The sequence below is a fragment of the Mya arenaria genome, chromosome 4 (genome assembly GCF_026914265.1).
Source record: "Mya arenaria isolate MELC-2E11 chromosome 4, ASM2691426v1".
Classification (NCBI taxonomy): domain Eukaryota; kingdom Metazoa; phylum Mollusca; class Bivalvia; order Myida; family Myidae; genus Mya; species Mya arenaria.
The window spans coordinates 36,647,668-36,936,025 of NC_069125.1; the positions used below are offsets into that span (position 1 = coordinate 36,647,668).

General features: G+C 32.8%; 1 protein-coding gene and 1 long non-coding RNA gene across 3 annotated transcripts; one reads left to right on the forward strand and one right to left on the reverse strand.

Moving 5' to 3' along the window:
- Nucleotides 1–21,209: 21,209 nt before the first annotated feature.
- On the reverse strand, nucleotides 21,210–241,929 carry LOC128231757 (glutamate receptor ionotropic, NMDA 2B-like). Of its 2 annotated transcripts, XM_052944937.1 has the most exons (18): nucleotides 241,843–241,929; nucleotides 113,358–113,397; nucleotides 63,181–64,753; nucleotides 46,000–46,199; nucleotides 44,047–44,181; nucleotides 40,879–41,018; nucleotides 40,145–40,319; nucleotides 36,084–36,324; nucleotides 35,017–35,255; nucleotides 34,308–34,458; nucleotides 32,284–32,470; nucleotides 31,465–31,590; nucleotides 30,369–30,589; nucleotides 29,632–29,792; nucleotides 26,407–26,588; nucleotides 25,072–25,310; nucleotides 23,973–24,136; nucleotides 21,210–23,556 (listed from the first exon to the last, which is right to left on the reverse strand). In XM_052944937.1, the coding sequence occupies exons 3-18, from the start codon at nucleotides 63,559–63,561 to the stop codon at nucleotides 23,445–23,447; spliced, it is 3,054 nt and encodes a 1,017-aa protein (XP_052800897.1). In that variant the 5' UTR covers nucleotides 63,562–64,753; nucleotides 113,358–113,397; nucleotides 241,843–241,929; the 3' UTR covers nucleotides 21,210–23,444. The 2 variants fall into 2 exon arrangements, with proteins under 2 accessions (XP_052800897.1, XP_052800896.1); XM_052944936.1 differs by lacking the exons at nucleotides 113,358–113,397; nucleotides 241,843–241,929 and adding an exon at nucleotides 68,395–68,973.
- LOC128231758 (uncharacterized) lies at nucleotides 181,195–193,235 on the forward strand. The gene is made up of 3 exons (XR_008260431.1): nucleotides 181,195–181,527; nucleotides 188,525–188,911; nucleotides 191,078–193,235. It is a non-coding gene; the product is annotated as an uncharacterized LOC128231758 (long non-coding RNA).
- Nucleotides 241,930–288,358: the final 46,429 nt, after the last annotated feature.

Below are 288,358 nucleotides of genomic sequence, written 5' to 3' on the forward strand. Positions count from 1 at the left end.
ATTTGTTACGTTTACATATAGAATATTAAAGTCATGTTTACCTTCTGTTTAGATATGGAATACAACATTAGTGATGTAAGTAAGTCATATATTGAAACTCATTGTTCTACAGTGACTATGATTTGCAATAGTACTATTTTCAGCTTATCCTTTATGTTTTAATTATATATGCCGGTCACTTTATGTATGCTTGTAATGTTGATACTTTTATATGTTTAAGTAACACAAAAAACTGAAAAAGTTCAAAGTTACGTGTTTTAAATATGTTTTGTTTTGTACAATGGAAGTATTTCTTTCCAAGTTGATTCAGAAACGTTCACACAATGATCGGAATAATGAAGTTAAATTAATGGAACGGTTTTTACACAGACTCACACAAGTGATTCTCATTGAATTGCTTTGTAATATGTTCTCTTTTAAATTCAAAATCTTATTGCAGGCAACATGAATAAAAGGAATTTCAAATAAATAATCTAGATTTAATACCATGGATTTAAATTTCATAGCATATCTGTCGATTTATTATCTAAAATCAAATGCAACAAAAAAACTACTCAGATAAGGAGAACTATTTCACTGTAAATATATGTGAAATTCTCCCAGAATTTATCATTTAACTCATATGATATATTAAGCATCTAAAAACATTTCAAACAAAACAGAAACGAATTGACACTGTTATGTATATGCTAAACATCGCTTTATCAACCAAATTAATTGTTTTACAGATTCTGCATTATATTTCAAATCCTGTTCGATTATCACTCAAACAGACGCATACGTACCAGTATAAGCCAGGTTTAGAGCGACTGCTGTATATTTTGGTGAGGAGATATCGAGGTGTGTTCAAGAGTAGTATATTTTCAAACTTGTGGTTTCAGAAATAATATTATTAATTGCGTATGTGTGGATCTGTGAAAGACATTTCAAGAACCTTGTCATTGCAAAATAGAAAATTGAAGATTGATGTCAGCGCGGAAGTGATTTTTAATGACACGGCACAAAACGAAGGAACGACATTTTGCCACGAAAAAAGGGGGAAACACATTGCATAGGCAAGAAGACAATTAATTTAGGGTTTATTCCGAATGGTTTAAATTTTCTGAAGGCAAATTGCCACCATTTATCAATGTTTATTTATTTAGATTTGCGAATCATTTCGAATAAACACGTTACTTACTGGACTAAAACGGATTTATCACAAAATAGCAAACCATTATAAGTGCGGAATACTACTTTTCCTAAATTCTCGGCCATCTCCGCAAGTGTATACACAGAAACGACTAGAGATTTTGAAAGGTGCCTTGCGTTATCAACGATAACATTCAGTGGTGTCTTTTTATACCTAAATTTGTGTGCCCCCGAAGGTAGGCATATTAAAACATCACCGTCCGTCCGGCTCAATTTCTCGTGTCCAGACTGTAACTTTCTCATTTATAGACCGATTTGAAAACAGCTTGCCACTTGTGTTTGACATACCAAGACGACCTTATAACTGTATTATTTTAGCATCCCAGACCAATATTGTAACTACTTAAACTATAAAATGACAGTTGTGCCGATGACGCACCAATAAATGATTTTCCCATTGATGAATATAGGGGACTCGAGACAACGGATGATTTTTACAGTCGGAATTTTGACAGGCATGTTGAAACCGCCTTCCAGAAAAATACACAGACTGATCCTTTCCAAAATAATAATTTTCGCTGCCTAAAACATTCCAAACCCCAGAGATTTTGACAAATTGGCCGGGATATAACATTGCTAAATGCAAAGTGAATTTACATCTATTTTAAGTAATAAAACGTAGCTATGAATAAAGATTGTTTAACGTTGTATATTAGTCATTCTTATGCGTAGTAACCGTAACTTATTTATGTCCACTTGAATCGGCATCAATAAACAAATATCGAATATTTGAGGACTTCCCCGCCCCCTGCCAGTCTACATTATGAGCAACATTTTTGTCAGACAGGGCGGACCAATTTCGTCATAAGCAACGCTATCTTTAACAATGCTGCATTCATACGACGTTCGGTTATCTGGATGAAATCAAAAAGATCGGTGTCTTATGTTAATTTAATTTTTACCAAAGCGAGATTGAATATTACGCAATGTATCGTGCTTTAAGGTGAACTAATACTTTTAATATCCCTCATTATATGTTTTCATACTTACACACTAGCTGCATGTCGCAATTAGACTTTGACAAACTGGTCGGGACAAAATATAAGTAGACGCCCAGTTTATTTCAACCAATTTCTAGAAAGTTGCGTCGCACCTGACCTTGTTAAAAAGACCATTTATATGGAGTTTATAACCATAGCTTTTTCTAGTTGAGTTATAAAACTGCATCTATAGAACGTCATTTTATTCCAGGTCAAGTTATGCAATTTGTTTTCATAAAACCTCATTGAGAGCGAGATCCCAAGGACAGAAAAATATAAATATATGTAATAATAGATTCCTTCTATAATGTGAACACGGTTGTATCATCAAAAGGGTCAGCCCGTTTTCGTTATAAGCTCCGCTATCTTTAATAATGGTTTATGCAGGCAAACGTATTCGGTCATCTGGACGATCAGAAACAAAAATGAGTCATTTCCTCCCAAGCAGAATCATTGAAAATGACGCAATGTAATCATGCTTCGAGATAAAATTATTTCTCTTTATATCAATTTCTTTGTTCTGACATTCACACATAACTGCATATCGCACATAACGGCATGTCGCCATCAGAATTCAATTCATCATATTGTTGAAGTACATGGTCGAGCGAACGGATTGAATTAATTACACTCAAGTGCCGTTTTTTCAGTGGCAAGCAATTGAATGCAAAAATGTCTTGCCTATTTCCTGGTATTGTCGTAGATGTAACAAAGAAACGTCCGCTGAAGAGTCCAAATAAATGACATTCGGATACAAAATATATTGATATTTTGCTGCATGAGCAGACAACGTCATTTTTCATATACTGTAAAAAATCAAAGTCATCCTATGAAAAGGCAGTTTTTTTCAAGTATACCATTCACTAATTAGGTAATGAGCAATCAGTCGTAAAATTTTCACTTTCTGCATTCTTTCTTAAAACAATATACATTTCTTCAAACTCTAAGCCGATTAATGTTTCATAATATGCATTTGTTATCTAAAAGTAGTCGTCCGGTTGCGCGAGGCTTGGTCACGTTTAAATTCAGCAGTACATATCAACATACACTGAACCTGACAAAAAATCATACCTTCTGTCTTTGAAGTCATTGGTGTATGGATATGTTTGTGTGTGTGTGTGTGTGTGTGTGTGTGTGTGTGTGTGTGCCAGTAAATGATAAATATCAAGCCAACTTTAAACCCGAATAAGAATTTATTTTCTACTTGACCTATTTCCTATTTAACAGTTTTAAAAGTGTATGATGCATATTTGTATTATACATAATTCCTAATTTTATACATATTTGTTTTTGTTTTTATTTTTCAGATTTGCTTAATATATTTATTGTAGATTTCCGGTTTTTAACATTTTTTTGTATACGACTGTTCTTAGAATGGGACGTTTATAGTTAAACTTTTACCGTTGTTTAAAGTATATCGGAAGCATTAAAATTTCGCTATTCGTTTTTGGTAAATATATATAATCCAGATCATCAATTGCTGCATAGTAATAAGTAGTTTGTTATGTTAACATATTGAATATTAAAGCCATGGTTTCCCTTCATGCTTAAATATTTTATACTAAATTAGTCATGCTAGTAAGTCATAATATTAAAAATGATTGTTTACAATGATGATTTACAATAGTACATTTTACAGTTCATCCATTATATTTCAATTATATATGCCGGTCACTGTATTGTATACTTTTAATGTTTATATATTTATATGTTTGACGTTTATATGTATCAGTAACACAAAAAAACTATAAAGGTTACATGTATAAAACATATCCTGATCTTTTCAATAGAAATATTGTGTGTTTTTTCCAGTGGGTTTAAAAACGTTCACACCACGATAGCAATAATTAAGTTAACTTAAAAGTAACGCTTATTCACAAACTCGCACAAGTAGTTCTGACTAAATTGCTTTGAAATATGATCTCTTTTAAATAAAAATATGGATTCACTGACCACCTACAATTTACATATTTGTTGGTCGTTGTTTTCTTAACAACATAATCTGATTTCGACTTTTTCCGTTGAATGATTATTCCTGATCAATACCAGACGCAGTAACAAGATGAATGTTGATGCATAGCATCAAGGACGCAGCTGAATGGGTTTTATTATAGTTTATTACACTGCTAAAAGAGCAGTATCTGGTAGGAAGCAGAAGCCGGAAATTGTTATTTTCTCCTTTCATTTATGTTGTTCATGGCATTTTTAGTGTGTTATCGTAATATGTAAAATTTTGCCCCGTGTGTTGAAGAAAATTCGAAAGAAGCCTATAAAATTTAAGATTGTTGTATGAAAAATACAAAATTGTCATAAATTCCTCAAATTCTCAAGTTTTCCATGGTCAAGTGGGATTAAATGCGCATGTGAATAGACCAACTATCATATCAATTTATAGATTAGATACCACTAAATAAATGTCCTATATGTTCTATAGTCAATTGATCGTTTTGCATGCATAATAACACTGATGTATAGTGCTTTACTTCCCCTGACATATATGGGGAGGAAATACTACTTGTGTACTAAACATTTAACAACGTTAGTACAAAGCTACGTTTCTCCTAAGAAATGTGATATAATAATTGAACGCAACCATGTGTATTTGGTAAAATGACAAAATCCGGTGTACGAAGACAAACAAAGCAGTGAAAATATAAACTATTAAAAGTAGATCAGCTAGTTCAAACATGTTCAGCCTGTTTTTGAAATCATAAACCATTTAGCTTCAAACCTATACATATTGTTAAACCATGCTTTGATTCACTGTCATGCGTTAATTATAAACATGTAGGCATGCAACAATAAGTAGGCACGTCCGAATTGGTGTTGTTTGCCCTGTTTCAATCGGTTTTTCTCCGAACACGTATTATTAGTATTTTAGCAGTTGTTTTGCATTGTCCAAGATTGTTACTGGAATGTACAAATGCAACAGCGCAGTCCACATCCTGAACATAAAATTAGCATTGATATTTTATGGTGATTTTGTATATCAAGCAAGACAACTCGTACAAAAAGCATGCTCGCCGAGAGTCCTCTTGTTTAGGAAACATGCCGAATGAACACATTAATATCCGGCCTATAAAGAATTTATCACATGAATAAAAAGGATACATTACAAGCGCGGACAATACTTTTCGAATCTTTTTAATCCTAGTAATGTTCTCGTCCATCTCCGGCAAGTGTAACCACAGAAACGATGAAATTAATATGTTGACTGTTGCTTTGCATTATCAACGATACAATTCAGTGATGTCTTTTTTGGCCAACATTTGAATGTCCCCGAAAGAAGGCATATTACAATTGCGCCGTTTGTCCGGCTTAAGTTCATTTCTCGTGTCCGGACTGTAACTGTCTCTTGTATGGACGGACTTTAAAATTACTTGTCAACTGTGTTCGACATACCAAGCCGACTTGTCGCGTGCACGACCCGTGTCCCGACCTCTAAGGTCAAGGTCACATTTAGTTTCTGTGTAATATGGAATACTGCATATAAGGACATAGATAATAGGTGGTTGTGTCTGGGCTGTAGCTTTCTCGTGTATGGACAGATTTTAAAATAACTTGCTATATGTTTTCGACAGATCAAGACGTCGTGTAGCATGAAAGACCCAAGTCCCTACCTCTAAGGTTTGTCCGTCTGTACGCACGGCTCAATCCCTTTCTGTATCCACACATATCATTTTCCCTTTTCTAATGATCTTTTGATTACTCGTGATAACCACTTCGGCGGCATTCTTCACTTACAGTGACAGCTCATGATAGCAACTTTTTTTTGTTTTAATTGTTAAACTTTAAGTAAAGTTAACTAACTTTTGTTTTTGGCTTTAAATAATGAAATCATGGTGAATAACATTTCTTAAAATTCTCGTTTTAACCGTTAGGCTAATTCATATTGAATACCGATTTGCTAATTTGATATGTTGTGTTATTTCTATTGTGAAATCATTTCTCTTGTATAGATAATTTTATCCAAAGACACTTCCCGATTGAAAAAAATGCACACATATCCGCGGCCTTCTGACTTCCCGATTAAAAATTGCAAACATGCATCCCCATAGCCGCTAAACAAAACATTCCAGGTTTGACAATGGACAAATATTTTGTGAATTATTTTCGGGTTTGCATCTCAACATGTCGATTATATGCCACCTATCAGCTGGAAAAATCCAACGTCTCAAAGCTGTCAATTATTTCGGAAGTAATAATCCTTCTCCAAAACAAGAAAATTGAATGAGATAAATAATATATAGTGATTATAGATTATTGTATATACATTTATTTTACTGCCAACCACGTTATTTACGTACGTTTATTTCTATACAATAGCGTGCATTAAAACAGAATATGTGCCACGGTCAAGGTAAAACTTAAATACAGAAGGTCACAACTGTAAAACTAATTACATTTGTTTTCCATATCAAAATATTTTTAAAAAGTATTGTCATGAAGACCCATATCGACATACGTTTTTACAATTAATGATTTCATACGAGTAAAGGTATCAGTCCGGCTCAAAACACACAGACTGATATTTTTTTAAAAGAATGCATTATCGATGCCTGGAACATCCCCGATCCAAGAGATTTTGACAATTTGCAATAAAGAAACTTACAGATTATTTTACTTTGTAAAATGCAAATTCCTATGTTTAAATTATTAGTTGTTTTTGTAAAATTTCGAATGCATCTACCGTACATCATTTGTTCTGGGTCAGGTTTTGCAGTTTATTTTCACAAAAACATATCGATAGCGAAACAACTATTTCTAGATCGAAATAGGGGGATTCCCAAAAGAACTGAAGGAGATATATTTGTCAGTCTGTAGTTTGAATAGTTTGTTTTGTTAGAAAGGGCGGGCCAATTTTTTCATAAGCGACACTATCTGCAGTCAAACGACTTTCGGCTATTAGGTTGGTTATTTTTGCGAAAGTATTTGAGTCTCAACAATCCTAAAGAAAAAAGTATTTATTTGTTTGATTTGTTTTATAACTCAAAAATATCCCTTTCATTATACAAGAGGCATAAACACTCGTGGAGTCCTTCCATTTATATATATGATTAAAGACAAACACAATCACAATCTTTGCCCGACACAGACGACAGTTTTTCTTACAGTTCTTTAGCTCTTTATTGACCCACAAAATAACTAATGTTTGTGCTCAATTTACTTAAATGTTAAATGTTTAGAGATGTCTTTTTCGGTATATATGTGTATGCCCCGATGGTGGGCATTTTAATATCGTAACGTCCGTCCGGCTCGTTCCTCGTGTCCGGACTGTAACTTTCTCGTGTGTAGACCGATTTGAAAATAACTTGCCACTTGTTTTCGACCTTTGTTTACTATGAAAAGCTGCATTTAAGTAAAAAGAGTATACGTGGTCGCGACCGGGCTGTTACTTTCTCTAGTATTGACCGATTTTAAAAAAGGAAACTTACCTCATGTGTTTGATATGCCAAGACGACGTGTCAACCCATGTCCTTATCTCTAAGGTCCAGGTATTATGTTTGTATCATTCTCAAACGACATTGCTTCCTGATTACTTATAATGTAAAACGAATGAACAAAATTGATTCATACACATCCTCTATCACAGTTTTTCAATATTATATGGTCAGAAAAAGAATTTGGATGTAACTTTTTCAGTTATAATTTTGCATTTGCTTTTTGCATGAATATTGCAAGCAATCAAATAATATCAAATATAATATCCGTTTAAATTAGTATTCCCAATATAGACCGGAGGCAGTAACAACATAAATGTTAATGCATACCATCAAAGACGCGGCTAAATGGGTTTAATTATAATTTAGTACACCGATGAAAGAGCAGTATCCGGCGGGAAGCAGTAGCTTGCAATTGATTTTTTATCTTCTTTCATTTATTTTTATGGCAATTATAAGTGTTCTTTCATTATATGAATGCCTAGCGTGTTAAAAAATCAAAAGAATTAAGTCAAATTTAGGATTTTTGTATCAAGATAACAAAACTGTTATAAAATCCTAAAATTCTCTCGTGGGGTATGGTCAAGTTCGATTGACGGCGCATTGCGCATTGTCCTATAAACAGATGTATTTATAAGTCAGACACTACTGAATACATTTAATATATATTTTATAGTCAATTGACCAATTGGCATGTTCAAACAATCTGATGTCTATTGATTCACGACCCCTAACATCATGTTTGGGATTAGAGCTTCACATGTGTACTAAAATCAAACAACAATAAAGAAATGATTGAACGTTAAATGACAATATCCGGGGACAAACAATGCTGTGAAAATGAAAACATTAAAAAGTAGACCAACTAGGTAGCCAATGGTCTGAATTGGTATAAGCTTGTTTTGATTCAGGGTCATGTGATAATTAAAAGAAGTAAGGCACCAAAAGGCATTCCAAGCCGGTACCTAACACTCCTTGATAAACACCTCTAGTTGTTTGAATATGATATATGCAGTGAGTTGTTTGTTGAGCTACGTGTTGTTGTTGTTGTTGTTGTTGTTGTTGTTCCTTGTAACTGGTTTGTGATTGTTTGTTGTATGTCTTTGGTGCAGACCCTGTTGCATTAAACGGGTTAATGTTTAAATATTCGACTTCTGTACTTGTTTCTGTAGTTTTTTATGTAAATCTGTAACAATGAGAGGCACTTCCGAACTGGTCTTATTTGCCCTGTAACTATCGATGTTCCCCAATAAAACGTATTATCAGTAGTGTATCCTTTTTTGTTCGACAACGTCCAGGAAAAGTAAATCACTTAAATCACTTGACTGGACTATAACAGTTTATCACATGACAAAATAGCAAAACATTATAAGTGCGAACAATACTTTTCACAACTTGCTCAATCGTAGTAAAGTCCTCGGCCATCTCCGTAAGTGTAAACACAGAAACGACTAGAAATGTACAAAGGACAAGTTCCTTACGTTATCAACTATAAAATTCAGTGGTGACTTTTTAGGCCTACGTTTGTGTGCCATCGAAGAAAGGCATATTAAAACTTCACCATCCGTCCGGCGCAATTTCTCGTGTCCAGACTGTAACTTTCTCATTCATAGACCGATTTGAAAATAGCTTGCAACATGTGTTTGAGAACATACCAAGACGATGTGAACGATCCGTGTCCCGACCTTATAACTTTATTATTTTTGCATCCCAGACTAATACTGAAACTGCTAAGCGGCTATAAAATAAAAGTTGTGCCAATGACGCACCAATCAATGAGTTTCCCATTGAGGGAATATACGGGACTAAAGACAGCGGATGATTTCTACAGGCGGGATTTTGACAGGCTTGTTGAGATTGCAGTCCAGAAAAATACGCAGACTGATCCTTTTGGAAATAATATTTTCATCTCCGTACCCAGGGATTTTGACAAGTTGGTTGCATGGAGTATGTGCATCTTTTTGCAGTATTAAAAGGGTAGACATGAATAAAGATTGTATAACGTTGTATAATGTTCATTCTTATTCATACTAACCGTAATCTACAGTAATTATTAGTTCAAGGTGGAGCTTAGAGATACGAGCAACAATTATTCAGACAGAGCAGGCCAATTTACAATGTTTTTGCATCCATACGGTTTTCGGTTATCCGGACGAAATCAAACAGAAATGTTTCTTACGTTAATTTAATTTCTTTCCAAGTCGCAAGCTTGAATATTACGCAATGCATCGTGTTTTAAGGTGAACTTAATACTTTTAATATCCCTCATTATATGTGTTCATACTTACACACTAGCTGCATGTCGCTATCAGATGTTGACAATCGGTCGGGACAAAATATTGATAGATGCCCAGTTGTTTTCAGCCCATTTGCAGTAAGCTAGCATCGCTATATATAAGTGTTTTAGTTCATCGTATGAACAAAAATGTATTGTCAAAAATGTCAGACCACTTTAGTCATAAACGTCGCTGTCTTTAGCAATGTTGTTGCAGTCAACCGTATTCGGTAATCTGAACGATCAGAAACCTAAATGAATCAATTCCCACATTGCATATGAGGCAATGTAATCATGCGTCAAGCTAAATTTATTTATTTTATATCAATTTGTATGTTCTCTCATTTACGCATGTCGCCATCAGATTTTAATTCATCACACCATTTAAGTACATTGTTTATGGAACGGATGAGATTAATTACACTAGAGTGCATTAATTTCTCAGTGACAAGCAGACTAATACAAATACCCTTGCCGATTTCCTGATATTGACGTAGCTTTGACAAATACACTTCCGCTGGTGTGTCCAAATAAAATTACACTTGAATACTAAATATTAAGACGTCATTTTTTATATATTGTTGGAAGGCAAACTTGTCCAATTGGACGGCAGTAAAAAAAAATATATACCATGCACTAATTTGTATTAATATTTGTTAGTATGCATTTTTAAACTAAAAGTAATCTTCTGGTTGCGTGGGACTTAGTCACGTTAAATTCAGCAGTACACATTAACACACACTGACCTAGACATATATTTATACCTTCTGTGTTTGAAGTCATTGATGTATGCATATATGATACGGTGCAAGAACAGCCGCGTTAATACCGCCTTAATTTCATATACAAAGTAGAATATAAATATATACTATGTTTACGCCAGTTAATGATTAATAACAAACCAATTTACATAGATTTCACACTTAAAACTCGAATAAGAATTGATTTCCTACTTGACCTAGTTGCTTTTTAACCGTTTTAAAAGTGTATGATACATATTTGTAAAATAAATAATACCTAATTTTAGACATGTTTGTTTTGTTTTATTTTAAGATTGCTAAATATATTTCTTGCAGATTTCCCTTTCTTTAGCATCCAGTTTACAGTTTACAGTTTTATTTACTCTCATCACATATTACAAGTATGTGTTTTGAGGTGACATGTATAATACAATACAATGTATGTATCTAAACATGTGTTGTATAACAAAACAGTTTCTATAAGTAACCAGGCTGTATGGTTAGAAGTTAAACTAACAAAACAGGTGTACTAAGTACAAATAAATATAGACTACATGTATAGACAACAAAACAGCATAAGTACAGTATTAATCATTATGACTAGTAAGCTATTAAATATTAGATATTATTGCCAGGTGGGTTTTTGAAAGTTTTACAAATTTTTTTTAGGTATTTGCTAAGGTTATCTATCTTATGAGGATCATTTTCACACATAATATTCTTGAATGTAAGTATATTCACATTTTGCATATTTATAGTAGGCAAGTACATTTTTCTAGCATTCATAAAATAAGGACAACGAAGAAGATAATGGAATTCATCGCCAATTTCATTACAAGTGCATAAATTACATTTTCTATCATTTCTATCAATGCCAAGCCATCTACCCTTTTCAATTGGCAGGTGGTTGTTACATAGTCTGAAATCTACAAGAGGTTGCATGAGGTTATCATGTACATTAATATAACAATTTTCAAGCCTAAATTCAGACTTATATATTCTATTATTAATACATTTGGATGAACTAACAATATCACTGTTCCAGTTCTGTCTGTACTGGTCTTTTAATGAAGTTTCAACTAAGTTTAACAAAGCATATTTAGATCCTGGAAAGTATTGACTTTGCCATATATAACTCAGACCACAAGAATCAAGTATCGATTTAACATTGCTAAACCATCCATACTGATGGCCATTAACAGAGAATTCTTTGTACAAGTATTTATACAAAACAGATGACAAATTGTAATTGTAATGAGTTAGTTTATACCAAAAACCTATTATGCGTTTTTTTAACATAATGCTTAATGGGTATCGACCAAGATCACCATATAACATAATATGTGGTGTACTTTTTTAACATTCAAAATATGCTTCAAAAAGTCTGTATGGACTTTTTCTATAAGGTTAAGATCACCGTAGCCCCACACTTCACATGAATAAAGTAATATTGGTACAACAGTATTGTCAAATAGTTTAAGTTGACAGTCTATAGGCAAACACAAATTTCTTATCTTAACATACAAACAGTATAAGGCTTTTCTAGCTTGTTCTACAACATGCTTTTTACAATTAACTAAATGTCTATTTTTAGAGAATGTAACACCCAGGTATTTAAATGTATCTACGACCTCAAACTGCTTATTACTTACAATAATATTTCTATTTCGTCTTGGTTTATCTCCAAACACCATTGCTTTTGTTTTTTGAACATTAATATCTAGTTTCCATATATTACAATAGTCATCAAAATTCTTTAATGTACATATCAACTCTTGCTCAGATTTTGCAAATATTACAGTATCATCAGCATACAATAGAACTATTAATTTCAGGTATATATCTAAGTCAACATCAGTAATGTCAATACATGGTGTGCTTTTGTTCAACATATAGTTTTCTAGGTCATTTAAAAACAAGGAAAATAGTATCGGTGATAGATTTTCACCCTGTCTAACACCGTTACAGCATTTGAAATATTTTGTGGTAGTATTATTTAAAAACAAGCATGATTTTATGTTGCTATACATATTTCTTATTACATTAAACATTTTCCCATTAATATTATACTTTAACAACTTTGCCCAGAGGCCAGCTCTCCATACAGTGTCGAAAGCTTTTCTAAAATCGACAAAGGCACAGAACAATTTTGATTTCTTATGTTTACAATATTCTGATAACAAGTGCAATATAAATATATTATCAATAGTGCTATGATTTTTTCGAAATCCAGCTTGGGTTTTTAACAGTAATTCATTTTCTTCCAGGAAATTTGTCAGTCTATTATTCAGTATAGCAGTAAACACTTTGCCAAGAGTACTCAAAATTGTAATCGGTCTATAATTTTCCGGAGACTGCATGCCCCCTCCATGTGTACTACCGTTCTTAAGATGGGACGTATTATAGTTTCACTTATACAGGTGTTTAAAGTATATCGGAAGCATTTAAGATTCGCTATGCTTTATTGGCGAATATATAAGCCAGATAATGAATTGCTGCATAGTAATAAGTAGGTTGTTGTGTTAACATGTTGAGTCATGTTTTACCTTAATGTTTAGATGTTTTATTCGAAATAAGTCATGTTAGTAAGCCATATATTGAAAACGAGTGTTCAGCTGTCATGATTTTTTATGGTATTATTTAAATTTCTTCCTTTATATTTAAATTATATATGCCGGTCAGTGCATTGTATACTTTTAATGTTGATACATTTATATGTATAAGTAACACTTAAAAACTGTAAAGGTTAAGCGTTTAAAATATATCCTATTATCTTCAAGAAATGTATTGTGTGTTTTTCCAGTGGATTTATAAACGTTCGCACCATGATAGCATAATTAAGTTAAATTAACAGAGGCGTTTATTCACAAACTAGCACAAGTGATTCAAATTGAATTGTTTTTAAATATGTTCTTTTTCAAATTCACAATTTATTTTAAAATAGGAAACACGAATAAAAGGAATTTCGAGAAAGGTTTTCTACATTTAACCCCATTTACTTAGATGCACGGCATATCTGCCGATTAATCTTCTAAATTGAAAAGCAACAAAGAAATCCCTACTCAGATGAGAACAACTTTTTCACTCTAAATGTATGTGAAATTGACCCCAAATTTATCATTCAACTTCTGTGACATTTCAAGCATCTGATAACATTTCAAACAAAACAGGTACGATTTAACACTGTTATGTATGTGCAAAGCATAACTTTTTCAATGAAATTAATGATTTTACAGATTTTACATTTTACGCAAACGTACTAATTTGCCCCAGGTAAGATTTACCTTTTGCGTTTTTTCTTTATTTACGATTGTTTGGATAAGAGTGAGGTTTGTGCACTTAAACTGGTTTAAACCCCAAGTAAATTTACATTTCACTGACCGTTCCAAGGCGGTACCTAACAATCCTTGATAAACATAGTTTTTTTATATATATAGTTTGTGTCGACTGTGCTGTTTGTGGAGTTTTGTGCTGTTCTTCCATGTTTCTTGTTTGTGATTTGTACTGAGCTTGTTTTTTTAGCTTTTCGCATACATATTGATGGAAACGATTTGGTTGTGTTAATATCAGAGCGATTTTAAAATATATTGGAGAAACAATATTGAGATGTGTTCAACGGTAGTGCAATTCACACTAGTGGCAATGACTCAAATTCTTAAGAGGGGCATGATCAAGGGGGATTAGATGCGCATACGTATTGACAAATTCATACATTATATTATTTTTCAGACACCACTAAAAAAATCCTATATATTCTATGGTAAAATTGACCAATTTGCATGTAAGATAACATTGTGTACTAAACATTTTCTCATAAGAAAGGTAAATTTGCTTGAACGTAACCATTGTGTATTTGATAAAATGACAATATCCGGTGTACGAGGACAAACAATGCGGCGAAAAAGTGTAAACTATTTAAAGTAGATCAGTAGATCAAACATGTTCAGCCTGTAATTGAAATAATAAACAATTAAGCTTCGAACCTATTCTTATGGAAGGCAGCCAATGGTCTGAGATGGTATAATCTTGCCTTTATTAACGGCCATGCGTTTATTAAAATTAATAAGGCGTGTTTGAATAAGTAGGAACGTTCAAATTGGTAGAAATGCGGAAAATACTATTCACGTCTATCTCAATCAAGTTCTCGGCCATCTCCGGAAAGTATAACCACAAAAACAATGACTTAAACATGTTGACTGGTGCCTTGCGTTTTCAACTATAAAATTCAGTGATGATTTTTTCGGCCCACATTTGTATGCCCCCGTTCCTCGTTTCCGGACTGTAACTTTCTGTTGTATGGAACAATTTGAAAAAAAACACTTGCAAAATTTGTAAACCAATACGACGTGTCGCGTGCACGACCCGTGTCTAGACCTTAAAGATACAGGTCACACTTAGTTTTTGTTATGCCCCCCTTCAAAGAAGAGGGGTATATTGCTTTGCACAGGCATTTCGGTATGTCGGTCGGTCGGTCGGTCCGTCGGTAGACCAAAACTTGTCCGAGTGATAACTCAACACTTCCTGGACGTATGGTCATTAAACTTGACATGAAGGTTGGGTCTGACCAGTAGATGACCCCTATTGATTTAAGGGCTCATCGGGTCAAAGGTCAAGGTCACAGTGACCTTTAATGGTAAAATAATTTTAAAGCTTGTCCGAGTGATAACTCAACAATACCTAAACCTATGGTCATCAAACTTGATATGAAAGTTTGGCCTAGCAAGTAGATGAAGCCTATTGTTTTTGGGGGTCATCAGGCCAAAGGTCAAGGTCAAGGTCACAGTGACATTGAATGGTAAAAGGTTGTCCGTGTGATAACTCAACAATGCCTACACCTATGGCCCTCTAATTTGACTTGGAGGTTGGGCCTGACCAGTAGATGACCCTTTTTGTTTCGGGGGTCATAGGGCCAAAGGTCAAGGTCACAGTGACCTTGAATGGTAAAAGTTTGTCCGAGTGATAACTTGACAATGCCTGCACCTATGGCCAACAAACTTAACTTGGAGATTGGGCATGACCAGTAGATGACCCCTATTGTTTTGGGGGGTCATCGGGCCAAAGGTCAAGGTCACAGTGACTTTGAACGGTAAAAGGTTGTCCGAGTAATAACTCGAAAATGCCTGCACCCATGGCCATCAAACTTGACTCGGAGGTTGGACCTGACCAGTAGATGACTCCTGTTGGTTTTGGGGGTCATCGGGCCAAAGATCAAGGTCACAGTGACTTTGAACGATAAAAGGTTGTCCGAGTGATAACTCAACAATGCCTGCACCCATGGCACTCAAACTTGACTTGGAGGTTGGGCCTGACCAGTAGATGACCCCTATTGATTTTAGGGGGAAAGGTCCCAGTGACCTTGAAAGCAAACTTGACAATTCCTTGACCTATTGTCATTAAACTTGACATGAAGGTTGGACCTGACCAGTAGATGACCCCTCTTGACTTTAGGGGTCATCGGGCCAAGGTCAATGTCACCAGTTACCTTTAACACAAAGAAACTAACAAATCTTCTCCCAGTGATATCCAAGAATGCCTGAACCTATGATTATCAAACTTGACATGGAAGTTGAGCCTGACAAGGAGATGACACTTATTGATTTTAGGAGTCATTGGGTCAAAGGTCAAGTTCACAGTGACCTTAAATGCGAAAATGTTTCAAGATAATTCGACAATGCCTGCACCCGTGGCGCTCAGGGGGGCATAATGTTTGACAAACATCTCTTGTTTACTCTGGAATGCTACATATAAGGATATAGAGTACATTGTATATCGTCGTGCCCGGGATGTAACTGTATCTTTTATGGACGGATCTTAAAATAACTCGTCACATGTATTCAACATACCAAGACTAGGTGTCCTGTGCACGGCCTTAGACCCGACCTCTAAGGTCAAGGTCACACCTAGTGTATGTTTACTATGGTTTGCTGCATATAAGGACATATAATATAGGTGGTTGAATCTTTGATGTAGCTTTCTCTTGTATGAACATAATAATGGACAAAATTAACCTTGCCTCATGTGTTTGACATATCAAGACGTCGTATAGTGTGAAAGACTCGTATCCTGCCTCTTAGGTCCGTCCGTCTGTACACATGGCTCAATTCCTTTCTTTATCCACACATATCATTGCTATTATTTGTTTCTCTTTCTTAATAATCTTTGGATCGCTTTAGAGAACCACATCAGCGGTATTCGTCACTTACAGTGACTTCATTTATCATTTATGTTCCTTTTTAAATCGTTCAACTTTATATTTAAACTTAAAGTTTATTTATTTCGTGTTTTGCTTTAAACTTCCATTACCTATTTACTAGCACAACTTGTAAATAAATTGTTTTCATAGTAAATGAATTCTTCTAACATAACGTACTCGTATGACCGGCAACCAGCTATTATGAAATCACAGTGGATAAGTTTATAGATTTCTCGTTTTAACCGCTAGGCTAATTCATATTAAATGTTGATTTGATAGATTTCATATGCTGTGTTGGGAGTTTATACACGCATCGACACGGTTTTTGGCCACAAATTTAAGTTAAGTTAAATGAGAATTGCTATTTGAATTGAGAAATTAATTGATTTATATAAATAAATTTATCCATAGACACTTCCCGATTGAAAATTGCACACTTGCATCCCCATAGCCGCGGCCTTCTGACTTCTAAACGTTCCTTGTTTGACAAGGGATAAATATTTTATGCAGTTGTTTTCGGGTTGGCATCTCAACATGTCGATTATATGTCATCCATCAACTGGAAAGATCCAACGTCTCCAAAGCTGTCAATTATTTCGGAAGGAAACTCCAAGACAAGAGAGTTTAATGAGATAAATAATATATAGTAATCATAGATTGTTGTACATTCATTTATTGTACTGCCAACCACCTTTTTGAGTACGTGTATAACTAGACAACAACGTACATTTAAACGAAATATGTGTATCCTACAGTCAGGGCAAAACTTAGATATTAAAGATCAAAACTGTAAAACTAATTAAAACTGTTTTTCATATCAAAATATTGTTCATTTTATTTATTATTTAATATTCCACATTGCACAACATTGATCACAAACATACGTTATGTATAACATATGACGTTTATTATGCAAAGCTTATTTAAGAAGTGAGAGTGGTGTCGATACAGAAAAGAATAGACATTTTTATATTGTTAAACAAACTAATAAAAAAAAAAAAAGACCAAAAAAGCAGAGATCAATTTTTAACTAGAAAAAAAAATATTAACAAGTAAATAAAGAATTTATAAACTACGAAAAAGTAGAAAGAAAAAATGACTGTACTAGAGGGTGTTGCTTAAATGTAATTTCTCTTTTAATACATGCCATTTTTGCTCGTGGACTGATAGTATGCAATTTCATGTTCGATTTTGTATTGCAAACCTATGTAGTTTTTGAATGCTGTAAAAGTTGGAGTAATACCTCTAAGCTTCATAAAGTATATAAAATATTTCAACAAAACAATCAAGAAATTAATGAGACGACTACAATTTGATTTTTAAAAAACCCCAAAACTTATGGTTTTAATACTTAGACTAATTGGGATATTTATTGACAAGAATAGGTTATAAAGATTGTTCCACAAATCTTGTACAAGTCTACATTCCCAGATGTCTCTATATATTCTGAACAGAATTGGCATAAACTGTTGTTTGTGAGCTTGCATTGATATAGGTATCTGTTTGTTGGTATAAGTTATAAATGTATTTGTACTGGAAGGTTCTTATTGTTGTATCAATGGTGCATGTTAATGGCAATGTAAATATTTTATTCCACATATCTGTCTCGAAATCTGTTCCTAGAATTTGATTCCATTTATCTTTTTTACCATGGTTTGCTTTAAGGGTTTTTATTTGTAATGTATACAGAATTTTATTCGGTTTTTGTTTAGTATTTTCAACCTTTTGAACAAGTGAGACTATGTCATAATTTACGACTGATTCTTCTTTTAATTTATGTTTTATCTTACTCGGTATACTAGCCGTAAGCTGGTAATACTTGAGGAAATCAGAATTGCCTATAAAGATGTTTTATCTCGTCAAATGTATAGAATTCCTTTGATCTGTAATCAAAGATATGTTGGACAAATTTGATAAAATATTTGACAAAATATTGTTCATAAAATACTGACACAAACGCTCCTATCGACAAACTTGTTTACAATTCATGAATTCATACAGGTAAAAGTATATGTTAGGGATTGTGAAAATAAATGTTAAATATAATTTATGGATAATTGGTCAAGGCTCATAACGGTCTTTCTTACCTTTTTATGTATTTGATTTAATAATTGTAATTACATGGTTGGTCAGAGCTTATATTTTACATGTTTATGTGTATGTTTACATCATTTTACTATCCCTACTCGATACTGTATCCACTTAGCGGCTATAGCTTTATATGTTTGCCAATCACTCACCAATCAATGTTTCCTTACTGAGGAAATAGACGGGACTTTAGACAGCGGATGATTCACGACAGGCGGGTCTTTAACAGGCACTTTGAACCCGCCGTCCTCAGAACACACAGACTGATATTTTTCTCAAAGTGATGCATTATCGATGCCTGGAACATCCTGAATCCAAAAGATTTTAACGAATTTGGCTGGAAAAACATTGATGTATCGTAGTGTAATTGAACGGATTTGCAATAATGAAACTTAAAGATAATTGAACGTTGTAAAATGCAAATTCCTATGTTTAAATTATTACTTCTTTTTGTTAAATTTGAAATGCATCTACCGAACGTCATTTTGTTCCGGGTTTGGTTTTGGTTTTGGTTTGGGTTTGCCATTCATTTTCACAATAAAGTATCGATAGCTAGACAAATATTTCTAGATCAAATAGTGGAATTCTTAACAAGACTGAAGGAGATATATCTGTCAGTCTACAGTATGAAGACATTATTTGTCAAAAAGGGCAGACCAATTTCGTCATAATCACTGCTGTCTTTAATAATAGTTTTGCAGTCAAACGTCTTTCGGTTATCTGGAAGAAATAAATTATATCTGTTTCTTATGTTTAATTAATTCCTTCCCAAGCAACTCACTAAATAATACGCTATGTAATTGTGCTTCACGTTGACGAAAAAACTATTTTATATCTCTAATTATCTATATTCATACCAACACACTAGCTGCAAGTCGCTATCAGCTTTTACGTCATCCAAACATTTTAATTATATGGTCAATGACACGGATTAATTAAATTCTTCTTTCCTAAAAAATTCATTTGCCATGTATCACAATTCAGCACTTTATAAATAGGGCGAACATAACAACTCGGATGCATTTTTCTCAGAGGCCAGCAGATTTATGCGAATCCCTTTGCCGATTTCCAAATATTTGATGTAAGAATTCAAATCAATCCATTCGCTGAACAGTTGGCAATATCCGATTAAATTAAAATCGGATACTGAATATTCGGATAATTAACTGAATAATCAGACCAGTCATATATTATTAAGTGTTCAAAGTAACATTTTGTTCAATGGTGATTTTTTTTAGAACGCCATTCACTTATTTGGTGAGTCAGCAATTAGCCGTAATGTATTGAGTTTAACTATAACTAATAACAACACGCTTATATTCTCTTATTTAACAGTTTAAATACTATATGATACATGTGTATATAAAACTTGATACTTATTATTAAGACATTGTTCATATTACTTAAAGATGTCCTGTAGATTTTCTATTCGTTTTGACAAGTACAACTGGAAGCGGATATGCTGCTTTTGATAGCGCCAATCATTGTTGCAGCAATTTAATGAAAATAATTCTGAATGCCGTAGCCTGTGATGACATTTTCATACAGAAATATGTTAATAACATAGGCTAACCATGATAAATTACATCTTTGTAATGATTGGATCTTTTCCTCCCATTGTTTTGAGAACAGTATAAATAACTTAGAAGTAAATCATTTGAAATAGAGTGTGTATCTCTTTGCTAGTTCATTCGTGCAAAAAACAATGTTTTGTGAATGGATATAACTAAAACATTGTCCTGATTGCATGACGTTGCCTACTGAAATTAATAATGTGGTATAGTGTAGTTTGACTTTATCATAGGCCGTCACTATAGAATGAATTATTGTATATCTAATATGTATCAGTTATTATCCCCATAGCCACTTGCTTAGTACTTGATAAGACTATGAGAGGACAGTCAATGTGAAGTTATGAAATTTTAACAATTCAAGATCAGTGTCTCCAGAGTTGATGTTGCGATCTGGCTCTTGATCGAAATCTGTCGATACAGTATGTCCAAAAACATTGTTTGCCAAGTTTGGTAAAGATTGAGTAAAACGTATGAGAGCGGACAGTGGAGAGTGAATTTAAGTAAAATTTTCCAACTCAAGAGCCATAATTTCTAGGTGAATATTGCGATCTGGTGTAGATTTAACATAATTATGCAAAGAGACAGTGTGGCCAAGTTTACATATGAAATAGTGGATATGAAACTTTTATTAAGTATGACACATGGACGCGGATGAAGACGAGGCCTGACAACATGATGTATGTCATGCTATGCAGACGACATACACTGTAAAGAAATATCTGCTGGATTAATCTTGAAATAATTTATTATTGCAATTTCATAAAACAACAAATACATTCAACATACTTCACAATCAATCATCAACTATACCAATACATTCAAATAGTAAAGACATATGAACAGTTATGTGTAATAGGACGGTTCTGTTTTATTCCAGACAAGTATTTACATAACGCCAACATATTCCAGCATGTGTTTTATCCAATGTTAAATAACAGTGCAAATTATGTGCATTCATTATATTTAACACGTCAATTAAAAAACACTTGTAAATTAACGAAAAAAATACATGATATCAATGATTGATTGTAGAACAGAACACAACAACATATTTATCATCCAAAAGGTCTTAGACCCATATGGCCGGGTACTGTACAATAATTTATATAATGCGGCATTTTAGGTATTTGATGGACACGTATGTGAATGCCTAATGAGTATATATTATTTTGGAATCATTCGACAGGCATATCTGAGAATAATGTTACCAAGACGTTTTTGACCAATTCATAATAACCCTTTTAAAGCTCAATTTCAGACGAAAACAACTTAATTAACTGTTTAAATGGTGTATTTTTCTTACTTTACATATTCTTATAAGCCAGCGCATTTTAAATCCTTTCAAGAATCTAGTGAATTACCATTCACCAGGAATGAAAAAAATAACAATATAGCCAATAGCCTAAAAATACGACATATGTGTACATCGAATACCTTAGAAAAATACACATTCCCAGCACAACCTTAACTATGAAGTTTAGTCATCAAAGTAACATGCACTTCTTGGCAATAGAATGATATAATTAATGACACAATTAATTATTTTAACGAATGTCAAAGGAATATGATATAGAATTAACTATTGTTAACTGCAGCCAATGTTATGATACATTGATAGGTTGTCCACAGGGTATTTTTGGTAAGTTTGCTCAGTTAAATGATTTCATTGGTTAAGATGAATCATGTGATAAAAATTGACTAATCAATACACAGTTTGGCAAAATTGACCAATCAATACACAGTTTGGCAAAATTGACCAAACAATACACAGTTTGGCAAAATTGACCAATCAATACACAGTTTGGCAAAATTGACCAATCAATACACAGTTTGGCAAAATTAACCAAAGAAATAACCAGTCGTTTACAATTGGCTGCAGATCTTGAGGTACCTAAATACCTGAAAACATTTGTCTCAAACAACTGACTAACGACAATATGCGTTATCTTAATACATTTTTTACATTTTACATAACTGCCTGTACATATCTTTATATTAAATATAAATTTACAATTATATTTTTGATATGTTTGAGCATGATACAAATAATGAGCTACACCCATAAAATCGCTCAGAAATATTAATGTCGTTTTCATGGTAACTTTTCAACTGAACCTAATGCTTAGGGAAGGATTGGGAAACACAGGCACAATTCTATTCACAGTCCAGTGTGATCAAATCTAATGAAGCAGTATTTAATTCGACTAATAATAAACGTTATACAAGAGCTATGTCAGAAAAAATGTGGATGAAATACGTAATTTAATTACCCAATAAAACCATTAAACATTTACATTATATTGTTAAAAACATACTATTTATTTAGTTCTATTTTCTGAGTAGCTTTTCAGATAGAAATAACAATTGTTTTTATCAAAGTTTTCAATGAGAGAAATATGCCAAATCTATGTATACACCAACTGATCAAATTTAAAATGAATTTCCAAAACGATTTCTATAATGACTGATTAAACAAACTTATTTTCCTTCCCAAAGCTGCTGTTTGATGTTTTTTTACAATAGTGAATGTTGTAGGCAAACCATCATAATTAGTCTCGTTATTTGGAGACCCACAAATGTTATTTACAAAGCAGAACATTATATCAACCAATAACTTTACGCAAACGACCAACAAATTAGTGAGTTCTCTGAGAACCAAAATGTTAGTTACCGTGTTTAATTATGGGATCATTTGAAAGTGTTGCTTGCTGAATAATTTATACGTAAAGTTATTAAAGTTTGTATTTTTGCTCCAACTTAAATCGGACTTCAAATGACCTTTTCACGATTTGTTCAAGGCCAAAAAAGGCTTCTTTCTTTAATTGTTTTCCTCTGTTTTTAAATCTTTCTTTTTCTTCACATTAAACGCTTTCAAATGATTCAAAAACTATATCTATCCGCCAAGCATCTATGATTTACGTGCTTGTTTATCGAATACCTTAAGTAAACAAAATCAAATAGTTTATGATATAACGGTTTCGTTTTCCCCTATATCGAATGCCAATGCTTTTGGGCACGAGGCTTCTGCTGCAGAATCACCATCGGCTGCCGCAGCTCTGTTTTCAAGGGCGGCACTATAAAAAGAAAATTTACAATTTTATATCTTATTGCAATAAAATAGTGGGCCTGTTATTATATAAATCTCTAAATTCTATAAGTTGTTTTAACAGTACCGTGACCTTTTGGTGAAGTTCTACTACGGTATACTAGCAAGATAAAAACAAGTTAATACGAAAATAGTTGGCAAGCTTTCGTTGTTTATTGACGTAAAACACTATAATATAATATATTATATTATGCTTTTATTTCCAGGTCACAAGCTCATTGTTATGTTTCGATTTGTTATGTATGTTTGTTATTTATGCCGGAAAATAGCATTGAGCTAGTGATTTGTTATCATATACCTGACTTCAAATAAAGATTCTTGCATCATGTAAACAATGTAAATGCTAATGTAAAACTGTCAACTCCTTAAGGGATGAATACTTACTCAAGATCTGATTGCATGTGCTTGAGCTTGAGCAGAGCCATGTCCAGAGAGTGGCGAGCCTGCCACACATTCATCTCACATATAGGATCCTTGCACTTGTGCTTCCTCTGGATATCTATTGCCTCCATCACAGACTGCTCGAATGTCAGCGATTTACCCATACTCTTTAATGGAATTAGATTTTAATTTAACATTTGATGAAAACAATTATATCATATGATGTATATTTAATTAATTTATGCATACAAATATTCATTGTTGAACATAACGAAGGACATAATTTAAAATATGCTTTCCGGTGTTTCATAGAGATTAATCGGTGAAATGAAATTGATATTTCACTGTTTCAAACATTGAAATAACAATTCGATAGTTTTTATTGTTTAACACTTTTATCCCGCGCTTACTTCAAAAACAAAAATGAGCGCGAACATGGCTGTGAAAATATTTCCGAAAATGGCGTTACGTTTGCACACAATTTGGCGGTTTTTTTCTGATAAACAACAATAATCTGTTAGGTTATATCTTTCAAAGGCTTATATTAAACCGAAATTATTTTGTTGTATTTTGTTTTTGTGTACGATTGCAATGTATTTCACTTCGTGAATACCAAGAGTAGATATGTAACGCGATTTATGAAATATAGCTTTTGGTGGTCACGCAGTGAAACACATTGCGATCTTACACTGAAACAGAAAATCATCTACGTACTGAAAGTAATGAATCTGAGCGATGTCATACAGTTAGCAACCATGTAACCGCATTGACGTTAAGTTCTGGTCTAGTGGCTACCGATGATGTATTGCATATTATGTTGCTTATATTGCTTATTCTTAATACTGCATGATATAAGTTTGATACCTCACGGTTAATATTGTTTATAATATTAAAGTATTTCGGACCAATTTCTCGAAAAATCTTAAGGTCTTATTTTATATAGAAAAATATTCGATTTTGAATGATAAAAAACTAGTTAACCGTGATAACTATTTCAATACAAAAACATTGTGCTGAACTCGATCATGTCAAAAGTGCCTGAAATTTTTTTGTGAAATTTGGGCAAATTAAATTAATAAAAAAAATATATAAGTATACTTACTAAACTAACTAACGCACAGCATCCGCATTTATCATATTTCTTTAAACACTTTCGTCCGGATTTGAAATATAAATGTTCTAATATCAATAGAATCACTCCAAGCAAAACACCAGCAGCTAATAGAATAAATGCACTTATAAAGTTTAAAATCCCAATCTTGTTGCTCTTCTTATTTTTCTTGTCCTTTTTAGCATGGCATGCTCCGGACAACCAAAATGCCTGCATCCTCTCAATTTCACCTGAAATATATACATTCTGTTTTCAATGTCTTCATTGTCAAAATTGATACATGTCGTAAATGTCTGTTTTCTGATAAAAAGACGTGATTAGGTTTGTGAAATTTGTCAGAGTGTAAATATGTAAATATGACCGAACGGTTCCAATCTCGAGGGTGAAACTATTCGGTTAGAGATAACAATTGTTTAAATGTATTGAAAATTCACTCTTACTCTAAAAATAGCAGTTCCACAATTTATACATTTGTTCTTACGAAGGATACTATATTTAATTTAAAAGAAATGTGCAGAAAACAGTTTATCACTGTAAATCTTTTAGGACCCACCATTCGTTTAATTTGTGTTGTTATTCAGATATTAAATACACGGTTACAATCTCGTTATTAATATTATTTTTTCCATAAATGCATTATTTAGTAAGTAGTTAAAGGTTTATCACTCAAAATGTGTGTTTGCTATACGTGTGAATGTATATATTTTGAATAAGAGAGTCACTTTAATGTATTAAGTGTATAAGCGAAACATCAAGAGTTATCGATGCACATATTGGGTCTATTGTTCAGAATGTTATTTACGTTAACCACGTAGTTAACGTCACCGTTGTATACCTTACAAATCTGTAATGCTCTAACGCTTATGATCCGCAGCATTTTTAACACGATTGAGACATAGGTTTTCGCTGTATTTGTTTCATTAAAGCATGCAAGCACATCATAATATAATAATCACACTGTTAACTTTAAAAAGGTTATGAAAACTCAGACCATTTTGTGTGAAAAAAGTACTTTCGCTGATTAGCTGATGGCCTTAACACGCAGACTTGGTGGCAAAAGATTACCAAAACAGATCCAGACTATAATCACAATATATAATTGCTGAATTCTGTAGTTGCATTAAGCATAAAGTAACAATTTCGTTTGAATGCAATAAATCGGAGATAATATTACATATTTTATATTACCGAAACACGACGCTTTGCCAAGAATTAGCTATAAACGGAAGCATCTATAAACGGTATCAAATGTCTGGGAATTAATATGGATTCATCACGTAACCAGCCCACATAACACTTAAATTTTAAACACAATCATTTCCTTACCAGCATGTTGCATATTGAGAATGATTTCATTGACTTCCTCTCTGAGAGGAGAGCCTCTCTTCACGCCCACCCCGTAGCCGGACATTGCGTACCACCGTCCCACCGTGAGCAAAGCGCAGTCTTCGTCCCTACCAGCCACGAACTCCAGCACGTTAGCGTCGTATATAAACGCATGAATAGAACTGTAAAATAGGTGTATTATTTTTTACAACAGTTATAAGTTTTTAACAATATATTTTTAAGTTTCATTTAAGCATACAAAGAAATGTTTCACGTTCGTGTGAACTGTGTATTAACAAATACTGCTTAGATTATTGAACCGTTATAGAATCAAGCTCATTTCTGAAGCGTAACTAGCTAAATTAAGTAGCTTATTTCATCAAGCCAAATTTCTTACTTGATCTTGATCTTACTGAATAAAAAAAATGTAAATCGTTGAAATAAAATACAATGTCCAGAATATCTTAAGAATATAAATATTCCACAATACCAAAACAAAAATTATCAGCTAAGCTTGATCTTGTTATATAGCAAGAGGGATATTTCGAGCTATTGGGTCCTGACATAGACAATGGCTTTGTAACGTGTTCTCATTATACCAGATATTGACATTGACAAAGGCTTTGTAACGTGTTCTCATTATACCAGATATTGACATGGACAATGGCTTTGTAACGTGTTCTCATTATACCAGATATTGACATGGACAATGGCTTTGTAACGTGTTCTCATTATACCAGATATTGACATGGACAATGGCTTTGTAACGTGTTCTCATTATACCAGATATTGACATGGACAATGGCTTTGTAACGTGTTCCCATACTACCAGATATTGACATGGACAATGGCTTTGTAACGTGTTCTCATACTACCAGATATTGACATGGACAATGGCTTTGTAACGTGTTCTCATACTACCAGATATTGACATGGACAATGGCTTTGTAACGTGTCCTCATTATACCAGATATTGACATGGACAATGGCTTTGTAACGTGTTCTCATTATACCCGATATTGACATGGACAATGGCTTTGTAACGTGTTCTCATTATACCAGATATTGACATGGACAATGGCTTTGTAACGTGTTCTCATACTACCAGATATTGACATGGACAATGGCTTTGTAACGTGTCCTCATTATACCAGATATTGACATGGACAATGACTTTGTTCTCATTATACCAGATATAGACATGGACAATGGCTTTGTAACGTGTTCTCATTATACCAGATATTGACATGGACAATGGCTTTGTAACGTGTTCTCATTATACCCGATATTGACATGGACAATGGCTTTGTAACGTGTTCTCATACTACCAGATATTGACATGGACAATGGCTTTGTAACGTGTTCTCATACTACCAGATATTGACATGGACAATGGCTTTGTAACGTGTCCTCATTATACCAGATATTGACATGGACAATGACTTTGTTCTCATTATACCAGATATAGACATGGACAATGGCTTTGTAACGTGTTCTCATTATACCAGATATTGACATGGACAATGGCTTTGTAACGTGTTCTCATTATACCAGATATTGACATGGACAATGACTTTGTAACGTGTTATCAATATTATCATTATACCAGATATTGACATGGACAATGACTTTGTAACGTGTTCTCATTATACCAGATATTGACAAGGACAATGGCTTTGTAACGTGTTCTCATTATACCAGATATTGACATGGACAATGGCTTTGTAACGTGTTCCCATTATACCAGATATTGACATGGACAATGGCTTTGTAACGTGTTCTCATTATACCAGATATTGACATGGACAATGGCTTTGTAACGTGTTCTCATTATACCAGATATTGACATGGACAATGGCTTTGTAACGTGTCCTCATTATACCCGATATTGACATGGACAATGGCTTTGTAACGTGTCCTCATTATACCAGATATTGACATGGACAATGGCTTTGTAACGTGTTCTCATTATACCAGATATTGACATGGACAATGGCTTTGTAACGTGTTCTCATTATACCAGATATTGACATGGACAATGGCTTTGTAACGTGTTCTCATTATACCAGATATTGACATGGACAATGGCTTTGTAACGTGTTCTCATTATACCAGATATTGACATGGACAATGGCTTTGTAACGTGTTCTCATTATACCAGATATTGACATGGACAATGGCTTTGTAACGTGCTCCCATACTACCAGATATTGACATGGACAATGGCTTTGTAACGTGCTCTCATACTACCAGATATTGACATGGACAATGGCTTTGTAACGTGTTCTCATTATACCAGATATTGACATGGACAATGGCTTTGTAACGTGTTCTCATTATACCAGATATTGACATGGACAATGGCTTTGTAACGTGTCCTCATTATACCAGATATTGACATGGACAATGGCTTTGTAACGTGTTCTCATTATACCAGATATTGACATGGACAATGGCTTTGTAACGTGTTCTCATTATACCAGATACTGACATGGACAATGGCTTTGTAACGTGTTCTCATTATACCAGATATTGACATGGACAATGGCTTTGTAACGTGTTCTCATTATACCAGATATTGACATGGACAATGGCTTTGTAACGTGTTCTCATTATACCAGATATTGACATGGACAATGGCTTTGTAACGTGTTCTCATTATACCAGATATTGACATGGACAATGGCTTTGTAACGTGTTCTCATTATACCAGATATTGACATGGACAATGGCTTTGTAACGTGTTCTCATACTACCAGATATTGACATGGACAATGGCTTTGTAACGTGTTCTCATTATACCAGATATTGACATGGACAATGGCTTTGTAACGTGTTCTCATACTACCAGATATTGACATGGACAATGGCTTTGTAACGTGTTCTCATACTACCAGATATTGACATGTACAATGGCTTTGTAACGTGTTCTCATACTACCAGATATTGACATGGACAATGGCTTTGTCAACTACTGCTTCGACTATGACTTCGACTACTTCTACTACGACTACGACGTTTTTGTAGATAGTATTAAATGAAACGGCGAAAACACAATGAATAAAATAATAATAATAATAATAATAATAATAATAATAATAATAATAATAATAATAGCACCATCATACTACAACAACTACTACTTCTGCTACTTTTCCTACTTTTACTACTTATTATACCCTTATACTGATTTATTTTCTAGTGTCCAGTCTATGAAACACTTACTGATTCTTAAGATTCTGTTTCGCTGTTGAAACATCTGGCTGACTATATTTGGTCATGTATTTATGCATTCTTGGATATGTTATTTGTAAGTTCACATCTGTACTGCTATTTCTTATAGTAGAAAATTTGAAATGCGGTGTCAATTTTGTTGGGTGCAGAAGCTGAAAAAAAGGAAAACACCATGACTTTAAACAATTATTTAAAAAACTTAAGTTATAATTAATTATGAGGTCATGTATCTTTGGGTACGTTTCGAAGGTCGAATCTACAGAACAGAAAAAACTTAATGATTAAAAATGATGGAATTAGATCATCACGGGTTTTTAGCAGGCCAGAAACCAACTTATGATGTCATGTTGGTCAAGTTGTCAAATTGCAAATCTTAGCGAATGTGTTGTACTTAAATTCACATGCTCTTTGTATGTAAAATCAGACAGCTAAGTTGCATAACTGATAATTTCAGACTGATAACTATTACTTATAACTTAAAGGATTCATATTTTTAGTGTCTTAAAATGGCATTTTAGCCGCCGACGACTGTATAAGACATGCAAAAGTTGTCCACATGTTATCATAGGCTAGTTTGTACATTAAAATGATATGATTGGTATGATATGATTGGTTAGTAATATGATTTAAATAAATATTGACCAATCCATAATTGTATGGCTAAATTAAACCAAACCAAATAATTGACCAATTGAATACAATTAACTGCCGATCATTCTGGGACTCACCCGCCAGTCTTCGATGCCAGACAAATTGTAGTACTCATCAATGGTAATCATGAACGCAGCAAGATTGGCAGTGTAGCTAGCCAGGAAAACAAGGGCAAATAAAGCCCACACATTGGCAAGGAAACGACTAGAACCTCCCCTGGGGACATCGATGGAGACTGCCGCTCCAAATAACATTGCCCAGATAAGCCAAAATGATCGGAATAGGGAGAATTTATGCTCTGTAAATAGAGAGATAAAAATAAGAGGATCAGATTTAGCATTCAATAAATGGCATGTACTTTGCTACATTTGAGTTCAGTATCATCGACAGGAGAAAGTCTTGAAATGTACTTCAGTGCTGTAACCTTAAAATGTACGTCTGTGTCATCTGTGTAAGAAAGGTATAACCTTAACATGTACGTATCATCAATATGAGAAATGTATAACCTTGAAAAATACGTCAGTATCATCGACATGAGAAATGTATAACCTTGAAATATACGTCAGTATCATCGATATGAGAAATGTATAACCTTGAAATATACGTCAGTATCATCGATATGAGAAATGTATAACCTTGAAATATACGTCAGTATCATCGATATGAGAAATGTATAACCTTGAAATATACGTCAGTATCATCGATATGAGAAATGTATAACCTTGAAATATACATCGGTATTAACGATTTCAGAAATGTATAACCTTGAAATATACGTCAGTATCAACGATATGAGAAAGGTACAATCTTAAAATGTACGTCAGTATAATCGATTTGGAAATGGTACAATCATAAGATGTACGTCAGTATCATCGATTTGGGAAACATACAATCTTTAAATATACTTCAGTATCATTGATATGCGAAACGTACAATCTCAAAATGTTCGTCAGTATCATCGATGAGAGAATATAGTTATGTTAAACAATAGATACAACCAATATCAGTGTACAAGAGATAAAAAAAATATTCTTTTAACAAGATCTTCGTTAAACGTACTGGACTTGTTTCTATGTTTGTATTTAAGCAAACTTAAAGCTAAAATCCCAGTAGAAAAACATCATCAAGTTATGCACTTAACGATAAATAGTAATAATTTCAATATTGAATTACCTACTGTTGATGTCTTTCCCTGGTCGAGCCCAGAAGGACTTAGCCATTCAAATATGAATATGGAGGCCCCTGTGGCGTGTACACTAAAAATAAGGATCAGAATCCAAGAGTAGAAATCGTATGGCTCTGAAATTTGAAAGAGGAATTTACAAACTTCGAAACATGCAAATCCTGCCATAAAGCATCAACTACATTTTTAACTATCACTTATGCGGTATTTATGAGCTTAGTGTTTTTATTAATTTTATTTTCATTTTTATAAATCATGCTTGCCTCTAATAAACAATGATCTATTCGGTTTAATAAGTCTCAAAGGTTGATAATATGAGGAAAATTAGGTTAAATATGTCTCGTAAAATAGGAATCGAAAATATAAAATATTAATTCTTAATTCCTTTCATCTTGTTTTGGGCTTTTTACTACATTATTTTTTATTATCAAATTATCTGAACACTTAAAAAAAATTAGACCCCTCATAACGTATTATTAGACCAAAACTAATTTGACTAAATTAAGGAAAAAATATATAATTTGTTCAAAAAGACTCTAATTATTCATGTCTTAAATTAAACAAAAAACACCCATATTATCAGAGTTCTTTATTTTTGTGCAAATATAACAAGAATTGTGTAAAAAAAAATGGGAAAAGCATGAAACATGACAGCGATGATCTATATACTATAAGGTATTTGAAAAGTATCAAATATCTGTTCAGATAAAGACTTTATTGTAAAAATATCGACAAACTTAGTTGAATGCAACCATTCATGAGTTCCCGTAATGTTCATATACAGTACAGCGGTAACATTTTGTACGTACCAAGAAACGCATATGGAGATATGGCGCCTTTCCTAATGGACACCATAATCGTAATGCCTGATTCTAGAAACGGAGAACTGAGGTCAATCGCGGTGTTACGGACCTTATTTATGACAAACGCCGTTAATATCATGTCAGCCTTGTCATCTAAGATCTCCTTCACTAAGCCGTTCCAAGTGCCGTTTTCCTGAAATATAGAAGAATTAACATGTTATTATGACACGTTAATGGATATATCTGATAAAATATGCGTTACATTAATACCACTCTTCCTATCAGCCTGAGTTATTACATGATTAAGAAAGTAATCTGGGTTCCGTTATGTGTTGTTGTTGTTTTTTTCAGTCATAACGTCAATCATAGGACGAGGAAATAAAAGTTAGAATTATTTCAAATGTATGTTCAATAACGCCAACTTTAAAGTGACACTCTTATCCAAAATCAATACATACACATGTATAACAAATATTAATTTTGACTGATATACCTTAACTACTTAATATTAATTACTGATAACAAGATTGAAGCCGTGTATGTAATAGCTGAAAACGCAAAATATTAAATGATTGGTGAATGCTAAAAGATTTACTGTGCTGTACTATAGTCTCATAAGGTAGAAATACCATGTTTTATGCACATTTCTTGCAAATTAAACTCGGTATCCTTCATAAGAACCATTGTTTTCGATATTCACTCATCCTTTTTGGAAAATTTAAACAATATGTTTAATTGTGGTAAATCTTGTTTGGGAGTAAGAGTGCATCTTTAAATAAAGTGTTATCAAATTTGCATTTTGTACGAACATTCTTTTAATAAACAATGATATTTTCAAAATGTTCAACTCGTTCACCTAAATGAGTAAAAAACTTGTCATTAAAGTAGGCTGGATATTACTTCAATTTTAATTTCAGAACAATAGAGATGTAAACCAATTATTTACAAAGATGAAATATTATGTACATTACCATTGCGCTCCCTTAGATGAACGTATATTCGTTCCATATCATTACGTTTATATTCCGACTAATGCAATATCTATAGAATGCTTTTAATACTACACAACTTGCCCATGTCTGTTTCTAATATGGCATTTTGTTGCGGTAAATGTATGTGACGTCGATCAAACAAATGACGTCATTGACGCCGACGCTGTTCAAACAGCGGAGCCTATAACGAAGAGCCGAACTTATAACGTGCAAGTATCTTATTGGCGTTATTAATAGCAAAGTTAAAGGACAATCGAAGAGAAAGTGTTCGTGGTTGTAAAGCGTACAATTGAGAACATACGCAAAATGAATTAATATAAAAATTACAATATTCACAAATACACGTTTTAGCTTCCGCCTTTGGACAGGAAGTGTAAAACAAAACCAATTTCAGAACGTCATTTTGAATTTATTTTATTAATAGGTTTAAGATGTGTAAGACGTGGAGCTCATTTAATCCCTTGCTGTTTTGCCATTTCACTCGACAGTTTGTCATAAACATAAAACACATGACTGTTTATGATATGTTTTGTACACTTTTGTTGAGTTGCCGGTTTCGATTTCAATTTTGACATATTCTTTTGCGAAGTTATTTTCGACTTAGCACTTTTCAGCACTGGGCTGGTATTCAATATTGGTCTTTACTGGATCTAATAACGATATAGCTAATCGGATTACTTGTTTTTAATAACTGACCAATAGAGTGAATGACGTCAATGATGTATGATCAGAAGATTAACTTAAATTGTATATCTAAAACCACCCCTGAGCTATCCTTTGACATGTTTTGCTTCTACTCGAGGGGTGAATGCGAATAGATTCTAAGTGACATTAAATAAAGAAGAAGAAAGAACCTTTTCGCTCTCATCCATCGATTTGCAAAATATATTAATCAAATACACGTTGGAGCTACAGGGACAAGCTCAACTGTATCTTTATCCATTGGCACGAGCTTTCCATGAAGTCCATTTTGGCTGTATGCATCATGCACAAAAAACTCATTTCAAAGTCAATAAGTCGGATTTGTTTTCTACTTACATCTGGGATGCCCCATTGACCGTCTGGGACTTCATAGATGACAAATTCAAAATTCATTTTTTCGGCAAGCGTCTGCAAAACTTCTATGCAAAAACCCGTGCAGCAATAATCGACCGTACCATTTGTTATATCTGCGTCTGTCAAGTTCTTTCTGAATTTAGAGGGAAAATGCATTAGAGTCAAGGCTTGCACTCCATAACTGTCAAAATTCCTTCTCAAATATAATATGTATTTTATGACAGTTGCGCTGTACTTTCTGCCATCTTTTTTCCCACTGTCAGCTTTGTACAGACAATTTATCAATATGTTCTCAAGACAAAACAATATAAACAACATACTATTTCAAGTGATGCGAGTTAACAAAATGGTCAGTTATTTACAGACAAGTAATCAATATTTTTTGACAAAAGACAAAACTGTATTAACAACCTACATTTTCAAATGATGCGAGTTAACAAAACGGTCAGTTATTTACAGGCGAATTCTCAGTATTTTCTGAAGACAAAACAATATAAACAACATACTTTTTCAAATGATGCGAGTTAACAAAATGGTCAGTTATTTACAGACAAGTAATCAATATTTTTGACAAAAGACAAAACTGTATTAACAACCTACATTTTCAAATGTTGCGAGTTAACAAAACGGTCAGTTATTTACAGGCGAATTATCAGTATTTTCTGAAGACAAAACAATATCAACAACCTACTTTTTCAAATGATGCGAGTTTACAAAACAAGGCACAGCATGATGCCCGCATTGTCCCGTGATCTCATCAGGGGCCACAAAGTTAACAAAAGGCTCCTCTTCTTTGGTCACAATACGGAAGAATCTTTTTTCCGGTCTCCCTATTGGTGGACTGGCTGAAAGACCCGGCCAGATAATCTCGTTTGTTTCAATAGTTAGGACGGTCTCCCTGTTTTCCACTTTAGGGTATATTCTACCAACCTGTAATAAAGCAACATACAACAGTTTGCCATACATGCCCCATACTATAAGTATCTTCCATGACCGAGAGTGTAAGATAGGTTCACCCCAACTCGAGCGTAGTGTGTTTAGCGGAAACTGCGCAAACCAAGGTTTCCATGATGCTACAGACCACGGTCTTAAACAAGGCAGGTAACTGTGTGATGACACTAAGAAAAGAGTTACATACGGGTACTTGCTTTATTTTTGCCCGTGGGCAGGATACGAATTTCCAGCATGACCACATTTTGGATCTACTTATCTGAGGTGGGAGAAAATAGTTCAACTTGGTTCTACTATTTCCAATCGGTTATCAGGTTAGCGTACTCGCTTCTCACCAAGGCGACCCGGGTTCGATTTACAGACTGGGCGCATGTGAGCTTGGTTAGTGGTCACCTAGCCGGACAAGCGGGTATTCTTCTGGTACTCCGGTTTCCCACACAACACAAGACCACACTCTCGCGCAACATCGTGCCAACGAGATTGACTGAGTATAAGTTATCATAATTTTCTTCGCAAAGATTGTCAAAGTATATAATGTTTACTGTATGGTTATACTAATTTATCATATTTCTGACAGTTATTGACTGATGGTAATATACATGCACATGTAAATATTCACGTACAGATTATTGCGATAATCATTATTACAATATTGTAATAATAATCAGTTGAATAAGTGTTTAAATTCACTCATTGAATTGTATTGAGAACGATAACGATTTTTCTATCATTTAAAATAAATATCATTTAAAATGAACATGTAATAGTTGCGGTATACATTCATTTTATGTGTTCCATACTACTTACTGTGTCCCACTGGTTTAAAACAAAACGTCGTCTAGATGACGTTCCCTGTTCTTTGGGCGGACGTACGTTCACTAGAAACAATTCCTCGTTTTCTACGACGCCGTTTTCCGTAAAGCTGACGGGGTATCGCGTTTGTGGATCATTATTATTCGTTTGCCGTCGGCTTGAGAATCGCCCCGACCCCCGACCTCTTCCAGCATTAGCCTCCGAGGATGGTCGAAGATTAGTGGACTTCATTGCCCTAAAAGGAAAGGTGTATTTCATGGAGCTATATAATATAAAAGGACTTTATGGAAACATGAAATATTACTAGGGCATTATTCATAAAGCATCTTAAGTCATTTAATAACTTAAGTCGATCTCTTATTGTTGTCATTCAGAATTTATTCAAATTTAAAGAAATGTATAGGTGTTATTAATATCGGGTAGTTTGTGGTTTTTCTATAAGGTCAATGAAAACAATTTATTTTGCAAATTCTTCATTTTTTATTTCATATGACTAAAAAAATACTAAAATTAGGAAAGTGGTTAAATTTAAAAGTAAGAAAATGACTTAAGAAGTTTTATGAAAACCGCACCTGGACTTTATGGCACTATAAAAGGTAAGTGGACTTAATGACAGCAGATAAGAAGACTTCATCGCACTGTAAAATTTTAATCTGTGTGGGGTTGGGTTTCAAAACACTACTTAACACCGACAGTGAACTCCTGGCCCGAATTTCTCGAAACTTCTGAAGCTTAACAGGCTTAAGTCGCTTATTTCAATTAGCCGAAACACAAACTGAAAATGAATTTTGGTTTATTTTGATTTATTTTGATAATCATAAAGATTATTTCTACATAAATTCTCAAAATTCTTGAAGAAGTAAATATAACTCATTTTATAGAAGAACAAAAATAGTGAAATTAGCTTAATCCTGTTATAAGAGACTTAAGAAGTTTCGAGAAATTGGGGCCAGAAGCCTTATTCATATCACATCTTAAGTCATTTCTTAACTAAAGTCAATTTCCTGAAATATTCGTAGTAAAATTAAAAGGAAAGTATATATATTTTTTACATAAAAGTATGTATTTTGAATCAAATCAATGAAAATAAAGTACTTAAGATATTATGAAGCGATAAAATAATATGAAATATTGAAAAACTTAACTTAAGAAATTAACTTAAGTTAGGAAATGACTAAATATGATTTATTAATACTGCCCCTTTTTAGCAGACTTATTAATAAAGATACGAATATGAAATGTTATCATTTAAAGTATAAATATTTAAAGCTGCACTCTCACAGATTGACCGATTTGACAACATTTTTTTTATTTCGTGTCTCAGAATCAGCTGATTTTGGCATAACTGCTTTCAATTTAGTCAAATAAGATAACTCACAACATAACAGGTCTCAATTGTTTGGGAAACTGCCGAAAATTTCATTTTTCTTGAAGGCTTATCGTTATTAACGCTTTTAGCCAATTACGTTAATATTAAAAACTGCGATCTGATCTTTTGTCAGCAGTCTAATATCGCCGGTTTTCTAAAAATTTTGCTCATTCCAAGACAAAAAAGCAGAAGTTGTTAGAAAGGTCACCCTGTGAGAGTGCAACTTCAAAACAAAAATTGAAAAGTTGTAGGTAGGATTACAAGCGTTTGGGCAACGCTAAATTATAAAAAATCGAAATGCGTTTTTGAAAATGAGCAATTTGATACGCGATAAATTAAAAATATGAGTTTCGATAAAATGTTTAAGTGTGATATGAGATCAATTGCCCAAGTTTGCGTTACGCAAACATCAGTTTGAAAATAAAGTGCCGGGACAACGACATACTTTAAGGGGCGGTGATATAATTAACAAGAGGCTCTTTATTAGATCGAAACAATAAATGCAGAGTTACCGGCTAAAAATGTCCATATGATAATCATTATTTCCTGGATTGCTGCAATTCCAACATTTTTAGCATGACTCTGCCAAGAAAATGTTCAAGCTAATGGACAAATTATGTAACCCCTGCAGATTAGGAAGATTCCATGGCATGCGCTGAATAATTAAGTTTATTTAGTGTCGACATTTATTCACGGAGTCGCCCATCGTAATTGTAATGAGATTATTAGATTTCAGTAAGATATATCCTTACACTTTCGCACTTTACCTGCTCTGAGGTAGGAAAAAATCTGAATTTGAAATCCTTGAAACGTGAAAGTGAACGCAAAATAATATTATATTCCAAACAAAGTCTTTGCTGTTTTGAATCTTATCTTTTTTTCCATATGCAAGCGCGCTTTTGGAGAGCAAAAGATTAAGAGAAAGGATAGTTTTTTTCAAAATGTGTGTTGTGTTTTATGTCTAAAATTACAATAGATACTGCAGGGAAAAGCTCAGTAGCCAAAGTAAATAACTAATACTATGTTTAAAGGCACAAGGGTAATGTCTTACAGACACGGAAAAATATACCCACAACATGCAGATCCACACATTTAATATGCAAAAATAGAATAGACGTTTCCCAAGAGAAAACAAACCTACAAAATGCAAGTCTAGATTTGATTGTGTTCGTTCACTAAAAGCAATGGGATGTGAAACACAGTCATCACTCTCTTCTTAAATCGGCTCCTTAAAAAATCATACTGAGCGATTTCCAAAACGCAATATTTCGAAAATTATTTTATGTGAAAGATTAATCAGGCAGTGTCATTTTGAATTTTCAATTCAACATCAATTGATCTTTACCTTACCGTAGACTACCGCATTTTCCCGCCAATTTTGCACATGAAATCTGGGTTTTTTTGTATACAATACTCGTTTATAAGTCGTGATCGGTTTTAAGGAAAATCCAGCACTTCAATTTCAACAAATCTTTGATAATCTTCTAGCCAAACAGTCAATTATCAACTAAATTTTTAAATTGCTTGAGGAAAACCACATATTTTCTTGTCAACTGTAAGCTCCTTAAACTAGGACTTCAAGTGGAGGTAGGTTAATAAAAGAACAAGTAAACGCGGACATGGATTTATTTTACGTATTTTATTTTCGTACATTACTACAATCAAAGTTTCATTCATATTTATAGTGAATTCAAACGTTTCGGTCATTGTTTTAAAATTCCCAGACGACGATTATTGATTATTATGTTTACGATCGTATGATATTTTCGTACCAGCCTAGGCGATCGTATGGTATTTTCGTACCAGCCTAGGCGAAATTCAGGCAATCTGGGATCATACGGTATCCGACTGACCGAATTAGATACAAGCCATAGCCACGTGCCATTGATCTTATCACCGCTCGTGCTCTGACGTTTCAAATTGTACCGTTTGATTTGCAGCCGACACATTCCAATAAATGTAAAAGTGTTATTAACTTTCGCAGGTTTTTGTTTGGATTTCCGTTGATGCGACTTAAATAAGGCGAAATGAATAACCATTTGATAATTGCGGATAAATTAATATAAGAACCTGGACGTTAGCCTGCATCAATTCACAAAGCCTAATCGTAAGAAGCTTGCATGATGTACGCAAAGCATAATCGTAAAAAGTAAGTTTTATTTTGGACATGGATATGGATAAATAACACCGCGAACTATAATTCAAAATATTTTCATTATAAAGACAGCAAAATACGTCTCCGGGGATCAACCACGTGTTTAGACCGTAAACATGCGTTTGCCAATTTTAAGATATCGTACAGGGTTCGCCGCCCTCCGCCATTTTGTTTTCCCGTCTCGGTGATACATAATCAGGAAATGAAAGTATATTCTCCGGGGACATTGAAAGACAAACAACGAAAATAATATCGATATATTTAAAGAAATATATATTTTTTTAGGATCGAATTTAAAAAATATTTGTTTCTTTACTTTTATGTCTTAAAAACGATTAGGGTCGGCGAGGAAAAATTAGGGTCGATCGGGTTACCGGAAACACAGGTATTTTTTTGGCCTAAGAAATAACCGAAATACAAACAGTGTATAACTAAACCCAAAACACTTCAGACTATCGATATAAAGAGTTCGACATACCGAGGTTCCACTGAATAAATAAATAATTAAATAAACACACAAAATAACCGTACAGGTAGAGTTCCATTCCTGTCTGCCATCTTGAAAAAGGGCTTTGCAATGTATTACACGAGAGGTCAGGGTTCAGTGGCTCCAAGGTCATCAGAGTCTTGGCCGCCTCGGCCACAAGCCGAGATGTAGTCACGATCGCCTCCGTCACTTTCTCAATGGAACGGTTCTGACTCACACCTTTAACAATTGTTGCAATAATAATAATAATAATAATAATAATAATAATAATAATAATAACAATAACTAAACTGTTAATGATTAATACGTTTGCGGCGTAATGGGTCTGGATGACACACCATAATGATGTCGACATGCGTTGCGTTTTAGTTCCAATACAATTACCAATATTGTGATGAATAGTTTTGCTATTAAAAATAATATAATCTTGTTATAAAACTTTTGTCGCAAACTTCTGCAATTAAGCTGAAACCGAATTTAAAACCTGATTATGAAATTAAGATTGTTTAATCCAACAAATAATGATATAAATAGTCAAATGCTGTCAGAATGCCATGACTTTTTTTTAAATAGAAATTTGAGATATATTAAGTATTTGTATTTTTGTTTATGTATAAAAATAAATGTTAAATTTGACTTCAGTAAAAGTTAATATAACAGGTTCATGATAATATACATGTATATGGACAGAGAACCTTTTTTGAAGAACAAGAAAGTTTTGATTAAACTAAGTGTCAAGCAGTTGATGCATATCTTCCTCTTCCTCAAAAATCCTTACCCAGCATTCCCGCGGGTAGTCCGGTCCCCGTTGAGATGGAAATGTCCCCAACTGAGGTGGAAGTCAACACCCAAGCATATTGCTGGTCCACGAGACCCATATCTTTGGCAACGTCAATTATGTTAGCAGCATGCTCTTTTCTGAAAACAGACATTTTAACTACAGCCGATCCCCGTTTACTCGAACTCGCTTAGCACGAATTTCTGGTTGGCTCGAACTGGATGATAACGTCCGATCTCTTTGAATTCATTCTCGCTTGACTCGATTTTTTCAAGACACGAGGTATTTTCGCCGATCCCTAGGAGTTCGAGCCAACGAGGTTAAACTATACAGCCCCGTTGGCTCGAACTCCCAGGGACCGCCAAAGTTACATAGAGCCTTGAAAATTTTGAGCAAAGCGGAATGCTTACCTTCAGTATAAAGAAATCTGTACTTTACATCAGTTCGAGCCAACGAGGAATTAGAGCCAAGCGAGTTCGACCCAACGGGGTTTGGCTGTATATAATTATGCTGATATGTTAAAAAAATGAATTAAAGTGTGTCTTTAATAAATATTCTGTAGCTGCTAGTAAAAAAATGCTATTTGTAATTGCTATATTATCAGTATTTGGTATAATCCTTTCAATAACTTTAAAATCAAGCATTCTCACGTCGCAAGCAAATGACGGCCTTTGACAGTTTTTATATGTGTCTGAACTGTGAGTGTTGTCGTGTATGTCTCTGGTTGTCTGTATTATTGAGTTTCGACATCAGATCAGTGTGCCATTAAAGATACTACTCGTATTATAGTTAATACATCTGATACGTATTTTCCTATATTTCTTTTTAAAATGAGCGTGTCTGACAATAAGACTCAAGTATGTTAATCTTCACTTTGGATTTGTCTTAGATTCCCTTGAGGTTTTAAAGCCTTCAATTTACTGTAATTTTCTTTCCTTTGTATAAAGCTTCAATAAGGGCTATCAGTTTAAAACAAACGGGAGTGAAATAAGTTTAGGTTTAACTTTTTTTTTTCAACGAGTGTGTAGACAATTATATCAACTAACGCTAAGTCACTCTCATTGGCACTAACTTGTGCGCGAGTTTTGTCTTCGACTCTCGTGAGGTCTTAAAGCCTTTAATTTACTGAAATTTCATTTCCTGTGTTTAACTTCAATAGAGTCTATCCGTTCAAAACAAGCAGGAATAAAATACGTTTAGGTAAGCTTTATTTGTTTTACAACGAGTGTGTAGACAATTATATCAACTTCTGCTAAGTTACTCTCATTGGCACGAGCATGTGCGCGAGTTTTCTCTTCGACTCCCTTGAGGTCTTAAAGCCGTCAATTTACTATAATTTCCTTCCCTTTGTATAAAGCTTAAATAAGTGTTATCAGTTCAAAACAAGCGGGAGTGAGATACTTTTAGGTTTAGCTTTATTTGTTTAACAACGGTTGTGAAGACAATCATATGAACTAATGTTAAATCGTTCTCATTAACACGATCTTGTGCAAGAGTGTGTTCTTGCGCTGTAGGGTAAACAGGAGAAATATCAACTTGTCCGGCTAAGTGACCACAAACCAAACTCACTCGCGCCTATGGTTGATACTCAATGTGCAACTTAGGTTGATTTAAGGGCCATACATAATTTACTTCATTCATTTTATTTGTCAGATAATAATTAATCCGATTAGCTACATCGTTCTTAGATCCAATTTATATCAATACTGAAAACCAGCCAGGTAGGCGTGAAATTGCTTTGCTAGTTATTTTCAATGTATAATGATATCCAGAGCATTTCTAACTTTTCGATTGAAATATGTTATGATTAGATCATATATAACATAGGAGAGATCCATCCTGTCAAACTCCAGACAAAATTAACGAGTATGGGTTTTGATATGACGAAAGAAATCCGATACAGGCATTTTGCAGAACTGTTGCAGCTCATATGCTTAAACCTCTGGGAATTGCTTTCATTGTGAAATGCCTTTAACTAAGTGATTGATTTAATGAAATTGCATATTTGATAACAAACTGTTAGTAACTCCTTTACTGGCGACAGTATAGAGACATACGCTGATTCCAAAATGGACAATGATTTTCCCACAAAATTAATCATGACTATGTCTTTAAAAATCGTAATGCACATTTAGACACGTTAAGGAAAATTGGAGATTTGATCTTTGTTACATGATACATCATATTCTGGTGTTTCAAATTTCCATGAAATCACCATAGAGTTGAAAGTGATACTATCAATATTGTGCATAGTATTTTCACAATTTCCTTATAAACATCAGCACCGGAATGACATTTTCAGTGCAATGTTTAACCAGTTAGAAGCATCGGAACTTTACCACGGGTTCAGGTTCAGTTCGGCAAACTTGGCCGAGCATCCCCTCCTCCAAAACCGAAACAATTCTTGGTTAAATGGGATGGAGAGTCCCTTAGCCCCTCCCCTCCATAATGTAAAAAAAAACTATTTTTATTTTTGAGGTTATGGCCATACTAATTAGTTTAAACCCCCGTTAAGTTCGTGTTCCAGTGACTTTTGTTTCACTGACCGTTCCAAGGCGGTAATGCCACCATTTAACGGTAAAGCGATCTGGATGAGTGTATGGTTTGTTTGTGGTGTTTGTATTTGCATTTGTGACGTAAATTTGTTTCTGATGTTTTCATTTGTGTGATGTTAATATTATTGTGTTTCTAGTTCATTGTCGTTTGGGGTCGTGCTTTGTGCCTATTAACACGTTTTTTTTTTATGTTGTTTTTTATTTGATTTTCGACTTCTAGGTGTGTCCCTTTTTTATTGTTTTATTAATAGGTGTTTTTGGTGTATTCTTGGTAACCTTAGAGACAAGTACTTATTTCATTAACGATACTAGGTGTTAATCTTGTCCAGAAAAAAAAACAAAGTAAATATTACCTAATCACGACGAAACTTTATAACAATGTCTCGGAAAGGGTTTAAAGGTTAGATAAATCGGCAAAGTTACGCTACAGTTATGCCTCCTTTACAGCATAATACATTCAGCTCACGTGTTGTTTAGAAAAAATATTCAGACAAAAACGTGCTGCAGCTTTGACTTTAAATATTGTCTTCTTTTTGGCTCGATTATGATGGGCACTCCCAACCGACGACATTTCCAATTCCGTGAAATTCTAGTCTAACAAATGTTAACTTACATAGCGTGAAGTAGAACTATTCGGCTTTTTGCACGAATTAGTTCCTGGAAGCTCTTCTTTGTGTCAGCAATTTCCCAGTCGTCAAAATATGCAACTCTCTGCTTCGGAAGAATAACAGTAGCAATCTTTGTATATCTGTAAAATTAACAAAACTTTTCCATGAAATCTCGTACAACGTATTTTAAAAAAAACCCACTAAGCATGGAATCGAGCTATTCCTTTATACGGGAGAGTGTTTTACGCTTTGTCTTGAAGGAAAAAAACAAAGTGTGATGATAGGGGCGTTGCAATGACGATCTGGATGTTACACATTAGCTATAATCAAGGCCTTACCTATTTGATTCAACTCAACTCAACTACACTTTATTCAGTACATAAAGGCCTTTGGCCCAAAGAATATACATCATTAATTAGAATACAGTGGTGCCATTGCTTAATACAAATCAGCTACACATTTTAATAATAATCTGCCATTTTAAACAAGTAAAAAATAAATATTGCCACTTGTCTAATAACAAAATCATTATCTGACAGTAGGAGTTTGTAGAAGAGAACGTATAAGGCCACAAGATGGCTATCCCTGTAGCTCGATTTAACCAATTATGCCATGGGCTACTAACCCTGTAGCTCAATTTGATTTATTATGCCTTAAGGCTACTACCCCTGTAGCTCGATTTAACCAATTCTGCCATGGACTACTATCCCTGTAGCTCAATTTGATTAATTATGCCTTAAGGCCACTATCCTTGAAGCTCGATTTTACCAATTATGCCATGGGCTATTATCCCTGTAGCTCGATTTTACCAGTTATGCCATGGGCTACTATCTATGTAGCTCGATTTGATTAATTCTGCCTTAAGGCTACTATCCCTGAAGCTCGATTTAACCAATTATGTCATGGGCTTCTATCCCTGTAGCTCTATTTTACCAACTATGACATCGGCTACTTTCCCTGTAGCTCGATTTGATTAATTATGCCTTAAGGCTACTATCCCTGAAGCTCGATTTAACCAATTATGCTATGTGCTACTATCCCTGTAGCTCAATATTACCAGTTATGCCATGGGCTACTATCTCTGTAGCTCGATTTGAATAATTATGCCGTAAGGCTACTATCCCTGTAGCTCGATTTAACCAATAATGCCATTGGCTACTATCCCTGTAACTCGATTTGACTTATTATGCCATAAGTCTACTATCCCTGTAGCTCGATTTGACTAATTATGCATTAAGGCTACTATGCCTGTAGCTCGTCAAAACTTCGTATGCCATAGGGTAACTATTCATCTTACAATATTTAACTTATAATGGCATGCGATTACTTTGCCCGTAGTACAGTTGAACTAATTGTGTCATTTGCTAAACATACCTGTATGTCATAGGGCTACTATGCCTGTTTCTCGATTGATCTTATAATTTCATATATGGCAACTTTAACAAATACTCGATTGAACGATTTCTCTCAAACCGGCAGTCTGATTGACTAACAAGATTATGTGCGCACGGAATACTTCGAAATACAATCATTGCTATATGAAGAACAAAATGTCATTTGGTGCATCCATTAAGTATTTTAACGTAAAACTATTGAGGTTCGAGTCGTTTTAAAAATGGTAGTCAATTAAACAGTTGGGCTGATTTAAGTACTGATTGGGTCCTTCGGACTCAACACACTTAAACCAGCTCAACTGAATTCAACCCCCCGATAATAACATCACTCAAGCAATGCATGCCTAAAAGTATGACAATGTTGTGTTTATGTAAACTCTAGGGAAGCTACATGGGTTTAAAAATGGTAGTTATTTAAACAGTTAGGCTGTTTTAAGTACACTTTGGACTCCATACACTTTTAACCAGCTCAACTGAATTCCAACCCCGATAAAAACATCATTCAAGCAATTCATCCCTAAAAGTATGACAATGATGTGTTAATGTAAACTCTAGGGTAGCTACCTGGGTTTAGAAAGGTAACCCTGAACGATGCTGGTCCGTTTAACCATGAGATCCATGCAGTCAATAAAGTCCAGGCCCATGTCCTCACTGGTGACAATTGTAAATTCTGTCCAGTTGTATCGTTCCATGATTAGAACCATCGCCTTACACTCATGGTAGATGGTCGGGGATAGTTGTAGCAACATTTTGTCGTCGTCGGCCTGAAATGAAAACAGATAAAGGCGTTTTTTTAATTAAACATTATAATACATTCCGTTCTCGCTATTGACAACTTTGTCAAGTGATTGCAATAAATAATCAAAACAAACGCCCTCCGCACGAGGTAGAATGTCGGGGAAACCTGTAGCAACATTTCTTCGTCGTCGGCCTAAAATGCAAACAGATAAAGGTGATTTTTAATTATACGTTAATATACATTCCGTTCTCGCTAATGACAATTTTGTCTAGTGATTACAATAAATAATCTAAACAAACGCCATTTACTTGAGGTAGAATGTCGGGTAAACTTGTAGCAACATTTTGTCGTCGGCCTGATATTAAAATAGATGAAGGTGATACTTTAATTATATATTCCGATGTCACTATCAACAACTCTGTCTAGTGAATGCCCTATATACTCAAAACAAAAGCCATCCACACGAGGTAGATTGTCAGGGGAAGTTGAAGAAACAATTGGTCGTCGTCGGCATGAAATTAAAGGTGATATTTTAATTAAACATTCCGTTGTCGCCATGAACAACTCTCTTTCTCTCTTTCTCTCTCTCTCTCTCTCTCTCTCTCCCTCTCTGATGATTACAATAAATAATCAAAACAAACGCAATCCCTACGAGATAGGTGGTCGGTGAAATTCAAAGCAACATCTTTTCGTCGTCTGCCTGAAATGATTTTCAAATAAAAATGTGTTTTTGACTTTTTTAATAATACATTCCGTTGTCGCTATGATCAACTCTGTCTCGTTATTACTCTAAATAATGAAAACAAATGTCATCCCACAAATGCCAAACAAATGCCACGAGCTAGATTGTCGGGGAAACTCGTAGCAACATTTTTTCGTCGTCGGCCTGAAATAAAAATATGATTTTTGAATAAAACATTATATTGTCAGTATGAACAACATTGTCTAGTGATAACGCTAAATGATCAAAACAAACTCAACCCACTCGAGGAAGATTGTCGGGGAAAGTCTTAGCAACATTTTTTTGTCGTCGGCCTGAAATGGTTTCCGAATACAAATATGATTTTCTTATTATACATTCTGTTGTCACCATGAACTCAATGAACTCACTATGTCAACTCGGTTCAGTTTTAAAGCTAAACTATCATAACAAACGCCTCCCAAACAAATGAGATGGTCGTGGAAAGTTGCAAAAACATTTTAGCTTCATCCATCTGTAAAAATTGCGATTTTAGAATGCAAAACTGTATTTATATGTAAGGGATGTCACAAAGGGAAATTACGTCCAGTTGTATGGCCCCATGCTTAGCCCATCGCCTTTAATTTGTAGTAATTTCGTCGTCATCAGCCAGAAATATAGAATTGTTACAAATTAACCAAGTTAAAAGGACCTTATATAGCCTATACATATATATGCATGATATCCTTATGAACAGAATTAAAAAATCAATACACTTAAAATGTTGGTTATGAAAAACACTCAACCTTTGAACTTTAACGAAATTTAAGAACGCAGTAAAGACATTTTAACTTCTAAAATTTAAATATATAAAAACGAAGAATAATTGTTTGTTTCAGTGTAGGATCGCAATTTATTTCATCCAGTAAACACAAAAAGGCTATATTTCAAGAGTGGTAGTCTTACAATGTCACAAGCTGTTTCTTCTGATAATATGCCTTCAAGGATATAAATAGCATATAATAGATTATTTTTTTTGTAAAAAGCGCGCTAAATTGTATGCGAACGTAGCGTCATTTCAAAAATAATGACTTTGAATTTGAGTCCCAGCCTTGTGCGCCCGTCTTATATGCATAGACATTTATAAAAACAACATGGAAAAATGATTTATTACCCGCGTCTTTTATGTTCTCACTAAGCAGTTTTAAATTGTATATTTAGATTATTTTGACACCATCTGACTTCAAATTTCAATATTTATGTTCCTTCTGAAACTCTCCCAAGTTTTGTTTCGAGACAAAGCAAAAAACATCAAGTGTTTTATGTAGTTGATTTATACTTAGAAAGACGAATGTCTGGTTTAAAAATAAAGCATATTTCGGTTCTTGTCGTCGAGGTGAAAAGAACATTTCCAAAAGTAATTATATTTTTCCGAACGGTTGGATAGTTTTGCGTTCATCCATTTATATTATGTTGTTTTTTTCCATACGAAGAAAATTTGGCGTGTAATTGTTGCGTTACGCTTGTTTGCGTTAATTAAAGGGACTTTAATAAAACATGTAAGCTACGATTTGTTTAGGGATTTGCTCTTACTCCCAAATCAGATTTTTCACAATTAATACAATTGTTTAAATAGACCAAAAAGGATGAATAAATGTCGAAACCAATGGTACTCATGAAGGTTACCGAGTTCAACCCCAAGTTTTTCTATCACTTTTTACCTTTTGCTCTTAGTGTTCTCAAAGGACCTAATTGATTCCATCAATGTAATTTGAATGGATATAACAACTAACTTGATGAGCGTTATGAATGGCCAATGTAAAAACAACACATCGTTCTATCAGTCACGCTATACATAAAAAGTATCGAGAATTTGGGCGAGATTTCGAGTGTTCAAAGTGGTCTCGACGGTACATTTTGGGCCAAGCTAACGGGATTTCACTGTATATGAAATGATGTGTGCGAGTGCTATGAATGACAATGTAAAAACATAGCGTTCAATAAGTCACGCTAAACATTCAGAGCCCCGAGAATTTGGGCAATATTTTGTGTATAGGAAGTTGTCCTGCAGGGCCAATATTCAATATTGATCTTATACTTATCCTTATCCTTAGACATGCCTCAGTGATTCCATTCAGCCTATAGGTCAGCTAAATGTACAGTCCAGTCACAACTTTTAGTTTACATTCTTAAAATGTTAAATCTAAGTTGCTTATTGAATACGGCCGCAGACGGTAATGGTCCGAGCTAACGGGATTTGGCTGTATATGAAATGACATCTTTGAGTTTTATGAATGACAAACGTAAAAACAGATCGCTTAATCTGTCACGATATCTTTAAAGAGTCTTGAGAATTGGGGCAATATTTTGAGTATAGGAAGTTGTCCCGATGGAAATCTTAAGTCATAACTTAAGGGAGTTGACTGTATATTTCAGCCTCAATCAGTTAATCAGTCTCTGATTGCGTTAACAAGATATTAACCAGATGTAATATTGTTGAGCAACATAGATGTGATAGTCAACTCTTGTTAAGATATCAATTATTTTCCTGATGTCTGTTTTGAATATAACGGTCGTAGAGCTTTCGTTGTGCGTTTTAAGGTCGTAATTAACATCATGTATCTTACGAATCATTCCCGAAGGAATTCATTTGGTGTCTTAAACGTTCATTTCAGTAGACATCCTGAACGAAATCTCCCAGAAATGTTTGACAAGAACATTTAAGAATTAGCCAGATATCCTCGATATAGATGAATAATAGCTTTTCTTCCCTGCGTGGCGTGATTTGTATTTTCTTTTTCTCAATAGGAAGAAAACAACAACAGTTTTGTTCTGTAATTTGTTTGCATCATTTGTAAACAATCTACACACGATAGGGCTGCTAAAATTCTTTGCTTAAAAGAGTATGTATTCAAGGTATTGTTTAATACTAACTTATATAACTTTACTATATTTTTTTCAGAAACATACTAGTACGTTTCCTAAAGATTTCTATCGAACGCATTCAATTGTTGATTTGCGTTAATATTTAAGAAAATAAAGTCTTTAAAGCGATTAATATGTCACGCCGAAATTTCGAAATGAAATTTCGCGTAAAATCTAAGTGCAATTTCGCTGGTTTAAACTAAAAGTAGAGCTTTCAAACATGGAAATCAAATACAGTGAGACATATATTAAAAGGAATGTTATGATAGGATGCTTTTTCTGAAGATTTTTATCGTACTGACATGCATCCGTCTCGACCGCAAAGTTGTCTCGACGGATAGGCGTTAACACACGGAGTTCGACGTGATACAGGACGTCAGAAAAGCGTCCCATTTCCATAACCCCACTTTCAGACCGCTGAAACCACTCTTAAATCGGGCGTCAGTGCACAAACGGCTGGGGCACAATTTCAGCGGCGTCATTCCCGAAATGACGTTACGTTTGCATACAATTTGGTGCTCTTTTTTGAAAAGCAACAATACAAAATCATTTTTATGCTTTGTGACTAAATAATAAAAAAAGCTGTTACAGTTTGAGATTGTAATGTATTTTACCTCGAAAAACACCAAAAGAGGATGTTTTACTCGTGGCTACAACACACGTGAAACACATCTTTAGGTGCTTTCGGTTATATATGTGGCGACCGTACACTGTAACAATTGTCCTCTATATAATTCATCAATTCATCTTGGCAATATTGATTAAAATGCTTATCTACAATACGTCATAATAAGGAATCAGTTTCTTAAAGATAATCATTGAAAATGGACTAAGTATTGTTTATGAGTCATTATTAACAGAAGTAAATACCAGCCACTGAACTTAAAGCCATTGCCACTTTAACAAACAATTTTTGCCACTTTAACAAACAATTATACGCTATATAATTTATCAATAAATCTTGGCATAATTGATTGAAACACGTCAGAATGTGACATTATTTTCTTTACGATTCATTGTTATTGACAACGAACTAAGTATCGTCTATAAGTGTTTATGGAACGAGGTAAATACGAGCTAATCAATTTAAAGCTATTATTCAGACTATAAAGACAATTTCAGACAATATAAATACTATTATAAACTTGTTTTGTAGAAGTACTTAACCTATTAAAACATCTTAATACCAGTTCATCATGCAAGTTATGTGCATTTCTGACTTGAATAAGTACTTTGTAAACACCAAAACGCACACCAATCCTAAGGTGGGATTACTATTGATGTGAAGCTTTTGTTGTTTTGCTATGTTTAGCATTACGGTATTAGACTTGCCTTACATTTGTTTTGCAAACACATATTTTGTATAATGTGTAAGCTTACATTAAAGAGCACACCAATTATCAGGTAAGGTTACTAAGAACGTGATTCTTTTGTAGTTGTGTTATGTTTTACTTAACGGTATTAGTCTGGCCTTACAGTTGTTATTACACGCACATATTTTGAATTACGTGTAACCCTGCATTTAAGGAATGATTTGTGTACATAATATGTTTAACAAACATGAACCTTCTATTGTCTGCAATAACAGGGTTGCATTTAATCGCTTTTTTGCACGAACAAATGACTGTAAATGCTGATCTTCTAAGCCTTTTTTTTTTAAATTTGCGTGACGTATTCCAAGTTGTGAACATATATATGAAAACAAATAAGGAAGGCAGGCGGTATTTTTCAATGTATTCTTCCACGGAAGCGGAAAATAAAATTTCTTTTTTTTTTCGTTTATAATATGCAGTTAAATGTTTTAACCATATTCAACACTGCGAAAGCGTATTCATGAGTTTAGGAACACACCATAAACTATAAGATTTCAAAAGCAGTTAAAGAGCTCGTTTTTAACAATTCTTCAAAAGCCATTCCTGAACATAATCTAGAACTCAACGTTCAGGAAACAGTTCTAAGCATAAGTTATTAAAATTATCATTAAACATTTCTTAGACTGTACCTTAAATATTCTTAAACTGTTGAAGAACAATTCTTGTAAAAGTCGTGAACAAATCAATTGTTCGGAACAGTTTAATGCCCATTATCGAAATACTACTCGTAACTATTTCACAGGGGATTTCAGGCATTTTAACAATAATGCATTGTGAATGCACAATGACAGACACCAGCCTGTCGGCAAACTTGGGATTTCATTTTTATTGTCTTAAATACGGCACATTTTGGTCATACACACATCATTTTTGCATAGAAAACTCGTTTGACAGAGTAGGTCTTTAGAAAGTATTTGAGTGTTCTAATGTGAATGTCGTTTATAGGTAGAGTTGGTTTTCGCGAACAAATTATTTCAGTTAAATCAACTTGATGAATTCAATAGCACTTTTAGATATATTGATGATATTCTAAGTTTAGAGAATCCAGTGTTTACAGATAATATTCAATTGATATACCCTTCACAATTGCAACTTAATAAATCTCATACATCCTATTTTAAAGCATCCTATTTAGATCTGCAACTCGAAGTAATGGAAGATACAGTTAGTATCAATCTTCATGATAAACGTGATGATTATAATTTTAAAATAATTAATTAACCTTCTTTAGATGGAAATGTTCCTAGTTCACCATCATCTGGTGTTTTTATTGCACAGTTGATAAGATTTGCTAGAATATGTACAGATGTCAAATATCTCAGCTCTCGCTGTAAACTTGTGACGGAAAAACTTCTAAAACCGGGTTTCAGATAATATAAGTTAAGGAAAACTTTCTCAAAATTTGTTAATGGTCATTATTATCTTATATCAAAGTACAATAGTTGTCTTAAATCGCTGATTGCTAATAGTATTGCTCATCCCGAATTTTATAGTGATGTTTTAAGGAAAATTCGTAAAATTACAATGTTTCCAGCAGGTAGTTGGGGATGAATTACTTGGATTTTATTTTAACCGTAGATATAAAGGCAATATATTGAAGAGATATTCTAGTTTTTTAAAGATGAATTCCTGAAACAAAATATAGGGTTAAATATAGCATCCTTACATAACTTAGCTTTCAGACCTTTAATTTTATCAAATTTTGCTAATTCATGTTATCTTTAAAACCTTGTTTGGCTGACTCGGAGTATTTTGGCATGCGACGTCATTTTCTTCAAATATTTTACATAGGAAATCATTTGGAAGAAAATATTAGCTAATATATGTCGCTTTTATTTAAAAAAAAAACAACCGACAGCGGGGCCAAAGAGTTTCATAATAAAGATGTTTTCTTTATTTGTTCCCGTTTCAGTACAATGATGCTTTTTATTATGAAACTCTATGATCACATAGTTTTAAACCTTTTTTTATAAGGCAGACTGTGCTCATAGTTTAAAAAAAAATGACTGCATCGTATCTTTGAGAAGTTTTTGCATTAGGTGCTCTGAATTGTATTCCTCCGTCTTCAGATAGAGAAGTGATCTCTGATCATAGAAGTACTTGGAGATTACCTATAAGTTTATTATTTGTTTTATTACTAAGTTTCCTCAAGTTTATGCATTCTTTGGATTTACCTTTTACCTTTTACCTTTTTTCTTTATTTAGGATTGTTTGGATAACAGTGAGGTATGTGCACTTAAACTGGTTTAAACCCTCAGTAAGCCTGTTAAGTGCTAGTGTCCAACGACCATGCAATGTATTTCATTTGGTTTTAACTAATGTTATTGTATAAGTAATCGTGCTAGAAAGTATGGAACAAAATATGAAAGTTTCTGTCAGCCAAAAATGCACAATGATCTTGTTCAAGAGCATGTGTGATTCAACAATTGTCCCAGAAAACTATTACCTTAAATGACTAATTAGTTTGTTTATTCGCTTATGTGTCTTAATTGGTTATCTTTATTTCTCTTATTTTGATAAAATTCCACATTTTTGTTTTTCCCAGCTTTAGCAGCCAGACCCTTCAATTATTCATGCGCTTTTTTGTTTGACTTCATTTCAAAGCATCTGAACCTTTTCCTGGACATTTAAACAACGATAAACTGTCTGATCCATCTTTCGGCGTTTAACTCTACGCACAAACTCAAGGCAATAACTCTGGGTTAACAACCAGTCATATCGATCATTTGTCATCCGGCAGTACCAATGTCGTACTAGAGTGATCCAGGAACGGACCATTGTCTCAATAAATGCCAATTATATCTGTGGTAATTTTCTTATTAGAACATTCTGAAGATGATTATGAGTTACATTTAGTGTCCCTGGTGTGATGTATCCGTTAAATGGACATTGTGTAAATAGATGTTCTCGCTTTTCTCACAAACTTACGACCCAGAATATTTGACACAATTATACATTCGTAATCTATGGTTAAACTATCAGCTAGAAACAATTTAAACACATTGCGAGAAGTTTTGTTTAGTGGTTGATATATCCACAAAAGGATCATGCTAAAATATGACTAAACAAACATGCATTCAAAAACATTGTATTCATATCACTGTATACAGTTTTATCTGGTATAATTTCAAGTCCGAATTCAGAAACAGGTCCTCGAAAAACAACTATAATTGCCAAAATAAAGTGTATGTAGTTCTTGTTGTCACAAGGGCCTGTTTCATTTGATAATAAAAATTAAATATCTGGTCAACTGTACGAGTCAATGGGAATCAACTTCATGTGAATTGATTGTATACATAAAACATAACGGTTTGTTCAACAGTTATTTCTGGTCAATGTTCCACCTGAATAAGAATGTTTTCAGTCACATAATACAATTTGCTCTGTTCTCAACGGACCTTATTGGTTACAGCCACTGGACTTTGGCCGTATATAAAACATCACTCTTTGGAACTGTTATTTATGGCAAATGTTTAACCACAATTTGAAAACCAGTTAACAACGACAACAACAACAACTTTTAATGTATTCAGACAACTATGCCTATAGCATGCAAACAGTTTAAGAGCAAACAAGTAAAATTTAGTGCGAAGCATACTAATAAAATGTGAACAAAAAGATAAATGATTGTTAATGATGAAAAGTGATCTAGTTTGCAATAAAAGGTAAATCTAGAATGCTTATATAAAAACATTTTGTCTTAACAAGTTGCTAGAACAAAAAATTAAACAAGTAATCCACCAAAGTCCGAATGTTTGTTTAACAGATGTAAGAGGGAGTAGTATTTATCCAATCGTGAGTGTCATGAGCTAATTCGTGTTTTTGTATGTACTCAATGACTTGACACCCACGTGCTATACAGTACTACAACCAACTTTCTATGAATAAAAAGTATTATAAATTTGTGAATGACCTTCCAACCGTGGATATATAGTGAATTAGTTGCAGCAATGTTTGGTAAGTTGCAATAATTCTTAAATGTATTGCAATAATTTGAATAATATAATTTATATGTAGACGGTCCAACTGGTGAAATTGAATAATGATGACATGTATTTAAAGTTATGAGGTTATTTGCATGGTATAAATATTTTGCCATATTTATGGTTGTGTAAATGGTTTCTTATCATATTAGTTTTACAATTTTGTGTATATTAGGTCAGTAGCAATAGTAGGGTTTAAAGATTTGTGTACGTATATCCCGTAAATTTGGGCATACGAAAAGAAAATGGTACTCCCATTCTACTTAATTTTTACTGCTGTTTGTAAAAACTTGTGTGTTTCCTTTGCCCATTTGGATAATCTATTAAATAATAGAGTTGATTATATTTTTGCAATTATGTTTATAAGTGTGATGCCACGATGATTTTTGGTTTCGTCTGGATTCTCCACTTTAAGAATTGGAACAATAATGCCTATCCCCCAAAATTGAGGATATTCTCCTTTGCGCAAAAGTGTAATATTTAAATCTAAAAGACAAAGTGATCTTATTTCAACGTCTATTGCAGTAATTTGCTCAGGCCCTTTGCTTATTGAATTATTTTGTGAAAATCGGTCACTTTGGACCAGTTGCTCTAAGCTTTCTCGACGGACCTGAGTGGTTTCAGCCATTAGATTTGGACCGTATATGAAACATCATTGTTTGTTGAACTGTTGGGCCAATGTTTTACCCCAAATCGTACAGTCACACTATAACACTTGCTCAAAGTGTTCTCGACAGACCAGATTGATACCAGCAAATAGAACTTGAATGTATATCAAACTAACTTGATAAGTGTTAGGAATGACCAATGTAAAAACCACAAATCGGTCAAACGGTCTCGCAATACATAAAGATGGTCTCGATGGTACATTTAGGTCCGAGCTAACGGGATATGACTGAATATGAAAAGATATGTTCTTGTTTTATGAATGACAAATGTATAATCAGATCGTTCAAACAGTCACGCTATACATTCACAGTCTCGAGAATTTGGGCAATATTTTGAGTATAGGAAGTTGTCCCGACAGTAATATTTGGTCCGAGCTAACGGGAGTTGACTGTATATTTCAGCCTCAATTACTTAATCAGTCACTCAGTATGTTAACAAGATATTAACCAGATGTAATACCGTTGAGCAACATAGTGATAGTCAACTCTTGTAAATATATCAATTATTTTACTGATGTCTGTTTCAATACAACGGACGTAGGGCTTTTCCTTCCCTGTGCGTTTTAAAGGCGTAATAAACATAATGTAACATACGAATCATTCCCGAAATATTTCATTGGGTGTCTTAAACATTCCGTTCAGTATGTCTTCTGAAGGGAATCTCCCAGAAATGTTTGACAAGAACATTTCAGAATAAGCCAAATATCCTCTGTAGATGAATAATAGCTTTTCTTCTCTGATTTCTATGTTTGCTTTGTTTTTTGTCAATAGGGAGAAACCAACAACAGTTTTTCTAGGAATTTAATGCATTATATGTGAACAATCTATATACGTCCGTGCTGCTAAAATTCTTTTCTTAATCGTGTTTCTATTTAAATTGTAGTAAATGCACAATTTTAATATTTTACAATATATTATACAAATATATAACCGATTTGTTCCGTTATAACATAATCTTGCAAATCGCCAAATTACATTTATTTATACATACTGAATTGTTTTGCACCGAAAGGCCACTGCAAACACTTTATCATGGTGTTTAAAGACATATGTCAGGTATTAAAAGCCAACTCTAAACATCTAATCTAAAGGAAAAGCACATAGATCAATTAATCTTGACATAATTGATTGAAATGGTCATCTAGAACACGTCAGTATATTGCATTATTTCCTTAACGATTCATTATCATTGAAAACAGACTAAGTATTGTTTATGAGTGCTTATGAAAAGAAGTTAATAAAAGCTAATAAACTTAAAGCTATTATTCAGACTATAAAGACAATTTCAGACAATATCATTATTTACTTGTTTTGTAGAGGTACTTTGCATATAATAACATCTTAATACCAGTACATCATGCAAGTTATGTGTGCATTTCTGACTTGAATTAATATTTCGTAAACACCAAAGAGTACACCAATCATAAAGTGGGATTACTATTCATGTTATGCCTTTGTAGTTTTGTTATGTTTTGTTTACATAATTTGTATCACGTGTAAGCTTGCATTAAAGAGCACACCAATTATTAGGTAAAATTACTATTAATGTGATGCTTTTGTTGTGTTTCGCTTAATGGAAATAGTCTGGCCTTACATTTGTTATTGCACACATATATACTTTGAAATAAGTTTTACATTGTATTAAAGAGCACACCAATTATTAGTTAAGACTACTATTAATGAAATGATCGTGTAGTTTTGTTATGTTTTGCATTACGGTATTAGTCAGTCTGGCCTCACAATTGTTATTGCAAACACATATTTTGAATTACGTGTTACCTTACATTTAAGGATTGCTTTGTGTACATAATATGTTAACAAACATGAACCTCCTACTGTTTGCAATTACAGGGTTGCATTGAATAGCAGTTTTGCACGAACAAATGACTGGTAGTGCTGATCTGCTAAGCAGTTATTTCAAATTTGCGTGACGTATGCCAAGTTGTGAACATATATAAGAAAATAAATAAGGATAGCAGACGGTATTTTTCAATGTATTCTTCCACGGAAGCGGATAACAATATTGTGTTTTTTCGTTGCTTTTTTATAATATACAGCTAAATGTTTTAACCCTATATACCATTGCGAAAATGTATTCATGAGACTAGAAACACACCATACACTACTGCAGTACAATGACAGTTCAAATATTTGTCATAAACATTCTTGAAAACTGTACGTTTATGAAACAGTTCCAAAAATATGTTATTAAAACTTATTATTAAACATTTCTTAAGCTGTATCTTAATTTTTCTTGAACTGTTGAAGAACAATTCAAGTACATATCGAGCGCAGTTGTCAAGAACAGTCCAACAACCCTTTTCAAAATACTAGTGACAATTTCACAGGGGATTTCATTGTGAATGCACAATGACAGACACCAGACTGTAGGCAAACTTGGGATTTCATATCGTCTCAAATACCACACATTTTTATCATACACACATTATTGTTGCATAGAAATCTTTTTTAACAACATTCGTCTTCAGAAAGTATCTGATATTTTTATGTTGTTGTATTTTAGCAAATTAAAAGTAATAAATGATAGGTAGTTATAGTACTTAATTTCGTAATGTGGATGTAATTTATATGAAGCGTTGGTATTTGCGAGCAAATGATTTCATTAAAGTAAACTTGAGAGTTATTATGAACCTGTTAAGTGCTAGTGTCCAACGACCATTAATATATTTCATTTAGTTTTGACTGCTGTTATTGTCTCTGCTATAAGTAAATGTACTAAGTACAATATAGAACAAAATTTGAAATATTCAGTCAGCCAAAAATGCACAATGATTTTTTTTCAAGGGCATGTACGATTAAACAAATGTCCCAGAAAACTATTCCCTTAAATGATTTATAAGTTTGTTATATCGCTCATGTGTCTTTATTGGTAATATTTATTTTCTCTTATTTTATTTTCTCTTATTTTGTTAAAATTCCACGACTTTTTTCTTTTCCAGTTTTAGAATCCAGACCATTCAATTATTCATGCGCTTTTTCGTTTGACATTATGTCAAAGCATCTGAACCTTTTCCTGGACATACAAGCAACGATAAACTGTCTGATTCATCTTTCGGCGTTTAACACTATGCACAAACACAAGGCAATAACTCTGGGTTAACAACCAGTCATATCGATCATTTGTCATCCGGCAGTACCAATGTCCTACTAGAGTGATCCAGAGACGGACCATTGTCTCAATAAATGCCAATTATATCTGTTGTAATTTTCTTATTAGAACATTCAGAAGATGATTATGAGTTACATTTCGTGTCCCTTGTGTGTAATATCCGTTAGATGGACATTGTGTAAATGGATGTTCTCGCTTTTCTCACAAACTCACGACCCAGAAAAATTTGACACAATTATACATTCGTAATCTATGGTTAAACTATCTGCTTGAAATAATCTGAACAAACTGGGAGAGGGTTTGTTTCGGGATTGATTTATCTACAAAAGGATCATGAAATGACCAAACAAACACGCATTCGAAAACATTTTATGCATATAACACTGAATGACCTATTAATTTATATATTGATTCACCCATGTGTGTAAACACCATTACGTACATGTACATACATAAGACATAATAAATGAAAATATTTAAAACAATATCTATTTAATTTTTATATCAACAGCTCAAATGCATATTTTCTTTTTTCATGCTTTCATACATTTTAAAACCGATCGCCATGTATATGTGTAGAAGATTTAACTTATCGATGATCAAGAGTCATCTTTGACTTATATCATTGTGTATATAGTGCAATCTTGTTTAAACGAAATAAAGCTTGTTCTGTTCTGTTGTGTTATTTTTTTGTATGGTTTCAAATATGAATTCATAAACATGTCCCGGAAAGACATTTTTTTGCAAATTCAATCCCGTATTCATTTCATTTTCACAAGGGCTGGTTTCATATGATATTGAAAGTATAAGCGTTTAATAACGGGTCAGCTCGACGTCTTCTGACAGTTGTTTCAAAAGAAGCGTGTTCTTTTAGCTAAAATGTTATTTCCGGTACGGAAGAAAACGGTTTCCTGTTTTCAGGCTTAAGGCATTTTCAAATGTCTCCCAAATAACATGAACTTTTTTTCTTGGAATTGAATACTGGAATTAATTTGATTTAACACGTTTATATCGCAGGTGCATATCATGTAAAACATGGTATGATGGACTGCTTTAGAGACAAGTTAAGAATGTTTTTAAGCCATTTTGAACTTGATATTCGTGTCCTTTGAACATTGACATTGGTGAACTGGGAATGTGTTTGTAATGTCTATATAATATCATTTGGCGAATCATAGTTTTGAAAGTATTTTGTAAATGCCTCGTATTGTATATTTGTTCGTTTTCGAGAATATTCGTTACTGAACATTTTCATTTTAGAATAGTTGATCATTCTGTTCAATAAAACTGTTATACCTTTATAGTTTTCTTCACTTCACTTTGACTTTGTCATATGATCGTATGATAATAGTGTCATTATAATTAACAAGTTACATAGTTGTTTTTATGCATTTAGAAGTCATCACAAACATGTTTTTTTTTTGTTTTTCGAACCCTAGTCGATGTATGTAATTATATACTTGGCGTACACGCGCCTAGCTGAGTGTACGCAAATACACAGTTGCGTAATGAAAAGTTTATGTCATACCAAATTTGAATTTCAAATTAAAAGCGAAGGGAGGGAGGTGTAGGGGGTGAAGGGTATGCTTTCCGTAATCGTTTTGCGTAATCCCAAATTGGCCCTAGCTACGCGCCTCGCTTATCCCAATAGTTTATCTTGTATTAGGTGTAACAAAAAAGTGTTTGTTTCTTGTTTCCCGACTTACCCTATTTTGGCACCCGCTATACCCTATTGTTTCTATTTGGTAGCAGCCGATTTTTATGCATTCATTTCAAGCGGATATTTTCTTTTAACGTTACGAATTTCCTACTCTGGGGATTTACTACTATTCCTTCCGTATGATATTGGGATAATACTTTGCTGTAATTTCTTGCACGGGAAAGACGCATTTATTCACCCACCAAGACAAAATGGCGATAGTTCTCAATGAAAATATACTTATAAACAACTTTACTGAAATCAATAGAAATAAAGAGAAAGAAAACAAACCTGCCAACTATAAAATTGGCAGTTAAATCGGAAACAGTGAACCCAACTCAACTCAACTCAATTATTTATATATTTAATTTAGTTATTGGTTGCCTATTTGTTTTGTTTTCAGTTATTGCGTTGTTTTGTGTTGAATTTGTCTGTTTTAGTATTATTTGAGCCTATAAATAGCTCTGTTTGGTCCTGATTTGTCATGATATCCGCCTGAAGCACATATTGCTAATGTAATAAGTTATATTCATTTATTGGAATGTATACGATATGTCAAGACAATTAACCCATGGGAACATCTCGGCTATTTCCCATCAAAAACAACCTCGAATGAATGCCGGTACCTCAATAAAAGTAGTTCGTAAAATAGATGATGATACTATTTATAAATTATTATTTGTAGTGTTTCAAAGTGTATTTGTATTACTTAGATCAAAATGATTCCAAGTGAACTGTTTAATTGCTCTGATATTATTTAGAGAAAAGTCCTTAGGTTTAACGGCGAATTTTAAATAAATACGGGATCTAATTGCAGCGTAGTCAAGCGTGAAAACTTCTAACATTATAAACTGTTTATGTGCATCCGAGATTGTTGAAAAACAGCGGAGAAGTTCCTATAGTACAATTAACTATAGTTTCTACGGTACATGTTGCAAAATTGACTTACTAGAGAAATAAGATAAAATAATTTACTTATTTATATAGAACTTTTATTAAAGGCCCAATTCACGATTTGATGGTTAAAACCGAGCTTTAATACTTAATGAACAGACCAGCTTTTGAAATACCGATTTGTTTAAAGTGACACACTTATTCAAAACTAATACATACATATGTATAATAAACATAAATTTTGAGTGATATACCTTTATCAACTTACTAAATAATGCATTTATGGAACATATTAATAACTGATAACACGATTAAAACCGAGTAGTTAATAGCTGAAAACGCACACATATTAAATTATTGGTGAGTGCTAAAATATTTTCTGTGATCTACTATAGTCTCATAAGGTAAAAGTACTATGTTTTCTGCACCTTTCTTTCAAATCAAACTCGGTATCGTGCATAAGAACTATTGTGTTCGACATTCATAAATCCTTTTTGGTATATCAAAACAATCGTATAAATTGTGGTAAAATTTATTTGGGAGTAAGAGTGCATCTTTGATATTTGGGTTGCATGCATTTATAAGGATAAGGATATAATATTTCGATCAATTCCTTTTACACTTCACATGTTTACAATATTCATCAGAGAAGGGAACAGGCCGTTCTTAATATGTCAGAAACAATTTTGCATAATGAATAGTTGTCTTCAAGATTGAATTCCCCAGTCGTTTAGTGAATGGCATTTGCGTTTCTATTTTCGAGATTTGGTAGTCAGGATTTGGAATAAAACAAAAACCTCCATAATATCAATCGATTGTCTAACACATACTAAACAAGTTAGTGAATATCTGATGGGAAAAAATGATAACTTTGAAATCATAAGATCTATTTAAATTTGTTTGAAAGAGTTACATATGTCTTTATTAAACTGCATTCTCAAAGATTGAACGTTTTGACAATTTTTTTATTATTGGTTTTGGAACGAGCTTATATATGCCAAACTATATGGAAACAAGTATAGGACTGGTGACAAAAAAAAACAGATCGCAGATTTTCATATTAGAGTTAAAAAATAAATATGTTTTATGTATTTTCGTACACCATTAGTCACGCTTTTTGCCATAAAACTTTAATTTTCGAACGGAAATATGAAAATCTGCGATCTGATCTTTTGTCAGCAGTCTTATATCACTGGTTTGCAGATATTTACGCAAAAAGTTACTTATTCCAAGACAAGAATATAAAAAAAAGTCAAAACGGTAAATGTCTGAGAGCGAAGCTTTAAATGAAACATGAACATAAAATCTGCACTATCGTACGTTTTGGGTGGCGTTTGTTGTAGAACTATTAAAAAAAATAATACCATATTTTTATGGACAGCGGCATAAATTAGAATCTGTGTTATTCATTTCATATCTTTATAATAAGAATAAAATCGAGGTGCTTAATGTTTAACGCTTTTTATTTCGAGAAGAATATCATTCCAAATAGATTACTTTTTTCCCCATTCAGAATAATTCGAGACGAGAACTTGCAATTGCGTAAAATGAAGTATTAATAGACTATTGTTTTGGCATAAGCAGACGATATTTATATGTTATTGCGATCTAAGCGTTTAATGCGAAATGCAATACAGAAAAAAAAGACAAATTACCTCAAGGGCTCCTTGGAAGAATGGATCCCAGCTTATAACCGGGTACCCTAGACGACTGGCAATGTTTGTGATATACTCAGTGGCTCTTGATGTCTCTGTTTCGTAGTTTATACTTAATATCACGCTAGAATTTTGCTTGAATACGTTATCACAAAAGACCTCAATAGTCTGGTTCGGGGTTGGGTTATTTTTGTCGATGTAGAAGACACTGGCAGTGACAGAATACATTGTTGCGCGTTCGCCACCCTCTATTGCAGACTGAATGTCATTGGCCACGGTCTGGCGCTCTGGAGCAACAATTGTAATGTGTTCCTGACATCTCGCGGTGAAAAATAGCGTGAACAACGTCAGTTGTTGTCCTAAAATATTTGCAACTGCCATTGCCACTAGTAGTTTTTTCCTGATTTGGTAGATCTATTCTCGCTTGAGTTAAGTGCTTTTCGATTTCCTAAAAACGGTTAAAGGATTATCGGTTACACGTGTTTCACATCTGTTGATGTAAACTAAATTAAACAATCAATTAACATTTTGTTGTAACTCTTACTTCATAGCTCTTTTATCACAGTAGTAAAAGATTTATATAATCTTCGATAACCCCATGGTCAATCAACTCAGTCTGCTAAACATTGAACACAATAGCAGAATTTCCGTTTTAATGAAACTCCGTTACGTCTAAAATGGATCTTTATTTCATGTATACCCTGTATCTGAATATCAACATTTCTATAATTCCTAAATGTATAATAAACACGGTCTGGATCCAGTTTATTGGTGCATGCCCGCTTTCCTATGAGGTATGCCCAGTGTTAATTTTGTTCGATTTATGACCACTTATTCACATGGCGATATGTAAATATTATACACATGAGACCTTCTGGACGCAATGGGCACATGCTTAGCTTACTGATTGTTTACGATGGTGGTTTCGATATGTTTCTCCCTTCGCTATATGATCGCAATTCACAATGACCCAGCTGCCTTTCTTATGTGAAGTGCTTATGTTACTTTTTGTTTATTATGATAGTTCCGAGGCTAATTTTCTTGACCGTACGATCCAAGTTCACAATGATCTAGCTAATTTGCAAAGTTTTGGCACTCAATATTGTATGTTTGGATTATAGCTTTGAGCTTTACTTACAAGACTAAAACTATGCTCACAGAAAAATTGATCATATTAACATTTCGAGCCGGTTCTTCAATTTCCTGTTCATTTAAAGCTTGAATGGGCTATACAGTTTAACAGCTATTTATTTCACTACTTATTATTTTCCATTGTTTTTTCCATATACTGTTGCTGGGTGCTTGTTTCCTGTCTTAAAAGATCTTTACCGACACTTCATGACTTGGCAGACTTCCGTTTCGTCTACTGACGTTTTTCTTCCAACAAACCAGCAGTCGTAAATGTTGTTCCGAGTTATGAATTTGCATTCATTTCAGCATTGTTCTTATACACACTCTCTCTCAGTATTCGGCCTCTTTATGAGGGAAAACCCACGTGTTCTTCTGATGTACAGCTGTAGCGGTAACCAGTCCAAAGTGTTAATGGCTTCGCGGACTGGTTTGTTGTGAGTCCCTGTAATATGAATCAACACACGTTAATTACTTGTACAAACTGTACAAATTGTTTCTCTGTTGTAGAAATAATTAATACGGACTATAACTGTATGTTGGCAAATACGAGAGACAGATAAAACGCTCAGTGAATGATGGATTGAAAAATCTGCCAGGCTCGGCTGAGGCGGAAGTATGTTATTACTTGTTTGGAGAACAAATTTCTACTTAATTAAGCAAACGAAAAAGGTGATGCGGTAAGCAAGCTGTTAATTAAGGGAAACCTGGGACGTGTTAAGACGAAATAAATACTGGGTTTATAAGCTTTAAACCGTACAATAATTAGAAATTATCCGTCATAGACTAGAAAGTGAACACGTTTATTGCGCAATAGTCTACAGCAGCTATTATTCCCCCCAAAAAAGCAACATTTTATCATGGTTTGTTACGCAGAGAAACATCCCTTTTTAATTAAATAAAGAAATAGTTTGCTCCCTGATATAAAGATTTAAAAATCAAACAGTAGCCTCACACACAGATATGTGAACTAACAACGTACTAAACGTCAAACAGAGCCAGAAAACTATTCAAACTATTCAATAATTACCCTTTAAAAGTAAAGTTTATAGTCTTTTAGTGATTACTTTGGTAACAAAAACACGGTGGGAAGTCATACTAATCTTTTTAATTCTGAACATTAGCGCACAGTGCCTTTTTAATATCCATTACTGCTGAAATAGGAGAAAAGTTTAAAGTAATTTGAAGCTAATTAGTAATATTTTTCACTTTTCCTGCCAAATTACGGTTCGGGTATTAGTTTTTGTACCATAGATCTTATTTCATTCAGAGGTTCTAGAGAAAAAATCTGGAAAAGATATCCATAACGTCCATCGAATGAACTTCATACTTTGTAAATTTCACCATGAAACAAATGCGTTTAATACTTATGTGAAAAACTAGAGAAACAAGCTCAGTAGCCAAAAGTTTAAACATAAACCCGGTTTAATGGCACTGGGTAAACGCCAAAGACATAGAACATAAAAAACAAAAAAAAACACAAACAAGAAACATGAAAGAACAACACAAATCTCCACAAACAGCACATGCATATATACTAAATATCAAAAACATCAAATAAGCAAGCAATCTATTCAAGAAAGTTAGTAGCTTAAGCTGCACTCTCACATATTGACCGTTTTGACAACGTTTTTTTTCATTTTTAGTGTTGTAATGAACCTATCTTTGCATAAGTTTCTGGTAACCAGATATATAATACTGGTGACAAAATAACAGATCTCAGTTTTCAATATTTACATTCGAAAATTGAAGTTTTGTGGCTAATAGCGTTACTTACGCTTTCTGAAAAATGAGTTTTTCAGCATAAAACAACAATTTTCGAACGTAAAAATAAAAACAGAACCGTGATCTGATCCTTTATTAGCATCCTTATTTCAGGTTTACAGACATTAACACATAAAATGGCTAATTCTAAGATAAAAAAAATATCAAAAATTTAAAGTTGTCAAAACGTACGATCTGTGAGAGTGCAGCTTTAAGGGATTGTGTTGGTTAGAAAACAAGCTAGTGTACGTAGATTGGGAGATGTATAAAATGTGTCAACATTTAACTTGACAAAAATACTGTAATAGTAGAGATATTTAAAATAGTGTGAGGTTAATATTATTTTTAGTTTTGTGGGTTTTTTTGGCCAAATTACGGTTCAAGTATTCGTTATTTTACTGTATGTCTAATTTCCTACAGAACAGCTGAGTTTAAAAAAAAAAAAAAAATATTAAAAAATGCATATACAGAGCTAAATACGTTCAAAGTATGAAGTCGTTCTAAGCTTCGAAAAGAAACAAATAGGTGTATTTTAATGTCTTCTCAAGACACCACGAGTTTAGCTTGACCCATCCCAAAAGTAATAATGAAAATATTAAATTGATAAAATAAAATAATGGGATAACAAGAGGTGTTATCTCTCAATTGAATGTCAGTCTACAACTGTTGTAATAATTGTAACACACAAGGATTGTTTGATTATCTTTGATAAATTGAACATTAGTTTTACATCTCCTTAAACTGATGAACATTTGTTATTGATTACAGACTATACTCTTACAACTTTATTTGCCTGATATAACAGTATTACATATAGTAACAGTCGAACCCCGTTGGCTCGAGCTCCTATGTATTGGCGAAAATTCCTCGAGGCTCAGAAAATTCGAGCAAACCGTGAAATCTTACCTTCAGTATATAAAATGGGTCGTTAACACCCAGTTCGAGCCAACGAGCAATTTGAGCCAAACGAGTTCGAGCCAACGGTGTTCGACTACATGTATGTGCAAGCAGTAAGTTTAATGTTATGTGACGTTGTGTTCCTTTTTTAGGGTTTTTTCAGCCTTTATCCTTTGTTTTAGTTATTAATAAGTTTAAACTTTTTTATTTTACAACGCTTCGGAAACAAGTTATCACATCATTATAGAGATCACTCTCGTTCGCACGATTTTACGCGAAAGTGGAGGAAACAGGATAGTCGAAAGGGAGCCCACTTGTCCGGCATGACCGCAACCCGAACTCACACACGCGCCCAGGCTACATTTCATGCTACAGTGTGTATACCTATAGATTCCATTGTTTATTATGGTTACTTGCCAAAGTCTAGTTTCGCTCTCTTTTCTTTTCATAACAAGCACACGAAATAAAATAACAGTTTTGGCTTGATATCAAAAAGGTAATACTTAATTAGTAAGCTGTTTAAATTCATATTATCTAGCATTTTAACTTAGTATAAAAAAATATTAAAGCTGCGCTCTCACAGATTGAACGTTTTGACAATTTTTTTTTTATTTTTTGTCTTGGAATGAGCAGTTTTTTGCGTCAATATCTGAAAACCAGTGATAAAAGACTGATGACAAAAGATCAGATCGCAGATTTTCGTATTTCCTCTCCAAAATTGATGTTTTATGCATTTTTCGTAAACCGTTAGTAACGGTTTAAGCCATAAAACATTAAATTTGGAATGAAAATATGAAAAACTGCGGTCCGATTTTTTGTCAACAGTCTTACATCACTGGTTTGCAGATATTTACGCAAAAAATTGCTAATTCCAAGACAAAAAATAAAAAGAGTTGGAAAAATGGTAAATCTGTGAGAGTGCAGCTTTAACTTCAGTCGAACGATATCATACAATCTTCATTGAAACACTAAACTTTTTTATATTTTTGCTTTTCTAAAATTTACAGTTCGGGATTTTTCTACTGTCCCTAGTACTGGATAGTTATAACTGACCATGACATCATTCACATTTTTAACGTTCACAGAACCATTAAACTTTTTTAAAAGTGAAGAACGATTCAATAATTAAAGATAATTATGTTATCACTTATTTATACGATGCTTTAATTCACCAAAGCCGAGCCAAATGAACGTTTTAAAAAATACTATGACTAAAACATATATTAGATCATATAAATATTGTTACCATAATTGTCCTGGCAAAACATTTTGCATTAAATGCAATGATGAAATTATATTACTGTACGAGTAAAAAGTAAAAACAAAATGAACAAATTTTATTTTACTTATTTTTGACAGCATACCTGTTTGCCAAATGGTACTTATATGTGTAACATTTTGAAGACGATAAGTAAAACAACTCACTTTTCATAAAACTCACGAATATCCAAATAATCTCTCTTGTACTTTCTCTTGTATGATTCGGAATTCCAGACCTAAATAACACTTTTCGTCTTTCATATACAATCAATTCTCGCAAATGTTATATATATATATTTATTGCATGTCTGGCCCCAATTGTCATTCATTTACCACAAAATCTCGCAATTTTTTTTAAGTATCATTCCAATTTGTCTCCAAAATTACTTTCAAACTTCTAACAATTGTAACTATTACATATTATATTGCCACGTATCTAATAATATTGTATACATCATATCTGTACATTTCCAAGTGTATTTCATTTACAACCAAGTATAAGCACAATATAGCACACGTTAAATTTTATGCATCCCTACAAATATAATATTTCCATCCGAATACCGCGAAACTTCGCACACATTTCACGTCCGTGTATCTTAAAACCTCAGTTAAAACCAAATATCGTAAAACTTATATCTATATGGCATGTCTGTGCATCGCCAAAAATCCAATGAATGCTGTTTCCCGACTTCCCTGTCAGTTGCAGCTTGTTGCCACTATCGGGTGGTAGCCAAACTCCCATTATAGTTTCGGCACCTCTCTGAGTTTGGCTTGTGACGCCTGCTGGCTGCCAATACCAGTATTTCTACTTTCAGTTAACCTGGGAGAACGCGGCGAGTTTCGTTTCGTAACAGTGTCAATACAATACTGATATGATATAATGACTTTCTTTTCTTGTTTTGGACTAAATGGAGAAACTTCGCAGTAATTGAGTATATATATATAGTTTAACCATTTAGTCCAAAAACAAGAAAAGAAAGTCATTATATCATATCAGTATTGTATTGACACTGTTACGAAATATATATATAGTTCTTAGACAATATGGATTTGATTAATTTCATTTATTTCTTTGCTTTAGACAATGTAAGGAAAAGGTCAAGGGTGGTGTGGGGGTATTGGGTGGGTAACAGGATTGGTAATATGACTGTTTCGTTCTCTTGCCGTACTTAATTTTGGAAAAGCGACAAGTGCTGTTTAGCTATGAATTAAATAATCTTTGTTTTTAGTAGAATATATGTTTCAGCTCACGTTTAATCACGATGCATTCACATAAGCAAAATCATTTTTAACTAAGGTCATATCAAATCCTTTTTATGTTAAGCGTAAACCCCTTCGTACGAAAACATTCCAAGCTATCCTGAAAAAAAACGAACCCCCGCAAAATAACACTCGAAGAAAACGGATACTAAATGAGTGACATCCAGTGTTTAATATAGACACTGGAGCCTCCTTAGTTTCCACTCAATCGTAAGATAGATTTCCACTTTAGTTCAAATAAAACTTTAAGTTTTAAATTATTGATCATAGAAAAAAGTTAAAATAGCACATATTTTATAATTCAAATAATTTTGTTTTTATATCAAATGCCAGGTATCCTAGTACACAGTATGAAGCACGGTGTTAACAATTGTGTTTTGTAGTCGTAATTACAGTAATTAAAAAAAGAAAATTAAAATAATGCGGCAAGCTCGTTGATCGTGTCTATTGTGATTCTTTTTCGATCGGGAAGTCCAAAACCCATCCGTCCGCTAAGGCTAAACGATTTGATCTGGACTAATGTCAACTAATGTCAACTAAAGGATAAGGGGTGGGGGTGCCAATGCAGTTTATATAACCTCTATCAATTATTTTACAGTCTATACCCGTTGGCTCGATATAGCTTAGCTCGAATTACTCGTTCGCTTGAATTTGATGTAAAGGACCGATTTAGTTTTATTCATTATACGTATTCCCGCTTTGCTCGATTTTCGCGAGGCTCGAAGTACTTTGGCCGGTCCCTGGGATATCGAGCCAACGGGTTTCGACTGTATTTCTCAACAACTTCTATTTGCAATTGGTGTGAAGCATGATAAGATGCATGTGTCATAATTGCCGGGGGGTTCCAAAAACGCGCCGATGAAGTTAAAACGAGACATCTTTGTTTTGTTTCTTGTAATTCAAATGCTTCAGAATGCTCAAACCAATTCTGAAAAGGAAAAATCAAAATCAAAACCGAACAATAGTCTTTACATTAGTATGTAATATCGATGACAACCGCCCTATCACTTCTGTGAGGTTAATTGTCAGTGCTGTTTAAGATAGTACATTGGATAATATAGCCGTTTTATTCCATCTCTGACCATTTCAGGTCACTAACGATAATAATATATGTAAGCTCATTTAATTTATAAACAAGAGATATAGATCAAAAACGAATTATCAATCTACAAGATCATCTGTTCCTTAAAAGCGCACAATATGGTTGACTCAAAAAACAACAAAATTTTAATGCATTATCATAATTAACTCATTAGACTTAAATGATCAAAACAAAGAATAATGTTTAAGATGAAAGAATATAAGAGATGTTTTTGCGCTATTTTGCACTGTTGAATTTGTGGCCACGTAGCTATTAATAACACTTTTTTTAAATTGAACCTGAATCATATCACATGGTGTTGTTGTTTTTTTGTCATTAAATTTAAATCAGTTAAACATGATAACGCATTAAAATTATAAAAAATATATCAGGTATATATCAACAAATATATCAACCTACATACTGCGACCTTAACAACAGTTCATGCTTTGAACTCAAATTAGAACACAGACTGACATGAAAAACTTGAAAATAGAAAAACAAGTCTATCTTGCAATTTCTCAAAAATGACGCATATCCTATCATCATTTCAAGTCCAATATTCTTTGCCATAAATATTTCAGTGTAACGAAAGAAGTCTCATCAGACAAGTAGTTTTATTGCGACCAGACAAGATGTTCCCCTTTATAATTTTCAAATGACAAAGCACTTTAACCGCTTATCCAGAGAATCTGATATTTTGCAATGTGTTTGCAAAAGTAACTGTTATATTGATTTGAGTAGGGTTGAGGTTGTATTCCTGCTGCTCTTCAAGGTATCGTAGTATTTATCATTTCTTTCATGTTTTTCAATGCAATATGGCGTGTTATCAGTGAAAATAACAACTTGCGTTTTTCAATGCAATATGGCGTGTTATCAGTGAAAATAACAACTTGCGTTTTTCAATGCAATATGGCGTGTTATCAGTGAAAATAACAACTTGCGTTTTTCAATGCAATATGGCGTGTTATCAGTGAAAATAACAACTTGCAGAACTTCTTTTAAAACCAAGGGTAGATAGTTCCCCTTGATCAAAACTCATCATTTCTGGACCAGTAAATGTTGCCCTAAAAATTAAGTTAATAAAATTGAAAAAAGGTTGCATATCTTAGGATACAGATATTTTTGGAAATTAACATAACTGATCGTGCTTTAGAAAGATAATTCTGTATTTCAAACGTTTTCTTGATCTTGAAGATGTATGTTTGAACATTTGCTTTTGAACAATACAAATAACAGACGCATACAACTGCTCGAACATAAATTTTATGTAATATCATCTATCAAATACTAAATGTTGTTTTAATCATCGAATTACACGAAATATGCCTCGTAATGGGATACAATGTGCAAATGTTTCTTACATAACTGTATATTAGTTTAGCTTCCATTAGTAAATTACCTGTAAGAATTCATTTTCGACTAGTTATGATGTTTCAGTATTTTTCGCGCGATGATGTTTAAGCGAAAGTAACTGCATCAACAAACTGATTCATTTGAAATATACACGAACGGATCATCGCAAGTGTATTATTTCAAGCCCAAGGGTCATTGCTGAAATGTACCCTGTTGGCAAAGGCAACGGTCGATAGCCTTGACTGGTATTCAATAATGTTCTTAAGTGGATCAAAGAAAGAAGTAGCTAATCGGATTAATTGTTATTAGTAACTTAAGCAATATAGTGATTTAAGTGAATGATGTATAACAATAAGATTGACTAAAGTTTAATGTTGAATACCACCACAGCGTGCGATATAGGGGATAGCGTTGGTCTGTATCCACATTCTAGTTACTGAACGGTTAAGCTCCGCCTACGCGTTACCGTTCCGATATGGGAGTTAATGTCAAAAGATCAGGCTAACAAGGTTCATGTTCAAATGACGTTGATAACTCCCACGGAAATATTTCTTGTTTAGTCTGGGGTTTTTGTAATGTGCTCGATGTATGGAAACCATTTGAAATAAATTTATTTAGATCTGCACGTAAACAGTTATAAAAAACAACAACTTTATTTAAAGACGCATGAAATATTTCAAAGTTAAAGACTATTGAAGCAGTATCATACATCAATAAAATATACAAAAACACAGTTCATACGTTTTTACAAACTCTAAAATCACAAGAAGTTAGGTGAGTTAAATTGTAATAACAGTCATAGATCGTTTTGTAAGGTTTTGGAAAACTAAATTGCATTAAATTGACTGATATTTTGATTGAAATCAATTACTTAGAAATTCACTCTGATTTTATTTTATTTTATTTTTTTATTTATTTGAAGAAAAACTATTTTGAGCGAGAAATTGACTGTTGCAATAATGTAATGCAGAGATTTTAACGCTGAATCAATTTGAAAGTTTCTCTTTTTAAGTAAACAATGCACTTTACGCAGGAACAGACGTCTCACAGAAGCTTTTATATTGTCATTTTATGCACTTTTGTTGTTGAAATTGCAGCATTTGATGCTAGCGTATAGTTTTAAGATATTGGAAAAAGTTAATATTTGTTTTATATGTGCGCCTTTCAAGATGTTTCCTGTGAAAACTCTCTGTGTTTTCAATTTATTTTCTCAAATATACATGTAGATCATACAAATATTGATAATGTTTCGTGTACCGAAATAAATCATAAGAAAGTATTTGAGTTTTCAATTCTGAACAACTCTCTTAAAACTCTTATTTCCATACCTATATAAAGTGTGCATAATCTTATTTTGAATACTAATATCAACGCCTTTAATTCATTTTTTGAGTTTGATAAACAAAATCACGACTTACTAGACAATTTGAAAAGATATCGAATATTGAAATAAAAAAGCGGTCGTTAAAAGTATTGATTTGTTATTTCCACCACTGTTTATCTATACTGGAATAAACTCCTAGGGCACAATATGTAAGTTGGAAGATATTGACAACATTGTTTAAAGCTGCACTCTCACAGATTGAACGTTTTGACAACTGTTTTTATTTTTTTACTTGAGACGAGCCAATTTATGCGGAAATGCATGGAAAACAGTTATATAAGACTGCTGACAAAAAATAGATCGCAGATTTTTATATTTAAGTTCAAAAATTGATGTTTTATGCATTTTTCTTAAATTCTCAATTTTCGAACGGAAAAATGAAAATCTGCGATCTAATCTTTTCTCAGCAATATTTTATTATTGGTTTGCAGATAATTACGCAAACATTTGCTTAAACACAGCAGCTTTAAGTATTGTATTGCAAAGAAGTTTCATAACGTAACACCTCACGGATTCTGAAAAAGTATACGTGTTGACATTAAAGTCACAGGCGGGGCTTATCGTGCGTAATTCTTTAACTCGTAACTCATGTTATACTGTACCTTGTAATGAATTCTACTGGGCAAAAACGAGTTAGCTATTACATAGATCAGTAAATAAATGATTTTAAAAAGTTGTTAAGTATCAAGATACGAGTGGTTTGATATGCTGATATACCGATATAGAATTTGAAAGTCAGAATTCAATCGAAAGATAAAGTTTTGTAAAAACAATGTATGGCATTTAAAATTACGATATTTATAAACCAGATTTTTGTTGGGCGTCTTACCGGTTCTGTTGTTTCTTTTTTTTTTATTTAATATGCTTAAATTGCATGCATATGATATTTCGAGCGTTCATCAGCTTATACTTATGTTACGCGAGATTTTATGTATATTGACAGAGAAATGTTCACTTAAAAGATAAAAAATATGAGTGCTCAAAATGCATTGATTGAAAAAAAACACGTAGGACCACATACTTTTATGATATTTTTCATGATATTAAATTAACCATGTTTCCATAAAAACAATAGAAATCGCAAGAAAAATACACTAACCATGTACATGTTTAACGATTCCCGAGTTGGCTTTGGGTATACGTAATAGACTAACACAAAGAAAACAATCCCACACATGGTACAACACGTTTATATTCTGATTATTGCCCATTCCATTTACATAAAATACCGTAAGGAGTTCATCTAAAATGTCTGTTAGCGAATTATGCACACAAACAGGACATTACTCAATTACATATTTCCCACGGGACCGAGATAAAGACTGATAATAGTTCACATTATATCACACGGCGGGGAATCCACGTGACCAAATAGTTTGTTCTAGTTCAAAATGACGTCGTAAGAAGCCTGTATTTGAGACGAAAATCACGGTTATACATATAGTTATCAGAGATTTCTTGACATTTTAACATAGCCTATCGTATTCCCATCTACCTAGTGTTTAATAGCATATCCATGTTTTCGTTGAAACTTTTACCGTACTCGAGAACTCTTCTGCAATGTTTAAAAGTATATGCAATCCGACTAGTATGTAACACGGTCAGTTATCATTTTTGCTCGGATTTAGCGGAATATGACCGAATAATTGGGAGAAACGCACACACACTTAGTTATGTTTAAATATAACAGGTACATTCATTTGTGAAAGAACAATTTCATGATTTTAAAAAAATATAATAACGAAAAGAAAATGATATGTTGCAGCCACGATTTTAAAAGAGATTAAAGTTTCATAGATAATTTTCCGGCTGGACTGCTTAATCTTATGACTTATTTATAGTGTTCAAGCTTATAAGAATTCCGTTGCAGGTAGATCTTAACATTTGCCAATTTCACTAGTTTTAACAGTAAACTCAATTATTGAACCATTTAACATCTAAATAAAGTTGTATGTTCGTGAATGGCTGAAAACACATGATAGCGACCAACAAAATTTGTATTAAAATCATTTGAGTACCTGTGCATGTATATGCATATCTCCTTTTGATAAGAGGGAAATCAAGATATATTATTGAATGAAATGGTACTCTGAATGATTACGTGAAGCAATGTTTGCCATATTTCTGTAAAAGGAAACAATATATTTTTGCGTCATAAGAAATAGCTAAGGTTGGCGAATTGTAGTAATAAAATTTAGAAGTATATCACATAATTATTGTAATGTCTTCTTTATCAGAAATCTCCAAAATGCCACGTTTGTGTCATGAATACATTGTATCGCTCTTTACAGATGTTTTGGAAAACTGTTGATAAAATGATGGTAAAACAAATTGTGTGCGTCATCGGTAAGTAGATGTTACCTCTATAATATCATTCTCATTTCTGGCCCGAAAAAATATTATCAAGGTTCCGTCATCAAAGTACTACGCTCCTAAAAAGGGTCACTTATTGAAACAACTGTCTTAGTTATATGCTGCTCTTTTACCATACAAACAGAATCACGTGGATTCCCCATCGTGATGCATGGGAGTTCTCTTTTGAAAAGTGATTTCCGAAATGAGTAATTAAGAAAAGCAAATTGACAAATTGTAGAAGCGCATTCTGTCATTACGGGAGCTTAAATGAGGATCTTTCTCATTCATTATCCTTCTTAAAGTGAAGGGCAAGTAAATATACTCAAGTCATGAAAAAAGACTTGCTGTAATATGAAAAAGGTCGTGCCATGCTTTAGTTTTACGACTTACGACATTATTTCAAAGTTGTAAACAACTAATGTGTGGCCCATCTTGAAAGTTCAAGTTTGAAATAAAAGCACTTCATAATTATACATGTAGCTACATTAAGCTACTTTGTACACCATAGTATTATTATTATTATTATTATATTCCAACATGGTAACTCTTTTCCACTAACATATGACCATTATGCAATATGCAAATTATGTTAACAAGTAGACACCCAATGCGTTATTCTATGTTGTTAGACGCAAAGTTACTTTAAATACACAGCAAGGACACTTAAAGAATCAAAATGATTTGATATGCTTATGTATTGCACAACATTAAAGGAATACTACATGGGGCTTACTTGAAGTTAAACCGGTTTTAGGGGGTTCATGTTCATGCTTTTCTCAAAATTAATAACAAAAGGTATGAAGTCCCACGGACACCGACATCTCTATCAAGAACGACAGCAGATGACTACGTTATTATTATACCCTTGTAATGGTCATGTCTATGATCATGATAGTTGATCGTTTATATTACATTTATTCGGACATACCAAGAAGTGAGAGAGCGTTGCTTAGTATAAAACATGATAAAGGTCAATGAGTTTAAGCACAACTTGTTTCGTAGTACGTTTTTACTTTGGATTTCCCAAAATAACTAGATGCCATTGATTTTCTTAATCCATCCTGCGTTTTATTTCTTTAACAGTTGCATATTAGCGTATTTAAATTGTCATGGTATAGGAAAACGTGTTATTCTTAGAAATGAATATGTTTAAACCGTCCTGGGAGCAGAGGACAACTTAAATAATCAAAAAACGTTATAAATCCCTGATAAAATTATGCACAATGACGAAGAATTGGCAGTTGATCTTGTAGTCGAGGGCGGTATTTCAATTAACATGAATTTAATGTTTACTTATGAAAACTCTGACATGTCATAAGTAAGTGTTTCTCTGATGTTCCAGTATAAAGGATAATGTAAGAACACAATAGGTTTATTATGTGGACTTCTCCACAAGTACATAGGGGCGACTTAATGATATGTCTGCAGAAAAGGTGATAGTTTAGGGCATTGTTCTTAGAACGTGGTCTAAGAACATTTCAGTAAAACACCATCTCTTACACAATGTTTAATCATTTTCAGCGGCTCATTATTCTGCCATTGCATGCAGATCTCAACGTTTCTGCAATGCAACGTCCATTAATTCTCTTTTGTGATTTGGTCCATGATACTCCCTGGAACAGTGTTTCTTTTCCAGACATCTTTTATTTGCATCTGTTTGCACGTTTAACACACTTTTTGCTAACATGAAAGATAAGAAGAACACGATTTGATCAACTTAACAAATCGACAATTTGGCAGTTGAGATATTTCTGCATAAAAATGTGATAGCCTACGAACTTGGTCGATTTATCAACGAAAACGCAATTCGTGCTTCTGCAGCATTGAAATTGGCGAAAGTTGTCTTTCAATTGGATTTTTATAAATGATCGATTGTAAGTGCAATACAATCATCTTCTTATATATCAGTACTTTACAGTCTGGTCATAGCTTCGTATATGCATTTATATGTCAGTAATGTTATCACTTTGCATGAGTTATTAAAGAAACCAAAAGTGTTAATCGATATTACGGCTACATAAGGAGTTTATTTAAAGAGGTTTGCCACTTCATAAGTTTACTTTTATATTTTCAAGTTCAACTGGGATCTAGTTTTAAAAGAGTACTTATTCAATTTAAATTATTCCGCTAAATACATTTCTTTTTAAATCTAATCACGATAACACTAAATAAAGCAAACTGAATTTGATCGAGTGACAGTACTAGTGACCTAAAATACAAATAGCATGTATGCATGTACAAATTCGTAAGTTGCCTTTTACGAAGTTGGAACTCATGTCAAATGTTCGTTCCGTTCGGTTAATCTAGCAATTAAACCAAAGCAAATATTTCTCAGAGACTTCCTCAACACATTTATCATGGAAAATGCCTATTTCTGACAGTGGGCATTAAAATCTCCGTTTACAAGGCATGAACGTATCCTCATCGTTTACGACTGATCGTGGCGTTTACCTTGGTGGCATTTTGAAACCATCATGCATGTGTCTATTATAGGAGCTGTTTAATTTCCGAGAACCATACAACATGCGTGATGTTACACCAATAACTATTTATCCTCTTTTTTATAAGTGGCTCACTTAAATATGAGCCATTGTCCTAATACGTATTTTCGGTATTAGACTTGCTCGTATGAATATACTTTAAAAAAGAGTAGTTTTTGGATTAATTCAGCCTCGTCATTAACAGTAATGAGAAGGGCAAAACCAATCATTTACAACACGTTTACTAAAGACAAGTACTTATATAATACGGTCATGTACTCTCTTTTACAAACTTTAAGTCAGCGGATAATGCACACAAGCACATTTTTTCTCAGTGACAGATTTCCAACAGGATGCTGATAATGAAATCTGATAGTATGAATATGACATCGGTTTTCTTTTTTTTGAGAAGAAGTCCAAACGGTGCAAGGTTACGACAAACCCTTTCATGTGTACCCTGTTAAGAAGCACACTCCTAAAGCCCAAACCATTTAAAGAATATACCATTTATATACTCAAGGTAAGGGACGAAATAATATAAAGAATAATAGTACCCTGTTTAGAGGCAAACCATTGGGAGCAAACCATTGTAATGTTGTTCTAATTATTGAAAAACGTGAATGTTGTTTGTATCTAGAATACCAGATATGAGCAATGTGTAGTGCACAGGTTGCTGACATCGCTATCTTTGAGCATGTCTCTTATTTGTTGGTACTTAAGTGTAAATCACCTGTCGGTATGTATTTCCGATAATATATGATGGTTGAACTGTTTTCATGCGCTGGTGGTTTAGTAATTGCGTTCCAATGTTTCAGTCCATTTAAACTTCATTAGAAGTTTATCTAAAACATTTTGTAGATTATCGACGGTGCTGAAATGCTCCTTGGCATCATACAACATGTGCATGGATGCTGAAGTTAACATATTACCTATGCCACGATAACACTTATGATGCACAAGGCTGTTTCAAACATTTGAGTTCAAATTAGAGCAATATAATGAGTATCATTTTCCATATGATTCATAAAAACCTGGTAATGTCCGAGAATTTTAATGACCTATACAGAACAGTTATTACATTGGAACAGTGCTTTCCATGTATAATTGATTGGCAATATCCCTTTTTGGGCGAATAAAAACAGATATCCCGTTTTTTTATAATGAAATAATATGTTATTGACCTCATATGATGCAACCGCAGCATTTTGAACGCGAACTATTAAGACTTTTGTTTTGTTGTATCGCATTTCTTGACAAACGACTATAGAATGAAGGAACTCCATATTTTTAAATACCTCATTCCTTATGGTGTTACGTCGATTTTCCAATGATATTGTTTTTAATTTTGGCATAAATTGTTTTAAATATTGGTTTGCCACTCGTATTTTTACCTGTTTTTGATAACTTGGGGACTTTTCACCACCTCAACACAAAAATAAACAAAAATCCTCAATACATCTAATTTGATGAGGAAGGTTCAAATTATGGGTGTTAATGATCAACAAGAAGAGATGTTACAGTGGTACCTCCGCTATTTAGATTTGCTAGTATTTGGACAGCATTTCTATCATGTACTTTACTTCAATCTTGAAAAAAACTATTGGTGGCACCATCACAAATCAATGTTTCTGTACTTCAAAAGTTGCCGGCACTAGAACAAGACAAAAGGCAGTAGCAGATTGACGGACATATGCATCCGGGGTAATGGTGATACGGAGTAATCCCAGTCACATATCGGGAACTAAGACACCTTTTCTTTATTTCACACTATCGGATGATGTGTCTAGCCTGAACCTACGACATTTGGATTAAACGACTTGAACTTTTTAGCTTCACAAACTTCAAAGCTTAACTTTAGAATGCTTAGAAACTGTCCGTTAAAATTATTAAAATAAACATATAGTATTTGAACACCTACGTTTTATTAAACGAGGTCAATGAAATACACACTCTGATTTTATTGTTTTCATTTATGCATCATACGTGTTCTTTATAAAAAAATATTCTATTAACATGCGTGTGGTAAGATCATTTTTAATGTCATGAAAGTTAAGCAAATACGCATTTGCATGTAAGTCAAAATTTAATGTTTTATTGTGAATTTTCAGAGGACAAATGTTTATAAACATAGTATTTTTCGGCATTACCTGTTTCCCATACCGATATACAACTGTTCAAGCAATGAACGTCAAAACGGATTGAAGACGATCAACAGTGTCGAAACGCCTCGTGCCAAGTGGTGCGTCAAACGATCATTACCATAAATCTGGGTATTTGGGGATATGAACAATAAAACGAACTGCATTCGATAAGTGATACTTGAGCTCATGGACCATTATTATGTTTTATTGATGAATAGCTCTCTCACTTTTTGACATGTTTCAATAAATGCAGTGTCAACAGTAACCTTAAATCAATTACAAATTACGATATTTCGAAATCTTTGTTTCTGTTTGTTGTCTTATTGAGATTCTGTTTTAAGGGGTTTGTTTAGCCTTTAAACAGTATTTTGGTTAAATTTCAGGCTGCTTGGCTCGTCGATGGAGTGTCCGTTGTTGTAATTATAATCATGTTACGTCTGTACATTATAATGCTTTCTATGTTCAGTATATTATGCGCTAGAAATGTTTGTCTGAAATTCGAGCAGGATTAATAGAATGTCAACACCTCCCTTCAATTTATAGATTGTATTGTTTTCACTTGTATTTGTTTATGTACAAATTCCTTTCAGCGAACGATTACCGCTGACAAAATATCAATTAATCAAAAACGTGTACATGTTGTTTGCACACAATACAGGTCATGACGTTTCTTGAATAGAATGCATTAATTATTTAAGGAATGAATTGCGGGGAATGAACGCAATTGGGCTGGTCTAAGTGTGTGGAGTCCGAAGGACTCCATGCGTACTTTGACCAGCCCAATTGCGTTCATATCCCCGATAATGACATCAACCCCGCAATTCATTCCATATATGTACACCAATAGTTCATTATTTTATTCAAGAAACGTTAAAAAAATTACTTCATTTCATTTCGGATTACCTTTCAGTATTACTTTCTTACCCATTCTGTAAATAAGACAACTCGACTGTTACCGGAAACATTTTTTTAAATGACGTCACAATAACGCGGGAAAAGATCAACCAATTGTAATCGCTTTTAAACATAAAATTGAAACACTTTTGGCAACAAAACGTTTAAATATAATAACTTGAAGTTGAGGTGTAAATATTGTATGTTAAACATACAATAATAAATGCAGACGTTTTAAAGAAACGTCCATCAGGTAATTGCTAAACGCTCTTTCATTTTTAGACATATTTCACTTGCATCTGTTTGTATCATATCTAATTATTACTAAAATAATATATGCACATGATATATATCATTACTAATATAAAAAAATAACATGATTTGCTGAACACATCGACATTTTGACCGCATGTTGTTAACATTAGAAGGAGGTGAATTATGAAATAAGTCGATTTATCAAGGAATATACCAGTCATGCTTATAGCGGCCTTGCATGGCAAGCAGTGTCTGTTCCTGTGTTTTAAGACAGAAAATATCTGTACGAGTAGGTACATCACTCGTTAATAAATCGCCTGTTCGCATGTATTTGAGATACTTTCTTATTGCCGAAACATTATCTTGCGATGTTGTAAAGGTCAGAGATGTTTTTTCTCCAACTTTATCAGGACTGAGTAGTTTAATAACAGAATTATGTGTTCTTTTTAATGATTTGTAGCTCTATGGAATTTCAAAATACGTGAGATGCTATACGATTTGCAGAAACATTCGACATAAGCTATATGTCACTTAATATATTATATATTTTAAATTTTGGGTCATATCTTCAAAATATCTAATCGTTTTTTTACAACAATGTCATCTTATTATATAAATATAAGAAACAATAAACATTTGTGTCTTTGGTGCTAAATACAATATTTTTAAAAGCCGTTTAAGGTATAACTTCTATATTTGTTAAGTATTCGAATACAATGTAGTATGCGTCAAGTGATACTTGTTCATACCAAGACGGTTTGAAACATTCAACCCCTGCTTTTATAATTGTTTCACTCAATGTTGAGCTTTGTCTCACAAGTACAATAATGTTTGTGAAATACTACTGGATTAATTCTTTTTTGGAAATTTACTTTTTCCCTCACACTCTTGAACTGTATTCTAGGCGGTTAAAATTTGTTAAGATGTTTCATCAGCTACAGAGGCCATTCATTAAACATTAGAAAACAGAGTTCATTATGGTCCTCATCATAGTATAAACGATCCCTGTAAAGTGTATCAGCGATTTCATATTTATTAGCTCGACTATTCGAAGAATAGGTGGGCTATACTACTCGCCCCAGCGTCGACGTCGGCGCCCGGTTAAAGTTTTAGGGCAAGTTGGGATTTTCACCTATAAGTCCAATACCCTTCATTCAATTGACTTAATACTTCACACAGTTGTTCAGGGCCATCACATGATGAGGTTAGATAACTCCATATTATTCTTTACACAGATTATGGCCCCTGATTGGCTATGGAACTTAGGTTACAGTTTTAGGGCAGGTTGGGATATTTATTAATAACTTCTATACCCTTTGTTCAATTGACTTAACACTTCACACAGTTGTTCAGGACCATCACCCAATGAGGTAACATAACTCCATATTATCCTTAATATAAGTTATGGCCCATGATTGACTTAGGTTAAAGTTTTAGGGCTGGTTAAAGTTTAAGGTCAAGTTTGGATTTAAATTAAAAAACCTTCTTTACCCTTCATGCAATGCACTTAATACTTTGCATAATTATTGACGACCATCTTACAACAAGGAACATAACTCCATTTTAGCCCTAAATACAAATTATTGCCCTTGAATGTGCTTTTTTTCTTTTAACTTCTTTTGAAAGGCACGTTTCAATATTCCTAACCACATTTTCATAAAGGGTTAACATTATTTGTTTCTTTTAATTTTCTTTGAAAGGCACATTTTATTATTCCTAACCCCATTTTCATAAAGCGAAAACAGGTCAGTTGAATGACGTGCGTCAATGTTTGGGCGGGCTGGTGTTAGGGCAGCGTCAAAGTCACCATGGTTGACATACTGTGACCAAACTTGATATTTAGGAAGAGTTTATGGGGGACTTCCATGGGATTGTGTTTCGGGTCATTAGGATCAAGGTCACTGTTACAAAAACTAGAAGAAACAGTTGAAACTGAATCTCTTCTGACAATTATTAAAAACCTGGTTTTGTCACATTGCGATTCTTGTTCACTTTTCAATTTGATTGTTTTATTGCTTTTGACAGGCACATATTACATCGTTATTGTATTCACTTCTAAGTCAAAGCGGCGTAGTTGAGCGTGCTGTCATACGACGGCTCTTGTTATTAGGTCTTCTCAACAATTTTTATCGAACTACTTGTTTATATTATTTTAAACCTTCAGAAATCGGATTCGTTTTTTTTTTTTGGTAATTGTACACGCACGCATGAAAGTTCTTTCAGTTTATATTGACACCTATTTCATGGCACATATTCTTCACAATTGTTATCCTTAAGGCAATGTAAATGCCTTGAACATTTGTTGTAGTAATTATCTTCTTAATGTAAGCTTTGTTTATTTTCAATGTTCAAAATGTCTCGTCATCAACAGTCCAGTTCCTGCTTTTCATTAGTTATACCCAGGAACCTGCAACTGTTTGAGTTGAGATACACATGATATTGACAGGAAAGGAACCAGTTAACATGTCGTAGCAGCATTCATTACCGGCTGACGCCTGCTGGGTGCCAATACCAGTTCTTCTATTTTCAGTCAAAATGCGAGGAAGAGTCGCCTTCTTTTGGTTAAAGTTAAAAAAAAAACAATGTGGAATTAAGAAAATAACTTTCTTTTCTTGCTTAGATTAATCTGGATAAAACATTTAAGAAAATATTGCATATTACAATATGGGTTTCATTCTTTTGCTTCATCAATTTGGGAAGAGCGACACATATTTTTTTGGTTAAGTATTCAAACAATTTTGGTTTAAGTAAAATAAACTGTCTTACCAAGTTCATTCACAATGTATTCATATAATTTTATCCAAATACATTCAATAATTTCAGATAATTCCAACATAAGTATAACCAGGGAGCAAATGTTGTACAAAAGTACGTTTACAATATTTCTGCTTATTTATGCTAATTTCTAAACAAAATCCTTTTAATATTGGTGTACGGCATGATGAGATACATTTGTTCTTAAAACGCACATACGAGGTTTTAACAAGACTTATTGTCATGCTGTTCTGTCATTCTGTACTTGTTCATGATGTTCAGTATGTATCAGAATGGTCAAACAAAGTATGAAAAGGTAATTCAAAAGTAAGCAATAATCTTTAAAGCAGTTTGCATCTATCTTGGCACTCCGCCAAAAACGTTTAAAAAATCATTTGAAAATTCCACCATGTGATATAATTTATTTCGAATTTATTCCTTTTCCAATTCAGGTCAACAGCCATAATTATATTAATTTCATCTACTACATTTACTGTCTTAAACAAAAGTTATGTGGCTACGAAATTGGATTTCGTTCCTAATACATGCATTGCATTTAACAGCAGCCTATTTATCCTAACTCAAATTATGAGTAAGCCCAACGATCGCCAATTGCGTTGGAAAGTTTAAAATAGAAAAACTAGTGTATGTGGTTTGTCTTGAATAAGACGTTTATATATATAATCATTTCAAGTCAAATTTTCTTTGCAATACATATTGCAGTGTATTCGCTTATATCAGCAAGTGAATACCGAGTTGTCATACCAGTTTTTGTAAATCGTACAGATGCTTTACGCCCATCCTTGTTTACTGCTTTTAGCATGGGAACCAATACAACTATGCAGCACAAAGAAGTGCATTTTACAGCAGTTTGCAGGCTAATAAAGACAAGCCTTTCGTGTTTAAACTTCCAAGCACGGCATTCAATTGAAAACTTAAGTTTTTAGTAAACAAAATGCATGATATTGATACGATAATTTTGCTGGGTGTTTTATCGTTCTGTTGTTTCTTAGTTCGTTAAGCAACATGTTTAAATTGCATGCATATGATATGTTGAGCCTGAATCGGCGCATGCTTATCGAACGCCTTATCTTTATTCATTGACAGAAAACAATCCTTAAAATGAAGAAAACGTGTGAACATTCAGCATACATTGATTTGCAAAACACTGCGAACAGCACAATTTTGCGCTGATGTTTATGATATAAAATGCAATCTCAACACTACAGATATGGCAAGAACAATGCAAGAAAGGTACTTTGCTCCATTACACTTTAAAAGAACTGTGAAAAATTGACTGACAATATCTTGTTTATAGGATATTGCATAAAGCATTGGAGTACTTATCAATAAACCTAAATTGTCAGTTGTCGCAAGCGATTGATTGTTTTAAAATTAGAATAGACCAGGCGGACCCAGCTCAATTCTAGTTTGCGCCCGAATTCTTTTTCTGCGAAAGTAATATTTCCGCATTGGTGTTTTGCGGAACCAATGCAACTGCCTCATTATTTATTCATGATTCAGAGCTTTTCTTAGCCAAATATCGCCCGCGGTTCACAGCGCGGCAGAGCACTGTAGTGAATCAGGAGTATCTGAAGGTAAAATAAACGATATATAACGAGTCTCGAGTTAGCCGTTAGGACTTAGACGTAAACAAAGGAAACTCCCCCGAACATGGTACCAGTAATTGATATTATTATTATGGTCCATTCCATTTCCACAACATACTGTAAGAATTTTATCTAAAATGTCAGTTAGCGGAAAGTTCTCTATTACATGTTGCCAAATGGATCGAGATCAACCTTGACAATAGTACAGGTGCATGAGAATTTTCTTTTGTGAAGTTATTTTCAAAATAAGTGCTTTAAACATAAAGAAATTGACAAACCGTAGAAAGTAATGCATTCTGTCATAAAAGTTACTAAAATGTGAATATTTCACATTCATTCACATAATTAGCAGGATATTGTCTTCATTTACAGCTATTGGATTTGTCACTAAATTATCATTTTATCATTCATAATGGATGCTCTTCGTGTTCCTGGATAGTTCTTAAAGTCTCTCTTTTTCAGTCTGCTTTACGTTTTACAACAAATTCACCTAACATTAAGTAGGATAGTGTACTATTGTACATATGATTAACGGACAAAATAAAAATCAGAACACTCCGTATACTTGTAATAAGGAGCGGTAGAGTGCACACTTAAGAAAATTATATATGTATGAATAAGTATCTACTATTCGAACAATATATAGAATTTATAAAAACATCGTCTTTATGTAAAACATTATATTTAGACTTTGAGATTGGTTTAGCAAGGTAAACAGACATAAACGGTTACGAAGCGAGATAGACAAGAAACGAAGGAGGAAAATTCTATTCAGAATGAACTCAAAGTTTCTTTTTGAAAATTCTGAAATGTCATGAATGAGTGTTCGAGTATTAAATACATTGCAAGAAAACAATAGTGTTTTTATCAGCCCATCAAGGGCAAAAGGAATGGTAGTTAATTAAGGGCGCTGCACTGATTAAGTAGTATACGTTATATATTTCAGTGAACGCCTAGCGCAAACAAAATGTTCAATAATTGTTCATTCTTGTGCTATGTCATACAGACGTTAAAGTTACCATACATATGTTAAAGATTCTGCATTTAAATGTCCATTAGTTCTCTTTAGTGATATAGGCCATGTAATTGCCGAAAAGGGTGTTTCTTTTCCAGACACCCTTTATTTGCATCTGTTCGCATTATATCGAATGTTCAATACATTTTTGCTAACTAAAACGGTTAATAATGGAAGATTAAAGTAACATGGTTACCTGAACAATTTGGCAGTGGAACATTTCATCATGTTTTAAACATTAAAAAGGTGATAGATTAAGAACATTCGTGTTTTTGTAGCATTGGAATTGGCGACAGTTGTCTTTTTAAGATATACATGATTTGAAAGTGCCTCACTATCATAGGAAACGTATATTATCTTATCAGTAGTTCTTATCCTGACAATAACTGTGTAAATATATTAAAAGGGATTGTGCATAGTATTAAATCAACAAATTTGTTAATCAATACAGTGATTAAAATAACCATATTGTATATAAACAATTACGTTTTCCTGAATGAGATCAATGAAATGCAACCTGTGATTTTATTGCGTTTTAATTTATGCATCTTACAATTTCTATTTACAAATATTGATAAGAAAGCGTATGGGGAGATCATTTTTAACGCCACGAAAGTTAAACGAAAATGAATTGGCAAGAAGGTCAATATCTAATGATTTAATATAGTGTATATTTAGAAGACAAACGTTTGAAAACATATTATCTCTGCATTACCTGTTAACCCAAACCTTTATGCAACTTTTTAAGTTATAAAAGTCAAAATGGATTAAATATGTTAACAGCGTTGAAACGCCTCGTGCGAAATGTAGCGTCAAACAAACGTTACTTTTGATCTAGATATTTTGTGACGCGAAGATTTAAATGTACTGCATACAATAAGTGATACGTGGTTATGCAGTAGCCTTATATCATTTACCAATTTCGGTATCTATAAAACTGTTTATGCGTGTTGTCTTATTGTGTGTCTGTTGTTTGGTGTTTATTTGGCCTATAAACAGGATTTGGGTTAAATTTTAGGTTACTTGGCTTGTGACTGTTATTTCCATTGTTGTATTAATAATCATTTTATTTACATCTGTACAGTTGTTAAATTATGTCTCTGTTCAGTTTGTTTAACGCTATAAATGTTTGACTGATATTCGAGCAGGATTAATATATGTCATGATCTCCCTTCAATATAAAGAATATATCTACTTTTCAACAAATTATTTTCTGCAAACGGTTACCGCTGACAAAAGGTTCATTGATTAAAAGCACGTATGTGTCCATTTAAGACATATTTCACTTGCATCTGTTTGCAACAGCATATCAAACTTTTACTTACACAAAAGAGTTATTATATTCTTACTAATATAAGACAATAACAACATGATTAACTGAGCATAACGACATTGTGTCTAGTTGGAACATGTCTGCATTTTGTAAGCATAAGTAGGTGATAATTTATCAAGATTAATATAATGCCAAGATGAGTATACAGTAGTATTTAGTTCTCGTTTGTTATCTAGTCAACGTAATTGTCAAAGGCGCTATTTCAGTTTTAAAGACATATTGCACTTTCATCTGTTGGCATCATATCAATTTACTTCCATAACAAAACATTCAATTTATACTTGCTAACTGACACAGTGAATAATGAAAGATAAAAACAACATGATTTACTAAACGTACCGACATTTTGACAGTAAAACATTATCGCATGTTGTTTACATAACAGGCTTGGGAATTCGGAAAATGGTCAATTCATCAAGTTACATGCAAGCCATAGTTATAGCGGCCTTGCATGGCAAACATTGTCTGTACCTGGGTTTTAAGACATAACGATCTGTATGTGTAAGTGCACCACTACCACGAAATATGTAACTCCTTAATAAATCGCCTATTGACATGTATTTGAGATACTTTTTATTTGATAAAACATTCTTTCTTAAAGTTATCGTTACTGAGGAGTTCATCAACAGCATTCCCAAAAAAAATCATTCTGATTTTTAGCTCTATGACATTTCAAATATTGGTTTGTGGTTGAACAAGGTCAACACATAAAAACATAAGACGATAGGACAAGGTACGAACATTAACGACGATGGTGATAATAGAAGGGCCGCACAAACAGTATAATTGACAAAACAACGCCCGCACAAACAATAAAGATGGCCATAAATAACGCCTGTTTTATCTCTTTACACTAAGTAGGTTTGCATGGACAGTTCAGCTCCCGATTTAAAACTATAATATCGCGAAATCGAGATTCGAATGATCTGGAAATGAAAAGTATTTTTAGCGATTTTGATGATATATCATGTTAAGATATTAAACTGCGAAATGATCTAAACATATATCAGTTGACATTGCTGTCTATGAAAACGACTCTTATTATTTCATTAGAAATACCTAAATCACCACGTTAGTTCAGATTGCTGAGCATTTTTCAACTGATTGTGTTGAAGTTAAATAGTATAGTCAGTGAGTTGTATCAGTCAACTGTTACTATAAGTTCAACTAAGTTGTTCACCTGAAATATTCCGTATTTTATCATTAGTGAACTGTTGATCCTTTCCATTTCACCATGCAAGTTTATTAGTTTTATTATGATATGAAATTAAATAAATGTAAATCGGTTTTATACTATTAGTTTCATAGGTAACACTTTACACACAATCATAGATGGTTTTACTATACCGTTTTTAGTAATTTTTACTAAATTATCGGAAGCACATTATCAGATGTATACTCTCGACAGTTTTATACATACGCAAAAACCACATTGTGGGATGCTCGTAGGAATAGCGAGTAACTGTTTCATGTTAAACAACTTAAAACCTCATCATTAGAAATATTTCACATAAAATATTAAAACAGTCATGAACATTCGTTCAGGAACGTAATATTTTATTGCTTTAGTTTGAATGTTTGAAAGTCACCTCATCAACATTCCGATTCCGTTGCGTATTAGTTAAGAGAAGATACATCTGGACAACGTTGGTATTAAATGTCGGTTAAATATGAAAGAGTTTACTTCAAACGGACACTTAAAGCATTCAAAAACTTAATTGTTCGCATAGGTTGTGTAGTTTGCTTTACAGATCACTCAAAAAGCACTTTCCCTGCCTTTGATATCAAAACAATCTTAAACATGAGATACTGAATTTAATAGTTTTGTTTGATTATGCAGCATAAGGTTCTTTTTAACAAGAAAGAAGGAACATCAATACTTCCAACATGACATCGAGAGTGGAGAGAAATCTTAAAATAAGCTCTAAGCTATCTCTTCAATGCTTTTTCCTGTATACTTGTAACATGCTGATATATCAACATCATATGAATTAATACTGTTTAAGCCAATATAAAACGACTTTAACAACTTTCTATTTTATATAAAACACATTACCCATTGCTCTCAGCCTTTATGATATTCTCGTTTATATATACATAATGTTTTTGTTGCTTTCCATTAAATATTTAGGTAATTTTGCACTCTTTTTATTCACTTCTCTTACGTAATTAGGATGCCAGGATGCTTTATAACCGATATATTCTATGCCGGGTTGAACTTTTGTTATATGACGTCGTATTATGAATTTTTGACGTTATATTTCTTATTTGATTTTCTATTAATGCCATTAAAATTAATTTTTTGTTTATAACTGCGTGAAAGAAACTTAAAATCTCATTTTAATTTCGGTATTTTGTCGAAAAGACCTTCACTCATGATAGCAGAAAACTATATTTTACTGTTTTTAGATTTTTTCAATCGGTGAAATCAAACCATATCTTACAATCTTTCAATTTCAATTCAAAATATGGATATGAACTTTCTAGGAGGACTTAAGATTACAGATGTGCCCCTGCTATTTACACTCATTGAATTTGGAGAGTGTTTCCAGCCTAAAGCTTTTAGATGTATTCTACTTCTATCCTGAAGAATGACAACACAAATATTAGATTTTCTCTACAAGTCATTACATTTGAAGAACGCAACATGATACTCATCTGTTTAATAATACACAGACAGTGAAATTGCTTTCAATTATTTACATATATGTCTGAAGGGACCCTCTCCCGAAACACATTTGTCCTGAAATCCGCCGATATCTTAAAGTGATCCATTGATAGCTCAGCTAACAGGGCTTGATAATCATCCACATTACTTTATACCATCAATTGTTGCAATAACTTACAGCGAAGCGAGCTATCAAGTATACAATGTTAAAATTTCCAAGTCAATGAAGTGTAAAATAGTTACTGGCATGGGACATGTCCTTTGTGAAAAGTTCGCTTGCTAAAGGACATGGACAATTAGTACTTCCAAAAGCAAATTAATGCCAGAATGTTTGCCTAAATAGGACTATTTTATATTCATCATTCATTTCCTAGTAAAGGGCAAATTGTCATGAACATTCATGTAAAACGGTTAATGTAATAGGCGTTCACGTGCACAATGCATGACTTTTTTATAACAAGTTACGATACCATTAAAAAGTTGTGAATATTTATCTACTAGTGTGTGGCCCTTCCTTTATGTCTAATATTCAAGATTTAACTGATTAAAATAGCTTTGTAGCCCAACTTTTGTTAACACGTTAACAACAAACGCCCTTAGCTAAGATAACCGCCATAACATTGGCATAAATTAATTAATACCAATATTAAGCCTAGATGCAAAAAGATCGTCCATTATTATAAATGGTATAACGTGACAGAATACTGCTTGTGCTCTATAGAAGTTAAACGGGTTATGAATACAGCACTTTATTGTTGTTCCAACATTTCCCAACACCATATACGATACGACACAAACGAAGACGTGATTAACAAATTCCACAAAAGATACATTTGACAACGTTCTACGCTTTGGTTGTTATTTTATAATTATTTGTGATGTCGGTGAATGTAGACACTGAATTAATTGGAACATGTCAATGAAGAAAGCTTTCTCAGAACAAAACAGAGTTGAGGTCAATGAGCTGAAGGATTATTTATTGGATGTACTACGTCCTATTCTCCATTTCCCGAGAAATTTAGGGAAGCAAAAATGAGTGCAGACAAACCACTAAGCACGAAACTTGTCGATGCTTGATATTTATTTAAACCATTCGGACTTGTAATACTTGAACAATTTCATATCAGCTTGTTTACATGATTACATGGAAACAATGTCCTGTTTACAAACTATGCTCCAAAAGTATACAGTATTAAAACATTGAATATTTATTTACTAACCAATGTACTTTCATTCAACCGTGCATGGCCTTAAATAGCAAATGAGTTCATTGGTATTGGCATACGTCATCAAAAGTTATTAAATCGCAAGAAGGTTCAACAATGAAAATATAAAGTAAAGAATGTTTCATTGACCTCGTTAAGAATACTGTTCATTTTCTTATTTAATAAATGCTCATTAAATGAAAAAAATATTACAACAGATCATTTTTTATTGAAGCTATTAAAATAAATTAAAGTTTTAACTGTGAATTTTGAGCAGCTTACATGTACATATGTTTAAAACCCGTTTTGCAGTTTAATAATTCCACAGTTAAGAAAATGAAGAGTGCCCTTATACAACATATTTGATCTTCAACACTTAAAACATCCATAACCTCTTATTTACCTGTCCGTCACTCTGAAAATATATGTTCTGCTTTTAATTAGGCGAGCTATGTACAAGCAAATCGTTAAACTAAGATACAGAGTCGTTATGAGTTGTTGTTTGTTGCCCAATTATTTATGAACAGAAAAGTTATTAAGAAGAAAGAATTTATGGTTCATTGTTCTATTATTTTGTGTGGTGTTTTAGCCCAAGTGGGTATTTATTCGTTTTGCTTTTATATTCCGTTGTAAAGCGTTGTATGTATCTAAATTTGGCAGTGAAAATGTCCGCATGTTTTATTATAATAACGTGGTCAATGAATAAAACAGTTTGGAATTAACAATGAATTTTTGGTGTTAGTTTGTTCTTCTAAATATCGAACAACGCGAATGTTGTTCGTATCTAGGGTATGAGATATGAACAATTAGTAAATGCACAGGTTTCTGACCATACTGTCTAGGTGCATGTCTTTTATACTTCAGTACTTAACTGTAAATCACTTTTACCTTTAATGGAACCGTAGTTATATATCCAGTCAGTTGACTTCATCAAAGTTAAATTAAAACATATATCACGTTCCCTTAACGTTTTTATGAAAGAAAATGTTAACAACTTCCCAAGATGCATCTGCAGCATCCTTTGAGTGTACACCATTGAGACGTTAAGATTTGTTGTATTGCCACTCTTGACAAACGATGTTACCAGAAGAAAGGAACGTCTGCAATTTCAAGACAGAAACTACTTTGTCATTTTATTGAAATTGAAAAACAAGTATTCATTACTCAGTTCTCTTAGTCTTTGTATTACTTCCGCATGTTTTCATTAAATATATATTCTAGTTTTTTATGAGTGTATGCTTTTCGGAAAAATAACATGTTATTTCCACTTTTTTATCTTAAATAGTTCCACTGCTATTATACAAGGAGTATTTTGGTTTCGAGTTAAATTAAATAAAGATAACGTGTCCTTATTTTAACATCTCATACAAAATGAAACAGATATATTCCGTCAATACAAATAAAAAAGTTAAGTTCAAATTTCGGGCGTTCATGTTCGATAAGAATAACGGTAACAGTTGTGTGTCTGCTATTCAAACTTATTAATATTCGGACAACATTTCTATCCCGAAGCCTTAAGCTGAACTTTACTTCAATCGTGAATGATGAAAATGCAATTATTAGATTAACTCTACCGTCCATTACATTAAAAGAACAAAAAAATGGTTTTCTTCTCACGTTCATTACAGAGATTCACATTTGAATGTTTGTGAAAATTGAGAAACATTTTAATTATTTACATATTCATTTAAAGTGACCTTCTCCCGGAACACAGTTGTTATGAAACGTACCGATATTTCAAGGCTGAAAATTATTTTCATTAGATAACCATCGATTGTGTCAATGCCTATGGTAAAATATACCAGTTATGAGGTAATATCCTGGCCTGTACAGGCTGTCTTTGAGCACATAATGCACACCAATAGGAATTTTCTCAGCTATTTATTTCCCTTGGGATCTTGGATCAGCCATGATAATATTTCACTGGCATGGGACTTCTCTTTTGAGAAGAGCTCAATTTCCTTCTAGGAAAAACATTAATAGCAAAATGAGTGTTTTAAAATCAAACAAATTGATCGATTGAAGAAATGCATTCCGCCATGACAACACACGAAATGGGAATTATCCTCATTAAACATTATTCATATGATTACACGCAAGTAAATATTCAAACCGACTAGCCAGTATGATTCGTGTGTAAATGTTTGCTAAAGAAATCCCACCCATGGCCACCCATTCATGCGAGGTATTTACTTGTTGTTAGTATGACTGTCTTTTCCAACTGAAAATTTCCCATGGAGTTTGGAGTTACTGTAATGACATGCGTGTTTGACAAACTTCTTGTCATGAAATGCGTCTTTTTCACTGGTAACATGTGCAAATAAGCGCCAGTAAATAAATAAACGGAATTTATGTGTTTATGAACATTTGGCGTTTGCTGTCTACCAGCGAGTGTAAAAACATTCAAGATTTCGTGTCATTTAATATAATATTATCACACTAAAATCAATCTTTAGTGTTTTTAGCAAAGGTATGTTGCTACACTTTTCTTTTGTAAATGTATGTTATTTAAGTTTGGATATACTGCATGAGTTTGAACAAGTCAAGGGAGAGAGGTTGTCTAAGAACAAAACAAGGTTGTGGTCAATGAGCTTAAAACATTAGCATGGCAAATACTTTGCATAAAACATTTGATCTTAATCCTTATCTAAATTAAGTTGTGTCGAACATGGGAAGTGTGTTCTAATTATTCATACTTGACTGCAAGTGCTCGAAGCATCCATTATAAAAGATTTACCTGTCCGTCAATTCTGTAACCGCATTGTCTGATTCTAATTAGTCGAGCTATGTACAGGTAAATTGTTGAAAGATTAAAGCGTTCTAATGAGTTGTAGGGTGGTACCGAATTGTTAATGAACATTCAAGTTACTGAAATGGTTTGTTGTTCTATTGTAAGTTGTGGTTTCTCGTTTGGGATGTCTTGTCTGTGCCCAACTGTTCAAGTAATGGAAGTCAAAACGAATTGAAGACAATCAACAGCGTCGAAACGCTTCGTGCCAAGTGGTGTGTCAAACGAACGTTACCATAAATCTTGATATTTTGGGATATGCATAATAAAACGTACTCCATTCGATAAATGATACTTGAGTTCATGGACCATTATCATGTTTTATTGAAGAATAGCTCTCTCACGTTTGACATGTTCCAATTAATGCAGTATCAACAGTAACCTTTAATCAATTAGATATAATAATACTTTTAATCCATCATTACCAAACATTGGTAAAATTATAAACCAATATTGGGGAATACTCAGATATTCAAAAAGTAAAACTGTCCAAGATCTCATTAACTACAAACCAATTGTTGCATATAAGCGGCCTAAAAATATTCAAGATATACTTGTGAATTCTAAACTTACAAATGTTGTCACTAACGGGTTCGTTACTAAATGTAATAGATCCAGATCTTCACATTGTTGTACTATTTTTAAAGAATTTAAGATAAATCATGAATTGTCCTGTTCTTCTACAGGTGTTATATATGTTATCAATTGCAAAAAATGTAAAAAGCAATATGTTGGTCAGACACAACAAAAATGTAGTCAGAGAATGAACAGTCATAAGTTTGATAAAAAGCATTTTCCAGATTCATATACAAATGTGTCTGAACATTTTAATGCTCCTGACCACAGTATCAATGATTTTTCTTTTATGCCAATTGATAAAATTGAGAACAATTGGAAACGATTATTTAAGGAAAGTAAATGGATGCACATTCTTGGCACAGTCATTCCTAATGGTATGAATTCAAAAATATGCTGCATCGTTTATACTGGTTTATTGATGTTTGTTTATGCATTTATATTGCATTTTACCAGTACAATTGTATCTGTTTAGATCCTATAAGACATTATTTTGCGCAAAAATGTATGCTATATTTTGACGTTATCAACGTTGACGTCATTTGATGTTGACGTCATTTCCTGTTCATTATATACATACAACCTGATGAAGACCGAATGGCCGAAACGTTGTTTCATAAATAAATAATTTGTGTTGATGTTGGACTTCTTTAATTATCACCATAAATAATAATACTAGCATTTTGAAATCTTTCTGTCTGATTGTTGCCTTATGGATTGTCTGTATTCAGGGGGTTGTTTGGACTTAAAACAGTATGTTGGTTAAATTGTAGACTGATTGGCTCGTCAATGTAGTGTCCATTGCTGTAATTATGTTAATTTTACGTCTGTGCAGTTTTAATTATTTCTATGTTCAATGTATTTTACGCTTAGAAATGTTTGTCTGAAATACGAGCATAATTAATATAATATCAACATTTCCCTTCAATTTATAGAATATTTTGTTTCTACTTTTATTTAGTTCTAACAAATTCCTTTCAGCGAACGATTACCGCTTACAAAATATCCTTTAATTAAAAACATGTATAATTATGTTGTTTGTACATAATACAGACGACGACGTTTCTTAAATAGAATGCATTAATTATTGTATGTTATTTAGTCCATGTAATTGCTCAATGCTCTTTCATTTTTTAGACATATTTCACTTGTATCATATTTCACTTGTATCTGTTTGCATATATACTTTTTTTACTGAAACAAAATTTTGAAATATATCATTACTTATGTAAGATAAAAAAAACATGATTGACAGAACATATCGACTTTTTGACAGTGAAACTTGTCCGCATGTTTTTATTTTACATAACAAGGAGTTGAATTGGGAAATTGGTCGATTTATCAAGGAATAAACCAGTTATACTTATAGCGGCCTTACATGGCAGACATTGTCTATTCATGTGTTTTAGGAGGGGAAAGATCTGTTAGTGCATCACTCTCAAAGAAAACGTCATTTGTTAATAAATCGCCTGTTCGCATGTACTCGAGATACTTTCTAATTGCCAAAACATTACCTTGCGACGGTGTATAGGTCAAAGATGGGTTTTTTCTCCAACTTGATAAGGACTGAGTAGTTTTTTTTAACAGCACTCCATGTTGTTTCACTGAGTTGTAGCTTTATGACATTTCATAGTATGTGCGACGCTATACGATTTGCAGAAACATACGGCAGATACATGAATAAGCTTTATGTCACTTTTATATATTTTATATCTTCAAAATATCAAATGGTTTGTTTGCAACAATGTCGTTTTATTACATAAATATAAGAAACAAAATAAATGTTGGTGTCTTTGGTGCTTAGTATTTGAAAACAATCTAGCATGCGTCAATGGATACTTGTCCATACTAAGAAAGTTTGAAGTATTCAACCCCTGCTGTTTAAATTGTGTCACTCAATGTTGTCTCACAATAGCAAGGTTTTGTGAACTACTCCTGTAAATTTACTCTTCTACAAACATTCTTGTACTGTATCCTAAAAATATCAATTGAGCTGTTTTATCAGCTACAGAGGCATTTCATTTAACATTAGAACGCAGAGTGCATCATTGTCATCAGCATGGCATGAACAAGGCCTTTATCAGCGATTTCATTTTAGTGTAAAAATTTCTCGACAATTTCATTTGAACTTCTTGTTCATATAAATGTTAAACTGTCTGACATTTAATTTGTATTTTGAAAGTTAAGGCGCACACATGAATTGCTTGTAATTGTTATTGACACCTCGTTCATATCTATCAAATTTGTTATCACTAAGACAGTGTAAATTCTTTGAACATTTGTTGAAGTAATTACCTTTTTAATGTATGTTTTGTTTATTTTCGATGCTCAAAATGTCTCGTCATCAACATTCCAGTTCCTGTTTTTCATTAGTTCTACCCCGGAATCTGCAATTGTTTGAGTGAAGATACATATGGTATTGACAGGAAAAGAACCAGTAAACATGTCGTAGCAGCATTAATTACCGGCTGATGCCTGCTGGCTGCCAATACCAGTCTTTCTTTTTTCAGTCAACTTGCGAGGAAGAGTCGACTTCTTTTGGTTAAAGTTAAAAATAACAATATGGAATTTAGAAAATAACTTTATTTTCTTGCTTTTGTTAATCTTGGTAAAACATTGCATATTGCAATATGGGTTTAATTCTTTTGCTTCATCAATTTGGGAAGGGCGACAAATGTTTTTTCGTTTAGTTTTTAAACAATTTCGGTTTAAGTAAATAAAATTGTCTTACCAAGTTCATTCACTATGTATTCATATAATTTAAGCCAAATACATTCAATAATGTCAGGTAATGTCAACATTAATATCAACCAGGGAGCAAATATTGTATATAAGTACGTTTCCAATATTTCTGCTTATTCATGTTTGTTTCTAAACAAATCCCGTTTAATATTGGTGTGCGGCATGATGAGATACATTTGCTCTTAAAAAGCACACACGAGGTTTTAACAAGACTTAATGCCATGCTGTTTTGTCATTCTGTACTTGTTCATGATGTTATGTTTGTATCAGAATGGTCAAACAAAGTATGAAAAGGTAATACAAAACTAAGCAATAATCTTTAAAGCAGTTTGCATCTATCATGGCACTCCGCAAAAATGTTTAAAGAAATTCATTTGAAAATTCCACCATGTGATATAATTTATTTCGATTTTATTCATTCTCCAATTCAGGTCAACAGCCATAATTATATTAATTTCATTAACTATCTTCAATTACGTGGCTACAAAATTGAATTTCGTTCCTTAAACATGCATTGCATTTAACAGCAGCCTATTCATCCTAACTCAAATTATAGGTAAGCCCAACGATCGCTGATTGCGTTGGAAAGTTTAAAATAGAAGAACTAGCTTTTCTGGTACGTCTTGGAGAAGACGTATTTATTTGTATATAATCATTTCAAGTCAAATTTTCTTTGCAATACATATTGCAGTGTATTCGCCTATATCAGCAAGTGAAAACAGAGTTGCCATACGAGTTTTTGTAAATCGTACAGATGCTTTACGCTCAGCCTTGTTTACCGCTTTTGGAACAAATACAACTACGCAGCACAAAGAAGTGCATTTTACAGCAGTTTGCAGATTTATAAAGGCAAGCCTTAAGTGCCAGGCCCTTAAATCGCAATTTTAACTTCCAAGCACGGCATTAAATTGAAAACTTGATAACTTGAAATGCATGATATTGATAGGATAACTTAGTAGATTATTGCTGGGTGTCTTATTGGTTCTCTTCTTTCTTATTTCGTTAAGCAACATGTTTAATCTACATGCATTTGATGTCTTGAGCCTTAATCGGCGCATGCTTATCATACGCCTGATCTTTATTCATTAACAGAAAGTATTCCTTAAAATGAAGAAAAAGTGTGAACATTCAGCATGCATTGATTTGCGATACACTGCGAACAGCAGAATATTGTGCTGATGTTTATGATATAAAATGCAATCTGAAACCTACAAAAATGGCAAGAACAATGCATGGGAGATATTTTTTCCACATTACACTTTAAACAAACCTCGAATAAAAAAGACTGACCATATCTCGTTTATAGAATATTGCATATGGCAAGGGAGTACTTATCAATAAACCTAATTTGTCAGTTGTCGCAAGCGATTGATTGTTTTAAAATTAGTATACACCAGGCGGACCGGACCCAGTTCAATTCTAGTTTGCGCCCGAATTCTTTTTCTACGAAAGTTTTATTTCCGCATTGGTGTTTTGCGGAACCAATGCAACTGCCTCATTATTTATTGATGATTCAGAGCTTTTCTTAGCCACATAACGCCCGCGGTTCACAGCGCGGCAAAGCGCAGTAGTGAATCAGGAGTATCTGAAGGTGAAATAAACGATATATAACGAGTCTCGAGTTGGCCGTTAGGACTTAGACGTAAACAAAGGAAACTCCCCCGAACATGGTACTTGTAATTGATATTATTATTATGGTCCATTCCATTTCCACAACATTCTGTAAGAATTTTATCTAAAATGTCAGTTAGCGGTCAGTTCTCTAGAACATATTTCCCAATGGATCGAGATCAAGCCTGAGAATAGTCCACATGTTTTGGAAATTTCTTTTAAGAAGTAAACTTCAAAATATGTAATTTAAACAAACAAAATGACAAACTTTAGAAAAATTCATTCTGTCATAACAGTAGCAAAAGTGTGAATATTTCACATTATTTCACCTAATGTAAAAGGACATTGTCTACATATAAAGCTAATGGATTTGCCATTAAAATCTATTTCTTTTTCATTCATAATGAATGCTCTCTGTGTTTCTTTACAGTTCTTAAATCCTCTCTGTTTCGGTATGTTTTAGTTGGCGACGCAAAACATAATGTTAAGCAGACAATTGTGCAATACTTGTTTTTGTTTTTTTGTTTTTTTTATTTATTTGATTTAAATGTGAATCCTAACTGAAGCTGACTTATTGACAACCTATCCTTTTTCTAAACAAATGGCTGCCGATTTCAAGAAAGTTGTGTAAAGGATTATTAATCCTACATATGAAGGAAAAATTGGTTGAGCAAGCTGTGAAAAGAGAACGTAAGTTATAAAGCGAAGTAAACAAAAAAGAGAGGGAGAAGAACGTATGGTACACAACAATTGGAGAAGTGGGCAGTTAAGATAATCAAAAGCGTTTCGAATCCTTGATAATTTTCTGAACAATGTTTGAAATTCTGTAGTTGTTGTTGTAGTCGAGCGTTATATTGCCATTGAGATAGAATTCAGCATTTGTAGTTTCTGATATATCATTGATGAGTGTATAGATCTCTAATGTTCGAGTATTCAGAGCATTGCAAGAAAACAATAGTGTCATTTGACTGCCCACGCAGTGCATATGGTGGTAGTTAAGGGCACAGTATGCAGTCAAAATACCTTTCAATGAACGTCTAGCGCTTACTAAATGTTCAATAATTTCCAGATGTTCATTCTTGTGCCATACCCTACAGACGATAATGTTTCTGCAATGGAAAGTCCATTAGTTTTCTTTTGTGATTTAGTCCATGTAATTGCCTGAAACGGTGTTCCTATTTCAGACATCTTTTATTTGCATCTGTTCGCATTATATCGAATGTTCAATACATATTTTTTAGTAATGTATGATAAAAGTAACATAATCTGGTTACCGGAACAAGTTTTAATATAAAAAGGTGATATAATAAGAACTTTCATGCTTTTGCAGCATTGGAATTGCAGAAAGTGTTTTCGATTTTTTATGTGAACACTATCATAGGAAGCTTTTCTATATATCAGTATTTCACAGCCTAACAATAACTTAGTAAACATATTAAAAGGGACTGTACATCTGTAAAATGTAATAAAAGATAATTAGTTTTTTAATCGCCATTAAAGCTACATATAAAGAAGTTTATCTAGACGGGGAATGACATTTCATATTTACTTTTATATTTCCACGGGATCTAGTTTTACAAAGTTACCAAATAAATTTGAATTATTCCACTTACGACTTTTTAATTTCTTTAAATTTTGTTAAAAGCCAATAACCACAACACTTAATAAACATGTCATTTTTTCATCGAGTGTCTGTATTACCCTCAACTACAAATAACGTGTTTGCAGGTATTAATTCGGAAGTTGCCTTTTCCGATGTTTCAACTCACGCCAAATGTTCGTTCCTTTCGGTAAATCTAGCAATTAAACAAAAACATATATGTTATGTCACAGACGCATATGTCAGTCGCTACTATCGGTTATAGAGTTCTTTTCTTATAAATTTATCATGGAAACCGTCCATATCTTACATCAGGCATTAATAGCTTAGCTTAGATGGCCTGATGGTATCCTAATCAATTTACAAATGATCGAGGCATTGACAGTCATAGGCTTTTAAAACCATTACACCTATTACAGGAGCTTTCTTAATTTTCGAGAACCATACAGCATGCGGGAAGTGAAACTATATGAACATTAACAAAAACAAACTGTTTTACACCTGCCTTTATAAGTATTTCACGAAAAAATGTGCTCTCACCATAATATTTATTTTATGTACTGGACAGCTCGTATGAATACATTTAAAAAAAGAAATCCTTCTGATGCATAAAATACTTCTAAGAGTTTCGAATAATTCAGCCTTCTATGAACGATAATGGTAAGTGCAACACCTAACATTTGTAACACGTTTACTAGAGATAAATATTAATCTAATTCAGTCACTTACTCCCTTTTACAGGATTTAAGTTAGCGGATAATAAGCAAAAGTACATTTTGTCACAGCTACATATTTCCATCAGGAGGCTGATAATGAAAACTGATAATATGACTATAACATCGTTTTCTGCTTTGTGAAGAGCTCAAAAAGCTACAGGGTAACGGCCCAAACCATTAAACGAATACCTTGTTAGGAGGCACAATGCTAAAGCACAAACCATTAAACGAATACCCTGTTAAGAGGCACAATGCTAAAGCACAAACCATTAAACGAAACCCTGTTAAGAGGCACAATGCTAAAGCACAAACCATTTAACAGATACCCTGTTAAGAGGCACAATGCTAAAGCACAAACCATTTAACGGATACCCTGTTAAGAGGCACAATGCTAAAGCACAAACCATTTAACGGATACCCTGTTAAGAGGCACAATGCTAAAGCACAAACCATTAAACGAATACCCTGTTAAGAGGCACAATGCTAAAGCACAAACCATTTAACGAATACCCTGTTAAGAGGCACAATGCTAAAGCACAAACCATTTAAGGGATACCCTATTTAGAGACACAATTCTAAAGCACAAACCATTTAACGGATACCCTGTTAAGAGGCACAATGCTAAAGCACAAACCATTTAACGAATACCCTGTTAAGAGGCACAATGCTAAAGCACAAACCATTTAACGGATACCCTGTTAAGAGGCACAATGCTAAAGCACAAACCATTAAACGAATACCCTGTTAAGAGGCACAATGCTAAAGCACAAACCATTTAACGAATACCCTGTTAAGAGGCACAATGCTAAAGCACAAACCATTTAACGAATACCCTGTTAAGAGGCACAATGCTAAAGCACAAACCATTTAACGGATACCCTGTTAAGAGGCACAATGCTAAAGCACAAACCATTTAACGGATACCCTGTTAAGAGGCACAATGCTAAAGCACAAACCATTTAACGAATACCCTGTTAAGAGGCACAATGCTAAAGCACAAACTTTTTAACGGATATCCTATTTAGAGACACAATGCTAGGGCCTAAACCATTTGAAGAATACCCTGTTTAAAGGTACGTGAAATGTTGACAAAAGAGCATGTCGTACGTATGAATTAAATAAGCTAAGGTGATAAATTAGATCCATAATAGAGTGAACGGAATGATCGAAATCAAACCATTGTAATGTTGTTCTAATTATTGAAATGCGTTAATGTTTATTTTGTATCTAGGATACAAGATATGAGCAATTTGTATGTACGAGTACACTGGTTGCTGACATCATTATCTTGGCGCGTGTCTGTTTTGTTTCGGTAAATAACTGTAAATCGCCTGTCGGTATGTATTTTCGATTATATAATTATGAAGATCTAGGAGTTCTCATGTGCTGTAGTTTTAGAAAATGTGTGGCAATATTTCAATTCATCTAAGCTTTATAAGAAGTTTATCCTAAACGTTTTGTAGAATATCGACGGCGCTGAACAGCTCCTGGTATCATAATGTACGTACATGGATGTTTAAATAAACATATAACTAGGATATGAATTTATATGATGTACAAGGCCCTTTCATACTTGTATGTTCATAAGACGGTGACATATTAAATATCGTTTTCGATCTAATTAAACAAAACTATCTTAAAACAATATTTAAAGCAAATACAGAATATAATGTACATTGAAACGGTCTTTAAATGGTCAGTTAGTTAGCACTATCCATTTTAGCGAATAAAAAAAGACATATATAAAGTTTTTTCCATAATGAAATATTATGTTATTCACTTCATAGGATGCAACTGCTGCATCCTTTGCACGTGGAACCATTAAGACTTTTGTTGTATGGCCTTTATTGACAAACGATGCTACTTGAAAGAAGGAATTCCATAATTATTATGTTCAACTAACTGCCGGGCTGGTCTTTTAATAGCATATACAAACCATGATGTTACGTCGACATTCTTCTCACGCGATTTTCCAATGAAATGAAAATCGGATTTTTTTTTAAATATTGGTTGACTACCCATAAAGTATTACTTTCTGTTATTACTAAGTGTCCTTTCTACCGTCTTATCACGAAATTAAACAACTACCCTCAATATATTTAACTTGATTATTAAGGTACAAAACGTTGGTGTTTTTGATCTATAAGAGTAAAGGTAACAGTGTTTTCTCTGCTATTTAGATTAGCTGGTATTTAGACAACATTTCTATCATGAACTTAACTTTAATCGTGATAGATAAAACGAAGGGGTACAAACAAAAGCCAACAGCTCTGTATTCCAAATGTTGCCGGTACTAGAACTAGACAAAATGCAGTTACGGATTGACGGACATACACATCAGGGGTTATTGTGACACGAAGTTTTTCAAGTCAGGTGTGGGGGATAACCACATCTTATTTTTATTTTACATTGTCGGATGTTATACTTAGGCTCGAACTACGACACTAGGATTAAACAACGGGCCCCGAATTCTCGAAACTTCTTAAGTCCCTTATAACCGGATTAATCTAATCTCATTATTTTTGGTTTTCAATAAAAAGCGTAATATTGACTTCTTTAAGGGGTTTTATAATTTAGAAAGAAATGATCTTTATGATAATCACAATAAAGCATTTTTCATTTATCATAATTTAATATCAGTATGTGTTTTGGCTAATTGAAATAAGCTACCTAAGCCTGTTAAACTTAAGAAGTTTCGAGAAATTAGGGCCAGTTAATCTTTAGCTGCACAAAAGTCACAGTTAAACTTTGGAATAAAAGGTAGCTGTCTGGTACAGTGATTAAAATAAAAATATAGTATTTAAACAGTTACGTTTTCCTGAACGAGATCAATGGGATGAAACCTGTGATTTAATTGCGTTTTGATTTATGAATCTTAACGTTTTTTATTAAACATATTGATAAGAAAGTGTATGGCAAGATCATTTTAACGCCACGAAAGTTGAGCGAAAATGCATTGGCAAGTGAGTTAATATTTAATGTTTTTAATATTGTGTAAATTTAGAGGACACATGTTTGTAAACATTTTATCTCGGCATTACCTGTTTACCTAAACCAATATGAAACTTTTCAAGTTATAAAAGTCAATCTAGATTAAAGACGATCAATAGCGTCGAAACGCCTTGTGCGAAGTGGTGCGTCAAACAAACGTTTCCATTGATCTAGATATTTTGTTACACGAAGAATTAAACGTACTGCATGTAATAAGTGATACGCGATAATGCAGTAGACTTATATCATTTACCAATTACACTATTTATAATGTTTGTTGGCTTGAGAGTTTGTTGTTTGGTGTTTAGATGACCTTTAAACAGGACTTGGTTACACTTTAGGCTTCTTGGCTTGTGACTGTTGTTTCCATTGTTGTATTAATAATCATTTTATTTACATCTGTACAGTTGTTTAATTATGTCTATGTTCAGATTGTTTCACCCTATAAATGTTTGACTGAAATTCGAGCAGGATTAATATATGTCATGATCTCCCTTCAATTTAAAGAATATATTGTATCTACTTTTTTAACAAATTCTTCTCTGTGAACAATTACCGCTGACAAAAGATTCATTAATTAAAAAATGTATGTGTCAATTTTAGACATATTTCAATTGCATCTGTTTGCATCATATCACACTTTTACACAAAAAAAGAATTATATTATTACTAATACAAGAAAAAAACAACATGATTAACTGAGCATATCGACATGTTAGCAGTGGAACATGTCTTCATGTTGTAAGCATGAGGTGATAAATTAGCAAGATTAATATAATGCCAAGATGAGTCTACAATAGTATTTAGTTCTCGTTTGTTATCTAGTCAACGTAATTGTCAAAGGCGCTATTTTAGTTTTAAAGACATATTTCACTTTCATCTGTTGGCATCATATCAATTTACTTCCGTAACAAAACATATAATTTATAATTGCTAACTGACATAGTGAATAGTGAAAGATAAAAACAACATAATTTACTGAACATACCGACATTTTGACGGTAAACCATGTTCCAATGTTGTTTACAAAACAAGTTGGGGAATTCGGAAAATGGTCAATTCATCAAGGAATATACCAGTCATGCTTTTAGCGGCCTTGCATGGCAAAAACTGTCTGTACTAAGACATAACTAACTGTAAGTGCACCACTGTCACGAAATACGTCAATCGTTTATAAATCTCCTATTGGCATGAATTTGAGATACTTTCTAATTGCTGAAACATTCTTTCTGCAATTTATTTTTACTGAGGAGTCCATCAACAGCATTCCGAAATATTTCTATGACATTTCAGATTGCTGAGCATTTTTCAGCTGATTGTGTTGAAGTTAGATATAGTCAGTGGCTTGTATCAGTTCACTTCTACTACAAGTTGTTCACCTGAAATATTCCGTGTTTTATTTTTTAAAGAACTGTTGATCCATTCCATTTCACCATGCAAGTTTGTAAGTTTTATTATGATATAAAATGAAATATTTGTAAATCGCTTTCATATAGTTAGTTTCATACGGTAACACTTTATACAAAATCATATATGGTTTTACTATGCCGTTTTTATTAATTTCTCGGAAGCACATTCTCAGAGTCAAACCCTCTACACTTTTATACATATGCAAAAACCACATTGCGTGATGCTCGTATGAATAAACTGTAACTGTTTCTCATTAAACAACATAACACCTCATCATCCGAAATATTTCACATAAAATATTATAAAATTCATGGACATTCGTTGAGGTATTTAACATCTTATTGTTTGTTTGCTTAAGTTTGGATGTTTGAAAGTCCCTTCTTCAACATTTCAATTCCTGTTGCGTATTAGTTAAGAGAAGATGCGCATGGAAAACGTTGGCATTACAATGTCGGTATAAAAGAGTTTACTTCAAACGGACACTTAAAGGTTTCAACACTTTAATTGTTCGCGTAGTTTGTCTAGTTTGCTTTACAGATCAATCAAAAAGCACTTTCCATGCCTTTGATATTAAAACAATCTTAAACATAAGATGCTGAATTTAATAGTTTTGTTTGATTATGCAGCATAAGGTTTTTTTAACAAGAAATAAGGAGCATCAATACTTTCAACATAAAAACGAGAGTGGAGAGGAATCTTAAATTTAGCTCTAAGCTATCTCTTCAATGCCTTTTCCTGTATACTTGTCATATGCTGACTAATCAACATCATATGAAAAAATATCGTTTAAACCAATATATAAACGACTTTAACAACTTTCTATTTTATATAAAACACATAATCCATTGCTCTCAGCCTTTGTGATATTCTCGTTTATATAAACATAATGGTTTGTGTTGCTTTCCATTAAATATATTTAGGTTATTTTTACTCTTTGTATACTCACTAATCTTATTAGAGATGCCAGGCTTCTTTATAACTAACGTTTTCTATGCCGGGCTGAACTTTTGTTATATAACGTCGCATTATGAAATTTTGACGTTACACTTCTCTTTCGATTTTCTATTAATGCCATTAAAAATAAGTTTTTGTTTTATAATTGCTTGAAAGAAACTTAAACCCTTATTTTAATTTCCGTTATTGTCGAAAAAACCGTCACTCATGATAGCAGAAAACTGTATGTTATTGTTTTTAGTAATTAATCGGTGAAATCAAACCATATCTTACAATCCTTCAATTACAATTCAAAATGTGGATATGAACTTTCTAGGAGGACTTAAGATAACAGATGTGCTCTCGCTATATCACACTCATTGTATTTGGAGAGTGTTTCCAGACTAAAGCTTTTAGATGTACTCTACTTCTATCCTGAAGAATGACAACACAAATATTAGATTTTCTCTTCAGGGCATTTCATTTGAAGAACGCAACATAATACTTAGCAGTATTTATTTTATCAATTATTTACGTATATGTCTGAAGGGACCCTCTCCCGAAACACATTTGTCCTGAAAACCGCCGATATCTTAAAGTGATCCATTGATAGCTTAGCTAACAGGGCGTGATAATCATCCACATCACTTTATACCATCGATTGTTGCAATAACTTACAGTGATATGAACCATCAAGTATGCAATGTTTAAATTTCCAAGTCATTGAATGAAGTATAAAATACTTCTTGGTATGGGACATTTCTTTTGTGAAAAGTTTGCAAATTAATGAGAATGCTTGCCTAAATGTGACATGCACAATGCATGACTTTTGTTTAATAACAAGTTACGATTATATATACTTATATACTAATGTATGTCCCTTCCTGTAAGCAATGTCAAATATTCAAAATTTAACTGATTGAAATAGCTTTGTAGCCCAACCTATGTTAACACGATGACAAATAAACGCCCTTAGCTATGATAACCAACTGAATATTGGCATTAAATAAATATTTACAATGTCACGCCTGAATGAAAAAAAAGATCTAGTATAAATAGTATAACGTGACAGAATACTGCTTGTGCTCTATAGAAGTTAAACGGGATATGAACATAACACTTTATGGTTGTCCCAACATTTCCCAACAACATATACGATGTTCTTCTGACACAAATGAAGACGTCACTGACAAGTTATACAACAGATACAAGTGACCACGTTCTACTCTGGTTGTTTTTTACAATTATATGTGATATCGGTGAATGAAGACACTGAACTAATTGGAACATGTTAATGAAGAGAGCTTTTCTCAGAATAAAACAGAGTTGAGGTCAATGAGCTGAACGATTATTTATTGGATGTACTACGTTATATTCTCCATTTCCCGACAAATTCACGAAAGCAAAAATGATTTCAGACAAACTACTAGGCACGAAACGTGTCGATGCTTTATATTTCTTTAAATCATTCTGACTTGTAATACTCAAGCAATTTAAAATCAGCTTCTCTACGTATACATGAATAAAGGGAAACAATGTCCTGTTAACAAACGTATCTGCTCCAAACATATTAAGTATTAAAAAAATTGAATATTTATTTACAATCCAATGTACTTTCATTCAACCGTGCATGGCCTTAAATAGCAAATGCGTGCATTGGTATTGTCATACATCTTCAAAAGTTATTAAAACGCAAGAAGGTTCAACAATGAAACATTGAAACAACAATGAAAATATAAAGTAAAGAATATTTTATTGATCTCATTAAGAAAGATGTTCATTTTTATTTAATAAATGCTCATTTAAATGAAAAATGATACAACAGATCATTTTTCATTCAAGCTTTCAAAATAATTTAAAGTTTTAACTTTGTATGTTGTGCAGCTTTCATGTACATATGTTTTAAACCCGTTTTGCAGTTTAACAATTCCACAGTGAAGAAAATGAAGGGTGACCTAACACCACACATTTGATCGTGAACACTTAAAACATCCATTACCTCTAGTTTACCTGTCCGTCACTCTGACAATATATGTTCTGCTTTTAATTAGGCGAGCTATGTACAAGTAAATCGTTAAGATACAGAGTCGGTGTGAGTTGTTGGTTGTTACCCAATTATTTATGAAAAGAAAAGTTATTGAATTTATGGTTCATTGTTCTATTATTTTGTGTAGTGTCTTCTTTGTGCTCGTGAGTTAACTATTGTGACAAGTATGAGGTTTTGCTCTCACAAACAAGTTTTAGCCCAAGTGAGTTTTTACTTAAGTTTACTTACTGTACAAAGACGCTTACTCCAATTTAAACAGGATCTTGCATACATTTCTGGTTAAAGGGTGTCACTCTAATTTCCACTGTAATATTTGTGTTAAAATATAAGCTGTTCAGGTTTTATTTAGTATAATCAGGTCGGTGTTTTGGTGTGTTTTTTTAGTTCGGAAAGTCTTTCTTTTTTCAGTATGTTTACATAAAAGAACGTTTCGCTAAACTTTAAGAAGGATTAATATAATGTTTAAGTCTCGAGAAAGGATTGAAGACAACGTCCCTTATATTTATACAGTATATTTATTCGTTTTACTTTTAAATTCCGTTGTAAAGCATGTCCTTTACTTCAGTACTTTACTGTAAAGCATGTGTCGGTATGTATTTTCAATTATTTATGATGGCTGAAAAATTCTCATGCAAGTTTAAGTAAATATAGTCTTGAAATGTTCTTTGCCATCTCATCATGAGAAAACTATTTCAACGTTTGTAAATTATCGAAGATAATGCCTTGCTCCTTGACATAACACTGCATGTGTATTGATGTTTTGATAAGGATATAATTATTTAATAATATATACGCGAAAAAAAGAAGGCATTTGTAAAATTTTACCTTTAATGGAACCGTAGGTATATATCCAGTCAGTTGGCTTTATCCAAGTTTAAAAATTAAAACATGTCTCACGTTCCCTTAACGTTTTTATGAAAGAGCATGTTAAAAACTTCCCAAGATGCAACTGCAGCATCCTTTGAGTGTACATCATTGTGACGTTTTGATTTGTTTTATTGCCATTCTTGGCAAACGATGTTACCAGCAGTGAGGAATGGCTGTAACTACTTTGTCAGTTTATTGAAATTGAAACAACTATTTATAACTCAGTTCCCTTAGCATTTATACTACTTCCGTATGTTTTCGTTAAATATCATTCTAATTTATTGTATGATTGTTTGCTTTTCGGTAAAATAACATAACGTTATTTCCACTTTCTTGATGTTTGATATTTGCACTGCTCGTTGTACGAGTAGTATTTGGGTTTCGAGTTAAATAAAATAAAAGTAACATGTGATTCTTTCAACATCTCATACAAAATGAAACAGATATATTCCGTCAATTCATAATAAATGGTTAAGTTCAAAATGTGGGCGTTCATGTTCGATAAGAATAACGATAACATTTTTGTGTCTGCTATTAACACTTATTAATATTTGTACAACATTTCTATTCGGAAGCCTTGTACTTAACTTCAATCATCAATTATAATGAACACACAAATATTAGATTTTCTCTACCGTCCATTACATTAAAAGAACACAAAATAGGTTTTCTTCTCACGAACATTATAAAGATTCACATTGGAATGTTTGTGAAAATGAGAAACTTTTCAATTATTTACATATTCATATAAACTGATCTTCTCCCGAAACACAGTTGTTATAAAACGTACCTATTTTTCAAGGCTGAAAATTATTTTCATTAGTTTACCATCGATTGTGTTAATGCCTATGGTGAAATATACCTACTACTGAATCGAATCATCAAGTTGTAACCCTGCTTGTATAATGATTACACTCAAATTATTGAATTCGCCTTACAAGATTAAATTACTTTTCTGTATATAAATGCTGGAAAAAAAATCTGAAAAGGTCAGTCTTAAGATGCATGAAAACGCTTCCACGTGTCCGGTTAATACAAGCCTGCTGATTGACAGTAATAGGAAGTGCGACACCTAACATTTGCGACATATAGTCGATACTATAGTGTCGATGCTTACATTCATAATGTATGCAGACGGACCCTATAAGGGAGTGTATATATACAAGACCCGAAGTTTGTTGTACTGTTTAATATTTAACTACTGCAGTTTTAAGGTAATATCCTGGCCTTTACAGCCTGTCTTTGAGCATATAATGCAAATAAGAATTTTCTCAGCTTTTTATTTCCCTTGGGATCTTGGATCAGCCGTGATTATATTTCACTGGCATGGGACTTCTCTTTTGAGAAGAGCTCAATTTCCTTCTAGAAAAACATTAATAGCAAAATGAGTATTTTTAAATCAAACAAATTGATCGATTGAAGAAATGCATTCCGTCATGACAACACACGGAATGGGAATTATCCTCATTAATCATTATTCTTAAGATTACACGCAAGGAAATATTCATACCGGCTAGCCATAATGATTCGTGTGTAAATGTTTGCTACAGAAAACGAGCGCCGTAAATAAATAACTTATGTGAGCATAGAAAACATGGCCACCCATTAATGCAATTTCAAAGACATATCCGAGGTATTTACTTGCTGTTAGTATCACTGTCTTTTCCCACTGCATTTCCCAAGGGATTAGGAGTTACTGTAATGACTGTAGTTTTTGACAAATTTCTTGTCATGAAACGCGTCTTTTTCATTGGTTACATGTGTAAATCAGCGTTGTAAAATAAATAAACGGAATTAATGTGTTTATGATCATTTGGCATTTGGTGTCTGCCAGCGAGTTGAAAAACATTCAAGATTTCGTGTCATTTAATATAATATTATCACACTAAAATCAATCTTTAGTGTTATTAGCAAAGGTATGTTGCTACGCTTTTCTGTTGTTATTGTATGTTATTTAAGTTTGGATACTGCATGAATGAGCTTCTATAAGAACTAAACAAGATTGTGGTCAATGCGCTTAAAACATTAGCATGACTTATGTGAAAAACTACAGAAACAAGCTCAGTAGTAAAAAGTTTAAAGATAAACCCGGCTTAATGGCACTGGGTAAAAGACAAATACATAGAACACAAAAACAAAAAATAACAAACAAGAAACATTAAAAGAAAAGCACAAAACTCCACAAACAGCACAGTGCATATATATATATATATATATATATATATATATATATATATATATATATATATATATATATATATATATATATATATATATATATATATATATAAAACTAGGTATGTTTAACAAGGATTTTTAGGTACCGCCTTGGAACGGTCAGTAAAATTTACTGGGGTTTAAACTAGTTAAAGTGCAAAACCTCACTCTTATCCCAACAATCCTAAATAAAGAAAAGACTTAAAAGGTAAATCTCATCAAAGAATGCATTAACTTGGAGGAAACTTAATAATAAAACAAATAATAATAAACTTATAGGTAAACCCCAAGTACTTCAATGATTAGAGATCCCAACTCTTTCTGCAGACGGAGGAATATAATTCAGAGCACTTAATGCATACACTTTCGACAAAATATTTTGCATAAAACAGTTGATCTTAATCCTAATCTAAATTATGTTGTGTCGAACAAAGGAAGTGTGTTATAATTATTCATACGTGACTGGAAGTGCTATAAGCATCCATTACCCAAGATTAACCTGTCCGTCAATGTTGTTACCGCATCGTCTGATTCTAATTAGTCAAGCTTTGTACAGGCACTAAGCGTTCTGAGTTGTTTGGTGGTATATAGCTGATGCTGTTCAAGGAATGGGAAGTCCTTGTGTAATTAAATAGAAACCTAACTGCACCAAAGGAAACAAGTGTGTGTTTGTTTTCAAATTTGAATTTGCTAAATATGATATATATCCTGATTAATTCATGGAATCGAGAGAAAAATTGCAAAAACAAACCGGCTGCAATTGTCTAGTTATATGGCACAGGGTTTTATCTTAAGAGTTATAGAAGGGTGCTGCGCCCTGTCATTTTTGGTAGTACCTTTCTGCACTCACGGAGACCAGCGTTGGCACCCTTCAACCTTCAAAGAATAACATGATAAAGACTGTCAAATAGTTATTTTGTTTTTACAAAAATTGATATTAAGATTATAAATACATACTCATTTAACATACATTGCAGTTGAAACATAATAATACTACAATAAGACACAACTCCTTACATTTTTGTCAAATTCATATATAAAATTATTAAGACTGTCAAATATTTATGTTGTTTTTACAAAAAGCTGATATTAAGATTATAAATACATACTCACTCAACATATGTTGCAGTTGAAACTTATTAATACTACAATAAGACACAACTCCTTACATTTTTGTCAAATTCATAATATTTAAGTTCCTCACAGCCCAATACAATGTTCCCTTTTAAACACCTAGGACCCTCCCCTTTTACGCATAGCACTGTCCTTTTTTTTAAAAAAAATATCAACGTTTATTGAGAAAGGCAAAAGAACCAGGCTAGCTCTAAACGACTTAGGCGACAGAACAAGGTCCGCACATTAACGACAAAAGCGACAGAACATGACGACATCAGTTAATTAGCAAGACCCGTATGATACCGCCAGAAGAAGGCACGCACATTAACGACACAGGCGGGATAACAAGATCTGTATGAATTATTTTAATGTTTATCTTATCATTAAATTATGCAACAGTTGTATATGACTGAGATATAATAGGTGTGTTAGTGGAAAACCACTGATGTCAATTCATCTATATGTGAGCTTTTCGCGGATTCAGTCTAAGTCTTTAGCCGGTGTCATCACCGAAATCTCTTTAAGTACTTCCCTGCACCGGATAACTCAAATCGCGATTACGATCTTTCGGGATGCAATTGTTTTAAATCGAAAGCGGAACTATGCAGGCAAAACTACATAATGTGAAATGAGGAAATATGTGTTTGGAAACATTCTTTCTATTTTAGTAGTGCTTCAGTATGTATTAGGTTACGTTGGTTCGTATGAATGAGCATTTCTCAACCGATTGTGTTCAAGCATATACCTTCCTTGTTCTGTATCAGTCAACTAATGCTACATAAGTAGTTAATCTAAGATGCTCCGTATTATATTGACAGTGCACTGATGCTCCTTTCCATTTCACAATGCAGCATTATTATTATCGTAATGTAGTTTTATAATGATCTACAATGAAATGCAAGTTATTCGTTTTTATACAATGTATATTCCTTAGGTTAAACTATACACAACTGTTGTAAGAAATAACTTGAAATTTGATGACGTTCAACCATTTACGTTATTACTTTATTCGGACTTGTTGGGGTAAAAGTAAGGTTGTGCACACAAACTGGTTTAAGCCCCCAGTAAATTTACATTTTACTGACCGTTCCGAAGCGGTACCTTACAATCCGTGATAAACATACCTAGTTTTTTATATAGTATATATGCACTGTGATGTTTGTGTAGTGTTGTGCTGCTGTTCCCTGTTTCTTGTTTGTGATGTTTTGTATGTTTTATGTCTTTAGCGTTTACCCAGTTCGATTAAACGGGGTTCATGTTTAAACTGTTGGCTTCTCAGCTTGTTTCTGTAGTTTTTCACATAAATATTGACATAGCTGGACCTTTTATAAATAAAATCTCGGATACACAAAGTCAAACTCTCTACACCTGACTATCATATAACACCTCGTATTTTCTAATAGTGTGTCGATGGCATACATTTCCATAACAAAAAAGGAACACAGTTCAAAAAATGTTGTTGTAAACAGAGTGCCTCCTGGATCACACATAGTTTTATACGTGTAATGGTAAGATCAAACTATAAGTTTGGCTTTTATGATGAGCCCTGTATTAGCAATAGAACTGTTTTTGTTATTTTATTGTTGGATTTTCTTGACAAGAGTTGTTTTACTACTTCTCTTTAATAAATGTGAAGCCTTCTTTGCTTGGTTTAGTTGATGGATGTGTCTTTGGAATTGTAGACGCTCTTGCAAGAACTAACCACTTTATCACTAAAATCATCTCACATAAACAATTATAATGCCAGAAATATTTGTTCTGGTAATTAACATCTTATTGCATGTTTGTTTGTTTTTTGCATGCTCAAAATGTCCCGTCATCAATATTCGCATTCCTGCTGCACATAAATATGTTCATCTGATTATTTTAGCGAAGATTTACTTGAAGTATGTTGTCATGAAAACGACCCGCTATGGCGTTAAGATGTCGACATGTTTTTTTTTTTTTTTTTAAAAGGATACTAAAACTTTCAAAATACTTCATTGTTCCAATACCTTGTATGGTTTGATTTAGAGAAAGTCCCAAATATCGAATGAAATCCCTGTCTATGACATAGCAACAATATCTTGAAACTTAAATAGTGTTATTTACTTTGGTTAAATATGTTATTGTATTAACTAGAAATATGGAGCATCGACACTTTCAAGACGGAAATCGCTTTTATTATCAGTTTATTGATTTTATGTTAAACACATCAGTTAGTGCTCTCAGCCTTTATAATTATATTCTCTTATAGATGTACTTTTCGTTTGTGCTTCCCCTTAAACATTTGGTTATTTTCACTGCTACTTGTTTTGAGATGTTTACTACTCTTATATAATTTGATTCCAATGTTGCTTTAATCAGTAACGCAACGTTCACTCTTCCCGATTGAAATTCTATCTCAACGTCATATTTCTCAAGCGATTTCCTAATTAAAGCTTATAAAATAGACGTTTTTGTTTACATTTGGCGTAAATGAAACCGATAAGCTTTCTTTAATTTTGTTGTAAGATCGAAAAGAAATCTCACTGATGATAACAATTGGTATTGCTTTCTGTGTCAATCTAGATCTTAGAGCAAATTCAAGCAAATTTCCTTTATAAAATGAATAACAGTGTGTGTACATTTTATGGAGTGCTATGTTATTGATACTCATTGTATAAGAGGAGCCTTTCCAGCCTAAAGCTTTACTTAACACCAATCGTTAAGAATGACAAAACAAATATGAGAGTTTGTCTACCGTCCATTACATTCAAAGAAAGCAACATAATACTCGGGGATTTTAATACTTGTTTAATATTTGCTTAAAAAATATTTCTATATTCCCGAAATGCATTTGTCTTGAAAACCGCCGATATATTTAAGTGAGCTTTTGAGCGAGTCTAATAAGGTTAACATATCATTGATCGTGGCAATGTTCTTGGTGGTGTATTTCTAACCGTGTCTCGAACAATCAAGCATGCACAGTTTCGAAGTTCAAATACACACATAGGGATCTTGGGTGAAGCATTGATATAGTTTATAGGCATGGAATATCTATTAAAAAATCATGATTGCGAAAACAAAGAGTGTACAATTACTTTCTCTCAAAACAAAAGAGCAAATATGTTTGTCTACATGGAAATATTTAATATTATATATTATATTTTCGAAATGGCATAAATTGTTTTTGTAAAATTGCTTTAATAGATATACACCGGTAATTTAAGCATTTTCGTTTTCAGATAACAACGTCATTGAAAAGTTGTGAAGAATAATTCACTAGTGCATGACCCTCCCTGGAATTAATTGTAACAATTCAAGTTGAAATTGAAAGAGCTTTGGTTCCAAAATTTGTTTACAACTAAATGGTCAGCTATGTTGTACAATCTAATACTGCCATAAATAAACTATTAATAGTGCCAAACCTAGAAGCAAAAGGAGAGTACCCAACTTAATGATTGTTTAAACATTTCTCAACAACATGTTTACATCCTACAGACACAAAACAAATCAACTATTACAAAAGTATCAACATATACAGCGTTATAGCCAGATTTATGTTGCTATGCTTGAGTGGTCTTTTTAAGAGTGTATATGATTGTAGAAACTGCATGGAATGGCAAGGGTGAGCGTTTATCTTAGAAAAAACATGGTATGGGTGAATGAACTGCAGTATTATTTATTGGATGTACTACGTTCTCTCTGCATTTTACGGGAAATTCAGAATGACAGAAATGTTTTCTTGTTCAAACCAATTGGCACGAAATGTTTCGATGCATTATTTTTCTTTAATCAATTCTGACTTGTATTATTTTAGCAATAGATTCTCAGATTGTTGGTTACGGGGAAACGAGTATTGTCGCATGTTCTTGTGTTTAATTTTCGATAAGTGTAGATAATTAATAATAACTTTGCCAATGCCAAAACAAAAACTTGAAATACATTTTAGGTCTCAAAAACACCGCAGACCACATTTATGCTACTATGCACAGATAAAAAGGAATTTAAACGCAACATGAATAACTGAACACATCGACATTTTGGCATTGGAAAATCTCCGAATGCTGTTGACATAATACAGTGGTGAATTAAAAAAGGATCGATTTTTTCAAGACAAACCCCAACGTTGAAACTGTAGAACGTTGCCTGGCAATAGTATTCAAAATATGGGCTATTTTTGGAAAGCTTATATTTAGATGCTAATAAATAAGTCGATTGTCGGTATGTATTTGGGAAAAGTAATCTCGCCATGGTGTTAAAGTCAAAGACAGTCTAACAGTTGATTAACGACTACATGAATAGTTTATCAACAGCTATCCATATTTATACGGTTAAAATGATTTATATCCATTTTGTAATTTAGTCCTTGTCAGGCATTACCAGCAACTTTACTAATTTTTCCCAGAAACGTTACTAAATGTTCCTATAAACGATACTGATTGTTCCCAGAAACGATACTGATTTTGTTCCTTGAAACGATACTGAATGTTCCCAGAAGCGATACTGATTGTCCCTGGAAACGATACTGATTGTCCCTAGAAATGATATTGATTGTTCTCAGAAGCGATACTGATCGTTCCCAGAAACGTTTTCGATTTTTGCTAGATACATAACTGATTATTCGAAGAAGCGATACTGATCGCTCACCGAAAAAAAAACTGATTGTTCGATGAAGCGAAACTGATTGTTTGCAGGAAAGATACTGATTATACACAGAAACGTTACTCCTTTTGTCAACGCAAATGTATATGCTTGCCTGAATGAATACTTCATACAAGGATAACTTTCCTATTTCATCACCATTTTAAATGAAACATAGCGCAGTCTACGCCGCTTACGGAGCACCGCCTTCGGTCGTTTACCAGAGTTTGATTGAGAGTGAAGTTTCTTAAAACACTTCGGCAAACCTCATAATACGGCCGTCTGACGGAGCACTGTTAAAACATTATTTGGAAACAGGTTTGCCGAAGTGTTTGATGAAACTAATCACCTTTTCAAACTCCGGTAATAAAACGAAGACGCGGCTCTTTAAGCGGCATAGACTGCCCTTTGTTTCATTTAAAATGGTGAAGTCAAAGAAAAGTTATCTTTGATTTTAGTCTACATTTTAAGCAAAACTTTGCCTTCTGACGTAGCATATATGACGTAATTAATCACGCGGTATACACACACTGACTTATACGTAACTGTAAACTTAATATGTTACAAACGTAAGATAAGAGTAAATTGTGCCTAAATATAGTATAAACAAGAATTTGGAACGCAGACAGTTGGTTTAACAATACGTCAATAAATGGTCGCTTTATCAAATAATGGAAGCACTGATTGAAATATATGTGAACAATAGCTAAGACAAAAAACCCGGGAGCAAACCATTATCAGTGTTATTTAGTTGTGGTTCTGATAAATGTTATTTGTATATAGGATACACGATATGAGCAATTTGTGAGTGCACAGGTTTCTGACATAACTATCTAGGTGCATGTCTTTTAAATTTCATTACTTAGCTGTACATCACTTGTCGGTATGCATTTTCGATAAGTTGTGATGGCTGAGATGTTTTCATGTGTGGATGTTTAAGTAATAGATAGTTATGCAATGCTTCATTCCATCTCGTCTTCATAAAACATACATAAAACGTTTTGTAAGTTATTGTCGGTGATGCCTAACTCGTGAACATCACACTCTTTGATATGGATGTTTTAACAAAATATAACTTATGATGCACAACAAATGAATGCTAAGCCCGTTCATACATACACGTACATACGTAGCAATACATACTAAATATCGTTTTCGATATACGTCATATAATACCTGGCTATGTTCTCGATGATTTTAAGGAATTTGACCTATATGGGAACCGTAGTTAAATGTTTAGTTAGTTAGCATTATCCATTTACGGAAGTAACACATAGCTCACATTTCTTTCATAATTAAATTTGAATTCATAGAAACGTTTACTCCAATTATGGCAAGAAATTAATATAAGTTATTTGACTTGTTTTACATCCATTAGTCATCATATTCATGTTTTGTACTTATTGTCTGTAAAATTTTGTAATACATATTGTTTAAGATAATACAATAAATTGAAATGAAATGTTATATATTTATGTGTTGCCGCCGCAGCATCCTTTGAACCTGCATCATGGAGAAATTTTGATTAGTTTTATCGCCTTCCTTGGCAGTAAGGAACGTCAGTAATTTCAATACAGAAGTTATTTCGTCAGTTTATTGAAATTGAAAGATAGCAAAACGTTACTCAATTATTTCAACCTTTCTATTATTTCCATATGTTTTCACTAAAAAGGCATTCTAGTTTATTTGATGAGTTTATGCTTTTCAGCAGAATAATTTGTATTTTCACTTCTTTTAATGCGTCATATTTTCACAGCTCTTCAAATATTTGTGTCCCGAGTTGCTCAATGTAGGCAACATACCTTTAACTCTGCAAGGTTGATTTATTTTAAAAGACTTCACACCATAATGTCACAATGTTATAATTACCACGTTATTTTGCAATTAACGCCAATGAAATTGACCTAAAAAAATAGTGCTCCCGTAAGGCGTTGATAATGTGATGAACACCAAATTTAACAAATATTTCGTATAAATTCAATTCAAATTGTTTAGTTCATGATATAAGTGTTAATGTTCTAAAAGACCTGAGTGTAACTGTTGTGTCCCTGTTATTTACACTCATTATTATTTGGACAACATTTTTACGTCGCCTTAAGCTAAACTTAATTTTAAAAAAGGAAAATGAAACACTTTTCTATACCATCCATTACCATCAAAGAACACAAACTATGTTCCCTTAGAGATTCACTTTTAAATTTTCGTGAAATAACAGAAATTGCTTTCCAATTTTTACATACCTATCGAAAGATGACACTGTACCGAAACACATTTATCATGAAAGTGCCAATCACTTCCCATTAATAGCTTAGCTAACAAGGCGTAAACAGGATCCTCATCATTATACCATCGACCACCAATGACCTTCTACCAGTGATGCGTAGCAACAAGCATACACAGTGTCATTTTCAAGTTCAACCCCCGCCTTTATAATGCTTTCACTCAAATTGATCAACCTGCGGTTTTGACTTTAACGATAAAAATACTTATTGGTACATAAATGGTACATAAATGCTGAACACATATATTTTTGGAAAAGACATCCTTCTGATACACAAAACACTTTCATCTGTACGGGTTAAACAAGCCAGTTCTTCGACTTAAATGGTAAGTCCAACACCTAACACTTGCGACTCGCGTACTCCAGACAAATAATAGTTTAGTTTTAATTATTTAATTTATATCGAATGTAAAACAATTTATTACAAAATCATATCAAATACCCTCGTTGGCATGATCTTTCGCGATAGTGTGTTTCTGCGTTGTCCGGTCTCGAAGTGGCGAGAACCCTCGCTTATGGGGTGGCCGGAAAGGGGGTGTCTTCCTGGTAATACAGTTTTACCTCTCAACACTATACAAATATTGCCTTCGTTAGGTTAGATACTCTCTTTACTGTCTGTTATATAGCATATAATGCGCACACATAGGAATTTTCTCAGCTACTTATTTCCCTGGGGTCTTTGATCAAGTCTGATAATATTTCACTGGCATTGGACTTTACATTTAAAGGTTATGCCTTCATCAAACTAAAGGCAGCTTACTTCATTTATTTGTATTTCAAACTGTAATACTCACCAAAAAATAAAAAGACTACTTGATGCATCCATTCACCTGGATTTATATACATGCCATACTTTTATGGTTCTAATTAGGTAAGTAATGTACCAGCAACAGTGTTGAAATACCAATGAGATTTTTTGGAACGATTATATCTCATCAGCGGTAATTTTTTTAACATAATCTTTTGGAGTTATTTTATAAGACTAAATTATTACACGGCACGAACCGAACAAAAACGTTTAATAGCATGATTGTCAGAATTCGCAGAAACAACATGCACTGAAGCAAAATATCCCCGAAGTATCTTAATGCAAATCTAATTAAAACCATGTTTAACTTATCAAATAAAGAAGGAACACAATTGAACACCCTTGAAGTTATGTAATGGGCTGGCGGTGTACTCATTTCGTCTGCATTATGTTGCTTGTATAGAAGAAATGAGCGATTCAAATTTGTCGTTTTACAACATTGCTTTAAACTTTAGGCTTTTCTATACTGGGGTACGTGTCATACTTTTCAGCATCTCTTAGTACATCGTCAGCTCAGATGTCTACTTATTTCTGCCACAGCTACGTTACGTCACTTTGCCCGTACCAGAAGGACATTTGTTTTTGCGCTCTTGTTGCTAGAATCCGAGACGAATATGGTGACGTTAATTGAGAATGAATCGAATTGGTCGATTATTCATTAAATATATCATATTGGGTAGTTCATTTTATGTGGCCGAAAGGTGGCCCACTGGAACATAAAATTCTACGTTATAGATCTTCTTGAAATTCTCTATTGCAATGTGGCTACATTAGTAGTTCATCTACAACCCTCCAAAGCACTGTCAGTGTACTGCGTTATTTTAAGTTCATCTAATGTAACAACATAACTCAACGTTGAACTGTACCTAACCTTATTGACTATCTAGTGACAATATCAGTTATCACACAATATGAGGTATAATCAATTCTGGGTTATTAGTTTCAACCTATGACCTGTTATATCGGTACGGCTTCAAGTCACTTATATTTTATTTTGATTTTCTGCACAGTTGCTGAATTTTGCATTTGTAGAGTATGATTTTGATTAAATGATACGAAATTTTGAAAAATAGATGTTATAAAGATAAACGATTGAGGCGTCCAATGTATTATGCGAATTTTGAATCCCAGATCTGGAACTCAAGACATTCTTATCCTTATTGTTAGACATGATCCTGTGATCCATTCAGTTAATTGGACAATTTACAGACCAATCAAGATTCTACTCTTAAATTTAAGCTAAACCTAAGTTGGTAATTGAATAGGGCACCTGGATATTCCATTTTTTAATATAATAGGGTAGGTTGTTATGTGTTAAGTTAGAAATCGTAGAAGGTAAATCGGTGTTTTAACAAACACGCTATTGTTTCTTTGAAAGATTGCAAAATAGTCATTTCAAGTCTGATTTGACGGGAGGTTCCAGGATTTAGGGGCGCAATTCCCTTCCAATGACAACAATAATATATGGGTCACAAGGCCTATGACTTAAATACCACCGCAGTCTAACCAATCAGAACTAAAGAAAAATGCATATCGACAGTAATATATAATTACTGAATGTAAGGAACTCAAACAAACTAATACCGCGTGTCTGGGCAAGCAAAAACATCGAATCGCTTATTTCTGGTTTCGTTCGCACGCTCTTCATCGGGTATTCTTTTAATTAGAACAACAGAATATAATGTTTGTTTCTTCTTTGATATATTTCCTATTGGCTCACTGCTTCTCCTTTTCATGTGAGTATGTTCAATTGCCGAACGTTCTGTTTAATAACTCACCCGAGGCGATCAGTTACAACATTGCACTATTATCTTTCATTATGATCTGGCTTAATTAACAAAACAGTGTGGCAATATTTGTTTCGTTAAATGGTATTGCAATTACATATAAACAGATGCAAGTGAAATGTAATCGAAATACCAGTATTTTTCTGGCAATGCATATTACAATAGAACACGAAGGCATACTTCTGAATTCGATATTAAAGCGCTATAAGCTGTATTTTGTAGCGGAATCAGTTAACCATTTCTTTAGTTAATTTGAATTAGCGGTATGTGTTTACAGAAATGAAATATACTATTTTTATCTATTTTTTTAATAAATAATTAGTACAAATGTTTAAGGCTGTAACGATTCATCGGTGCATCGTGAAATTGCGATTCGGTGCCCGACGATATACTATATCGTATCGCATTGTAAAAAATCGTGTGTATCGCGTATCGTTACATTCGTTACCTCGACTTAAGATCTGTATGCTTAAAACACTTTCCAAACATCTTTGCACGATCCGGTCAATTTGTTAATTTTTTATTTTTAACTGTCGAAGCAGCGAAAGCCACTTCAGCCGCATTTTCGTAAACAGCAGGTAGAGCTAGCAAATACGTTACAACTAGTATCTTACTTATCTTACTTATCTTCACCGTGTTTATTTTTCAAACTAAAATGAGAAATGTAAATAAAATTATGAAATGATTTGCATTTTAATTTTCTTTTTTAAATTTGATTTAGAAATGATATGAAAAAACTGGAATCTGCGAGCTAGCTGTATGCGAAAAAGCGGCTGAAATGGCTTTCGCTTTTATGACAGTGTTAGTCGTCTGCAAAGACAAGAATGGCGGAAGGAAATACGACCGGTAGTAAAGAGAACAAAAGACAAATAAATAATACTCCTTTAATAACAATAATTGGCTCAACAATTAACATTTAACAAAGAGGCAAAACTAAATGAACAATTTTCATTTAATAAAAATATGATCAACAATTACAAATGGCAAACATTAACAAATAATATTCATTTAATAATATAGAACACAATTTACAAACTATTAAAAACATTAAACTATAGTTTTGGTAAGGATATATATGCTTAACAATTTACAAAATAGGCAAACATTAAAGTCCTACATAATTTTTTTTATATATATATATATTAAGCATATCGTGATATATCGTGAATCGCATACTCCGCATCGTGATACGTATCGTATCGTGAGTTGAGTGACGATACACAGCCCTACAAATATTAAGTCCCTTCAGAAAAACAGTGCATATAGCCTTTACATTTGCATTCGACCGTCTTTGCCGAGTGTTGACGAGATGCGAAGTGAACATTTAATTGATGGTAACGAACAATTTTATGATTTTACAATTAATTTAATAACTGCTTATCATATTTCAAATTGTCTTGAAACAAAATATTAGCATTTTGTCTTCTGTTGGTAAATAAAGCGTCTGAGCCATCTGGACTAATTTAAGCGACAGCTGTAAAACCCGTATTGTTATCATAATGTCGATGACGTTAAAAGTAAATAGTGCGGCGGTGGGTGAATGTGCGCTGTATCAACGTTGTTTCAAATGGAGACCTACAGGAGTGAGAATATTAATTATTATTCTATAACTAATCTATATGTCCAATCGTAGACGCTCTTTTGAACCACGTGACCGTACAATATATTTCCGTATTGGGACGAACGCGCGTACAAAAATCCCATATATTTTATATTGAACGATTCACAGGCCCCATGTTAAACCTATGATTAAGACCGAAACTCGTACACAGTTTGGAAAGTCATATTGGACTTGCCGAGCGGCTCGGCCAATATGGCTTTCCAAGCTGTGTACTCGTCCAAATATGTATCCGTATTGTACAGAGCAATGTTACCTATAAATATGTTAATATATACATGTCAATAAAGTCATGGTCAATTAAATGTTCCTGAGATCTTGAACATGACATTGAGACAAATTGACATAATACTTTTGTCTACTTTATCACGCTTCTTTGAGCTAAACCTAATGCATGAATGGATTAGATTAATACCAGGAGAAATCTTTCATATTAAACATTCCAAATCAAAACGCATCTGTACTTCAACAATGCTTTGCTGGTATTTTGCTCTCCTAATTAGAACCAGACAATATGCAGAGAAGGTAAATCCAGGTTAATGGATGTCTCATTGGGCCTGTTTCATTAAACTGTCGTTGTAGCTACCTCAAGAATCTTACATGTGTTGGAACATGAGAAATGGTAGACTGTTTTTTTCAGTTTCCCGACGGTTTGAACTTGCATAAACATAAAGTTCAGCTCTTTTTAAACCAATATAACGAAAATATGATTTCTGTATGTATTGGCATCACTTAACATTTGGTAAATTATTCACGTAGCGTAACAGTTTGTTAGATATCGAGTTATTGAAGTTGTTTATATTAAACTAATACGGCGGTATTTCATAGTAACTAGTCAACTTATTTATTTTCACTGATGAATTCAACAATTTACCCCGCACTGCGACATTTTATACCAGTAATTGTTAAAACTTCTGCAGGTCGTTGAATCCCCACAATAGAATGTGCAGCTTTATTTTGATTGATTGTATTATATTTCTATTTGATTTGGGATATTGACATCGTTTCAGTGTATTATGTGAGGATCGCGTCATTGTTTACTTTTCAATACATGAATAGGTAACGATATCGTGACACTATATTCCCAGTGCATTTAAACAAGGTATGAATACAGAGTTTAACTTAGTGGTTGTGATTTGAATTATATGATTCACAACTTTTCAATTATGTAGTTTTGAACGAAACTATATGTATTTACGGCATATCATGACCGAAGCCAACCCTTACAATCTAGAGAAAGGTCCCTTTTTGTCTGCTTTGGCTTCAAAATACATGTTTTAAGTATGTATTCTTTAAAAAAACGTGTTGGTTTTATTTTGCTTTAAATGCGTTTGCACTAAAGGTCTATTGGAATTGTAGCTCGTCCCAAAACATTATTCTCGAACCTCCTGGGAAATATGTAGCTGATATTTGTTTTTACTTGGGTCCATTATCCGCCATCATACAGATTGTAAAAAAATATAGTGACATTACTTAATAAATTGTTATTTGCTCTTGCACAAACACCATAAATATTTTGTATTTATTTACTTTAAAATGACGTATAAAATTACACTATGACGTGTACATCTATTTTCAGCATTTTTAAGTCGATGATGAAGAAAGCTACACGAATTGTTATATAAGTATATATCCTGCTCGAGTCAGCATCAGGGGAATATATCGGTACTTTGGTCTTGTGTGAGAGGCCAGAATAAACGGTTCTTGGTGGACTTCACTCCAGGAGCGTTCGGATGAGCGATTTGTCCTCAAATTAGATATACTACATTTTCATGGATTCTGGTAAAACTAGAAATCCCCTTTCAAATTGTATGCCCTCGTCTGGTTGTTAACGGCACGGCCAATATCACAATCAATCGAACAGCTATGGATAACTATGTCAACTCTAAAGAAAGTTATTGCAAAATGTTATGTTATGTTAACATATATCCTGAAATATCAGAAAACCAGCTTAGCTGTTGGTCTGATATTTTATTCCGTGTCGAAGTTGACGTGCACTAACCTAGTGGGTTAACTTGGAGAGTCCCTTTCGCTCATTTCTGAGGATTAAATGTTATTACAGGTATCACATTAGGAGACCCTTTCGACCGGTACAATTCAGATCAGCGCCTTAATACCTCAACAGAATAATATACCAAAAGTACACCTATCAGGCACGACTGGACAGCAAAACCTCTTGGGCTCAATAAAGTTAAACAGCGGTTTGTAATATTAACTTTATTCTTGTCTCAACATTTTCCAACACAATATTGACATCTGGACACAAACGAAGGTGTCACTAACAAAATACACACCTTAGTGACACGGTTATTATTAACAAAGCAATAGTTCTACTCATTGGTGGTCTTCTGAATGAATGTATGTGATTGATACCTGCAGCCAATTGTATAAACACTGGTAAATAATTACCTCGGTAAGTAAAACCACCGGTAAATTCCGTGGTAATATTACCATGGCGGTAAGAATGTTGTATAAAAGAAATTACCAAGGCGGTAAATTTACCAGGGTAAATTTTACCAAAATGTCCCATAATGCAATAGTGACGTCATTTTCCCGCACAGCTGTCAGATAGGAGGTATCTTTTTTATATAAATATGAACGTCCACATTCCATTTTTATAAAAAAAATCTAAAAGGCAGGTTTAATGGCAAAATTCATTAAATCGGTCCTACAAGTTACATGGTAAATATTCAACAAAACAGTACAAAGTAACTTTAAAAGTATTTATAAGCTACTCCTGTGGCTGATCAATAAAACACATGCAACACTTTAAGGGGTAGGTTTATTCTGAATTCAGGGGTGTTTCTCTTTACTTCATATAAAACGGTCAACGAATACCCAGAAAAATGTGAACATTATTGCAATGATATGCAAGTCATAATGACACAACATATCTGAATAATTTAAAAAAAGAACAGATTTTAACTGACAAGAAATTATACTTGCTTACACAAATTACAAAAAAAATATCTTTGAATAAAATTTAATGGTATCGTCCGTTTTTCTCACGCTGACACTTAAGGAATTTATAGTCAGTTTCAACTTGTCATAGAAATGATGCACTGACTTTCATAGAATTGATTCTCATTAAAGTGTTCAATAATTCATAATTTAATCTAATATGTACCATTTTTTCAGTATTCCATGTATTTCTTAATTAAAGCTGTGAGTCCATTATTATATTTTAAACTGAATTATTGCTTAAATTAAGAATATATGTTAGCAAACACCTCTGATTCTTTTAGTGTCAATACAATCACATATTATAAGTGTATTAAGTCATGATCTTTTTTATATCTCCTATGTGAAATGTCATTTCTTGAAGAATTCCATTTATTAAATGCTGCATCCAACCACTTTGAAAATTCATAAGATTATTAAACTGCATGCGGCATTTGTATAATATATCAGTTATGCTTATTATTAATGACCAAATGATCTTGAGTCTTTTTCTTTGATCTTGTTTGTAGTATATATATATTTGTATGATTATGTTCCTACCAATAGGCTTGCAGTAGTCTCAACTTGGCACTAAAAGTGCAATCATGTATAATTAACTTAATGAAATTATTTTTAGTGTCTGCTTATTTATGTCATCATTGTTTCTGTTTAAAATAGAATAAAACATGATCTCTTCAGTTATTGTCAGCACTATTTAATAGTATTTTTTAACTATTTAAAAACTAAGCAGTCCCATTGTGGATGTCAAATTTAAGTGTTAAAAGTACTTACTCATATAGTCACCATATTTCCATTTTACAGGAGCATAAAGTCAATATACAAGGAGTGTAACATTTATTTTCTATTTTCATTAAACTATAAATGGTCTTAAATTCAAAATCAAAGTCAATTCTTATGTAGATACCAATAACCAGAATCAGCAATGTTAAACAGCATATAATACACTAGCGGCTCCATGAAGTTCATTTTGTGATGTTTTTTTGACGGCACATTTGTCATATAACCTTGGTCCTCCACTGGTAGCAATCTAAAAAAAAAAAAAAAATATTTTGTAAACATTAAAATTATATGTTGTCTGTGAAAATCAGCTTCATATCTTAAATGGCTGGTTAATGAATATTTGGCGCAGATATGAAATTATGCACTCTTTTTTTTGGGGGGGGGGGGTGACGGCGTTCCCTAGAAGCCAATGTTTCTATAAATTTGAAAGGTAAATTAACAAGAGCGTCGGTAAGAGATGATGGCTTTCACAATAAACAAACAAGTTATTAATATTTTCCTTTCACTAAAATGACAGTATACTGATAATTTACAGAAGAAAAAATCATCTTATTATTACCTCACTGCTCTTGGTGTCTTTAATCATGTGCCTGTTAAATGTTCTAACATCACACTGGCTCTGCTGGCTTTCGCTGATGAAAAGCCTAAAATGATTATTTTTATTCATTATCACAATTATGAAATGGTTGTGTACAATTGAACATAAACATGTTTATCATAGAACTGTATATGTCACAGTACTGGTATAATTTATATACATTTTAACAAACTCAAAGTAACATACTTGGGTATGTTGTCATACCACAGGTGTTGTGTTTGTCAAATATACAGTAAACCTTTATATTATCAATGCACTTTACAGTATATGGTTAGCAACCACCCAATTGTGTGCCTCTCTAGTTAAAAGAAAACTGTAGAAATAGACTATAGACTGAGGTATTTTTCATAGAAAATGACGTCATAGCTGTCATTTATTGTTGAATGTTTACAGGCGGTTCAATTTGATTGTAAATATTTATGTGCAAAATACTCAAAATATGTGCAAAGTGGGATACATTTCAACAAAGTAAAGTCGAGACCTGCAATCAAGTGTTGGTCTCGAACCATTTGCATTTAATTTTGAAAGATTTTGGAATTATTTAAACGCAAAACAAGGTAAATACATTCTTAAACTGAAGATTTCTTGTGTCACCGTTTTTGTACATGAAACTTGTTCGTTGAAATATTTCCAAAGCATTTATTTGTTTACACAGTGGTTATTGGCGATTTCTTACCTCTGTATTCCTGTCTTCTATTGATATGGATGAAATGGAACAGTTTTCTATTCACGAAGTTTCAATTTGTCTTTAAAATCGACAAAATGAGTTGTGAATCGAGCGCTTGTTTATGTCTGGTCGGCCATCTTGATTCTGGTAACTGAGACGGTAAATCAATTTACCCACCTCTTGGAGGAGGGTAAATATTACCGCGGTAAATAGCTTGGTAAAATCTTAGTTTAGTTTTATACAATTGCTTACCGCCAATTTACCAGAAAAGTTACCGCCGGTAAAATATTACCCTGGGTAAATCTGTTTATACAATTGGCTGCAGTATGGGAACAGTAGCTATATGTTCAGTGCCGTTTTAACGTTTTAGGCAATAAAAACATACCTCACGTTTTTTTTATAATGAAATAACATGAAATGATGTTTTTAACTTCTAAAGATGCAACCTCAGCATCCTTTAAGCGTGCTTTGTTAAACTGTTTCGATTTGTTGTACCGCAATACTTGGCAAGCGATGTTACCATAAGTATGGAACATCAGTGATTTCAAGAAATAAATTACTACATCAGTTTATTGAAATTGAAATACAGCGGAACATAAATAAGGTATTTTAGCCTTTTTATTTTTAATTCAAATTTAATTAATTTTGAATAAATTCAAATTTAAGAGTTAAGTTCAGATATTGATGTTAATTTTCTAAAAGAACTAACGGTAACAGTTGTGTCTCTGCCATTTTCACTTATTGTTGTTTAGACAACATTTCTACACCGAAGCCTTAAGCTAAACTTTGATAAAGGAAAATTCAAACTTTTCTCTTACGCTCATTTTAATCAAAGAACAAAAAATATTTTCCCTTAGAGATTCGCATCTAAATTATGGTAAAAGTGTAATTGTTTGTTTTGTTTTTAATTATTAACATACATATTAAAAGATGACCCTGTACCACAACAAAATTGTCCTGATGAAAGTGCCAATAACTTACCATTAATAGCTTAGCTAACAAGGCGTGAACAGTATCATCATCATTATATCATCGCTTGATACAATGGCCGTTAGGGGGTTTTTTCTAGCAGTGTTTCGAAGAAAACAAACAAATACAGTTTCATTTTCAAAATTTAACCCCTGCCTTTATAATGATGCCACTCAAGTTGATCAACCTGCGGCTTTGACTTACAATTATATAAACATACTTATTGGTATATAAATGCTAGAAACTGCATTTTAGGAAAAGGCATCCTTGAGATTCACAAAACACTTACACGTGTTCAAATTAAAGAATAATACAATGAAAAATATAGAGACAACCCCAGAAGTTAAACATTTAAAAAAACTGTTTCGGGACACAAGGCAAGGCCCAAAACTACAATGAACTTAAAAACAATAATACTAGCATCACATACAAATAACCAAAAGTATATTCATTTATAGAAATGGTAAGTGTTCTATTGAACATCTGCGACAGATTAACCCCAGACAAATATCAGTTCAGTTTAAATTATTGATTTAACAACGATTGTGAAGCCAGTTATTACAACAGTATATTAATCACTCTCATCGAAACGATGTTATGAGAGTGTGGTCTTTCATTGCCCGGTTAACGCAGTGGATAGCAAACTCGCTCCTCTCAGCAACTTATTTCCCCGAGGATCTTGGATCAAGTCTGATAATATTTCACTGGATTTTGACTTTACTCTTGAGGAGAGCTCGATTTCAGGAAAAGCATTTATAGCAAAATGAGTATTTCTAAATTAAACAAACTGAAAAATTGATGAAATGCATTCTGTCAAAACAACACGCGAAATGGGAATCATCCTCATTAATCATTCCTCTTATTGTAGATTGCAAATAAATATTCCACCCGGCTAGTCTGTAATGTGCGAATGGTTGAAAGGAACGCCAAAAATGTAGTACTTACATAAGCTTTGAAAAAATGTCATCCATGAATGACATTTCTGTTAATCAAAGTCACAAGTGATAGCACATCAAATATTAAACATGTGGACTCCAAAAAACCCAAAGCTTTTATGTAGCAATAAGTATAGAAATACAACGGGGTCATTCTAAGAAGAAAAATACATCTACAATATATGAAACAAAGTCATGGGTTCATTCGGAGTTAAACTTCATTTCGACTATGTAGTTTCATAGAGCTCTGTGTTAATATTTTGAACAAACGTTTATGAGATTGTACGGACTTAAGCGAAATACCTCATCAATAACATGCTCGACATTTGCAAATAAAATTGTAATAAACTTGTTGTTTACTGTTTTCACTTTGGCGGTATTGTTTATTATTTTCGATAAGCGAATATAATTAGAAATAAGTCTGGCAATGTCAATGCGCGAAACAAAAACATGGCCGAGCTATTTACTTGCTCTACTTTCCCTATGCATTTCACTGGTGATTAAAAATAATGCGAATATCGTTTGACATTGGTTGACCTAATATAATTATCGTACTTTTCCTCTGGTTATATTTGCATGTCATCGTCATTAAATGTTTGAAGGAAAAAAATGTCAGAGTGGTAGACCAGCTAGTTCACTTCTGTCAAGTTTTAAACTAGGTTTTTATATTAAGGAACTGAAATTAATTTCGGATATTTTAATAATATAAATGTGTGGAAGAATTGCAACAAGGTGATCATACATATATGGAGTTAGAACCAAACTTACTTAATTCTTGATGAAATTGAAGGTATCATGATAATCGACAAACGTGTTTGTACGATCCACATTTCGATCAATTACTAGGGTTTTAATGTTATTTCAAGCAGCAACAACAGTCATTCGGACGCCATTTTAGTCGGCATGATTTACAGATCATCGCCTACATATCTCAACAGTGTCATGGACAGAAAACATTTTAAATCATAGTTCATTTATGGTGGTATTAACATAACTAAAATGAGTCTTATTTAAAGACAGCCATATTCACATAGAAACTCAAAACAGTTATTCCAATTAACATGAATTGATTTCAAATTCAAAAAAAAAATCCCTCACTACCCCACACATCTTTTGTCATTTTTGTGTGTATTAAACAGACATATTTATTTACTGCAATTCCTTTTCTTTGTGAAGTTTTTCATTCGTTTAATGATCAATGAGATCTATAGGTCATTCGTCGTGTACGTTGAGACCAAGCAAGATCCTTCTTAAATTGCATTTGGAAGAATTGGGGATGAAACCTTGTTTTAAAGCAAAAACATAACATAAAGATAGCGCTTTGTACTTTCATGTCACAAACTTACCCAGCAAAGGTTAATTCAACTTAATTCAATATTTTGTTGTAAAATAAACAGGTATATTCTGACATTTGCAAAGAGGAATTTTCTTACTCAAAAGTTGTTTTATTTCTGTGTTTACATTAATTTATCTTCATAAATAAGTTGTTAAGCCCATGTTTGTATTTTTTTTTAAATATGAAAATGGTTAAGAGACTTAGCTTTTTGCAGACATACAACATTTTAGAATTACAATAATTTGCATTAAACATTATCGGACATGAATCACACTATTTAAACCTCTATACAATTATCAAATATGTCCGTAACTTTCCGATTCATTTCACTCGGCGACTTTTTTTTCTGTGATGTACCGATCAAATGCTGTTAACTACAGGTGGTTGCTGCTAACATTTACGATTTGGATTCCCTCTTGCAGTTTAAGCACACTACGATACAAAAAAACAGGTTCCTTACGTCAGCGACTGTTAGCCTTAGAAGAACGCTGAGCAGTTCCAATCAAATACATATACTTTGTTTGTCTTGGGTATTCCCGAAAAACCTCTCTTTGATAGTGGTTTCACCTCGAATATAATGACAGATGGAAGGCTACTTCCATGTAGTTTGTTTTCTATTAAACTGCATCATTAATCATTTTACAATACACACGGACATGAAGACAAAGCAATTTCTAAACTGGAATATACTTCTTTTTCATTCAAATGTTGTTTGCTAAGATATAACAATATGATTCCCATGACCCATCAGTCACGAACGCAGAATGTACTGAATTCATTTCAATTAGCATGATAATCAGCAGGTGGATACTTTAAAGGGAGTTCATTTGTCAGGGTCCTAAATATTTCACAAAGGTCAAAGGTGTCCATACACAGATTAACTGCAATTCTGAAGTATATTTTAATTTAATGCGCATTGCTGTAAATTATATCTGGAATCATCAAGCTAAACACAAACAAAGCATCCAAGAAAATTGCACGAATACAAATTAAGATGTTTCCTCGGCGTAACGGTCAAGGGCATTTGTTTAATCGACTTAACATATATACATTTTACCGCAATAAATCATCGTTAAACGATTACAAGTGTAATAAGGTAAGATCAGATAAATGTTGCATTCATCTTCAAATGAAATTTAAACGAAGCGCAATTAAGTTTAAATATATGTATTTCAAGTTGTTATACTCACCAAAAGATATTACGACTTCTTGATGCATCCATTTACCTCGAATTGTAAACCTGTCACACTTTTCTGGTTCTAATCAGATTAGTAATGTACCAGCAACAGTGTTGAAATACAATGGATATTTTTGGAACGTTTACATATGTTCATCTTTAATGTACTATTAGCACAATAATTTTGGGAGTTATTTTATGAGACGAAATTAATACACAGCGAGAACCGAACAAAAACGTTTAGCATGATTGCCAGGAGTTTGGTGGAAAAACGTGTCCTATTCAAACACGAAAGCAAATAGTTCCGCATAATTTAATGCAAATCTAATTCAGACAATAGTTAACATGTTAAAGAAAAAAGAAAAAAATTAAGCCCACTTTAGGTGTTGTACTGGGCTGTTGTTGTAATTATTTTGTCTGTATTATGTTGCTTAAATAGAAGTAATGATCGATTCAATCTCATAGTTTCACATCATTGATTCAAACTTTAGGCATATCTATATTGGTGGACATGTATTCTATTTCAGCATCTAGTAGTAAATCATAAGTTCCCATGTCTACATGTTTCTATCGCAGCTATGAAACGTCATTTTGTCAGTGCCAGAAGGACGTTTCGGGTTGCTAAATCCGACGCACATATGGTGACGTTAATTGAGGCTAATTTTAAAAGCGGCTGTGTCGATACTAACAACATATCATTCGCCTGCAAACTTTGTCGATATAGATTAAAACAATGAATCGAATTGGTCGACCAATTATATCAAATTGGTTAGTGGCCGAAAAGTGGCCCGCTGGCACATAAATGGTTACGTAATTATTTTTTGAAATTCTCTATTACAGAACGGCTACATTAGTAGTTAAACCGCAGTTTAACAGACCATCATCAGAACTAATGGAAACTGCATATCGACAGGTGATTAATAAATAATTACTGTACAAGGAACTCAAACAAATTGATAACACGGGTCTGCGCAAGAAAAAAAACAAATCGCCTATTTCTTGTTTCTCTCTTCATCGTGTGTTCTGTTTATTACAACAACAGAAAGATTTGTGTTTCTTCTTTGATATATCCACTGTTGGCTCACTGCTTCTCCTCTTCATGTGAGTATGTTCAATTGCCGTACGTTCTGTTTTATAACTCAGCTGAGGCGATCAACAACATTGCACTATTATCTTTCATTATGATCTGGCTTAATTAACAAAACAGCATGGCAATATTTGTTTCGTTAAATGGTATTGCAATAACAAATAAACATATGCAAGTGAAATGTGATGGAAATACCAGTATTTTTTTCTGGCAATGCATTTAACAATTAAACAAAAAATCGTACTTCTGAATGAGATGTTTAAGCGCTATAAACTGTGCGTTGTAGCGGAAACTATCTCTTTATTTGCTTTCAATGGGCGGTAAGTGTTAACAGAAACGAAATAATTATGTTTATGTTTTGAATATATATTTATATATATTGACTCCATTCAGAGATACACTACATATTGCCTTTACATTCGCATTCGATAGTGTTTGTCAAGGTTTGACGAGGTACAAACTGAATATAATTGATTGAGTTGATTGATTGAAATGAAAATTTTCACGATTCTACTTTTTAATTGATAACTGCTAAGTAGTACAGATTATATTGAAACAAAATATTAACATACTGTCAGCAGTCAGTCAATAAAGCGTCTTAGTAATGTCGATGACGTCAAGAGGAAGTAGAGCGGCAGTGTGTGACAGTTCGCTGTATTCACGCTGTTCCATATGGTGAACTACAGGACTAATGATATCAATTAATATCTAATATACATGTAAAGTCATGACTAATTAAATACTATGTAGATATTGAACATGACTTTGAAACAAATTCAAATAATATTTTGTTCTACTATATCAGGCCTCTTTGAGCTAATCTGATGCATGAATGCATGAGATTAATACTGAGAGAAATTGAGAATCTTTCTTAATAAATGATCCTAGAACAAAATGCCTCTGTAATTCTACAACGCTCCTGCTGATATATCACTCGCCTAATTAAAATCAGACAATATGCAGAGAAGGTAAATCTATGTTAATGGATGCCTTAACTCACTGGGCCTGTTTCATTAATATATCTTTGTAGTTACTTCAAGAATCTTTAATGTGTGGGAACATCAAAAAAGGCCGATTGTTTTTTTGTTCTTTTTCTGTTTTAAACTTGCATATATTGAATGAAGTTCAATTTATTATTCAATACAAGAAGCGTAAATGTTTAATATATATTGAGTAATTGTGGTTGTTAACCATTTAACTGATACGGCAGTATTTCATTTTTACCAGTCAACTTATATCTATTGTCACTGATGTATTTCACAATTTACCCCGCATTGCGACACTTTATACCAGTGCAAAGCATATCTTCTGTTGCAGATAATTGTTTACAGTTATTTACGATGCAAGTCTTTTAAACCCCACAATAATATGTGTATTAATCGATTGTATTCTAGTTTTATTTGTTTGGGGGATATTTACACTGTTCCAGTGTATTGTCTTCTGTATTAACACTTTTACAAATGTGGTAAGTTCTGAACGAAAATATATGTATTTATGGTGTACCTCGACCGAAGGCACCTCTTACTAGAAAGTGCAGGCACTGACATGCTCTTTACTAAAAATAAATGATCAATGTGAAAAGGTTCCATTTTGTCTGCTGTGGTGTTCAGCTTGGCTGCTTTAAGAAGTACTTTTTTGCTCGGCATTTTAGTCCGTTTGATAATATTATTAATTAAGTTCGTCTCGAAACCATTATTCTCGATCCCGTGGAAAATATGTAGGTAATATTCCTTTCTATTCGAGTGCATTGCCGCCAGCATAATTGTAGACTGTAAAATATATTATAGTGACATTACTCGATAAATTATTATTTGCTTTTGCACCAACACCATAAAATACTGTATTATAAAAGTGACAACTAAAAGTAAAATAACACTTAAACGTGTAAGACTATTTTAGCATGATTATGCTGATGATGAAGACAACTTTAAAATCGAATTATAATATAATTATCTTGTTCGAGTCAGCACCCTTGGTGGTTATCGGTAATTTTGTCTTTTTTGATAGGCCAGAATAAACGCTCCCTAAGTTCACTCCAGAAGCGCTCGGATGAGCGGCTGGTCTTCACATTAGATATATTACATTTTCATGGATTCGTGTAAATCTAGAAATCTCCTTTTAATTTGTATGTCCTCATCTGGTTGTAAACGGCACAATGTTACACTTAATCGAATTAGTATGGAGATTCTATCATGCATTGCTAACTCAGCTATCAATGTCAACTCTCGTATAGGGGCAGTTATTATGACAAATGTGTTACAGAGGGACGGAGAGAATGTCTCTGCAGACTTCCATTTAAAAAAAATTGTAATCACATCTAGCAAATTTGTCGACCAAAAACCTTAAGAATAATGTGAATCTTCATAATAATTGGAACAGGGTGATTATTTGTTTTCTTTTATGTAATGATCTGTCAGGCAAATATTTGTTTTTGGGTTTCCCACGAGCTTTAGGTTCGAAATGCTATCACAAAACAATAATTGCAAATAGCACACATTTAAACACCAGTTTTGAAAGTGTACACACGGAAAATCAAAGACTTGAAATTCATTTCTTTCCCATTAAGCTCTGACATTTTGCTGAAGGTGTGCATAGTTATATACGAATATAGCATAATTATGCTATATAAAATATAACGTATGCTATCACACCGAACAGAATGCATCGGAACATTTGGATATATCTTTTTTATGAAAAGTAGTAATATGAAGATACAAACATTGTAGAGATATATTATAAATAATATCATTACTTTATATCTTGAACAATGCTGTCATAGAATGTTAAGTCGCTTTTTGCCTGGATATGATTTCAAGACTAAACATAACCACCATGCTTAATCATGGTATAAATCTCAGATTACATGGATACTGCATACATCAAGAGTATTGATAAGGTCAAATCTAATATTATGTTTCGCATGCATCGCTGCAATTATGATTTTATATCAGAGAATTATATTTTATTTCCCTTTCCGTCTAAATCAGGATAATCTATTGCGAAATGGGAAATGCAAAAACTTAGTTTGTGATTAATCACAATGCGACATACGTTACTATATGCCTTTAAAAATCACCTCAAAATGATATGCCAAGTTTACATATATTAAATACATAATTGCAATTGTTGTTTTTTATTCTAGTAAGTTAAATCATTTTTGTAATAAAAATAAAAAATCAGCACCCATTTCCCTTTAGGCCATAAAAAGCGAAAGATATATACAATGTACTGATCTAAGTAATATTGTAGGTAATCGCCAGCTTAACAGTATCTTTAGCAACTATGTTGTACTGGGATTAAAAAATGAGCTTCTTCAAATCGTGTTTATTTTAGATTCGAAATTATATACCCTACTCTCGATTTAATATTTTAAAGTGATATTAGTCCTACACATGAGGTTATTCAGAAATGACCATTTAAAAGTACTTGTGTTTTTTTTTTCTTTTTGTATCATATATGGGATAAATTTCCTGTTTTAATTGTTATTTAACAACAATTTAAAACCGTTAACTCTGGAAATAGCCCTCACAATTATGCATTTCTTGATAATAGAATATAGAAATATCAGAAAACTTAAAACATTCCTATTTCGGGGTATTGATATATCCATTAAAATGATATTCTAAGTAATAATGTATATAGTGTTACGTTTTGTCTTTAAGACCTTGAATATCAAAGTAAAGCTTTATATAAATCTCGGATAAACTGTTGGCTTTGTCACGGATACTACATCGTCACGGACACATCATCATGGTTGTACATCAGCTGTGTCTTTATCAGAAACAGAAAGATCTCAACAGTGTAAAATATAGATTTGTAAACGATGCGTAACGAACACTGTTGATGGTGTTTTAAAGATGGACATTTTAATGCTATATTTATTGTGTATTCCTTTGTGTATCGTTTTTTTTTTGTACAACATCTTAAATATTTAGCTGCTACGTGCTTACGTGCTTTATCCACAATCATTGTCCTCATTTAACAACCGATCTTCAATAATTGTTAAAAATAAAATAGAACATGTATAACGAACATATGCCTCTACTTCATTTCTGTGTATTTTAATACTTATGTGAAAAACTACAGAAACAAGCTCAGTAGCAAAACGTTTAAACATAAACCCGGTTTAATGGCACTGGGTAAACGCCAAAGACATAAAACACAAAAAACAAAAAAATCACAAACAAGAAAGATGGAAGAACAGCACAAAACTCCACAAACAGCACAGTGCATACATACTATATATAAAATAAACTAGGTACGTTTATCAAGGATTGTTAGGTACCGCCTTGGAACGGTCAATAAAATGTAAATTTACTGGGGGGTTTACCTAGTTTACGTGCACAATTCTTACTCTTAACCCAACAATCCTAAATAAAGAAAAAACGTAAAAGGTAAATCTTATCAAAGTATGATTTAACTTGAGGAAAATAAATAATAAAACAAATAATAATAAACTTATAGGTAAACACCCAGTACTTCAATGATCAGAGATCCCAACTCTATCTGCAGATGGAGGAATACAATACAGAGCACCTAATGCAAAAACTTTTCAAAGATACGATGCAGTCATTGTTTGAAACTATGAGCATCACACATGAAATAAAAGGTTTAAAACTGTGTGATCACAGAGTTTCATAATAAAAAGCATCATTGTACTAAAACTGGGAACAAATAAAGAAAACATTATTAAAAATAAAAACGACATATATAAGCTAATCTTTTCTTCCAAATGATTACCTATGTAAAATATTTGAAGAAAAAAAATAACAAAATAAATTTAATAAAAGTCTAACAGATTTTTTATTTACATGTCTATTGTTTTTATTATGTATATGCTGTGTTGCATGAACATATCTCCCCTTTTCAAGCGCAACAGCAAATTGTTTCAAATACAACCTTTTGAGTGTAATGTCCAAGCATTCGGACACAAAGTGTTGAGAACAGGAACAATATGTCACTATTTTATTTGGAATATCACCTGGGCCTATGATTAAAACTGGTTGTAACAACAAACACACAAAACGCACAATAAATATGTTTTTTTGCATTTATATCCAGGATGATTTTAGCAATGGCATGTACTGTATGCCCAGCCAAACTTTGTCCTTATATGATTGTTGTTGTGGGTTTTTTTTCATTTTGAGCCCTACGTCGTTTATATTTCAAGTTTTATCCAATTATGCCTTCAATATTGTTGTTTTTACAATCGTTATAGAAATCTTAAGTAAACTACCGTTGCTTATATTTTTATAAAAACATATTCGCTAGCAATACTCTTTTAAATGCGCTACATTAATACATCCGCAGTATTGTTAACAATATGCCATCATTATAAAATGTAAACTATACTTAGTCTTATGGTACGCATTACTGTCACTCTAGAAAAAAAACAGTCAGAAGAAAACAAAAAACGTAGAAAAAAATAATTAAAATGCTAAACTGATCGCAATTCAAGACGAATGGAAGCAGGTACTTATACTATCCAGATCTTTAACGAGTCGTCTTAATGACATATATATTACATATATATCACCACTAAAGCAATAAAGTAACCTAAGGAAAATAATGAGAAACAGGAACTGGAACTTTAATGAAGGGGAACTTGGAACATCAACTACAGCATGTATATTCTTGCATTTGAGTACTGAAATATAAGGAATGTGAGTGTCTGTATCTCTGTAACTTTTCCAATGATCAAACTCAAGAGTTATTGTTGTCTTGATTTATGTTCCTTAACTTTGATAAATCGAACAATTATCAGTACCTCACCGTTCAATTAATCTATTTGAACTATTAATTGTAACATATGTATACATGTTTTTATTTTCGATTTTTACCTGTTGTAGTTAGTAATTATTATAAACTGTTTAGTTAAAAATCCTAATAATCTCTTTAAGTCAGTCATCAATATTACCCGTTTTAGTTGGTATTTTTATTACCAGTTTCAGTTAATAATATATTATTATTTACTTATAACCTGTGCAATATAACGTCATATCGATCAAAAAAAACATTATTGACCGAGATCATTTATGACTTTTCGGTCAATAAAAAATGAATATTTCACGGCTTATATGCTTAAACGTTCGGCTACTGTACTTGTTTCTGTAGTTTTTTATATAAATATTTATATGTATAATCATAATTACATGTTTAGTTAGTAATCAATGAAACATGTTTTAGTAAGTTATCATTATAACCTGTTCTGGTTGGTAATCCTTAGTATCTGTTTCAGGAAGTAGTAATTTATACAGTCAAGTTTTAGTTAGCTAGTGTAGTGTGGGTTTCTGCTATAGAAACTGAAAGATGTCTGGAAAGGAGTGTAGCTTGCAGTTCGAGGGGTGGAAGCGAAACTGTTCTATGTTTGTTTTTTATTTAATGTCATATAGAGTATTTTCGCATTCACCCCGCGAGTTGCTAGATCATGTAAGATAACTAATGGACGTTATAATGCAGGCACGAACGGGTCTGTATGGTGTGGCACAGGAATTAACAATGCGGTTAACGTTACAAAAACATCATACACTCTTCAAGTCCTTTCACGTTGCATTGCAACACAGTGTACGAAGGCATTCAGGCATGGGGACACGTCATGAAACCAATAGGATAATGCACGTGAAACTAAGTGTATACATTGTCTATTTTACGGCGATTATACAGGAAGTTTTGGTTACTTATACTAAGTCACCGTCGATGGCACAATGTTCCGCGGGAGTGTGATGTGATCTTTTTTTTGGGGGGGGGGGGGGAACGGAGAAGCCGTGAGAAACCAACTTGTCAAGCTAACAACTAATCACTAACAAAGCTCACTTTCGCTCAGGCCGGGAATCGAACCTGAGTGCGCTAATGGACAACATGATGAAAACGCTTTAAGACTATGATATATAAATAGTAAAAAGTACCAACATGTTGAAGATAGAAACGCAATTTCATTTTGCATTGTTTTGTCTCGAAATGACACTACCACCTGATTTATATGGGCAGAAAAATAACTTGTTAATCCAGTTTTCTTAAAGATGGCAGAATATATCGAGGGCTTAGTTGTAACTTAAGAAAGAAAAGGAAGGCGGTACTTCAACCGGTTCGCCTTTCTATCAATAAGAAGCCACACTCAAACCAAAAGTGCTTTATCCATTTCGAATATACAATCATTCTTCAGATGTACTTTGTTCTTCAGAAGGACCGCCAATCTAGAATGTTTTAACATGCTAAGCAAAAGCTTTAAAAACAGTTTTAAAATCACATTTTTATTTGAAAGTCTGTACATGAAATACAGTAGAATAGAATAGGTGGAAGGTAATAGTGGCATATTTAACTGAATGGAAAACTTCTACGTTGCATAAAGATTTCATAAATAGTTCAAACTGAAATTTAAATGTCCCACTCTGAAAATTCTGTAAAATATCAAAGAAAAACAATCACGTTTCATGACAATTGGAAATATTTCATTTAATTGAAACACTTGGGAAAAGATAATGAACGTCCTGCATGCACATTTTAATATAATTTCAATCAGTTTAGAATATCCTAATTGATGAATTTGAACTCATGAACAAGGCCACCAAAGAGCACAACTAGGACTGTTGTAGGAAATTCCTTTCTCTGTGAAATTTTACTAATTCAATCGCATCCCGAATAAAATGGCTCAGGTAGTACGTGTTGATATGCTTTAAGTAAACTTGTTTAGCTCGATTGTGAAAACATATACTCACAATGTGTTAAACTTTTGGGATGAGCGTCGATCACTGTTAACACAAACCACTACATGTATTTCCTTGATATTTATTGAGCAGCTCACTCGTCCGGTTGTTAACTCCAATGCCTCTCTCAATCGAAAACAGACGTCACTTTGCTTTTATTTCACATTTTAAGATTCTGGCAGTTTTCATGAGAAATATGTTTCGAGAAAAGGACTTCATAGACATGCAAGTCGTCAAGCGAATATTTGTGTTTCAATTCTTTGAGATTAGCGTAATGTTTAGCCAAAACTTTAGCATGAAGGTTTTGGGCTAAAAAAGTGTTCAGAGAATTATAAGTGTAAATAGAAGAGAAACAACTGTTTAACAGCATTAACGTTTTGATCTGAAACATTTAAAATATTGTTACAGTATGGTGTGCAATGCCTTGTACTTATCTGATTTTTAAGAACCATTACCGATAATGCCACATAATATTAGATACCCTGTTCAAAACTGATGACATGTATCTAAGAAACGTTGCAGTTAAACTACTTATGTATAAGTACTTGAATGGAACATAATATGAATATCACTCATAAGACCATCGCATTTATAAGAAGAACTCATCAAACTCGCTTACCGACAAGTGAATTACTTATACATACTGATGTAAGAAATGAGTTCCAAAACCCGGCGTTAATTATCAGAATAAATGTAGCAAACAACATTCGTTTATTTCAATGAAATTTAAAAAAAAAACACATAAAATAGCGTAACTAGGTTTCCTAGATTCCTTTTTTCTTAAAGAATAGACCATTTTCTAAGTAGTTACTTATTTTGCTGAAAAAAAAACAGGTGGCATGTCACAATTTGTTCGGTTTATCATTTTGAACTCTTAATTATAATTATATTTTTATTATGATCTTCCATTATTATTAAGTTAAATTATTTACCATTATAACATTGTTGTAGATACTTATTACTATTACCTGTTGTAGATAGTTATCACAATTACCTGTTGTAGTCATTAATTAGTGTTACCTGTTGTAGTTAGTAATCAATCTTATTTAAGTTAGTGCAAATGTATTGCGGGCTTCTTTAACAAAAATAGTTTACTATAATGATTCAAACAGATGCAATTTAAAGATGTCTGAAAAGGAACAGTGTTTGTGGCAACTACATGGAGTATTTTACAAAAGCGAACTAATGGAATTTCGGTTGCAGAAACTCAAGGTGTTTATTTTGAAGCACATATACGAACATCTGACAATTATTGACATTGTGTAAGCTCTTAATGGCCCCTGAGAGGTGTTTATTATTTATGTCAATCATGGATCAAATGTATTGTGTGTATGCCAGGTAATCGGGAGTAATGTGAAATTCCGTTTCGATTTGAAATATTTCTTCGGAACTTAAATTCATGCTCAGGTTCCACCCTTTTTAGTCCAACATATTCTTTGCGTTTACACATACTGCGTAGTAAGGTATTCAGAACGGTAGACAAGTAATCAAAATGTATCCAAACAACCAAAAGGTATGGACATGAGACCTGAGCAGTTTCAGTATAACTGCTCGAAAACTAAACACGATGTAGTAGGTACATAACACGCCTAATTAGAACCAGAACCAGCACTATTGGTAGGTATGAAGCGTGTCGAATGTCTTAATACTTACGTTTGAGTGTTGAATGGGATCTATTAATTAATTGAGTATACATACACTACGAGAATTGGTATTCAAAACAAGACACTATACGTTGCAGGTACATTTCTCGCCCAATTGGAACCAGACACAATTGCATCACAACAGGTACATGTATATGACGAGTAGCAATTATGCGGGTGTGTTGATAGGAGTTAAAAAGTTAAAAAGCTTTTATGAGAGATATATTAATTGTCTAACATATGTGTACGCAATATTAAATGAAATAAATAAGTCACTATTAGATTCGTCGCTTAAGTTTATTCTTCACTCAAGTTTATTCTTCACTCATTCACTTGATAACGATAATTCGTTTACGTAATAACATACGATTATAATTCCCAAACAAAATAATTTTGAGCATAACAAAAGGATCTCAAGTGGCAGTTATGCATGGAATATATATAGTTAAATATTTTTTTAAATGAATGAAGTTGTGACCGAAATAAAGAAGCCGAAAGAACTGCTATATACGAACAAAGAATTTGGTATGATTTACAGCAATACGCGATTCTTGTATAAAATATCAACTGATTTGCAAGATTGTGCAATGTCTTTAATACTCCGTAAAGGTATCATGGGAATTGTAATAAGTTATGGATATCCCTTTAGAACAGTTTTATGCAAACATAGTGTGTTTTGTTCATGGATGCACTGGCAATAATGCCGATGTATTATAGTTTGATAAACGATGTGAATTCGAAAAGAGAAAATAAAACAGATCATGTGAAATTGCATCTTAGGGAAATGAAATTTGAAATGAATACATTCTGAGGTTCCTTTTTGTATATAAAACTCGTACAACATATAAAACCACACGATTCGATTAGTCCATAAAGGATTCTTAGGAATTGTAATAAGCTAATGGAAATCCCTTTAAAACAGTTTTATGCAAACATAATAGGTTTTTGTTAATGATTGCTCTGGCCATAATATCAATGTGTTATAATATGAAAATGATGTAAATTATTGTGAGAAAATCAAACAGATCATGTGAAATTGCATCTTAGGAAAATTTGAAGTGAATACTTTCTTAGGTTTCTTTCTGTATATAAAAATTGTTTAACGTTTGAAACTACACGGTTCGATTTCATAAATAATGTTCTTCGACAGTAATGGTAGTTGATACACTGTCATAGAAGGGATAAGAATAGATGATAAAGTACAAGCAGCAAGCTAGTTTGTCGACAAATGTAACACGTGGATGAGTGACGCGTATTGTGCCTATAACCATTTATGGGGTTCTGTAGGAAAAACATAAAAAAAGAAATGATGTTTGCAATTTCAAAGATAAGTATGTGATACTCAAAAAAACATAATGAATTTGTTAACACCGTGCAATATTTACCACTATAATGACCTTTAACGTTTAACACAACTGTACACTATTCAGATTAAAATATCATTTGAAGTATATAGAAGCCTTTACAGCCATATAAGTATATTCATATTTAAAAGGAAAACTTGTATATTTATATGAAGAAATCGCATGATACCTTCATAAAAAAAGAATGTATCCATTTAAATGCAGAGTATTTGTGCTTTCGCCTGGCACAACACAACACGACCGCCAATGCAACACTTAATCTTCCTGTAATTATATCATGATATGTGCAATCTTACCCATCGATGACCACTTACAAATATAAAGTCAAATTTTATGATAAACGTTTCTCAAGATATGGTCTATTCAGTCATGTACGCAAATTCTCGTAATGCAAATGCACTCTACCAAATATTTCGAACAATAAACCCTATGTAAGCTATTGGAGTATCTTCGAATATTCATGAGAACAAATTAATTGGTCATTTACACGGCAAAATGATAGCCGAATACGTATGCTTCACAGATTTTAATAATATTATACTTCTTTCTGGAAACATTTATGATGATTTTAATAATGACGCTGAAAAAAGTGGCGATACTGCCAGTAACACTTTAAAATCAATGAAATTCTCTTATTGGTGGCAAGGCGCTTAAAAGCATGGAAGATACAAAAAAAAACAAGCTATAGAAGCGATGGTGGTAAACTACTATGTTGTGGTTATAAATGAAAAGTCAGGATGAGAAATATTAAGCCATCATAGCTAATCGAAAACTCTTACCAACATATGATTTACTCAAGGGTCCTGAAATATAGAATGTACATAGTCATGTTAGGTAAATGTGCATCTAAAAACGGCCAGTTTGCTAATTCAAACGACAGCAGAAACGTTTGTAAAATATTGAATAGGTTTTGCACGATTATTGAATGGATTTGTCAGACAAAAATAGAGAGGCGTGATAGGTAGGTACATCTAGGGTAATGGATGTCTGAACCTCAATGGTGAATTTATTCCTAACTAGTGTTTACTTTCTTCTCTCCGTACTTCGTCGATGGTGTAGATATGTTTTATTTTAAGGTCCTGCGGGATTGATTACGAGGGTACTTTAAAAAGTAGTGTTATATGACATGTAATACATACACGACGTATTAAAAATACACGTCAAAAGTGAGCTCGTTATGTTTTAACCTCATTATATATTCCACCTACACACCATAGCAGTTTTGTAATCATACGAGGTATCGTCTAAAAGTGTCCTAGTAGACTGCATTTGGTAAATGTTTGAGGCGCTGACGCATTTGGCTTCAAATGAAATTTCTAGCACTATATCTCTGCCCCATAAACAGTTTTCTGAGTGTAATATGACAAGAAAACAGTTTTTAGTCTAAAAATGACACCACCACTATATTCATTTGAGCAGAGCAATTATATATTTTTTTAGTTTTAAACATTCTTCTGATATCCTAGCTTAAAAACAATATCTCACACCATATATCAACCATATCTTCCCACCATCAGTATGTATTACTGACAATGTCGTATTTGCAGTCAATTCATTTAGAGGCCTCCTTTCATACTTGATTAACCAGATTAATATATCTCAATCATCCAATCTTGATGGACGTTATAAATGGAATTTCATTGAAATCAGTCTGCACTTCATAGATGTGTTTTGATTCCGTTGACAGTGCATTTCCTTATTATTTTTTACAATTGCAACAGTTTATTTCATTACACATTCCAGATATTGACCTCAGTGTATGTGATATGCCACTTCAAAACAATATAGATTTCTTTTCTATATCAAATGCTTTGAAATGTTTAGGATTATGCAGATACAGATTTGATTTTGCAGAACTTTCAATTATAAACATGAAAACCAAATATCAAAACGGTATAGTTTTCGATAGGGAAGACATCTACGTATATCGCTGTTTGAAATAAAAACAAAATCAGGTTCCGGGCTAGAACTCGGTTCTGAGGTCATGAGAGAGTTCCTCTGGTGAGGCTTGAATCCCAAGTCGCTAGGATGAGCTGCGACAACCTCTATTACAAAACCAAAATCACACTCGTATTAAACTTAGTAACAACAAATCACTCTCACCTAGTTGTTAACAACAATGCTAACAATCGAAGAACGATACGGATCCGTATACACCTTGTAGCGTAGATTTAGTTTCACACTTTAAAATTAAGGCAATTTCCATGAGAGATGTGTCTCGCGAAAGGGACTGCACAGACATACACATCGTAAATTGATTATCACACTCTATCAAATACTTTAAAGGAAAAGAATTAACATTGTGAATCGTTTTTTTCTTAAATGTTATGGATTGTCAAGAAAATCTTATATTTATGTTTCCATGTTTTACGTTCAAATACAGTTGTGCTTGAAAGTATCGGGTCATGAATACTTTCAAAACACAATGTTTGTATACAGCAGTAAACAAGTGTAACCTTTACAGTTAGAACGCTTTAAATCTGAGTATTGTTTCATACTGTTGCCAAACAACTAGGAAACAGTGAAGTTAAACAACTTATGTCTAGGTAATGACACGGAACATAACTGGAATATCACTAATAATATCATCGCTTGAGAAATTCACAGCTTACAGAACTAATCGAACTTGCATACAAACAGATGATTATCTGATGCATACTGATGTAAGAGATTTGTTTTAAAAAATAGGCAAAAATAATCAGTGTATCTATTACACACAACATAACAATGTTATCAAAAAGCGTAACCAATGTTTATAGTTTACGTTTCCCTGTTTCTTTTCTTCTCTTTTAAATAAATCAAACGTTTACCGCGGAAATTACTTTTCTGGATAAAACAAGTACGCTGGCATGTTAAAATATGTTCAGTAAATCATTTGAACTATTGAAAATTACCTATGTTTGATTAATTTTATCCGTTATTACATGTTTCAATCGATAATTATTATGACATGTTGTAGTAAGTAATAATTAGAATCTGTTTTGGTAAGAATGACTGCATTGCCGGCTTCTGTAACAGAAAAAAATCTTTGAAATTTCATTGCGATTAAGGAACAAAAGTGCGAGCAATATGCTTCATAATTGGAACCTGCAGTGTTTTAAGCAGTTGATATCAGAAAATGATGCAATTTGGGTGATTTCTGATCAACAAACTTAAACCAAGTTTTCTTTGAACTCATTTTGCCTATATTCTACAAAGGATATCACTCATTTAGTATTAATAATATTTTATTATTTCTGGGGTTTGTTCTATTTCCAGGATAGCTAGATGGATATTAGTACTAAGGGTACTAGTACTAAGGGTTGACGCTATACATGAAACATTTTTAGCACAACAATGACATGAAACACATTTAGTACAACAATGAACATATGAGAAATATCGTCATTTTGTAAGATCCTTAATTTGTTTATTATTTTTTGTCAAAGGTAGAAACATATATATATATTTAAAATCTCAAAAACAAATTTAACAGAAAAGTCACATCATAGCCTGACATTCCAATATAATAAATGTCAGGTCATCGGCGCCATGGTTATGATGTTACTTTTCTATGTAAAAATATATTGGCTCTTAAGTTCACTTTCATTCAACTCGCTTTTAGTACACCATTTTCTGGCGTTTTAACACATTGAGTAGAAAGGTAATGGAAATCGCAACAACCAAAATGTTAAGGTGCATGAAATTTGAATGGTTTCTAGTACAGCTACTCAACCACATAGCTCGCATAATTAGAACCACACATAATGCATCACAAGAAGTATAGGTATGTCTATGAAGGGTGTCGAATGCCTTAATGCTTTCTTATGAGTTGAGTGTTAAATGGAATCAGGTAATGACTGAATATCCATAGATCACAAGAATTGCTTTTCAAAACAAGACACTATGCTGCAGTTACATATTTAGCCTAACTACAACCAGACATAATTCTGAGAGGTACAGGTATATGATGGGTTGCAATTAATGTGGGGGTGATGAATAGGATACAGTCTTCAAAAACGTATCAACGGATCTTGTAAATGGTTTTTATCGTACCGTTAAGTGTAAATACTTTAACACTGTTTACGAGACTACTTTTATGCAAGTGTTCTTCATATAAATGTGTTAATGATATAAATAAATATATTTATAAAAGTGTACTCATTAGGCAAGAAAATAATGAAGTGACTATAAGTTTTATTGCTGAAGCTTGTACTTCACTCATTCAATTCATTGCGAGCATTGGTTAACGCATTCATTCACGTTTTTAATTTTCAGACAAAATAATTATGAGCATAATAAAAGGATCTTAACGGGCAGTTATGAATTGAATATATAAAGAAAAATAACAAGTTTTAATGAATTGAGTTGCGACCGAAATAAAGAAGCCAAAAGTTACTGTTATGTATGCAGACAGTATTTGGAATGATTTACATCAATACGTGATTCTTGTTTAAAATATCAACTAATATGCAAAATTGTGCAATGTCTTCATTACTCCATTAAAGTATATTGGAAATTGTTATAAGCCATAGATATAATTTGAGAACAGTTTTGTGCAAACTTGATGAGTTGTTTTCTTAATATTTCTCTTGCCTTAATGCCAATGTGTTATAATAATTATGATAGATGATGTGAGTTTGAAAAAGAAGATATAACAGATCAAATGAAATTGCATCTTAGGAAACAAATTTTGAAACGAATAAATTCTGAGGGTTTTCATTTTGCTGATTAAATCGTACAACGAAGGAAAAACGACTCGGTTTCACACATAGTATTCTTTGAAACTAATGGTAGATGAAACACTGTCATAGAAGTCATTCAAATAGATAATAAGGTACAAATAGCATGCATCAACTTTGTGCCGAAGGAAGAACGCGATCGTTTGTATATATTTGTATAATTATGAGATTTGTATTGTGTGCTTCTAATACTGTAGATTCAAGTGGTATGCATTGTACCTATAACAATTGATGAGTTGGTGAAGTAGAATAATACAGTGAAGGTATGGAAATTATGTTTGCAATTTCGAAGATAAGTCTGTGATAGTCCAAAGAGTAACAAGGGTGTGTTAAATCTGTGTAATGTATATCCACTGTAATGACGCATTTAACGTTTAACTCGATGGTGTATGACCTCATGAAAACATTTTATGTAGAATATTCAGATTTGCTTCCATGAAAATGCGTGGGTGTATTTTTTGGCCTGGTACAACATAACACGAAGGCCAATGCATCAATCAATCGTACTCTAATCATGATATCAGCACGCCTTGTTAGCTTAGCCATCGATGTCCACTTACAGATATGATGACAAATGTTTCTCAAGAGAAGGTTTTTTCAGGCATTCATGTAAAAAGTCGTAAAGCAAATGTTTAGCACTCTACCAAATATTTCGAAAAAAATTGTACCCTTTTGGAATATCTTCGACGTTTTCATGAGAACTGGATGGAAATTATATGACTGTTCATGGAAATGTTGAGAAAGTCTTATGTTTGTGTTGTTGTTTTGTATGCATGTTTAAAACTTTGTACAGGTTAAAGCTTCATGTTTTTTAATCGTACAATGCATACGTCTAATACGTGAATTTTACTACTATAGTGTCGTTATTGATAACTAGGACAAACGAGATGCATGTAATTTATTAACTAAGATAAAATGGAATCTTAATAAGAGGTAATAAGATCAATTAAGGTTTAGTGGAACGAAAAATATAATGATAAAGGTATGTCTATACTGCAAAATAAAAGCCAAGTAACCAATTAATATTATTAACGTATGTTATACACAATGCTCACAAGAATGAAATAAACGGCATTTCACTAATATTTGTTTTCTGAAAACGAAACTGGTAATTTTACAATATCACTAAACAAACGTGGCGTAACTGTCACTTAAACATCAATGATATTCACGTATTGATGTCATGGCGATTGGCAGCATAGAAGGTACATAATCAAGTTGTTATAGCCTTGTTGATAAACTACTTATGTTGTGGTAATAAATGGAACATTCGCAATACCAATGTCATTAACACAACCGGATGATAAATTCTAAGCCACCAGAGCTTATCGATAACACATTCCAACAGATGATCTACTAAAAGGTCATGGAATATTAGATACGTGTACCAAATCATGTTGGTAAATAAATGTGCGCATGCAAACGGCCAAAATTGCTTATCAAACGGCAGCACCAATTCATAAGTATGACTTTTGAATTGGTTTGTCACGATAATTGAATGGGTTTGTCAGACAAGATTTAGGGAAGCGTGATAGGTAGGAACATCAATTGTAATTGATGCCTGAATCTCACAGGTGAAGATATCCATAACAAGTGTTTACTTTCTTCTCCCCGTACTTCGCCGAGGATGTGGAGTCGTTTTATCTTAAGGTCCTGCGGGATCACTGAGTACGAGAGTACTTTAAAAAGTTATGTTATATGACATATACTACATACATGACGTATAACACATACAAGTCAAAAGCGATACGAGAGCTCGTTTCGTTTTAAACTCATTTTATATTCCCCCTACACACCAAAGCATTTTTGTAATCCTACTAGTTATTGTCTAAAAGCGTCAGAATCGGCTGCATTTGGTAAATACTTGAGGCGCTCACGCATTTTGCTATAAATGACATCTCTCGTACTATATCTCTGCCCCGAAATAACTTTTACAGTGTGTAATATGAACAAGTAACAAAGACTAAATTCCTGAAGACAAAAACGACGTTTAAGCATAATTTCATTTCATTCTTGCCTAGAAATGTCACCACAATCATATTTATATGAGCATATAAATAATCCATTTTTTTTTGTATATATTATATTCTCCATTCTGATGTCCTAGTTTTAAACGCAATATCTGACACCATTCATCAACCATATCTTTCCAGACTAAAACTGTAAGTTGTATTTCCGAACGTCTTCTCGTTTGTGCTTATTTAAGCTAGTCATAATCTTTGTACCAATATTAAATTGAAGGTAGAGGATATACGGTAGAAAAGATGAAACGTAATAGTGACAAGATCAACTGAATGAATAACGTCCACGTAACATATAAACATTGTATGTTTTTAAACTCACTAAATTACAAGTGTTCAAGTTTAAGAAAATATTGGAAATACAAAAGAAAAAAAAAATCATCCTTTCACGTTTCATGACAAGTGGAAATAATTCATTCCTTTGAATCACTAGGAAAATTGTGAATCGACGTCCTGCATACAAAATTTAATACATTGATCATTTTGACAAATCCTACGTGATCATAAACAAAAGTATCAAATATGAATACGGTATAGTTATATACAATTCCTGTCTATGTGTATCAGACAACTTGTTTGATACATGGTTAAATTAAGTTAATTTATGTCTTACAAATCAAATCATAACTCCACTAAAATGACTCCGGTGTCTAATACGACGAGGATCCATATACGCCTTGTAGCTTATATTTAATTAAGCACTTTAAGATTCTCGCAGATTTCATGAGAGATCTGTCGTTCGAAAAGGACTGCACTGACAAACTCACTAACTCACTAACAAATATTTGAAAAGAAGCACTCAACATTTTAAAGCTCGACGGTGCTTCTCATGCTTTTCCTAAATGTTATGGATTGTCATGAGAATCTAATATTTGTGTTTCTATTCTTTACAACTTGTTCAACTATTATTGAGCATGCAAGTCTCAGGTCACGAATGAGAAAACAATGTCTAGATACAGCAGAGAAACAACTGTAAGCTAAATTTTAGAATATTAACGGTTTGAATCTAAAACGAATTGTTCATACACTATGATGTGCAAATCATTATACCTACTTTCCTTTTACTAAGCTAAAGAACCGTGTAGTTAAACTACTTATGTCTAGGTAATTGCATGGAACATAACTGGAATATCACTCATAACATCATCGCTTGAGAAATTCACAGCTATCAGTACTAATCGAACTTGCATAACAACAGATGATTTACTGATACGTACTGGTGCAAAAGATGTGTTCCAAAACTAGTTTTCAGTATTTCGCAAATAAACAGCATTCATGTGTTTACATGAAAATAACAATATCATCAAATGGCGGGTCATCGGCGTAATGATTATGATCTACCTTTTCCATTGAAAATAATTCTATTGTGATGTTCAATTCACAAACATTCAACTCGCACTTAGTAAACCATTTATTTTCGTTTCAACTCATTGACTAGAAAGTTATTCGGAAGAGACGAAATTGAAATATATCGCAACAACCAAGCTGTATAGGTGCATGGAATTTGAATAGCTTCCGTACAGCTACCACAACACTAGACATTGGGTTGTAGATACATAGCTCGCCTAATTTGAACCTTACATATTGCATTACAAGAATTATATGCATGAATATGGATGGTGTCGAATGCCTCAATGCTTTCTAGTGAGTGTAAAATGTAATCAAGTAATAATCGAATATCCATAGATTACAAGAATTGGTTTTCAAAACAAAATTATGATGCAGGTACATATCTCGCTTAATTAGAAGCAGGCATAAAGCGCAAGAGTTATAGATTGGTATGAAGGTTGTCGAATGTCCAAATGCTTTCTTAAAGGTGTTATTGTAATGGAGCTAGTAGTTGTTGAATATCCATGGATTACAAGAATTGGTTTTCCAAACACTACGATGCTGGAACATATCTCGCCTAATTAGAACCAGACATAATTACATGAGAAGAAGTACAGGTGTATGACGGTTGGCAGTTGATGTTGAGTGTGGAAAAGGATAAAGTCTGGTAAATCATATCAAGTCATTTGCATAATACCGTCAATAAAGTGAAAAAAACAACATTACGAGATAACTTTTATGCAAGTATTCGATATGAAATAAACATTTATTTTCCATTACATTTGTACTAAGTTTTCCATAAAATATAGGAGTGACTATCAGTTGTGTCGCTTATGTTAGGTTCACACACATTTTAATTAGAAACGATAATTGGTTTATGCAATAAAAAACTTTTTTACATTGTAGGATCCAATGTGGCAATTATGGATCAATTAAATAAATAAATAAGGTTAAAATGAATAAAGTGTTGAAAGATACAAGTGTTGGTCAAAAGCAAATGTACTGTGGGTTTAAATGAATAACAGGCCATACTGGTATAAGTTAAAGTTATGGTCGGAAAATATGCATATATATCTCTTCATTTTTTTGTTATTGGATGCAAAATATTAGTATGAAAAGACTGTAATGTCTTAATTACTCCGTTAAAGTATCAGCTGCAAATTGTATTAAACTTGTTTATTCTTGAGAATGGTCAAGGTTAGCCAAAATGAGTATTCATTCGCCAATATATATATATATCAAATACTACATTACCATCATCCAATATAATCATTAAAGTATTCAAATTGGCAAACATATAATCCGTGGATAACTTATCAAATTTTATACAAAAAGCTGCTGGGGAATGGTAATTAGCTATTATATATCCTTTTAGAACAGTGAAATGCCAACATAACAGTGTATTTTTAAAATTGCTCTTGCAAATTTTTACAGTAATAGTAATAGATGCTGCGAGTTAGCATTATAGAAAACAGCAGATGAAATGGCATCTAAGGAGTTATTATATTTGAAATAACTTTCTGATGATAAAACCGTTCAACGTATGAAACTTGAACGTTGTTTCATAAATACTATAGTTTGACAGAAATGGTAGATGAAACTCTTTCATAGAAGTCATTCGAGAAAATAATTAGTTTCAAGCAATAACATGCATCAGCTATGAGCCCATAAAAGTAAACGATCTTATATATATACATACGTAAAACATTTATTGTGCTCCAATATAATCATTAAAGTATTCAAATTGGCAAACATATAATCCGTGGATGCAAAGCTTTTGGTAATAAAAAAGTTTGTCGACAAATGCAACTGATGTAAAAGTAACGTGTATGGTGCCTATATCAATTGATCGGCTTTGGTAGTAAACCCAAACTGTTGGCAATTTCACAGATAATTCTGTGTAAAATCTGTGTGATTTGTCATAATTATGATGACGCATTTAACGTTAAACACATTGACATCCTTATAACATGTACAATATTCAAATTTAAATATCAGTTGAAGTCTGAAATTAAAGCTAATTTCAGTAGAATTATTCCGTGTGTTCATTTTAAAAAGATGTTATTGTATAAATATATAACGTAATGACATCGATATTTTCATACGCATCCATAAAAAAAATCAGAGGGTATGCTTTCGCCAGGCACAGCACGACACGAAGGCCAATGCAACAATCAATCTTACTGTAATCATGATACTATGTACGCCTGGTTAGCTTAGCCATCAATGTCCACTTAACGATAAAGGCCATTTTTATGACCATTGTTTCTCGATAGAAGGACTCATGCATGTTAAATGTCGTAAATCAAATGCTAAGCACAATCACAAATACTTCTTTGACTGTTTTAATGGGGTGAAGTGAAATTGTAATAGTTGTGTTTTCATTGTTCATTTTTGAAGTTAACTACAGCTGAAAGCTTCATGTATCATAACTCCTGGTTGAAACAATGATTGTAAACTTTAAGAAAACAATGATTGTAAATAGCAGAGCTATAATAAAATACATACAGTAGTCTTTTACAACACTATGAATACGCATCTGTAATGCTGGCTGAATCGAACAATGCATACGTTTAACACTTCGAGTTCAATAATAATAATATCTGTCATGTGTTTCCGTTCCGGATAGAAAAATCCGACCCGAGGGCACCTGCGTTGCCAGGTAACGAGGCTTGCCGAGTTACCGGCCACGCAGCGTGCCCGATGGTCGGATTTTCTATCCGGAACGGAAACACACGATTGATATTTTTTTCTAGCACACGTTAAATTACATTCTTTTTTGAAAAAATACATGAAAAAGCGCATTTTTGTACATTTCACCAAAAAGCGCGTGCGATGATGTTTACTGACGTCATGACGCGTAGTAATTTTTATTCACTGCATACGTCAAATAGTTCCTTCAGTATCACGTCTTTAAAGGGTTATTTTGTTTTGTTTTGAAGGTATATTTTTGTAAAGTTAATGTTTATGGAACTCATCTATTGAAATTTCATAATTATGGTTACATAGAGTGTAAAATAAAAGAAATGAAAAGTATTACGTCACAGCACGTGACTCATCTGGCATGGGGGATGCCAGATGGAGTTTTCCAGCACGGCTGAATTCACCGGAAATGCCTATCCGGTGTGCTAAAATAATTATTATAGCGTTATTAAACAATGTTCGGTGCAAACAAGAAGTTCTATACTTACTAGCAGTTAACAAGAGGTAAAACAAGGGTGTATCTAAACGAAACATAATGCAAGTAAATATGTAATTTTTACTGCAAAATGAAAAATGCGTGCAATACAAAATACTATAAAGAATATGATAAATGGCATATCAGTCGTACTTGTTTTCTGTTTCCACAAAGTTCGATATTGGCTGAATCATGCAAAGTGTTGTTCAATACATACGTTTAATACGTATATTTTGAGTTGAACAATACTTTTTTAATGTTGCTATACGATGTTAAGTACAGAACACCTATACACAGCATTAAACCATTTGAAAATCAAACACTTTAATGAAAAAAAATAACAAAAAAATCCAGTAACCAAAAGTTGTTCTAAATGGCTATGCTAAACATATGCTTATAAACAGTGCAATAAATGGCATTTCAATAATACTTTTCTGAAAGCTGAAATGGTGAATTTACAATAATGCTAAATGTTCTTGCCGATACTTCACTTGAAAATGACCGATTTCTCGTATTGATGTCAAGGCGCATGGAAGCATTGAATATTACACAACAGAGCTTCAGGAGTGCTGTTGATAAACAACTTATGTTGTGGTAATAAATAGAACATTCAAGGAATACCAAATGTTTTAAAAACACCACCAAATGAGCAGTAGTTTATCTATACTGCAGAATAATAGCTGAGTAGTACAGATGTTTCAAAACATATGCTGTACACAATGCATCCAAATGATGAAATAAATAGCATTTCACTCAAGTAAATACTGTTTCCAGAAAACGTTATATGTACTTTTACAAAAATGCTTAAAAAGTGGCGATATTGTCACTTAAAATCAATGCAATTCATGTAATGGTGTAAAGGCGCTCGGAAGTATGGATGATACACAATCAAGATGTTAAAGCGATGTTGATAAACTACTTATGGTGTAAAAATAATGAAACATTCAAGGAATACCAATGTCTTAAACATCAAAGGATGAGATATTCTAACCTTATCGAGAACGCATGCAAATGATTTACTAATGGGTCCTAAAATATAAGATACGTATACCAAGATACTCATGTAAGGTAAATGAGCGTATAATTATCAGTATAAACATTGTACGGGTTTGGTCCGTTTGCCTTTAATAATATATGGTTAAATAGTTACGTGTACATTGATGTGTTTTTGTTGTTATATTTCATAGAATACAGACGGATTCAAGTGAATCTTGTCTGTAAGTTTTGATAATAAAATGGACTATAATATACATAAAGTATATAAGGTAAAGGTTATGGTCTACGTTTGATGGGGTCTTCAATCAAGGAAAGATTGTGAATATAAATCCGTTCCCTGGAAAAATGTTCGTCGAAAATAGATTAAGAATATTAAATAAATTATTTACTTAGTAAACAAGAGCTGTCACAGAGACAGCGCGCTCGACTATTCCGCCGCTTTTCGGTGTATGGATTGAAAAGTTTTCGCGAAACATGCATGGATCACTGTTAGATTAGATTTCAATGCAATACATGATGTGCTGAGATATTTACATAAATTGAATTGGAAAATATTTGAGGTAGTATGCAAACTTTTATGTAAATTCTAAGTCGAAAAAGGGGCATACCTCTGTCAAAATGCTCGATACAGTGACCTCCTCCTTTGTACAGGATGGGGGCATAATGGTGAACAAGCGTGCGAAGTTTCAAAGCCATATGTCAATGAACTTTGAAAATATTTGAGGTGGTACGCAAACTTTAACGTAAATTCTAAGTAGAAAAAAGAGGCATACTTTTGTCAAAATGCTTGATAGAGTTACCGCCTTCTGTGTACAGGTTGGGGGCATGATGGTGAACAAGTGTGCAAAGTTTCAAAGCCATATGCTAATGGACTTTGAAAAAATTTTGAGGTGGTACTCAAACTTTAACATAAGTGGTTACGCCGACGCAGACGCTCGGGTGACTAGGATAGCTCTCCTTATTCTTCGAATAGTCGAGCTAAAAATCATTTATAACTAAATGAAGTTAATAGACGGTGATTACCCCACCATTAAGCTGTTTGAATGAAAGCAGTAAAATTAATAGTGGATTAAACACATTCCTATTTGATATTTGAAAGTCATAATTTGAAAAAAAGCAAATTGAAAGAAGAGAGGTTCCGTGAAGATGTATGTCAAACAAACGTTTCATTATCCCAAATCACTTCAGAAATAAAAAGAGAAAAACAATTTTTATATACAACAAACGAAACAGTGACCTTAATCATGTTTTTGTTGTTAGGGAATCCCTCGCGCTTCTTGGAAAGTTCTAATTACTTCATTATCTACAATCATAAACATGACCACCAAAGAGTAGGCGCATGGAAAGGTTTCATTGCATGTTGATGTTTACTTCTGTGGATATTGTTTGTGACTAATTCGATTTTCTCCTGAGCTAACCTCGAAGACATTGCCAATGCCACGGAATAATTTAAGGCTTAATCCAGAACAATATGGGACATATGTACCTCAGTAATTCTAGTTTGTGTGTGCATTATCGCCATCAACATGTTATTAAGAGTATATGACCATGTTATATTAAGATATATCTTTAAACATACTTTCTCGTAAATGGATTTAAATTAATCGAAAGTATTCATTAACCAAATTTATAAATCAGTGGAATCTACAGACAAACGCTCAGTAACCTAAACGTTTACCAAGACAGTGTGGGTTTTCACAATATTGTGTTAATTGTTATTCGGACCGCTTTGCAATTTCTATAAAATTACTTAGCTATTCATTAAACCGGTTATCGAGCACCCAATATCACTTAAAAAGACACAGATAATTTCTTAATACTAATATGCACGTCATTGCACAAGCAAGGAATACTTCTTTTCAGTATGTATTTTCAGAAAAGGAATCTTTTTTGTTAGTTGAATGTCAGCTTAAACTGTTTAATGAAACTGTTGTTCCCATTATATTATATGATTTAGAAATATGGGTCTACATTCATTTACGTATAATTGAATAAAATGACTTTAATTACTTCCTGTGGAATTTACTTTTCTGGATAAACAGGCACGCGCGGACGTTGAATGCATTTACATAAATCAATTGAACTATTGATTATCACATATTTTTATTAGTTTCTTCCCTTATAACCTGTTAAAGTAAGTAATATTTATTACCTGTCTTGGTAAGTAATAACTATTACCTGTCTTAGTAAGTTATCATTATTACCTGTCTTAGGCATTTATGTCTACTGTACTTGTTTTTGTAGTTTTCCATATGAATATTAGTAAGTAATCAGTATTATCTGTTGTAGCTAGAAATCTTTAGTACCTGTTGTAGTTAATACTTATTATTACTTGTAGTAGTTAAGAAATAAAACATGTCTGAAAAAGAAACAGTGTTTATGGCAACTACATGGACTAGAATACACAAGCGAAATAATTTGTTTTTTTCTGTTGGAACGAAGTCATTTATGTTGAGGCCCAATAACGAAAATCTAGCAATTATCGGCATTTTGCAAGCGTTAAAAGGTGTTTATTTCTTTTTTGTCAAAAGTAGAAACATTTATGTTATAAATGTTAGGTCATTGGCCTAATAATTACAATGTTTCATTTACATTGAAAATAATTTCTTGAGATCTTAAATTCATATTCTTTCTACTCGCTTTTTTAAACCATTACTTGGTGTTTAAACTCAATGACTAGAAGAGTATTCGGAACAGACGTATTGGAAGTATAATTATCGCAATAACCGAATTGTATACGTGCATGGATTTTGAATGGCTTCGGTACATCTACCCCAACACTAGACGTTAGGTTGTAGGTACATAGCTCGCCTAATTAAAACCACACATACTTCATCTCAAGAACTATATGCATGGATATGAATGGTGTCGAATGCCTCAATGCTTTCTAGTAAGCGTTAAATGGAATCAAGTATTAGTTAAATATCCAAAGATTACTGAAATTTGTTTTAAAACAAGACTATGCTGCATGTACATATCTCGCCTAATTAGATGCAGACATAATGCACAAGAGTTATAGGTAGGTTTGAACGTTGTTGAACGCCTTAATGCTTTCTTGAAAGTGTTAAATGGAATAAAGTAATTATTGAATATCCATGTATAACAAGAACTGGTTTTCGAAACACTACATTGCAGGTACATATCTCGCCTAATTAGAACCAGACATAATTGCATTAGAAGAAGTACAGGTATATGACGGTTGGTAATTAATGTAGAGTGTTGAATAGAATAAAGTCTGGAAAAGCATATCAAGTGATTTGCATGATACCGTCAATAAAGTGAGGGAAAAAAACATTACGAGATAGCTTTTGTGCAAGTATTGGATATGAAATTAACATTTATTTTCTATTACATGTGTGCTAAGTTTTTCATAAAATATAGGAGTGTCTATCATTTGTGTCGCTTATGTTAGTTTCACGCGCATTTTAATTAGAAACGATAATTGGTTTATGCAATAAAAAACTTATGTGGCAATTATGCAACAATTAAATAATTAAAAAAAGGTAAAAATGAACAAAGTTGTGAAAGATGCAAGTGTTGGTCAAAAGCAAGTGTACTGTGGGTATAAAGTATTTTAAATGATTAACAGGCCATAGTGGTATAAGTTAAAGGTATGGTCGGAAAATATGCATATATATCCCTTCATTCTTTTGTTATTTGATGCAAAATATTGGTATGAAAACACTTAAATGTCTTAATTACTCCGTAAAAGTATCAGCTGCAAATTGTATTAAACTTGTTTATTCTTAAAAATGGTCAAAGTAAGCCAAAATGTGTATTCATTCGCCAATACATATATCAAATACTACATTACCATCATCCAATATAATCATTAAAGTATTCAAACTGGCAAACGTATATTCCGTGGATAACTTATCAAATAATACCCTTATAGAATAGTGAAATGCCAACATAACAGTGTATTTATAAAATTGCTCTTGCCCTTACGTCATTTGTTTTTACAGTAATAGTAATAGTTGATGTGAGGAAGCATTATCGAAAACAGCAGATAAAATGGCATCTAAGGAGTTATTATATTTGAAATAACTTTCTGATGATAAAACCGTTCAACGTATGAAACTTGAAGGTTGTTTCATAAATACTATGTTTTAACAGAAATGGTACATGAAACGCTTTCTTAGAAGTCATTCGAAGATATAATTAGGTTCAAGCAATAACATGCATCAGCTATGAGTCCATAAAAGTGAACGATCTTATATACATACGTACGTAAAACATTTATTGTGCGCCGAGAAACGTGTGAATGCAATGCTTAATAAAACAAGTTTGTCGACAAATGCAACTGATGTAAAAGTAACGTGTATGGTGCCTAAAACAATTGTTCGGTTTTTGTAGCAAACTTTGCAAATACAGACAAACTGTTGAAGTCTGAAGTAGAAGCCAATTTCAGTAGAATTATTCCGTGTGTTCATTTTAAAAAGATGACATTGTATAAATATATAACGTAGTGACATCGGTATTTTCATATGCATCCATAAAAAATTCAGAGGGTATGCTTTCGCCAAGCACAGCACAACACGAAGGCCAATGCAACAATCAGTCGTACTGTAATCATGATATTGTGCACGCCTGGTTAGCCTAGCCATCAATGTCCACTTTACGATAATGGCCAATTTTATGACAAATGTTTCTCGAGAGAAAGTCTCATGCACGTAAAATGTCGTACAGCAAACGCTCAGCACAATCCCAAATATTTCTTTGACTGTAATGGGGTGAAGTGAAAATGTAATAGTTGTGTTTTTATTGTTCATTTTTGAAGTTAAACACAGCTAAAAGCTTCATGTAACATAACTTCTGGTAAAAACGATGCTTGTAAAATCTCAGAAAACAATGATTGTTAATAGCATAGCTATAAATAAATGCGTACAGTAGTCTTTTACAACACTATGAATACGCTTCTGTAATGCTGGCTGAATCGAACAATGCATACTTTGAAAACTGAATTCAACAATAACATTATTAAAATATGTTTAGTGCAGACAAGACGTTATATCTCTACAAGCAGTAAACAAGAGGTAAACAGATAAACAAGGGTGTAACTGAACGAAAAAAAAGCAAGTAAATATGTCATTTTTAAAAAATAATAGACCTGTTATCAACTGATGTTTAAAAACGCGTGCAATACACAATACATATAAAGAATGTAAAAATGATGGCATTTCAGTAATTCTTGTTTTCTGTTTTCGATTTTGGCTAAATCGTACAAAGTGTTGTGCAATGCATACGTTTAATACGTACTATTTTAATGTTGTTAATGCAGAGAAACGTATATACACATCATTTAATCATTTGCAAATCAAACACTATAATGAAGACAATTAACAAAATAGTCCAGTAACCAATAGCTATTCTAAAACGTATGCTTAACACAATGGTTATAAACAACAATGCAATACATGGCATTTCAATAATCCTTTTCTGAAAACTTTAATGGTGAATTTACAATAATGCTAAATGTTCGTGGCGATACTGTCACTGTAAAATGACCGATTTCTCGTCAAGGTGCATTGGCGCATGGCATATTATATAACAGAGCTTTAGGAGTGCTGATGATAAACAACTTATGTTGCGGTAATAAATAAAACGTTCAAGGAATACCAAATGTCTCAACCACAACCGAATGAGAAATAGTTTATTAATACTGCAGAATGATAGCTGAGTAGCACAAATGGTTGAGACATAGGCTATACACAGTTCATCTAAATAATGCAATCAATGGCATTTCACTAATACTGTTTTCAGAAAATGTTAGCGGTAATTTTACAAAAACGCTTAAAAAGTGGCGATATTGTCACTTAAAAATCAATGCAATTCTCGTAATGGTTTTAAGGCGCTAGGAATCATCGGTGATACACAATCAAGGTGTTAAAGCGATGTTGATAAACTACTTATGCTACAAAAATAATGAAACATGCAAGGAATACCAATGTCTTAAACATCAACGGATGAGATACTCTAAGCCATCAAAGCTAATCGAGAACGCATGCCATTAGATTATTAACTAATGGGTCCTGAAATATAAAATACGTGTACCAAGATAGTCATGTAAGGTAAATAAGCGCTTCCAAAACGGCCATTTTGCGTATTCGAAAGACAGCACCAATTTAGCAGTTTAAACATGGGTTTGGTTCATTTGCCTTTTAATAATGTATGGTTAAATAAACACTTGTGCATTGATGTTTTTCTTATTATATAATATCAAGGAAATACTTTTTTGAATATTATTCCGTTCGCTAGATAAAATGGTTGCCGAAAATAGATAAGAATATTATAATGAATAAATTATTTACTAAGTAAAATCTCATTGGTAACAAAATGGACTTTATAGACAGTGGTAAAGTGATTACCTCATCAATAACAGATGACGATAGTCTTATATGTGTGTAAGTGGCTATTGTCTATTGTGCCTTGTCGTTTAGTGTTTTGTTTAGCCTTGATTACAGTTTTTAAGATTTTAGGCTACCGGGCCAGTCCCTGTAGTTTTAATCAAGTTATAATACAATAAATGTGCTAATTGTTCATTAACCCTAAATCTTTCGTTATAAATGTTCGAAGGCAAAACCCCCTGTATTTCAGAAATAGTGCTGGTTCACAGCTCGCCTAATTATAACCACACACAATGCAGAGAAAAACGACAGGCTAATGGATGCTTAAGGTATTCGATTTCCCCTCTTTGTGAGAACAAAAAATATACATATACTGATATACTTTAATTTATCTGCCATTAGTCTTGCTTTGCATTACCAGAGCCTGCAATAAGGTTTCAAGCCGAGCAGGTTTCGAGCTGTTTGAATGTAAGCAGTAAAATTCATGGTGGAATAAACACATTCACACATTCCTATTTGATATTTAAAAGTAATTATGATAGGAAATACAGTCGAGTTATTGATATCAGTAGAGAGAGTTACCCAAATTTAATAAACATATATGACCAGCATCAATTAGCTTCATTATGATGAATATATGCCAAAAATAAAATTTATATTTATATAAGTGTTTAAACGTTTGTTATCAATCGATTTCCCGGTTTATTCTGTTCTCATTAATCGACTACAATTGTCATAATTGAAAAGAAAGCAAGTTCAAAGAAGAGAGATTTAGTGAAGATGTGTGTCAAACAAACGTTTTATTATCCTGAATCACTTGGAAAATACAGAGAGAAAAACAATTTTTATATACAACAAAAGAAACAGTGACCTTAATCATGTTCTTGTTGTTAGAGAATCCCTCGCGCTTCTTGGAAAGTTCTAATTACTTCATTATCTACAATCATAAACAAGACCACCAGAGAGTAGGCGCATGGAAAGGTTTTATCGCAGGTTTTGTCTCCTTTTGTGGATATTGTTTGTGACTAATTCGATTGTGTCCAGAGCTAATCTCGAAGACATTGCCAATGCCACGGAATAGTTAAAGGCTGAATCCAAAACCCTGTGGTAAAAATTTATTACTTAAGTAATTCCGTTTCTGTGTGCATTATCGCCATCAGCCTGTTAAAAAGAGTATAATTTATGACCTCACAATAATAAGATTTATCTCTTAAAATGCTTTCTCGTTGATGAATTATAATGATTCTAAAGTATTCATCAACAAAATTTATCAATGTAAACTACAGACATAAGCTTTGTAGCTTAGACGTTAACCAAGATAATGTGGGTTTACACAATATTGTATTCAAAGTATTTCGGTACCGCTTTCGAATTTCTATACAATTATATAGCAATTCATTAGCAGGCTTAAACCAATTAACGAGCATCCAATCTCATTTACAAAGAAACAACAAATTGCTAATATGCACGTCAAGACATACTTTTTTTTCAGTCTGTATTTTAAAATAAGGAACCTTATTTGTCAGTTGACCGCCAGCTTAAACTTTTTGATGAAACTATTGTTCCCATAATATTATAGGCTTTTGAAATATGGATCTATATTCATTTACATTTAATTGAAAAACATGACTGCAACTACTCAATAGCAAATAGTAATGCAAATTTATGTTTGGAAAATGTTACAACAATGTTTGACGTTTCTAAGTTAAGTCATATCTCATCGTTATATCTGGATGAAAACACGATGAAATCTAGATGAAATCTCATTAAGAAATCAGTATGTCAACAAACTCAAATTATAGAAATATGTATGATTCGCCAAAATGATATGAGTATCGACTTTAAATTATGCAGTGCATTACCTTGACGGATGTATTGCACCTTGCTAGACAAATGTATACTGCCTCTTTTTAACTTTAGATTATGTAACAATTATTTACCTGTTCAAACGAGTTGGCGTGAATATAAACGATCGTTAATGCAACATTTGTGATCAAAACGAAATAAGAGATGAATTCTGTTACCTCGTAAGATGTTTCCAACTTTGATAATAATTATAACCGTATTTTAACTGGTATATCGTAACTTTTAACGGTTTAAAAATCATTATGATGTAAGTTATTATCATTAGAGAATATGAAAGATTGCAAAATCCACCTGGCATTCTGTTAATGGGATAATAACTGTATTTATTAATTTAGATTTGTATTATCAATATTAATCATTTTATGACGTTTACTTTGTATTTCGTATACTGCTGTATGTACTTAGGAACATGGTCAAACATATTATGTCTGATCTGTATAACAGAAGTAGTATGCGTTATATGGTTGGCTGCAAAACAAGGGTTGAAAACCATTATATCAAATGAAATCGCAAAAGAAGCTTAAAAGGCTTATATAGTTTGCAGGTCATGTGACGATTTCGTCAGTTTCTGTTTATGCATTTAATGCATTATAATGAAGAAAATAGTGGCTTTAATGTACGGTTAAATGACTTCTGTTATTATAACTGCTACATTATGGTAATGGTAGTAAAATATACACATAGACTATTCAAATGGTATACGTTTAAACGTCTGATCCAGTTGTTGTTGTTTTTAATTAAAACTCGTAATTTATTCATTGGTAGACATAACTACATATCGTACAATTAAACAATTAAAGCGAACCTTATGATAAAGGTTGTTATTATGACTGTAAGCGAAGGTCTTTTGATACATGTTTTAAATTAAATAGTGGTCAAGAAAATATATAGTTGTCAGGCAAAGGTTCAAGGGTCAGAAAATTAGGCATAGGAAATGTCGATCTCCAAATTATGTATAAAAACTGGGAGATTATTCGCGTTGTTTGAATATAAATAATTAACCAATATCTAGAATATCAAATATATCTGTTGATTAAAGTTAAACACGTGTATAGCTAAACGATTCCAATAAGCAATGCTCTCAGAGCAAAATGAGTGTTAAAAGCAGAGATATAAATGTTACATTTTCCAGAACAGAACAGAAGTATCTAATGGGCCTTGATCTGCTGGTTTGTCCCTGTAGTTTCCACCGTGTAATATAACTAATATTGATATGCCTCACGTGGTTTGCCAATGTTGAATTCTTATATACCCGTCATGGGCGATTTCTTACTGCCTCGCACTGACAGTACGGTTTTGACCAGTTAACATAATGCTGTCACATAGCACCCGATTCTACAAAAAATACTTTTTTGGTTTGAGGTGGAAAGCGCTAATTTAAGTGTGTTGTAAATCTGTAACTCACGGTGTTTGCAACTTTTCTAAACTTTTTTCAATATCATTTGCTGTGTATATAAACTGCCTGTGTTACATGTTTTAGACTCATATCCATTATTTCAGAAATAATTACATAATAAAGTTGTTTCATGGTAAAAGGACAATATTTTTGCGTTCGGTATAATAAAATAACATTTGTATGTCTACCAGTGTGACAGTTCAAACTGTTAACATTCGGGTAAAAACTGTTACTCTCGACTTCGTATAACAGAGTTTCCATCATGCTGATACTATGCAATGTCACGAAGCTATGCGATAATTATATAATTACTAAACACGGGTTTTGAAATATGAATACATGTGTAAATATTACCAATACAAAATCCACACTGATTTAGAAATAATTTATACCATAATTGATCAAGATATGCAAGAAAATTCAGTGACTTTCTCTAAAATATCATCTTACTCTTTAAAGCTGCACTCTCACAGATTTACCATGTTTACAACTTTTTTAGTTTTTGTCTTGGAAAGAGGAAATTTTTTCGTAAATATCTGCAAACCAATTATATAAGATTGCTGACAAAAAATCAGATCGTAGATATTTTGAACTAAAATAAAAAAGATATGCGATCTCATTTTTGTCAGCAGTCATATTTAACTGGTTTCCATGGATTTCCGCAAAAATTGGCTCGTTCCAAGACAAAAAATAAAAAAAAGTTTTAAAAACGTTCAATCTGTCAGAGTGCAGCTTTAGTAACGGCAACATCTTACTTATCAAGTACAACACGTTTCTCGTTTGTGTGTTAATTCTGTTATGCTAGGTCAAACATACAGTTAATCAAATTATCGTTTAACGATTATACGTTTAATAGTAGAAACGTCGATAAAACACTGCTAATTAAAACATTTCCTTGCGAAACTGTGTGAATTAAATGAATGAAGATGGTGATTGTGGAATAATACATATCTGATTAGAATAACGAACTTTCAGATCTATGCAAATAAGGTTATTTTTGCCCCGCGAGAATTGAGTGTAATTATGTAACGAATTCAAACAATAATGCAATTAAAAGGTATTATGTGTTACTTAAAAGTACATTGAGGCTCCGTGTCTCACGTATAATTAAAATATTTGCAATGGGAAAAAGGAATGAAAGATCAATTGACAGTATCAGTAAAGGAGTAATAAAAATTCGAACATGAAAATTGAAAACCAAATCGGAAATTGTTGCACGGTATGTAATGGGCAAAATTAGACAAATGGTTTAACTAGCCAAACTTTGCAACTGAATAACTTGCAGGTACGTTTTGCATGATTGTCAATGTTTCTGCCGTTAAGTGTTATATTTCATAAGAGTGAAAACACCCTAGTTAGACGCTGTGTTTGATGCCACAAACAATTAATCTTGTACTTGATTTAGCATTTTGTATTCCCACTACGTTGATGGGGTTATGTATGCACTAACGGTTAATCAGGCAATGGTAAATACAAATTAATGTTAGCGAATGTGATGTAACTGGTGAAAGTGCATCATCATTCAAGATATATTATCACAAGTTAAGTAAACCACTTTCGATTTTACACTGTTCTTTAGAACAAAAACAAATTCACGTGCTGTACCACGATGATCACATTATCCAACATCCGGCAAAAAAATAAAAATATTTTGAGGTTGAAAAGAACGTGCACGACTTAAAATCATTTGAATCCATTCGTGTTATAAGTCTGGTCAATCTGTAGTTGGGACTGGGAAATTTCGGACACAAACGATTCATACAAAATTTCAGTGCAAATATGTCATTTTAAGAGGGAACAAAAGGTTTCGATTGATACATGTGGTGGAAATATGATTTTGGGAATTTTTCTCACTTTTTTATTATTAATGAAGGAGTTTCTGGAATTTCGCTATATAGCAATATATTATAAAGAATATTTGATCATTTCAATATGGAAGCTCATGTTAAGATACAATAGTAAATCCCCCATGATTGGGCATTTTTTTATGATAATTAAAGTATGTAAGTCAGGTACTTTGCAATAAATCAATACATAAATTTGATCATTTCTTTTGTATAATACTTTATCTTACATTGTTTTATCATATAAAGACATATTGAATATATGAATACCATAGTAGAAACCTCAAAACTGAACATTTACATTTTTTTCGAAAAAAGAAATACAATGCTTTCAACTCATACATTTTATTTTGGTTGTATTGAAAAATGTTTAACGGAACGAAACATAACCAAGATAAAAAGGTTATTTTTACTGCCCCATATAATGTTAAGGGTTGCTTCCACTTGAAATTTACAGAAACGCTTATATTCAACAATAAACTGTGTACATTAAATAATGAAGACATTAATTTTAACAAAATTATATTCCATTAACCAAATGTTGTTTATAAATGTATGCTAAAATCAATGCAAAGAACTAATGCAATAAATGGCATTTCACTTATTCTTGTTTTCTAAAAACATTAATGGTGATTTTTCAATAACGTTTAAGTAACGCTGAAACGCGGCATGGCGATACTGTCATTTGATCGTATAATTGTCAAGGTGCATTAAAGCATGAAAGATTCACAACAAATCTATAAAAGCGCTGTTGATAAACTACAGTCACTAGTGTTGTGATGTTAAATGGAACATTTAAGGAATACCAATGTCTAAAACACCACCGAGAAAATGCGAAATTCTAAGCTTTCAGAGCTAATCATAAACTTATACCAAATGATAATTTACTACTGGGTCCTGAAATATATGATAGTTCCAAGATAGTGGTGTTGGGTAAATATGCATTTCCAAAACAGCCTAAATTGTACAACACTTATACGACATTAATTGGTAATACTATTCATTGGTTTGTCGCGTTTGCCTTTTAATAATGCATGGTTAGATAGAAACTTGTAAATATTTTTTTTTATATGTGTATAGGATACAGAAAGAAGCACAGTATCCGTTCGCTGTCACATTTGCATTATTTGTGCTTATTCTACATAAAACATGAACATCTTTCATTATAAATGTTCAACGACAAAAAACGCCTCTGTATTTCAGGAGAGCAGAGAGGAATGAAAGACTTATATATGCTTAAAACATTTTAATTCCCCTCAATAGTGAGAAAAATAGCGCTATAATATAAAAACAGTTTAAATATTATACATCTATTCTGTTTTAACTCTAACTGTACTAAATTTTTCAAACGAACATGTTTAAGGCTGTTGATGTTAGCAGTACAGATTTATAGTGGATTTAACACATCCCGTTTTGGTAAATGAAAATTATTATGATAGGAAATACATTCGAGTTATTAATATCAATAGAAATAAATTAAAGTACATAAATCATACATGACCAGCGTCAATAAGCTTCATTTTTATCAATATATGCCAACATTTATATAGATACACAAGTGTACATAAGTGTATTAACGTTTGTAATCGATCGATTTCTGGTTTAATCTGTTCTCACCAACTACAGTTGTCATAAATAATAAAAAAGGCAAACTCAAAGAGAAGAAATTCCGCGAAGTTGAATGTCAAACAAACGTTTCCTTTTTCTGAAACACTTGGGAAATACAGAGAGAAAACTAATTCTATATGCAACAAACAAAAATCATGTTTTCGTTGTTAATGAATCTCTCGCGCTTCTTGGAAAGTTATAATTACTTCATGATCTTCAATCGTAAACAAGACCACCAAAGATAATGAGCATGAAAAGGCTTCATTACAAGTTTATGTCTATGATTGTGGAAAGTGTTTGAAACCTATTCGATTGTGTAATTAGCTTATCTCGAAAGACATCTCCAATGTCACGGAATAACTATGAGGCTTAATTCGAAACCTTGAGAAAAATATGTACCTCAATTATTATTTTATGTGTTCATTATAGCCATCATACAGCATGTTTAAGAGAGTATACGACTTTACTATAATAAGATTTATCTGTCTATTCAATTTGAATAATCTGCTGTTCCAACTATATTGTATGCTTTTGAAATATTGGGCTTTTTTTATTTGCATTCTATTTAGAAAAATAATGTTTTCTTCATGAATGACTGGATTGCGAATAGTAATGCGAGTTCACGGTTGAACAATGTTACAACAATGTTTGACAGTTCTTAATTTAGTTATATCTTACTTAATCAGTACTATGAGTAATCTAATCAACATCGTTATGTCTTGTTAAACCCCAGTGTGTAATCAGTATATACAAAAATTGGAGTTATAGAAATGTGTTTGATTCACCATAGTGATATGAATATCGACTTTATATAAAACAGAGCATAAACTTGAAGAATTGTATTGTACCTTGCTAATCTAATATATACTGCCTCTTGTTAGTTAACATTATATTGCAGTTATTACCTGTTGAAACGAGTTGGTGTGAACAGAAAAGATCGTAAATGCAACATTTGTGATTCAAACGAAATAAGGGATAAATTTTGTTACCTCGAAAGACGTTTCTCACCTAAATAATAATTATAACCGTACTTAAATTGAAATACCGTAACTAATTACGGTTTAAAATCCATTATGATGTAAGTTTTTATCGTTAGCAAATGTGAATGATTGCAAAATCCAGCTGGCATGCTGTTAATGTTATAAGAACTCATTAACTTAGACTTACATAAGTATTAATCAAATTACTGTGTTTGTATTTGTTATATGTAATAAGAAACCTTAGGACATGGTTATAAATATTATATCTGATCAGTATTACAGATGTAGCATGTATAATATGGTGCTCATTGGCTGCGAAACATGGTCGGTGAAAAGTTTATTTCATTCAGAACAGACATAATTTGGCCAAAAAATATCCAAAGCTAAGTCCCTTGGATTTCTTCTCATGGGAATTTAGGAAAACAGAGTTTTCAATTCAAAAGTTCAAATTCCAAGTTCAAACAGCCATTCGTAGAGAAACGAGAAATATTACACCAAAAATGTGCATGGATGCGATTGAAAATTTAAAAAAAAACTTAATGTCGTAATAGCATATAACACCTGGTCCACATTTTCATTGTATTAAGACTCGTAGTTTTTTCATTGGAGGACAAAACTTATCAGGGTCAATGTCACCATCGATCGTACAATGAAAGAAAACTGTAAACGCCCTGATAACGCGAACCTTATGTTATAGGTTGTTTTAATGACTGATTTTTGAGCGACGGTCTTTTGAAAAAAAGTAAAGACAATCTAGCTTTCAAGATTTAAAAAATAAAATCATAGAAAATGTTACGATCAAAGTGTGTATAAAAACTGGATGACTATTCGCGTTCTTTGAATATAAAGAATTTTAACGAATATCGAGAATATCCAATATATCTCTTAATTAAGTTAAGTACATGTAAAGCTAAAAGATTCCAATCAGCATTGCTCTCAGAGAAAACTAAGGGTAAAAACAGAGATTTAAAGACAACCTTTTACCAGAACACAGGCACGAAATTTTTAATGTGTTTTTTAACTATTTTTAACTATTTACTTTATATTTAAGATCATTATCAAACTATGCTTTCATTAAACAATATGATTTTTACATATGAAGCCCCAACGATTTAAACAAAACATAGTTTTCACTACGAATTATTTTAAATTTCATCATATTATTTTATATGAATAATGTGTCATTGGAACTAAAAGTATGATGATGGGAACTTTTACACATCGAAAATACAGCAGAAGGATAAATTGCGATAATTACTGCAACAAATAGTCACGCCATATATAGTTCGAGTGGTAACAATGAGAAATAAAAAGACGCGGTGTTAAGATGTAGGAAGAGAAATAAAATACGAGCACTTTCTTAAGGTATTAGCCGCGTAATACACACTTATAAAAGCTTTAACCGACAACATAGTTATAATCATGGTACACTATGGGACTTTTATCTAAAATTTGAAGATTTTTTACCGTGAATTAAAAAAGTTATTTATGTTTCATTACACCCACCCCCAAACTCCAAGGGCTATAAAGAGCGACAATTAAATATTTTGTCTTTATTTGATTTTTTTTCGCATTATCAGAGATAATGAAATAAATACAACAGTTTCTGGTAAAATAATACTTCAGTTAACAGAAAACTAAAGTTCAAACGAACAAATTATTGATTCACATGGAAAAAAAATCATTTTGATTGATCTTGTGAGTCTTCGGAACAGAGCAGTATTTCGATGTTTGAAAAAATATAGCAGTTTTACAAAATTCATAAAAAATAGTTAAATATAAGGCAAGTTGCTGAAATCATTTTGATAGTTTACCGTCCAGTTTTGAAGAAAATATACATAATGTCATGTAACCATACATTTTTATAGCTAATAAAATGCTTAAAAATCAATCTTTTTCTTGTAAACATTTATAAAGCTTAAATGGACTTATAAAATGTACTTTTCAATTAAATGAATTTAATTATAATACTTACTCAGAATACAGAGTTTAAAACAATGAGTGTACTTTTAAACTAAAATATGTAAAGAAACAAGAACACTAAGTGGGCGGTAATGTCCCTCCAAAAATGTCAGAGTGAAAATTCTCAACTAATGTCTTTTTAATATTATAACATGTAAACAATCTCTGTGGGTTTTTTGATGTCTATCTGTCTTATTTTGTCATTGGTATTCTAACATTTAGATTTTTTCACAATAATTCTTCACTCTTAAACATTTGAAGTTTGGTCTGTTCCCATGCGTTTGTACTTGTAGTGAGAGCACAGATGATAACTACTCAATGCTGAGTCAATGCTGATTTGGTTTTCATGCCCCTTCAGGTACTTTACCCATCCAGAATGCTTAGTGCTGTAAAGGAAAAAAGGTGTACTTTAAAGCCTTTCTAACTAATTAGTATAGATAACTATACTGCCATACATATACACAATAAAATATAAACAGTTTAATATTTCTCGACATTATTTTGAAAAAAACAACACAAAAACAAGCTGATACATACATGTATATATAAAGAAAATTATTAAATTTATCAATAAAATTCATCATCATCATCATCGTCATCGTCATCGTCATCGTCATCGCCATCGCCATCATCATCATCATCATCATCATCATCATCATCATCATCATCACCATCATCATCATCATCATCATCATCACCACCACCATCATCATCATCACTACCACCACCACCACCACCACAACCACAACCACAACCACCACCACCACCACCACCACTTGGTTATTGAATACAGTGGGTTTATAAAAACAAAAACCAAGTCATATATGTTTTATATGAAATACTCACATCATCTCAATCAGATGCGACTGCCTTGTGGATAGACATGGCTGTCAAATCTGTCTCAAGGATCCAACATAGTATTTAATGCAGGCTGGAATTCTTCATAACCCAGTGTTGGTGACTTAGTAATATTCAGTCATTTTCCTGCCTGAAAAAAAATAGACTTCTGATTATCAACCAACAGAAACTACCACCATAAAATACAAATGCACAAGTATTATACATTCTGCACTAATATCCGTTTTAGCCAAGAGTAAGGGTTGGTAGGTACAAATATGTAGTTGTTGTGCGTATGGTTGATAATCATTCACAACAGTCTGGGGTTTTAACGAGACCTACACCAAGCAAATGAATGTCGCTAGTGTCCAAGCAGTTGTGGCTTCAAGCCCCAAATTACGTACTACTTTTTGTCACAAGTTGATTTTGAAAATATGCATTTTGTAAACAAATAACGGGTATGTACATGTATTATGGTACGTTAGAAATAATAGTCAGTACATGTAAAAATATGAACACGCTGTCTAAACATTTAGCTAACAAAAATGATTTAAGAATTACAAAGATAAATTAAAAACAAACATCAACGTACAAAACTGCTCAAGGATACTTACATTCATAGCCCTTTGATACGAATATCTGAATATCCCAGTTCCATGCTGATTGTTGACAGTTCGTTTTTCCAACAGAAAATCTTCTCTTACTCATATAAATCACTTATAATCCATGTTTTACTGTAATGACTCAAGATGTTAGATGCATCGTAATTATCTGCCAGCGTGCACATTAAGTGTTTATTTATTTTAAACGTGTGTTCATGAGAAATGCATCACAGAGTTTCCAAATACTGCAATGTAGAAATTCCATTAATGACCTATGAATAGCGGGGAAATACCTTCTGTTTCTAAAAATAGCAACATCCGGTACAGGCCGAATACGCCCGATGTTCGTCGCGATCTGTTACGGCGAGTGGCGATATATGTCGATGTTACCCGATGTTTCCCGAGTTTTATTACATGGCTAATACCTTAAGTACATATTCATAAATGGCATATTAAAACGGTCTACATGTGCATATTTTTCGAATAAGCACTGATTTTTATCGTAGGGCATATTATCTCAGACTGTCGCTCACGAAAGAGAAGGGACGGAACATGAAAATATGTAGATAAACTACAATTAAACTATGTATTGTAAACGGGATGGAACACGACACGAATACGTCAAGCTTGCGATATTGCAAGCGATCTGAATTAAACGAAATTGCATGCCGACATGTGATTAACAAATGCATACTAAAATGTAACAGGCGCTTTCCAAGATTGTGATGCACACACACGAATTTCAGTGTCGAACATCTTCCTCCAATGTCAGTGAAAAGTAAACCAGTTGTAAGGAGCATGAATCTCGTTTTCCTCTTTTGTTGTCTTGTTAATTGATCGTTTTCTTCGTTCTTCTCTGTATATTACTACTCTTTTAAGCTAGCAGGCATGTTGCGCTGCCAAAGAGTCGATCTGTTCAATAAATCAGACTCAATCGGAATTTGGAATGTTTTACTTTTATTTTCAAACATTAGTTGTTTTGTTATTCAACTGTTTGTGATGCATACAGATATGTGAAAGCTGTCTGGACAAGAAAGATGCTTCTGGCAATGACATGGAGTCATGGACAAGATATAAAAAAAAACTTAATACTTTCTATTGCGAAAGTTATCAGGAAAAAAATCATGTATTGCCTTCGCCTTGGTGTCATTGGCGTAAGTTTCTTGCAACAACTCAAAATCTTTTCAAGATATTCAAATAAACAACAGTGCACAGGTTGCCAAAGACATTACTACGAAAATGTCAAGCAAGGCGCAATTACTCTTTTACATACTTTTTATATGTTGCATTAAGCAATTGTTTCGCTTAAAAGTTGTGCGCCCCGAGGCGATGTTCTTTAAATTAAAGATAATCGATGGTGATCATATTCCGATTTTTAGATCAAAGTATTATAGTCATCATGCACACAATTAAGTCACTTGATTCTTTTCGTAAAACATACTGTGCAAAATCGTATTTAGGGTTCAAGTAAATAATAAAACATGTCCCAAGAATTAATTTGTTAATACCACATGAACTCTAATAAATCATAATGAATGTCTCAAAACAAAACGTGTCTGTCTTTCAACAATGTTGCTGGTATATCGCTTGCCTAATCAAAACCAGACAAAAGGCAGCGGAGAGTGACAGATGTGAATCCAGGGTAATGGATGCATCAAGTGTTCCTATTAACCTCTTCCGTATGAATTAATGTTTTTTTGCCCTACTCTGAATACTCTATTGTCTGTCCTATGTTGTGTTTGGTAACGCTGTTTTAATTTAAAAATATTGTCTTGTGACGGTGTGTATCTATCCCTGAGTATCTGTTAGGTCTTCATCTACTTGTTTCTCCGTGTAGTTTACACTGTATTATATAACTGATATTGTTATACCTCATGTGACCTGCCCATGTTGAATTCCCATATACCCATCGTGGCCAATTCCATACTGCCGCACACTGACAGTACAATTTTGACCAGTTGAAATGATACTGCCACATAGCACGCGCGTCTTTAAATAATTTATACTTACTTGGTTTCCCAAGACTGAGGTGGAAAGCGCTTAGTAAAATGTCTTGTAAATATTCTGGTGTTTGCAACTATTTCAGTATCATTTGTTGTGAATCAAAACTGTCTTTGATACATTTTAAGACTTCTATCAAGTATTTCCCGCATGTTCACAGTAATTACTTTCACATTGAAAGCCATGTGGTATTTATATAATAATAGAAACAAATTACTATACGGTTTTGAAACACAAATAAATGTGTGAATATTAGTAATACGAAATTCACAAGAAATATCATAATGTTTATATAAATTTGCATTAACTGCCTGTGAAATATCATCTTTCTTTTTGTAATGACTGAAACACTTAAATAACCAAGTTAAGCAGGTTTCTCGTTTGTGATAATTATGTTATATAAGGTCATACATAAATTTAATCAAATTATCGTTTGACGATGGTACGTTTAATTGTAGACACATAAATAAAACGCTGGTAATTGAGACATTTTATTGCGAATGATGGAGATTTTAGAAAACATAATAAAACAATTATATTTAATAGGAATAAAATCTCTAACTTCCAGTATCGATGCAAATAACGTTCCTGTATGCCTCGCCACGTTCTTCCCGCGAGAATCAATTGTAAATAGGTACCCAATTCAAATACTTTACTGCACTTTGAAGGTAGTATGTGTACTTAAAAAGTTCATGGAGGGCCAATGTCCTACGTATATTTAAAAAAAATGTGCAATAGGAAAGGAAAATTATAGGATGAGTACAGGAATAAAGTTATTTGGAACATGGAAATGGAAAACAAACTCAAAATTTGTTGTACAGTATGTGAATTGCAAAAACATATAAGACCAATGATTTAACTTCCCATTTTTTGCAATTGAATATCATGCAGTTATGTTTATGTCATAGCTGTTCATTAGTCAATGTGTCTCCCGTTTAATGTAGTATTTCATTAGAGATATTTACGCTATTAAGATGCTTCGGTTTATCCAGTGCCATTAAACCGGGTTTATGTCTAACTTTTTTGCTACTGGGCTCGTTTCTGTAGTTTTTCACATAATCATTGTACTAGATTCAGCATTATATATTCCCATCACGTTTATGGGGTACGTTTGCACTAATGGTAGATTTAACAAGGGTGACTTAAAACTAATATTAGCAAATGAGATATAACTGATGTAAGTGCGTCACATTCCAAGAGTTATTATCACTACTTAGGTTAACCACAATACACAATACTTAAGTACAATGATATATTCACGTGCTGTACCACAACGAACGCATTATTCAACATCCGGCAATAAATATTTAGTATTTTTGGAGCTGTAAAGGACATGTAATACTTGAAAACGTTCAAATCCATAAGAGTTATTGCGATGAATATAATATTAAAGAATATTGTCTCATTCAAAAGCATGCTTTCTATCATTATCAAAGCACACTTGCATGCCAATGGTGTAATAAATGATAAAAAAGGGAATGGGGTATATTCAACAAATTTCTGTTAATCGATTGGAATTCTTACCTGCATACAAAAAAGACATCTTAGCGCATTTACTTTGATTACTTTGTACTTAAATATGTCTTCCGATGTTCGCATGGCTTTATTAATGTTACTCATTTAACTATGTGTTTATGAACTGTCATATTCATGTTTATTCTTTGAATGTTATTTGTGTGTTAGAATTGTCCCAAAATATAGTTACATGGTACAAGCCAAAAAGTGTTTAGCAGTTAAAAATAAACATCACAGACAAAAACAAAACGAGTCTCCAAATCAACTATCAACAGCATAATGGCTAAATCAAAAGGAACTAGACTTCGATACTAAAGAAACACACGCAAAGGTGTTCAATACAGTCTCGAGTGTGGAATGTTTGACATTCGTACGGTAACGAACACTGAGACTGATGTAGGTTGCACGTTAAGGAGGCTGACAACGAAAATTGTATGAGAGCACAGCGTAACGAAAGCATTTGTTCAGTATTTCTTTATATTCATTAATTGAAATAGTGGCGGTGTGTCCCCTGTAATGGCTTTGAAGTAATCCCTATCAGGAGATATAATTGGTTAAGTGCTTTCCTTCAGGTAAAGAAAAGTGCATTCAATGTTTTTTATGATCTTTATCACCATTAACTGTGATAAATCATTCATGTCTCCACCCTTAAGTTAATAGTGAAATTTCGAATTAACGCGGAAATTTAGTATGATTGTGGCAGTTATAATACCTATTATCTACACTTTTAAGATATCATGAAAATGTAACGCAAAAAAAAAATCAAACAGCAAATACAATGAGAAAATACCGTGAGAATTTAACAAATATAATATGTTGTGATAAAATAATACAATTTCTAAGTCCTCATTTTGTGACCTATGTCTTGCAGGTGAATTAAAAACCATTTCTCGATGCGGAGAAAATTATTAATCTTGATCCGATATCCAAGCAGAACAAAATGCTACCTGTGTCAGCCATCAGACAGCCTGTAAATGAGAGAACATGACCCTATCTAATAAATATTTATCACGGCTTAACATATCGCAAACGGATTCAAATTATACTTCTGAGATTCAATAGCATGCATCGATATAGAAAAAAGAAAATTGTTAAACTTAAGACATTAAACATTACTAATTTACTGTTTATCCAAATGCGTTAATAACAAAAACATGTTAAAATATCTAGAAATAAATGCCAAGATAAAACTGCGGGTTTGTGGATGTCGAAGTGGAGAAATAGTCCGAGCAATGAATGTTTAAGTTTACTTTAAACGACCTCCAATTTGTGTTTGCAAATCCTAGATTTCGCAAACTCAAGTACCCTTTAAATACGGTGTAATCGAATACTGGCCTATACTTTAGTTAGAAGGCTTCATTAAGGTATGATTTTGGTGTTTTTTGTTTGCGAAATGTTTTTGGAAGTTTGTCTAATTGACCCGCCAACTTCGGGCCCCAGCGGGGTTTTCGCAGAAAAACACGGGGTTTTTCACTATCCCGCGGGATTTTTCTCCCGTTTTTCAAAAGCTGGGGAAAAATCCCGCGGGGTTTCAATAATACACGATTCAAGTTATTTTAGCTCAAAACAACATCTTATATCAAAAGGAGCATTATGCTTCGACACCGGAAGTGAAATAACGCGAAACAAAAAAAACCCGCTTTTCAGTACGGGGTTTTTCTCCTGCGGGATAAAACTCCAAGATTTTACCGATAATGCAAAATCCGTAAAAACCCCACTTCTAAGCTAGTATATTATTGTTATGATGTTAATTATCACTTGTTTAAGGATTTTGAAATACTTGCTTTTTATTTAAAGAACAACAGAAATTTTATGAATGTTTTTTACGGGAGAAAAACCCAGCAAAACCTGTTTTGACTATTTATGATTTAAACGCGATTATTGCACTTCATTTAAAGCAAAAACAAATGTTACTACATATGTATCTTATATGTTTAATATAACAACCATGTTAGTTATGTAAATGATATTATTAAAGGTAATTTAACTAATTTCGAAACTTATGAAATAGTGTAATGTAACCTTCTTTTTTTTTTAAATCTTCCTTTTTTTAACCGTCTTTAAAAATACTGCAGGAATGAAAATTATACGTGACGTTAAAGAGTTGTAACGTTAAAAAGATAATATTGCTTAAAATTGTTTAATTATTGGTACTTGAATCTGACTTTAAACCGGTTTAACACAAACATACAATTACAATAATCAATACCAGGGTACATGTATCATGCTGGAAAATTACGAATGTGTCAGACGAATTATTTTGTTTTTCATAGAAGATAAACAAAATCATCGAGCTTTGCAGAACGATGAATCAGAATGACTGAATGACACTAAGTTTTCCAAAATGGATATATCCCTAACTTCCATGGTAAGTCATATATATTTTATTCTATTGCATTTTTGTGTGGCTTGTTGAATATGTATCAGCTAAGAACACAGGTAGATCTACTTGACACAAACAATTTTAATAAGAATATCTTAATACACTTATCCCATATATAAGGCGATTATTGATTATGTGACTTGCACCTGTGGCTTAGAAGTAGGACAACTCTTGGTTATGCACCAGTCAGTTGTAAACTGAGGGACTTTGACTTTCGGTCCAGCTAAGCCCGGGCAAAGGCCCATTTTCCCCAGCTATCCCCGGTATACACCCAGTCTCGGGTAATCACGGCCTCCCCAGTTCCGGAGAATAGAGGGGACTTTGACTTTCTGTCCAGCCAAGCCCGGGTAAAATCCCTGCCAAATGATCCCGTACCCCAAGGACCCTAGGTAAGGCCTCCGGTAATCACAGCCTTCCCAGGTCCGGAGAAAAGCGGGGACTTTGGCTTTCTGTCAAGCCAAGCCCAGGTAAAATCCTTGTCCTGCGGGGACAAACTGCCGATAAAATCCCTGCCAAATGATCCCGTACCCCAAGTAGTCCAAATAATTGTACGTTGACAGATTTTTTTATGATTTTTGATATGGCAAATCCTTAATGTACAAATTGTTTTGTAGCAAAAGTGGGTAGTTGTTCCGGGTTAAAGCATATTGCGTCCATTAAATATCATAAAAACAAGTAATATTACCAGATTATGTTATTTTATATTAGTTCCGTACACAAAAAATAAGTATCCAACGAATAATTATGAGTTTGACGGTCTATCTCGAAGCTTGTCGGATGTGGGCGACTTATTACGATTGTGTCGAGTTGTTCCGTTTGGCATAATTGTTGTCTGTGTCAGTTAACTTTCATTTTATTGGAAAGGTAAATGTGTTTTAATGCATTAAATGCTTGTTTTGTGCAAAATAACTTCTTTTACATGTATGGTAAATTATGAATATAAACCTTTATGATCAATTTCAACCATAAAATACTGCACTTAATACAATTTCAATATTTTTCAAACACCTCTGGTTTTTACACAAACCCGTTTAGACATTAGGGATTGGAAGAAACCCGTATAACACGTCTATTATTTTAGACTTGTACCCCAAGGACCCTAGGTAAGGCCTCTGGTATTCATGGCCTCCCCACCCTCCTAAAAAAACGGTGAGAAAAAACAACATTATTATTAAAAGTATTTATTCTTTTCATGAAAGTCTTTTGCCTGTAATTGCGCATTCAACATCCTAATGCAATATAAACTGTCATGATCTGCCCCCAGATTTCAGATTTATTAAGCTTCTTATGACACAGACAACAGTTTTGCCTATATATGATCTGCAGGTTGGCGCATGATTATTATATATTAATGGCATATTTAGCTGACTGCAGTGGTCAAAATTGACACCAGCCCAAATTTTATTTAGCAGGGCTTGATAAAAAATTTAATGCCAAGCATTATTGTTAGAAGTCGGGCTTGTACCTTCAAAAGTCTAATTGGATGACTGACTCAGTATGTGCATGTTTTGACATATTTTTGTTACTGTTTGGACTTTCTGGTTGCATAGTTGTGCTTGTTAGATTCTTCCTTCAGAAAAAATGTATCCATGGTGTGTGTTTTTCCATGTAAATGTCATTATAACTATAACTATAGTATATGTCACTGTTATATTGGTCTAAATAACTGTTTCAAAGATGTGATTACTTTCAATGTACCTGTCCTCAGAATTATTAATTTGTAAGTTGTATACATGAATGTAATGTCTGTTCGTGAATAGCTGTTCCCATGGGGTGTATCTCTTCATTGTACTAAATGTCCTTATAACTCTTACTATAGTATATGTCAGTGTAATGTTCGTCCTGGAATAACTGACCCCATGGCACGTGTCTTTGTAATGTACCATACATTTTAGAATGACTATTATGATTATTACTATATATTGAAAGTCAAATGTAATGTCCGTCCCTGAATAAATGTCACTATAGTGTCATTTTTTGTTATAAAGTACATTTTAGAATAACTATTTATACTATATTGTATGTAATTGTAATGCTTGTCCCTGAATAACTGTCCCCATGGTGAGATTCTTTGTAGGTACATTTGAGAATACCAATTTCTGGAGTGTGTGTCAATGTTATGTCCGTCCCTGAATAACTGTCACCATTGGGTGTGTCATTACAATGTACATGTCAGAATTACTATTACTATAGTATACTGTCATTTAGTCAATGTATGTTTGTCCCTGAATAACTGTCCCAATGGTTCAATTCTATGTAAAGTAAATGTCAGGATAATTATTAGTATATGGTTATTGTCAAGTGTGATGTCTGTCCATAAATAAGTCTCCTCATGGTGTGTGTCTTTGCAATGTTCATGTAAGAATAACTATAACTATAGTGTATGTCAATTAAGTCTAGTCAATGTAACATCTGTCCCTGAATGACTGTCCTCATGGCGCTTGTCTTAAAATGTTAGTATGTCAAAATAACTAGTACTTATAAAAGTGTATACATCAATGTAATGTCCGTCCCTGAATAACTGTCCCCATGGCATTTGTTGTTACAATGATAATGGCAGAATAACTATTCCTATAATGTATGTCAATGAAATGTCTATCCCTGAAATCCCTGTCCCCATGGTGTGTGTCTTTACAATTTTCATATCAGAATAACTATTTTTATAGTGTATGTCAATGTAATGTCCGTCCCTTATTAACTGTCCCCATGGGGTATGTCTTTGCATTGTTCATAAATTTCAGAATAACTATTTCTATATAGTGTATGTCAATTTAGTGTGACAGGCCCTGATTAACTTTCCCCATAGTGTGTGTCTTTGCAATGTTCATTTCAGAATTACTATTTCTATAGTGGTGTTAATGTAATGTCCGTCCCTGATTAAGTGTCCCCATGTAGGGATTCTATGTAAAGTACACATCAGGATAATTAATTACTGTATTGTATATCAGTGTTATGTCTGTCCCTAATTAAGTCACCCTAAGGGTGTCTGGTGTGTGTCTTTGCAATGTTCATGTCTGAAATACTATTAGTATATAGTGTATGTCAATGTAATGTCCGTCCCTTATTAACTCTCCCCATGGGGTATGTCTTTGCAATGTTCATAAATTTCAGAATAACTATTTCTATATAGTGTATGTCAATTTAGTGTGACAGGCCCTGATTAACTTTCCCCATAGTGTGTGTCTTTGCAATGTTCATTTCAGAATTACTATTTCTATAGTGGTGTTAATGTAATGTCCGTCCCTGATTAAGTGTCCCCATGTAGGGATTCTATGTAAAGTACACATCAGGATAATTAATTACTGTATTGTATATCAGTGTTATGTCTGTCCCTAATTAAGTCACCCTAAGGGTGTCTGGTGTGTGTCTTTGCAATGTTCATGTCTGAAATACTATTAGTATACGGTAGTGTATGTAAATGTAATGTCCGTCCCAGAGTAACTGTCACCATGTAGCGATTCTGTGTAAAGTACATGTCAGGATAACTAATTACTATATAATTGTATGCCAATGTTATATCCCTAAATAAGTCTCCCCATGGATGCACCAGTCAATTGTATCCACGCTCCCCCCCCCCCCACCCAGGTCCGGGGGTATACCGGGGATAGCCGGAGAAAAGGGCCATGTTTTTACTTTCCAGGTGGTCCCGCAGGGCCGCGTGACCGCGGTGGTTTTGTCATAGGGCCAAATTAAGCCAAGATTGGGCCTTATATAGAGTCTCTGGGGTGCGGGGGCATTTGGCCGGGGTTTAACCATCAGTTCGTCCCCGCAGGGCGGGGATTTTACCCGGGGTCGGCTGGACCGAAAGTCAAAGTCCCGGCTATTCCCCGGACATGGGGGGGCTGTGGTTACAATTGACTGGTGAATTATAATGTCAGTCCCTAAATAAGTCTTCCCATTGGCGTGACTGTCATGGTAATGTACATGTACCGGTAATTATTACTTTAGTATATTATTTTAAAACTAACAGTAGGATGTCAAAATGACTTAATTAATTACACCATGATAAATGATAATATATCATGAGTGGATGGTACTCTGAAATTGCAGAGCTTAATATTATTTTTTTTAGTTGAAACATTTTACTATTGTTAAAGTGACTGGTCAATAAACAGAATTTATGATGAAATGGGTTTCATTTTCCTACATGCCTTGGCGAAACAAAATAATCCGCCGAGTTCTCTCCATTCCTTGAAGCTGTCAAATAAGTTCACATTTGGATTATATAAATCTTAAATATATATGTCTAATGTCTACACTCATGCACAATATTTTGCTAAGAATTGGGCGCAAGTCCGCTAACGCGTTCACAGGGGGTACTTTGAATGACTGGGGAATAGCACAGTAGCGCCCCTAGTGTGCCTCCTTGTTTTCAGTTCCTACTGAAAGATTACTGTTGGTCAGCCTTAGAGTATTTGAGGTTGGCTGATGTAGTTTTTTCAACAGTCAGAGACTTCTGTTCAGGATTTCCACTCCTTTATTCTAAGAATAGTGTTCCTTTTAAATCAGCGATAACAAATAACGCAATTGCAATTGCAAATCCAGTATGATTTAAGTCTATTTCATGTATAGTTATATGAATTTTTCATATGTGGCAGGTCTATTTTAGAAGTCTTTTGTTTATAATTGTCTCTGTGGCTGCATTTATGCCACTCTGATCCTGTTGTTGTTGAGATAATGAAGATAAAATTCTCTATTAACAAAAAGTCCACAATTAGAAAATAATAGGAGAGAACATAATTAAACTTTTCCAAAAAAAAAATCTTAATCAAGATATGGAAAGGGCCCTTATAATAACCTGATTAAACTTAAAATTAAAAACAAAAAGTAAGACTTGTTAATTACTCTAAAATCTAGGTGTTAGATGACATTAAAGCTGCACTCTCACAGATACATATACCATTTTGACAACTTTTTTTGTTTGTCTTGGAAAGAGCAAATTTCTGCCTAGATATCTGCAAATAAATTTATGATTGCTGACAAAATCAGATCGTGGATTTTCACATTTTTCTGTTTGAAAAATTGATGTTTTTTAAGGAAAATGCATATTATATCATTTTTGGATTTTTTGTTAGTAGTTTTATTAATATAACTGGTTCCATGGATTTTTGCAAAAATTGGCTGGTTCCAAGCCAAACAATAAAAAGTTGTCAAAACGTTCAATCTGTGAGAGTGCAGCTTTAAGTGCACTGTACAAAGAAAGCTGGTAAAAATAATGAATAAACACTTAAAGCAAAATTATGTTTAAACTGGGACCAATAATATGTTATCTTACTCCCAGGTTTAAACAATTGCATATAATAACAATAATTATAGTTTTGTCTGGCTTTTCTTACACAAATAGAAACTATTTTTTTAATCAAACAAAAGACATTAAAACTGCATATCCAGAATATCCTTGAAATAATATCAAAATGCCAAAATAAAATGTACCAAAAAAAACAAAAAACATCTGAATTAAATAACAATTAGCCACTTTAGCAAAATGGAGAATTATACATTTAAGATATTCACATAAAATTCACCTCAATTTTTCCTTTCCATATGATTATATATATTTCTTATTTTTTTCCCTCTTTGCTATTAGCCTATAAATCAACATGACCATAAGCAATTATTTTAATCAATTCTGTGAAATGCTATGAAATTGAAGTTCAATTCTATATTGACAGTCATGTATCTCTTCCAATATTATAAGGATTTATATTTTAAGCATAATTAAGGAACATGTATTTTGATCAATTAAAGTGCATAACTGCAGATTATGTTTATTATCTTAAATAAATTATAAGCCTATTCATAATCATATTTATAGCACCATTTTCAGAATAATGATAAATGTCACATTAACCAGGCTTTCCCTGTATAAAACTGTCATTCATAAAGAACATTAAAAGGCAATTTTAACTCAGCCAATCAGATGTCAAAAACAGTGAAAGGGACAATGTCAAGTCCAGTGAAAGGGGCGGAGCTAAGATAAATACTGACATGAAATGTAGATGGATCTTACCAACTGAGGAACTATTTTGATTTTCCTCATTTGCTTGTAATAAAAATTAAACTTTTACATTGATACAAATTTATCAATATATTATTGAATATAAAAGTGAATTATAAAAGCAAAATAATGACACCAAACATGACACATCTTGCATAAAGATTAGCATTTTGATAAACTTCCTGGAATTGTTATAATCAAAATACCTTGCACCAATATATCAAATCCTACTCCCACACAATGCAATGTAATAAAGTAAAAATATATACAGTATGCAGCAAAACTGTCTTCAAATTAAATCCTTGATTAGGCGAAACAAATATTCTTAGTTTCTACTAACATCCCCCCAAAAAAGGGTAGATAGGTAGGCATTACTTTTTTTTGGACGACCATAATTCTTTAGCAAACTGACCTGTATCAGGGTATTATTTTAGGTCTCTGAAAAAACGCATTTTGATCAAAACGCCAAAAAAAAAATAGGAAGAAAAAAATAAATTCAGATGGGTGTAAACAAAGATTTGTATAGGCCTTATTATGTCCATGTTATCATATCAGTGATCAAAATAATCACAAGCCCACAAGCCCTGCAAATGTAAAGTTCTTTCTTGGCTGTCAGGGGCCCAGGGCCCACTTCAACTCTTGATTTATGGTAGGTTCTGTTGAAAGTGTTTGAAGCAAAATACTAGTTTAAAAATATTGGCTTTGAAGGTCTCCATAGTAACACTTCTAAACCTAACAAATGGAGTGAATTAGGGGGTTAATTGGGGGTAATAAAACACATCTTGATAGTGACAATTTAGGTTTTAATCTTTCAAGTGGTGGTTCAACTAAGGAGGGATATATATATATATATTCTGTAACATTCTAAACTTTAGCATAAAATGTTAACTTAAATTTAATAAGAAAAAATATAATTAAAATGTGAAACTTTTTTGTCATTTAAAACTTTAACTTGTCACAGCTTCACATTCTCTTATTTTTAAGGCCTTCGACATATTTGAGTGGGATCCTGAAACAACCCCTGACACAACAACTTAATTTACAAGAACAACCCTGCGTATAAGAACTACAATACTTCTGACAAAAACAAACAAAAGCAACTCCAGATTTATGAACAACTCTGATTACTAGAACATGAACACCAACCCCATCTTCAAGAACAACAACTTCAACCCCAGAACATCAACACTTCCTGCAGGGACAACTACAAAAACATCGGCTTCAAGAACAAATTCATCCTAAACACAAACATCAGCAACAACAGCTACCCGAATAAAACTACTTGAACTACAAGAACACCAGCAACACACTCTTTAAGAACACCAGCATCATCATCTTCTTCTAGACTTGCAAATGCAACAAACACCAATGGTATGTATATATGAATGCAAAGTTTTGACATACACATGTATAAGATATAGTTATTTGTCTTATTCCATAAATATGACCTACTCATTAGAACGTCATTGATTAAATTATGTAATTGAATAAAACTAAACAATCAATTTGCTATCATGGATTCTTTAAGTCAATGAGCATATGACTTTTTTTATTGTCTTTTTATTTTGTTAATGTCTCAAAAAACATTATTGAAGTATTCAACAATATATTTTGAATAGGCTTTTTTTATTGAAGATTATGTTCATGCAACATAACCTACTTTATTTGTGTGTAATGTAGCCATAAACTTAAAGGGACTAGACAGACACCAGGTTGGCAAGAACAGTATTTCTTCAAAATAAGCCTAGAACTGTCGATGTGATCATTTAGAAGGCTGATAATACTAAAGTGTTATTAGTACTGTTTTGATCCGGGAGGTTGTATTTAACTTGAGTGGATTTTTGCAGATTCGGATTTCACAAGGCACAAGCCTCCCGGATCAAAACGCCATACTAATAACCCTTTTATTATATGTACATTACTAATTTACTTGTTACATCACTTAAAAGCCACATGTTTTCATAATAAGTGTCATTTTAAAGGGTCTGTCTCACAGATGATGAAATAGCGAAAAAACAAATTGTCGAAAAAGGACATAAACTTGGCATCGATGTGTACAATGCATTGAAACGTACTAATTGAAGTACCACATAGTTTACAATTTATTTAAGTTATTAGCAGTTACTTAGTATTTTTCCATTAAAAAAGATTACTGGGTATGTGTTCAAGGTAGAATTCATTCAATCATGCGTGATTGGCTAGAAGGTGTTATCACGTGAAGTTGGACTTCAATTTTTGCGACGCGGGACCCGTTCTCCGATACAATCTTTTTTGTTTTTACATTTTGGTACTTTTTTTACAATTATGACATCAAAGCGTAACACATTCTATTAGATAATTGTCCTGAGATTCGTTACAGAAAAAACTTTTTTGTGCAAATCTGTGACACAGTCCCTTTAAGGACACATTATTTTGTTTTATGACATCATTTTAACATCACGCAATGACACTTGTAAAGTTGTTATGACGTGACGTCACAAGAGTTGAAAACGGCTGTAGTGCACTAGAGTGGAATACAGACTACTGTATTTTGCGATATGTATTACTTGTGGATAAATGATGGGTATATAATAAATAATTTTACATGATTAAAATAAACAGAGCAATCATTTGACTATCTCATTTGGGTTTAATTGTGTAAAAATAGTGAATTAAGTTTTCCAAGTTTATATTATATTCATTTATGAATACAGATAAATATACTGATGCTTTTTTTAAACTTACTGGGATATAATATGTGGTAAACACACCCCAGAAAGTTTCATATCGACAATATGTGCAAAAGCTGTGAAATTATGTGTCTTAAGCAATGTTATATAGCTATTAAAGTAAGATTAAAAGTTATACACTAGTATATCAATTGTATGTAAGTTTTTGACAGTTATCTATTTTTTTTGCAATTGTATCATCTGGTGTCTAGTCCCTTTAATAAACTCTGTTAAATTCATACATTATTGAAAAAAATGACAAGCAGCAATTGTCATCACTTGATTGTTATCCTTGCCTTGGGGTTAAGTTTTGCGTTCAGGTCAGTTACATGAAAACTATCAAAGTTGTCACTTTGAAACTTGGGGAACTTGTACATCTTATACCCTTTTTCACATTATACCCTAAAGATATTGAGTCTCACCTGTTTTTAGGGTAAAAAACGTGAATTTTGGTTGATTTTGAGAAATGGACACTAAGCTTCTTCATAGAAAATGAAAGGATTATGCCTTCAATATATCAAACTCATTTAGAAGGGAATGGGGAGGATGGGGGATATTTTAGTATTTGTGGACTATAGTCTAATTATTTTAAGTTTAATAAAATAATGTGCTTAGAAGGCGGCTTACAAGCAAACTATCAGAGCTATCACTTTTAAACATTGGAATATTCACTTTCAAATGTACAATATGAAATAAATTTACAATAAAAGGATATAATCAGACGAGCGTTCAGAACCCGCAGGTGGTGCTCTTGTCATATGCCAAATGTGCTGGTATAAACAAGTGCCATTTTTGTGTGAAATTAAAATTTTCCTTTCTAAAATTGCAGGCTAACTTCAATGGAGAGGACAGAGTAATGGCAAAAAGACGATCATTTTAAAGAGAGGAGGAAGAGGGATATGTAAAGAGTGTTCTGAGGCCAGGATATCAGCAGTGCGTTCAGTCAGGCGAGCGTTTACAAAACGCTCGCAAACGTTTTGTTTTGTATCTCTGTTGCAACACAGCGCATATACGTTAAGCGGGAAACCAAACAGCAAACGTTCGCCGCAAACATCTTTCATCTTTACTGAACGCGTTGCAGATTCACGATGGGGGAGGGAGGGGGGGGGGGCGGTGGAACAATTTTCGAGAATTATTGACATACATGTGTATAAATATATATATATCATGGTAGGAACTGTTTGCCTTGTCAACTGTGACTGAAATATTTAGTTCTTGTGTCAGCCTGTGCTTATCTCAAATATTTAATGACATTTTTTTGGTTTGTTTGATAGACATGATAATTATATAACTATTAAATATAAATGGCAACAATTATAGATAAAACATTGTAACTCAGGTTAACTTTATAATAGATAATTAATTGTTTATATGCAATATATATTAAAGGATGCATATTTCTTTTATTCTTGAATCTATTTTTTGTGTGTTTTTTTTTCATATATCGAAAATATTTTTCATGAATGTGGGTTTTTAATTCTATGTCAGTCTCAGAAGAATTAAACAACTTGTGTTGAATTTATTTGCTAGACTGAAACTAAGCTGTTAATATTGGTCAGACTAATTGAATCAGAGAATAATATGTACAGCTAATCGGATTACTGACCAATAGAGTGAATTTAGTCAATGATGTATGACCCTAAGATTAAGATTGACTTAAAGCTGCACTCTCACAGATTGAAGTGAACTTCTTTATTTTTTGGCTTGGAAAGAGCCAATTTATGCGAAAATGCATGAACAATAGTGTCATAAGACTGCATAGTTTACTTTCTTATTTAAGTTCAAGAAGTGATGTTGAATGCCATTACATTAATTTTCGAACAGAAATCTACAAATCTGCGATCTGATCTTTTGTCAGCAGTCTGATTTGCAAAAAAGAATGTAGAAATTTGCTCATTTAAGACAAAAAAATAGAACAGCTGTCAAAACCGTAAATCTGTGAGTGTGCAGCTTATTTGCATATTTTGAACTTATGTTTCTTCATTCGTTTTTTTCATTTTTAAAGTTATTATTAATTTAGATCTTAGAATATTGTTTTTATATTGATTTATAAATATATAACAGTATTATACTAATATCAAAGTAAATTTGTACTGGCCAATTTTAAATGGACAGTTAAAGCTGTACACTCACAGATATACAATTTTTACAACTCTTATATTTTTGTCTTGGAAAAAGCACATTTTTGCGTAAATATCTGTAAACCAGTGATAAAAGATTGCTGCCAAAATATCAAATTGCGGACTTTCATATTTATGTTTGAAAATTAATGTTTTGTTGCATAAGACATCAATTTTTGAACTGAAATATGAAGATCTACAATCTAATTTTTCAGCAGTCTTATTTAACTGTTTTCTATGGATTTTCGAAAACTATGGCTCCAAGACAAAAAATAAAAAATTTGTCAAACGTTCAATTTGTGAGAGTGCAGCTTTAATAAATGGTTAAATGTTGTTGTTTTTTAATTCTGATTTTTATAATAAGTTGATGATCGCCATGTATCATTGATAAAACATGTAAAAAAAAATCTTGTTTATTTTCCAACGCTGTTTTGCATTTAAATTTGCTGACATAATGCTCTCCAAAAACTTCTGATATGTGGTTTTAAAATGTGTGTTCATCCTTTATTCAGCTAGTGGATGGAATTCATTAAACTACTGTATTCAGTACACCATGCAGCTCTTCCAATTGTTTGAATGCAATTATTTCACAGAATCTGATAATAGAGGGACCGGACTCAAGATTCTACATTGCAAGAAAAAGTGAAAATTGTCAAAATTTATCATCAAACTGTTATGTTTCAACAGTGTACAGTGCACTGAATCTTACTTATGTAATCATATAAGTCGAAATTAACTCACTTTGTCTACCATGTAAATCGAAGTAAATTTAGAAATAGCAATCATGTATTTATCTGTATATATGTTTATGTGACCTTTACATGCTTAAAGTAGATATGATAATACTAATAAACGGGAAAATCATTATGGGCTATTTTTTAAAGATTACTTGTCTCAGAGAGAGAGACAGTGATGAAATCTTTTAAACACATTAAATGATGTAATATCAGTCTCATAATAATTGGTATTGATTCGGCTAGGCTTGTTTTGAGGTAATATTGAATATCTTGTTTTTGGATCATCTGGTGTCCAAGTCCCTTTAATGTATGTCTGGGTGGGAATCAGCCACCGGGGTCAGCCACCGGGGCTGAGTAGGCGACAATGCTAGTGCATTGTCTATCATGGGTTTAATCCCCATATTGAACAGTCCCTTATCCATACTGTTTTACCAACCCTTTAACATTCAGTATAAAACATTGTGGACACAGGGTATAGATTACAAAAGTATTACATTAGTATTAAATGGGTTTTGTCACTTGTGTGTGTGTCTATGGGGGAAAGATCTTTGTTAAGCAAAAAAAAAATGTAGTCATTAATGGTATTTTTCCTAGACAATAAAATAATTATAGATAATTATTAAAGCTGCACTCTCACACATTGAACGTTTTGACAACTTCTTTAATTTTTGTCATGGAACCTGAAAGTGCATTCAAGACTGCTGACAAAAAAATAGTCACAGATTTTTTCTTTTTAAGTTAAAATTTTATGTTTCATGCATTTTTCTTGAACCGTAAGAAACGGTTTATAGAGATAAAAGATAAGTTTTCTGACTGAAATTTAAAAATCTGCTATCATATATTTTGACAGCAGTCTTTAACCACTGGTTTCAAGATACCAATAATGGGTAATTCGAAGACAAAAAATAAAAAATCTGTTAAAACGGCAAAACTGTGAGAGTGCAGCTTTAAAATGTTAAGTGGCAGTGAAGGGGAGTGGGGTTTGGGGTTAGTTATCCATTATTTAAACGAAATTATATATCACTTGGTAGTTCTTAAATGAAATTTTAAAGTCTTAAATGAAAGTGATCATGTAGACAATAAATAAACTGGAAGATCACTGATGGCTATAACGGCTGTTTATCGACGATGCCGACGGTTACAAACAACTAATTATTAAAATCTGATTGTTTTTTTTTATTAAAAACACATGTTAACTTAATATTATTGACTCAATATAAATATGTAAAACAACTTCACTTCCTTAACAACATCCAACCGCTGGAAATTGAAATGGCTTTTGTCGGTGTGTTTTTTTTTTCGTTAAATAGCATTCCTGATTTTTGCTGGGTTTTTCTCCCGTAAAATATGCATTAAATTAATAGATTTCTCAAATGAAAGAAATGACTCTAGAATAGTCATTCAAATTAGTATTTACATTAAAGTAATGTATAAAATCTCAAAAACATAAAGCTTGAATTGATTTCTTTTTTTGCTAAAATGTAGGAATTTTATCCCGCAGGAGAAAAACCCCGTACTAAAAAGCGGGGTTTTTTTGTTTCGCGTTATTTCACTTCCGGTGTCGAAGCATAATGTTTCTTTTGATATAAGATGTTGTTTTGAGCTAAAATAATTTGAATCGTGTATTATTGAAACCCCGCGGGATTTTTCCCCAGCTCTTGAAAAACGGGAGAAAAATCCCGCGGGAGTGTGAAAAACCCCGTGTTTTTATGCAAAAACCCCGCTGGGGCCCGAAGTTGGTGGGTCAATTAGACAAATTTCCAAAAACATTTCGCAAACAAAAAACACCAAAATCACACCTTAATGAAGCCTTCTAACTAAATTATAGGTCAGTATTCGATTACAGCGTATTTAAAGGGTACTTGAGTTTGCGAAATCTAGGATTTGCAAACACAAATTGGAGGTCGTTTTTAGTTACTATGTCAAGGTCAATCGCACATTTCACGCTTTGTTATCCCATAATTCATTGCACTCTAAGAACTGGGATGCTTTAATCCAAAATATGCTTTGACAGAATTTCTCATCAGACATGTATATATGTAAATAGTTGAACTGTTTATCTCCAACAAGAACAAATATTTCGAAGAAAATCACAAAGAAAATGTGAATCTCGAAATTATAAACACATGTAATTTGCATCCTATAGATGTTCTTAATTGTAGACGGAAGCCAATATTTGTTTTTACATTTTACACGATTGAAGTGAAGTGCAGCTAAAAGCTGCACGATGAATATTAGTCAACAAAACAACGATTATCGTTGTAAATGAATGAGAGACAAATTGTAAATTTATATGTACCTCTTTGTCAGACTTCAAATGCGTTTTTAGTTCACCTTAATATAAGGAATGCATTTTATTTTGAGATTTACAATGTTCAACGAAATTCAATTTTGCTAGCATATATAAAAAGGTAAGAATCAATGTTGTCCTTAACCATTGATGCTCCCTCCAGGATACGATTGCATTTGGGGGAATTACACATATTCAAAATGTCACTTCCATATAACATCCAGTTTTTAGATTGAATTTAGCTGCATCGGTATATGTTTGGAATTTCGAGAAATATATTTAGCGCTAGTCGAACTGTATTGTCAGAATATCGGCGATGAACGAGTAAGTGCAATATTGTAATGATAATTGGGTAAAATATTTTTATTACATGTATGTTTAATTTATTATTCTACTATGAATATCATCAATGCTAAAAGATGCTGATAATCATCACAATCATGTGCAACATCATGCTGAAAAATAAAACACAATATTTATTTATCTATATCTTGATTCAACAGCGATTTGTCATTACATAGTATTCATTTTAAGTTGAAAACATTTGTACATGTGAATTGCAAGTATTCAATGAGAGTAACAAATCTTTTTTCATAAAGATCAGTCTTGATGTCAAGATCGAACTTGGCGTATTAATAAAGAGGGCGTAAATGGGTTTTATAAATTTACGTAAATCCGTTCCTCGTTTCCACCAAAGATTAATGAAACACTTTCACTTAAATGGTTTGTTTCCTGCAGACATCGATCATTTATTTCATGATTTGGTTAATTTAAATCAAATTGTTGCTGAGTATTTACAACCCGTATCACTCTTCAGTCAAAATTAAACATAATATCTGTTCTTAAACAAAGTTTGTTATTTATTGCATCTAAATTGCGTTTAATATATTTTATATTGCTATATTATCTGGTTTATGTTCATGCTATCGCTAATCATTCATCTGACAAATATCGCTGGATATTTAGAGTTGGCGAATTGGAAGAGTTATCGATGAATAATAATATAATTATATGAGACCCGCGTGTAACGATGTGACATGCTGCCTTCTTGGTTAAATACATGGCAGTAAGAATCCTCAGCTTTTACTTGAAATTTTATACTATTGTAATGGCAAAACGTTTAGTTTTCATATTATTTGTGTATTCACATTATGCGGAGCTCATTCCTGACTTGTTTGGATTATATTCCAATGGGATTCCTATGCATGCAACAGTATCACTTTTATAAAAAATTCTCTGCTGATGTTTCTTTAACGATATTTCATCATCTTTCTAATTCAGCTAGCACTGCCATTACTTCGAAACTATCCAAATTCATCATCGTATCTAATCCTTATTCATCATATCACGTGCAAACAAATTGACCCGATTATATAGTGCCTCGTTAAGTCATCTTATAACGTGACTTTTATATATATTAACGTTCATTTGGTATCGTGTAACTGTATATGGACTTCTGCTGACTGTCAGAAGGTTAATTTTCAAAGCATTTTATATACGTAAAATATTTCTGTGAGAATCCACAAGAAATTTCATAACCTTATCACTCTTCAGTCGATCTTTTTAAAATGCATGCTTTCGCTAGTCATTTATCGACTAGAAGAATATATAGGTTTTGATGAGTAAAAATACAAAAGGATTAGGAGCTTGACTTGAATACTAATAAGTTTATTATCAAAATGTTTTATATTGATTATAAAAAAACACTTTGATTATTCATATACAGGGGTCATTCCAGACCTAAATTGTCATCTATACTTAGGCTCCAATTCATCTTCATATAATATATCTATGACATTCCTATGCAAGCAACAGTATCACATGTATTACCATTGTTTTCTCTTAATAAATATATCTACATCTTTCTGCCAGTACTTGAACAAAGCTAACTGTGCAAATCCAGCATTGTGTGTTATATCAATTCCATTATTCTAGGAGCAATAAAGACAGAGATTGCATAAGACTGGAAAATTGAGCTAACCTTTGCAAATTTTTAGCGGTAACACATGTAACAAATTGTTTTAATCGCCGCTCATTGCATCAATATTAATTGAAAAGCCAAAGCGTGCATATGATATTCTAGACAAAGATCAACTATTGTATTGTATAATACATCAAAACCATTGAACCGAATGCAACAAAATTAATCTGATCAGTTTGATATTATACCATGTGTACCCTGTTTCATGAATAAGATATTTGTATTAGGCATGATGCAACAGCGTTATACATTGATTTTTACAGTGGATTTTTATTTTTGGATTTTTATTACAATTGTAAAATTTGTAGAAGCAAATCACATATATACCATTAGTATCCTGCTCTGTGCCACAGTGATAATGCCGTGAGGACTCGGAAATACTACTAATCTGTTTCAGCGTATTTACTACAACATTGACAACGCGCTATTCTTTACATTTGACTTGTGAATCGTGTGGCAACACATCTTCAAGGTTATCCTCTTGTCAAAAGAGATGTGAAACCTTGTTACCACTTTAAATGAACCATTTCCTTTTCTCAGGCACGATGATGGCAAATTGTAAAACTTGGAGATATTCATGAGAACTTGATGATAATTGGCGTTCTTTGAATGTAATGACTTGCAATGCAAAGCTAATATTTTTTGTTTTTATTCTTCACGTTTGAAGTCAAGTGCAGCTGCAGTCTACACACTTGAATTTTGTTCAAAAAACAACGATCGTTCATTGGGAGCCAGCACATGTGTAAACCCTAACGGCATCCTTCAATTTTATGTTTTTAAACAATTTCCTACCTCTTAACTCCCGTGTAATGACGTATACCTTCGCTCTTCGTTCTTTTATTTGGTTGTTGTTGCGAATGTTATAAACATTCTCTGTTTGCTTTGATCGTGCATTGGGCACATACAAACAAGTTTTTAACTTCTATTTTACATGTGGCATTGTTTTTCAATATTCAACCATACACGTATTACTAATCTTCTTTGTTTTGGGTTTTAATTTTGCCACCCAACTTTGACTCACAGTATAATTTGTATATATCATATGTTTTCTTTAAAACATTAATATTTGTTTTATTGTCTTTTATTTAATACGTTTGCCTTTCTGTTAATAAAAGGTCATTCAGTGCATAATAAAGGCTATATTCCAATCTTGAGATCTGAACATTATATTCATTCCACACATATTTTAGTCAAACGCTTCTATTCGTAAAACATACCGAGTAAAATTGTATTAAGGATTGAGAAAAGTAATGAAAATGTACCGAAACAGCTTTATAATTAAGATCCCAAAACAAAACGCATTTGTCTTCAAACTTAACGATGTTGCTAGTATATCGCTCGTCTAATTAGAACTAGACAAAATGCAGAGAATAGTGACACGTAGGTTAATCCAGTGTAATTGAGGCCTCAAGGGTTCATCTTAACTTCTTCGGTGTAGAATACATGTTTCATTTTGCACTTCCTGCAAACGTTCCATTGTTTGACATACGTTTTCTATGGTAACGATGGTTTAATGGTATTAAACAATTGTCTTTTGATAGTTGGTATCTGTTAAGCTCTCAATCTTGATCACTGTAATGTGGGTCGCTGATAATTAGCGGCTTATGTTTCCAATGAACTATGTAACTAATAATAAGGTAAGTTATTACAATGCAATGGTTAGAAACCGATTTTTAAACATGTTTATGTTATCACTACAAAATGTACACTGATCGTACATCTTGATGTTTCTTTTTCAATTAGAGTAACTGCAATTTAAGAAAGCTTTAAGAATGTTGTTTCGTGTAAATGCATGAGTTTTATAATTTTCCAAGGACACTCAAATGTCAATGGTATATTGAAAATTATTATGAACTCAAAACAAATAATTATTGAAAAAAATCGTGTATTTTTTTCCAAAAATTGTTGTTTTTCTTCCCTTTATCAATTAGAATGTTTTCCTGCCTACAAAGAATGACATCTTAGTGCTTTACTTTGATGATTTTGTAATTGGTTCTCTGATGTTTGCATGACTAAAGTATTGCTGCCCATACACTAACATAATCGGCATCGGCACCTACCACTTGGTGTTAATGTACTGTTATTTTTTGTCTTCTCTTTGTATATTAATTTTGCATTAAAATGGCGTTTATTCCAAAGTATATCCACATCACTCAGACCAAAAGGTGCTACTATAATCTTCACCGACAAACAATAAGCAAGCGTTTTCAAATCTATCTTCAATCTTTCAGTAAAGCTCATACAAATATAGATGGACACTAATAGAACAAACGGAAAAAATGTAGGGATTCGATTAAGCCTCAAGTGTGAGGAGATTGTCATGCGCACGGTAACGAAAAGATTGGGCTGCTTAAGGTGTTGTGTTAGGGAGGCTGACAACGAACATTTATGAGAGCACAGGGTATTGAAACTATTTTGTTATGTTTGTTTATATAAATTAATTGAAATAGTCGTGTCGTGTCCTCTGTCATGGTTTGGAAGAAGTCACTATCCATCTGTCTTGTTTTCTGGAGCTCTTCTTGAGAGAAAGAAACAGACATGTTCTTTTATGATTTTGATAAAAATGAACTTTCAGAAACAAATGCATGTGTCCATATTACGCAAAATCGTGAACCTTAACATCATCACGCGAACGTATGTAGTTTCATAATTCCTAATCCCCTAAATATAAAGAGTTCATGTCATAGAAAATGTAACGCCATACGTTTCACTTCTTATTTGCTAAGAATACGGTGCCCTCTTAAAGTAATGGAAGTTTTCATAAGAAACGCGTGTTATGTCTCCACAGACACTAAATATGAATTGTGAATCTCCGAAATACTTAAACAAACGCGGATATAATGTGCGTTCTATTGTTGTTCTTAATGGTAGGGGATAGCAAATATTTGTTTTTGAATTATTCACGATTGAAGTTAAGTGCAGTTAAAAGCTCACTAGGAAATTTTCCATCCAAAGAACGATGATTATTATAAATAAATAAGAGACAAATATAATTTTTTAGAAATATCTCATCTTCAAACTCCAAAAATAAAGAAATTCAAGTTTGCTAGCACATGTCAATATGATATATCGACTAGTTTTATTTAACATAGGTTTTAGTTGCATCGGAACTAAAAATTCGAAATTACCAGAAATATATCTGGCGCCAATCGAACTGTTATGTCAGAAAAGTGGCGTTGAAAGAGTTGCTATTTCATTCTAGTATGAATCTTAAACCATTACAAAAATTTGGCTCAGAATATCATTTTGCAGCCTTATGCTGAAAAATAAAACAGAATATTTATCGAACTAGATCTTATAGCGAATTATACAAATAGTATGTATTTACACATATGTACATCTTAATTGAAAGTGATCAGTGGCAATTGCGAACCTTTAGTCGAAAAGATCCATTATGATGACAAGATTGGACTTATTTATGAAAAGAGGGCGTAAATGGGTTTTATAAATCTACGAAATTCCGTTTTTCATTTCCACGAAACAAATATGAAACACTTTCACTTGAATAGTTTATGTTATGCAGACTTCAATCATTTCTATCATGATTTGGTTAAGTTGTCTAAATTGGTTAATGAGTATTTAAAACCGTATCACCCTTCAATCAAAATAAAACGTAGTATCGGTCGTAAGCAGAGTTTGTTATTTATTGGATTTTAATTTGCGTTGAATATATTTTGCTCCTTTATCTGGTTTATAATCATCGATCTGGCAAATATCGCAAGATAGTAAGAGTTGGCACAGTGGAAGAGTTATCGATGCATACCGATATAGTTATAGAAGTTAATAAACCGCGTGCAAAGATGGGATATGATGCCTGCAAAGTTAAATACATGGCAAAACCGTTCAAGAATCCTCAGCCTTTACTTGAATATTATACGATTTAATGGAAAACCGTTTGTTTTTATATGAATATGTATTCAAATTAAGCGGAGCTCATTCGTGACTGCTTTGGATTATATTTCGTTGGGATTCATATGCATGCAACAGTATCACATTTATAACCATAGTGCTTTCTGCTTGTGTTTCTAGATCTTTCTAACTCGACTAGCACAGTCAATACTTCGAAAACACTAACTATTCAAAGTCATTATCGTATTTAACCTTAATTTATCCGATCACACTTGTATATTTGACCCAATTTTATGGTGCCTTTTAAGTCAGCTTTTCGCGGGACTTTTAAAAGCATGCAAGATACGTATTCTCAATCTTTCAGGATTCATCATTTTCTCAAAGTCTAATCACCCTTCAGTCATATTAAACATAATTGTTATACTACCAATATCTTTGGTTTTGCTCATTCATGCTGTGTTTTTTTTTTAGTTCATGCTATCGCTAATCATTTATCTTTCAAATACCGTACCTTGTGTTGACAGAATGGAAGAGTTATCGATGAGTACCGATACAAATAGTCTAAGAACCATTGCAAACCGAGCGGACTTATATGCTCATAAGTTAATTATCGGAATGTTTTATCATACATATGCATGGGAAGCTAGTTCCTTACCAAAACTGCAATCTATACTTAGGCTCCCACTTTCTTCATGTATATCGATGGCATTACTATGCAAGCAACAGTAAGACATTTATAACCATTGTTTTCTGTTTATTTATAGTCTGAGATCTTTCTGTCAGTACTTGAAAAAGCTTACTGCACAAGTTCAGCATAAAGTTTCATGTCAATTCCTTTACTCCGGGAGGAATAAAGACAAGAGATTGCAATTGGAAAATTTAGCCAATTATAAGCAGTAGCATATGTAACAAAATGTATTATTCGTCCTTTCATTGCATCATCATTGATTTACATGCCAAAGATTGCATTTGATATACTTGACAAAGATTAGATAATTCATTTGTATGAGACATCGTTAAACCATATTAGTGGACTTTTTTCAAAATTTAATGACGCAAGTTACATGTAGAACGACAGTTCCCCACTCTGTGCGCCACATTGATTATGCCGTTACGACTCGGAATTACTCAAAACAGTTAAGCATATTTACAACATTTACAGCGCGGTATTCTTAACATATGACTAATGATTTGTATGGCAATGCATCTTCAAAGTTATGCTATTCTGAATAAAGATATGAAATTTGTTACCCCTTTAATGAACCATTTGCTTTTTCTCATGCATGAAAATCGATTATGCAAATAAAAGAGGCAGCCTTCAATTTCTAGTTTAAGTATCAGAATCTTAGCAAATAGTAAAATCTCAGAAGTTTTCGCTCGATGACTTGCAATGCAAAGCTTATATGTTTGTTTTTAGTCTTCGTTACTGTAGTCAAGTGCAGCTGCAGTCCATACATTTGAGTTGTTTTCAGAAACCAACGAATGTTTATAACAGAGAGAGCCGGCACATGTGTATATCCTTCAATAGTTTGTTTTAAACGATTTCCTTTCCGCCCAACTCATCCCATGTAACGTTTAATTACGCTCTTGTTCTTTTATTTAGTTGGTTTTGCGGATGTCATGAACATGCCTTGTTTGCTTTTATCGCGTGCATTGGACACATACATACTTGCTCATGATTTCTATCTTGCATGTGTCATTGTTATTTAATATTTAACCATACACGTAATACGTATCTTCTTTGTTGTGGGTTCGATTTCACCACAGTGACTCAAGTTTGACTCTGAGTAATATTTGTAAGTATCATATTATTCATGGAAAAAGTAATATATGTTTAATCGCCATTTGTTCAATTGGTTTTTCTGTTGTGTTTTAAAAAAAGGTCATTGAGGGAGGGTTAATGATTATATTCCAATTTTGATATCTGAATAATATATTCATTCTAGACACATTTTAGTCAAACGCTTCTGTTCGTAAAACATACTGTCAGGAGTAAAACATTTTTCATGGTTGAAGAAAATCATGAAAATATTCCGAAACAACTTCATATCAAATCAACGTCCGAAAACAAAACGCCTCTGTCTTCCAACAATGTTCCTGGTGTATCGCTAGCCTAATTAGAACCACACAAAATGCAGAGAAAGTGACACGTGACAGGTAAATCAAGCGTAATGGAGGCCTCAAGGGTTCCTCTTAACCTCTTCGGTGTATGATTAATGTTTTATTTTGCACTACCTGTGAATGTTCTATTATTTGATTTATGTTTTCTTTGGTAACGTTGTGTTAATGATGTTTTAATGTTTATAACATTTTGTCTTGTGATATTTTGTTTATCTGTTAAGCTTTAAGCCTTGATTACCTTAATATGGGTCGCCGCTGGTTCGTGTTCGTAGTTTCCATTGTATTGCATAATTTATAATATTAATAAGAATTACTTAATATAGAATTTTTATTCCGATAACGCTGATGTACATATATGAACTATTCTATTTTAACGAATCTGATGTCATTATGCAAGATTTATTATCACTACTTAGGTTGAACACTTTCGAATTTACCCACTCATGGAGTACAGTAATAGATTCACATGCTGTGCCACGACCAACACATAGCATACCATCCGTCAAGGAACGTGTAATAAATAGAGTTACTTTATATCCATTATAGTAACTGAAATAAATAAAAGCTTTAAGAATTCTGTCTAATTTTAAATGCATGTTTTCGATAATTATTTAAGCACATTGACACTCCAATAATACAATGGAAGTCAGACAGATTAACGAGGTAATGTACTCAACAAAAGTTTGTGCCAAAATGTTAATTTCATCTCTAAATCGCTTGGAAACTATTCCTGTATATAACAACAATTGGCATTAAGCTTAACCGTTTTGAGCTCCTCGAATGTTGTCATATCTTAGTATTGCTTCTACTACATCAGTGTTTTCCTTCCGGTAGAAAAAGACATTCGCTGTATTTTTATCGTCTTGATCACCATTAACTGTGAGAAACACATTCATGTTTCCACCTTTAAATTGAACCCGCGAACTCATCAATCATTGCGGCAATAATAATACTTAACCTCTACAATATCAAGATGTAATGTCATAGAAAATGTTACGCAAAATATAAAACATCAACTACAAATGATATCCTTTTCTAGATTGTACATGTGTTTTCTGTTTGTCTTTATGTGTTTGTGTATACGCTGATGAATAAAATATGTTTAAACTAAATCATGTCCCGTCTCAACTGCAATATATCAAACTCTACTGTCGAGACTTTTCAAAGAAGGAAACTATTGTCAACAGTATATAGTGTTTATTCTGTGATTCTTACTTGATTCTCAGTGTCCAATGTTCTTATATACAAAATTAATACGATCAGATGTATATTTTTAAATATATACAGTTACTATATTTCCGCAATGCATATAGCGCGGGATATGGCGTTACCTTGTCAGTTTCTGGTATTCGGCTCATCTTCAGCACAGATAAAAGACGTTTTTGTTATTTTCAAACGGATAAAAACATATGGTTAAAGTAGTCGGACACTCGTTATCATATTATACACAATTGTAGTTTACTCTTTAAAAGGATCACTTAGTCAAATATTTCTTGAACCAGTTGGACACAATTGTAAGTTAAATGACTACTCCTGACTGATCCTATGTATATAACATTGGCAATGTACTATACTGATGCAAGTATTGGTCTTCAGCACTTTCCACTCTCAATGCGCAACACTTAATAAAGATCATAAAGATATTTTTACTCTTAGACAGGAAAATAATATCTAACATTAACGTGCTCTGTTTGAATTGGAGTTGCTTCATTATATTGTTTACTTCTTACATACGAGGATATTTTGGGGCAGAATCAAATCGCGCTTCTTTTGGTTTCGATAATTATTTTATGTTATATTAATTATTTTCTAACAGTTCTATAAAAATGGAAACGGTTGTTATCGAACGTTAACCGTTGTCGGATCGAAGTTTGACACTTGTTCAATGGCATCGTCAATCGTGCAATGATGACGATACTTTTCACTTCTTGTTAGTTTAGAATACAGTGCCCTCTAAAAGATATTCGAAGTTATTATGAGAAATGCGTTTTAACAGAATGTCTTCTCAGAGAAATATATCTGTAAATAGTTGAACCGTTTATTTCTCACTTTACCAAATATTTCTAACAAAACACTTAAGAAACTGTGTATCCCAGAAGTATTAATAGAAACGCGAAGATAATTTGCGTTCTATGAATGTTCTTAATTTAAGAGGATAGCCAAATATTTGTTTTTACGTTGTTCACGAATGAAGGTGAGTGCAGCTAAAAGCTCCAACAAAACAACGATTAGCATTGTCAATAAATGAAAGACAAATGGAATCATTATAAATACTTCATAGTTAGACTGCAAATGTGTTTCCGTTCATCTTATAATGAATGTTTTTAGCTCGACTATTCGAAGAATTAGGAGAGCTATACTACTCTCCCTGGCGTCGGCGTCGGCGGTGGCGTCGGCGTCGGCGTTGGCGTCACACCTTGGTTAAGGTTTTGCATTTAAGCACCTTTAAGTCATTATCTCAGTAAATACATCAGTTATTGCATTGAAACTTTAGATATGTATTCCCAACTATCTTTCATACTAAATTAATGAAGTTAGATAACAATTATTTGAACATAATGCAAATAATAGGCCTTTATTATTCGACTTAGAAATTCTGGTTAAGGTTTTGCGTGTAAGCACACATAGGTTAATATCTCAGCAACTACTTGAGGTATTGCATTGATACTTGATACAATGGTACTCAACCATCCAACCTACTAAATTAACCAAGTTAGATAACTCTAGTTTGCATTTAATGATAGTAATTGCCCTTTATTATTTGACTTAGAAATTCTGGTTAAGGTTTTGCATGTAAGCACACATAGGTTAATATCTCAGCAACTACTTGAGGTATTGCATTGAGACTTAATACAATGGTAGTCAACCATCCAACCTACTTAATTAACCAAGTTAGATAACTCTAGTTTGCATTTAATAAAAATAATTGCCCTTTATTATTCGACTTAGAAATTCTGGTTAAGGTTTTGCAGGTAATCACATTTAAGTCAATATCTCAGCAAATATATCATGTATTGCATTGAAACATTAGATATGTATTCCCAGATAACACTTTTTTGAATATAATGCAAATTATGGGCCTTTATTATTTGACTTAGACATTCTGGTTAAGGTTTTGCATGTAAGCACACATAGGTTAATAGGTCAATTACTTGATGGATTGCATTGAGACTTTATACAATGGTACTCAACCATCCAATCTACTTAAATAACCAAGTAAAATAACTCCAGTTTGCATTAAATTAAAATAATGGCCCCTTTTTTATTCGACATAGAAATTCTGGTTAAGGTTTTGCATGTAACCACTTTTAAGTCAATACCTCAGCGAATTCATCTGTATTGCATTGAAACTTTACACACAGGCTCCCATCTATTAAACCTTTTTATTTAATCAAGTAAGATAACTCTATCTTTTATAATATATAATTTTTGCCCCTTTATTATGCGACTTAGAAATTCTGGTTAAGGTCTTACATGTTAGCACACATAGGATATCATAATATCTCAGCAACTATTTCATGTATTGCATTGAGACTTTATACAATGGTATTCAACCACCCAACCTAATTGAAAAATCAAGTTAGATAACTGTGTTTTGCAAATAATGGCCCTTTATTATTAGACTTAGAAATTCTCGTTAAAATTTTGCATGGATCCACATTTATGTTAATATCTCAGCACACCATGTATTGCATTGAAATCTAATCTAACAGTGATCCTACATGTTTCGCCTAAACGTTTCAATCCTTACATTGAAAAGCGGCGGAATAGTCGAGCACGCTGTCTCTGTAACAGCTCTTGTTTATTTTGAACCCGTGCTTCCTGGTATACAATGGTGAAACAAAACATTAAATGACCAAGATCGTTATAATCAAAGATGTTATATTTCTGATATTGCGACCTTTAACTGTTTTCTTGACAATGTGTTTTTTCCCGAACTGTTTAGATGTAGATGTTTGGTGTTTAATGTCAGAATATTACGTTAATATCGAAATACTTATTGCAACAAAATGTTTAGATGAAGTACAAAGCCATTAGATTGCGATTTTTTAATGTTTGGTAACACATGTCCAGTTGATAAATTTCATAAAACAAAATCAGTGTAGAGTTTTAATCAGTTGTATGCCTATATGTTATTCGTCATACGAAAAATAAAGAAATATAAGTTTGCTAGCATATGTGATGGTTAGAATCAATGTTATCCATGTCCAAAAGGATACATTTTCTTCGGGAGAACATCACATGCTCATAACTAATACGATTTGGTAACACGTTTTTGTTTTACCTAGATTTTAGTTGCATTGGTATATCTCGGAAATTCCAGAAATTTATTTGGCGCTTATCGAACTGTATTTATTTCGAGAAAACATTGGCGTTGAACAAGGCAATGTACTATTCTTCTATCAAAATCACAACAATACGAATATATGCTGATAAACATCATATTTTCAACCTTATGCTGAAAATTTAAACAAAATATTTATCACAAATTCGGTAATTGTATGTGTATAGACCGATAATTATATCACTGTTCCAACTCTTAATACCGTGCGTTATTTGTCAGATGAATGATAAGCGAAAGCATGAGCATAACCCAGATAATTGAGCAATATAAAATATATTAAACACAAATTAAAGGCAATAAATAACAAACTTTGTTTCACAACAGATATTATCATTAATTTTGATTGAAGGGTGATACGGTTTTTAGATTCTCAATAACCAATTAAGACAACAAAATCATGATGGAAATGAAAGATGTCTGCATAACATACACTATTAAAATGAAAGTGTTTTACAAATCTTTAGTGGAAATGTGGAAATGAGGAACGGAATGACGTAGCTTTATAAAACCAATTAACGGCCTCTTTTCAAAAATACATCCAATCGTTGGAATTTCAATTCAAACAATAGTGTCACATTTATTATCATTGTGTTCAACAGTATCATATTTATGACCATTGTGTTCAACCGTATCATATTAATGACCATTGTGTTCACCCGTTTCATATTTATTACCATTGTGTTCAACCATTTTAAAATCATTACCATTGTGTTCAACAGTATCATATTTATTACCATTGGGTTCTTTGTTGATATATTTAGATACTTTCAGCTCTTGAAAAAACTAACTGTGCAAATTCAGCATTGTAATTTTTCTTAATTTATGCTTTATCTTGTATACCAGTCGACTCGTTCTTTAAGTCCGTCAGTCACGTATATTTTTAACTACGGTCAGTTGGTCACGTGTACGGTAATTGGGCTATATTCTACTGAACTATGTTGGAATGATTTATTGAACTTTAACAAGATCTAAAAACGAATTATCAAATAGTATATATTGCAAATTGAGAATTATGATAAACCGTTTGCCAAATAGATTATTCTTATTGACAACATCGAATTGGATGTATTTTTGAAAAGAGGCCGTTAATTGGTTTTATAAAGCTACGTCATTCCGTTCCTCATTTCCACATTTCCACTAAAGATTTGTAAAACACTTTCATTTTAATAGTGTATGTTATGCAGATATCTTTCATTTCCATCATGATTTGGTTGTCTTAATTGGTTATTGAGAATCTAAAATCCGTATCACCCTTCAATCAAAATTAATGATAATATCTGTTGTGAAACAAAGTTTGTTATTTATTGCCTTTAATTTGTGTTTAATATATTTTATATTGCTCAATTATCTGGGTTATGTTCATGCTTTCGCTTATCATTCATCTGACAAATAACGCACGGTATTAAGAGTTGGAACAGTGATATAATTATCGGTGTATACACATACAATTACCAAATTTAAAGAACCCGCGTGCAACGTACCGTTCAAGAATGCTTAGCCTTAACCGGAATTTGTGAACGATCTTAATGACAAAAAGGAAAGTTTTAGTGTAAGTATGTACTTAAAGTTAGGGGATCTCATTCCTGACTGGTATTGCCATTCCTCTTTGTATAATATTTCGTTGGAATTTCAATTCAAACAATAGTGTCACATTTATTATCATTGTGTTCAACAGTATCGTATTTATGACCATTGTGTTCAACCGTATCATATCAATGACCATTGTGTTCACCCGTTTCATATTTATTACCATTGTGTTCAACCATTTTAAATTCATTACCATTGTGTTCACCAGTATCATATTTATTACCATTGGGTTCTTTGTTGATATATTTAGTTTTACACTTTCAGCTCTTGAAAAAACTAACTGTGCAAATTCAGCATTGTAATTTTTCTTAATTTATGCTTTATCTTGTATACGAGTCGACTCGTTCTTTAAGTCAGTCATGCACGTATATTTTTAACTACGGTCAGTTGGTCACGTGTACGGTAATTGGGCTATATTCTACTGAACTATGTTGGAATGATTTAAAAGAATGCAAGATAAGTAAAATATTACTATGATGATCCGTATTACATCAATTTTGTCGAATTCGCCGTACTTTTAACTTTGTCATGTGAAGTACACCTTCATTTGAAATGATGAAGATGATGAGAAATAGATCTGTCACAGGATAACTACAATAACGGGTTAGTGCCGTCGATAGTAAAATATTTTTCCATGTCTAGGTGTGTCGATCAAATCCTTGACTTGCCAACGGGCAAAGATAAACACGTATCTTAAAATAAATAAAAATGCATTTTTACTATATTTGTTTTACTGAGCCAGGGGAAAATGCATCTTCCATGGCCGTTCGTGTAAGATATGTTTATTTTAACTCGCGCAGGGTATCCTGCGAAAATTCGGTAATCCTCGTTTCCGCAAAACACACCACGATCGGGAAGGGATAAACCTATTTTACTCTCTCGGTCATTGAAAACTCTTTAAATCTGGCTCGGCAGCAGACTTTATCGGGTTCAATTTCGGCTCACCAGATAATTTCCTACACCTTTCCAGATACACTACCCCGCGTCATTAGCCTGTTATTCGTTATTTCTTTACTGCAAATGCAATTACAGCAAATTTGACTGCAATTGAACAATTAGATAATCTTGACGAGACTAACCAGGCAATTCTGTAATAAATTGTTTTATACGTCGAATCATTGGCATGAAATTGATTTAGATGCCAAATACTGCAATGATTTTCTTGACAGAGATTTGCTAATATAAATTGTCATTGTATAATGCTTCGGATCGTTGAACCAAGATAATGGAAACTGACAAATGCATCAATTTGATATGTTATCATTTTTCCTTGGTCTTTTCTTTCATGAAATCCTTTCTTGCATGATTCAATTACGGCAGATTTTTTATCACTGAGTTGTTTTTTATTTAGGTTTATGAAATATAATGGAAACTACAGGGATAAGTCTCATAGAGAACTTTAAAATAGCGACCGGATCGAGTAAAAAAGCTCACGGCTAATACCATTACATATCTCTTATCTTCGTATGCGTTGTGTCACTGTAAGGAATTCGTACCGAAATAAATGTTCACCTTCATAACAATGTCACTTAAAACGCGGTTTTCTCAACAATTGACATTCATCGTTAAGCAATATAAATTTGAGGTGAGGCTCTTGTCAAACAGAGGTGAAACAAGGTAACCCTTTAAATAAACCCTGTCCTTTTCTAGTGCGTATAAGACGATAATTTAAATAAAGAAACATAGTTAATGTTAAATTAAATCATTCAAATAGTTTTCCGATTTAAAGGTGAACTGTTTCAAGAGTTAATATATAACACTTTAACATAATATTTGAAATAGCTGGTCCAACAATCTTGTCTAAAAGAAGATAAACAGGATATATTAACGAGAAATGGCATATCAGTGATACAGGATTTTTTTTCAAAAGCAATCAGTATGATATAGGAAAGTGTTCGTGTATGAATTTATTACAAACATACCATAACCATGCAAGCAATGCATACGGACAATTATTGCACCTATTGCAATATGGCAGCGTCATACCAATTATCACTGCGCAATGTTAAAATGACGTCATGAAACAAAACAGTCCGTCATTAAAATGCATTTAATAATGTCATCATGTGTATTTCTAGTAATTTATAAACCAGTCATGTATATTAAAAATAAAGATAATTTCTACTGTCTAGTGGATTTTTCTCACTATCGCCTCGTGAAAACTGAATATACAAAACTACAACCGAGTCGAATTCAACTTCCCGGAACATAATCCAATTCTAGTAAATAATCCTATTGTAATCATACGGTATACATATGCCCATTCACAAATAAAGCCACCCAGAAGTATTGTATTGTATATCACATGATGTTATGACCAAAGACTGCCGCATGGCCAAGACTTAAAGCTGCACTCTCACAGATTGACAATTTTTACAACTTTTTTTTATTTTTTGTCTTGGAAAGAGCAAATTTTTGCGTAAATATCTGCAAACTAATGATATAAGATTGCTGACAAAAAATCAGATCGTAGATTTTCATATTTACGGTCGAAAATTTATGTTTTATGGCATAAACCGTTACTAACGGTTTATGAAAAAAGCATAAACCATAATTTTTTTAACTTAATTATATAAATCTGCGATCTGATTTTTTGTGAGAAGTCTTATATGGCTGGTTTCCATGGATTTTCACAAAAAATGGCTCGTTCTAAGACAAAAATATAAATTATGCTAAGATAGAACTAATGTAAAGTGCATTCCGACAGGTCATATACAAATACCTACTAAAAATAAGAGACGCTTTCAAAAATATTGATGCTCTTACCAATGTTTCATTTCTAGGGCCTCGTTGACAGGTTTGCAAATTTAGTGATCAGTACAAATGTCGTTAGGGGCATAAATGGCGTTTTCCTCTTTAATTTCGTTGTTCTTTGTTGTTCACATGTTCATGATGATAAAAAATTGGGCATGCTGCGCTGCCAAAGTGTAGATCTGTCCAGTCAATCAGACTGCATCTGTTTTGAGCATATTTACGTCTATTTGCCATTATTAGTTGGTCTGTAACCAAAAAGGTAGCGATGCAAACAGATGCAAGTGAAAGGTGTCTGTAAGAGAAACATTTTTTCTTGTAATTATGTAGTTTTATACACCAGATCACAGAGAAAAAACTTTCTATTGCTATTTTTATTGTCTGTTAGTTGCAACACATTCAGGAACGACCATCTGGAAATAGTCATTAATGTTGTAAGAGAAAGAGGTTCCTTAAACATGATGTTTTGCGTATGTCCAACATAGAATCAACATATTATCATAGAAATAACGCCGATATATAGTCGGCATCGTTGTCGTGCAAAAACGTTTCTATGACTCAAACCCGTTCAAGATATTACATCAAACTTGGTTCACATGTTGCCAGAGAAACTACACACGTTCACAGCAATAACTGTCACTTTAATAATTGCTCAGTTATGCCCCCTTTTAATGATAATGAGTTGAAAAGTTCTAAGAACAACATGAATATATATCCCACGAATTAATATTTAATACTACATACCATCTGAACAGCTTTAAACAACAAAACGCCTCTGTATTTCAACAATGCTGTCAGAACACCGCTTGCCTTATTAAAATCAAAATTAGAGGTCTACAGGTAGATTATACCAGGTTTATTGATACCTCATCTGTTTCTTTTTTACCGCGTACAATAATATCAATCAAGATACATCTTTTGGATGTTAAAGGTATTTATAATTTTGCTAGAATATCTATGAATTTCAATATTTACAAATTTAGAAAAAAGGAAAAAAAGCATTAGTTAAATGTGTAATAAGGTGTGTTTCTCTCGCTTGGTTTCTGTAAAACCTTAGTTGAGGGTGTGGCTTCTGTATGACCCTGTAGTTTTCATTGATATGAAATACTGGCAAAATGAGTTAAATGTTTTGAATCATGTAAATGTTTGCAGAACATCGTTCACTGCTTTGCAAATAAGCTAAGCAAAGCATCCTGATTAATCAGTTAATCAAAACACAATCGCAAGGCCTTTTTGGCACCAAAAGAAGTCATTTCGTATTGCCCCAACGACGGATTTGAAGAAGACAATCTCAGGTTTTCAAAAGGTTTTATCACCGTGTCGTTCCTGCGAACGAAATTTAATATACGACTAAGATGGTCAGTTGAAGTCAAACAGATGAATAATGTACATGTCTGAATGAGTTTAGGGGTTAGGAGCCCCCGTTTTCAATAATTAGTTTCTGCATTATGATAAACAAGACAATACATTAATTACGTATGCATTCATCTAACCGTTCATAATTTATGATTGCAACAATTGCGTATCTGATCTAGCTTGTTTCTCGTTAATGTTACTTATTTCTTGTAAGGACATATGTTTACCGTCTAATCAAATTATCATTAAGCGATAATTAGTTTTAAAGTTAAAGTTGTAGCGAAACTGTGTGGATATATATAAATAATTATGAATAAATTAAGGTAGCGATTTCTGAACAATAACACATTTGTATAGATTACAATATCTCATTTCCAGTATCCATGCCAATAAAGGTCATCTTGATACGTAAGCATTATTTGTCAGTTCACGACTACTAATTCTAACTTTGTACCGAATTAGAACAATTTAATAAAACGTTTAAGCATCTGCAATAAGATGCGCGTGCATGTTGCATGAGTTTAAATTATTTCATTATTCATTGTTTCCTCTTGGGTTTCTGGAATATTTCTTTTGAAAAGTATACCCCTTAAAATATCTTGCTTGAGGTCTAAAGCATGAAACCTTTTCTAGATTTGACACTGTTTCTACCAATTGCTTTGATGGTGTGTTAGTTAATTGAACGTGTAAAGACAAAATCAAATGTTAGCAAATTGGAATATAACTTATGTATGAGCGACGCAATTCAATGATAATTAGTTATACTTCGTTGAAACACTTCAGATTATACACATTTTAATAGCTGTAGGAACTGTGCAAATTCGAACACATTAAGTAACATACTGCAAGAATGATTGAAGCTGAAAAAGGCTTGTAATATTTTCAGCCGCTTTACATAAATCCGTTTGCCATTCATTATAATAATTGAAGTAAATGGAAAGCATACAAAGTCTTATTATGTCTGTTTTTTTTATAAAATTATTTAAACACACTGATGTACAAATAGTATAATAAAAGTTAGAATAGATTTTTGGGGAAAATAATGTTTTCAACAAGTGTCATGTCTATTGGTATGAAAAACAAAATCGCTTGGAGATACAAACGGAACACATCCCTTTAAACAACTGAAAGCAAAGTTTGTTGTCTTTGATCGTTTTGTTCTTAGAGAAGTTCAGTCATATCTGACGTATTGCTGCTCCTACAATAAAATAAATATTACCATGAAGAAGCAGCCAAATTCTTTGTTTTGAAATAATATATTCCCTTCGAGGGGGAGGACGTAATTCGTTTCATGCAAACATTAAGTTAAGTTAACTTGTGATACCAAACTAAGATGTAGATGGAAGAATTTGTTTTTCTCCACATACTGGACGCATATATTGTGCAAAATTTAAACAAAAAGTCCACTTACCAGGCAAAAGTTGGTACCTGAATCGGTTCTTTTCATTCTAAATCCGCCATTTTGTTTGCCATGAGACATTTTTCTCACTTAATGTTTGCATGAAACGAAATTACGTCCTCCCCCTTGTCCCTTGTGTAATCTGACATAGTTGTGTAAGGGGGCGTACCCCGTGTTGCACAAATGAACAGTTACATTTAAACAGAGTTCCTTGTTTTTTTGCGTTTAAGGTATCTGTGATAAACTGTATTTATAGAACATACCGAAAAACAGTTACCGTTTCATGAAAAACAAAATACAAGTGTTTTCAAATGAACCTTCAACTCTCTGTTTTAATCCTTAAGTAAAACTGACTCGACTTCCACACATGTTTACTATTTATTATGGAGAGTTTTACATGGTACGAAATTGAAAATATATGATTGGTGTAGATTGCGTGCTACACATTGCCAAAGGAAAGTGTATGAGAACATAGGATATTGAAAGGTTTCATTGTATTCGTTGATATCAATTAATTAAAGAGGTGTTGAGCCCTTTTGACGATCCATATTTGTTATATTTTGAGTGCTTTCCTTAAGGCAAAGAGATCATTCCATGAATTATTTTGGTTTTTATTCCCACATTTGGGAAAACACATTCATGCCTCGATACCAACCAAATCAAGAACTTCAAAAGTAAACGCCAACTCTTTTTTTATATCATTATTTTAATTTATAATCTGCCATTTAATGCTCACATTTAACAAAAAAAAAACGTGTCATGGAACAGAAAATGTAACGCAACAAACCAAACATAAAACTCTGTATCCTTTCACAAATTAGTATTTTAAACTCTTTCGCCGTACGTTTAACACAGTAGGAATGCTCCTCTATAGTTTCTATTCGGTGATTGCATTTTACTATACAATGAGTAAATATCGTGAGAAGTTAACATATTTAATCTGTTTTGATAAACAAGTACTTCAATTTGTCTGATTGAAAAAAACACCTAATTTTGTGTTAATGGTCCTGAATAGAATTAGGTCCTTTCTAGATGCCAAGAAGAATTATCAATCTTGATTTAAAATTATCCAAACCAAACGCGGTACTACTTTTGCAATCATCAGACTACACATGCCCTCATGTAATTAATTTTTATCTTGACTTTACATAACGCAATAGGGTTCAAGTCATATGTGTGACTTCTTACAAGATACGTGTGTTTCGAGGGTTAAATAATATTCAGTTATTAAATCAGCAATTGAACAAAAAACACTAAAGAGACTGTGAATCACCGACGTATTCATTAAAACTCGATCTCCTTCGAATGTGGTAAATTGCTGAGCAAAGCGAATAGTTATATTTTCTTTCCTCACGATTGACGCTTCTGACATGCTGCTGAATAAAATTGATCTCCCAAAACAGGCAATTGGAACTTCAATGTCATTTTTCATTTTTGCCTAGTATTGATTGCGTAATATTATTTCCAGATGGTCGTTCCTGAATGTGTTGCGAAATTTTAAAACAACACGCTAACTTGCACATTGGTTCGGTTATCATTTTATTAACCTCTACAATATTAAGAGTTAATATATTCATCAAATATTCGAGAGAAAAAAACGATAAACGTTATAAAGTTCTCAAGCGAACAAAACAATATGTTTTACGTATGGATTATACCGAATGAACTGTAATGACTTGCTGAATATCCATATTGCATTCGTAATGTTGATAAAAAGAATGAAAAACTGTTGACCAAATAAACAATTGCCATACCTTTAAACCGTAAGCATTGGAGAGTAAGAACTGTTTAAGAGGTTCCAGCAATGACACATTGTCTTTCCTTAAGCTGAAGTAATGTTCCATCGAACTATGAAAATTGTTATATCTATTCAAGGTCGAAATATCAATGCAACACTGGATTTATCATTTTAGAATAATATTAGCAATTTTTTACGTGAGGGCGAACCCCAGTCCCCCGTGCCATGTTTTTTTTTCTTGTTTTGAGAGATAAATGGGTAGTGCGTCTCATGCACCAAGGTGCGCCCCCTCTTACATCAAATCCAGGAACTTTTTCTGAAAAAGACATATTACAAACCTTCAATGCTTAAATCCTTAAGGCATAACCAAATCAAAACAGACAAAAGGCATGCCAGACAAAACATACAATTTATATCAACATAACATCAATAAATCGCTTAAAGATAAATATTAGATAGGGCAACCACAGGGAAAGTAAACGGTGTATAGCGTCCATAAACATCATTGTCCTTGGATATGCACGAATTTCAATGCAAACAATGCCAGGAATACATCCACCTTTCCATTATAAAATAAATCCTCCGTGACCGATGTTGTGATCGGCTGATTTAAAAGATCAAAATAGTTTACTAATCAGGATAAATGATAATACTTAAGGCAAATGTCTAGAACTGCTTTTTACAGAAACATCACAGAAAAATATTGTATTCGAATCTGGTAAACAGTGATATAACAGTGTATCTTATCTTTCCATTGGAAGATTAATGGAATCATAAAATGCTATTTGAATATATTTAAATAATTGCGTTGAATGGATAATTATTCTATGGAAACGAAGCTTATGCGATTAAACGATACTACGATATCCTTCCCATCAAGGTCCATGCCACAGGTTCAATGGATAAGTTTATGTTAAGCAGACCGATCATTTCTATCATGATTTGGTTAAATGATCTTAGATGCTTTATAATTGCCTCAAAACCTAATCACCCTTCAGTCAAATTATGCATTATTGGTGTTTTAAAGCAAAATGCGTTTTTATATGAATTTAAGCTTTGAGATTGCTCTTTTATTTGTACATTCATTCTATCGCTTATCACTCATCTGTCAAATATCGTTATAAGTCTTGGAAAAACGGCAAAATTATCGATGGTTGGCAATAAAAAAGTTTAAGAACCCGCGCGCACCGAGCCGACTATGTTGAATTCTTATAATTATACTACTAAAACAAGAAACTTCATTTATGATATAATTAAGCAACAGTTGCACATGTATGACCTTTCTGTTCTCTTTGCTGATATATTTAGTTCCTGCTTCAGCCAGAAATGCCAGACTTGAACAAAGCTCAGCGTAAAAATCAATCATTGTATTGTATATCAATTCCTTTACTCGAGAGGAAATAAAAAGACTGAAACAATTATGGGACAATTTGCAATTTTTTACTAAGCGGGCACATTTCTTGCATCGAAATTGTTGAAATGCCAAAGACCCAGATTAATGAAACGAAGACACTTATGATTTCATTTAAGGTTATTTATTTCATTCAATAAATCAAAACTAAAATGAACAGATAAGAAAAACAACATAAAAATGACGCATAATTGAAGTAGACTTTTAAAATTTATCATCAGTGCCAATTTTTGAGTCTCCTTCGTAATAACAATGACATTTACAAGGAGTTTTTTTACATTTAACTGTTGCGTCTTATGACAATACATTTTAAAGGAGATTGATGTGTCAATAAAAATGTGAAAGCTTATTACCCCTTCAATGAAATATGTCCTTATCCAGTGTCTGAGAATCAATAATGAAAATAAAAGAGACAGCTAGGTCTAGTTTCAGCTACCGAATTTAGCAAATTGTAAATCTCAGAAGTATTCAAGAGAGCTCAATGATAATTGGCGTTCTTTGAATTCAATGACTTGCAATGCAAAGCTAATATTTGGTTCCAGTCTTCACGATTGAAGTGCAGCTGCAGTCCATACATTTGAGTTGCTTCTGAAAATACAACCTGCGATTGTAGGTAACGGAGAGAATCGGCGCATGTGCATTTCCTTACGGCATCTTCCAATTTTGAGCTCTTATTTGCCCGTGACACCGATTATTTTTTCAGAACTGTAACCTCTCAGCCCATCCCATGTACATATACATTTACTTTTGCCTTTATTTTATTATTTGTTTGTGTTGTGTATTTCGTGAATATGTTCTTTTTTGGCTTTATCTTGCGTTAGTCACATATATGTGCCATTGTTATTTATTATGGGTGGTAAACCATACATGTATTACGTATATATTTTGTTGTGTGCTTTGAACACCCAACTTTGACTTCAAGTAATTTTTGTATATTTCATTTTTTATGGAAAAAATAAATTTGTTTATCGTCATTTTCAATAGCTTTAATGCCCATTTACTTTACAGTCATTGAGGTATTGAGAGTAGGATGGTGATTATATTCCAATCTTGCGATCGTAACAATATATTCACCCTACATATATTTTATCCAAATGATCTTGTTCGTATAACACATTGGGTAAAGGTGTATTCTGGGATGCAAAAAGTAATGAAAATAGAACAGAACACCTTTTTAATCAATGTCCCAAAACAAAACGCCTCTGTTTATCAACAATGTTGCTGGTATATCGCTCGACTAATAAGAATCAAAAATGGCAGAGCAAATTGACAGATGGGTAAACCAAGCGTAATGGAAGCCTCAAGGGTTCCTCTTCTGTGTAAGATTAACGTTTCATTTTGCAATTCCTGAAAATGTTTTATAGTTTGATTTATGTTTTCCTTTCTTACTTGTTTATAAACAATTGTCTTGTGATAATGTTTCAGACTTGGTACATCGAAGTATTCACTATCTAGAGATGTTATCGTTTGCGTGCTTTCCTTTGGGTAGAGAAAAAAGACATTCGATGTATTGTTATGATCTTGATAATCATAAGCTTCGAGAAACACATTGATATCTCCACCCTAATCTTAATTGCGAAATTTTAAAACAACACGCTAACTTGCACATTGGTTAGGTTATCATTTTATTAACCTCTACAATATTAAGAAGTCATGTCACAGGAAATAGCTGCCTTTATTTTAATGGTTGTTGAACAATGCTAAAATACCTTGATTCTTCCTTGATACTTTGTATTAAGTTTTCTTATATAAGGACTTTAAACGATTAGATGTTATTTTATAATATTTTAACTCAGCCAGGTACTACATTTCTGCATTGCATGTAGCACGGAACATGGTATTGCCTTGTCAGCTTGTAATATTTGATTCATATTCATCCCAGTTAGAACAGATAGTTATTTGTTATTTCATAATCTGACACTCGTTATCATATAGTTCACAATTGTATTGAAATCGTCAAAAGTCTCATTTACTCACACATATTTCTGAATTTGTTGGACACAAGTGTGTGTTATAAATAGACTCTTGACAGATCGAAGCGTCAGAATATCTCGGTGACATATAAATAGGCGTCTCTGTAACAAAATAATTAATATATATATAGAACACGGTTTTAAAATTACGATTGCTTATTTTTTGTAATAAATGTTCAAAGGATAAATGCCATGAAATAAAATTTGCTTACAGTTTTAATTAGTTGTATGACTATAAATGACAGCGATAAAAGAAGTTCAAGTTTGCTTGCATATGAGATGGTTAGGATAAATGTACTTACTGTTCAAAAGGTTACGATTTCTTTTGGGAGAACAGCATATTCTCAAATATCAATATCAATACGATATATAAACTAGTTTTTATTTTACATGAATTGAAGTTGAATGGTATATCTTGGAATTTCCAGAAATATATTCGGCGCAAGTCGAACTCTATTGTTATATGATAAGCGTTGGAAGAGCTAATATATTATACTCCTATGAAAATTAAACCATTACAAAAAATTGCTAATAAGCATAATTTTTGCAACCTTTTGCTAAACAATAAATTTAGAATTATTTTACGAACTCTAACAGAACCTTACAGCGAGTTATCAAAATAGTATACATTTTAATTTCAAGTTTTCAGTGGGAATTGCAAACCTTTTGATGATAAGATCGAACTGGGTGTATTATTGAAATGAGGGCGTAAATGAGTTTTATTAAACTACGCCATTCCGTTCCTCATTTCCACCAAATACTTATAAAACACTCATTTGAATGGTAAATGTTATGCTGACATCTATGATTTTTTTATCATGATTTGGTTAAGTTGTTTAAGTTGGTTTTTAGTATTTAAAACCCATATCACCTTTCAATCAAATTTAAACATAATAGTTAAACAACGATTGTTTTTATTTTTATTGTTTTATTTGCATTTAATATATTTTATGTTGCTCTATTACCTGGTTTATATGCATGTTATTGCTATTCATTATTCTGACAAATATCGCAAGATATGAAGAGTTGGCACTGTGGAATATAAAAAGTTATCGTAGAAAACAAATAGAAGCTATAAAAGTTAAAGAAATTAAAACAAATGCGTGCAACGATAGAACGTGATGCCTGCAGGATTGAACACATGGCAGGACCGTTCAAAAATATTCAGCCTTTACTTGAATTATTATAAGATTTTAATAAAAAGGCGTTTTGCTTCATTATAATTAGTACTTTAAGTAAGGGGATCTTATTCCTGACTGGTAGTGACATTTCTCCCTCTATTATATTTTGTTGAATTCCTATGCAAGCAACAGTATCACATTTATTACCATTGTGTTCTTAATTGATATGTCTTCAGCTAGCACTGTCACTACTTGAGAAAGCTAACTCTGCAAAGCATCAGTCTGCAATGTTTAAAATCTCGTATAGAAATGAAAAATAGACGAAATATAGATATAGTTGCGTCTTTTTAAAAATGGTTTATCGGTTCAATTTCACACCAAGTGACTGTTGTGTACAATTAGGTGTGCAACGATACGCCAACCACGTATTGAGATCTATATAATACGATACGCTTTACACGTATCACGATATATTGAATAAGTATTGTTGTATATTTGCGTAACTCAAGTAATTGCAGATACGCTGGTTAGACTGATATGTATAATCTATTACTGTTTACTAATTTATCTGTTATCATAAATAAGACATTTGTATAACAGTTGTTTATTTAACAGCATTTAACAGTATCTTTATGCATTTTCTGTTAACGGCGACGTTTGTTATGAAATAATACTGAAGTCATTTTTAAACGTTAAGAAATAAGTTTGATGAACGTCAGCCCGAAAAAAAGTTAATTTACTTTGCTAATGGTTTACCTATTTTTAGTAAACATAACATTAAATAATAAAACATCATCATTCGCAATCACATAATTACCGGTCCATCAATTTGTAGTTCCGTCAGTGATTACTGGCGACCAATCAAAAAACGTAAACAATTCGGGAACAGTCAATATAGCGTATCTTTTTTTTCTTATAAAATGTTATAAGAGATATAGAAACAATCCACCACATTGAATAAATTATCAATATTTCTTAATATATTTGGTTTGCATTTATAAAACATATTGAAAACAAGTTAAAAGAAAATGACCCGAAATAGAAATAAAAAAAGAAAAGAAAGTCCTACTGCGCCTAAAAAAAATTTCGAATCCAAATAACAGATCAGTGCCGTCGATGGTGAAAGTTTGTCTAGCTCGACTGCAGAATTAATTGGGTTCAACTTCGGCTCACATGATACTTTTCTTCGCCTTGCCTATACTTTCCCGACCCACGGCCTAACTTGTAATTCCATATTTTCTTAACTGCAGGAGCAATAACAACAGAAAATACTGCAATTAAACAATTAGATAATCTTGACGAGACTAACCAGGCAAATCTGTTATAAATTGTATTATACGTCAAATCCTTGGTCCAAAATTGATTTAGATGCCCTAAACTGCAATTGATTTTCTTGACAGAGATTAACTAATAGAAATTTTCTTTCTATAATACGTCGGATCGTTGAACCGCGATTATGGAAACTGAAAAAAAGACGTTAATATGATATTCTTCCAGTTTTTCTGCCTCTTCACTTTCCTGAGATCAATTTCTGGCATGATGCAATAACGTTAGACATCATGAAATACAATGGAAACTACAGGGTCGCTTAGAGAACATACAAAAATAAAGCGTTTGGATGTAGTAGAAAGCTGAAGGCTTATATCATAACCTATCTCTTTTTTATACGTTGTGTCAGTGTCATTACATCTTTAGATACTCAAAAATACTCAAAACCTGTTCAGCTTAATAAAAATGTCATTTACAAGGCGGTTTTCTTTACAATTGACTACTGCGTCGTATTATTTAACATGTACGAGATGATGCTGTTTTGAGGTGAAACCTTATTACCATTTTTTGATCCATTTCCTTTTCTACTGAATAGACTACGATAATGCAAAAGTAAGTAATGTGTTCGTCGTAGCCTAGTATACTCATTTTGCCACTAAGATTATGTAAATTAACTCTAAAGATATGTTGATTGTTATTTATAATATCGTTAGTATCCAAACGAATCAACTAGGCTACGACGAACATATTTTTTTTTACTTCAAATAAGATAAAGTTAATTATATACAATAAATTGTGTTCGATGTCAATGCTGAAGAAATCGAAACGAGATTTTTTAAGAAAAATACATTTTTAATCCATCGACATTTCACAGATAAACAGACACACTAAAAGACAACTTGTGTTAATATAACACCATAACAAGGGATTTATGCACTTAAAATAATTTATTTCTAGAACTTCATTTACAGCTTTGCAATTTTAGAGATCAGTACAAACGTCGTTAACGTAAACGTCGTTAGGAGGATGAATGGCGTTTTCCTCTTTACTTTCTTTGTTTTTTGTTGTTCACATTTTCATGTTGATACAACAAATTAGAAATTCTGCGGTGCCAAAGAGTGGAGATGTCCAGTCAATTAGACTGCATCTTTTTGTAAATATTTAACTTATTTCTCCTACTATTAGTTGTATTGTTACCAAAAGGGTAATGATGCAAACACATGCAAGTGAAAGGTGTCTGAAAGAGAGAAAATGCTTCTTGCAATTACGTACTGTCATAGACCAGATTACAAAGAAAGAACTTAATACTTTCCATTGCTGGAAGTTTAAGTTAGTTGTAACATAATCACGAACGAACGTACATATGGAATAAGTCATTTATCTTGTAAGAAGAACATGTTCCTTAAACATGATGTTGTGCTTATTTCCAATTAAGATTCAACATATTGCTAGCATAGAAAAAACGCCGAGGTATGGTTGGCATCGTTAGCATGTAAAAACGTTTTTATGACTTAAAAAACATTCAAGATATTAAATAAAACTCGATACAAATTGTGCTAGAGAAAAATACACATGTTCACATCTAGGTCCTCAATAGTCACTTTAATAGGTGCTCAGTGATGCCCCTTTTCAAAATAATTAGTAAGAAGGTACTAAGAACAACGTGAATATATTTCCAACGAATGCATGTGTTAACGCTACATAACTCCGGAACAGCTCGTATTATAAGTGTTCAAAAACAAAACGCCTCTGTATCTCAGCAAAGCTGTCAGTGCATCACTTAACACCAGACAAAAATATGTATGCACAAGTATGTAATATCACGTTTATTGATGCCTCATGTGTTCCTATTTACCTTGTATGTGTAGGACTGATGTATTATTTTACACTGCCGGTAAATTACTACTGTTTGCCTTTTTTAATAACGATGTTTGATGTGTATATGTTGTAAGGTAACGGTGAATATCCCTCGTTGGGTGTCTGTAAAGCTTTAGTTAAAGGTGTAATAAGGTCATTGTGTGTTTCTCTCGATGGGTGTCTGTTAAACCTTACTAAGATGTGTGAATTGTGTATGACAGTGTATTTTTTCTTTAAATAAATAACTGACAAAATGTGTCAGAACATCCATTACAGCGTTGCAAATAAGCTGAACGAAACGTGCTTATCAATCATTTAAACAGAACACCACTGTTGGCATCGCCATTTTCGCACTGAAGAAAAACCATTTCGTATCGCCTCAACGGCGGCTTTAAACAAAACAGTCTCAAGACTTCAAAAATGTTCGTTTGTCACCGTGCCATTCCAGTGAGCGAAATTGAAAGTTACAATTAAGTCAGTAGAAGTCAGACAAGTGAAAACTATACATGTCGAAATGATTTACGGGGTAAGTAGCCATCAGCTTCAGAAACTAGTTCCACGTGCTTAAAATCATATGCCAAATCGCTGACATTGACAGTTTCTTTTATGTCTTAAATCCACTGACAGGCTAGATGTCACACCTGATTCTAAACTCACGTGGTAGATCAGGCGGAGTTTCAGCATAAGGATAGGAAGACAATACATTAAGTGTGTCTGTTTCATCTCACCATTACGATTGCACCACTCGTATCAAATGTAGCTTGTTTCGCGTTGATGTAACTGACTCCATATCGAGGGGTGAAAGCGAAAAGGTTCTATCTGCTTCTTTATTTAATGTCACTTAGAACCTTTTCGCATTCACCCCTCGATATAAGGACACAATAAAAATCATGTTAACCGCCTAATCAATTTATCCTTAAGCGATAATTATATTTATAGTTAAACTGCCAATGAAACAACTTTCAGACCAATTCTTGCGGAACGTCGAGGATAGGTATGAATAACTATGACTTAATTTAGGTAGTGGTTTCTATGAAATATTGTTTTCATGTAGAATGCAATCTCTTATGTCCAGTTTCCATCCCAGTAATGTCCTTTTTGCTCCGTTAATAGTATTTGGCAGTTCAATACATCTAATTCTTATTGTGTGGCGAATTAGAACAATTTAATCAAACAATTCATTCTCTGCAGTAAGATGCGCGTGCATTTTGCATGAACTTCTAATATATCATTATTCATTGTTTCTTCTGGGGCTTCTGGAATAATTCCCTTGAGAAACATACCCCTTTATACACGTTGTTTGAGTTCAAAATCAATAAAACCTGTACTGGATTTGACACTGTTTCTACCCATGTCTCTGATGGTGTGTTAGAAAATCGAACGTGAAAAGACAAATAAAAATGTTAGCAAATGGGATGTCACTGATGTATGAGCAACACATTTCAATATGAATTACTAATACTTGGTTGAAACACTTCAGACTATACACATATAATTTATAGATGTAGGAACTGTGCAAAATCGAACACATTAAGCCACTTGCTGCAAAAATGTTTGAAGCTGAAAAAAACTTTAAGATTCTTAACATAATTCCGATTATCATTCATTATAATAATTGAGGTAAATGAGGTAAATGGAAAGCATACGAAGTGTTATTTTATTATGTATGTATTTTTTATAATTATGTAAATTCACTGATGTTCACATAGTATATTGAAAGTCAGAATGGACTTAAGGGAAATAATAATGTATTCAACAAGTTTCATGCCTATTGGTATCAAAAACAAAACCGCTTGGAGATACAGTGGAAACACATTCCAATAAACAACTGAAAGCAAAACTTATTGACTTTGATCCTTTTGTTCTTAGAGAAGTTCTGGCGTATCTGACGTATTACTACCCCTACAAAAACATTATTATTACCATGAAGAAGTAAGCATATTAATTGTTTTAAAATATATTCCCTTGTATAATCTGACATTGTTGTGCTAGAGGCCATCTCCGTGTTGCATAAATGAACAGTCACAATTTAACCGAGTGCTTTGTACGTTTGAATGATCTCTTCTTAACTGTATTTTAGTACATATCAAAACACAGTTACAGTTGTAGTCAGTGACAAACAAAATACAAGTGATTTTAAATAAACCGTTAATTATCTGTTTTAATTATTAGGTAAAAATAACCAAGTTTGACACATTTTGACGGTTTATTATGGAAAGTTTTACATGCGTACGGAATTGAAATTAAATTATTGTGTAGATTGCGTGCTAGAAAGGCCGTGGCTATACATTGCCAATGAAAAGTGTATGAAAGCATAGGATATTGAAAGGTTTTGATCTATTTGTTTACATAGATTAATTGATAAAGTGGTGCCTTCTTGGTCCATATTTTTATTTGTTGAGTGCTTTTCTTAAGGCAAATAGGTAATTCGATGAATTATTTTGATTTTGATTCCAACTCTGTGGAAAACACATTCATGTCTCGATACCACACTTAGTCGAAGACTTCAAAAAAAACGCCAACTCTTTTTTATATCATTTTTTTTATTTATATTATTTAACTTAAGAAAAAGGAGCTTACACTCTTTCGCCATACGTTTAATACAGTAGAAATGCTTCTCTTTAATTTCTTTTCAGTGATTGCATTTTACTATACAATGAGTTAATACCGTGAGAAGTGAACACATTTAATCTGTTTTGATAAACGAATACTTCAAATTGTTTAATTGAAAAAAAACTCATTTTGTGATTAATGATCTTGAGGAGAATAAGGATTTTTTTTCGAGATGCCGAGAAATCTTCGTTTTAAAACATCCAAGCCAAAATTGGTGCCACTTTTGCATAACACAACGATTTCAAGTCTTTTTATGACTTCTTACAGGGGGGTTGAGTACTATACAGATAAAAAAAAACTCAACAATTAAACAGAAAACACTAGAGTAATTGTGAAACACCGACGTATTCATTAAAACTCGATTTCCTTCGAATGTGTTAATTGCAGAACTAAGCTAATAGTTTTATTTTCTTTCAACACGATTGAAACTACTGACATGCTGCTGAAAAGAATGTTCTTTAAAAACAGGCAATTGGAACTTACATGAAAAGTTCATTGTCATTTTTCATTTGCATGGTATTGATTGCGTAATATGTTGCATCAAAGCATTCTTGCATGTTTGATCAAATGAAATGCGATACCTTTAATGCAACCATATTTTGTTTAAATTTCAATCTTAAATGTTTGTGCAAGCCATTGTTTACGTTGAATAACGTCCCACCGTGGGCGAAAATGATTCTTGCTATAATTATTGGCGAACATGTCGGTGCCTTACAGTAACAACGTAACAGAAAATAATATGGAGACAAGTTGTAGATATCACCAAGCTATTTTTTCATAATAAGATATTAAGTGAATGTGAGTTGCCTTGACTTTCGTAACAGTTAAATTCATAGTTTACCGCAACTAAGATTAATAATTATAGAATTATTTAAAATGAGTTATATTCATCAAATACTATAGAAAAATGAAACGATAACATTATAAAGTACACAAACGATGATAAAAAGAATGGGTTACTGCTGACCAAATAAACATTTGTCTATACCTTTTAAGGCATTGGTGAATAAGAACAGTTTAAGCACAAAGAGGTACCACCAATGACACAGTGTCTTACCTAAAGCTGAAACTTTAAAACTATTTAAATCTTATAGCTATTCAAAGTCGAAACATTATATTCCAATGCAACAGTGGATTATAATTTTAAACTAATATAAGCAATTATTTTCGTGGGGAAGAACCCTCAACCCTCCGTGCCATGTTTTTTTTTACCTTATTTTGAGGGATAAATGGGAAGTGCGACTCAAGCACCAAGGTGCGCCCCCTCTTACATTGATTCCAGAAACTATCTTGGAAAAAGATAAGTCACATCCCTTCAAAGCTTAAATCATTAAGATATAACCAAACCAAAACAGACAAAAGGCATGCCAGACTAAACATACAGTTTATATCAACATAACATCAATAAATCACTTACGTATAAATATTTGATAGGACAACCAGAAGTAAACGGGTTTTTTTGCGTTCCTTCACATCATTGTCCTCTGAAAACGAACGAATTCCAATGAATACAGTGCCAGGACCCACTTTTCCATAATTAAATAAATCTTCCCTGACCAATGCAGTAATCAGCTGGATTTAAAAGATCAAAACAGTTTCAATAATCTGGATAGATGGTAGTACTAAGGGCAAATGTCTAGAACTGCCTTTCACAGAAACATCACAGAAAAATATTGTATTCGAATCTGGTATATAGTGATATACAGTGTATCTTATATTTCAATTGGAAGATTAATGCAATTATGCAATGCTATTTGAATATATTTAAATAACTGCGTTGAATGGATAATTCTTCTATGAAAACGAAACTTATGCAATTAAATGATACTTCGATATCCTTTCCATCAAGGCTCATGCCACAGGTTCAATGGATTAGGTTATGTTAACCAGACATCGATCAGTTCTATAATGATTTGGTTAAATGGTCTTAGATGCTTTATAATTGCCTCAAAACCTAATCAACCTTCAGTCAAATTATGCATAATTGCTGTTTTAAATCAACGTGTGTTTTATATGAATTTCATCGTTGAGGTAGCTCTTCTATCTGTTTCATATTCATGCTATCGCTTATCATTCTTCTGTCAAATATCGTTATGAGTCTTCGCAAAACGACAGACTTATTGATAGCTGGCAACACAAAAGTTTAAGAACCCACGCACACCAAGCCGACTTTTTTGAATTCTTATAAATATACAACTACTATAAGGAAACGTTTTGTTTACATATGAATATATAAGGGGAGTTAATCCCTAACCGTTTCTGCCACTAATTCATGGGCTTCCATTTCACTTCATTTTATGTATCGTTTACATTCCTATGCAAGCATCTGTTGCACATGGATGACCTTTCTGATCTCTTTGCTGATTGATCTAGGTTCTGCTTCAGCTAGCAGTGTCAGTACTTGAACAAAGCTAAGCGTGCAAATCATTTATTGTATTTTATAGCAAATCCTTTACTCGACGGGCAATGAAAACGACTGCAACAATTATGGGACAATTTGCAAATTTATACTAAACTGGCACATCTGTAATAAATTGTTTTCGTCAAATCCTTGTATCAAAGTTGATTGAAATGCCAAAGACCCAGATTAATGGAAATAACACACTTATGATTTCAATTAAGGTTTATTATTTCATTCCATATAATCAAACCTAAAAAGAACAAGTAAAAAATGAGACTGTTTAACGTTACTATCAGTGCCTCTCGTTGAGTCTCCGTCGTACTAACAATGGCATTTACAACGAGGTTTTCTTTACTTTGACTCATATGTCTTATGGCAATACATCTTCAAGGAGATGCTTGTATCAATAAAAATGTGAAAGCCTTCAATGAAATATATCCTTATCTAGTGTATGAGAATCAATAATGAAAATAAAAGAGACAACTTACAAAGTCAAGTTACCGAATCTAGCAAATTGTAAATCTCAGCAGTATTCATGAGAGCATGATGATTATTGGCGTTCTTTGAATATAGTTAAATCGGTAACAATGCAAAGCAAATATTTATGTTTTCCATTCTCCACAATTGAAGTCAAGTGCAGCTGCAGTCCACACATTTCAGCCGTTTTCAAAAAACTACGATTGTAAATAGCACAGAGAGTCGGGACATGTGCATTTCCTTACGGCATCTTCCAATTTTGATATCTTATTTGCCCTTATGTCCGTGACACCGATTATTTCTTCAGAACTGTTACCTCTCAGCCCATCCCATGTACATGTACTTTCGCTTTTATTTTATTATTTGTCTGATGTTGTGTATTTTATGAAAATGTTCTTTTTTGGCTTTATCTTGCATTAGTCACATATATGTGCCATTGTTATTTAATACGGGCGGTAAACCATACATGTGTTACTTATCTCAAGAGTTCCTAATTACCTCTTCTGTGTAAGATTAACGTTTCATTTTGCACTTCCTGTAAATGTTTTATTATTTGATGTATGTTTACCTGTCTTAGTTGTTTATTAACTATTGTCTTGTGATAATGTTTTAGACTTGGTACATCGAAATATTCACTACCTAGAGATGTTATCTGTTGCGTGCTTTCCTTCGGCTAGAGAAAAAGACATTTAATGTATTGTTATGATCTTGATAATCATAAGCTTCGAGAAACCCATTGATATCTCCACCCAAATCTTAATTGCGAAATTCAAAAACAACACGCTAATTTACGCATTGGTTCGGTTATCATTTTACTAAACTCTACCATATTAAGAGGTCATGTCACAGAAAATAGCTACCTTTATTTTAATGGTTGGTGTACAATGCTAAAATACCTTGATTCTTCCTTGATACTTTGTATTAAGTTTTTTTTTATATAATAACTTTAAACGATTATATGTTATTTTATAATATTTTAATTCAGCCAGGTACTACATTTCTGCATTGCATGTAGTGCGGATCATGGTATTGCCTTATCAGCTTGTAATATTTGACTCATATTCATCCCAGTTAAAACAGATAGTAATTTGTTATTTCATAATCTGACACTCGTTATTATATAGTTCACAATTGTATTCAAGGCGTCAAATACACAATTTCTGAATTAATTCGTTGGACACAAGTGTGTGTTATATGAAGAATCGTGACAGATCCGATGTATGTAACATTGTCGATGTACTGTAAGCATACAAATCGTGGTCTTCAATACTCTGCGCTCTCAATGGGCAACACTTAAAATATATCCTTGAACGCTTACTTAAAAATTATACGTAATATTTACGCCAAACCTGCAATATTTTGATTGGATTTGTTCTATTATAATGTATCTTTCTTTCGTATGAGAGCATTTTAGTCTCACAATGAAAATGCTCCCTTGCTTTACATAGTTCTCGAGTGTTATATTTATTATATTTTAACACTACAATAAAACAAACAATGTATTGTTTATGAAGGTTAACCGTTCTGATACTGGATTATTTTACACTAGTTTAAATTTACCAAGGTCAATGCCATCGTCAATCGCGCAATCATAACGATACTTTTCACTTCTTGTTAGCTTAGAATACAGTGCTCTCTAAAAGATATTGGAAGTTTTCATAAGAAATGTGTTTTAACAGAATGTCTTTTCAAACGTCCATACGTGTAAACAGTTGAACCGTTAATCTGCAACTTTACCAAATATTTCGAACACAACCCTAACGAAATTGTGAATCTGCGAAGTATTAAAACAAACAAGGAGTTTATTTCCGTTCTATAAATGTTCTTAATTGTATATGATAGACAATGTTTGATTTTACACTATTTACGTTTTAAATTAAGTGCAGATAAAAGTTAAGACGTAAATTTTCCATCAAAACAACGATTACCATTCTAAATAAATGAGAGACAAATGGAAAATTTATTAATACTTTATGGTCAGACTTAAACTGCGTTTTCCGTTCAACTGATAGGAAATGGATTCTATTTTGAACCCGTGCTTTCTGGTATACAATGGTTCAGCTATTAATAACATGACCAAGATCATAATTCTTAAATATGTTTTAATTGTGATAATGCAACATAAAACTGTTTCCGTGACAATGGATTGTTGTTGTTGTTTTCGTAAAATTTAGATGTAGGTATCGAAGCGTCAGAATAAACCGTTGATTTATTAATAGGCGTCTCTGTAACAAAATATTTAATATAGTACGCGGTTATAAAATTACGATTGCTTATTTTTTTGTAATAAATGTTCAGAGGATAAATGTCATGAAAAGTAAAACTTGCTTACAGTTTTAATTAGTTGTATGAATATAGATGGCAGCGAAAGAAAATCAAGTTTGCTTGCATATGAGATGGTTAGGATAAGTGTAATTCCTGTCCAAAAGGTTACGATTTCGTTTGGAAGAACAACATATTCTCAAATATCAATATGATATATCAACTAGTTTTTATTTTACATGAATTGAAGTATATCTTGGAATTTCCAGAAATATATTTGGCGCAAGTCAAACTGTATTGTCATATATTTAGCGTTGAAAGAGTTAATGTGTTATTCTCCTATGAGAATTAAACCAATAATATGCAAATAAACATAATATTTGAAACCTTTTGCTGGAAATAAATTTAAATATTATTTTTCAAACTTTAACAAAACCTAACAGCGAGTTATGAAAATAGTGTTTATTCATAGCTAATACATATGTACATTTTTATTGCAAGTTATCAGTGAGAATTGCAAAACTTTTGCCAAAAAAGATCCTCTTTGATAACAAGATCTAACTGGGTGTATTTTTTAATAAGGGCGTAAATGGGTTTTATAAAATAATGACATTCTGTTCCTCATTTTAACCAAATATTTATGAAACACTTTTACTTTAATGTTTGTTGTTATGTATACATCTATCAATTCTATCATAATTTGGTTACGCTGTTTAAATTGAATTTTAGTATCTAAAATCGATATCAGCCTTCAATCAAACATAATATATGTTGATAAATTAAGATTGGTAATTTTTCCGTTTAATTTGCATTTAATTTATTTTATATTGCTCTATTATCTGGCTTATATGCATGCTATCGCTATTCATTGTTCTGACAAATATCGCAAGATATTTAAAGTTGGCACTGTTAAAGTTATCGTTGAATACAAATAGAAGTTATAAAAGTTAAAGAAGATGAAAAACACGCGTGCAACGATAGTATGTTATGCCTAACAATAAGATTAAATTCTTAGTTAAGCACATGGCCGTACCGTTCAAGACACAGTAAATAAAGCGTATCATTGTTTTTCTTATATAATGATATAAGAGAAATATAGGCCAATATTTACAACCACTATTAATATAAGTTATCAATAAAAAAAATATTCGTTCGAAATTTTATAACATATTGAAAATTATTTAAAAGAAAATGACTCGAAATTAGTAGAAACTCCTACCGCTTCTAAAAACAACTACGAATCCAATGAAAGGCCCCACTGCAAATAACAGATCAGTTCCGTCGATGGTAAAGGTTTATGTAGCTCGGCTTCGGAATAATTGGGTTCGTCTTCGGCTAACATGATTCTTTTCTACGCCATTCCTACACTTTCCAGACCCACGGCCTACCTTCCATATTTCATAACTGCAGGAGCAATAACAACAGAAAATACTGCAATTGAACAATCAGATAACCTTGACGAGACTAACCAGGCAAATCTGTTATCAGTTGTATTATACATAAAATCCTTGGCCCGAAATTGATTTAGATGCCAAAGACTGCAATTGATTTTCTTGACAGAGATTAGCTAATAAAAAATTTCTTTGCATAATACGTCGGATCGTTGAACCGCGATTATGGAAACTCAGAAAGACATAGATTTGATACTCTGCCATTCTTTCTCCGTCTTCACTTTCCTGAGATCCATCTGGCATGTTGCAATAACGTTAGACGTTTTAAATTCACTATATTTCCATTAGGGTTCATGAAATACAATGGAACTACAGGGACAAGTCACTTAGAGAACATAAAAGCATACAGCGTTTGGATTGAGAAGAAAACTAACGGCTAATATCATTACCTATCTCTTTTTATACATTGTGTCACTGTAATTACATCTTAATGAAATACTTAAAAACTGTTCAGCTTTTACAAGGCGGTTTTCTTTTCTTTTGACTATTGCGTCGTATTGTATTACATTTAAGAGGTGATGCTCTTTGACGTGAAACCTTATTACCCTTTATTGAACCATTTCCTTTTCTTGTCAAAGAAATACGATAATGCAAAAGTAGACAGTAATGTGTTCGACGTAGCCTAGTATATTCGTTTTTCCATTGACAGGTTTGCAAATTTAGTGATCAGTACAAACGCCGTTAGGAGGATGAATGACGTATTTTACTTTCTTTGTTCTTTGTTGTTCACATGTTCATGTTGGTACAACAAATTAGGCATTCTGCAGTGCCAAAAAGTCGATCTATCAAGTCAATAAGACTGCATCTGTTAGTACATATTTTACTTATATCTCCCATTATTAGTTGTTTTGTGACCAAAAGGGTAATCATGCAAACAGATGCAAGTGTATGGCGTCTGCAAGAGCGAAAATGTTTCTTGCAATTACGTAGTGTCATAGACCAGATCACAAGGAAAGAACTTAAATATTCCTATTGCTAAATCTGTAAGGTCTGATAGTTGTAACATAATCACGAACGAGCATCTGTAATAAGTCATTTATCTCGTGAGATGAACATCCTTAAACATAATGGTGTGCTTATTTCCACTATAGAAAAAATGCCGAGGTTTGGTTGGCATAGTTGGCATGCAAAAACTTTTCTTTGAGATATTTATCCAAACTTGATACACATGTTGCCAGAGAAAAATACACACGTTCACAGCAAGGTCCACAACTGTCACTTTAATAAGTGCTCAGTTATGTCCCGTTTAATAATAATGAGTAGAAAGGTACTAAGAACAATATGAATATAAATAAATCCCTCGAATGAATGTGTTTATGGTACATAACACCTGAACAGCTGTTATTTTAATTTTTCAAAAACAAAACTGATCTGTATTTCAACAATGCTGTCAGTACATCACTCGCCTTATTATAACCAAGCAAAATTACAAGAGTTACAAGTAGGTAAAATCACGTTTATTGATGCCGCATGTGTTCCTTTTTTACCTCGTGTGAAGGATTGATGTATTTTTACACTGCCGGTTAATGATTATCGTTGTCTTTTTTGATAACGATGTTTGATGTCTATATGTAGATGTAAGGTCACGGCGAGTAACTCTCGTTGAGTGTCTGAAGAGCCTGAGTTAAATGTATAATAAGGTCATGATGTGTTTCTCTCGATGTGAGTCTGTTTAACCTTACTTAGATGCGTAGGTTCTGTATGACACTGTAGTTCTCCTTTAAATGAATAACTGGCAAACTGTGTAAAATGTCTTGAAACGAGTTTACAAAGATGTGAATGTTTGCAAAACATCCATAACTGCTTTGCAAATAAGCTTAACAAAACATGCTCATCAATCATGTAAACAAAACACTATGATGGCATCGCCTTTTCGAACCGAAGAGAAAGCTATTTCATATCGCTTCAACGGCGGCTGTAAACAAGACAGTCTCATGACTTCAAAACGTTTCGTTTATCACCTTGTCGTTCCAACGAGCGAATTAAAAGGAACGATTAAGTAAGTTCAAGTAAAAATAGTTAAAACTGTACATGTCTGAATGATTTTGGGGGTAAGCAGCTTAAGGCTTCAGTAACTAGTTGCACGTGCTTAAAATCATACACCACCTCGTTGACAGTGGAAGTCGGTTTCTTTGATGTGTAAAACCCATTGTCATACAATAGATGTCACACCTGATTCAAAGCTCACTTGGTGGACCTGGCGGTATTTCTGCATTAGTACAGGCAAGACAATACATTGATTGCATCTGTATTCATTTAACCGTTCATCAAGATTGCATCATTATGCGCATTAAATTAAGCTTGTTTCTCTTTTATGCTTCTCATTCTTTATAGGGACTTAAACGAATCGCCTAATCAAATAATCATTGAGCGATGATTAGTTTTACAGTAAAAATGCCAATGAAAGAGTTTTGAAGCCAATTTCTTGCGAACCTTTCGAAAATATATGAATAATAATATTTAATTAAGGTTGTGATTTTTATTAAATAACGGATTTGTATAGAAAGAACATTCTTATTTCCAGTATACATGATAATAATGTCCTATTTGCTCCGTTAACAGTTTTTGACAGGTCACATCAACGAATTCTTACTGTGTGCCGAAGTAGAAGAATTTCATCAAACGATACATCCTTTGTGATAAGATGCCTCTGCATTTTGCATGAATTTCAAAATAATTCAATACTCATTGTTTCATCTGGGTATTTTGTTCTGGAATATTTCCCATGAGATTCATACCCCAATATAGGCATGTTTTTTTGCAGCAAAACAATGAAATCTGTACTGGAGTTGGCACTGTCTCTACCTATTTAATTGATGGTTTCACAGTAGCTCAAACTCAAATGGGATGCTACTCATGTATGAACAACTCACTTCAAAAATAATTGAAAACAAAAATGTTTGACGCTGTAAAAGACTTGTAATACTTTAAGCTACTTTACATAAATCCGTTTATCATTCATCAGTATTATTCAAATCAATGAAAAGCGTACATAATGTTAGCTTATTATGTCTGTTTTTCTTATAACTCGGTAAACACACTGATGTACGAAAGGTATATGAAAGTCAGAATAAATAACAAGAAAAAGCAATGCATTCAGCAAGTTTCATGCCTATCAGTATGTTAAACAAAATCGCTTGGAGATAAAGACGCAACATATTCCTGTAACTAACTGACACCTTAGCGCATTGACTTTGATGAGTTTGTTCTACTTGGATGCTGGCATGTCTTATGCATGGCTGCTCCTTCAATGACATAGACATTACCTAAAGGAAGAAGTAGGCATATTAATTGTTTTTAAATATATTGCCTTGTGTTATTCGACAAAGTTGTGCTAGAGGGCGTTCCCCGTGTTGCATAAATGAACGGTCACAATGACACCGAGTTCTTTGTGCGTTATTTTACGTTTAAATGATCTCTTCTAAACTGTATTTAAAGTACATACTGAAACACAGTTACCATTGTATTCAATGACAAACAAAATACAAGTTCTTTTTAAATGAACCTTCAACTATCAGTTTTAATTCTAAGTAAAAAGTTTGAAATGCGTACGGAATCGAAAGGATTATATTGGTGTATGTTTCGTGCTTGATAGGTAGGCAATGGTTATATATTACCAAAGAATAGTCTATAAGAGCATAGGATATTGAAAGGTTTTGTTCTATTTGAAGATACAAATTTATTGATAAAGTAGCGTTGAGCCCTCTTGACGGTCAATATTTTATATTTGTTGAGAGCTTTTCTTAAGGCAAAGAGGTAATTCGATGAATTCTTATGATTTTGATCCCCACACTGTGAACAACACATTCATGTCTCCAAACCATGCTAAATCGAGAACTTCAAAAATATGCCAACTCTTTTTTATATCATTACTTTTACTTATAATCGGCGATTTAAATACTCACACTTTACAAATACAAAAGCGTTATGCCACAGAAAATGTGATGCAACAAACCAAATATCAAATTCAAATTATATCCCTTCACTAAGGAATATCTTCAACTTTCAAATACGTTTAATAACGTACAAATGATGCTCCACTATAGCTTCTTTTCGGGGATAAGTGATTGCATTTTACTATAAAATGAATTAATACCGTGAAGAGTTTACAAATTTAATGTTTTAAATAAAATAATACACTGCTTCAATTTGTCTGATTTTGTGATTAATGTCTCTAATGAGTCTTGGATTTGAAATACCCCAGCAAAACAAATGGTGTTTCTTGTGCAGTCATCAACACCAGCCCTAATGTAATTAATATTTATCTTTACTCTATATAACACAAACGGATTCAGATAACTTTCAACAAGATACGTGTTTTTCAAGATTTTCCAAGACTGGGTTGATTATAATTCGATATAAAATCAACAATAGAACCAAAACCCTAAAGAAATTGTGCATGTCCGAAGTATTCATAAAAAACTCAATGATAATTGAAGTTCTCCGAATGTGCTTAATTTCAGAGCAAAGCTAATATTTATATTTTCTTTCCTCACGATTGAAGCTATTGAAGTCCTGCTGAAGAAAATTGTTCTTACAAAACAGGAAATTGGAACTTATATGAATACTTCATTATTATGTTCCGTTTGCCAAGTATTGATTGCATAATATTTTGGATCCAAGTCTTCTTGTATGCATGATCAAATTAAATGCGATAAATAAATGGTAACATTTTCTATTTGAATAATGATCTTAAATATTGTCCAATACAAGCGTTTCGTTAAATAACGTTTCATAGAATAGTATACAGATGTAAAAAGGATTCTGGCTATAAATATAGACAAACATGTCGATGCCTTACAATAGAAACGTAACAAATCATATCAAGGATACAACTTGTAGGTATCACCAAACTGTTTTTATTAGATGTTTAAGTGAATGCTGGTTGCTAAGTCTTCCTTATGAGTTGAAACAATAGTGTCACCACAAAATAATTTTATAAAAGAATTATTCAAAAATAGTTTTATTCATCAAATATCCTGTAAGAATAAAATTAATATTAATAAACACGCAATATAACAGTTATCAATTTCTGGATCGCCACTGTTATTGACATCAATATGTAATACTACATATATGCATTAAACTGAAACAACCCTCTGAAGTGTAGTCTTGTTAAAATATGTATCCACTCGTTTTTCGTTTTGCGCTTTAAAAAACAAAAATTGAAAAACGGTATTAAATAAATCAATTTCGTGTCTTGTTTTCCGTGAATAAAATTGAAATCATAGAAAAGAAAAAGCCTATCAATTTTGGTTTCCTATTCAGTCATAAGAAAAACGAAAAATGAATTGAATGTTCCGGTTTTTTTTTTACTTTTAATCATAAAAAAGCGAAAAACGATAAAAAAAAAAACGGTAAATACAAGACATTTTTTTTTTCGTTTTTAGTTTTACACTTTAAACGAAAAAAACTAAAAAACGTTAAAAATAATAGTTTCCATGTTTTGTATTCCGTGGTAATAGTTGAAATACAGAAAAGGAAATAGCCTATCAATTTTGGTTTTCTATTCATTCATTCGAAAAACGGAAAAGGATTTGTATGTTCCTTTTTCGTTTTTTTTTTACTTTCAATTGTAAAACATGAAAAGCGAAAAGACGGTATATATATGGACCCAACTGGCTCATATCGTATTACTTAAAGCTGAATACATGAGACTAAACTGTGTCATTGAATTATTAAACTATTTTAAAAATTCAAGGTCGAAATATCATGTTTCAATGCAACTGTGCATTCATCATTTTAGACTTAAAATATAAATCGTTTTCGTGGGAAAGAAAACCCAAATCCCCGTCTCATGATTTTTAAACTATTTAAAGGGGTATATAGAAAGTGCGTCACTGCGACCCCTCTTACATCAATTCTTGTAACTACCTCTGAAATGGACAAGTCCCACACCTACAATGTTTAAATCCTAAACACATACCCAAATTAAAACAGACAAAAGGAAAAACATATAGTTTATATGAACATAACATCAATAAATCGTTTATAGATAAATATTGGATAAGGCAAGCAGGGGTGTGTAAACGGTTTATTGCGTCCGTACACATCACTGTTCACTGAAAACGAACGGATTTCTATGAATACTGTGCCAGGAAAACATCAACTTTTCCAAAATATAATAATTCCTCCCTGACCAATGTTTTGATCGGCTGGATTTAAAAGATCAAAATAGTATTAATAATCAGGATAGATGGTAGTACTTAAGGCAATTGTCTAGACTGTTTCCATGGAAACATCCCTGAAAAAATATTGTATCCAAATCTTGTAAATGGTGAAATACAGTATACTATATCAAATATTTAAAATGGAAACTTGATGCCATCTTAAAATACTATTTGCATAAAATATAATTCACTGCGTTCAATTTATAATTCAACTATGAAAACGTAGCTCATGCGATTGAATGATACTCCGATATCCTTTTCTATTGTTTCCAACAGGAATCATGCAACAGCTTCATAGGATAAGGTTATGGAATGCAGACATCGATCATTCTTATCATGATTGGGTTAAATAGTCTTAGATGCTTGAAAATTGTCTCAAAACTTAATCACCCTTCAGTCAAATTATGCATGATTGCTGTTTTAAAGCAAAGTGTGTTTTTATACTTGATTTATCTTTGGAATAGCTGTTTTATCGTTTTTTACATTCATGCTATCGCTAAGCATTACGTTGTCAAGTGTTGAAGTGTAGGCAAAACGCTTGAGTTATCGATGAGTGGCAATAAAGACATAAGGAACCCGCGCGCACCGAGCCGGCTATGTTGAATGATTATAACTAAACTACTACAACAAGAAAATGTTTGGTTTAGGAGTCAATCTCTAACCGTTACTGCCACACTATATCAAGCAAGTTGCACATGTATGATCAGTCTGTTCTCTTTGCTGAAAGATCTAGTTTCTGTTTCAGCTAGCCATGTCAGTATTTGAACAAAGCTAAGTGTGCAAACCAATCGTTGTATTCTATATCAATTATTTTACTCAAGTGGCAATGAAAATGACTGCAACAAGTATGGGGCAATTTGCAATTCTATACTACGTGGACACATTTGTAATAATTTATATTGTCAATTCTTTGCATCAAAATTGATTGAAATGATAAAGACCCAGATTTGTGGAACTAAGACACTTATGATTTCATTTATTTATTTCATTAAATTCAATCAAAACTAAAAAGAAATAGTCACAAAAAAGAACATAAAAATGGCGCATAACCTAAGAAGACTTACAAAAGTTATCATAAGTGCCTCTCTGAGTCTTCGTCGTTATAACAATGGCATTTGCAATGAGGTTTTCTTTACAATTGACTAATGTGTCTTATGACAATACATCTTCATGGTGATGCTCCTGCCAATAAAAACGTGAACGCTTGTTACCCTTTTAATGAACCATTTCCTTATCCAGTGTATGAGAATCGATATTGCAAATAAGTAGACAGCTTACAATGTCTAGTTTAAGCTAGCAAATTGTAATTCTCAGGAGTTTCATGAGAGCTTGATGATAATTTGCGTTCTTTGAATGTGCTGAATTGCAATGCAAAGCTAATAGTTATGTTTCCATTCTTCATGATTGAAGTCAAGTGCAGCTGCAGTTCATACATTTGAGTTGCTTTGAAAAATAAATAACAATTTTCATTCCAGGGAGTTTCGGCACATGTGCATTTCCTAGCCGCATCTTTCAATTTTATGCTATTATTTACGGTTATGTCCGTGACAATGATAATTACTTCAGTTTTTCCGCCCACCCCACAACCCATCTAATCAATACTTTCGTTTTTCTTCTATATTTGTGTTAAAGTTGTGAATGTCATGGTCATGCTTTTATCGTACATATGTCACATAGGGATTACGTGTTCATGATTTGTATTTTGTATTGGCCACATATATGTGCCATTGTTATTTACAAAGTTGCGGAAACCATACATGTGCTACGAAATTCCACGTTAAGGGTGTTTTTTTATACCACCCAACTTTGACATTAAATAATATTTGCATACAGCAAAATGTTTCATGGAATCAATAATATTTAGTTCAACCTCATTTAGTTTGTAAGAAAATGTTAGTTTTTTTATATGATTATAATTAATACTAAATTACCAAGTGAGCACCAAAAGTTTTATTTCACGGGTTTGGTGTTCATAGCGTTAAATAGTGCTATCCTACACTGAAAGAAATAAAAAACATTTTGTACTATATGCCTTAAATTGGAACTTAAATACATTAAATTCAAATTGATTCGAAAAAACGTGTCAATGTGTATGCGCACGTAACGTACTTTCAGAAATGACGTTGTTGATATTTTGATTCAGCCGTGTGCGCGCTGATGTTTGAGTTGAATGAGAGGACGTGCTACAGTTTCAAAAAAAGGTAAAAAAAAATTAATGTGTTTACTGTTTGAAATAGTGAACTGTCATAAAGCACCGGAAAGCATATAAAATTGACAATGATATAGAAGTGACAATTTTTAATCGAACTACTTACTGTGCAACTGTATTATTTACTCCTACGAGACAAATGGATCTATACTCCTGAAAAGACGGGAACACCATGGAACTTGTTATTTTTAACACATAACTTCATAATTATGCGACTACGGTGTAATGAAAATGAGCACTTATTCTAATAAAATAAAACATCTGTCAAAATATAGCTATAACAAACGATCAATGAAATATCGTATGTCGAAAGAAGTCTTTGTCTATGGCTAATACGCGTGAACATATGTATCAACAGCAAGCTGTTATCAACGCGATATCATAATTTTAGATATATGGTCATTCACGATAACAACTATAGGATTGTTTATAAAAAAACGCCAAATTAATTTGATAAAACTACGAAGTTCAGTTGAAACTTTCCAACAAACGTTCAAAAAACATTTTCATTAGAAAATTTATGATTTTCAGACATCTATCGTGCTTATCGTAATTAGGCGAATGTGCCTGAAATCCTATTTACCCTTGAATTTAATTATGTAATTGCTTTTCTAAAAGACAGTTTGTAATTTATAGTTTTTAATAAATGTGATAATTATATAAACTCTGTTTCATATTTAGACTATAGTTAATCATACAGCTACTTTTTGTAATGCATGCGCAAAGGCTGCATGTCTGTCAATGTTAACCGTCTTTTCCGGGGTGGTCGGGATTTTCGTAGTTTTCGAACCTTTCCTTTGTTTCGTAATTTGCTTTTTCAGCTTTGCGTCTGCTCATATCTACGGAGACGAACCTTGGTCTCCATAAAGCTTTTAGGATTCACCAGTAAATTGATATCTGTGCGTGTTCAGCTATTGAATACGCGGCTATAATCTAGTAATCAGTAATTAATATTTTCCATAAATGCATTTTAGTAAGTAGTTAAAGGTTTAACACTCTAAAAAAAGTTTTGATTATAAATACGAATATCACCTTAACGGTCGGTTCTGAGGCCATGTTTTAACATTTATTTTGGTCACTGATAACCCGTGCTTAATTTCCTATATTTGTAACCGAAGAGAATTAGTCGTAAATACTGATTTATGTTTTAATGTTGAAAGATATCTTCTTGATATAGATTTCTTCCTTTGAAGAAAATTACATATAAAAAATGCCTTAAAATTCAGGAGTATCATTTGATACCAAACAAACTGTTCGGAGGTAACAACATAGGTGGTACATTTTCTGTGGGTATATACGGGGCCTGAATAAATATCAGCAAACAATCAACTGACCGCTTTCTAGAAGTACATCTCCTTTGCCATATTCTTGTTAATTGATACGTAAAATTTTAATTACCCCGTACTTAGTCATGTCCTTTTCTTATGAAAGGAACACGATCATGAAAAGAGAAGAAATTGTTAAGATCGGATTAAGCCTTTGTTATAGACAATTACCACGAATTTAATTCACGTATACTGGACTAAGGCTTTTAACATTGACTTGCTTAGTTTAAAACCGTGTGATTGTTATACCCTTATAAGTCATCTTTCTCAAAGTTGCATTTGTAAATAGATACACCTAATGAAATGTCTTGCCGTTAAGAAAAAAATGGTATCGTCCTCTTGGCTTCTAAATAAATTGAAGTGTTCTCCTTTGGGAGCGGTTCCCATGAACTGTTTTGGAATTGTTCCATAAACTAAATTATGACCAACACGTACAGGCAATCAAATGCAGCCTGTGCAAACCGACAAATGGATATTTAAAAGATACAATATTATTCAGTATTAAAAGCTTCCATAAAATCATGTTAATGATATGATTGCTCTAAACCTGGTTATAAAGTATATACTGGCCTGATGTACACAACTCATCATTATCTCGTAATAAAAATATGTTTTCGTTATCTTTCGACTGTTTACCGTAAAACAAATTTCGGATGTAGGATTTTTTACATTAAATTAAAATGTTCATTTAACAAACGAAATAAGGCTCAGTTAATTTCAAGTTAAATAGTTTACACAAATAACTTTAATAAACTTTTAAAATCTATGCCAATCAAATTATCACTTTAAGCAAGATATTGCGCAGTTTACTTGTTTCTTTTTAAATAACAATAACTATAAAAAGGACATAAATTGCTTTGAAAGAAGCGCATGCAGTGACATTTGTAATAATAATGTTTGATTAAATCATTTGTATGCGCAACAGGGGAAATCATTTTCTGGAAAGCTTCTTTTTTTCTTAAAAATGATTTGGTGCATCTGTAAATTATATAATTTAGATTTTTAGGCATTAACTCTTATTTCATTGCATTAAAACATGTAACCGACTGACCTCAAATGCATTATTTGCCTATGAATGACTCCTCATGAGATCAATGTATTTACATTTTATCAGAAATGTAGTGCAACGCCAAAACGAATAAAACCTTGGAATTATGGGTCTTGGTTGGAATCTGGCGTTGGAACCAATCAATAATTGGCAATACTGGTAGAATATAGTGAACTCAATTAAATTACAATTAACATTAGAATGTCTTCAAGAATGTATTATTCTTTTAAACATACATACATTTGCCGTAAAGAGCTTTTCAAAATATTTATTGTAGAAACAAACTTTGAAAGGTGAGCTAAAAAGCGGAGTTCAGTTTGTATTCGTGGTAAACATAAGCTAAAGTGTGTTTCTCAGACAGGATCAACAACTTTCAAACAATAAAGACTTCTTAGTTAAATCTACAAATTATCTCCTGAACTTGGTTTCAAGTACTTTTCTTTTCTAAGGCACGAAGCTAACATTATCATAGACACTCCTTTAACAAAGACAGGTTTAAATCTATGCATTCATATAATTGATATAAATCAAGCAATCATGCAAAATATAATGGTCAAACCAAAAATAGGAGCACAAACACCCTGGAAACTACAACCAGCACATTTATAAGATAGTGTTTAAAAGAACAACGACAAAGTTTAAACAAACACCAACCACAAACCACATGACGCAACAAAAAATAAACAAATATCAAACAGCAGTTAAGCTTGTCTGATAATCATCAACATTAGAAATTACTATGTACCTCATTTTTGTACACTGTCACCTTTATGCAAGAAACAAATAAATGCTTTATTTCTATATATGCAGCTATTGAGTTATTTCACTAGAGGCGATGATATGGAATCTCAACGTGATAATGACTTCGGAAAACACTCAAGAACTGTTGAGCGTGATAACAAGGTAATTTAGAACGCTGTTTCTTTACCATAACGTATGATCTTCTTCTAGCAATACATCTACTTGGTAAAACTCCTGACAATGAAAATGTGTTACCTTATTGCTACCGCTTCAATGGATTATTTGCGTTTCTTTCTTTGGATAGCAATAGTGCAAACAGTAAGAAAAGTTCACATAGTCTACTTTCAGATACAGAAATGGTATCTTATCCATATATTTCTTCCTAAATTACCACCAGGTTCCTTCATCAATCAACTTCACATGTAGTTTACAACCAATCGAAGGTTTGCACAACAAAAATACACTGCTGATTCACTTGTTTAAATGATCATCACGTTGTCTTATCGTTCAGCGAATTATTCGGTATTTGATTATAAACGGCTTTGCTTTCATGAACGAAATACATTGAAGTTTAATACCAAAATGGGGAACCTCTTAAAAACAATTTATCGACATATTGTTGTAAAACTGATAACGTGGAGTGTGTTCGGAGTTTAGACACCTTAAGCTAATGTCGATATTAATCGTATTGTGATTTCTTGTTACGCCTTGTTAGATTTGTTAGCCAAACTATATAGTAAGGAGAAGGGTTTTTATGAGAAATGTCTCCTCGGACATTTGTAAATATGTTTTAACAATTGAACTACAACTTCGCTAAATATTTCAAGCGAAATCCTAAAGAACTAGTGATTGTTAGAAGAATTGATAATAATGCGATGATAATTTGCGTTGTTCGAATGTGCTGAATTACAGAGCTGATTTACTTGTAAAAATGATCAGCATGTTTGTCTTATCATTTAGCGAATTCTTCGTTTTCTTATTATAAACGGCTATGCTTTCATGAACGAAATACATTAAAGTTCTATTACAAAAATGGGGAACCTCTAAAAAACAATTCATAGACACATTGTTGTCAAACTGATAACGTGAGGTATGTATTTGAAAGATCATTTCTAAATTTGGAGTTGAGACACCTTACGACAATATCGAAATTGATATAAATCGTATGGTAATTTATTATTACGCCTTGTTAGCCGAATTATATAGTAAGGAGAGGGTTTTTTTATGTGAAATGTCTCCTCGGACATTTATTTACATATTTTAACAGCTGAACTACTTTACTCAATATTTCGAGCGAAATCCTAAAGAACTGGTGATTCTTAGAAGAACTGATAAAAACTTGATGATAATTTGCGTTTTTCGAATGACTTTATTTACAGAGCTAAACTAATATTAATGTTTTCATTCTTCACCATTGAGTTAAACGCTTCAAGTTGGAATTAATTCCCCGCACAACATATGTAAATACCAGACTGTAGCATTTAAACTGCTTCATCGCCATCACAATAATACAATGAAAACCACGCGGAAAGGTTTAGAAGTAAAAAAACACATTTATTGATTTATTTACACATTGCGAAAATACTTATTTAAGATACTTTTATATGTCTAGCAGGTACCCAAAATGTTTGTCAGTTTATTAGAGCAAAATAATATAATTGCTTGAATGTCTGAAAATATATCCACACTTGGAACCCAATATATAGCTAACATTTTTTATACAAACAAGTTTTCTATTTATATACATATTATAAATTTATTTGATTTTGCTTAAATAACGTATTTCTACTCTTATCTGATTGAAATGAATTAGTTAGATATCATACGGAGGTGTTATCAAAGTTAAGGGGTTATCGACCGATACCAATTTAAACATTTAAACAATCCACGCAAGCTGGCGGGATTCTGTGCAAGCACGGAAGCATAAGTAGTGGTACTTGTCAAGGAATACAGTATACTTAAACATCTTCGAAAGTTATTGAAAAACCATTTATTGTTCATACTAAAGCGTACATAATTTTTTTGGTGATCATTCCTGACAAATACAGTCACTGTTGCTTCGATAAATAAAACATTATATTGTGCTGACACTCAAGCTGCCATATCATGTATTACTTTCATTTTACTTTGCTAATTGTACTGTGTCTTTCTTCTTCAACAAGCAATTGTTTGATAAAAAATCTATGTTTGTATTGTATGTCAATTCCTGGACACCAGAATCAATCTAAACATAAAAAACTGCAATAGGACAATTGGATGTTCTTGTCACAAACTAGCGGGCAAATCTGTAATTAATTGTATCAACGTCCAATCATTAAACCAAGATTGGTTGAAATGTGAAATACTGCATATGCTTCCCTGACAAAGATGAGGCAATCATAAGATTCATTGTAGTAAACGTCTAGACGTTGAACCAAGATGTATGGAATTTACAAACACTTCAGTTGGATATTGTAAACTATCATATCCATTGTGCGCATGATGTGATCACTAATGACGTTTATTATTATATAGATCTTTCCTTAATAAAATATTTATTTTATGAAAAACAATGAAGGCTACACGGACGAATCCCCCATAAAACATAAATATGGGAATGGATAGAAATGAATATCAGTGTCAGATTTCTGAGATTAACCCTTTGTATTGTGCAACTAGTAAAATCTCGTAGGGCGTCACTGATAGCCCATGCATGGTATTTTTGGCAATTCATCTTCGAGTTGGTGCTTGTGTCAATAAAAAACGTGTGAACCATTTTTTTTCTTTTGTATGGAAACGACAGTCAAAGCATATTAGAAAGTTTAGACAGTAATTTTTAAACTATGGTTTTGAAATGAGAAAAACAATTATAACAAACATTATAACGTGTATTGCTCCCTGGTTTTAAACCATGTTGCCACCATAATATTCTTATCATTCTGGACGTTGCATTGGATACAAACAAATGATTATACCTTGACTTTACAACTTGTCATGTCATTAAGGAAAAAGGGTTTTTGTTCCCTACTCGGCTCTGTATAATATTAAGTGTTTGCCTTAGATTTTTAGAATGTTAAGTTTCTAATTTGTGAAGAATCGTAACTTATTGCTGAATTCGACTCTTAAATTGCTACAACTACACATGTGCAAACAGTCATGCCTACTGTTTGTTTATGAAAAGGCGCAATTTTAATGTCAACGCTGATTTAAATGACATCACAATATATTGAGGCAGCGTCATGCAGTGATTGGCAGGTGTTTTTGACAGGTGAACGGCATAAATATAACACTGACGCAAGGTGAGTGGGGCTAACACTAAGTATGTTAGAATTGATTATAAGTAATTTCTTCGTGAAAAAGAAACAACAGTTACTTCGCTGCGTTCAGCTCTCTTAGGTTACTTATTCACGAAGAAATTACTTAATATGGTTTAACCTATATGTACTCCTCTTCTGAGGATGGTTCAAATAATCTTATTTTCGAATCCATGAAATAAAAATTATATCGTTTTAACTACAAATAACCATTACCATAATAAAACAGATGTGCATGTTGCAACATGTGAGGAAAGCGATGTTTAAATTTATCATTCAAAAGAGCCACAGGGGAAATTATATCTTAAAAAGTTCTCTTTAGCACTACATAATCATCATTAGGACATGTTTAAGTTGTAGATCAATTATTTGATTATTCTCCCTATTACAATTGTTTTATTGAATTTAAACAGCTAACCCAAATTAACACACATACACTGTATGAGCAGTAATTACACCATTGTTGATTACCCTCGATAGACCCATTCATTTCCTCTGAAATGATCACAAATGTACTTTAGTGAAAAGGTTGTTAATTTTAAAGGTCTCCAAAAACCTGCCACATCTACCTAAACATTTCAAGTAACACAGCATCAATGAACACATACTTACTTGATAACACAAACACTCGCTCTCAATAGCTGGGCAAACAAAACACGTACTCAGACTTTTCAACTTCGGGACTTGTGAGTTTGATCGAACGTTGATAAAGGTTTTAATAATCTATCAAACTAGCAAGGCTCGGACTTGATAATTGTGTGTATCAAAGGCCGAACAAATCTTTCAGTAAAATTTGTGGTCAACAGAAAAATCACCAAGAACAATACTATGCACTTTTCATGGCTCAGGGAAGACTTCTATAATGAGGAATATACAAATTTATAGCATTTAAAAAATGAACAAAGATTCTTGACATATGCCTACATTGATTTTTTTTCTGATTTGAGTACCCTGCAGACAAACATTTGAAACTGTTCTTCTAAGGAATAACACAGAACACAGTTTTTGACATTAACAATTGAACATGAAAGCAATATTATTTCCATCCACGCTATTAGCATAGATAGACTTTAAGACTGCGTGCAGGTCATTTAAGTCAATTGTTGCGGAGTTCTGAGTGTTCTAGTGTCTCCAGTTCTAGTTCGAAAACAATTGGTGTTTTGCACTCGTTATAAATTAAGGCTATTCATTGCCGCTTAAAGACAGAAGCCGTTTACATAAGATTAGTTCTAAGAGGTCTCCTTAGATAAATATGTAAAAAGCTATAACACAAAAAGAAATATTCCGAACAAATTACCGATAATTTGGGTCCATTCAGTGATCTATTTCATTGGGCAAAGCTATTTTTTGTTGATGAGTTGAATTATGTTTTAGTCCAGTATTTTTTAAGGTTGTATTTTGTTTTCAACGTAAACATATTTTGAAAATGATGTATGTTTATTTTATTTAATGCTTTTAGAAAATGAACATCGTAAAACCATTGGTTATCAGTAAATATGGATGAAAAATTAAAGTGGCGATCGACGTACATGTATTTTTCTAAACAACTTTTACAAAATCAATAGCAATAGCTCGTTTTCAATCTCAATATTCCTGGCACCACTGTAATCGCTTTTATTTTTTCGAGAGTCCTTTGTCGTTTAATTTCATAAATATGTTGTGTTTTTTTCCTACTGAGAAATTCGTTCTTTACATGGAAAAAGCATAATGGAAGAGGTGCCGTCATCACTTGCAACTTGACCCGTGCCATAATGGCTTATGCACAACATGACGACAAAACAAAAACGAATGTGATTAGGCAATTAGAGTTATTTAATAATAACAAACAAAGCAGAAGGTGGTTTATTATTAATGCAATTAAGAATCACATTTATCGATAAAACTTCGAAATAAGATTAATGATATGCGACTGCAAACAAAAGAGAAATCCAATTTCAAGTCCATTACAGAAATAATGAATGTTTGAAATTTAAAACAAAATCCCTTGACCTTTATCTTAATTTTCAGTATATTTTTTTCAGTTATAAATGATATGGCATTGGTGTTCTCATGACTGTTTTCGTTGATAACAATATACAGATATCACGTTCACATGGTTTATTGACACTGTCTTTTCTATTTCATACGCAGATATTATGTCATTATGTATTTCCTCGTTATGCCCTATAATTATTATGTAAATTTTAGCTAGTTGACGTCTTTAAACTCTGGTAAGGTTGTTGCTATGCATGTGTACAATATATAAATGTACTAATGGTCATAGGGACCAATGAATCAAAGAGTGTACAACAAAACATGGTCAGGTCAAGAAGGTCAATGACTACTAAGTCAGTCTCATTAATCGAATGAAAATTCAGACACATTAAAATTAAGGATTGAATTCATGGCAGGGGCATTGATCAATGCGATATTAAATTCCCTAAGATACACAGGCAATTCCACTTAATTAAAGACCCCGCAAAACATCAGACCTTATATTTACGTATGCTGTTCTAGAAAATACATCGGTCGTGCCCTGTGATCTATTCTTAATGCACCTTAGGATTTTTTTTATGAAATTCTCATTTTCATAGTTTCCGACATAGGTGAAATGACAAATGTAAGTCTGTTATTTTTCAATTTAATTCGTTATGTGACATTAACACTGTTAAAGGCATACAACCCACATGTATCATATAATTATATATATAAAAAAATTAATAATATTTATTACAGAGATTTTTTTCATTTCATATAAATGTTCTGCAATGCCACCACTGTTATATATGGTATAAGTTTTTAAGTTTCCAGTCAAAATGTTAACAAAAAGGACGTCTTTGAATTAAATTAAAACCCTGAAACAAACGTAAAATTGCACGTATATATGACCTTGTCGTAATCGCTACCGTCGATCTTCTGATTCTGTCGTCTACTTCCGACTGTGCACGAGGCTTCTCGACAATAAAAAAAGAATTCAGAGGTGACAGCACATTTCCGTAGGCAACGACACACTGATCGCGTTATTGCTAATCTCCATGGAGGATGCGCTAAAGAAGAACTTCCCATATATGAAGTGGCCGTGACGCATTTGGTGCGAGGCCAAAATCGGAGATTTACAGAAGTTTAAATATTCAGACCCAACGAAAACATTACGTTGTTTGTTTTGGTTTCACCTTTATCAAATTGTTGTTTAAGACCGATAAGTGTTTTAATTGAAAGTCTCTTTTATTTTTAAGTATTTTAATCAATCGAAAACCCTGAAATATAAGTCCGATTGCACCATCGGTGAATGAAATATAAAATAGAGGGGAAATCGATCGACATCGCTGAAGAAGTCCAGGGGAAATAATAGAAAAACCGGATCGTGCGGTACACTTGATTAAAAGACACATACATAGTTCAAGTAAAACAAACTCAACTGATGTATTCCACAGCAACGAGTGCGATAGTATCATCGTTGAAACTAAGATTAACAAATTGGGCGGCACAGACCATTGCATGAATTGCACATAGGCTTATTAACAAGATACAAGTCATGTACCTCAGGGTGATGATTCACTAGATTTCAAGTGATGAACTATAAAGGAATTACTACTAAATTTTGATAAGGTCTGACTTTGCACCGTCTTCACTGCCAAAAGCCTATTAGTTTTACAAATGACTATCGGTAAGACATAATTATTCCGTATGTAAAAAAGTTTCACACTAAATTTCAGGAAAGTCATGTATTTATATTACGCGTTTGCTAAGCCCAATAACTATGCATTGACACATGGTAGAGATATGATAATATGTAAAAGTTCATTGTGAACTGTACATTTACCGCTACCTACGAAACACTTGTTTGGAAATGAAATGCTGTCGCCTTTTTTCTATGGGTCTTAAACTATTAGTTTGTATATATTTACATGTTGGGTTGCTAACCGAAAATAAATGCAATAAATTACACCTTGATGTCCAAGCAATAACCGTTACCTTTATTTAGAAGTAATAATGTATGTGTATTATCTAATTCATTCATCTCGCTATGTAGAAACTATGTTCGTATGACAAGTCCCGTATTAAAAGGCCTTATCCGCGATCCCATAGGAAATATGTATGTGAGATAAATGTCATTTCTGTGAATAAAGCACCATTCGACAGACGTCCAAAACGTGGAAATACTTTGATTACATTAATATTTGCCTTTCTTTTGGTAGCAACAAATAGATTTAAAGTACGCTCTAACTATTGTTACATAAAGATGAAGTGAGATGAAAAGCGCATGTCGTACAAATATGATAGAAATATAAGATTAAAGTTGCTGGCATTAATTTAACGCGACTATACCCAGTTGCATTCTTGTTAACGGATATTGATGTCGATGAACGCATCATTGATTGTTTCCTTTTGTTTGCTTATAACGAAAAATTACGTGTCCGTTCGCAAACAATAGTAGAACAGAACAGAACAGAACAGAATGTTTATTTAACTTAAGCATATACAGCTCATCATTATAAACACAAAAATAAATACACCTAATCAATTCAATATTCATAATCAAATCAATATTGCATGCATGAAAAAAAAAAAGAATAATTTGCATTCTATTACTTACAATCGAGTTACACAATACCACGAGAGAGAAAAAGCAAACTTTAAAATACTAATTTAGCAGAAGTGAATGTGAGGAGGTCTTTAGGGGTGATTTATACATTCAAGTCGCTTATTTTAAAAGCTTTGGTACAAAAAATAGCTAATCTTACTAACAGAGATTTATTGTCAGAATTGAGTAATGATATAAATTTTACCATACTAGAATGTCTGACATAATATCTAGGAATATAATTCTGCCTTTATTTATATCATTATAAATTGGACAAACTAATACAAAATGAAATTCATCTTCAATATCGTTTAAATTACACAGTGTACATTTTCTATCTTGTCTTTGAATATTGTTATGTCTCCCAAGTTCAATGTTTAGATTATGGGAGGATTATCGGAGCTTAGCTAAACTATTTATATATTTGAAATTTTCCATTAAAACAATGTAAGTTGATATTTTAAATGTTTCCTTGATTTCCTTAAACAAATACAAGGATGAATGTGTTTCCATGGTAGCACGCCAACCGGTTATATACATGTCTCGTAATCTGTCTCTGAGCATGGGGACAAATGCACACACATTTACAGACTCAGGAAATTGCCAAACGTCCGCAAACCCGGATGACTGAAGATAACAATAGTTATCGATGGTATTTAATACTTATGTATTTTCAATTTGTATCCAATAAATGGTAAAGGATGTACTTGAAATCAAACTTGAAACTAATGGAACACTTTCACTTTAATATTATGTACGGAATGTACTTGCAAATTTATTCGGCATATTTGTTCTACAAACAAATCGACATTGAGATATGTTCTTGAATAGTCAGCATAAACACATTTACCGATTTACGACAACACTTGTGTCAAGTTGTCTTTAAAGCATAGAGTCTCTATTACGTGAATCCACTTGGGAAATTTAAGAAGAAGCTTTATGTGACCTTTAAGAAATATTTCATCCGACTGCATTTTCACATGGGAATTCAGTTTCATTTTAAATTATTACTTCTTTGTCAAAATTAAGCACATTGATGAGTACGGTTGTTGTTGTGGGGTTTTTTTTATTTCAGAAAAAGAAATGTACTCCTTCATGCTATGAATACCATTATTTACAGTATCGGTAAGGGGTGGTTAATTTATTCCGATATAGTTATATCCATTAGGTGTATAGTTATTATGTGTATCGATATTTTAAAAAAAAAAATGAAAAAAATATTTCGGAAGTTACTATATTCGGTTGCACGAAATATATATAACGCTCTCGGTTTTTATTGGAACTGTTAATATTTACAGCAATAGTAAATGCAACAGTTAACGTCCTCTTAAATACCTTGTGAAAGTTTAATAATTCGGTTACAATTTTACAAATTCCGTTATCGCCGCCTGTCTTTTATACCTATGGCATTGCATTATGCAAGACCAAGGCTTCTTAACTCGACGTTGGGCGTAACTGATCGACATCTGATATTATATTTAATAATTGTTTTGAATAATGCATTTGACAAAAATTATTAAACTGTTTTAACACACTGATATTTCACAAAAGTCACTGCCTAGGAGTATCATTCGAACGACTTAAACTGTTTAATTCTTTTAACTTGCTTTAGAACCGTTCCAAATTGTGTCCAAAAATTACTTCTTTAAACTTGTTTTAAAAACGTTCCAAATTTTGGCCAAAATCATTTATTAAACCTTGCATGGTAAGGACCTGCATAACGTTGAATTTACGGCTCTCAAATTTAACGTAAACGTTTTCCTATATTTAATACATATCTTTTATGGTTACTGGATTTTCGAAAAAAAATCATTTAAGCACTAAGCCGGTGTCAAATTATTATTTACGACATTTCAAAGTTTTGGATTTTTTCACGCCAAACAAATTAAAAAATGTATAAACTCTTATTTATTTCGTCCAATTATGTTGTGCTTTTTGAGTATGTTCGTCGTATGTCGAAGATGACAAGCGAGTGGCGAGGTCGGCCAATTTAATTATAATAAAATGATATGATCATATATCAGGAAATCTGTTGCAGAATCACAGTCATTCCTTTGTATGGTTCAATGGTTAACATTGTTATTGTCATGATAATGTTTTGTCTAAGGCAGGAGGTCTGGCTACAACCATACTCAATATTAAAGCTGAATAGCTCGTGTTTGGGAGTATATTGCACGAACCGAAAAAGAGTGCATTACAAGATAGATTCTATAAAAAAGGAAGCCAAATTATGATAAAACTAACTATATAATTGCAAACCTGTGTAGTCTTGTGTATTAAACACGAATATTATAGATAGGAGAATAATCACATGTGATGCGGTGAACTTGTTCCAGTGATTTATTTGTTTAATTAAAACATTGCGACACTGTGTAAATATTTTAACCACATCTGGCTCCAGGCTGGATGTTAATATTTACCAACATAAATAACAGATGCAAAACAACCGAACGTGAATTGTAAAACGTGTTATGTGATGCTGTTTGAATTTGACTTGAAGGTATAAGCTGCTTTCTGCATAATCGTTCGGAGTTCAGTTTATCAGATAGTCTTTTTCACCATTTACAAATTCATATTATTTTGATAAAACCGGCAATTAACCATCTAAAACTATGAAATATAAATTTGCACTAAAACATATATATTGCCTTAATTTAAACGGAGTATAAGTACCTTTATCATTGGCAGACTGTTCGAAAAAAGCGTTTTTGTTCCGAAATTAAATAGTAATTTATTGTGGTTTTAAAAGATGGTATATGATTTATAGTTTCCCCTTTCCTTTGAATCGGACCGATATTGTGAGAATTAAATTTACCTTTAATTGATATTCATGTAATGCAGCCTGTTGAATGAGACTAGTATCTGATTGAAGTAGAAACAGACTCCTACATCAGCCCTGAATTCAGTATAGATGTATGTAGTTAACGTTCCCGATTTGAATTCATGCGTGTAAACAGAGATATATCATTAATTTGCAATAGTTATCATTTCACACTACTAACCCTCCAATGACATTGTCATAATAAAGTTTTTGGAAGAATCGTCATAAATTTGCTTCGCCATCATAAAAAAACATGTCGTCAAAATGCCGTGTCTTTTTATCGATAGAAGCATCTGATTGTTGCCATTGCAGTGTTCCCCTTAACTTACCGCTATAATTAGAAGATTACATTCAAATACGATTGCTTGGATATATGTTACAGGATTAATCTTCACATTTTGATGTTACATTTAAATATGGCAAACGTGACAGTTGTCAATATGCTACAGATGAAGAATTCGATTACCTATACATATGCAACAAGCTTTTTCGAAGACAGTACATCTTGACAATGTTATTTTACAGTTATGCCTGTCATGGCAAGAAGTTGACTTATATGTTATAAATGGCAAATTCTTAATTGGTCCCGTTCGAATTAGTAAATTTTGTCGTTAGCGATATGGTATGTCAGTAAAGATTCACCGTGTTGTACACAACGCTATCATAATTATGTAAGTTTTTGACAATTTTCTTTTTTGTTCTTAAAATTGTACCGACCTTTGAATTCATTTAACCCTTTAAACTTAATTTCTTAAACAACGGTAATGAAACAAGTTATAACAACATTATGATAATCACTCTCGTTGGAACGATGTTATGTGAGCGTGTGGTATTGTGTTGTGGTGAAAAATGTTGTATACTGTAACGAATGAAACGTAACTGTGACTCCAAAACAATAGCACATGTTTTCAGTCCATCGCCAAAAGCCGCAGACGGGAAGCATAGTACTGATGTGGCGCTGACAAGCATGGTCTTTACCCCTTCTTCCAGACGTACGACTTCGTTGCTTTACGGATGACGATGTGCGACGTTCTTCCCTGCGTTAATACCCTTTCAAGGAACCCTTAATCCCGTAAAGCCAAGTAAAGTTCTTGGTGACCGGCTGCATCGACATCGTACGTGCTCTGAAAAGCCATTCGAGGGACCTGCGACCTGCATACTCTGTAGAGTTCAATTCACCATGCCGACTGACCAGCAGACTGACATTAGGAGTAAAAATATTAAGAGAAAATATGAAAATGAATAATATATTGAATAGCATTTTAAACAACACTGTCTATAACCAAAATTTAAATTTCGCGTATCGAAAATTAACACATGAACAGGATAAATAATCAAGATTTTGTTTTCAGGTGCACATTCCGTACTCGATGCAGTCATCAGAAAACTCGGAAGCGATGCCAAAGGATGTGTCATTGGTGCTGAAATACGGGCTGTAGGAGATGGCGCTCTTCGTGATCAAGAACCGCACGGGTATTCGCCGTCAAGACTCAGAGTGTGGCCAGTTCACAATGCCAGAGAACACTTTGGTGAAGGAGGAGACTGCGGTCACGGGCATTGAGAAACGGATTGTTGGCTCGTTCAGGTCGGGTATATAGGACCGTGTCGTTATCGCTTCCGTCTGCCTGCTGACCCCGTTCCATACTTCCGACTGTGAGCGCGGCTTATCGACGTTGAACGGAATTCAGATGTGACAGCAGATTCGCGTTCGGCCCTGACGCATTTGGTACGAGGCGTGAATAGGAGGTCTGCATAAGTTTATATAAGTTATAATTAGACTCAAAAGAGGTTTGTTTTGGTTATATGAAACCGGTAAGTATTATTATTGAATGTTTTCTTTTTAAAAGGATTTGCATTAATTCAAAAACCTGAAAGATATGTTGTTGGAACATCTGTGAATTAAAAGCGCTGTACTCCGTATGATGAAAAGCGTGAAAAAAAGAGAAAATTGTCGAAAACTGACATAAACTTGGTATCGATGTGTACAATGCATTGAAACTTACTAACCGAAGTACCACGTAGTGTTCAATTAAAATTTATTTTTCGCAGTTTTTTCGTATTTTTCCATTACAAACGATTACTAGATATGTCTACCTAGTATAATTCATTCCTTATGCGTGATTGGCTAGTCGATGTTTTCACGTGATATTACCAAGTTAGGTATAAAGCTTAAATATTCCAACCGTTTAGGGTAAGCCTTCATAGCACAGTGGATACAACAATGTACTGCAATTTTGGCGACACTCGTTTTTTTTTTTTTAATTTTTGTCTTTTTTTACAATTATGATATCAAAGAGTAAAACATTTTATTAAATAATTGTACTAAGATTCGTTACAGAAAAAAAACTTTTTTGGTGCCAATCTGGTGTACAGTCCCTTTAAGTATAAAAAAGAGAGAGGACTCCCAATGTAAACCTCCCGAAATCGGGACCGAAATCGCTTATCACGATCCTGGGGAAATACTGGAAAAAAAGATCGTGCAATACACTCGTTAAAAAGATGCAACATATATAGTTCATGTATAACAAACTAAACTAGTCCTTTAAAGCTTATGCGATAATTTTATCTATGAAGATGGGTAGGTAACTATACTAAATGGGACGTCACGGACTAATGGAAATGTAATGTTTGCCTAAGTCACATAGGAGAATTAACAAGATACAGGACATGTACATCTTGATGATGGCTAGATACCATGTGACCATGGATCGTCTTGACTGCCAATAGCCTATGAGTTTTAGAAATGACTACCGATAAGACATTGTCTTTATGTATACTAATTTAGCACAGAAATTCAGGAGAGCCCGTATTTACATTTCGCTTTTTCCAAGGCCCAAAACTCTGCATTGGCACATGTAAGAGTTATAATACCATATAATGTTTATTTTGAATCGTACACTGCCTGCAACCTACGAAACACTTGTTTGGAAATGAAATGCTGTTTTAGCTTACTCATTCGGTTGCTGACCGTAAAAGTGCAATGGATTATACCCTGGTGTCAAGCGATAACTGTTGCGTTTATTTGGAAACAAACACACTTTGCGCTTATTATCTAATTCATTCATCTCGCTATGTAGATAGGGAACTATTTTCATATGACAAGTTCCGTGCCACTGGGTATTAAAAGACCTTATCCGCGATCCCATAGGAAATATGTATGTGAGACAATTTCTGTGAATTAAGCGCCATCAGACAGACGTTCAAAGCGAGCAAATAGTTTTATTAGATCAATATTTGCCTTTCGTAGGGTAACCTTAAATAGATTGAAAGTACGCTCTGAACATTGACTCGTACAGATGAAGTAAGATGAAAAGGGCATGCCGTACAAATACATGTATTCTAGAAAATTGAAATTAAAGTATTCCATTTTAATAGAACCCGCTTATCGTTGCATTCTTTTTGATAATGTATATTGATGCCCATGAACGCACGTATTTGTTGAACCTTTTAAAGTTCTTCTGTTTGCTGGTAACAGAAACTTCATGCAACGTATAACGTGTCTGTTCAGAATATGCTTTTACACACAACATTTATTAATGCTATTAAATACCTATGCTACTCATATTCAATAGTAATGCATTGTGGTACTTACTTTAAGTACATCTCCGAAATGTTCGTGTTAACTTCTTGGATTATTTTATTGAGTAAGGGCAGTATTTTCAATTGGCATCCAATGGAAAGTAAAGGATGTTCTTTATATTTACTTTGAAATCAATGGAACACCTTTACTTTAATATAATGCACGGAATTTATTTACCAGTTTATTTGGCATATTGGTTCTTTAAAATAAATCTTTCCCAACAATATTGAGTAATGACTTAAAATAGTCAGCATTATAAAATACACCGATTTACGACAACACTTGTGTAAAGTTTTCTATAAATCATTTTTTCCTTGCGTGCACTCACTTGGGAAATTGAAAAAAGAGGATTCTGATTACCTTAAGATAATACTTCATCCCACTGCATTTCCACATGGGAATATAGATTCATTTCAAATGATTACTTCTTTGTCAAATTTAAGCAGACGTGCACTGTCATTGTTTTTATTCCAGAAACGGAAATGTACTACTCCATGCTTCTTTTTCCTTAGTTTGCAGTATCGGTAATGGATGGTGTATTTTTATATATAACGTCATATCAATATTAAGTGCTTACGTATAATGTATTCCGTTATGTGAAAAGAATCTGTAAGTTACTTCTTTCGGTTCCACGAAATACATTTAACGCTCTCGAATTTATTGTAACTGTTCATATCAACACCAATCGTAAATGGAACAGTTTGCGGCTTCACATATACCTTGTGGAGGCTTCATAATTATGTTACAAAGTTACATATACCATGGCTGGTATTCTATACTGGTCTTAACTGGATCTAAGAACGATGTAGCTAATCAGACTGCATGTTATTTATAACTAACCAATAGAGTGAATGAAGTCAATCATGTATGACCATAAGATTGACTTAAGTTACATATTGAATACCACCCCATAACGAAGGGTTATTCTTTATACCTATGACCCTGCATTATTAGCTACCAAATTAGACCATGAAAATGTAGTTACAAGCCCAGTAGTTTAAAATTAAAAACAAATCCTTCTTTAGATGCTTATGGCAAGGACCCGAACGGCAATGAACTAGAGACACACACATATAAACACCATATATACAAATACAAGCACCAAAACTAAACTTACACCACATACACAAATACAAGAACCACAAAAAACTACAAACTCATCAAAAATTGCTTTATAATTGAATGATGAAATTATAAGACAAGTTGTATAAGTTTAACGCCACAAGAAAATTACATATATTGGGCAGTATAGATCAAGGATGCTGGAAAAGAGTTAGTTCGATACAATACAATTCTCCATCTCTGACCGACACTGCGAGCTTTTGGTAATTTAGTTAGTTCTGATACGCTTGTGTGTTTTAAAAGTCGAGCCGCTAGCTTGAGCACCTTACTAAGGTTTATCATTCCACAAAAACCAGGTTGAGCTATGAAGCAATGTCAAGAAAAGGTGTCTGAAAATGCATCTTTGTTAATATATGTCCAGTCTTACAATTTCTGAAATAGTTCAAGCAATAATGTTTGATATTGTCTGGCGTTCAAAGAAACTACAGATATGTAGAACTTTATTTTATTCTTCCATTTTTGAAGAAAATGATAACAATGATAAATTAAGGATATTTACAAGACCAATAAACACAGTAAAACTAGCTACATTTACAAAACAAGCAAAACTAAACAGAAATTCAATGAGTCTTTGTTATAAATAAAGCACAGTGTTGGTGAAGACAACAGTTTGCACATTTGTGACAGATCTTATTATTAGGTTCTGGCAGTCAACCACAGCATTACGCCAGGTCACTACCGTAACAACCCTTGAACTATAGAACATACGTTATACATAACGAAGGTAACCTCATAAACACCATATTAAAATTTGTCGATTTTGTAGTATTGATAGAGATGATCGCTTCTGTATTTAATGTTTTTGGACAAGGACATACTTGTTATTGAAGATGAATATCATGTATTGTTCAAGTGTTCAAGATTTAATGACATCGCGAAAAGGTTTTTTTTTCTTGGTATCGTGGAAATACTGACATCATTGTTAAAATCTAATAGCATCGGAAAATGTTACCCATATTAAATTCACTGCTCTTTACGTTCATAAACTCATGTTAGCTATGGATAACACTTAACTTTGTTAAACAAGAAACATAACTCTTATTTAGTTAAATATATGTATATATGTATATATATTTTGTTATATTTGATTTGCATTGTAACATGCATTATGGGCTGGAGGCCTTTTTATTTAATACCCTTCCGTTCGTTCGTTCGGTAACACACATATTGTTTTAAATAACAATATTAAAGCTGTTGGTAATGTTTTATGAGTATAAATGCATGTAAATTGTACAGCAGACATTATTGTTAAACAACAATACAGGGGAAACTGTACATGTAAAAAGTACGTACTAGTATGTCGTAAAAGTTGATCCGTACTACTGTCTTGAAAATATTCACCCGACTTTGATCGCTGCTGAGCGTAATTGATCGTAAACCTGACATCATTCCTAATAATGGTTTTAAATAATGATTCTTACGAAATTCATTATACTAGCAAACATATTTTACTCATAAGGCACTGTCTTTTCAAAACAATAACACCGATCAAAATATTTAGCCAAAACATTTGTGCATAACATTATATTTACGGATCTCAATTTCAACGTAAAAATATTCTCATGTATGATCTATATTTATATATTTTACATTGTAACCGGATTTTCGAAAAAAGCAATACATTCAAGTTTTAAGCCTGTGCCAAGTTGGCATTCCTGATATTTTTTAGGATTTAAGTTGTTCAGGCGTAAAAATAAAAATAAACAATTGTAAATTAACGTTTTATTTCAACACAATCTGACAGGTGTAGTCATACGTATTAAACAAAAGTGTTAAAGATGCAAGATAAATTATATGTGAGAAGGTAAATTAGTTCCAGTGATTTATTTGGTTAGTTGAAATATCCCGACACTATGTAAATATTTCAACCACATCTGGTCCCAGACTGGATGTCAATATTTACTCACGTAAGTAACAGATGCAAAAACAACCAAACGTCCATTGTAAACAGTGTTAAATGATGATGATATAATTTAACTTGAAGGTATAAGCTGCATTTCTTCACCATCGTTCGGAGTTTTGTTTAGCAGATAGTTCGTATCATCATTTACAAATCTATATTCCTTTGATAAAACAGGCGTTCGACCTGTAAAACTATGAAATATAAAAATTCCCCTTTATTATACTTATTGCTTCAAATTGAACCTAGTATACGTACCTTTATCATTGGCAGAAGGTTCGAAGAAAATTGTTTTCTGGAAGTTAAATAATACTTTATTGCAGTATAAAAGATGGTACATGATTTATAGTTTCCTATTCCCTTTGATTCGGATCGATAGAGTGAGAATTTAATTTTCCTTGCATCGATATGTTTAGATATCACACACGTTTAACAACGTATTGGAATCATTTTTTTAAACTTATGATCCATACTTTTAATTTATTTCTTGTCTTATTTTGCCTTATTGCGCTATCCCCTGGCAATAATGTTCAACCTGTTAAATGTCGCCAGTATCTGGCAGAAGTAAAAACAGACCCGTACATCAGCCCTGAAATCAGTATAGGTATCTGTATCTGGTAGAAGTCGAAGCAGACACCGTGACGGACATCCACCCCGTATTCAGTTTACGTGTCTTCCACTAACGTCACCGTTTGCAATTTATGCATTTCGTTGCAACACGGATACACCATTAATTTGAAACAGTTATCTGGTCCACACGACACATCCTTCAATGACACTGTCATGTTTTAGTTTTTCCGAGGAATTGTCATAAAATTGATGTGTCGTCAAAAAAGCTTGTCGTCAAAATAAAATGTTATCGATAGAAGCATCTGTTTGTTGTCGCCAGATCTTACATCTGCAGTTAACTCCCTAAATTTCCACTGTAATTACAAGAGGACATTATCTTGATGATACGGATTAATCTACACATTTTGATTGCATATACGTGATGGCAATCGTGACATTTGTCAAAATGCTTAAGATCCAGAATTCAACAATCTATACATAGGCAACAAGCTTTTTCGACGAGAATAAACATTGACAATGTAATTATACAGTAATTCCTGCCCTGTCAAGAAGTGTGGACAAGAATGGAAATTTGTTGTCTTTTCATTTTACCGTTGTTTCTTTTGTCTTTGACTTTGCTTTTTCTCTTGAACGATGAATGGCAAATTAACCTGTTTCTTTAGACTTTGCTTTTTCTCTTTAACGATGAATGGCAAATTAACCTGTTTCTTTATTAACACATAGTTAATGTCCAGACAAGTCCGCTTTAAATATCCAGTAGTCAATATGCATAAAATGATCATGTTATATAATATACAAAATAATGGGACGATGTTCAAAACTTTGCTTAATTCAATTACGTTGGTAACGTCATCGTTTTCAACTTTAAAGTCGTTAATGCTCTGGAGTACTCTGCAGTATTTCTTACAAAATTCAACAAACATTTTTCAGTTGTATTTTTAATGCAAATATATGACCACCACATACAATATTCTACCTTTCCAAGTTAATAACTGTCCCGTGAACAACGATGTTAATTTTAGCAGAGTTCTGAACAATTTGCCCATTGTTTGCCCATTGTTTTTCCCATTGTTTGCCCATTGTTTGCCCATTGTTTGCCCATTGTTTGCCCATTGTTTGCCCATTGTTTGCCCATTGTTTTTCCCATTGTTTGCCCATTGTTTGCCCATTGTTTTTTCCCATTGTTTGCCCATTGTTTGCCCATTGTTTGCCCATTGTTTGCCCATTGTTTGCCCATTGTTTTTCCCATTGTTTGCCCATTGTTTGCCCATTGTTTGCCCATTGTTTTTCCCATTGTTTGCCCATTGTTTGCCCATTGTTTGCCCATTGTTTGCCCATTGTTTTTCCCATTGTTTGCCCATTGTTTGCCCATTGTTTGCCCATTGTTTTTTCCCATTGTTTGCCCATTGTTTCAGCTGCTTGTGAGTTGTATAACGAAGTAAGTGAACATATTTGAATATGCCATTTTACATTCTGATCCTAAAGGTCAAATTGTATTTAGCAGCGATTTGTTACACTGTTCAATGTTATGTGATACCATCTAAGCTTAACTTACCGTAAAACTCTAAAGGGACTTGCCAATTTTTTTGGACAAAAAATTAGTTGTCCCGATTATGTTTTACTGTATAATATTAAGACTGCCTAAATGAATACAATTCACATAAAAGAAATCTATAATTTGGTTTAAGTGGGGTGCAAACACACGAAAGTAAGCCTTACCAACAAGGACTTATATAACAGAGATGAATAGTTTGACTTTACAACAAAACAAACATTGATAACAACACGTCATAATGTCAATCAACCAATTATGCAACAACAAAATCCTAATAGCATAGCCATTAGTAACCTATTTGACAATTGTGATCTTTAAAGACAATATTTAAACACATATCAACATCTGCTGAAGCGCTCCAGCTGTCAGTAATTTTGATGTAACACTTAAATATGATTTGCCACACTTTATTTCGTAATAAAAATGCATTCAAAAACCATGAGCGAGTCTCTTTAATTTTGGCGCACTACAAAGTAAACGTTCTTGTTATTTTACGGCCGTTTGTGAAAGATTGTATAATCTTTAAAGGAGAAAAACTAATGCATATTTAATTAAATCGTTGTCTTTGCTAGGAAATGAAAGGAAATGCATTCCAAATTATCAGAAACTAACTATCTCAATATCATCACTTCTTTTGCAAATGAAGATAACGTATAAAGTACGTTTACGTTCACTGTCAGAGAGTATTAAAGGACTTCATCCGCTATCCCTTGGGAAATATGCTTATTAGAATAATGTCATTTTGTGTAATTTTACGCTGTCTGACAGAGGCTAAAAGCGAGAATATGACTTCATTAGATTAATATTTTCCTTTCCTAAAAACATTACAAACAGATTGTTATGCGAACCACATCATCATATTACAAACAGATTTAAGGTACATGCGAATCACTGACATATATTGAAAGATGAGAAGTACATGTCAAGCAAATATGTGAAAAAAGGCCCTGGAAATTGCGTGTATGTCCTTTTCGATTATAAGAATATTTTAACCAGGCCCATAACCCTCGAAATGTCTAAATTTGCGAACGAAAAAAGCACTTAAAAGTTTTGAATCATAGCTGAATATATGATTAATTAAACGATTATAAAGATTACCGGAAATGTCGTCAAAATGTTATTTTCTAAGGGTTGACATCTGGCCTTAATTTCGTAAAACATCTAAAGGCCCTTCTAACAGGATAAAGCTCGGATAAAAAAAAATGATTTAGTATAATTTGTGAAATATTTAAATTCTTAAGAGTTGTGGAAGCTTAAAAAAATGGTCTTTATGATTATTGCGATAATATATTTTTCATTTAGTTAATTTATAAATAAGTTAGAAATTTGACGTACTGAAAGTAGCTAATTAAACTTCCAAGATAATAATTTAACAGACAGACAGATAATTTGTTTTGTTCATCATATTTACCCATTGCAAAGTAAACAGAATCGATCAGTGGCTGTAAAAAAAATATTTTCATATAAATGTATACAGGTTGTTTATATTGCACCCATCCATCTAGTATATACAAAATGTAAGTGATGTTGAAAGTATTATTATGTTGTTTTTAAACAACCTGTTTGTACAATGTATATGTAATGTAAGTCTTTCAATTCTCGAAACAATCTAAGCGAAATCCTACACAGACTGCAACTTATTGAATGTTCCAAAGAAGTGCATGATCATTCTTGTTCTTTGGAAATTTGATGTGTTTCGAAAAACAAATATTACAGTTTTCCTTCCTTTCAATTTCGATAAAAATTTCATTTAAGAAAAAAATAACTCCAAATTAAGAAACTAGGAGAGTCTCATAAAACATGTTTTCGTTCCCAGAACACAGTTTTATACGAAATTGAAACCAATTTTATGTATTGTAAAATGTTAAGTCAGACCAAAAAGCCTGAACAATAAACGTGCCTGATCAGCGTTGGAAGTTTTATGACACAAATAAAAAAACAAAAATGAAGATGAAAATGAACAGTTCTTAAATTTAAATGTGTTTAACGATTATTTCAATACATGATTAGATTGTAGTCGACACTGTAATGATAGCCAGTAAATCTTTGGGAGTGTGTTCCACTAAAAGACTGTTCCACATTATGCCGAACTTTTAACTCTGAACACATATCAAGCAATACATTGCAGAAAAAGTACATATACCATCTGTCCATCAAGCTGACGGTTTGGTTTGCCAGGCGGAAAAACCTGTGTTTAAAGGTAAAAATCTTATGTTCAGATAAAGAGGCGCATACTTAATGCATTTTAATGAGATGTGTTAGACACAATGGTACATCAACATGTTTGACAGTATAATGGTACATGAACTTATATTTAGCAAACCCATTGTCCGAAGAACTATATTCTTTATTTAAAGTAAGACAAAGTAGAAAAAATCATGTGATTAGCTAAAGTTTAAAGCAGAAACTAGACGGTTTCGTTTATGTTAGTTTTCTAACTTCCATTGATACCGTTTACTTTAGGATTTTCTGACGTTCCCGCATATCTTTGGTCGACTGAAATGTCTAGTGACTGTGAATATTATTTTCTACATTTTTAGTGTTCACATACACGTAAAAGTATGATATTAAACTATTTCTACAATATGTAAATTAATTATCAAATTATTTCATTTATTAACCTCAGATAATCCTCATAATGTGCCTATATCTTATTTTTAGGGATAGTTAAAGAATCTGAAGTGTAAGTTTTCTTACATGCGAGAGGGCATATATCCAACTGTTCATCTGGGTAATGAAAACCGTTCCACACTGTGTAAATATGCCAATACAATCTGGTTCCGGGTGGGATGTTTATATAATACCCTCAAACATATGTAGATGTAAAAACAATCGATCGTCCATGATAAACATTGTAATAGGATGCTGATTGGAGGTTAAATGAACTATAACTAGTCATTGTGGGTTGGCGTAAATAACACAATTCACAAGCAGCCGATTGTAAAAAAGTGGTAAATTCTTTGGTTTGATCAAAGTAGACGAATAGTTTATGTAAAAGTTGATTGGTCAATATTAGCCCAGTAATTACTATTAACCAGTGAAATAACTTGCATGTGCATACTAACCGAGTGATAACCTGGCTTCAGACACTATTATATAACAGTGTTCGGGAACATGCCTCCGCCATTATGTCTTAAACTATTAGTCTGTATATGTACTTTTTCGGTTTTTTACACCCTAGTGTCAATAACCATTGCCTTTATTTAGAAAAGAAATCACGTTGTGGGTATTAACTATTTCATTCATCTCGCTATGTAGATAGAGAAATATATGACAAGTCCCGTGACAAGTCCCGTGACATTTAAAAGACCTTATGTATGTGAGAAAAATACAATTTCTGTAAATTAAGCGCCATCAGACAGACGTTCAAAGCGAGAAAATATTTTACTAGATTAATATTAGTCTTTAAATTTTCGACATTAATATAACCGTTATATGTAATTTGATGCACATAACACATGCAATTTTGATATCGTCTAAAATGTCCCCGTATGCTGACAAACGAAAATACTAATGCACTTTCTTCAGAGTATGCTTTCGAAAAAAAATATTCATTGCTGTCATAAAATTATTATCCTACACATATTCAATAATATTTCATTGTAGCACTTACTTTTAGTACATCTCCGAAATGTTATTGCTAATTATTTGGATAACTCTGTTGTTTACGAGGAATATCTTTAATTGGTATCCAATGAAACATTAAGGATGTACTTAATATTAACCTTGAAAATAATAGAACACTTTTACTTGAATACACTGTTCGGCATATTCGGTCTTTAAATGAGATTTTGTTAACGGCATTGAAGTCTGTTCTTGAATAGTCAGCATAAAAACATTTACCAACTTACGACAACACTTGTGAAAAGTTTTCTATACAGAATAGAGTTTTCATTACGTACACTCACTTGGGAAATTGAAAAACAGATTCTTATAACCTTAAGATAATACGTCATCCGGCTGCATTTCCACATGGGAATTTAGTTTCTTTTCAAATGATTACTTCCTTGAAGCAGATGGATGTTCACTTTGGTTGTGTTTACTTCAGAAACAAAAATGTTCTACTCCGTGTCATGTATACCCTATTTGCAATATTAGTAAGGGAAGGTAAATTTATATCTATATTGTCATATCCATATTGATTAGTGTATACGTATTTTGTATACCGTTATGTGAAAAAAAAACATATTCTTGAAGCTACTTCATTCGGTTGCACGAAATACATATAATGTATTCGGTTACATTGAAACTGTTTATATTAACAGCAATGGTAAATGCAACAGTAAATACCTTGTGGAAGTTTCATAATTCGGTTAAAGACACAAATTTCGTAACGGCCGCATGTTCTTAATACTTCTGGCCATGCAGTATGAGCTTTCCAATAAAACAATGAAAATTGTAAGGACAAACTAAGTAGTCAAAAATTAGAAAATAAACCCGTTTATAGGCATATGGCAAAGACGACAACGATAACTACAGACATGAACATATTAACATCACATACACAAATACAGACACCACAAACAAACCTTCTTTAAGTTAAATGATTAGATTTAGTTTTGTAAGTAAGCAGTCAACTGATTTCCATTTTATGTTGCCAAAAGGAAATATGTGGCAGTATAGGACAAGGATGCTAGAAAAAAATGAGATCGTTTAAAGAATATACATAACTTATTAGGTATGTAATTAAACATAACAATCTACCATCCCTAGTCAACACTTCCAACCATTGGTTATTAGGATAAATGAGTTCAGAAACGCTTGAGTGATCAGGGAGTCGCGCTAGCTCTAGCAACTCACCATAGTTTATTATCATTCCACACAAACGAAGTTTAGATATGAAGCAATGTCTAGGAAAAGTGTAATTAAATACATCTTTGTTAATAAATGTAAGGCATGTCTTACAATTTACCAAATAATTAAAGCAGCAATGTTAATTTCCGTCTAGCGTTCCAAAATAAGGATGGATAAGTTTATATTTATTATATTTCTGCATTTAAGAATAGAACTATGACAATTATAAAGAACAGGGTTTTTTCGAAAAAAAAAAAAACTTTTTATTTAAGTACTTAGCCTGTGTCAAATTATCATTATATGTATTTTGAATAATTTTACTTGTTCACACGTGACATATTTTAAAATGAATATCGATATTATATTAGGTTTCGTAATTTATTTTGGGAGGCTTTTTGAGTAGGATCGTCGGATGAAAGAAATGGCAAACGATCGGTTTGGTCGGTCAATTCGATTTTAATAAAATGACATGATATCAGCAAATCAGTTGCAGTCATTCCTTCAAATAACTACAATGACTTATATTATAATGACCAAGCTGTAGGATTTCAAAACGGCAGGAGGTTTTGCTGCAACCATACTCAACATTTTTACTAAATAGCTCATGTTTGGGAGTATATTGCATGAACCAAATAAAAATGCGTTTCAAGATAGTTTAAACGAAAATGAAAACTTAACAATGATTAATAAACTGTTTTATTTTGAAACTACCTGTGAAGTTCTGTGTATTAAATAAGAGTATTATAGACAGGAGAATAACTACATGTTACAAGGTAAACTACTTCCAGCGAGTTATTTGGTTAATTAAAATAATTCGACACTGTGTAAATATTTCAACCACACCTGGTCCCAGACTGGATGTTAATATTTATCCACATCAATAACAAATGCAAAAGCAACCTAACGGCCATTGTTAACAGTGTTATATGATGCTGATAGAATATAAATTGAAGGTATAGACTGTATTTCTAATTGTTCGATCGGAGTATAGTCTTTCTGATTTTTAATATCATCATTTACAAGTCAATATTCCTTTGATAAAACTGGCAAACTGTAAAACTGTGAAGTATAAATTTCCACTTTATCATATTCATTACTTAAATTTGAACGGAGTATAATTACCTTTATTAGTGGCAGGATGTTCGAAGAAGGCTTATTTTTGGAAATTAAATTATATTTAATTGGGGTTCTAAAAGATGGTACATGATTAATAGTTTCCGCTTCTCTTTGATTCGGATCGATAGAGTGAGAATTGAATTCTACTTTAATCAGTTTTTATATATAAATGTAAGACGCACGTTTATCAACGTATTGGAATCAAAATTTCAAAATTACAAGAATATATTATCTTCGGCATTCTTTATTCCGAAACGTACTTCAGCCCTGTATTTAGTGTATGTGTCACATCCTAACGTCACCGATTGCAATGTATGTGTTGCAATATGGATCAATTTGCAACAGTTATCTGGTCCACACTACAGACCCTCCAAAGAAACTGTCACGTTTTAGTTTTATTAGGAATTGTCCTAAATTAAGTTTAACGTCAAAAATAGAAGCATCTGCTTGCTGCCATCGGATCTAAATTTGCAGTTCATCCCCTAAGCCAACAATATAATTAATAGAGTACATTCACAAACGATTGCTGTGTTAGATTTTCGGGATTATTCCACATAAAATTAATTATATTGATGGTATTTCTACATATAGGACATGTCAAACGGGACAGTAGTTTATATGCTAAAGGTGTAGTGTTCCAAAACTTATGCATAAGCAACAAGCTTTTTTTAACCCACGCAGGTAAAGTCAAGGCTGACGCCTTACCAACAAGGACATATATAACTGAGATAAATAGTTTGACATTACAAAAAACATATAACAATACGGCATAATGTCAATCAACCAATATTGCAACACCGAAAATGCTGACAGCATAGCTGTTAATACCCCATTTAACAATTGTGGTCTTTAAAGACGAGATTTTAACAAATATCAACATTTGCTGAAGCGCTCCAGCTTTCAGTAACATAGTTTTAACACTCCTAATAATTTGCCATGCTTTACTTTCGTAATAAAATGCATTTTACAAACCATAGGCGAGTCCCTTTAATTTTGGCGCACTACAAGGTTAACGTTCATGTTATTTTACGTCCGTTTGTAAAGGATTGTATAATCTTTAAAGGTGAAAAACTACTGCATATTTAAATCGCCCGTTGCCTTTGCTTGGAAAAGATAGGAAATTCATTCCATATTATCAGAAACTATTTATCTTGATATCATCACTTCGGTTGCGAATGAAGACAACTGAAAATGAATGTTTACGTTCACTGTCAGGGAGTATTATAGGACTTTATCCGCTATCCCGTGGAAAATATGGCTGTGAGAATAATGCCAGACAGAGGCTAAAAGCGAGAATATGACTTCATTAGATTAATATTTTCCTTTCAAAAACATTCCAAACAGATTTAAGTTACATGCGAACCACTAACATATATTGAAAGATGAAAAGTACATACACATATGTGAACAAAAAGCCCCAGTAAATTTCGTGTATGACCTTTTCGTTTATTTTATTATAATTTCCCGGCCAAAATTTCTCGAATATTCTTAAGCATATTATGCTTAGTTTATTGTTTAAATTAGCTAAATTACTGATTTGAAATTGACTTACAAAACTATAAAAGTGTATCATGATCAACCTCAAATTAGTGTTCTTTTAAACTCTCAAATCACTTAAAAGTGAGAGTATTACACAATTATACCAAAATGTATACCAAAACACTTTAAAGTCTTAAAAAATTAAGCATTTGCGGGATATGCGTTGAAAGTATTCATGATACCAAAACATATTGAAGATGAAAATGAAGAGTTTTTGAATTTTAACCGATTAAACAAGTGTAGACTACGCTGAGAAGAGAGCCAGTGAAGACCTTGGTGTTGTTCCACCGAATGTCGAACTAAAAGCTCTGAGCATATCAATCAATATATTGCAGGAATTAAACATATAACATTTCTCCAGCAAGATGTATGTCTATTTGGCGAGACGTCGAACTAGTGATATACCAGTATACATAAAGAACTTGTGTTTGGACATGAAAATCGTATGGTCAGATGTAGAGGTGCATACCTACCGTCACTTACAATAATAAAGTGTGAATTGTGTGAAAACAATTATGGAACATGCACACGTTACACAGTAGAATGATGTCTAAATTATTTAACCAATCCAATGTCCGAAGAACTATATTCTTTATACACTATAAGACAATGTATAAACATCGCTTGAGTAGCTCGAGTTTCAAGCAGCCTTGACGTTTTGAGTTTCTCTTGTTTTCTTATCACGTCTGATGACGTTTAACTAAGGCTATCCTGACGTTTCCGCGTATATATAGCGACGTATATATATAGTGCCTTTGAATGTTATTTTCTACATTTGTATCTTGAGCAAACGCGTATTTTAACTATTTCTAAAATTAGTAAAATGAATAATTCAATTATTTAATCTAACAAACCTCAATTATTCGTTCGTTTGAGGGATTAAAGAGTCGGACATATAATTATTCTGACATGTGAGAGGGTCAATATTATACTGTCTGGTTGATAGAAACCGTTCGACACTGTGTAAATATGCCAATACAATCTGGATCCGGGTGGGATGTTTATATTACCCCCAAACATATCAGATGTAAAAACAATCAATCGTCCATGATAAACCTTGTAATAGGATGCTGATTGAAGGTTTAATGAACTATCACTATCCCATGTCGGTTGGTGTAAATAACACAATTCACAAGCCGAATGTATAAATGTGGTCAATTCTGTGGTTACACGAAAATTGTATCAATTGGTCAATATTTACCAACGTTTACTCTTAATCAATAAAATAACTTCATTGTTCAAACTAATCGAATGATAACCGGGCTGTAGAAACTATTATGTATCAGTATTCAGGCTCATTCCTCTGCCAATGGGATAGCCGGACATTTTCGCATTTTATCATTAAAAAAAGCCATGACAAGCAAAAATTGATTAAGCAGATCACAAAACCAAGTATATAGTAACGAAAATAACTGCAAAGTTTTCATTAAGTCACTTATTGGTTTAAGTAATTGACTAATATAGTCATTCGCGCGGTATTTTGCACTGAACTTTAAGAAGGTTAGGTTTAAGTTTGTGTCTTTTAAACGATAAATCAGCATACTAGTGCGGCATCCGGTCTGCCAACTCAGTCGTTTAGAAGACAAAATATAACCACCAATTATAAAATATATATTATATATCCGGACGCTTTAAACAATCTACCTTGCATAAAATGTATTAAGTTAAGTTTAATACAATCATATATCAGCACTAAAACATTGCAAAATTACAGATGTTCCCCCCTCTTTGTCTAGTACCAAGCTAATATTTATCATGTTGACATTTGCACCTGGCTAGATTTTGTAAAAAATGTTCCCACTTTTGATTTCAATGGCAATTAAACTGTAAACAGATGCAAGATTAATAACTACTTTATCATATCAATTGCTTCGCTTGAAGAATAAAACATGAACGATGCCGTAATCATTCGCAAAATGTCTGGCATAAATAAATTAAATAGCATTTAATTACCTATCTAAAATATAGTATATCATTTATAGTTTCCTTTTATCTTTGATCTTGCTCAATAAAGTTCCATTGCATTTATTTTGTTACAGCGCTTAGGTCGAACAATTTATCGAAATCCATTTGTCATTTAAAAAAACATATTCGGCGTACAAATGATTCATAATTCGGACAAAAGTCAAAATAAGATTTTCAACTTACACGCTACACGTAATGTGTAATATCATAAGTCATTGCTAAAGCACTATTTACCTGATACGCATACATTCAAATGACACTGTCACGTTTCTGCTAGAACCTTTAAATTGATATATTAGCATATCATTTATATCGTCCCCAACATGAAAAACAAACCCCGTTTAGAATCTTTAAAGATATCTTAAACATGTTACGTTTCAATATCTAAAGAAACGTTCAATTTTGTAACAACGTTAGCACATTGCGAATATTATGTACATTGACAGGCCCCATGACCGTGTAGTCAGTAACTATCGAGTAATGCCCTTTAATCTAGTGGGAAACATAGGTCAGCTTCGGTGTTCGATTGCGGAACCCTACTTCGCAATAATAACTTACTCTTGTCTACACTAAGAAGTTAATATCCATAACATTATCTTATGATTGTTGTCATGAACATTATAAGAACAGTTAACATGAACGAAGGTGTTATATTCACATATTAACCCATTCATCAGTTTCTTTAATAGCAAATAAAAGGGTTCTAGACAAGATAAGTACACTTCGATTGATATTAGTACGCTTTGTTTCTGTATTGACCTTGTGCATTTCAACATAAGTTTTTTTTGCTATTGGCGTTAGATGCATGTAAACAGTTGTTAATTTTAAATGCTTTGAGACGCTCACATTACCGATAAGATCGATCCAGCCGTTTAACCCCTTTTTTAAGTAAATTATAAAACGTCAGCTTTATGATATAAGGTTCATTGTGTAATCGAGACCAGAAGCATGTACACCAAAATTTGACCAATGTTATGGCACCATGACTTAATCATTATTGACACAAACAAGAACGAGACAGACGATATGCGTTCGATTTTCAGAGATATGTTCAATTAGTTGGTTTCTAAAACGCTTCTGATAACGTTTCCAAATTGCTTTTGGATTTTATTTAACGCAGGCTAATTTTATTTTCAATAACAAAATCAATATTTGTTTATTCTGAGTTTTGTGTTGATTTGTTATTCAATTGGTAATTCAGTGGTTTATCTGATCTTATCTGGTTAATTAAAATAATTCGACACTGTGTAAATATCTCAATACAACCTGTTCCCGGATGGGATGTTAATTTATTTATCAACAGTCACAACAGACTCAAAACAACCGAACGCTCGTTGTAAACAATGTTTTAGGATGCTGACTATGAATGTATTGATAGAGCTGAACGGCTTGAGCGGTGATTTCAGGATCTTCACCTATTCATCTACTAGTTCACAATGAGTGATATTTGTTTCATTAAATACTACAAGGGAAACTTCAAGGACAATATTTGTATGAAACACTACAGAAACAAGCTCAGTACCCGAACGTTTAAACATAAACCCCTTTTAATGGCACAGGGTAGACGTCAAAGACAGAGCCTAAAGAGTGGTCAAGAACTAGACAGGAAATGGGATGATACTGTTAATACTCATGTTTAGTGTTGTGTTTGTCGGTCTTACATTCCTAAGACGTTATTCAAAACGAGTTGCTAACAAGTTTATTTTTTTCTTGATTAAGACAAGTGTTTTCTATTATGTATCCAAAACGATGTGAAGGATGCACTTGAAAATATCCTCGAAATCAATGGAAACCTAACTGGAACTTAAATGCCAATTTATTCCGCTTATTTGTTCAAGAAATAACTTATTGCTAACGATAAGCAGAGATGTTTGATAAAAGTGCGTAGAGAGGATATTTATTAAAACAATTACCGATTTACAACAACACTTGTGTCAAGTGTTCTATAAAACATCATGTCTTCATTACGCGCATCCACTTGGGAAATTGAAAAAAAGAGGCTTTTTTGTTAATTTAAGACAATACTTTTTCTGACTGCGATTTCTCGTGGGAATTCATTTTTATCTAAGATTACTTCTGCAAAACCTTTCATCTGTAGACTGACGTAATTGTTACAAAATAGTCATCAGCTGGAACTGAGTTACTCTTAGCACAGACTGTGACTGGGTTGTAACCTCACGATTTAATGAGACCGACCTGTTTATATTTGTATGATATGTGGTGGCGTTATGGGTAAGCCTTTGTTCCGAAAACATAGTTAGATTGTGGACTACTTCCGTAAGTCTAATGTTTTAAGGCACCGCATCAGCTTGTGTGTTATGACCAAATATTGCTTACAAATATATTCTCGCAAAATTAGTCCTGTGCTCGAATATGCCTATTTTCAAACCAAACAATTCTTTATATTTCAAGCAGCTGCCGAAGATTCTTCCGTTCTGAAATCGTTCTGCAGATGTGTGCAATACAAGACTTTCGCTGTTCACATAAAGCGTACATACAATGTAAACAGTCCTGTTATGACAAGAATGAGTATGGTTAGTTACGGTCTTTGAAGGAACTGACCTATAAGGCAACGCAAATAATTTTTGTTTCTTTTTTTACAATTGAAGCTTTGTACAACTAAAAACTTTGAACATCCTCTTTTCTACGAAGGATAACAGCTCCAGATAATCAGATACAAAAAGGAATGTCTAAGTAATGTTAAAGAGTACATGTTCACATGTAATGTTACACAATTGCGTATGCGTGGGTAGATGTGTTTCAAATGGAGAGCATAATAATGCTTATGACATTAAAACTGTTTTCATGTTAAGCACACACGGTAAACTTATTAGCTCTCGCAGTAAACTTATGACGCAAAAACTTCTAAAACAGGGTTTCAGATATTTTAAATTAAGGAAAACTTTCTCAAAATTTGTTAATGGTCATTATAATCTCATATCAAAGTACAATAGTAGTCTTAAATCGCTCATTGCTGATGGTATTGCTCATCCCGATTTTTATGGTGATGTTTTAAAGAAAACTCGTAAAATTAAAATGTTTCCAGCAGATAGTTGGGCAGATAGACTTAATGAATTACTTGGATTTTATTTAAACCGTGGATATAAAGGCAATATTTTGAAGAGCACTTGCCTTCTTGTTTTTGAAGATGAATACCTGAAACAAAATATTGGGTTGAATATAGCATCCTTTCATAACTAAACTTTCAGTGCTTTGATTTTTATGAAGAATTTGCTAATTTATGTTATCTTTAAAACCTTTTTTGGCGAACACGTGTTGACTGACTCCGAGTGTTTTGGCTGTGACTTTATTTTCTTCAAATATTTTACGTTTTCAAATCATTTGGAAGGAGAGAATAGCATATACAAGTCGCTTTTATTTTTAATAATGTTTTTCTTTATTTGTTCCCAGTTTTAGTACAATGATGCTTTTTATTATAAAACTATATGATCACACAGTTTTAAACCTTTTATTTTAAAAGGCAGACTGTGTGTTATATTTTTGGTTTCTAACGATGACTGCATCGTATCTTTGAAAAGTATTTGCATTAGGTGTCTGCAGATAGAGTTGGGGTCTCTAATCAAAGAAGTACTTGGGGTTTACCTTTTCGTTTTGTATTATTATTTGTTTTATTAATAAGTTTCCTCAAGTTAATGCAAACTTTGATAAGATTTACCTTTTGCGTTTTATCTTTATTAAGGATTGTTGGGATAAGAGTGAGGTTTGTGCACATAAACTAGTTTAAACCCCCAGTAAATTTACATTTTACTGACCGTTCCAAGGCGGTACCTAACAATTCTTGATAAACATAACAATTAATTTTATATATATATATATAGTATTTATGCACTGTGATTTTTGTAGAGTTTTGTGCTGTTCTATGTTTCTTGTTTATGATTTTGTGTTCTATGTCTTTGGCGTTTGCCCATTGCCACTAAACCGGGTTTATGTTTAAACTTTTTGCTACTGAGCATGTTTCTGTAACTTTTTGCATAAATATGCAGCGGATACTTGCTTTATAACAATTAAGCCATCCAATTACGATGTCATACTTTGCATGCGGTTTGGTCATCAACAGTGTAACACTTGCAAAACCTGAAAATTTAAAGCTGTGTTTAGTCACAACAAATTGTGTATTTCTTTTTCAAGAATTTTGTCAAAAAGTATTTAAAAGACAAATTTTGACCTGTCAATCAGTAATGGACGCCTAAGTGTACGATTACGTTTTTACATTTGTCATTATAACATTAGGTTTTAACACTTAGATGCTCAAATGTTATAGCCAATAGCAAACTTACAAAATACGGAAATGCTATTAAAATGATTTTATCAAATACGACCACCGATTTATATATGTATCCATTAATATCTTGTTTAGATCAGAGATTATTGTGATGACATCTGATAGAGCAAATATTTCCGACGGTTTATCTTGTTCAATAATATAATTAACTCTGTGTATATATTTATATATCAATCTGGGATGATTAAATTCATCCCCCAACAAAACACATGCGAAACAGAACGAAGCCCTCATTGTAAACATTGTTATAGGATGCTGATTAAAATAATGTCGCAAAGATACTTTCTACCTTGGTCCCAATTTAATGTTAAGAATGATGTTGTTGTAAATTTGTTACTTCATTAGGTTTGCACCTGGCTAGCGTTTGTTATCAACTGTACATACCTTGGTTACAATGCAAAGTAAAATGTTCAAAATATATAGTATTATCAAATGCTTCTTTATCAAATAGCTTGTTGAATAAATCAATGTTACGAAGTATAAGTATTATTACTATTTTTATACCGACATATACATTGCTTAAGAAATTAAATTACATTGAATCACCTATCTGAACGGTAGTAAATGATTTATAGCTTCCGTTTTCTTTGATCTTGCTCTATAAAAATAGCTTTAATTTTCCCTTGCACTTATTATGTACAGGGCATATGTGAAACGATTTTACGGATTTGATTTGTAAGAATTACGAACAAATAATCAATAGTCAAAGTTATACTTCCAACAGATGTAACAGATTTACATGTTTCACATATCAACCTATGATGTATGTGATGAAAATAACAAGGAGCAGTTAACATATATGAAGCTGTTTTATTTACATATGGACTATGCAAACCGCTTCTTGTCTACATAACAAGCGAATTCGACAATCTATATACAAATGTCGAATGCGTTTCGGAATATAGAACTTGGCAATGTAATTCCACAGCAATATCTGTATTGTCCTGAGTGCGATTCCTGTCTCTAGGTTTGAAACAATGAACGACAAACTAACACATTCATCTGTTACCATATTAGCATATAAAAGAGTCTAGCCAAGACTAGAACACATCGATTGACATTAGAATGGATTGGGCCTTTAATCAGAATCAATGTTACATGTTTGACTACTGGGGTTTTCCCTGTTGCATGTAAACTGAACATATTAAGAAATGCCCAACTTAGAAATTTAGCCTGGCAACACACTCTTTAATAGTTACCAACACGATAGTTTCATCGAAATCTAGCTTAATGATATAAGTATAAAGTTTGTCAAAAGCTTCCGTAGCATATCAACTCTCATTTGACAATTTTTATGGCACCATGACTATTGTGCTATTGACACAAATAAGAAGTTTACACGAAAAGACAGACGATGTACAGTCGATCTTCGAAGACTCAAATTTTCCCATGTATTGGTTACAAAACCTCAACTTGGATATCGTTTCCAATTTGTTATCGGGTTTCTTTTAATTTTGCCTATTACATTTGAAATGAAAACTGATAAATATTACCAACAATCATATATATTTATTTTTCAGAATCGCGTTGATTTGTATCTTTGATTGATTAAAATGGTTAATAAATCTGAAAAGTAAGTTGGATAATCACTCCAGTGATCTTATCTCGTTAATTGAAATAAATCAACACTATGTAAATATTTGACATTTGACAGCAACATGTTCTCGGATGTAATGTTAATATATACCCAATGACATATGAGATGCAGTAATCCCGAACAATTGTTGTTAATTTTGTTATGTTATGCTGACTGAATAAAAAATGAAGGTACAATTTATGTCCGAGCATTACTTAAAACGAACAAAATCCATATGTCAAAAGTACAAATGAAATTATCGTCTTCGACAATGATGATTTTAACATAAATCAACATCACTAGGGGCGTTAAATAAATTATTTATTTTTTTAATTATTATTTACCAATGCTTAGTTGTTATATTACTTTAAACGGTCGTTTGGATCTGGATTTTTAACGATTTTTAATTTGAACTTCCTCACACTTCCGTGTGATCTCCAAGAGGCATTTCAATTCAGTATGTATTTCAACTTCCTTTCCTTTAGATTGTTATAGAAGGTACTTATGTTTCTTTGTAAATCAAAATTTACAGATTTAATTATACATATCTGCTACAACAATTTCACTTCGAATTTCAAGGATTACAGATGGTACGCTATAAACGAACTTAGTGAACTCTGACATGAGTTGATATTAACATACTACAAAAACAAGGTTTCTTAACCTAATTCTCTTCTTCATTCATAACTCGCGGGGCTAATTTCAATTGCTTTCACCAATGATTTTAACATTTTATGTTACTATCTACCTATGGCGTCAATCCCACAATATGATTGCTATGATAAGACAAACGGTATAAATACATTGCTGGCCATTCAAACCGTGAAGTATAAGACTTTTCAAAATCAATGTACTCTATAACTCGTTAATTATTGTCAATATCAGATAATTGGTTCTACACTTTCTAGTCCAAAGCAGTCCCTTAATATACAAATAATACATTAATTTAAAGGTTTGTTCAACAGAATGTACTCAAGATCGGAAAAAGAAGCCTCTCACGATACCTTTGAACTAATATGTTATTTGATAATTTGACTGTACACACACTTGAAACAACATCTAAGACACAGTCAATCACCCAACTGTGAATCCCTAAACACGTGTTCTTTCGATATACTGATTCGTACAGCAAATATGATATAACTGTTTTGGACGATTCGCGCAGATAAAGTATTGAACATGTTCTCCAAGAAAAGTAATTATGTACAAGTTATTCATGTGTTGCGTTAAAATTTATAAATTCAATTTTGCTCGTAATTGGCGAAGTTTATTTAGAAAAGGTTATTCTCAGTTAAATTGCGACCTTCAACTATAACTCCAATACTTCAGGTCATTAAATGACATAGGGACTTCAGAATTAAATGCAATTTTACCGAATTTATATTTCTAGATTGATGTGATTTTTATGAATAGGGCCATCTGCAAGCAAGTGGTTTGATCTGCCAGACGCAAACTATTATCGCTACAAAGCCATTCTTTCAAATGATGACAATGGTTACATCTGTATCGTCATGATTATGCAACCTCTGGTTTCAAAAATGCATTGTTTGTCCGGTAAGCGCAGTGTTTAGTGCACTCGCTTCTCGACTAGGCCACCCGGGTTCGATTCCCGGCATTGGCGCATGTAAGTTTGGTTTGTTGTCACCAAATCGGACAAGAGGATTTCCTCCGGGTACTCCGGTTTCCCCCACAACAAAAGACAACCACACTCTCGAGCAACATCGTGCCAACGAGAGTGATTAATATAACTTGCAATAACTTGTTTCACAATTGTTGTTAGATTTAAAAAGTTTAAACTAACCTTTGGTAAAAAGGTGGGGGACTTGAAGTGAACGGTTTTCTTAGATACTTAATTCATATCTTTTGTGATTTTGTGTTTGGATTAATAAAGTGCATGTGTCAAAAAAAGACATACATTCACTTATTTTGCGGCCTTGAAGAACTTGCATACAATATTTAACGTCATGAATTGACGTAAGGTTTTAAAAATTAAATGTCATGTTTCAGATTTAAAGTTTCTAGATTGACGTAATATGAATAGGGCCGTCGCAAGCAAATGGTTTGTTCTGCCAGACTCAAAATATTATTGATATAAAGCCATTCTTTCAAATAATGACGATGGCTTACATATGTATCGTCATGATTATGTCACCCTTGTTCAAAAGGTGAAGGACTAAAATTGACGTTTTTCACAGATACTTAATTCATATTTTATCGATATAACTTGTGTTTGGATTAATAAAGTGCATGTGTCAAGACAATAACATACTAATTATCGTTTTCAAAAACCTATATGCAAAACAAATACTACACAATTATACATATTAATCATTTTTATTTTCAGAATACCCCTTACCAGTAAGCAGTTTTATTAAACGAAGATTGTCACCTAGTTGTTGCTGTTCTTTTAGAATTATATTATAGTATGTATTGAACTGCATATCTCAATGATGGCTTTGTGTAAATAGACAAGTTATACTTTAATTCACCAGATAAGAGAGCACTCGACGTACACTTGTTGAGCGTGTTCCACATTATCATACATCTAATCAGTTTATTCAAGCACTTTTATTTCAGCAAAGATATTGCGGCACTTTTTCAAATTATGTTTATGGCTAACAAAATTATTTCTCTTGTTCCTACAGCTAACACGATATTTATAGCATTTGATGCACGTGATTATATTTGTGGACAGGTGTATGACCAAATGTGTTCTATCTAAATGGCAATTTAATTGTTCATACCTAAACCATATATTACGACTTAATCATAGTCATGTTTAGTGTACAAGATCATTCCTCTGCCGATGCAATCGCCTGACTGATTCACATTAAATCATTTTAAAACGCTTTGAAAACCAAACACTCATAAAACTGATTAAAAAAACGCCAATGAGTAACGAATATCCATCAAACTACCATTTAGTCATTGATAACTTTTATTAAATGAGTTATTTAGAAGCTCACGCGTTGGTTAATATTAAGCTGTTTCCGTGGTCTCCACACATAATACTAAGAAAGTAAGCAACTATTCTTGGTCTTTTAAACGACAGGTCCGCTCGCGACTGAATTGTTAAGGAAGACCAAAACTAATCTATAACATTGCATTCGTAACGTAAGTATTCACTTGTGATGTAAATATCAATATCGTTGGAAGTATTTAGGTAAATGGGTTCATTTCGGAAAAAATCACTTTAATTGCCTTTCTGAAAGATAGTACTACATGATATGTAGTTTCCCTATCGTTAATTCCTGGTGATAAAGATCTTCGACAGCATTAATGTTGAATAATTTATCAATTTGTGAAATGTTCTTAAAAACGATATCATTTGCACATGTATGATTAGTATAATAATCAAATTCACGAGAGACTGTTCTGTCCGTCATAAGATGTTTTACATGTTGAGATATAAAAACTGTTGCATTTAAAACTACGTTGACAGTAATTACGTATAATTTGATCTCCGTGTTTTATTGATAGTGAAATAAATCCTCATCTCCGTTTATAAATAGGGAAATATTTCAATTGCTGACGGATGTTCCGGATTAATATTCTAATATTGCAATAGCCATTAATTGTTGACATATTTGTTTATATGGCGTTTTTGAATTTGAAAAAAAAAATAATATCACAGCGACTGTCATTTCTTAAAAATGAAGTGTGTATGTAAGGAACACACATAAGAAAATTAAAAGTTGATGCCGTACAAATATCAAACATAATAAGATAAGGGAAATACGTGTCGGGCTTTTCTGTCAATAGGTTGTGAACTGCATATTTTCTACTCGTCTCTATTACTACATGTAGATATTAGATGGTTAAAAGGTGCGAACAATGTTCTTATGACAAACTCAGTTTGAAGAATATAATGGAAACTTTATGGGCAATACCCGTAGCCGAAACTATAACAAAGACCCTGTTTAGGTAGGAACTTGGGGGCACTTATGATAAACGCCTAACGTATTAAACAACACATACACACCACACATGCATCAAATTATCTTCAGTAATAAATTTTGGGTAAAACTTTATTAAGTTTATTTTAAAATTTGAGGATGTGTGCGTCCAATGGTTTTGCCTTTGCTTTTTTTTATCATCCTGCGTTCCGCATAGTACACATTCCATTTCATGTTAAACTACATGAAAGAAAGCACACAATTGTATTTCGTCATATCCGATGACGTTATAGTTTCCGGCGATGTATGCTTTAGTGTTCTGTGGATTTCTTGTCAATTTTCATTTGATTAAATGTCCATTATATCGTAAAGCCTAAGAAATGGTCAATAACTAGACCGGAAGTGGGATAATGCTGTCAATACTCATGTTTAGTATTGTGTTTGTCGTCCTTACATTCCTAAGATGTTTTAGAAAACGTTTTGCTAACAAGTTAATTTATTTCTTGATTACGATAAGTGTTTTCTATATGAATTCAATACAATGTGAAGGATACCCTTGAAACTATCCTTGAAATCAGAAGAAACCTTTCTGAAACTTAAAAGCCAATTTATTCCGCTTATTTGTTCAAGGATTAACTTATTGCTCACAAGAAGCAGAGATGTTTGATGACAGTTCGCAGAATGGATATTTATCAAAACAATCGAGGACTTTTGTCAAGTGTTCTATAAAAGATAAGAGTCTTCATTGCGTACGCTTACTTGAGAATATAAAAGAAACCAAGCCTCTTGTTAATGTAAGATAAAACTTCATCGACTGCACTTTCTCATAATTCTGGAAGGAATTCTGTTTAGTCAAATATTACTTCTTTATCGCAGTTTAACAGTTGGGTCTTTAGAATCAGATGTTTAGATGGTCATTCCATGCTCTATATTAAATTAATCAATAAAGGCTTTAATATCACTCATAGTTTGAAATATTGTTGTTGCCTTGCATATGATCAAAGTTCGAGACTGCTGTAACAAGGCGGTAACCCCGAGGTTTAATGATAACGACATGTTTATATATGTATCATACGTGTTGGCCTTATGCGTAAGGCTTTGATTCGAACACGTTAAATTTTGGCCTCCAACCGTAAGTCTTGAATGTTTTAAGCCGTCGTGTGAGCTTGAGTGTTATGACTAAATATTGCTTACAAATTCATTCTCGCGAAATTACTCAAGTGCTAAGAATATGCATATTTACCAACCAAATAACGCGTTATATTTCAAGCGGCTTCCCGAAGATTCGTCCGTGCTGACATCTTTGCAAATGCGCGAAATACAAAACTATCGCTTTATCAATTACAGTAAACAAAGCGTCAAAACAAGGTAAACAGTTCTGATATAAAAAGCAAAAGTATTGTAGTTTGCGTTCTTCAAATGCACTGAACATAAATCTAAGCCAATAGTCATGGGTATTTTTAACAACTGAAGATTCGAACAATTAAGAGCTTTTAAGGTTATTTTTTTCTTACAAGTATAACAACTCCAAATAATCAGATAAAAATATGTGTCCAAGTTACGTTAAACAGTGCAGGTTCACAAGTAATATTATAATGGTTTTAATAAGGGTTTTTTCATATTGGCCCAGTATTTTATCCGGGATTAGTTGTATTGGCCTGAGCTCGAATGTCTGAGGCCAATACAGTTGACTGAGGACATATAATTTGTAACCGTACAAAGTGATTGAGGTATGTTATATGCTAGTAATTCCAAATACGTTTTAAACAAGGCACCCAATTTTTTTTTCAAACAGTCGGTAAAACGGAAAACAAAATGGCTGCCGCTTAAAATAATTCCAGCATATTTCTCATATTAGAGCGAGTATCGACAGACAATGAAACTTGTCCAAGTCTTAAATCTTTTTTTGTTTTTTTGGTGAGTTAAGCAGCCAATCAAAACCGCAGAAACTTATATTGGACTGACTTTGGACGATATTGAACGAGTTTTGGCATATATTGTCGTCAATCGTCTGGTTTTGGTACAACGACTGTCCCCGTATCGTGTCCAATACGTAAAAGTTGATTAATATTAGCAATGGAATATATGTGGGTAACTAGGTTTGAAATTGAGAGCATAATGAGATTATAACTATTTACATGTTAAGCACACATAGTTTTCAGCGAATACTTGTTTAACAAGATCTGGGCCACCATTGTACGATATCATACTCGGCAGGCGGTTTGTCAGACATATAATAACAAAAACCAGTGTTATACTTGAATTTAAAAACTGAAATTATAAGGCTGTGTTTAGTCTCAACATATTGCATTTCATTTTCAATATATATGCCCAAAATTGTATTTCAAAGACATTTAGATCTTTCAATAAGTATTGGATGCCTTTGTGTACGAGTAAATTTTTCTACGTTTGTCATGTTAATAATAAGTTGTAACATTTATTTGCTTTAGCAAACATTCAAGATAATGAACAGATTTCAACAGATTTGTGGTTTTTATCAATAATTCTTCATATTGTTCTGTGTATCTATTTTTATCTTGTTTTGTTAACATCAATGGTAAATAAATTAATATGACATTTGAGAGAGCAAATATCTTTAACGGTTTATCTTGTTTATTAACATAATTAACTTTATGTTTACCTTTATATATCAATTTGGGATGATTAAATTCATTGCCAACATAAAAGATGCAAAAACCTCATAAACCTTGTTGTAAATATTTTCATAGGATCCTAATTAAAAAGAAGGTAAACTGAAATGTCGTTTGGAGTTAAAAGCACCTTGCTTGTTATCGAACCTTTCAAGAAACCTTCTCCCTTCTTCCAAATTTAATTCAAAGAAATACGTTGTTTTATTACAGACGTTTTTAGATAGTCTTCGTAATTGCCTTGCTTAAAGAAATAACGCAAACAAAGTAAAGATACCATTATAATTGCTAATACCGACGTAATTATTGCTAAAGAAAATAATTAAAATATATTCAATTACCTATCTGAAAGATAGTATATGATTAATAGTTTCTTTTATCTTTGATCTTGTTCCATTAAATGAGTTATAAATTTTCCCTTGCACTTATTTTTATACAGCACATATTACGAACAATTTACCGGAATCCATTTGTCGAAATTACAAAGAAATAATCCTCATAATTCAGACATGAGTCAAAATTATATTTCCAACAGATGTAAAAGTTTAACATGTTACACGTATCATCACGTTATGATTGATGTGATGAAAATGATAAGAGCACTTTTCATAAGTGAATATGTTTAGTTTACATATGAACTCTGTACTAACGCTTTGTGTTTATATAAGAAGCAAATTGACAATATATATATATATATTTTTATATATATTATACAAAGGTCCCAAGCGTTCGAATATATGACTAAGTCACTTGACAATTTAATTCCACAATAATGTCTGTCATGTCCAGAGTGCAATTTCGGTCTCTAATTTGACTATTAGGTCCAACATAATGAACAACAACTTAAAACATTGGCTACTTTACTGAGATATAAATGAATGTACACAAGACTAGAACGCCTCGATTGACATTAGTATGTATTGTGTCTTTTTATATATGGCACATTTTGACTATTGGAATTGTCCCTGTCATTTCCATTGTTTTATTAACTTGTTATGCAACAGAATGTGCATAGCCGTATCATACCGTCGTTGAAGTCAACTATTCTTTGAATATTCAGAAACACCTACCGTACCGATTAGGCTAGCCGGCCACCCCTCTTTTTAATAGTTAAACAAAACGATATTTTCACCGAAATCTAGCTTTATGATATAACGGTGGTCACATCAAACAGTTCAAACGCATATTTACTCACATTTGACCAATACTATGGTCACTTCAAACAGTTCAAAAGCATATTTACTCACATTTGACCAATACTATGACTATATTGCCATTGACACAACCAGGAAGTATACATGCCATGACAGACGGTTATAAACGATATTTGGAGATTCGAAATTTTCTATATGTTTGTTACAAAAAAACAACTTGGATATCGTGTCCGATTTTCGTGTTTCTTTTAATCTTTGCCTATTTCATTTTAAAATGAAAATTGATTTTCAATAGCAACGTTCTTGTTCTTTTTGGTTCGAGAATCGTGGTGATGTGTATGTTTAATTGATTGAAATGGTCAGTCATTACCTCTGAAATGCAAGCTGGTAAATCGATCCAGTGATCTTATCTGGCTAATTGAAATAAATCGACACTGTGTAAATATTTAAATACAACCTGTTCCTGGATATGATGTTAATACTTACCATATGCAATATGAGTTGCAGAAATCCCGAACACTCGTGGTTAACGTTCCAATATTACGCTGACTGAATTTAAAATAAAGGTAATATTAATGTCCTGTCTCCAATTTCTCAAAACTTCTTAAGTCCCTTATAACAGGTTTAAGCTAAACCCACTATTTGTGTTTTTCAATTGTTAGCATTATACTTACCTTTAAGAGGTTTTTTTATACTTTAGATAGTAAAAAATGGGTACAGTTATCACAATTAACCACTTTTCCTTTATCAAATGTCATTATAAGTATGCGTTACGGCTAATTGAAATAAGCATCTTAAGCCTGTTAAGCGTAAGAAGTTTCGAGAAATTGGGGCCTGTCGTTTAGGTGAATCGGGGTTCAACACGTTATAGAAACGCGATCCATATGGAGACAAAGAACGAATTTACCGGTTGAAATATAGCAGTGTACCTTCTTTTGATACTATCAAATGACATAACTATTAAGTAGAACTCTTTAAACTTTTTCTAAGAACTTTAATTCACATTTATGTCGCTGCAATCATAACGTTACATAATTACAGGCATTTCTCCGTAATTTGTATATTGCACTTATTGCGTTTAAGGTTTTCATCTGGCTCCATTTAAAAATAAA

Bases quoted from the DNA above. Each gene is read 5' to 3' on its own strand.
- LOC128231757 (XM_052944937.1), bottom strand. From the start codon at position 63,561: ATGGCAGTTGCAAATATTTTAGGACAACAACTGACGTTGTTCACGCTA. The intron at 44,182-45,999 runs GTAGCTACCCTA...TTAATTTTACAG, and splicing joins GGTTACCTTTCTAAACCCAG to ATATACAAAGATTGCTACTG. The intron at 40,320-40,878 runs GTAAGGATTTTT...CAATTGTTAAAG, and splicing joins ACTACCCGCGGGAATGCTGG to GTGTGAGTCAGAACCGTTCC.